Source organism: Aulostomus chinensis, chromosome 23 (genome assembly GCF_037954235.1).
Source record: "Aulostomus chinensis isolate RoL2024-O1b breed Wild chromosome 23, RoL_Achi_v1.0, whole genome shotgun sequence".
NCBI lineage: Eukaryota > Metazoa > Chordata > Actinopteri > Syngnathiformes > Aulostomidae > Aulostomus > Aulostomus chinensis.
Window position 1 is genome coordinate 15,477,535 of NC_141342.1, and position 234,869 is coordinate 15,712,403.

Here is a 234,869-nt window from a genome sequence, read left to right on the forward strand (position 1 = left end):
ATGAATGCAAACCACAATCTTTCCTGAGTTCCAAATTGAATGTTTTGCAACTTAAAGCGATGGTCAATGAACTTTTTTTTTTTTTAATTATCCATTATTATCTAATCATCCAGGGTTTTTTAGTTTTAGTTCACGAAACACTGCTTGAGTTTCACTGGGGAAGGCTTTGCACTGACAACAACAATCATAATAAACAACATAAAATGTCTCCATGCGGCTCGTCTGACATAAGTTGGCTGGCTCATTCTCACAATAATAAAGATTATATATATATATATATATATATATATATATATATATAGTTATAAATCTTACTGTTATCGCAAATATATTTAGTATATTCTTCGAGCTCATGTTATATTCATATTTGTTATAAACATAACCTGCACACCTTCTTTGACATTCATACAAGTATGTTTTGCTTTCTTTTGACCTCGCCGAGCAAAACCAACTCACGTAAAACCAAATTTACAGAGGAAAACCTGAGGCAACAGCAGTTCATTAAACTGATGGCAGAGATATTATGATGAAGTGACAACAGAGAACAGCACAAAGCCAATCATCATTCGTGGGGTCCAGCAGGACACTTGACACCACACAAGGGCATCCTAAGGGCAATCCAAGCTGGAGCGTGCGCACACGCACGCACACACACACACACACACACACACACACACACACACACACACACACACACACATACACACACACACGCACACACACACACACGCACACGCACACACACACACATGGAATGGTGCTCTGCACCTCAAGTTCTTGGAGAAGCAGAAGCCTCCTGGTTTCACCGTTATTTCAGTGCCAGCTGTCAGAGGTGCCTCTTGTTGTTCCATAATGATGATCAAGCACTTCAATCCATGAGACTTTTCTCTTTTTTTTCCATCCTCCACCGTGAGCCCCGGTTTGCCAAATGACAAAAGGCTTTTTATGATCCTACTTTTCGCTTCCTATGTGTATTGTTTGACATATGTTGTCTACTATATTTCCCTGACCCCTCCTTGAACCCAACATATCCATTTAATGTGGTGGATAAACGGCAGGGAGCGGGTCTCTGCTCTGGGACCTCTTGGCACTCTGCTCGGTGCTGAAAGAACACTTATCCGCACTCACCCACATCAAATTCATTTTCTGGCATCGACACGGAGCAGTTCTGTGGTCAGATCATTTCGAGTCAAGGTAAACTGCCAATAGAACACGCCATGAAACAAGATGAAACATGGAATATGTTGGCACGCAATGAGCGGTGCGTGTCTCCTTCGTAATCTTCTCCTGACTTCCTCTCATCTTGCTCTCACTCTCAATCACTTGAGCTTTAGTGGTGCCATCACCTCCGAAAGGCAATTACCATGACAACAGCAGCCAGAATTTGCACAACAGTAATTATTGTGGTTAAAGAAAAGGAGGGAATGTTGTAGAGAGAATTGATATGGAGTGTAAGGTGCAGCCCTGGGGATAAACATGTGGGTAGAAAAAAACATTAGCAGCATACAAAGGGGAACATTTGTTCTATTAAATCATTGTATCAGGCTCTCCATTCATCTTTATGATAATCAATGAATTGTGATGTCATACTTCTGTCTGTAAAAATATGATCAAAAAAATGGACCCACGAAATTTAACAAAGGGACTCAAGTATCTAAACAGCAGCAATGGCCCTTGATTCCTCAGCAGGGAGGGAAAGCGGGAGGCCATTTGTTTTCTTTTTTGTCTTTTAGGTTGTAATTCCCAGCGTAGTGCCTCCTGAATCTCATTGCCCTGGATTGCAGAGTGTTTTGGAGGTGTGTGTGTGCGCGTGCGTGCGTGTGTGTGTATGTGCAGGCTAACCACCAGTGTTGCAACAGCTATTGTAATAGATGTGTTTGTTGCTAAGTGGCAGTTGTAATGGGAAGCTTGTTTGCCTTGCTCGGTGCACTTTCATCCTTCACTGTAGTGCTAATGCAGTACAGCGATTTGTCTCACGGCTGCACAGCTTTCTAGCAGGCAAAAGAAAACAAAAGACACAGGGAGCCACTCGGCTTCTTACACTCCATACGCACATGTGAGTGTTTGTCGAGTAGTCATTTGCCACCAGTGTTTGGAAGGGTGGGGGTTGAAAAGGACATATCCTCCTCTGCTTGAACGTTGTCTTTGCAGAAAGGGTGCAGGTTGTTTGGATCAAAGTGTCCCTCTTGGGTTACAGTCCACAAGAGCTCCATAAATATCATCATCCCACACACTCACTGTCACTCGCTACACTAAATATCCAGCAGAATCATCACAAAGCTCTGAAATACAAGTCCCAGCTGCTTTTCCTGAAGTTCGCCATCTCTTAGTGTCTTGTACAGTTATTGCTGTCATCGATGCATCATTTATAGGTTGGAGTATCTTGGCCTGTACGCAGCATGACCCGAGGTCAGCCTGTGGTGTCATGAAATATTCAATATCTCTCAAAGCAGATGTCTTTAATTTTTTTTTTCCGTTTCTCTTTTTGCTGCAATCAACTGAAATTCTCTTTGTTACAGTATCATTAAGCTGCTAATGTCTGCCATACTGGAGCTGCAGCAGTGTGTGCTGGAAACACACACACACACACACACACACACACACATACACACACACACTGCCTGTAAGTGACATTTAATTTAATTAGACATAATCATGGGATGGTGTATTCTTGTGAGTCGCAGCCACGACCTGGATATGTGGGTTTGTGAGAGAGAGAGAATTACAGAGGAGTATAGAATCTTTAACCTTGTTTGTTCAGGAAATGTGGAGTTTCGCCTCTCATATAATAGCTTCCTATCTCGGGGGAATGTAGCCTATTGTGTTTACGTGTAATTATTATCATGTCCGAGAAAATTTGAGCTGATATTAAAGGATTAAAAGGTCCCTTACTCTTCAGACTGAGTCAAACAATGTGATTCTAAGTAATTATTTGAATTTATAATGAGCATACATGGATAAATTGAACTGATTTACATTAAGTGTTGCCTTACATTTCATCATACAGTTCCTGTCTAACTGCTGTTGTTCTGTAATTGCTTTGTTTCTTTGTAATTTATTCAGCATTTCCTGTTTTATACTCTTCCCTTCGCTTCCTGACCCCATGTGCCATGTGATTAAGTCCCCCACCCAGGTTTGTTCCACCTTCCTTCCTCATGTCGGCTGGTCCAGTTCATTTGAGCCAATGGGAAAGGTCACTCAAACCGTGTTTGGGTTCCAAAATGGAGATCTGGTGTGGTTCGTTTTAAGGTGTGCAAGGAGAGGATGTTTATATGTTTGTAGTTAAACAGTTTGTCCCTTTAGTGAGGAGGATATCCGCAAGGAAGACTGCGCAGCACATGTGACATCATAAAGACATTGTTTGGTTGTAAAGCGTGGCAGGCTTAACGATGTCATACTTCGACAGCAAACTGGACCAAATGAGAAATGAAAATCTGTCTACCGTGTTATTAGGGATGGGAATCGATAACCGGTTCTTGTTGAGAACCAACTTGCAACACTTGCAAAGTGGATATTTAATCAAAGGGAGGAAAGACTACCAACATGCAGGACATTTGCACACACAGCATGCAGCAGCTTTGAATGAATGTCGCGTTTTTGATCTGCTCCAGAGTGAATCTCATCCCAGCAGCAGCGGAAACGTTGGCACATCCTCTGCTGTTAATACTGCAGGTAACCAACCAACTAACACTGCCTATCATGTCAGCGCCACATCACCATTGGGTTTGTAAGGCCACGTCACTTCGAAACTAAACAAAGTTTATGCTAATCGACCCGCTTGTTCTTTACTTTCCACATGCGAATCGACGAGAGAAACAATAAGGAACCGAATCGTTAAGCATCATCGAAAATGGAAGCAGAATCTCTCAATTCCCATCCCTTCGTACTACAGGTGTGAAGGCGACATAAGCAAAATAATCTTACCTTGACATCACTTCCTATTTCATGTGCATCTGTAACATGTAGAAGTGAAGTCCAGCTGGTTAAGTGGTTAGCCCTGCTAGCAGAGTCAGCGTAAGAGTTCAGTGGTGCAGTATCAGCTGCTCGTGCGCTGCAGGTGCTCCTGCCTTTTGATTTCACATCAGCTTCATGTTGACACTGGCTTCACACGCCGGTATTCTCCAGAATTGCCAGGTTTCCAGTCCGAGGAGGCTCCCTTGTGTATTCAGCCTTCGCGTCTCTCTCTCTCTCTCTGTCTCTGTGCCAGTTTGTAGCTTGTGTGGATCATTCCAGCATTTTTCAGCTATTTTCCTCTGCTGTTTGTTTGTTTGTTTTTGCTTTTATCTCCTTGAGTTTTCCGCATACTTCCCGCTGGTGTCTTTTCTCTCACCTGACTGCCTACCTGTGTACCAAAATTTGCTACATGAGACGACGTTTTTTTGATCAAGACGCTTTTTGACTAATACATATGAGTTCCTCTTTTAATATTCAAAAATGACCATATTTGGATAAAATTTGTGTAAAGCATATATATAAATAGATATTACAAGGTACAAGTGATAAAGAAGTATATAACAGTGTTTTTCTTGATCAATTTTGATGAAATTCCTTGAATCCAAAAGGAATGTGGACTCATTCATCATTCATTTTTTGGGCAGGAAAAATATGAAGTTTTCTTTTTTTTGAAGATACTATATTTTGTATCCGTGCGATACACCACACATGGAGGTATGCACTCCGTGAGTACGTCCTACTTTGACGTGCGATGACTTGAAATGTCAGCAGCTTTTGTGGATCCCTCTGTTTTGATAACTCGGTGGTGTTAAGGTTCCACACAGTAGACCCTGAGGAGGATCTGATTTCCAGTCAAAATTGGACCCAGCTGTCAGAAAGAGAAACTGGACTCCTTTTCAATAAATATATTTTTACTAAACTTTCACTGTAAGTAGCAGCAATGAGTGCTAAGTGAACAATTTATCTAATGGTGAATTAAATAATTGGCTTGAGAAGTAAAAGTACTACCGGTATCCAGTTTAACCAGTTATTTAAGAGGTGAAGAACGACATGAGGTCATAACCAAGGAGAACAAGAAATCCTCTTTTCTGCAAGCTTGTGTTGTTTGTTGCTGATGGAGGTTTTCCAAAGTGACGGTGGCCATGTTTCCAACAACATGTTTTTATACATATTTTACAGATAAGCATTTGAATGCCTTGATGAGAATGATAAAATTGTCATTTGAAAGAGTTTAACTGATGAGACTGGAAACATTTTTGAGAGGTACGTTTCGAACAACTATGGACTTCCAATGGCAAGACGGATATGGTGAGAGACATGGCCTCAGAATTCTTGAAAGATCAGTTCAAGAGTTAGTCATGGATGAGACACTTTCAAAAAACAGAGACAACTAACAAACCTGAGGACATGTGAGACAGATGCAGACTTAATTTTTCTGCTGAACAGATAAGTATTTGAGTGAACATTTCTTTGTGAAAACAGCCTATCGTAAGTGGGGTTTAAAAATACATTTCCTCTCATGAATATTTGGTAATTGGACCTAAAACTAAAGCTGAAAGACTCTGATATGAATGGAAAGTAACTAAAAAGCTCAGTCGGGCGGCAGACCCATGCATTTTTCTCTGTTACTGTGTGATTCTACAGAATATTTACAGTATTGGAGCTTTAAACTCAGGTTTACTCCTGCTTCACGCTTCTGTGCCTTTATTTGCAAGGAACTGTCGGACAGCGGTGAATCCACACTCCATCCCCAGAGCATGCACCGCCAGTCTATTTTCATAAAGTGCACTCCATATCTGAGGTTCACTTGGTGCTACATGCAAATGGCAACTTATCTCCAAATGTTGCTGAGCCCAAAGCAGGCAAGGCAAGGTCACATCCCACTGTGGTAATTAATTCTGGCAGGAGCTTGAATACTGACCAAGTTTGGGATGTGTATCCCTCAGGGCTCACACATGTGAGCCAGATACTCCCAAGACTGTGGCATAGTCAGTAGGTCGGGGCTACAGCATAATACTGCAGCTGACCATCACAAGTAGCGGAAATACCACAGACAAACTCATTCTGCTGCCAAGTGGTTTGATTGTATCACTGAGCAAGAGGAAAGTATTTCCTCCGCTGACCCCAGTAGGGGGTAGAGCGAGAATCGGTGGTCTGCATGATGATAATACAAATAATGTCTGAAGAGCTGCAGTTCATTTTCTCTCTTAACTTGTGAATTCCTCGTCGTGAAGTAAGTACAGGATGAAGTCAAGAATGTGAGCTCAAGGGCATGAGCCAGGATCCAGTGAGAGGAAGGTGTAATCTGCCAACACTGACACTGAGTGCTGACCCGCGACCAAGGGCTGATGGGATACAATTTCAATCGACAGGCTCAGTCATTGGTAGGTATGGACCTGAAGCAGTCCAGGTCATATTTCTCTGGCCTTCATTAATTGGTATTTTGACTACAGTCCTCTCCCCTGTGGTAGACCACCCGTCCACCCACATGAAGTCCTTGAAGTGTGACATTGCAATTACACTCACCGTGACACATGGGAGAAAATCCTAGTCTGCTAATAGAGATCTGGTTGGCCTCTTCCCTCCTCTGCACTGAAAGGAAAAAGGAATTTTCAATAACATGCCCATTTATAGCCGCTACCGCATGACAGAGCAAGGCCGAGAGCAGAAAGAGAACCGCTTTTCACTGTAGACGGTTGTAAATGCTAATGATTTGTCGATCAATAATAGCATTTCAGGTAGGAAGAGTTATGATCTGGACACACTGTAAATGTTCCACAAGACTGTTAAAGAACAGAAGCAGCACATTAAAGCTTGACTCAGCATAGAGGAGGGAAGAGATCAGCGAAATGGAAAGAAAATAGCTCAATAATCCCGGTGCAATATTTTGTTACCGGTAATGTGGAGTCTGTTTTTAGCATCATTCATTAATTGGCAAAGTGTCTCATTTGCATTGGACAGGAGCCTCTGTGGTTGTCTGCAGTGAAAACACATTTCTCCTGCAATCAGCTAAATGAATGCACCGCTGCTTAACGCAAACACTATTGACATCACATTCATAACAATGCACTATAGACCTGCTCATGCAAAGAAATAAGGACTTTCAATGTAAATGTGAATTTTGGCATTCATTTCTCGCAAGCTTTTAGTATGCGACCAAGGGTTACTTCCTTCTACAGGAAAGAAAGACAGGGATGTGTGTGTGTGTGTGTGTGTGTGTGTGTGTGTGTGTGTGTGTGTGTGTGTCCATAAAAAAAATGGCTTGAAGGCAGATACAAGTTGAATTGCATGACTAATAATATTTAATGACTGAAAAGATTCTCTCTAATGCAAACTCTGAATAATTAATTATTTTCTAATTAAGAGGGCTACTGTAGTTCACATGAAGGAAAAGTAGGTAATGGACTTGTTAGGCTCATCATAACATGATGAGAGTCTCATAATATATAATTGTTAACCTGCACTTTGACATGCGACATTAGATGAATTTACAGTGGACAAAGTGTGCAGCTACATTCCAGTTATTTCATATTCTTGATGTTAGATTTCATAAAACTTGCCAGGTTAAACATCCATCCATCCATTTTCTATTCCGCTTATCCATTTAGGGTCATGGAGGGCCTGGAGCCTATCCCAGCTGACATCCCCAGTCCGTCGCAGGGCCATCAGGAGCAATTAGGGGCTCAGTATCTTGCTCAAGGACACTTTGAAATGGTCACTGGGGGAAGTCAGGCTCAAACCAGCGACCCTTCAGTTACTAGACGGCCACGCTACCTCTGAGCTATGCCCCAGTTTATACATCCGGAAGCTATAATCCTCACCACTGAGGATAATACGACGCTCATTAGCGGCTAAATGCTCACTGTTATCTAATATTTGATTCCTACTGTATTTGAAGCTTAATTTTTTTTTAGCTTATTCCATCTTAGCTTCTTGCAAACAGAGGTTGCGAATGAGGGTTAGTGACTTGTCAATCAATCGCTTGTTAGCCGCAACATAATCAGCTTTACCATCTATTTCACCCTCAGTGGGATCATGTTTTACATAACCAACGTGAAGGCTGGAAACTAGTAGTTGAGACTAAAAATCAGGAGATTTTATTTTACGAGGCTTCAGTGCAATCCTGACGTCTTTTTTCAATTGCAGAAGTTCACAGAAGTCGCCCTCTGCTGGGCGTAAGAAAGAATGCAGGCACAGTTAAGGCGTTTAAAATTTTCTATCAACTTCCAACATTTCTTTGAATATAAATTAACATCCAGCCCCTGGCAATGTACCGTCTTGTCATTTATGTCCAAGGTCGTATGGACTAAGGAGTTAGTGCAAGGGAAAGAGGGAGTTTGGGGAGAATCAGGTGACTATATTTACCTAATTTATAGCTTTGTTGACAGAAAAAAACTGCAGTTGACAGGGATGAGTCGAGGGTCTCTGATGGTGCTCCTCAAGGGGGGCTGATAGGGGGAATAAACAACAAGGGCTGAAGTGCCCTCAAGCTAAGTGGCTAACACACCAGGGCCCCAGTGGAGCTGCTCAACCAACATTTCCTGCATGAAGTAAAGGTTACTACATGCTCACATTCATCTAATATGTTAAACATCATTTTGTCACTTCCAGATGGCCTCAGTCATATACTTGCTCTCCTCTGTTAAATCACTTGTTATCTAAGGTAGAAAAAAGTTTTCTATTGGCTTTTAAGATTTGGAACAATTCTGCTGTTTCACTTTCCTCCAGTTTAGCTCATCATTTACCTAAAATCTACAAAGACTCTTCAGGGGTGTTTTCTTTATTTGTCAGCGGGATTTTGAAAGAAAAATGAGGCTGATTCTCATCAAAATTGGTGAAGGGGTGTAATACGGGCCAACAAAGAATCCAGTAAATTATGTGGCAGGTCACTCACAGCGCCACCTGTTGGCAAAAGGAAATGACATCTTCTTTTGACATTTTTGGATCAACCAGATCCATCTCAAACAATGCCTTAAGAACTTGATAATGGGTCACAGTCTATGCGTTAGTCTGCAAAATCCAAATCCTACCAGGTTTCACCCCCTCTTGCTCTGGACTCATCGCTGTACTACCACTACTATAACTAGGACCCGAGCAGGAAAGTGCGAGGTGCTGAAAAGCTCCCCTTGGTGGAGGAATACAGACTCTGAGCATGTTTTAGTTTGAAAATACATGAGTTATAACCCATTTAAGATTAACTTGGGACCACTTGGTGAAGATGTCAAATTGGATCTTCTTCTTTTTTTTTTTAACCATAAAATACATGAATATCTCTTCGTCACCCTTGCATTGATCCTTCTTTTTCCTTTTTAACCACCAGTGAAAGACAAAGTCGGATCTATGAGAACCCACAAAGTCACGAACTGTCAGCATCTCAATGTCCTACAAAATTTTCCCTTCGCTTTCCTTCAGAGGAATTGTTCCCTCCTGCCGCTTTTTTTCTTCGGGGGGGGGGGGGGCAGTTCTCAGTTCTCTCCACCTCCTTATCCCTAAATCCAAGCTGGTTTCCATGAAAACCCAGAAGGAATGTGTTTCATTAACATTCTTTGTGGAATGCATATGCACTTCTTGTTCATCAAATGTAAAGCAGCCCACCGCCTACCTAATCGAAAACAGCCCATGATGCCTTTTAAGTGGGGCTCAAGTGTCTCTTAAGAGGCAACATGTCCATATGAATGCCACAAATGGCCACATGTTTAAGGGTGTTGATCCGAGACCAGTTCTGTGTGATCCCCCCCCCAACTAGAAAGAAAGGACACAAATCATTTTGGCAAGATTATGGGACAGGAACTTTGTGCCCGGCTATCGACGCTTTCAAAGAGATGAATCGATCACGTCTCCGAATCAAAGGCTCAACAGTCGTTTTCATCACGTTTATCCTGTTTTTCCCTCCCTGTCATGTCACATTCTGTCTTCAGTGTTTTAACCCTGCTCATTGCCAAATCAGAACCTTGGGGGGCGGGGGGGGGGGTGCGCGGGGTCATGAGGACCTTTACATTGGGAGTGACCTCAGGAAGTTAAGATGGTTAGGATTGGGGCATATGCACACAAACACACACACACACACACACACACACACACACACAAACTTGCACAAGTACAGAGAGGAGAGGGGTCTCAAATCAGTGGTGTGTTATCTAAACATTTCATTTGCTCTGTGAAGAGTCATGCAGGTCCACGACCACGGAAACCTCAATGGAAGCAGATGGATGAAACTTATATAGCAGCAGCCCCCCACCCAAAAATCCAGCCTGCTGGTAATCTTTTTGGACTGATAGGATGATGTTTCTATCAAAGATGTCTTATCAATTTGAATATCATCATAAAAGTTTTTAGGCATCTTCCTGCAGGATGAATATGGAGCTACAACCAGATGTGAGTTAGGCTGGGTGAGGCTCCTGCTCCCAGTGAGTGCTCCATACCATGCCTGATCCCAATCATCCTCCAAAAGTCCAAGTGTGATTCCTCAGTGCCACACCCACGCACGGTTAGAGGTGGTGAGCTTCAGAACGACACGGTTGCACGTGCACAAGCATAGAACATGACATGATCGGGCAGCTCGGTGGATTACATTTCAGGGGACCACTCTGAGCGATGTTAGCTTACGCTAGCGTTTACTGACGGGTAAGCCGCACGTGGGCAAACTTGCCCCAGTGTGTGTTACAGTTAACGTAGCATAGTCAGACCAGATTAGAGCCATGAGCACTGTGAGGCAGGGAAAGTTAGGAGGACAGTACAAGGCTTCAGGGCCAAGTGTGAGTGCTCCCTCAGCACTCGTAGGTTAACTTGGCTTTTCATTTGGACTGTGCCATCAGTGCATATTTTCAGGAACTTCTGGGACTCGTTCAAATAATGGTAGGACACACTTACTTACTAACACCACAACCTTTCATGATAAGAATTTGGGCTGTGGGTAAACAAACATGATATTATAAGTTCCGCTGGGTAATTTAGAAGTCAGTTGATGGATTTTTTTTCACCCCCCCCCCCCCCTTTCTGGTTATGAAACATGAGTATCAGTATTACACAAGCTGTCTCTTCACTGAGCGCTGAGAAAATCTCGCTAACCTCCAATGATTTGGGCAGAAACCTGACAAAATGTTTAAATCTGGACCTGAAACACACAAACTCTTCGCATAGCCAGATACCTCCCGAAAATAAGTCTTGATTGACGAAGATTATGACTCAAACACATGTACAGTCAGAACTCAAGGAGATGCTGTGACTCAACTGGCGGTGACTCGACGCTACTTGGTTTCAGGAGACAAAGCAGATCACAACAAGCTCTGTTTGATCTGTGTGGTCTCTTTGTGGAGCAGAGGATGTGGAGAGGCAGCAGGGAGTGGGGGGGGGGGTGTAGGTGGGTGAGGGGGTGTTGGGAGGCCGCCGTGTTTCACCTCCTCGAAAATCAGACAGAAAGTCATTGATTTTCCCATGACATACCCAACCCCCCAAAACACACCCCTTAAGAGTCAGACGGCTGGCGTGGTGAACATGCACACACCATCTCACATACAAACACACTCCTCAAACCCATGAGCCCTACCCCCCACCTCAAGCTCGGGTTGGCGACCAACCCCTCTTCTCCTATCTCTCCCTGGCTGCTTCTCTCTCTCTCTCTCTCTCTCTCTCTCTCTCTCTCTCTCTCTCTCTCTCTCTCTCTCTCGCTTGCTCCCCCTGTCTCATTTATGCCTTTGCGGAGCAGCTGCTGCCCAGAGAAGTGAGGGAGCAGCATTCACATCTGAGCACATTAGTCACCAGATGTCACCTTTTGCTGCCAGCCCATCGAACATCCAGGCAGACAATGCCCCATGCATTCTGAACATCTGACTTACGACGTCTCCTACAAAAGGGGGCTGGGTAGCGCTTCTGGACTCCAACACCCACGACTGGTGGAGCTCAAAGCTACGTCGACAGTGACACCTACAGCTTGTCCCCATGCACTTATAAAGAAAGCTGGTCTTGAGATCTGATAAGGGATGAGATCTTAAAGTAAGTACACCCATAAATAAATAAAAAATAAAATCAAATCAAAATTCCAGAAATGTGCAAAGAATTTCGAGTGTTACCTGTTTTTCCTGTATCCTAAATATGTCTAAGCTGCTCAGAGATCTAAGTCAGATGGTGAGATGATTTGTGACAACCCTGATGTTGCCTGCGACACCTGCAACAGATCTGCCGCTGTCACCTTGAGGGTATCAAATCTGTGTTCAGACTGAGAGACGGCAGCTCGGTATACTCGGCACTACAGACACAAGGAGACAGTTTGCATGTATTTGCCAAGTATAAGGTCTCACTCAGAGAAGTAAACAGGGGTAAGAGCACACAGAATAGCAAAAAAGCCCACAGGCGTGAAATATATGCAGAATTCCAATAACTGGTACATGCACTTTTTTAAGCCTCAGGTTCATGTGAAAGTTTACTATTCTGCAAAATATGTATATCTTTTTAATCTCCCAGACACACTTAAATAATTCATGAAAGTCTAAGATCATGCTGATACGACTTTATTTAAATTTGCAGTCGACAGTTAGAAAGATAAGACAGCTTAAAGAACATAATTGTTTTCCTCGCAAAAGAGGATATCATATCGTCTATTATTGTCATACTAAACCAAAACTATAATTAATATTATTGTCTATAAGTTTGGATCTTTGCCAGAGGCTTGATATTTGTGAAAGAAAACCAAACTGTCGTGTGTAAACTTCCACTGCAGTTTGTACGAGCAGAGCTTTGCCTTGAAATGTAAAAATGTCTGTGAATCACGGGAAGAATGATTTCAGGAATGTCAAATACTGAGGTTGGTTTTCTTGCTCGAAATCTTGTCAGCTGGTTTGTTTTTCCTCTTCACACTTCGCTGATTTCAAACCCAGCTGAACTGAGTTTATTTTCAATAATTTCAACTCAGAGCTCAATAATAAGTTTACTGATACGATAACAAAAAGAAACCATGGCCAAATGGCCTTTTCAATGGTAATTATGCTCCTTTACCAGTTTAATATTTCCATTTTAATTGTGTATTTACATCATTCCAGCTCCTGGATAAAGCGCTACTCGAGCAAGGTCATCCTTACCGCAACCAAGCGTGTTTGTTCACCGAAGTCTGGTTTGTTCGATGAGTGTAAGCGCTCTGTACTGCGCCCGGGTATGGAACACTTCCCTGACCTTGGTGTGGCTGAAATAGATGGTGATGCACAATCAAGAGCAAGTGATGTGGACAGCAGCCGGGTTTGTTTCGGCAAGCAAACAGTTTAACTCCTGCAGATCCAGCTGTGAATTATCCAGATAAAACGTTCATGTAACAAGCAGTGTCACAATGAAGACCTGAGAATATATATATATATATATATATATATATATATATATATATATATATATATATATATATATATATATATATATATATATATATATATATATATATATTTTTATGTGCAGCTTTAGGTGCAAACGTGCCATCTCTCGGTACAGTGCAGCCTAACACGGGAGCGGCTCTTCACTCATATTCTGATCCTGAATAAAGTGCATTAAATAAAAGCTGCAGGGGGGAAGTACAAGTTCAAGGAAGCCCCTTGTGATGCGTTCAGGGGTGTCAAATCGGAGCAGCTTGTTGAATCACAAGACGACAGAGAAAGCCAGCCCACATCGAAATGGGTGGGTTTTTTCCGAGTTTGTGTTTTAGGCACATCAAGGACACACACACACACACACACATATTTACACAGCATATATACAAAAAGTGAGTTTTTTTTGAATATTATGGCCACTTCAAAGTTGCACAAGGCCTACAGCTCCATTCACTTCAGTTTACTACTCAACCTAGTCATCTTTCCTGAACCTATAGTGCGATCTGACATTTCTTTGACCCCTGCTTTGTGCTCAACAGCGGATGATGCACACACTAGTTGAACCAAGCTTTATCTATATGACCAGTGCAGTTCAAGACTATTCTATTTTATGACTTCACAAGACTGTCATGTATCCACAGATCCATAAATCAGACAAAGCATCAGTTTAAGGGTTCTTTTACTTCCATGGTTTATCCCTGTAATGCCTATCAGTAACGTGAAGCTACCCCCTCCTCCCTCCCCATCCTCTGCTTCTCACCATATATTAAACGATGGGTGGCACTTTCCCCTCACAGCGCTATCTGCTACTTTGAGTCACCTCCAGACACATTAGCATATTTATCATCAGCTTCACAGACTTCAAAGTCAGTGCTTGCTTCTCAGAGAGATGGGGAAGCGCCACCAGGAAGCTGGCGCAGATTGCAAAGCACTAGGTGTTCCCCGGGGATCAAATATCCATTTAGGTAAGAGTGGGAGGGGGTTGGCTATAAGCAGAATTCAGTTCATTTATTTGCAGTGGTGATGATGTCTTTAGCAGTGACTTTAAATATTTGCTCAGTGCTAACCACAGTTTTGTGATGTTAACATGCAGCTAATGCTGGAGGGAGCACTGAGGATTTGAGGGTTTTACTGGATGTGTATAGGAGGATCCTGTCAAGATTATTTACATGCTACGCAACATAGCATACATCAACTAAATAAATCAAATTCAGTCTCATTTGCGTGAAATATCACATCATAATGCTAATTAAATGAACAAAAAGTCCATATATTTTTTTGGGCTTTTATTTCTTGATAAATAGTCCGTACGTTTTGCCAGGAGACTGGATAAACAGTGCAGTAAATCTTCAGTAAACAGCAGTAGTCCTGCATTTTGAACGCAGCATGGGTTAGGCTGGGTCTGTCTTCTCTGAGCGCATGCAGATGGACAGCTTGACCCAGCGTGTGGCCGCTGAAACAGGCAGGTTAAAGAGAGGTCAGCGGGCAAAGAGCACGTCACAGCATCGCAAGTTCAAGGACTTTCGTGTGACGATCAGGTCGCGCAGATTTAAGGTATAGATCAAGGTGGGCTGTATCTTAACACCTCAAGATTTTATGGATTTTTTTTCCTGTACGGATATGAAAATAATGCCCGTCTTGCGACACAAAAACTTAGATGGGTGAGTGGTGTCAACCATTACAAAGTAATAAAAACAAAATAAGTGACATTTATCTTTACTAATTACATTAAAATCTCTGCCCATACTGCTGGTTGGACACAGGTTACCAAGGCAAACCTCTGATAGTTCATGTAGTTAAGAATATTACGAATTCAGAGCTTAAGTTTAACAGCCAGGTACACTTTTATATTTACTTCATGGTACCTGCATTTCTTAAAGAAGAGTACAATTACTCAGGGTTCTTTGGTGTACTGCAGGCAGAGTGAGAGACTTTTTATTCTTATTTTCAGCAAATGTAAATTAAAAATAAACAAAAAATAAAACAACTTCATTTTATATAAAAAAAATCCCCCCCCCCCCATGCCGTCAAAAGCCTCCTTTTCTGCAATGACTCTGATCAAAACCCAGCCAAGAAACAGACTGTTCCTGGGAGAGAGTCTGATCACTGCTGTTGCTGTCCTGCCACCAAAAATGACAAAGATCCTCAGTGAATCACAAGCCCACATTTCTCACTCGACTCTAAGCCCAATTTATCAATAACACACATTTCGAGGCAAAAAAAAACAACAAAAACTGCTGTCAAGCTGTTGCATGATGTCTGGGAAAAAAAAAAAAAAAAGGTTTACAATAAATCGAATGATGTATGATGTATGCATTGAAAGTAGGGGCCACCCATGAGAACAAAAAATGAGAGGAAGTAAAAAAAATCAAAAAAAATCTACCCCCTCTCATTTTTCTCTCTCATGGGTGGCCCTAAAACTCTTCCGTAATGATGTCCTCTTAAATATTTGAGATGTTTTTTGGAAGGTGCGTCGTTATGATTTATTCAGTCAGACACTGAGGGTGCAGCGCTGTGTTGTACCTCTTCATAGAGATATTTTTCCTGCCAAAAAAAAAAAAACGTTTTGTGCTTTTTAGGCGGGAACTTAACCGAAAAACTATGATTTGCAGTTTCATTGTGGGAGCTTGAGAACAATTGATCCATTGGTGTATCTAACTACTTATGATTAGCGCTGCTGATGAACTGGACCAACCTGAGATGTTTCCCTACACCTTTTTATAGACATGAGGGCCAAAATCATAGAAAAACCCTTTCAGTATATCGTAACATAATTCAGTATACTATTCTGATAGTGTGTGAAAAAAATAAAAATCAATTGAATTCAAGGCAAACCTGTTGTATAGGATTATATTACATTGCGCAGGTGTACCTGGTGAAGTGTCCATTGAGAGTCTATACAGATGGACAGTGCTTCTCTCCTTCTACTGCCAACAACAACAACAACAAAAAATCCTGGATCAGGATTGCAGCCATCATGCGCCGGTGAAGACATTTGGAAATGTGAGCAATATAGAGATCGAGGGATGGAGCTGCACGACTGAGATTCAACACCGAAGTAGGTTATATGGTTGTAAAGTGGAGCCAGGACACAAATGCAGAGGCCAAGAGGCAGAAACAAAACGAGGAACTACAAGTTTATGAATGTAAATGACTGGGAAAGTCAAGCAGGTGCAGCGCAGATGGGTAAAACATAACACACGATCCAACCAAGAAGACAAGCGGGACTAGAATGCAAACTTACTACACAAGTAAAGACGGGTGGGAGAACGCGAGGGCAGGGAAGGAGCTGATTGGACAGGAGACTCCGAGAACACTGACAAGGTGACACAGGTGTCAAATAAAAGGCGGGAAACAGACCAAAACAGGAAGTGTGAAGCAAATGAAGACACAGAGCTGATTACAAAATAAAAAAGGAACTGAGAATAAAACAAGGAACAATATGAAACAAGGCAAAAACCACAACACAAGATTACAACAGTGTCCAAACATAATTAAAAAAAAAAAACAAAAACACTACTGACAGTCCAGATGGTCACCAATCATGGTTATGGAAAGTTGCCATCTCTGATCACTGCCTCATGGGCATCTCCCAGACGTTTCCAAAAGCAAATACCTTCACAATTATACCAGAACTGCTCCCAGAGGAGCTGTCAATCATGATGTCATACGACCGCCTTCCAAAAATTAGAATCAAACTTATCAGAAAACGAACATAAAGCACTGTAAGAACTTTCCTGAAACACTTTATTTTACCCATCTGCTAACATCTTGGGAATTACCGTATGTCCTATTGTACAACCAGCCACCAGAGGGCGATGATTTGGATTCACTTTTGCTGAGCTCTTCAAGCTCCTTCATTTACACTTAGATTATGTTCGGAACATATGACGTCATTGTTGTGCGGCAGATTTCGCAGTTCCAGTCTCGGTTGGAGGGTTTTTATTGAGGAATACAGACAATATATGTTCCTTTATTAATCTGTAGCAGTAATAGATCTTTCATAAAAACACAGGATACTGTCACACTTCACTGAATTGCAGCAACCTTTGCAGAGTGTCTCAAGAGTCACCACTCTACTGTTGCAGGCATTCGCTGGATGCTATTTTTGTCTATTTATCACATGGCACTTGCAGCTCCAGGCTAACTGAAGTAATTTGTTCTTCTTTCTTTTTTTCTTTTTTTTTTCGTGTGTGCTGACATTACAGTGAACAAACAGTGTGTGAAATGCCTCTCAAACACTCTTGATTTTTAGACGTTCCTGCTCGCGATGGTATGTCAATTCAAACGAAAGCAGTTGTTTATGACTCACCTGGAACTAAAGGGAAAAAAAAAAAAAACTACATCACAATTTTAATCTTTCATCAACACAAAACTAGAAAAAAAAATGCATTTTAAGAAACTTTGACACTTTAGATATTTACACAAAAACCTTTTTTTTTTTTTTTTAATTTCCTAAGTAGGTTTTTTTCCAGATTTTTGGTGCATGTGTAGACTACTGATAATTTGGCCATAATTGAAAACATTCACTTATACCTTTTCCATCTCACTTGTGGAAACAGATTGAATCTTCAGCTCCACAACGTTTCATATTTGTTCAAAAAAAATCAATGGTACTGTGTTGATGTACTGTCATACCCTCATCACCCATGCTGACGTGATGCTTTTAGCCTATTTAACACATTACACTTGCAGCTAAAGCCTCACGTTGTTCTGATCCATTTCAATGGGTCCTGACACTTCCTGTGAACCAACGGCAACTCAAATGTATCCTTTTTTTTTTTTTTTTACATCAAACATGCTCTCTTTGATTTTTTTTTTTAAACACAAACTTGCTCTGTTATATTAATATGATTTGAGACATTAATATGCTACATCGCAGGCATCCATTATTACTGGAAAATTAGTGACAGTACAGTGTCTTAACTGCTTCCTACAATGTTAATGCCAGCCCTCGCACTGTGTCATCTAAACCCTATGCTAATGAAGCCTGGGCCCACAACATGCAGGAGGTTGAATATCAATTTAATCAGGCCCTCCCTGCAGGGGCTTTCAGAGAGGAATGACAGCCAAAGTGCATTAGTAATTCTACTGCTGTCACTTCTCATAGCTGCTTACCTCACAAACAAAATGCTATAATGGCACCTGCCTGCTGGGCAATTTAGGCACTGTACGCAACAGCACATGAAATGGACCGGAGACCACTGACCTAAATAGAGGAAAAGGCCAGCACCAAACAAGGAGTCGCCATCTCATCAGTGAAGTGGAAAACATTGCTACAGTGTCTACGGACGATTAAGATATTTCTCTGTCGCCAAGACATTTTTTTTTTTCCCCACAGAAATCTGGAAGCATCCATATTTTTTTTAAAAATTGAAGAAAGAAAAAAAAAACAACCTGCTAAAGCCTTTTGATGCGAGATTTCTATTCATTCCTTTGTCATCTGAAGTGTCTCATCAATATTGTCACTTTTTTTGAGTAATATCTACTGATGATAACAGACACAAATAAATGCTTTAATACACAAATGAATAGATAAAAGGAAGAGTTCATTACCTCCACTCATACAATTGAATTGCTTTGACATAATCCCTTCTTATTCCTCAAGGGGATGGGGGAGGGAGACAATGATGGGATTGGTGGAAGTGTGTGTGTGTGTGTGTGTGTGTGTGTGTGTGTGTGTGTGTGTGTGTGTGTAAAATGTACTGGCAGTTCTACCTCTGTGAGGACCAATTGGACATGGGAGTGAGGAAAGTAAATATATTTCTTGGCAGGTACACACTTGAGTGTTAAGGTTGGAATTTTGCAAGAGCTCAGTTGTGTTCATGAGTTTCCTAACATGAGCATGTGTGTGTGTGTGTGTGTGTGTGTGTGTATGTATCAACAAGAGGACAGAAGTGTCATGTTTGACACTGCAGCAGCCCCTATTTTCACCAACTCCGTCATCATGGAACTCTGTTACTGCTCAGTCAACTTGTCAGCTTGAATATCTGATGTCTGGTAAAATAGCGCCACCTGTTGTTGATGGTCACATGCTGTCTTTGTATTATATTTGATTCTGGAGTAAAACCAAATCAGGCTGCCATGAGGGGTCTTGGTTACAGAGTCCCCCCCCCCCCCCCCTTCCCTCTGGACTGCAGTGAAAGTTCTCTCCTCCAAATGACTGCATGCTCAATATGCTGCAGCCAGATGCCTCTTAGTGGCCAGGGCCCTGCACATCAATATGTCAGGTCAATAGTGTTGGATGGTATTGAATGTGTCAGAGAAAAGAGCTTCACGCGGAGGAGGAGGGTGGTTGGTGGCAGGGAGGACAGGATCATGGTGCCATTGAGCAGATTCAAGTGGTAGCATCAGATTCATAGAGCAATCCCACGGTGGAGGAAGATTAAATATTGTGTAACATGCATATTTATGATTTCCATCCATCAGAAAGTTTTTTCATCAAATGGTTTGTTCTGTGCCTTCAGCATCTCATGGAGGGCTATGCCCACAATACCTATATGACCTCCTGACCCCCTAAGAGCCTACATGAAATCTGAGATCTGCTGGAGTTCGTCCCAGCTGTCATCGGGACGCAGGTAGGGACAGGTCGCCAGTCCATCGCAGGGCCGCATACAGAGACGGACAACCACTCACTCAAATTCACATCTACGGGCAATTAAGAGTCTCCAATCAACCTAAGAAGTGTGTTTTGTGTGTGAGGGGCAGCCGGAGCACCTGGAGAGCACCCACACAAACTCCCCACAGAAAGCCCCTGTTATTATTATAATGGTTATTGTTATTGTTGAAAAGACTTTACATTTTTAACTCACTCAAATCGAGGATCTAAAGAAATATGTACAAACGGCCAAAGCTACAGAATCTGACGCTAGACTGAACTTGTAGGTTTACGTTTTAAAGCTTCTTCTAAACACTTCTGAATCAACAGCAAATAAAATGCATCAAAATCGGCCCTGTATGATGTTACATGATGCTTCCCATAACGCACCACAATCTTCTCATCGCCACACAACCTTGTGTCGTGCGGCAGACCTCTGCACATTAGCTCTTGTCGCGGTGATGTTATATGTTGTTCTCCGGTCTCTTACATGCCGGAGACACAGGCGAGAGTTCTCTCTCAGGCATTACGTAAAGCCATAATAAGGAGCAGCCTAGCGTGATTAGTATTGTCTTGGGCACATATTAAATCCTTATTGGATGACACAGAGCAAGACTAAACATTTCCCATTCAGTCATGGCGACTGCTCATTAAACCATGAGGCAAAGGGGTGTTTGTGTGAGCTGGTTACATTTCTCTCTTAAGTATGCATGAATAATTAAGGGTGTTGCATGTAATCTGTGAGACTACCTGATGGTCTGTTTAACCAAGGCCAGCTGCTTTTTTTTTTTTTTTTTTTTTTCCAGCCTCTCATATTTAACTACTATAGCACCTCAGTGAGAGTCTCCTTCAACACAATTGATTCATCGTCGTCTATCTTAGCGCTGAGGGCTGGGTAATCACAGCCGGAGAATCGAATCTACCACACTCCTGTTCCATCAGGGAGAGGAGTCTGTAATGAAATAACCCTCCTCCCTTGCCTTAATTGTCTTTTTGGCCAATGGCATAAAGATTCAGGTTCTCTTTAGGGCATTTATTGATTAAAACCAAAGCTTGCATTGTCAGAGGCATGAGGCAGCGGTCACATTAACACTAATTTTGCTATTTTATGTTCCAAAAAAAAAAAAATGCCTTCTCATGTTGACACTCTTTAAATATTCATTCACCCAAATTACATGAAATCCCCTCACTCAACATTTTATAGAACTGTTTCAACCAGTTTCAAGGGGTAAGTATAAATATGTCTTTTTGGCTATAAAGAGGCAGGATTATAAGCGTGCAATACCACATTCAGTTACACCAAACACACATACACTTTCACACAGCTCTGATCTCTCAGTTTGTGCAGTATGCAAATGTTTTGCCATCATCTTGGCCTAGCGGAGAATGACAGGAACATTTGATGCGGCGCAGCTTTTTAGTGGAGTCCCTGCAGAAAGCTATTTTCACAGGATGTTATGTATGCATTTTTCAGACGGTATTGCTGCAGGAGACAGGAGCTCAGGAGGAGAGCAAACATGACTAGAATGAAACACAAGACCTATACTCCGCTGAATGAAGCCCGGCACAATGCAGCCTGTAAAAGAGTATCTCAGTCATCGCGCGTTTCTGCAAAATAAGATTTTCAATCATCTTTTAAACCTTTACACAAAAACTAGCTTGTGATAATGATGAGGACATTTTAAACTGAAGCCATTTCTCATAAGCGTTACTCTTTTGGGTAGCTAGTAAAATGACCTCTTCCAAGGCCAACTGCAACTTTTCAATCGGATGAACTTCTAGATGAACTGCCACCGTTTTGAGAACAGGAAAAAACGCTCTAAATTTGGGGCCATTATTATCTCCGCTGTCAGTGTCCAACCCCTTCAAACAGCAAAACAGGCCCTGTGCACGTGCAAAAAGTTAATCAGACCGCTTTTGCCAGGCAGTCTGCCTTGAACCTCCTCAGGGCATGCTTAAAACTGTGAGATCAAGCTGTTAATGGGGCTATTGGCTAACTGTTAGCCACCAGCACTGGCTAAGTGTTGGTTGTATGAGGGGACTTATGTGGTGAAATGGCAAACATTGCTTCGTCTGTCACTCAAACGCTGAGCTGAAAATGAAGTTATGCCCCATTATTTGTTTTATGTTTAGCTAACGCATTTCAACATTATGCTAACAAACACAATGTCCAAGATGGCCAACCCAGCTGGTGAGCACTGTCTGCACATGAATGGGCTATTCATCTTTTAATTTATCTATTCACATTTTTGCACATGTGCTGAGTTGTTGTGTATGCAAGTCATCTTGGCAGAGGTCACTCACTGAGGTCCAGTCCAGGAAATTTTGGGGGCTGGTCTTTTTCAGTGGAATATTTTTTCACTGGTTCTCTAGCCTTTAATATCAACTGCCACTTTAAAGAAATTCTGCGGACTGACTGTTTATTGTTGTGATACAGTACACTTGATGGAGCAGAAAAATAAGAAAGCGTCCAACAACAACATACAAGCCTTACTACGCAAAAGACAACGTTCAGCTGGAGTTAGAAACATTGGCGTGTTTTTTTCTGGGGGGCAGCATGGCTCAGAGGTAGAATCGCCGACGAGTAACCGAAGGGTCACAGTTCGATCCTCACTTCCCCCAGTGATCCTGCCAAGGTATCCTTGAGCAATGTACTGTGCCCCTAATTGCTCCTGATGGGCCTACGACGGACTTATGACCCATCCAGTGTGAACCCCGCTTTTCACCCAATGTCTGCTGGGATAGGCTCCAGCCCCCCCATGATCCTAACAGATAAGCAGTATCGAAAATGGATGGATGGATGGATGTGTTTTTCCATTCTTCAGCAGACATTTTTTTTCTAAACTTTGCAGGCCTTTGAACATGGTGAAAAAATTCACAACAATGGCAAAAGGAGGCTTTTGGGTTCCAGGATAAATCATTCCTAGGAAAGAAGTCCCAGGAACTTCTGATCAACTAGTGTTTTTATGTAATCCTTTAAAAGTGTCTGCACAAAATCCTACTAACTCATAACATCACTGTAAATAAACCTACATTTTCTCAAGATAATCCATTGAGTAATCCAATCCAATCATGCAACGCAAAAGAAAGTGGAAAAACAGATGGGATTTGAACAATGCTCCATTCATTTTTTCTGTGCGTTCCATTATCGTGATGCATGATCAACAAACCTGAGTATAACTGTCCATCAGTGTCACAAGGCCCAGTTACGAGTGTGACCTTGAGATGAATAAAAACTGAAGAATATACCACCAAGGTTGTACTCTTCCACATCACCTACAACAAACATGTATGTTCTTTCAATGATCCAAGACGTTCTTCCTTCGCTCTCTGTTGTCTGTCCCTGGAGACACTCAGACCAAACCCTGCCATCTGCTGGCTCAGGTTAAAAAACAACAACAACAACAACAAACAAACAAACAAACAAATCATACACTCATTGCAGATGACCCAACCGTCTTCCTTCAATAAAAACATCATTCTCATCCTGCCAGAAGCCCTTTAGTTTGATTACAACTCAAAGAACATGACACTTGTATGAGCAAGTACAAGTACTCTTAGAAACGGTTCATTTATGAAGGAAACAGAGAGCAGCAGGGAAAAACTCGTGTGTGTGTGTGTGTGTGTGTGTGTGTGTGTGTGTGTGTGTGTGTGTGTGTGTGTAGACGTGGGGGAGAGCACAGCAGAGCGGGGAGGGTCGTTGGAGGTGGTTTCAATGCTTCTGAGAGGTGCCTCATTTTCCAGCACCATCTGTTCCTGGTTCTGCGAGCTGGAAGCCTCGATTGTTTCAAACACCTCCCACACGCTCGGAGCAGCCAGACACCAACAGCTCGGACTCCATCACCTGTTTCAAACAACTGCACGATGTGACCCGCTGCATACGTTAACTACTAATCACACTGTGTTTGATGATGTTGTTAACCTGTTCCTTTAGAGGTTCTTTCCCTCTGGCTCCTTAACAAAAGTTCCAACCAGCCTGGAGCCACTCCTCACCTGTGCTTCAGAGGTGGACTACAATGAAAGGGTTGATGGAGGGAGATAGGGAGCAGTAGCAGGGCCAGACCTGGAGGCTGCAGTCAGCCCTGTTTCCCCTGCCCAGGACTACGTTTGAGATAGGAGGAGGACAGAGGCGCATGAACAAGGTCATGCTCCTCCATTTCAATCAGCTGCTACTGTCTCACATGGCAGCAGAGCATCCGGAGGGGAGGTGCCGTCATGAATCCTAATTGCTCCCTTTTCACCACATTGCAGAGTGTTTCTATGCAAATCTGTCCAGAGAGGTATCTAGTTTATGCAAGGCCAACTGTACGAACTGAAATGTGAGCAGGAATCTCACTCAGACAAAAGCCTTGGTAGGGAGATGCTGGTATTATAATTCATTTGGATAAATTATTCATTTTGCACACGGCTCTCCAGAGTGCAGGACGGAACGCGCTTTCACACACGTAGCTAATGTTTTACATGTATGTATTCCACTACATCAGCGCCCACTGGCCTCAAGTTAAGATATATGGCTTTAATAAGAGTGACAAAGATGGAAAATGATGAGGTATCTGGGAGGAGAGTGCCATGGTGGAGAGATGGAGGGGGGATTCTTCAGCGTGTGGACCGGCTGTTAGCATAATCCACTACATTTGTATATCATGCTCAATGACGCAAGTGTAAATTTAAACACACATAACTATCTACAGACATTCTGATCTGCATAATTGTTGCTGTGTAAATCTTTAGATTAGTTCAATGATTCGGAAAAGGCTGACTGATATTAAATTTTCATTGTGTGTGATTTTTTTTTTTCTCAATCTTCTGGAAGAGTAATGACAAAAACACAGGTGGAAGTTGTAATCAAGGAGGCAGTTTTATGCAAATGTCATATCTGGCATTAACTAGATGGCGCTTGAGAGCAGTGTGTGTGCGTGTGTTTGTGTATGTGTATATCTATATCTACATATATACATTATACATATACATCTCACTCTGTGTATGTGTGTATGCATGCATATTTTATTTATATATATATGAAGTCAACACTCTGTTCAATTTTGATGTAGATTAAAGAGTTTGTGACATCAGGCTTACTTCCCGTAAAACCAAGTTTTAAAGCCATTTTGACCAAATTTGAGATGAATCTAGTCAACCGGAAGCATGTCAAAATGTAGAAAAGAAACCCCACCCCAATTTCCTGTTTCTATCAGGTGGCCTTATAAATAATCTGCCCCATAATGTAATGGAGTCTTCCTTGGCCCAGGCTTCCCACCTCCACCAAGGTTGGTCCAAATCAGCCTCATAGTTGTTGAGTACCGCTGCCGAAAACAAACACCACTGAGACCATGAGCTCTTTGGCAGAGGTAATAAAGCATGTAATCATATTTTAGCACCTTTTTAACACACATACAAGAAACAACTTGTCAAATTTGTGATCTGTTTGATAAAAATATTGATATTTGGCGCCAGCATTGGATCACAAGTACCACGATAAATTCCAATGTCAAAGCGTTCCATCTTCAGATGTGTATACTCTTGCTGTTGTGTCCCCACTCAAGCAGGGGGACTAAAAACATAAACATGATGTGCTGAATGATGACAAACCAAAAAAAGTCATTACATATCAATGATCAATAAGGGTTATGAGAAGAATATATTCAAGCCAATCTCTCTCACACACACACTTTCACACACAGATGCACTTTGACACAGGGCTCTTATTACAAACCCGTCTGTCACAAATGACCATAATCTATACTGCGCTGTCAATGACTCTCCCGGGAAGCTTCCCTCATTTCATTTTTCATCTCGTCCTCTTTCACTTTATTTCCAGTAATTCAAACCCACTAAATCCAAATATGAGGAGACACAGAGCCATGCTGTTTTGACAAGTTAAATGACTACAGGCAATGATGTGCTTCCCAGCCAGTCTGTAAGCAGCCCACGTCGCCAGCCACCGCCTCGCTGTGTGTTTTATGCAAGCGTGTGTGTGTGTGTGTGTGTTTGTGTATGAGCGTGCATGCTCCCTCTTCCTGCTACCCCACCAGACCCTCTGCAGCATCTTTTTTTTTTTTTTTTGAGCTGAAATTGAAATGGATTGTGTAGCTCAATATTTTATTGACATCAACTTCAAACAATGTTGCTACAGTGACACCGGGGACAATTATTTCACCACAGATTCCGTCCTCTCCGCATTTCTCGCTCTCTTTCTGCCTTCCTCCGAGCTCTTCCATTCCTGTAGAGAATTAGTTCTGCATAAATTACCCAGTGGAATATTGAATCAGTCTCCAGCCACCAAAGGCGAGTCTGTGTGGCTGATTACTGAGCTGTGCGTACAACATGCGTGCAGACACACATACAGAGAGAGAGAGGGAGAGGGGCCTCTAAGCAAGGAGCTGACACCATTGCAAAAAACATGGTAAAAGGAGGAGGAAGAAAGAGGAAGGAGGAGGAGGAGGAGGGGCATCAGCCAATCTGGATATGAGGAGTGAAAGCTGTATTAGCCACCCTAGCTACACAATATCTGCTCATTACTTAGTCATTAGCAGGGGCATGGTTTTAAAGAGGGGGGGAGGGATCAATAAATTGTCATGGGTCAATGTTTTGCTGCCCCATTATGAACCTTGGGTGGCTCTGTAAATTAAGCACAGTGATTACTCATGTTAATCACACAAAGATGGCGTTCACATTGATCTACAAACACGCTTTGCATAATGCAAATGGTGTGATGAGCAAACACTGATTGGCTCTCGAGTATTTAAAGAGACGCAGTGCACCGATCAGGAAGGAAGGAAGTAGGAGGGGGGCAACTCGCAGATCTGAGGGGTTTCTAACGATGAATTCTGCCTTATAGGCTAAGTGTAGTGCTGGAATTATTTGTTGATCAGTCAATTAATCAAACGAAAGAAATAGAATACTAATTAGCAACTTTATCAAGCAAAGGAGTTGTGACCTCCATTTTTTCTCAGCTTCTCAAATGCTTCATTTCATAGTTAATTGAATATTTTGGGATGGTGGAGAGCACATTTTTCATTCATTTATTTGTTTTACTGGAAAACAATTAAAATTAACATGACTGTTATATTTAGATCTTGCACGGCTACTCACTCGCTCATGTCTCTGACTAGAATACTCCCCAGGGAGTGAATTGCGTGAGTTTGAGTGCCCATGATTGAATGCTTAAATCACTGTATCCATTGCAAAGTTTTTATACGCAGAGATACTCAAGAGGCTCTTTAAGAAGACACCTGAGCTGCATCCAAAGCTGAAACACACGCCAGCAGCAGTACCCCAAGTGCATTTAAAGATTATTTCTTATCATCTCTGTATTTGAATTGCATTTCCCTATGAGGTCAGGCTCCTTACTGATATGCTGATTTGGAAAGCTCACATATTAGACATGTTTACTTAAAAACTGATGGTTCTAATCACGAGCAGAATTCAAAGTTTAAAAAAACAACATTCATTTAGGCAGTTTTTAGTGTTGGTGGTTATAGCTGACGGATCAATTGGATCGTAGCGGAGTGTGTGGGAAGGAAATCATCGGCTTCCACCTTGGTGCATCAAACAATATAAAAGCTTTCATGTTCGGTTTTGTATCTCCAGCTATTGGAAATAGTTTTGGCTCCATCTAGAGGAAAGATGTCAGACTGACATGCAAACCTGCAGTGCTTTGTTTAAGAGAAGATATTCCCCAGGGAATTATGCTCATCATTGTATTTGTGTCACTTCACCATTGAATAATAAACACAGAAGGAGACGTATCAAAATGTAGGGTATGCACTCCAACAACCAACAACCATATTAAATCTTGTCTTAAAAAATCTTGACTTAAATGCTACTTTCAACAGGAACCTTGAAAGTAGCATTTATGTCAATTTTTTTTTCAATGTAACGAGTAAGTAGTGAGAGTGATAGTTATTTATTTTTTATCAATATTTATTTTTTAAAAACTATTCATAAATATTACTTTTTATCTCTGTTTTTTTTTTTACATTGACCATACAATGTACTGCCACATGTTAGCGTTTTGTCCATTTCAAGTTTGAAACCACACTTATTCCAATAAAGTTATTAAAAAAAAAGCGGCCTATGCGACTTTCAACGACTTTTGGATGCTCGGGTTTTTATTCCCACACATCAACACTATGAGTGTCCATCACTTGGCATACTTTAGGTGTATATAACTGGAACAAACAAATAAAAACAAACCACTTGATTTAAAATAAGAGAAGACAGGTAAAAATGGCTTTGGTATCTTTATATTAACTTAGCATGTATGCGAGCTTCTCAACAGCCATATGTGCAGATTTAATTTTAAATTACTTTACAAATATTTGACCAGCCATTACAGGGAAACTTGATGAGATAACACCTGACATAAGTAGCATTCCCATCCCCTTAATATTCTTATATACTAAACTTTTAACACTTAGTTTACGAGACGCAACGCTACATTACTGATGGGCCCTGAAGTAGGCACAATTGTTGCTCACACATGCTAGCACATTGCGTTTGCTGCTGCCGCTAACAACATGGGGTAGAGAAGTGACAGCGTGCGAGTTGTACGTGAAGCCCAATCCGCTGGAGTTAGGATAAAATAACACGTCAGTTCTTTTGCCGTTTATATGTGTAAGAGCTGCTGCCAAGATGGTGAAGGAACAGTTCAGAGAGACAGATGTGGCTAAAAAGATGTGAGTATGACACACTGAGGAGTTCCTGCTAGCTAACGTTAGTTAGCTCCCCGGCTAGCAAGCTTTAATGTACAGTGTGGGGGAAAATCGAGAAGTTTAGCGTTGTTAGTGTGCATATAACAGGATAATGATCCTCTATTGCATGGTAATGGTATTGGGAAGTTGAAGTGAACAAGTTAGCCGCAAGGCGAGCTGACCTGTGCAGCGAGAATACATTCATAAAAAACTGCTTTTAAAGCAAATGCAGCGGGACTATTAAAATATTGGAGTTTATTCTAAATATGAAAATCAAATTTATTAGCACCCTTTTGTCACAACATGTCATGCAGATGCGATACTAATATCGGCCCGTCATATCGGTGATGATCTTACCTGATATACCAGAATTTGTCTGATGGGCAAAAGTGTTTTACTCTCTACTTCATGCCCATCGTGTGCAGTAACACCTGGACACATCTGATTCCTTAAGATGATACGATTTCATACAGTAACAAAAAAAAAAAGTAAATATAAAAAATGTTGCTTTGCACAGATAATATCAGGAGAGGTAACTATAAAGTATTGGCATAACCAGTTGTGAAACATAAAACATGGGCAAAAAATAATTGTATGGGTGTCCAGAAAGTGATAGAATAACTAAAAAATAATGAGAAAAAGATCGAAGCGAAGTAAAATCTGGTCAACTGGACATAAGTTGACGTCGTTAGGGAGTGAAACTCCCTAACGGCCACCCCTGAAACTCCCTGACACCTCACAACGACTGTCGTTTGGGGAGGCCAGGTGAGTCTCGGGAGGGTCGTTTCCACCACAATAGCACTGACCACTCCCACTTAGGTTTATAAGCTGGAGTTTCCACACTCTTCACTAGAACTGAAGAAGCCTCTCGGATGAGAGTTGAAACGTCTTCAAGATAAACTTACGTCCAGTTGACCAGATTTTACTTCGCTTCAATCTACGATGACCTGGATGAATGAGAACCTACACAGACATCTAATGAGAAAAAGAATATTTATTTATCCAAAAAATGGAGTAGGGAGGAGGAGATGATCAGATGACCTCAGCTACTTCAGAAAGAAGAATATATTGGTAGCCAGTGAGCTCTCTGAATCCTGACTTTTGTTTGCTCAGTGAGATTTGAACATGCAATGAATTTATGCCTACATGTAAGATAATCACCTGACATTGTGACATTACATAAATGTTAGTAAATATCACAGGCCCCGTTTTTAACCTCATGGAAAATTCTCATCCTTCCCTCCAGAAGCCACATCTGTTTTGGGATGAAATCTGCCGAGCAGATGCGTCAACAAGCCCACATCCAGGTTGTCAGTAAAAACCTGTACAGCCAGGACACCAAACACACTCCGCTGCCCTACGGAGTGTTAGACCATCGTATGGTATGTTGTGAAACTCTTTGTAATTTTATGCACATTCGTTGTTTAGCAGATCAGGGTTTTCATGAGCAAACTCATTTTAAGGCAGGAAAGGTGAAATTAAATCTTAAGGAACGGATCAGTGAATGCAGCAAGAAGTTTCCAGGTTCGAGCCCCGGCTCCAGCATAGGGTCTTTCTGTGTAAAGACTGCATGTTCTCCCTGTTCCTGCGTGGGTTCTCTCTGGTACTCCAGCTTCCTCCCACACTCCAAAGACATCAAGAGGGGACGAGGCTGATTGATACTCTAAATTGACCGTAGGTGTGAATGGGGGTGTGAATGGTTGTCTGTCTATATGTGTTGGCCCTGTGATGGACTGGTGACCCGTCCAGGATGAACCCCGCCTCTTACCCGAAGGCAGCTGGGATAGACTTTGTGCAAAAACCCTGAATGTAGACGTCATTCCACAGAGAAAAGATGACACCTCTGGATCTGCTTTGATCCAAGCATTCCCTGTATTACATACTGTTACTATACAAGGCTGTACACACCTGAAATGAATCCTCCTGGGCTTCTGTCTCCGGCAGGGAACCAGTGAGAAAGACCGACCATGTTTGACGTGTGGGAAGAATCTGGCTGATTGTTTGGGACACTACGGCTACCTGGACCTGGAGCTGCCGTGTTTTCACGTCGGCTATTTCAAAGCCATCATAGGAATCCTCCAGGCATGTTCACACTGTAACGTAGAAATCCACGTGATAATTAATGAATACAATGAGATGATGTATATTTTAGCTTACACCTTAAATGCTGCATGCAATAATCAATTTCACCATTTGGTGGCAGTAGAGGATAAAAAAAGATTCATGTGAAACTTTACATTTAAAAAAAACCTTTTTTATCAGTTGTGCTAAGCTTACAGAATTCTCCTGCCATAATCCAAGATGTGCTTTTTTTCCGCTACATTGTTTCAGTTTCCTCCCTCTAATGTGATATTTTTGTGTCACAACTCCAGATGATCTGTAAGACGTGTTCAAGCATAATGCTGTCCAAAGAGGAGAAACTCCAGTTCCTGGATTTCTTGAAGCGCCCCAACCTGGCATATCTCCAGAAGCGAGGGTTGAAGAAGAAGATCTCTGATAAATGTCGCAAAAGAACAATCTGTCTGAATTGTTCCGCTTTCAATGGTGAAATGAGAAATCTGTTATTATACTACTGACCTTCCTTTACACTGACATTTTGTGCCATGTGATATTTTGAGGGGGAAAGAAAGAAAAACAAAAAAAAGCTGAGATATAATGTTGCTCTGCTTTCAGGAACGGTGAAAAAGTGCGGCCTGCTGAAGATCATCCATGAGAAGTATAAAACAACTAAAAAGGTTGTGGATTCTTTTGTGTCGGAGTTCCTGCAGTCCTTTGACACCGCCATCGAGCACAATAAATTGGTGGAGCCTCTTCTGACACGTGCGCAGGTGACATTTGTATTGGTGTTGTGTCCTTCAGCTCAATCTGGGCCCGAAACTTCAAACGTCTGATCCCTGCATTGCAGAAAATCAAGGCTAAGCCGAGGTGCAGAAATAATCGGAACTTTTAATAACTTTCTCCAGCACCTGCTCAGAAGTCTGTATTCCATCTCCTCTTTAGGAGAACCTTAATCCTCTGGTGGTGCTGAACCTGTTTAAAAGGATTCCCCAAGAAGACATTCCTCTGCTGCTGATGAACCCTGAAGCAGGGAAACCCGCCGACCTCATCCTGACTCGCCTCCTGGTGCCTCCCCTCTGTATACGACCTTCCGTGGTCAGCGACCTGAAGTCGGGCACCAACGAGGATGACCTCACCATGAAGCTCACCGAGATCATCTTCCTCAATGATGTCATCAAAAAGGTGGATATTTGTGGGTTGTTGTTTTTTTCTTGAGTAAAATGTTTTCAGCTACCTGCTTACAGCTCTTGTTTGAGGAGAGGTTTTTTTTTTTTTTTTTTTTAGCAGCAGCTGCACAAATGGTTTAAACAGTAAACTGAAAGCAACAGTATCTTTTCAGCTGTAAAAATGAATTGTGTCAAGTCACATCACCCCTGAGAGATGACGCGCATCGCTGTCGTGGTTCGATCCATTCGGTCTGAACATTTGGAAAGTTATAAAAGCCACACGAGGAAATTATTCAAATAAATTGAAGCAAGCCAACGGCTAAAGGAAGCGACAGTTTTGGTTGGAACACGTTGGACAAATCATTTTTGAGGATTGGGGAACACTTGTCAAATAAGTTGTTTTACTATTCGAATTTAATCCGTTTGCCTCAATTACATTTGGGGATTCTGTAAAAGCTGCATGATTCAATTATTTATCCACAGTGAAGCAGAGGGTTGATCAGCTCTGCTTCGGACTTGGAGATATGAACAAAATCAAATAACATCAAATGTCACACAATATTGACACAGAATGACAATCTTGATAAATAATGATCTTAAAAATAGCTTAATAGTTCAAGTTGAAGAGTAGTTACTTCACTGTGTAAGTAACGCAGCCTCGAGAAACAGAAAGACGCAACACTTCAGGTATTCCATGATCATGATCATGATCAACATCAAAAGCCTAAGATGATGTCGAGTGTGAAATGCAGCGATTTATCTGGCAGCAGTGAGTTGAATGCTAACGATGAGAACTTGTTTGAGAAGGTCTTGAACATTAAAGACGTTCATAACTACATACTGGTCATGTAGTACTTCAGATTCCAGCGGCATCCGCTGAGAATAAAGTGCATTTTCTTTCAACACACCTGTCATTCTCCTTAAACTAAGGGATTACTCTCCTCTATACCCAGGACTGGCTCATTTAGAGAGATGTCTTAGTGAAGTGGCTCATCTGTGATATTTCAACCTAAAGACTGCTCTGGATGATCTGATGATTGACTGTTTTTCAGCTTAAAGCTCTACAGCTAAACACACGTCTTGAGTGCGCCTGTGTCTTATTTTTCATGGTGACAGCCTACATTAAAGAACTTTTTTTTTCCCCCCCCTCATCCAGCATCGTATGACAGGAGCTAAGACCCAAATGATCATGGAGGACTGGGACTTCCTCCAGCTGCAGTGTGCTCTTTACATCAACAGCGAGCTTTCTGGCATCCCCCTCAACATGGCACCTAAGAAATGGACCAGAGGTTTTGTGCAGAGACTGAAGGGGAAGCAAGGTAGATATGTTGGAATAATTACTCCTCAGTATGTTTCCTAAGAATTAGGGCCTGACCGATATGGATTTTTTTTGGGGTCTATGCCGATTTTGATATTAGGGAATAAAAAATTCAGATAACCGATATATTGGGTGGTTACATTTAATCTTTTTTTTTTTTTTTACATTTTTCATATAAAAAAAAGACAAAATACCTGCTTTTGATGGCTTAAATACAGTTCCAAATGCTTGTTACAAAGATTTAAATTGAAGGGCAACCCCCACTATCATCTCAGTAAACATAAAGAAGTCTGTCTGACAGTGTATTAATACATTTATTGAAGTAGAATTCCTGGTAGGGCTGTTATTGGTGTGCATTACATTGCACTGTGTCTGATTATAAGGTCAGCAAGTGTGCATCAGTAGGTATGAGGCAGGTGAATAAACAGCGTCATAAAAGTCTCTGGTAAAACATGATTTGAAATGCGCCTCTCGGAATTCTCTCAACGTGCGTTCACATTTTCTTTCCCACATGAATTTACAACTTTTGACCAGAAACGCTTTTTCCTCCTCAACGGCATGAGTTAATAAACACCGTCCGTGCGCTGCTGAAAATAAACACTCCCCGTGACGGTTTTTGCACGAAGCGTTATCCCAACTTGCTCCCGTCTTATCTAGTATGGTAGAATGCAGCTGCCTCAGTGAGCCCAACATGACTTTGAGGTACTGTAACGTTACCGTTACATCATTCATGGTGCTGTGACTGACTCGGTTAACTAGTTTGGCAAGGTAGCCAAGATTTAAGCTAGATTATCCTAACTTTCTTTAGCCTGCTAACATAGCATGTCACGCTCCACTGGATAATATTAGTGAAGCGTGACGGACGCAGCGAGGTACGTCATGGGAAATGGGAAACGTACTAAGTTTTTTTTTTTTTCCCTAAATTTACAAACTAGCTATTATAAACTTATGATTGAGGCAAACTGCTTGGTTTTAGTCTAGTATGCACTGTTGGCTTCTCAGTACCAGACCCGACTGCACTCTCACTCTGTGGGGTCAGTGATTCCACTGATTAACACTCTTCTGTGGCTGAAGGTGTCAGTGGAATCACCTGTGAAAGTGTTTGGTTGGAAGGAAAACCTGCATGGCACATGATTGCCCACCCCTGCTCTAATGGCTATAATCGGCCGATTATCGGGCCCTACTAAGAATCGGGGAGGCCGTATTTGGATTAATTTCCAGATTTTCAGCCTCAAATGTTGGTGATCTGCATTCATTTTGAACTCTATCTGTCTTTCATTCATTAAAAATTGTGCATTTTTACCGGGGTACCTCAGGGCGATTCAGAGGAAACCTGTCGGGAAAACGAGTTGACTTCTCTGGCAGAACTGTCATTTCGCCTGACCCAAACCTGAGGATCGATGAGGTGGCTGTCCCTGTGCATGTAGCCAAGATCCTCACTTATCCCGAGAAGGTAAGCGACCGCTTCACATCTATGTACAAAACGCTGAAGCGTCGCTTCCTGTCCTGGAGTTTAAACCATCTAAATCTGATACCGTGTCATAGGTGAACAAAGCCAATCTTGAGCTAATGAGGAAACTTGTCCGCAACGGTCCTGACGTTCACCCCGGAGCCAACTTCATCCAGAATCGTCACATGCAGATGAAAAGGTGACTGATTGCCTCACTCACAAATTAAAACAAATCTTTGTCTGTCGTTATTCAGCAGCGTGATTGAACCCCCCCCCCCTTTTTTTTCAGGTTTTTGAAATATGGAAATCGTGAGAAAATTGCTCAGGAGTTGAGGTTTGGTGATGTGGTGGAAAGGCACCTGATCGACGGAGATATCGTCCTATTCAACCGACAACCGTCTCTCCATAAACTCAGCATCATGGCCCACATCGTAAGTCCATTCAACCGGTGTCTTGATCTCAGGAAGATGTTGCGAACGCAGCACGCATGTTTAGCTTGAAGCTAATGGCCACTGAGGGCTGACAACAGCAAAAGCGCTTCAACCTTCCTCCTGTTTTTTTTTTTTTAATGATTTGCACGTGCACGGTTTTGACAGAATTTTGTAAACTTCTTACCCAAATTCACAGGCCAGAGTCAAACCTCACAGGACGTTTCGCTTCAACGAGTGCGTGTGCACCCCGTACAACGCCGACTTTGACGGCGACGAAATGAACCTGCATTTACCTCAAACTGAAGAAGCCAAAGCGGAGGCCCTGGTCTTGATGGGGGTGTGTATTGTCAGTGCAAATGTCCTACGAGAACCCTGCGACATCGATGGAAAACTGACAAATCATTCTTTTCTTCCAGACCAAAGCTAATCTTGTTACTCCAAGAAATGGTGAACCTCTGATTGCTGCTATTCAGGACTTTCTGACAGGTGCGTGACGCACAGTGAATTTGGTACCTCGTGCGTTTGGACCTACTGAACATTTTATCTCTTATAAATTCCTAGCACACATTAATTCATGACTTTTTGTCTGTCTGGGTTATTTCATACGCATTAAATTCAAAGCACACCTTTTGCCTCCTAGCTGCCTACCTCCTGACCTTGAAGGACACCTTCTTTGACAGAGCGAAAGCCTGTCAGATAGTGGCCTCAATCCTTGTGGGCAAAGATGAAAAAGTCAGGATCCGTCTTCCCCATCCAGCTATAATGAAGGTACTTGACATTACAGAGCCTGTTCAATAACTCAACATTCATCCTCAGACCTTAATATGTTGTGCTTTATCTGTCAGCCCATGGCCTTGTGGACAGGCAAGCAGATTTTCAGCCTGATTCTGAAGCCGAGCAAGGACTGTCCAGTCAACGCTAACCTGAGGACCAAGGGCAAGCAGTACTGTGGCAAGGGAGAGGATCTCTGTCACAACGACTCATGTGAGCTTGTCATAAATGTCACATTATAATACTTTGGCAACCATTTTTTTCCCCGATACTTCACAGCAACAGACACTTTCAAATCTTCGCTGAAGATGAGATTATTTTTCGACCCAGCTGAATGTCCTTCAGCCCCCCCCCCCCCCCCCCCCCCCGCTGCTCCTTTCAGACACAGCGGGCGTCCGAAGCCAACCATCACTTTGTTACACCCACCGTAGTTGCAGTTCTATTCTGAGAACTGATGGAATCAATTCTTGTCACATTCCCAGTTGTGGTGATCCACAACAGCGAGCTGATGTGTGGGAGTATGGACAAGGGCACCTTGGGGTCTGGGTCCAAGAACAACATCTTCTACATCCTGCTGAGAGATTGGGGACAGCTGGAGGCAGCCAATGCCATGTCCCGCCTCGCCAGACTTGCCCCCGTCTATCTCTGTAGGTGATCTTTACATATGTGCTTAGAGTTTGATTTGTATTCGATCGTACTGGAACTGTTAACAGGTGACATCATTCTAAATCCTTGATGATACATTTCTGCAAGTCCGATAATCTTCAGTCATACAGAGAGCAACTTAACATTTTTGGATCTGAACAACTGTCAGCAAACCGCGGCTTTTCCATCGGCATTGGGGATGTGACGCCCGGCCAGGGTCTGCTGAAGGCCAAGCAGGACCTACTGGACGATGGTTACCAGAAGTGTGACGAATACATAGAAGCTCTACAGACCGGCAAACTGCAGCAGCAGCCTGGCTGCACAGCGGAGGAGACCCTGGAGGTAGGCGACAGCGCACTCACACCTCACGTGGGTCCTCCTTTGGTCAGCCATGCGCACACTGCCACTGGCACAACACAAATGCATGACTTTTGACCTTTCCAGAGGACTTGTTGGTTTGTCAATAAACAAGTTTGTTTTGTTGGTTGTGTGTATCAATAGGCCCTCATCCTTAGAGAGCTGTCTGTCATTCGAGACCGAGCGGGCAGCGCCTGCCTCAGGGAGCTCGACAAGAGCAACAGCCCTTTGATCATGGCTCTGTGTGGCTCCAAAGGTAAGCCTCTCAGAGAGCTGTGTAATAATATAATATTCATACTTCTCCTTTTTACACGACTGTGCAAAGTCTGGCTGACACAGTGACAAAGAGCATCCTCCTCTCCCAGATCCTATTCAGTGTTAAGCTCCGCTGTCGTCATCTCATCATTTTAAGGGTATTTTAGCAGCTGTAATTTGTGCCACTGCTGTAGCCGAGAGCGCCATTCAATCCAAATCATCAGGCCATTCAGCCTCCGCTCAGCCTCCTGTTGTGTGTTTTAATGCCACCAATCTATAAACTCGGTCTCATTTACATGTTTCTCTGTGTCCGTAGTCAGAAAGAAGGTATGAATCATGATATGCTGATTTATCCCAGCCCATTCAGAAACTTCCGCGCTGACCTTATGAAATCGTTTTTTTGACTGTTATGGCAAATCGACACGAATTCCAGTGAATTAAGCTGTAATGGCAATTAAAGTGATTGGATGATAGAATGGAACAAAGATACTTTTCAACGTCATAACTCTGTGCATCTCACTCCACTCTGTTACCAGACAGTAAGAGAACTGCGGCAGCGCTACCCGATCTGTTCCTCAGCTGAAAATACACACTGTTTGTTGTACTCCTTTTTAATTATGTGTTTACTCTCATTTATTTGTGTCTCCTGCATTCAAACAGGGTCTTTCATTAATATCTCTCAGATGATTGCCTGTGTGGGCCAGCAGGCCATCAGCGGCTCCAGGGTACCTGATGGTTTTGAAAATCGCTCATTGCCTCACTTTGAAAAACACTCAAAAGTAAGAGCTCATTAATTTATGTTAATTATTGTGCTTGCTAAGGGTTTGTTCATGCTACTTGTGCTTTATATGTGTGGGTAAATAATGAATCAAGTTCATGCCTTTGATTGGGGCCAGAATTCTGAGTGATGGGAAGGCTCGGGATTCTCTTCATCATGCAGGAGGCATGGAGACCCCATAGTGCCCCCGTAGGTCACTGAGGCTCGTTGAACTCACCAAATTTATTCGGCCACGGTGACCGATTGTAGTGTCGATTTCGCTAAACAGAACGTGAGATATTTTGGATTCACTGTTGATGTGGCAGCGTAACAAATCACTCTGGAGTTACAGCCCTGGATGTGGAAATCATGATTAATGCCTGAACAATTTTTCTGCAGCTGCCTGCTGCTAAAGGCTTTGTGGCTGACAGCTTTTACTCCGGCCTGACGCCAACAGAGTTTTTCTTCCACACCATGGCCGGTCGAGAGGGTTTGGTGGACACCGCTGTGAAAACCGCAGAGACCGGCTACATGCAGGTAATACTTAATCTTTTTTCCCCATGTCATGTGACTTGGAAGAAAGTGCGCACCTATATCAGCAGAGCCCTCCGTGTTCTTCCTCTTTTTTGCATTTAAATGGATAGATGGATTGTTCCCTGTCCTCACAGTCAGTGCTTCATGTACTTCATGACTGCTGAAGGTTGAAGTGTCAGTGAAAGCGCACATTTTCTCTGCTCAGTGAAAATCTGGTGCTGATCCTGGTCCAGAATCCATCATACCTAAGTACAGTGTGGAATTTAAAAGCAAGCGGCCAAACTGAGAGAACAGAGCTGGCTCCACCTCCCTGTGACCTTCTACGGCTGTGTCGAGAGAAGGGATGAATATTCAAAGTGTTACTCTGATATGTATCTATGGATGAATCGAGATATTTTTTGTGCTCCTGCCCGTGTTTGGACAGAGGCGTTTGGTGAAGTCTCTGGAGGACCTGTGCTCACAGTACGACCTCACAGTACGAAGCTCCACCGGGGACATCATCCAGTTCATTTACGGTGGAGACGGTCTGGATCCCGCCGCCATGGAAGGAAAAGACGAGCCGCTGGAGTTCAAAAGAGTCCTCGACAACATCCGAGTGAGTGAAATCCAGACTTTTTAAACACGTGGCGTTTAGGGCTCGGTGCCGCACCTCTGCCTCCCTGCGTTGACCAACACTCTCATAGACGGTTTCCAAAGGTGAACTCTGCCACGCTCTCTGTCTGGCATCGTCATGGATAATAGAGTTGCAACACGAACTCTTCAAAATTTGGTATTCTTTTGTTGCACAAATGAAAGAACAACTACATCTGGACAATTAGTCAGAATGTTCAGATATTAAAATCATTAACAAGCTCCCTGTTGCTGTGTTGTTGTGTTTTTGCAGGCTTAAGAGTGAATAGATTTTTTTTTTGTTTTTAAATTTACATTCCCTGCTGGTAGTTAAGTTTGAATAAGGTAGTATAATCGCCTTGGCTTTCTTTTCCCAGCAACCTGCTTTGTGCTCTTAAGTTTATGTGTGGTCACAATGTAACAATTTAGGCTTTCAGAACAAGTCAATACCAGCCTTAGTCGGTGGAGCTGAGCCGCCCTTCGGTGCTTTAGCGATGGAGGTGTTATGTTTTTGCGGTCACCCCCATCCCTGGGAAGGTAATATTCAAACGTCCACCTGGACGGGGAATCCGTCAGACTTTGAAGTTACTACAAGTTATCACAGCCACAACTCTAGAATTCACCAGGTGACAACGTTTCATATCCAAAAGGTCACCTCCGTCTCCCAGGGAGACAATCGGGACCTGTTGACCTGTGGGCAAATGTTGGCTCCCACTTATCACCTGCGGGTCCTCTCCGTCCCCACAGGCGGTCTATACGTGTCCAGATGAACCCGCACTCAGTCAAAACGAACTGGTTCTCACTGCAGACGCCATCATGAAGAGAGCCGACTTCTTGTGCTGCAGAGACAGCTTCTTGGAGGTAAACTTTCCCACAGTACAGTGCTGCTTTATCACAATGAAATTACTTTGGGTTTTTTTGGCCATGAATGTCTTAATTATGAAAAGCCGTCAGTCAGAAGTCACAGTAACCTACAGAATTAAGATTGCATGTTTAAATGTGAAACCTGTTGTTGTTTTGCAGTTGTTGTTGTTTTTTTGTTTTTTTTTACCTGTATTGCATTTAATGTCCTCCACAGTCCCTTGGTATTTGCCATGAAGGCATCAAGCCTCAGACAGTAACCTTAGAGATGATGCTAAGCTTCTTAAACTCGATGAGACCACAGGAGATTTGAGATAAAAGAACTGAGGAAATCTGTGGGCAGATATACCCACAGATATACCTTTACACGCGCAGAGAAAACCAGCCAGCTGTGACACAGATGGGAAATGAACCAATTAGAATCCAGAGGTCCTCTGAAGTGATGCGTCACCCACAGCGCTGTTCACAGGAGCAGCCGGAGGGAATATGACAGCCTCACTGTTCCCCGTGTGAGAATTTGAAAAAAAGAAAAAAGCTTGATAATCACCGCGAGTGCAAAAAATTAGCGTCACTTCCAGCTGAAAGCGGATTTTTGTGTCTGACTACTGGCAGTGACTGGTGTGCCCTCACCTCTCTCTCTGTGTAGGAGTTAACTGACACAGGGTCAGAGAAGTACCTGGAGGTATAGTGACTGAGCAGCATGCTGGAATGCGGTGTAACTGACTTGAGAATGGTGTGCCAGCAACATTTGAAATTGAATAATGATTTTATGAAGCTTAAAGATAGATTTGGGTACTAGACAAAGCACTACCAACACCTGACTGCTCTGCTGACTCCCAGTTGTTGCATGACGGCGTTTCACGCTTAAATTTGGATTCCCCCTCCCCCACAGCATTTCTGAATCTGTCCCATTTTCCTCCCAACTGTAGGAGATAAAGAAATTCATCAAGACGGTCTCAGAGAGAATCAAGAAGACCAGAGACAAGTATGGGATCAACGACAATGGCACCAGCGAGGTGGACGCTGCACACTGTGCATTCACATGCAGCACTCGGCAATGTCCGCAACTGCGTTTAACTTGTTTTTATACCTCGCATTGCAGCCCAAAGTTCTCTATCAGCTGGACCGTATAACTCCCTGCCAGCTGGAGAAGTTCCTTGAAACCTGCAGAGACAAGTACATGAGGTACGCAAACGTTTTGTTAAATCCGAACAAATAAAAGGCCGAGCAAGCTCTCAGACCCTCATCACGTTTCCCCCCCTGCAGGGCTCAGATGGAGCCAGGCTCAGCAGTGGGCGCTCTTTGTGCCCAGAGCATCGGAGAACCAGGTACTCAGATGACCTTGAAAACGTTCCACTTTGCCGGCGTGGCATCCATGAACATCACTCTCGGTGTGCCTCGCATCAAAGAGATCATCAACGCTTCCAAGAACATCAGGTGAAGTCAAAGATTCACACCAATCGCTGATTTGTTTCCATAGAGACAGAGCACATTCAAGTCTTGCCCACACAGGGATAAGAGAACAGTTAAGTCGCTCTCCATAGGTTCAACCTGTTTGAAGGTTTGTCCTCTGTCAATTCAGCCTTCAGCAAACAGCAAAATCCAAACAAAAACAAAGGTGCTAAGTATTGGGAATAAATACCTCCAAGGCAAAGGAACCAAACACTGTCGAATTGAAAAAGTGAGGCAGACTTGAATATGAGACATTCAGGCAATCAACAAAGGGGCCGAGACACTGAATATACCTGCAGCAGTCTGAAAACATTCAATTTCCCCATGTCACCGCATTGATATGCTTATTTAGCCATTGGGAGGCTAGAGAGATAACGTTATTAAAGAGCTTTTATACCCTAGAGCTCTTTTGTTCACTCCCACACTGACTGACACAAAGAAGTTTGAGAAAACCATTTAGGAAATGTTAGTTGTATCTTAAGCTACCGCAGAAGTGTTGCCTAGAAGAAAAATTAGACATACTGAAGTGACAAAATGCCTGTTATCCACAGCGGGTAAATGTCAGACTGAGGCTCTGCTCCCTCCCAACCCTCTGCTTTCTCTCTGCAACGGGAGCAGTTTCATTCTGCAGCTCTGACCTGCATTGATGAGGACTGAAATCTCCAGGTGACACAGGGTGATTTGCAGTCGGCACTTACGAGCCGCTCACTGCTGCCTCCGCTAACATCCCTGTAACTTAATATCCTTTCAGCCACTGATTCCCCGCGTGTGCATTGAAGGAGTGACCCAGCCTGGCACTGCTTGGGTTGGTGTCGAGACTCAAAAACAGACCGAAGCAAAACAGAAACACCATCGCCGCTCCTCCACAGAAGTCATCTCACACTCTCTGATTTGCCTGCAATTATTTAATGAAGGCCCTCTCCTCCCGCACAGCACCCCTATAATCACAGCTCATTTGGATGTGGAGGACGATGCAGACTTTGCCAGGCTGGTGAAGGGAAGGATAGAGAAAACCCTCCTAGGAGAGGTAATACAACCTGCAGGATAGCTGGCTCTTGCCTTTTGGGCAAATAAATGAATGCTATCATGTAGAGGGATGTCGGCATAAAGACAGTCCCTGACGTGAATAAGAAACTGCAATATTGCAACTGTCTCTTTCCGCCCCCTCACAGATATCTGAATACATAGAAGAGGTTTTCCTGCCAGACGACTGTTTTATTCTGGTGAAACTGTCGCTGGAAAGAATCAGGCTGCTACGACTGGAGGTACTGACATTTCTCTCTCTCTGATTTATACCCGTTCAACCATCACCTTTATTTCAACTTCGGCCTCTGCGGCTTTGGCCATCATCAGCACCACAAGACTGTACTCGCACTCGAAAGTAATTGAGCACATCACAGTGCACCTTCCATTCCCCTGACATTTCTATCAACGCCTCCTACCTGCGACACTTTGTTTTCAGTGCCCAACTTTCATAAAAATGACCTCTCAATGACAGCTTGAGAGAATTCCTTCAGATTTAATACAAACATTGAGTCACTCGAGGATGAATTAATTGGAATGTAATGAGTTTCCTCAGTAATTACAATATTTCATGCCAAAGTCAAACAGTATTAACACCGAGGTTTGTAGTGGTCAGTGTCACCTCATGTGAGCAGGAACGCTCCGGAGGCTGCGTTTCTCAGTGTTTGTTCTGCTACATGTCCTATTTGTCACATTTAGCAACAGTGTTGTAGCTGATTTCTGTCTTTTCTATCTTTTTTTTAAAACTCTCGTCTTCCAGGTAAACGCAGAAACGGTGCGTTACTCCATCTGCATGTCTAAACTGCGAGTGAAACCAGGAGACATCGCCGTGCACGGCGAGGCGGTTGTGTGTGTGTCACCCAGGGAGAACAGCAAAAGCTCCATGTACTATGTGCTGCAGTCACTGAAAGAAGAACTTCCAAAGGTGAAAGCCTGGTGGTTGAAAAAGGAAAAAAAACAAAAACAAAAAAACCTCTGCGCAAAAATCACCAGATTTAAGTTCCAATTCAACGCAAGTTCATCAAGTTATGATAAATGTCAATGTTAAGAGATGCTCCTCAATCAGAACATATTCAAGCATATTATACTATTTGTTGAGGGTTTTCCTTTTAATTCTGAAGGTGGTAGTCCAAGGCATCCCTGAGGTGGCCCGAGCAGTCATTCACATTGACGAGCAGAGCGGCAAGAACAAGTACAAACTCCTGGTGGAGGGAGACAACCTGAGAGCTGTAATGGCAACGCACGGAGTGAATGGAAGCAGGACCACATCGAACAATACATATGAGGTAGGAGCATTTAAGGTCAACGGTTCCTTTGAATACAAGACTGTCACACAAAGTTTAAGATTGAGTTGAACCTGGACTCTATTTGATTGGCTGACCCAGTTGGCAGAGAAGTGCTTCTTGCCCCTGCAGAGACCGTGGGTCCCATTCTCGTGTCTTGCTCTCACTAAACATGTTCAATATTACTAAATTTGAAACATTATTGTAGATGCTTTAACCTGTTTTCCCAGAAAAGAGTACAAGAGTTTTTATTGAGTTGCTCTGCCTCTGGCCTTGATTCAGCGTGTTACAGGGGTACACAAACAGATGTAAGTGCAGCCGCACTACCAGAGGAACAAAAAGACACAACCTCAGATGGAGTCACACGGAAGCCACAGAAAGTTATCAGTGCTGCAACACAACGTTGATTTTCTTCTCATCACTACAGGGCGAAACCTGCGTTTAGCGATCGTCTGCACTCCCTCTAATGTGGTCAGAGAACGGACCACATTACACCTGTCCCTAGATTACTGCACTGGCTCCCTGTGTGTCAAAGGGTTGAGTTCAAAATCCTGTTACTGGTCTATAAGTCGCTGAATGGGCTTGGGCCTAAATACATGTCAGAGCTGCTGACTGGGTATGAAGCATCCAGACCCCTCAGGTCATCAGGGACAGGTCTACTTAGCATCCCCAGGGTCAGAACCAAGCAGGGTGAAGCTGCTTTCAGTTTCTGTAGTCCACACCTGTGGAACAAACCCCCTGAACCTCTGAGGGGGGCACAAACTGTCAGCTCATTTCAATCAGGGCTGAAAACACTGCTGTTTACTGCAGCCTTCTTATAGTATTGATGGATTGATTTAATATTGATTTGTCTGCTGTCGAACTGATTTTAAACTGTTTTTAACTTTCAATTCTCTCTTTACCTCTTTAAAGCACTATGAATTGCCTTGTGTATGAATGGTGCTATACAAAGAAATTTGCCTTGCCTCTACAACGTCTTGTACTACGACTGTACCCCTCAACTGAGTTGATAGAAACACACCACGATCGATTGTTTTTGTATTTTAATCGTCTGCATCAGGCCCGGGTACTCCAATTTTTCTAGTCATTGCTGTATTACCCCCCCCCCCCAGGTGGAGAGGACCTTAGGTATTGAGGCTGCGAGATCAACCATCATCAATGAGATCCAGTACACCATGGTGAACCACGGGATGAGCATAGACCGCCGTCACGTCATGCTTCTTGCAGACCTCATGTCCTACAAGGTAAATATCGCGTGGTTTCACAGCGTTCACGCGGTTCCAAGTATCTGAATATATTCTCTCCGTCAAGGGGGAGATACTCGGAATTACCAGGTTTGGTTTGGCTAAGATGAAGGAGAGCGTCCTCATGCTGGCATCCTTCGAGAAAACCGCAGACCACCTCTTTGACGCTGCCTACTTTGGACAAAAGGACTCTGTCTGCGGTGGGTTGACGCTTCAGCTACATAAAAAAACTTGATGGCTTTTTTGGGTGTTGAACCTTGGTTCCTGTTTCAGGTGTGTCTGAGTGCATCATCATGGGGATACCCATGAACATCGGGACGGGGCTGTTCAAGCTCCTGCACAAGGCCGACAAGGACCCGTCCCCAGCCAGGAGACCGCTCCTCTTCGACAACTCAGACTTTCATATACCTCTGACCACATAGCATCAAAGATGGAACAGATTCCTTTCATCCTTTTTTTTTCTCCTCCCAACGCTGCTTTGCAACACTCATCTTCAACTAAGAGAATCAGCATCTGATAACATGTCATAGTTTTTTGGTGGTGTGCGACCTCGATTCTGACTCGTGTGGCATTTTAAAGTTTGAATAACTGAAGATACAGAAAGTGTGAAATAATTCCTGGTTAGTGGTTTTTGTTTCTACTTCATAAAACGCAGCATTTCCTGGGTTGTTAAGACATTACATCATTTTCCCTTAAATAGAATGGACGTTTTTTATGGATATATTTGTGTTTATAGGAAATCCATATGATCTAGTTTACATCCAGGCCCCATTGGAGTCCGCAAGACAGAAACCCACTTTTTTTTTTTCTTTAAGGTATTTGTTTTCATGTAAGATTTAAAAGTGTATTCATTTAATAAAAAAATAATAAATAATGCACTTTGTAGATTTTGTTGACCAGTCTTAATTTATGGGTTTGTCAGCAATGGGATCTTACTTGTGGGAATTTATTCATTTTGACCTAAAACAATCAAGTCCCACAATTAAGAGATGTCTTTTTTTTAATTATTAGGTCATTTTTATTCAGTGGCGCAGTTTTAACGTACGAGTACATGATGTTCTTTGCAAAACGGTGACAAGAATCTTGGTCTCCAGGAAGTGACGCTCGTGACTGAAGCCGTTAAAATTAGCATCTCGTGATCGGGATGCAAAAAAAAAACCCCCACAGAGACTGTTTTGTTTTGGTTTTTTTGGTCATTTTGTTTTCTCAGTGAAATAATTCTTCCAATGCACACAACAGATACCAAAAAAAAAAACAATTTATCAAACATGTCATTTCAAAATGTTGGAACAAAAACCGAAAAAATATTACATTCTTTCCTGTCGCATTGACAACACACAGACTCCACGGCACAGTGACGCAAATACATAGATACTTCAACAATTCTAAAGGCTCAAACTTCCCCCAGTGCTTCGTCTGACAGGCGTTTTCAGGCTTTTGTTTGGATCATTTCCATGGCAGTTGTGTAGGAAAAACATGCTTCGTGGTGAATTGATTCATTTCGCCCAGCGACCGACTCAACCGCTTTCTCTTGTTTTTGAGTTAAAGAAACTTGACTGATGGGCTTGAACCTGCTTTTAGACTTTGTTTTAACAAAAGGATGTCGGTTCAGACCAAATGCTCGAGCTTTTTTAAAAGATTTAACACTGACATTAAAAAAACCAATAGAACCAAAATACATGAAACGCTAGAGCATCTTTCTGTACATGAGAAATGGAGGGGGGGGGGGGTATTGTCAAGACATACACAGTAAAATAGCTGCTCATCCTTTTTAATCCGAGCTGTAGAACTGAATTAACCTTAATAACGACAAGGGTGCTTGAGGCATCGTCCATTATCCTTCACTGCTGAGAGCCTGGTTTAGGAATTTCTTTTTCTTTTTTCCCCTCAGTTCCAAAGAGTTCCAACATCCTTCCCTCCGACACCTCAATTAATGCTCAGAGAGAGAAGCTGAATGTCAGATTTTGGACATCTCAAAATTCTCTATCAGCACCGCAGTCGCAGTTGGTGGGCAATCTTGTGAGACAAAAAATCTGATACAAAAAACCAGCAGCAGGTAGAAACTTGTGCCATTGATAGATTTATCAGCCAATAGGCTGACTGGCATGAGTCTTCATTTGACCTGCGAGGAGCTGTTTGCGATGAGCTCGGTTTGAATGGTGGAGAACTTCTCCTCCATTATCTCCAGGGAGCGTTCCCCCTGCGATGAACTCGAGGCCCCGTGATCCCTGGAGAGCTGCTTGGGTTGATCGCTTTCGTCCGATTCCCGGAAAGCTTCTCTACTCTGAGGTTTGACAAATTGCACAGATAGTTTAGGTGCCAACACGGTGCCGCCCTGCTGGTTCGGTTGTCTGAGGCAATGGGACAAAGTCGAGACGCAGCTTTTCTTGAAGTTCTCGTTCATAAAGGCGTAAACGATGGGATTGTTGAAGCTGTTGAAGAAGCCGATGGCCTGGACGATGGCGACCATCATGTTGAGCGTCACGTCGTCGTACTTATTCTCCAAGTCGTCTGGAAGATGAGACACAAAACACAAAGGTCATGTAACTCCAACTGACAGAGCACTGAGGCTTTCATGCTCCCAGCCACGCTCACAGTATTCAAACAGCATGTGGATCGTGTGAAACGGTGCCCAGCAAACGGTGAACAGCAGAACCACGGTGATCATCATCTTAACAGCCCGCTTCTTCTTCCTGTGGGAGGTAAAAAAAGAAAAAGAAAAGAACCTGAAAAATGAGGCACCCTCACTGAGAAGACTTTGGGGGTCAAAGGTCACTGACAGGTTCACGTCATATGGGGATATACTTGGAGGTAACTGAATTTTGCAGTTTTCAACAACAACAAAAAAAATTATAAATACACCCACATTGTGAATGTCGCAAATTTCAAAAATAAAATTCACAAAAAAAAAAAACCTGGAATGTTGTCAAATTTGAAAAGGAAAAGATGAGCCCCCCCCCCCCCCCCCACCGTGAACAGATGAGTGGTATAGAACATGGATGGATGGCGACAAGTCATAGCACCATCCAGTGGTTACAGGAAGTCAGCAGCAATATATATATATAGTGTGTGTGTGTTCTCTAGCACCACCTCGTGGATGCAAGGAGTGATGTTTGTGCCACGGTGCTCACGTTAGTTATTTGGTAGTAACGTCCCCAATGTTTAGGCTCCCAGCTTTCCCTGTTTTTCACGTCGGCGCCATTGAGGGAAAAATGTATCCCAGGTGAGAAATAAAAGGAGATCCCTCTGCTGTCAAACCCACCTGGAGGTCTTATTGATCTCCCGGTGATTCATAGTGTTGAGGACCGATGAATCCCCCACCCGTTTACGGATCCACAACTCTATACCGATGCGAGTGTAGAGGATGAGCATGGCTGCCAAAGGGAGCAGGAAAAGAGCCACCATGATGAAGGTGCTGTACACCTGCCTGTGGGTCAGAGAGCGCCATCTCTCCTGACAGCACACGTGGTAGTTATCGTACAGGAAGTCGTACTTCACCTGAAAGAGAAGGAGACCAAGAGGTTTTAGGTTTTAATCCCAGACCATCATATATGTCGCACAATCTTCTATTTTTCTAATTTTCTGACCCTCACTCTGGGTTGATGCATACAGTCATGTCCTAAAGTCTGTTTTGTTTTTCACACATCGGTATGGTTGCCATTTGTTTGCAGCCCAGAAGGAAACCTTGACTTCCTCTGGTTCATGAATGCACTAGACAGGTTTTCCCTTCAGGTGTCCCTCTGTCTTTGTAGAGCCTTCTTCAAGATGCAACGATTTGATTTTTACATTTTTTTTTTTTAATATCTACTATTTTCTGTTTCCTTTCAGGTACAAACTTGAATGTGCCCGCAGCTGTCATGGAGGTTTGTGTTAACGGCTGAGTGACGCCAATGGAGGGGGTTTGTGTGGCGAGGTTTGCTTTGAAGACGTACGCACCTCCAGTTGTTGCACAAAGAGCATCGGTGAACCCACGATCACTGAGGCGACCCACACAAGCCCTGGGGGATGTAAAGAATTACTCATTACTGAAACAAGCTAGGCATAAAAAAAAACCTCGAAGTGTAGCTAACAAATAGTACAAATACTATACAAAGCATACTGTATAATAAATGCAAGTAAAATTCAAAGGTCTGGGAGTCACAAGAACTCACATTCTTGAGTCCAGTAATTACCCTGCTGTCAATCATGGTTCCCTCTCCTCATTCCCGCCTGCTTCTGAACTTTCATTCCTTCATGCTGCTTTTGGTCACTTCTTTCATTATAACAATTGAAAACTACACTGATAGAGCGATGTTGAATTAGATTACTTTGAAATGCTTCCGAACAGAGATTACATGGTCTTACTCTGATAATAGTAACAGTAACAAATGTAAGTTCAGTACTATCTTATACTTCAGTGCTATCTGGTGGTTCAGTGCAATCTGACACTTCAGTGCAATCTGACACTTCAGTGCTATCTGATACTTCAGTACTATCTGATACTTCAGTGCTATCTGATACTACAGTGCTATCTGATACTTCAGTACGACCTGATACTTCAGTGCTATCTGATGGTTCAGTGCTATCTGATGGTTCAGTGCTATCTGATACTTCAGTGCTACCTGATACTTCAGTGCTATCTGATGGTTCAGTGCTATCTGATACTTCAGTGCTACCTGATGGTTCAGTGCTACCTGATACTTCAGTGCTATCTGATACTTCAGTGCTATCTGATGGTTCAGTGCTATCTGATACTTCAGTGCTACCTGATACTTCAATGCTACCTGATACTTCAGTGCTATCTGATGGTTCAGTGCTATCTGAGACTTCAGTACTATCTGATGGTTCAGTGCTATCTGATGGTTCAGTGCTATCTGATGGTTCAGTGCTATCTGATGGTTCAGTGCTATCTGATACTTCAGTACTACCTGATACTTCAGTGCTATCTGATGGTTCAGTGCTATCTGATACTTCAGTACGACCTGATACTTCAGTGCTACCTGATACTTCAGTGCTATCTGATACCTCAGTACTATCTGATGGTTCAGTGCTATCTGATACTTCAGTGCTACCTGATGGTTCAGTGCTACCTGATACTTCAGTGCTATCTGATACTTCAGTGCTATCTGATGGTTCAGTGCTACCTGATACTTCAATGCTACCTGATACTTCAGTGCTATCTGATGGTTCAGTGCTATCTGAGACTTCAGTACTATCTGATGGTTCAGTGCTATCTGATGGTTCAGTGCTATCTGATGGTTCAGTGCTATCTGATGGTTCAGTGCTATCTGATACTTCAGTACTACCTGATACTTCAGTGCTATCTGATGGTTCAGTGCTACCTGATACTTCAGTACTACCTGTTACTTCAGTGCTACCCTATACTTCAGTGCTATCTGATGGTTCAGTGCTATCTGATGGTTCAGTGCTATCTGATACTTCAGTGCTATCTGATACTTCAATACTACCTGATACTTCAGTGCTACCTGATACTTCAGTGCTACCTGATGGTTCAGTGCTATCTGATGGTTCAGTGCTACCTGATACTTCAGTGCTACCTGATGGTTCAGTGCTATCTGATGGTTCAGTGCTATCTGATACTTCAGTGCTATCTGATGGTTCAGTACTGCCTGATACTTCAGTGCTATCTGATGGTTCAGTGCTATCTGATACCTCAGTACTATCCAATGGTTCAGTGCTATCTGATACTTCAATACTACCTGATACTTCAGTGCTACCTGATACTTCAGTGCTACCTGATGGTTCAGTGCTATCTGATGGTTCAGTGCTATCTGATACTTCAGTGCTATCTGATACTTCAGTACTGCCTGATACTTCAGTGCTATCTGATGGTTCAGTGCTATCTGATACCTCAGTACTATCCAATGGTTCAGTGCTATCTGATACTTCAGTGCTATCTGATACTTCAGTACTATCTGGTGGTTTTACTAATCAGTGTTTGCATGTTTGTCACATCCATTCAGGTCCTTAATAATTGAAAGGCCCAACGACTAATTGATGAATGCCACTCACTTATCAGTCTTTTAATGAGGGCCGTTGCTTACCAAGACATGACGAAACCTGTATGAAAATGTTTGACTATTAAAACAAATACGCCTTTTGATCATTTGTTTTCCCTCCACGTATGTAACCAGCAGAAATCATGCGGTGGGGTAGATTTGCATTATTGCAAAATACATAATTGCTTCCTCTGTGGGAGGTGCTGTGTGCATCCATCTGTCGTTTTTGTTTTTGTTTTTTAGCAGGATCCCTATTAGATATCTGTGTGGACAGAAAGGTGATGCGTCAAGGTAGGAGACATGAATTTCTGGAGGAGATCTGGATCGAGCTGAATAACCTGAGGTGGACGTACGCACGATCCGGGTGGTTTCTTTTTTAAAATGTGTCAAAATTCACTTACAACTATCATTTAATGCACATTTTTCAAATGTGATCGTGGTTAATTGGTGATGCTTCATTCTTGTAGTCTGATTATGCAATCCAGATTACATGCAGTCTTTTAATACCCTGTCTGTGGTGAATGTTAAAATTGGTAAAACATGCGGTTTGTTAGGATTTCCTGTTTTGCAGCTGAAACAGAACATCGAGCGTGACAGTACGTCTGAGATGAAACCCGGTTGTCAGACAGACTTTATCCTTCTGTCAAGCCATTTCTCTTTTTAGCCATCAAACACGAGGATGCACGAAGCAGACGGTCATGTTGACAATGAAGTCAGGCTCTAAACCTAAGGTTTGTGATGCCGATTAGCCCTCACTCAGTCTGCATGCTGATGCAAGAAGCTGCAGCACATGCAGTGTTGACATACTCGCCTGCACATGCGCATTTTGTGGTGTCCCTGGAGCATTAGAGCGTGTTCGTTACAGGGTTGATCAGGGATGAATCACCTCCGGCTAACACAAACAGTTCATCTTTGACAACTTCAAAATGAAATTGCAATGCTAATAAAAGAGGGAAAACGACAGTAGCGCAAATCTAGATGACTTTTTAGGCATCGTCGTTCTACGCCTCCACCGTCTGTGGGATTGAAGCTGTTAATTCACCTTTTCGTGAGTTTTTATTATCGCCGTCATTAAAAGCAGATTCACTGAGTCAGGTGTCCAGACGTGGAACAGTACAGCTAATTCACAGATGACGACCTTCCTTGAAGTGAGAAAAAGAAGTTGGCAAACCACTCAAATACCTAACATCTTGAATGCTCTCTTCGATGAGTACTGCCTCCTCATTTTCAGTGGGTAAACAATACCCTGGTATCTCTCAATGGCGATGCAGGTCATTGTGAGGATTCCTGTCACTATGGCGGTCGTCTGTACAAAAGGAACCGTCTTGCATACCAGAACACCTGCAGGAGAGAAACACACAAAGATGTGATACAGAGAAACATCAGGAAGTTTAGACTTTTATCTGTTACAGCGGAGTTCTGAAACGATCGCGGGTGAGAGCTACTCCTCAGCATGACATCACGGTCTGATTCACCCTGAATGGTAAAGACAAGCCCCTTCATTAGCACATGGTTGAAGATACACGGGGATACATGCAGAGAGATTCATAGGACAATTCATAAAAGCTAAGCAGCACTTTTTTGGAGGGGGGGGGGGATTCAATGAATACATCATTTAAACTCCATGCAAACAAAGGTCTTGTTTATTTCTCTATTTCTGCCTCTTTGTATTCAGTTTCAAATTAACCTGCACTTTTATTTGGCAGTTGAGTCTTTTACGTTTATTTCTTTGTTGCTCCATTTATACATGTAGACTGTGTATACATCGCTCATTCATATCATCATCATGGCTGTTTACGTTCTTCATATCAAACATGCTCACACTGATCCATTAAATCTAATCCATAAATCAAATTTCAAAACAAAACAAAACAAAGGCTGTAATGCAATGAAATCACGTCACTGTACTTGCTATATTAATATTGGGTTGCATAACATTGGCTGTGACCGCATTTACTAATCACTGCACTTGTCAAAAGTAAAAAAACAAAGACAAAACACAGCTCCTTATAGGACCTATAGTATAGGGGCTCTACGGAGAGGAACCACGCTCCTGATGCTGATGCAGCGAAATGGTTTATCCTACATCTTTGGTCCCCGGTTGTTCTCGTGGACCTCGTGCGCGTGGTTCTGTCTGCGACCACGTGTCAATCATATAATATCATATATATCATAATATCACGCGACAGCTCGACACGTTTCATTTGATCTTCAGTTACACTTGAGCAGTTTCTGTTACTAACGCTTCCAGTCGGACTTTTAACTCAACGTCAGTTCAGGAAACATTCGATCACGTTTTTTTTTTATTTTTAACTGTGTTAAAAGTTTTCCAACTCACCTCCGAACCATTCAGACGAGATGTTCTGCAGCAAAGTGAAAGGCACGCAGAAGAAGGTGATGAGCAGGTCACTGACCGCTAAGGAGCAGATGAAAATGTCTGTCGCCGTCTGCACCGCTCGCTTCTTCACAACTATGTAGATGACCAAACTGTTTCCGGCCAGAGCCAGAACGAAGATCACCACGTACATGATCACGAAGGTGGTCTTAGCGCTGTAGGGCAACTCGGGCACGTAGACGAGCGGCTGGATGTTGTAGGTGTTGATGAACTCCTGGCGGCTCAGGTTGTAGTACTGGAGCATCTCTTGCAGTACTTCTGGAGTTATTTTTGTAGACTCCTGTCGAGATTCGGTCGAAGGTGAAGCCATTCTGATGATACGCAAATTTGGATCATGGGCCGGAGCTGCTGGCGGGGAGGAATAAAGACATCAGGGCTGAGATCTTCTCTTGAACCTGCAGCTGCATGGATGGATGCTGCGCTGCTTTCTTCCCTACACACAGCTCAACCTGCTGCTGCTGACGCGGCTTCTGTGTGTGTGTGTGTGTGTGTGCGAGAGAGAGAGAGAGAGAGAGAGAGAGAGAGAGAGAGAGACCCTTCGATGAATCTTTGGCCGACAGGAGCCTGCTTTTCCTAAGCAAAATTATTTTAAAAAAAATATCTATGTAATAGTAAAGAAAACAAAAATACTTCAATACTAGTTTGAAGTCAGGTTTATTCTGACCTTTTTTCTCGAAATTCGGACTAAAATAAGAATTCTGACTTTTTGTCAAGTTCAGATTTTTAATCTATGATTCCTCGCTTAATTTAAAAATAAAAGTCAGAATTTCCAGGGAAAAAGTGTTCAAATTTCATGGTTAAAGTCAGAATCAAGTTTGGAGGAAGAGATGAGACATTTGAGTGAAATGTCAGATTGTTCTTAATATCATTTTGCTGATCCAAGTAACGCCAGATTGTGCAGCGTGAGACGTGGATTCAAGTCTCGCTCATGTCCCGTTTACAACACGGCGTTTCAGAACTGCAACCAGACCACAAACGTCCATAACCTCACCTTCCTATCATCTTTTCCTCTCCTCTTTACACATTTTTGAACTGCCGTCATCATAACCTGTTGCACTTTGTAGTTTGGCTTTGGTGTCTCGCAGTCTCTCTGTGTTTCCACAGATCCACCGGAGCTCCATCTCTCTGCACCAACCGCCGCCTGCATCGCCCCCCCCCCACCCCCCTTTTCCCTGCTGTTAAACTGCCCTGCGCTCCCCTCCCTTGAACTCCGCTCTCCCTGACCCCCTGCCTACCAGAAGTACACATTTTGTATTCTACACCCTTTTCTTGTCTGTCACAACATCTATTGCATGTCTGTCCGTCCTGGATGATTGATCCCTCCTCTGTTGCTCACCCTGAGGTTTCTCCAATTTTTCCCTGTCAAAAGGGTTTCCTATGGCGTTTTTCCTCAGTCGATGTGAGGGTCTGAGGACAGAGGATGTTGTTACGATGCCATGTGAAGCCCTTTGAGACAAACTGTGATGGGCTCTACAAATAAAATTGCCTGGCCTTGCCCTTTTTATCCTACCTGTCTTATTACTTGTGTTTTTGTGATATTATTTAAGAATTTAATCTCTTCTTACCATTGTTTTTTAGCTGTTCAGTGTTTGTTTTGGGGTTTTTACATGCATGGTGACAGGGGATCCTTGTAAAAATGAGCTTTCTCTCGAAAGCCCTCCCTGTTTAAATGTGGGTCAAATAGAGTAAAATAAATAACAGAGAGGGAGACGGGAGCAGAAAAATACCTGACGATATCATTGTCCTATATTAAGAATATCTGATTGTAGAGGAAAGATCGGAAAACAGATTTTACAACCACAGACTGCTCCTCAGTTCCTGTTTCAAACTGGGAGACAAAAACTGGTTTTGTGAATTCAAAAAGGCGTTAATTGTTTCAGTTTTGATGGGCCAATTTGTTTGTGTGTGTGTTTACATTACACGTGTTTGGGAACTCTAGTTACTTTACTTGGAAGCACAAGTATCAATTAAGGCTTAAAGAAGTACCAATACTAAACTAGATTCATCTGATCAAATTGTTGTGTCATTAAAAAAACATATTTGTAAGAAGAAAATAGCCGTGTGACTTAAAGTAGCTGAAAGTTTTTGCTGTTGTGGTTTTACTGCTTTCATATGCAGTCAATCATCCAGGGACCCTGGATTTGCACCACTTATACTAGTACAGTTTTACTGGTCAGTAGAACTCAGCTCGATTAAAAACAATCTTTTAAAAGCTAAAATTCAATTCTTGCTGAGCAGTTTGGGTTCAAAAGCACATTGGCATACACAACATAATTCTCCTAAAGCACCATCAAATCCATAAATTTGGGGAGGATTTATTTTGTTAAAAAAAATATGCGGTGTGAATCTCGTAGCAATATTTGTATGCAGTAAGAGGCTCTAACAGGATTCGTGAACATCCATTTGATTTAATGGAAATGCGGCTTATTTTAACAGGTGACAATAATCGTTACAGTTCACTTCTGCTGCGAGATAGGACTTAGGTTGAGTTGACATGCTAAATGTTGTTTTCCCTGTACGTCTGCACACTTCTTTGTGGCCCAGCTCAGTCATTTTGACAGGCTGGATAGTTCAGTTAAGAAAATTCTTGAAATTGCTAAAAATTTGAGTGGCAGCACTAATATGTCAAAGTCTGTGTTTTTCACTCTTCAAAGCTGATGTTTAGGACTTTTTTTTGGTTGCGTACCTGTAAATAAACGTTTTTTTTTAATGGAGTAAGAAACCAGAACGAGTTTGATTCAAAATGCATATTTGCAGGAAAATCTTTCATAGGAAGGAAGAAGTATCAAAAATGGCACCTATATCACCTGGGCAATGTGTTGTTTCCTTTGAGTTTTTTTTACAGGGAGTCGACAACAAAGTCCGTCCTGATACGAGGACTCAGCATGATGGCCCATTCTCTTAGGGCGTGTTTCCACTGGCTCACTTCAGCTCGGGTCGGGTCAGGTCAGTTTGGCCCCGTTTCCACTGGCCCCAACAAGGTACTAACCATTACCATTTTGGTCCCTGCTCCACTGGGGTTCCAAGCGAGCCGAGCGGGTACTAAAACTTGACGTAAACACATAGTGGGGCGCTGATTGGGTAACTTACCCGCTTACGTCGTCTACTTCATATCATCTTAGCCTCCGTGGAATTCTGGTCGATCGCTTGGTAAAGTTTTGTATACTTTTCTTGTGTGTTCTGTTTCACCGCTTGAAGCCTTGCCCGTTTGTTGTCCCTTACTTTTAGTTTAAGCAAAAACCACTGGCTGAGCAACAGGCATAACGCTGTCTCCATGTCAGCCATTGTTGTTGTGTGACACTCAAATTACACCAGGGAACTCTCTGCCAGTGAGTCCACCCGCACTGACGTGGTAGCTAGTGCTAGTGGAAACGCACCCGTGCCGAGCTGTCCCCACCCGAGCCGAGCCGAAGTGAGCCAGTGGAAATGCACCCTTAGTATTTAAAATGAGCTCTTTCTTGATATTCATCATTCATTTCTTGGAAAGTCGAGGTTCATTGGCAGTGACCCTGACAGTTGACCACCAAAAATCGTTGCAGTTTATTGTCGGGTCCAAGGGGAAATTCTTTCAAGGTGGTGTCGCGGAAGTATCAGGGTCAAGTTAGGTGACAGTGACCTTTGACCACCAAACTCTCTTTCGTTCATCCTCACGTCCCAGTGAATGCTCTTGAGATATTGTGCTTATATGAGGTAATCGTAACCTTTGACCTCCAAAGTCTTTCCAGCCCATCGTTGAGTCCCAGTGGACATTGGTGCCAAATTTGTATCAAATTCTTTGCAGGAGTTCCAGAGATATCAGGTTCAAGTTAGGTGACGGTGACCTTTGAACACCAAACTCTTTCAAGTGCATCCTTGAATCCAAGTAGATGTACGTGCCACTGTCAGTCTCCTGAAAGCGTTCCGAGACATTGCGTAATGAAAACGGGACAGAAAAACGTTAATGTTGGTGGGGAGGCACATCAAATGGACATCTGGTAAAATAAAGACGTAATTGTTGTAATTAGAGAAAAGTTGTCCAAATCAAACAGATGAGCAGTTAAGGATTTTGTAACAGACTCCAGTGTACAGATTTAGAGTGAAGCGAGTTCCAGAAATTGCGTGGGAAGTCATTTTGTTTTGCAGTGAATACGTTACAGTCTAACGTCACTTTACATTTCTTTACGTTTACTTGACTTCGTAGTCGAACATAGTCTGATAATTAACTAACCATCAAAAACTCCCAAAGGTTTGCAAATACACATTGTCAAGACAATTCATAAAACCCCTCTGAAACACATCCAGTCAAATCAGACCACTTGTTTTCTTTTGCTGTTGTATACTGTAATTTTCTTTAGTTATTGTTGCTGCTGTTGTGTCTGAACTGGTGCCCCCTATAAGTGGAAGTAGGTAGTCGTCGTTGTCGTCTTCCGCTTATTCCTTACTAGTAAGGGTCGCGGGGGGGGCTGGAGCCTAACCCAGCATCTACGGGCGAGAGGCGGGGTTCACCCTGGACAGGTGGAAGTAGGTAGTGTTGGGCCAACAATGAACGAATGGATCATTTACAATTAATCTGTTCAGCGTCCGATATATAAGCCAATAGAACGTATCGATATGAAATGGACTTCCTGTTCTACTCGAACTGCACAAGCACACTGACTGATATTGGCACGTCCTTTGAAATCAGCAGATATTGGTAAATTTTGGGGATTTATCTGTATAATTGTGCTCAAGCATTATTAAGTAAATACGAGATCTGCGGGCATATTGTCATACGCCAAGAGTCAATCATTTCTCCAAATGCTCTTTCACACCATATAAAAGATCATATGGATAAATGATATCATCTTAGGGGCTGCACGGTGGTGCAGTGGTTAGCACTGTGGCCTCACGGCAAGAAGGTTCCGGGTTCGGGTCCTGGCTCGGGCGCGGGATCTTTCTGTGTGGAGTTGGCATGTTCTCCCCATGCCTGCGTGGGTTCTCTCCGGGTACTCCAGCTTCCTCCCACAGTCCAAAGACATGCAATTTGGGGACGAGGCTGATTGATACTATAAATTGACCGTAGGTATGAATGTGAGTGTGAATGGTTGTTTGTCTCTGTATGTTGGCCCTGTGATGGACTGGTGACCTGTCCAGGGTGAACCCCGCCTCTCGCCCGTAGATGCTGAGATAGGCTCCAGCCCCCCACGACCCTTACTAGTAAGGAATAAGCGGAAGACAACGATGACGATATAATCTTAATACATCAGTGTTTACTGAACAGTACCTATGTTATGTTTGTACTTTCTGATAAAGTAATGGTTTTCCAGTGGGGTTTTTTTCCTCCAGAAATGATCTCATGGTCTGTAAAAGAACTGGTTCTGAACACCAGTCACTCATTGTACACAGATGCCTTTGTTTCTTGTTTAGTTCACGTTTCTTAGCAACAAAGGAAACACAGCGCATAGGGAAGCAAAGGTTCTGAGCTGGAGACTTCTATCAACGGTAAAGTTGCTCTTCAAAGTTACTTCTTCCTAAATCTGGAACAATTTCTTTGTAGGTTTTTTTTCTTATGGAGTAAATTTAAGCTGAGTGGTCTCCTAGGTTTTGATTTTCAAGTGTTTTTTAAGTGCTGTCAACTTCTTTGCAATCATCAAATTCACAAAAGTGAAAATATCAAAGGAACATTTTTTCTCTTGCTACTTCAGTATTGAACTAATGCTTTCCTTCAGAGATATGTCAATGGCAACGTCAATAATAGACGGGACAGCAGCAGCAGAGAGGAGCCCTGCTCAAACACACCAGGTGTCACTTACCCCTGAATTTTCCAAGATGCTGACAAAAAGCAGCCCCCGCTTTGGTACCTTGAGTCATCACTCGTTCTTCTCCAGGCACAACCCTCATCCACACCGAGTGAGGCACATTCAAGGTGAACGGGACGGGCACTGCACTTTTATCAACAAGAAGCATTTGTGTAAATTAGCGGGTCCTGTAATACCTCTCTCTCTCTCTCTCTCTCTCTAGTGTTTAACTAATGATATCTCTTAGTGTTTGGCTGTTACCACTCAACTTGATTGTGGTATTAAGCAAAAATGTACCACCACCCACTGAAATACTCCGTGAAATGACATGAGTACTCACACATGTAGGTTGATACAGCAACATATTGCTTTTTGTTTTAGATACAACATCCATATTCCATCTCTTAATATCTATTTTTTTTTTCAAACAAGAATTCATGTTTTAGCCGGGTTGTCAATATGATAATGATTTCTGCACCTCCGCTCCGGAAGGTGTTGCAGATCAGCTACTGTGCTGCACGGCATTTCCTACATTTTTTTTTTTTTTTTTTAAAAGGAGTTAGACAAAGAAAATTTATTTTGCACACCTTGCCCCACTGTCATTAGCTAGTCAAGAAACACAACCACAGTCCTGCAAGCATTTATGATGACTGATAATCTGTATTGCTCACATCACGCAATTTCGTCAGACAGTTATCTGGTGTCATTATGTCGTATTATCTGTAATAACACTGCACAATAACACTAGATAAGTATCTGACGATTGCACAGGTTTAAATACTTACACAAGAAAAGACTGTCAAATCTACTTCTGTCCCTCTAACTCACAACACAAATCCTGTGATTCCGTTATTTTTTTTTAATAATATGATAATGATTTGTCTATTTCTCTTATGATAATCAAATAATAATGAAGTAAAAAAACAAAAAAAAAACAAACAGATCTTGGTATTTCTGTGGCGATTATTTAGTTTTCAAAAGTTCAGACAAAGGGTAGACAGCGAGCGTCCTGAGTATAACGAACGATGACATATTATAATGTATCAATTCTGACTGCAGGTTGTTGTCAGAGCAGATTAAATTCATCCCCATACAGATGTTATAATTGGCAAATGTCCTTTTGTCGATGTTGCTTTTATGAAGTCAGACTTTCTTGAAAAATTAAAAAGTAGGGTTTTCCCGGCTCAGCGTCTTCAGGCTATTGCTTTGATAGTCGGGTATATTTGAAGTGCTTAACACCATGTGTGAACTGTGAGTAATTTAACTGTCCTCTTTCCCTCAGGACTTAACGGCAGGCCCGTTTGCATGGTCCGAGATGATTGGTATGTCACCTCGTCTCTGTATCCTCATCCACTTCTCAAGAGCCATGTCCTCAGGAAAGCTCCATCTTTTACTTTTCCACTTGTTCAGAATCCGTGTGGAGGCAGCAGTAACAAAAACAAGTCAGGTATGGATACATGCACACACTAACTTATCACTCCTTTCACAGACTCCCGTTGAGATTCATATAACAGTCGAAAATTCTCCCTAATTTCGCAGCTGTGTTTTCAGAAGCCTGGAGGGAAGAACTCAAAGAACTTGCGGCAAAAGTTACATTGTCGTCTCACAAACAAAAGACGAAAAAAGAGGTACGTGTACTGCAGTCACACGGATGTATCAAGGACACCTAATTGCACAGACCTGTCTTCTTAAGGGTGAATAAATCAGGTATTTCATAGATCACGTCATTCTTTGTCTGAAAATGTATTTTCAATAATACGCCGCAACCTTTGAGTTTAAAGACAAGACAATCACAGAGAGACAGTCATCATCAGGGCCAGAAAAAAAAAAATATATCAAGACTTCTAAAAGGAACGTGGTGATGAGTAGAACTAGAACTGAAATGTCTCCACTGCTATCAAATGGATTAGCATAATATTTCATGGCATTCATGTTCCCAGTGAGATTACTTATCATAATCAGATGATCCTCTGTATGTTCATCTGCTTTTTACTCTTATCTACAGGAAGTGCTAATTAGCAAATGTGAGATTGTTAAAACTAAAAATGGACAAAGCAGACATTATGCTTTCAAAAATCGTCTCCCCTAAAAATTAAACACTTTCTACCCTTAGAATTAGGCTCAAAGCGCTGTCTCACGTCTCCTATGTGTAAACTATAGTTCCCACAGTACTTCAGTGTTCTCTTCAGTACAAAATGACTTTTTCCACATATTCCAGGAACAACCTGAGGATGAGCCTGTCCGTCGAAAGACCCAATATTCAGCTGCAACTGGAAGAATCATCCCTGCATCGGCCAAGTCTCACCAGCGCAGATCTCACTCCCAGCACCTGATGTATCATGAACCCTTTCATGATCAAGAACTCATGGTTCTCTACCGACCGTTCAGCTCTTGGGACTGAGACAAATAAAAATGACTTGTAGACAAGATGAGAGATAATGTATGATGGTTCTGCTGCTCTTTTGACAGGTGTTGGAGCTACTTTGTCAGATTCTACAGACAGATTCCTTATCCACTGTCCAGCAGTGGCTTCTGCTTGCAGGCCAGAGAGGTAAATCACCGCAAATCACCGCAAACAATACAAAGTTTCTCCTCAGTGGATGCAGAGGTGGAACAGTTTACAGCAAAATACTTTTTCATGGATTTTTACATTACAGTTGTTGGTTACTTAAATTTCATAACTCATTCATCTCCTCGTATAAAGGGTCTACACCAACTTTTGAATCGCAGATATTCTACTTCATTTGACCCACTGTGGTTCAATAGGTAAAGGTGATTATTGCCTGAGAACAGCCTCAACGGACAAAAGTTTGTACTAAGTATAAGATTTAAAATATTTTTCACAATTTTCTGATACAGGTATCATTAGGAAGTCATTAAACTTCAGGGCAACAGTACAGCATTTAATATTATTTGTGTCAAATGTCACAAAAAGTTTTTTTTTTTTTTTTAAAGACAAACACAGTACATGAAGGTCTCACAGATTGTCAAGCAGCCAATTACTCTTGAGTTGCACATGACACAACTCATGCGCCTAACCTTAAGTAACATTACTGGCATTAAATAATGTGATGCATCTTCAGAAAGAGAACTGGTGATGGGGATGATCAAACAAGCCCTGGATGGTGTCGAACTCACAGCCAATCATCAGCCAGCTTTTAATCCTGGTGCATATCCACCAGTGTGCAATCCACCATCCAACCAGTCGTGGAGAAAACCACGGAGAGCGAGGTCAGAAGATTCTGTTCATGCTACAGTGCACTGTGCTTAAGGAGTGAAAAATTGTGTTTAATATTGTTCGTTTACCTCCACAGCTCATATCTTGTGAAACAAACTTCTGACAATGACAAACCAGGTAATTAAATGGTGTGGGTGGCTACACTTCTTTTCTAATCCTTTTGTATTTTTTTCTTAAAGAAGAAGGGACATCAATTCCACAATGAACACTCCACAACACTGCGTGACACATCAGCACCTGGCCCTTGCAACCGTGTTAAGACAATTGCATTTACATGTGAAATATATTCCAATCAGGGTCCATATTTTGTTGAAGGGAATATTCGGAAAAACGTACGTGCAGCAAATGAAAAAATCTTCCAGTATACTAGTAAATTAGTATACTCAGAAAAAAAAAAATTCTTTGCACATGGGAAATAGCAGATGCTGTGTATATTCACATCCTAAAATGTGAAAGGTACTTCCTTAGGTTCCCCTTCGACTCCTGCTTGTCCTCCCTTTCAACGTACTGCTCGTTGCCTACCTTTGCACATGATGCAAGGATACATTACTTGGACTTTTTTAATGGGATTGGTGATCTATTTCGATTTCTCCCAGCTCCTGTACCTCAGCAGGACAAATAACATGGTACAGACTGGCTCCCGGACAAAGGAATCCCCCCCTCCCCCCCAACTCTTGGCAGACATGTCAGTTGTTGTGTCATTTGGGGGTCAACCAGGCCAGAGTGACCTAAGGAGTGTGTCCCATCTCCTGCAATCGATAGCAGTCGTAGTGTACGTGGTCCCCTTGTGAGTGTTTTCACCTCACAGGTTTTATCCGGAGAGAAGAAGGTGTTAAAGATGACACACATTGTGCATAGCTCTCTGTTGTGTGAGCAGCTGCATCTTACTTGGGGATGCACTGGTGGGGCTGTGTCCCAACCACGGGTACTACCTTGAGGTTTGATTTTAGCCTGCTTTGCAGCCTCCTCAGGATAGTGAGGAAAAGTATCCCTTACGTACCAAGGCTGGTGCTTGAAAAAGTGAGGGAAGGGTTGTTAAGTCCCCACCTAAAAGGAGATGTGTACTTCAACCATATCCACTTCCATAAGGTTCTACTGGCTCTGTGTAAGCGTGTGCCAGTTTAAGTATCTGCTGTCACGAATACAGTTCCAGTCACGCAGGCCTTTATGATCAGACCTTTGTGGATGTTCAATCCAATACAAAATAGGTCAACGAATGAAAAACACTTTCAGGAGCAGTGGTTGCATAACATTCCTACATAATAAGATGTCTTTATCAGGTATTCTCAAAAGAGGAAATGGACCTCAGAAAATATACAATTACTGGCTTTTTATGTTGTCTTGCAGAAAGGATTGGTGATGCGGAGGTCCTTGAAATCCACACAGAGGATTACAGTCGTCCTAAACACAGCGCATAGGTTTCCACCAGCTGTTTAATGGTTTCATTCCAATAAAAAAATATTGATTCATTTGCTTACTGGTCTATCAGATATCAGAGGCTCTGCATAGTACTTTTTTTGTAGAGGATTAATATAAGAAGAAGCCAATGATAAGACATCGTACACTAGTTTTCCTTGTACTTTTTTAACATGATCAAATATGGATGTTATATGGATGATTGTGTTTTTAGCAGTCTGGCATGTGTACAAGTGTACAAGCAGACATTAACAATTGTGACCAAAAGATCAAATTGTCAAAGACTTTTAAGTGCATGTGCGAAAAATAAAAACACTAATCCAATTTGTTTGTGTGTCTTTGCAACGTTAGCACACTAACACTATTAGTGGAATGGATATTAACTTTGAACCAGACAGAGACATTGTTGGATGCCCCCCAGCTTCAAAAGTAGTACGCTTAAAAATCTGGATGAGGCCAGAAACACTTTTCAAAAATCTTGACAAAAATGGTGGAAAGGCTGGAGAAAATTACTGAGTTTGAATTTAGAGATCCATCTATATGGTGGAAGCATTATTTCTTCTATTGTCTTCTGTGTATGTTTCAATACAAATGCACATATTGAAAATCCACATGAAGAAACGGCTGATGGAAACCCAACTAATCAATAACCACATGGTGAGCAATGACCCTCAACGAATTGAAAGACAAAGAGGAGTATGAATCCAACACAAATGCAATCTTCTTAGGAAAAATAATGTTCCAAGACTTTCAAAACATAATGTAGACTAAGCTTTTGAGGAACCATGGCAGCATTTTGATGAGAATCAGTTTGTACCTCATCTAACTTACAAAGCCTGGAAAGTGACATTTTTCATAAATAGGGACGCAGGGCAGGAAAGATCAAATTTGACCTCCATTTTACAAAGACTCTGAGGTTTCATAGAGATAATTGCTGCAGTAACTGGAGCGTCAAATAATGAAACACAATCTAATTCAACAAACTAAATGTGAGACGGTGATGCAAAACCTTTGAACAGAACACTGAAGCAACACTTCAAGTTGATTCTTTGGGTGATAATGGGGGGAAAGCTACAAATGTCTGTGTCAGCTCTCACCATCCCCTTTGGAGTGAGTATTATCCAATTATCTTAATGGCAAAGACGGGGAATGTGCAGGCATATTGAAGGCGATGGATTCGAAGCACACATGCAACCTGTAACTGTGAGGGATCAGTCACATTTATGGGTGGAACATGTGGCAGAATGGCACGTTTTAAGCTGTGTTCCAGTTCTGACAGGAAGTGCACACTCTGAAAAACCCAATGAAAAACTCAAAAAGTCTGCAACAAATGTGGCGCTTTACTATATTTACTTACCACTCTCTGGGTCTCTTGAAGACACACATAATTTCAAAGCATTCATCCATTTTCTTCTGCTTATCCTGTTAAGGGTCGCAGGGGGGTGGAGCCTATCCCAGCAGCCCTCAGATGAGAGGCAGAGTTTACCCTGGACGGGTCTCCGGTCCATCACAGGGCCAACCCATAGAGACAGACAACCATTCACACTCACGGTCACACCTACAGTCAATTTAGAGTATCAATCAGCCTCGTCCCCTCTTGATGTCTTTGGACTGTGGGAGGAAGCTGGAGTACCAGAGAGAACCCACACAGGAACAGGGAGATCCTTTCATTGAAAACATTTACAAAAACCTTGACTCATTCATTAATTCATGACAGACATAAATCATATTCTTCCCTCCTTTTTTAAACCATTTGACCTCTGGGGCAGCACTGGCCAGATTATTGCTTCCAGAATTTGCAAGAAAGATGAAAAAGACGTACAAGTAGGCATGTATCAACACAGTCTTTCACCCCCCGGAAATATACAGCATGTCCAAAGACAGAGGTAAAGTGGCATTCTTAATGTCAGAATGACTTTTATGTGGAAAACACAAAGAATGAACATGCACTACTAATGATTATTTCCAGGTTAAAAATTGATTGTCCTGACTTTTGCGCCTTATTTTAATGGCACCTGTTGCTGTGACTCGATTCACACATTCTGTGCTTAAAATGCACTGCATTTATGTTAAGCTTCACATCGGCTTTTGTGTGTGTGTGCGTGTGGGGAGGGGGGGGGGGTGCCACCTTGCTTGTTATTTGAAATTAAAAGCTTATATACCTCTTCCCTGGTGACTGCGGGCTGAGGTCTGGTCAGCAGGTGAAGTTCAGTATTTACGTCATGAAGCCTTGTTGCAAGGACACCTGTTGGCTCTGACCGATAAGAGGCAGCTGTGTCTCGCCGCTCTGTCAGCAACACTGCTACAAGGCAGCTTGAGGAGAAGAGTGTGGCACTGGGCCCTGCATCAAAAATGTTGGAAGATATGATAGCAGCTGTTTTTCAAGCACACGAAAGCGCGTACATGCGCACGCGCGCGCACACACACACACACTTTACCACTGTGCAGTGCATTCAGAAAAGGGTGAACAGGAAATACAAATTAAAGAATCCTTATTCCTACAGAGATTAGATAGGACAATAATTCTCAGCTGAAACGTACAGTGGCGTGAATGAAGAAATTATTGGAATTCATTTGGCATCATTAGATTTGGAGCCTAACAACCAAAGCAAAGAGTGGTCCAAGATTAACCTGGATTGTTATCCAGTGTGATAACCAAGCATAATCATGAATGAATGAGTGAATAAATAGATAATTGTGTCTATAGAAGTATTAAAACATGTTACCTAAACCAGATCTGGGAATATGGGTCAGTTCAGGGACCAGAATGAGGAATGGCAAATGATTTCTTAAAACGTTATCGTGTCTTTGTATCTCTACCCTTCATCCTTAAAGGAGTCCTACGAGCTTTCAATGATTAATACATGAATAAACCATTGAATGAATAAAAAGAAGAATATATTGAGAAATGAACTGCTAAATTTGATTTGATTTGATCCAGGATCATAATGATTATTCGGACAGATGTGCCAACATGAATCATGCAAATTTACTCCATCGAGGAAATGGACATGGAGAGCATGCTCATCTTTATATTCCCACTGTTATTACACAGGAAAGTACTACCACTGTGCACCAGTAGGCAGCATGGTTCAGGGGTAGAGTGGCCGTCAAGCAACCAAAGGGTCGCTGGTTCGATCCTCGACCCCAGTGACCATGTCGAAGTGTCCTTGAGCAAGATACTGAACCCATAATTGCTCCTGATGAGTACAGTAGGTTGGCGCCTTGCATGGCAGCCTCCACCATCAGTGTGAGTGTGTGTGTGAATGGGTGAATGAGACGACACTGTAAAGCGCTTTGAGTGCCGCTACGGTAGAAAAGCGCGATATAAAATTGAGTCCATTTCACCATTTACCAGGGGCAGCCTGTTAGACTTCTATAAAAGCTCAGACCAAGTTCACCCTCTTAGACATGCTCTGAGCATTCAGGGTCAACAGGGCTCAACAGCATCCAAACCCAACAAGTATGATTAAGAGATCTCTTTCTAAGAGGATTACTCTTACTGCGATAATCACAACAAAGCTAACCAAACCGTGGCTGCTGCCTGTCATCGTCACACCTCAGGGCTCTGAGAAAAAAGAACTGAAAACTCCCGAAAGCCCTCTGATCTCTGGAGACCTCTCAAGCACCTTCCCAATTGCATCAACCGGCACATAATTTTGCAACTTTTTAGCATAATGATCCCTTCTGCAAAGCAACTTATTTTTTTTGTCTGTCAGTGTGTTTTAAATTTCCTGTATTACTCATCCAAAAAAAAAACAAAAAACGGTCCTGGCATGGAACTGATTTGGATGAGGGAAAAGTAATGGTGATGACGAATGTCTTGTAAAAAAAAAAAAAAAAGGAAAGAAAGAAAAAAGAAAGAAAGCATGGTGCAGTTTTTCTGAAAATCAGTTTCTGATGGTTAATGAGATTTGTCAGTTCACTCGGAAAAGCTGCATTAAATAGGAAGAATTCATCAACGCCAATTATATGCCACAGTGCACATTTATCAGAGCAAGACACAGCAGTCTGCTCATTGTTATCTATGTAACAGTCTTTAACTCAAGGCACTTCAAAAGTAGATAATCATTAGTTATTAGGTGGCACACGGAGCCCCCATGGGGCCGGTGGTGGAATTACGAACAAATCTGACTATATTTTCCCTGTTCCCTAATGGGGGATAGAGTGATCAGTTCTGGTTAAGAAGACTGTTGGCCAGCATCCATCTCACTAGCTTTCTTCCCACTTTATCATCAGGAGAGCAAATGATGCATAAAAAAAAGCCCTCAAATGGACAAATTTGACATCCAACCAAAAAAAGCTCTTCAAATCTAGACAAATGATGATCTGCTTGTGTAGCTACGCTGCTAAACTCTCATCTTGCCAAGAATATTTGTCTAATTTCTTGTCCAATTCTATTAAAAAAAAAAAAAAAAATCACAAGAGAATCATAGCGTCATCTAAGTTGAATGAGCTCATTTGTATAATCAGATCATAAATGGAGAAATAAAAACATGTAACATTCACAGTAATTCTTGAAATATTATTCTTTTGTCATTTTACTGAGTAGACTCTTGTTTTACATCAAGTGTAAAGATGAGAAATTAGTCAAACATGTTTGAGATTTGACTTCTTGCTGTCCAGAAGGTCGATGGAGGGGTGCGGACAGGAAGGTTTTTGATTTGTCTGAGTAGGAACACAAATAAATGCTTAAAGTGAAAGCAAACCTCATACAACATATTTATTGTTTTTGATTGCACTTTTTAATGTTTTCTATGACGCTTTTAGTGTTTTCTGCAAAGCACTTGGGGATGTCTTGTACATGAAATGTGCTATACAAATAATCTTGCCTTGCCTTGCCTTACATGCAGTCTGGTTATATCCCCAGGAGCACCGCTTCCTTTAAATCTCATGCAAAGTTTTTGGATCTCTGGCATTCATGCAATAATCCCTCTTTTATACAAGCCTCATGTAACGCGCATAAAAAATAAGTCATGTGGTCAAAAACGCACAAGAGCACAAGCATAGTGTTTCACGTTTATTTTATTTTAATTTGTTTTTGTTTTTTTTTTATGTTTCATGTGTCTCTGTCAGCGACGTCACTGATGTGCAGCCCATCTTGTTCAAATGTTTGTGCCCAATGACTGGACTAAATGCAATGTTTTGCCTAATTGTGGCTTTTATGAACGGTGGAGACAGTCGAGAGTATTGTTTGTGAGTGCTGTATTTGTGCGGATGCCTGTCGGAGGCAGGACCCTTCGAATAGTACGTGTGATGTAAATGTGTGCATGTGCTGCGTGAGTGAAAACTCCTGCGAATGAAGAAACAATCCTGTTTATTGGAGTTGGTAAATTGAAATTTGGTGACTATTGAAACATTGTGGGGGGGGAGACAACAACTGCACTTTCAATAGATATGACATGATTTAATGAGGAAAAAGAACCAATTTGTTATAGATTTCATGTGGAAAAAAGAAATATATGATATTTTGATGTGCTACTGTACAACAGGGAAAACCACCTGTTTTTCAATGTGGTAATTTGTGTCCGTCTGATCCTGTCTGTCGACACGTCGTTTTTTTTTTTGGTTTTCTTCTTCTATCTTCTTTCCTTTCCCACTTTGATGATTTCCCAAAAGCAAGTGGAGGCAGAATTGATGGCGCGTCGTTTACCCAGGACAAAGAAAAGAACTTTGGATTTGTTGAGCTGCACTCCACGGTGCGGTAGGAAGTGCTTGCAGAGACCGCCCCCACACCCTTATACAAATTCATTCAATTTAGTTTGGTTAGTTGTTTTTTTTTTCTGATCATTTACTCCTTGGAGTTGGACATTCACTGAACCACAGAATTTGGAGGTTTGTTGATTGTTTTTTTGTTTCTTTTTACTTGTCTAAAGTTGCTGATAAGCAACAGTATTGTGTAAAACCCTGAACATTTTGAAGAAATATATGCTTATTTGTTTTATTTCGTCAACAAAAGAAATATTTCTATGTACATATTTTTCACACAAACAATTTTGGTCCCGAGTCGTCTTGTAATTACCCTCACAGCGCTCCAGAAGTCGTTCCTAGTGGCCTGTTTTACTTCTCAAATGCGTGGTACATGTCAATCTAAATACATGAGTGCTACACTTGTCCTTCAGAGCAGGTCCTATCTTCCTCGCCTGCCCTTATCTTTATACGGCGTCCTTCACAGGCCATATAAAGACCATAGAGTCACTTGAATACTTTGCTGTCACTGCTCGAGACAGACACTATGCTCCCGGCTATTGCCAAGCTCTGCTGTGGAATCTCCTACCCACATCTGAGGAGTATGGCAGGTGAGTGCTCTCCTCCACCGTCACCTGAAGGCCTCTTAAAAACTCTTTGTCACTTTTGTTGGATGTGCTACAACTGCAGAGTATTTATTATCGTCCTTTTTTCATGCAGGACTTCAACGTACAGCTGTGGCAGTGATAGGTCAGGAAATCACTCAGCTGCAGCCGTGGAGACGGATTCAACATTGCATGACAACACTCGTTGGTGTAAACCATCACGGTAAAGATTTTTTTGTTAAAGAAAACAACAACAACAACAACAACAAAACACTGAGTTGTTTCCAGTCTGAAATTGTTCAAATTTTTCTTATTCACAGAACACAACAAAGAAGAGTCCATACCAGCAACACATGAGCAGCTCTTCTATGTACAACAAGGTCAAGAAGCAATGAGGAAAGCTCTCAGTATGTTGGAGTACAAGGAAGGATGGAAGGCTGAGGTTATGGAGGTAGGGTCTGAATGTTAAAGCGCTGTACTGACCACTTAAAGCCAAAGCTAATTAATTTGTGCACCATTTCCACACTCTGGGATCACCTAGAATGAATCCCTCTGCTTCAAATCTCTTGCCCTTTAGAGCAACGGAGATGTTATCTACAGTAAATGGATTCCAGGGGCTAGAAAGGTCTTCAGGCTGGAGTCAGTCCTGGATGCCAGCTTAGATGAACTCTATGAGATTCTGTTTGTCAAAGTGGAGGAGATGCACCGGTGGAACCCGAGCATCCAGGATATCAAAGTGAGAAGCTGGCCTGTCTTTTTATCTTTTCACAAAAACAGTTTTCTTACTCCTTCAGCTGTTCCACTTCTCTACACATTCTGTTGAGAACCGTATCTCAGACAGTGGCGTCTGTTGTGTCGCAGGTTCTGAAGCGTTTCGGACCCGAAACAATCATCACCCATGAAGTTTCATCAGCAACAGCAGGGAATCTCATCGGCCAAAGAGATTTTCTGAGTGTCAGGCACAGTTACAGACAAAAGTCCTGCATTTATCTCGGAGGAGTCGCGATTCAGCTGGAGTCCTTCCCACCCCAGCCAGGTTTCGTGAGGTAGTATCACTGAGAGACCAGAAAACTATTGCAACCATATCATATGATGAACAGCTTCATTACAAGTTCTGTCTTAATACATCATGTCTGATTAGAGTCATCTCTGCCGACAAGGTAATGAGCTGTCAGAACAAAGCCGGCAAACACTCTTCTCAGCAGGGTCGGATCAGAGAGCACCGGGGAAAAAGGGGGGCACTTTCTTGCTGGTTTAGTCCTCAAATCTAACGCACTGTCTCAAAATTCTATCACTGGACTAACTTCAACCTTCCCTTGAGTCTTATTTTCTGAATTGCTTGCACAAAAATATTTTCATCTGTATGCAAATTATATTATTATAGAATATGTCAATAAAAAAAAAAAAACAGCATAGCCCAAAAAGATGCAGGGCAACATTAATGGATTCTGCAATAGTTTGAAGAGTCAGAATTATTTATATGTTAATTTAATGTGCTAACAACCTTGTATAATAGAAATTGGCTGCTTTATTCTAGTGCTTTTCATTTAAATTGTGCACATAAATAAACATTAAATTAAATGATTAGAATTGTAAAGACGCTAATTTGCAGTTAAAAACGTGTACTGCATCACACTGCAGACATGTGAAAAAAACGGAACAGTTGGCAAACTATCTTCTGACATCTGAAAACTGTCAGAAAAAAAAGAATTCAAGCATGAGAAGTGTGGCTGAGCGACATGAGGAGATGAGAGGATACAGCCATTTAATACAAATGCACTTCCCTATAGAGGCAGCACTCACGCTGTAATTGATAACAGCCACAGATAAATCAAGAATTATGCAACACGACAGTATTATTCAGACTGACGGTTTTTATACTATTTATTATTACACAGTAATAGAGTAGATAATATCACTGCACAACTCACGCTGAAAGAAACCTGCACGATATACTCAAATGGAATTTAGATAAAATCTGACTCATATTTTGTATGCCTCGAAATACATGCAGCTGAGCAATTATGGTATTCAAATTATGGAAAGTTGCACAGCCACATGGGAGGGAGGCGGGGTAGTCCAGAGGAGAGGGAGGAAAAGATGTCTGGTCTGATTGTTTCTTGTTCTTTTTCAATAACAAGGTTAATTATCCCCGAATGTCAGATTTCTAACTATGAAATTAACTACTTTTAATTTGCAGGGATTTTTTTTTTGCCCTCAGGGCAAAAGTCTAACTTGGCAGTCTTTTTTTTTTTTTTCAATGTTACAACACTGCAAAGACATTTAATCTATATTTTAACTGATGGGGTCAATAAGGGGCAAAGTTTATAAGTGAAGGGGGCAACAAATCCAGGGGAAGGTTTTGTTTTGCTCTGACATTTACCAAGAGTCTGCTGTGTGTTCAACACTGGGAACCACTCACAACCACTCATACCTCAACAGGACTATGAATACAGCAACAGCAAAAGCATGATTTTTTATTATTATTATTATTATTGCTGTTATGTTGGAAATTGAAGCCCTGTAGATTTAATTTAGAGCCAATCAAAAGATGAGAACAGCGGAAGGATATTGCAGTTTGGAAATAATAATGTTGACATGCGTTACAGTCAAAGTAAACAGCGTTTGATTCCCAGAAAGTTTATCAATTTGTTTGTATGTCAACAGAGCTGAGGACGGACCGACCTGCATCATCATAGAGTCGCTGGACTCAAGGAGAAGTCGCTTCACGTGGCTCCTAAATATGGATGTAAAGGTACATTTGGGTGTGCTGTATTAGCAGTTAGGGAAATGATGAAAGGGAATTTGCAGACTCTAATTTATGGACTACTTATTGATAAAAAACAAAAACAAATGTATATTGTACAGATGGGAGCACCGAGGTGCTTAATGTACAACGTTTTGTTTTAGTCAGCTTCACCACTTTCATCAGAGTTTCTGCCATTTTCTGCAGTGCGTGGTAAACAAACCTATACGGGTTTCATGCTGAGTCAAGTCAAGTCAGCTTTATTTGTGTAGCGGAAAATAAAAACAAAAGTTATCTTACGACACTTTACAAACAGAGCAGGTTTAGAGCCACTCTCCTTCAATGAATTTACACCCAACAATTCTCCATGCGCAAGCACAACCTGCAACAGTGGCCGACAAAAACCTTACTTTTAACAGGCAGGTACAACAAGCAGATCCAGGCTCAATGGGAACAGATGTCTGCTTTGACCGGTTGGGGGGAAAGAGAGCAGGAGAGCGGGGCAGAGACAAAGATGAACCAGGGAAAAGGACAGAGACAGATAAGACAAGAGAGAGACAGAGCTAGAGAGAGAGAGACAGAGAGACGGATGGGGAGAGATACTAATACAAAGCTGATATTATTGTTAGCACAATACTAAAAATACTGATATGAATACCACTATTACTTATACTTATACTGATACTGAGGGTGGCAGCCTGAGCCACTGCAGATCTGAGAGAGCACAAAGACTCCAGGAAACAATATGCTGGGATTACAATAATTACGTTAGCCTAGTATATTTAAAAAAAAAAAACACACACACACACACACACTCATATTTAATGTGAGGTTCTGCATAAAATTCCGTCAATATATGTGGAACTTCATGTTTGCACCCTTGCAGACACAATACAGCCGTGATTGCACAATAACAAGATAGAGGAAGGGAAAACAATTACAATAACAACTGATACATGGTATGATGGTATGCTGGAAGATAAGAAGCCCAATGTGAGGTGGGCAGGTGGGGGTTGGAGTGATAGAAAGCGTCTGCAGCAGCACAGCCAAATATAACGGAGAAGCCTCACAGCAAAGACACTGCTCCATTTCTGGAGGCAAAATGCATTCACGTGACTTAACAACACACTGAATTTATATGACACCTGCCAACCAAAGATCCATAATGTGTGTATTCGGTATATTTCCTTCCTTTTGTATTGTAAACATTCAGTATTTTAACCTAAATATATTTTTTGAGCGTGCACTCGTCTTGAAGAAGCAGTTTGATAAAATCAGCATTTTCGTAGTACTACTATGGAGGGAAGATGCTTGCCTGAGGGAATATGGGAAAAATTGGAATGGTACATAAAACCTTCTGCAACCCTAAAGGGATATATGCTAAGCTTATGGCCCAGTTGTTAAATTAAACTGGTGCTTCCCCAAAAAGTATATAAAGCTTGAGCCCTGGAGCTCCCGTAGACATTTTTCCACTTCTGTATTATATTTTAAGCAACTGGGTTGACCAAAGTGCCAGCCACATATTATTAGCTTGAAGCTAATGGTGACTGAAGGCTAACAACAGCTGCAGCAACAAAACCACAGCAAAACTGTCAAATAAACAAAGCATTTTGTACTCACAAATAGGTGTCTTGGGCTCCAACAGATGTGTTTTTCGCAGCATATCTTCTTTGTGACTTGAAAATGACGAGCTAGCCATGAATGTTTAGCTTGGAAGTTCATAGCAACTGAAGGCTAACAGCAGCTACAGCAGCAAAACAATAACAATAATGTCCAAAAGCTTTTCACGAACTTACAAAAAAGGTGTCTTGGGTACACAAAAATGTGTGTTTTCACTGTTGCATTTCCTTCTCTGTGACTTCAGAATGAAAAGGGAACCTGGCCAGCCATGTATATTTAGCATGAAGCTGGTAGGGACAGGACGCTAACCGCTAACTCCAGTTATAGCCACAGAAAACTGGAAAAAGAAAAAAAAATGCCCATTTAAAAAATATCGTGCGCATCATCCAGGATAATCCAAGTCTTTTTTTATCCAGCCATTTGCTCAGTAATCCACAAAAACTTTGTTTCAAGTTAAAAACAAACAAACAAACAAGTTTGAGAGCGAGTGTGCCAGCTCCTCAAGAGAATGCGCCAGCTGGTCATTAAGTGAATGAAAGCTGAACCATAAAGGTGAAAGTTCATTTCTTTTTAACTGAAATCAAAGGGTTTGTGGATTACCAGGTTTACAGCTACATAAAGAAGTCATGGATTATACTTGATGATGCGCTTGACGGCTTGTCCAGTTGCTTTTTCAGGGCAATTTTGATTTTTATTCCTCATAAGTCATTGTTATTATCTTACATTTACAGGCTGCCTCTTTCACAAAGATACAGAAGGGAGGAAAGGTTTAGTAAGCTCAATTGGTGGGTGCTTAAAAAGCACAAAAGTACACTTCATGGGTGATATTTTGTTTTTGACACACTGGAATATTCTGAACTGAATTCGATTTTTATGTTTACTCTTTAGTTTCAGGAAGGTTTGATATTCACTTTCATATTGTGCTCCAGTGTGTTGCTCTGTGTGATTACTCTACAGGGAAACAAGCTTTTCAGACATGTAACAAAGGCAATGTTGTTCTCAGGGCTGGCTGCCAAAGTCCATTGTCAATCAGGCTTTGCCCCGAGCACAGCTGGATTTCACCAGACACCTTCGAAGACATCTCACAGCGAACGTAACCCAGGGCTGACGGAATCTGTGCGACACCCTCACCGAAGAAGCAGCATCTTGTCATTCACAGCGACTGAGAGACTGAGACGCACGGGGACAGTTTGGCTGCCCAGCAGAAAGCTGCCCTTTGAGAGTGCCTGCAGTCCTGGAGTGCTGCAGAGCTGAGTTGCCAGGGACCCCCGTCAGCAGCCTGATAGGAGGAAGCTGGCTTATAATAGGAATTAATGTTGCAATGTGCCACTCAAACCTCAATGAGCCTGAAAGTGATCACTTGCTGACTTGATCCTCTGAGTAACTTTAAGAAGGGTTGAAGTGCTATAACATGTCTTGTCTGTCTCGTTCTTTTTCATCCATTGCACTGGGTAAAAAAAAAAAAAAAGGTACACTTCAGTCTCAATCCTTTCATTAATACATGGCTCATTACAGACTGATAACTGAATGCAGAGCTTGAGCTGAATCTCATGAATATTTAAAAAAAAAAACCATTTAATTTCAGTTGCAGATCCGTTTCTAAATCCATGTGCAAGAAATTCTTGAGGCTAAATGGGAGCGGAAGCAAGCGAAAGAACAAGCATGGGAGTTTCTTTTAAATGGGTTTTTACTTTGTTCTCCATACCACTTAAAAATTCAATAAATATTAACATTTAAAGCTTTCATTCACGTACGTATATACAAGAACTATACAATAAACATGATGTCATGAACTGCATTGCAGGAATGGTGTAACAGTATGACCAACCACAGTCTGTAGACTTACAGCTCCGCCTGTACTTTCCAAATGCAATTCACTTTCTGCTCTGTATTGTTGCCTGTTAATTTCTTTTCCTAACTTAAAATTTACACTATATACATTATTATCAGAAAAAATATATATCAGTTACAAAAAATATTATAATGTCTTTTTCTTAAATCTTTTTGTGTTTTTAAAGCGTAAGTAACTGACTTCCACAGAGGCAGACAGAGGGCATGCTACAGTGGGGTTGGCTTGCAAACAATCATGATTCATTCATTCCGGTGAGGATGATCACCAGTTTGGATTTGGAAAACGAAAAAAGAAAAAAAAAAAAAAAAAAAAAAAAAAGAGCACCAGGCACAGAGAAGCCATGACGCTCCCTGTCAGAAGTGATTACTGTGGAGTCAAGAGTGTGCCGCCGGAGTAAAAGATAGAATTACCTGGTTTGATTCTCAATAATAAATGAACTGCAATTTCAAAAATAAAAATTACATTAGCATTTAAAATTCTAAAAAAAATTATACTTATTTTTTGCATACTTTCTTGTAGTGAATTCGATGAGAAGGTTTTCCAGATTTAAATTTCCAGTTTTTCTTCCAAGCAAAGGTAAAATAAGCCAAACTAAGCTAAGCAACCCGAACCCTTTCTCTGGCTCTACTAAATCTACAGCACAGGGATGAAAGTAGCACTTAGCTTCTCATCTCAATCTTAAAGAAGCAAATACAACGAAAAAGTATACTAGAGCAACAAGAGCTCTGATTACCTCACTGCGGTGTTGCCTGCATAAATTCTGAAATTGTGTGATAGGCAGACACTTCAGCAAAATTCTTTTTTAAAAACTAATAAAAAAAACAAACTTCAGAGCCCTTTTCAAATGTGTTCAACTTTTAAACATTTCCATTATGTTACGTTATCTAAGTTTTCGCCTGCCCTTTTTTTAATTAGTTATAAATTCTTTTTGAATTGAGGGAGGTTCATTTTATGCATTTAATGTGTGTGCAAATAGAAAACTTAATTATGTCCTTCATTTACTTCATGTAAACTTTTTTTTGGCATCACTTAAATGCAAGTTGGTGTAGCAATAAGTGACGGCTCTTTTTTTAATTTACGAATTGCTAATCATCAGACACTTGTTGAGTGTATGCTTGTTCTGGTGGCACACTCGAAACTCCACAGCTGACACGTGCACCTCCAAAATCATGGAATATAACCACTTCTCACATGTTCACAATACAAGTTCAATAGTAGTTCTAATGCACTTGGAAAAAAAAACAAAACAGGCTTACGCAACTGAACACAGACAGAAAAATGAATGTAGCAATGCAGTCATCACATTTTTAACGCGTCGTCGTTTTAGTTTACAGCACCTTCGTTTTTTTTTGACAACAGTTTTTCTTCCGTTTCATCTTTGAAGCACAGAGGACAAAGCAACGTTGCTCATGTTGCATCGCTCTCATTTTTTGATGAGGTAACCATCACTGGTCTGGTCTGAGTTCACTGGCATGGAAAAAAAGAAAAATCTTTGTAAAAAAAAAAAAACAACAAAAAAACAACAACTAAAAAAACATATCTGCAGCATGCCTGCAAGTCTATCAGATGCTGCACTGAGCGAGATGATTTATGGGACCGCCTCACTGAGCAGCACGATCACAACATAGTTCATTTCTGAGCTGACAGGGTTCTATGAACGGAGTCCCTCTCAGATCCTAAATCGTCCCTTCTTGACTTGGCAGCAACTGGGCCTAAAGTGCTGTTTGGACTGTGCTCTTTAGCGGCATCTCCACTGGAGTCTGCTGTTGGCCGTGGAGGCCCTGGAGGTAGAAGAGGCCCTGGGTCTGAGTCTCCTTTCCCAGCTGGGAGGGAGGAGCCGGCAGTGGGACCCTGGGGCAGAGCAGCACCCGTGGATGCCAAGGTTACAGCAACGGTGATGGAGGTTGGCACCTGGGCAGTGGAACGAGACTGCCTGCTGATGGATTTAGTGGTTTGTGGTGGGCTCTGGGTTGTAATGGGTGCAGGAGCCTTCGATGACACAAAGTGGGTAGAGGTTTCTCGTTCAATTGAGGTCGCTGGGGTGTTTTGGAGGTCAGGAACATGTGTGGTGAAGCTGTCTTTTTTGTTGCATGATTCACAACAAAGCTTATTATATCCAGGGATGGAACAGTAACGGGCTAGTACCTCCATTTGACAGAAAATTGATTTATCCCCCAGGCATGGCTCATCTAGTAAGAACAGGGCAAAACATCATGAAAAACACTTCAAATGAATGCATTCAAATTTAGATAAGGGTCAAACCACAAAAAGAAATGACTAATTTGCTTACTTGAAGAGATTTTGAGGACAGGGTTTCCAGGAACCCTTGGATGTCCAGCATCATCTTTTATTGTGGCGTTTTCCATTGTTTCGATGGTGAGAGAAGACACTGGCTGCCCTGAAATATCCAAGACAATGGCTATGTTTACATGGATGGTAAATAATAGTAATAAACAGCCCTTTTATGACTACTTTAATCCAAACGACATCAGACTGTAAGCAATACTTGGATTAAGACAGTATTCAGTCAGATTATTGACATGCACTGTAGACATTTATGCACCTTAATCGCATTCAGAAGTCCTTATGGATTTTAGCATGATTGGCAAGAGAACACTCAAAATGTTCCAATCCCATCGTGACAGAAACAAGTTCAGTTTAAAGTCCGGAAGAAAACTCCCATGTAGAATTTATGAATGGGTGGGCAGGTCATGTGGGTGCGTCTTCAGTCCTCAGTATCATGTAAATGGAGACATGAAAGAAATATTCCATTACAGGGATCGACGGATTCATGTTTTTGCCGATTATTGATTTAGATAGTGGCCATTTTCTATATTATTGGTATTGGCATAGTACGTGGCACGGTGGTGCAGTGGTCAGCACTGTCACCTCACAGCAAGAAGGTTCCAGAGCACGGAATCTTTCTGTGTGGAGTCTGCATGTTCTCCCTGTGCCTGCGTGGGTTCTCTCCAGGTACTCCAGCTTCCTCCCCGAAATAGGATTTCAAGCAGGAGCGATGCCGAGCAAAGCTTTTGTCAACCTCTTGCCCCTCTTAGAAGACAGACCTTGGTTGTTGTTTGGTTGGATAATGTAGAACAAAGCTGGGCGCCATTCACAGAACAAATGACAGGTCACAGCCTGGATTTCTTCCCCATTGTGTATCAGACAGTTTTCAGGAAAAACAGGGGGGGAAAAACAACTTGATCTCCTCTTTAATTGAGGAGGGATCGAGACGAGGTAAGGTGCGAGATTCATGTAGTGACATACAAACATCTTTTATTCTCCAGGGGATATATCCTGCAAAGTCAGATAAGTCACTGTAAATGGCATCCTGAGAACAAAGATGAAATGCATAATGGAACACACACACAGATAGGAACACCTCCAGCCATGGTTACAAATCTTTTTTTCCACTTTGTGTCACAGTGTTTCTGCGCCTGAGATAAAAGGCATCTAGCACAGGCAGGTTCACTCACACGAGCAGCGAACTGGACTTAAGTGGTAATTGCATGCATTTGGAACTCACCTGGACAAGAGCTTAGCTTGCAAATAATGATTGTTTCCGGCTTCTCGCCCTCGCATTCTCCGAGGGTGTTATCGCTGGCCTTGCAAACCACCTGCCTTTGCTGAATCCCTTCGCCACAGGTCACGGAGCACTTGGCACACAAGAAAGACACACAAACACACAGCCTAAAATTAAATGAACTGTATTATGTCATATGTCCAAACATTACATTTACCCATTTGCTATGCATGTAAGTGAGGAACAAGCTATCATACAATAAGATACCTTTGAGTAAGCACTAAATATATTCAATAACATGTTTTTTTTTACTTGCACATTGACAGAGGATTTGTCAATTTTGTTTTAACCCTTTCTCATAATCAGCCCTGACAGGATATGTCCTCATTCCTTTGTTCCCTTCACACTCACCTGAGACCACGCCCCTGTCCTCCATTGGGCGGGGCATATAGTGTGGTTACACGCTCGTCTCGGTTCCGGACGATCTTCAGTGCAGTGTTTGCTGTGGACGGGCCTGCTGGTGCCATTGTGTAGCGCCTGCATGCACTGAACCACTCTGGTCTGGTAGCCGAGCTTCCCGCACGTCTTACTGCAGGGACCCCACTCCTCCACCACCCACCTGTTAGCAAGCAGAGGAGACTACGGTGTAATAGCTATGTTTTTCTACAGCATGCATCGTGACAGGGGGCCCTTAAGTAGACAAAGCTATTGTGATTTTTAATTACTTTAAATACTTACGTGGGCTGGCTGCACTCCTGGACGTTGCAGCGTTTGCGGATGGGTTTGGGCTTCTTGCTGGTTTCACAAAAGTTGCGATGTACCAAACGGCTGTCACTCTTCCTCCTGCATCCATATTTGGTGTACTGTATACCTAAGGGACATCAGACATCCAGCAATTTGGATATTTTGCCCTAGAACACAAAATTCTTTCCGAAGTTCACAAGTTCAGTGAGAGCCCAGGCCTGAAAACAACTGCAAGCTGAATATAAGGCATAGCACAACCTATCGAACACAGAAACTAAACCTGATGTATGTATATGTCTACATCACATTATGTGGCGAAACATAGAATATAACACGTGTGTCATGTAGCGCCACCTAGTGCACACATTAGTCTGCTCCTTCATGCAAAATCCACCTTCCTCTTGCTCTACAGGACAACAACACACTGCTTGTTTAGTCTTCTTTATCAGTTTGATAATTCATGTTTTAATAACTTGTTCTGTCCTACCCACTTTCAATTCCCACCCCTTAAAAACAGCCAGAAGCAAAGTGAAAAACAAAAAAGAAAGAAGAGAGAAATTGCGGTGCAAGTTTTGAATTTTAAATGTGTGACTAAACAACTCACTTACCTCCTCCGCATGGTTTGGAACACTGAGACCAGCTCTTCAAAGCCCACTCGTAAGTGTCAAGTTCAGCCAGGAGAACGTTGTTGTTGGTGATTAGAGGTAGGAGGTCCTCATGGATGATATACTTGTAGGTCAAGCTTATCTTTGCATCCTCCTCCTGGGGAATGACCTGCACAACAGACCAAATTTTGGAATAAAAATTTCTTCCATGTACAATTACTCATAGCTCGAAATATTATCTCTAACTCACCAGGACTATAATGCCTTCATGCAGCGGACCGGATGTTTTCAGGGTCTCCTTCTCACTATCCATGGAATACTCCCACTGTAAACCATTTTCGATGAAGGTCTTTGACTCTGCATCTTCGCTTTTTGCATTCAGTATGAAGTTTCCAGTGACTTGATTCTTAACAGCTGTCAGCGAGGAGAACAGGTATTTCATGTTTGTGTCATAAGAGCTCATGTGTGCCCATCTGTTGTTGTTGTTTTTTTTTAATCAAGCAAAAAAGCATTTTTATTCATAAAAATAAATCTCTAACCAGAAATTTCCCAACTTTTATCAAAGAGAGAGCTTTTAATTTAAGATTTTCAGCATTCTGGTGTTGTGTGTCCTCTCTTCTCCTCTTCCCACACAGAAATAAAAGTTAAACTCACAGAGAGCTGTTGTACACTTGCTCAGCTCCCAGCAAACTGAAACACACCGTAGGTTGAATTTACAGAAAAATTAGGCCTCCATCCGCACGTTTGTTTTGCCCGCGTGTCTAAAAATGACATTCATTAGCATGAGCTCGAAGGAGAACATGCCACAATAGTACTTATGTAGCTGAATCATTAGCTGTGTTAATCACAGACATTGTGATTTTCAACAAGGTAAAAAGCCTTCAGCTCCTCTGAATAACTCTCACATCAGCACTGCCTCCTTAGGGAATGAAAGCTTTAGAGTGGAGTAGCTGTTATATATTTGTGCATTGAGCTTCAGGGGAAAGGAATTGTTAGCTGTATGTGAAGTATGCAATCTAAACAGGAAAACAGCTGCTCAGCCTTTTGCAGACTTCTTCTCCTGGGTGAATTTAACCCGCGAGGTGGAGTTATGAGAACATTTCTGTGACATCAAAAGGCTCAAAATATTCCTACAGTAAAATGTCAAATCAACTTATATATGCCAGAATTCTATGATGAAATTTCACGACAAAAACAAGACATTGCAAGCCAGTGTAACATGTAGGAGAACTAGTTTGTTCTATATTTGTCATAATGTATTATAAAAAATCTTGATATGTGCTAGAACGAGGCAGACTTACCAATTATATGAGGGGAGGTCTCGTTCTCTTCGATGACAATGTGGCGGGCTCCTATTGGGATGTCGAACATTTTCAGCATTCCTGACAAGACAGAGATCCAATATGGAACAGCTGGGTATCTTTAACAATGAGGATTCATTCCAACCTGTAATAACAGCTAATTATTTTTTTAAAAGGAGAAAAGTTTACTGCTTTACAAAGAACAAAAACAAGACGAGGTCTCATGAAGGGGACCAGAAAAAAAGTGTCTTTAGAAGTCTGAATGATCATATTACTTAAAGCTGAGTTGCTTCCCCAGTTGATAATTACCGGTCTTTTTAGGCGTCTTGGTGAGCGTCAACTTCACGGTGCGACAGTGGGAATTGTCCCCCTCACACACTCCACATTTGTCCTCCTGCTTGTACGACCCCACCTCTTTATCGCAACCTACATGCTGTGAAATTTTAGAGACAGTCAATCAACTCGGTGTAACACTGACATCCATGCAGACTGAGATTACAGCGTCGACAGCGGGAAAGTGATGCCATGGGAAAAGACATCTGGTTCGGAGCCCCGCTGTCTGCTTTGAGATTATGCTTACTGGAAACCCACCAAGATATAACTGGAATGCAGTCAAAACACTAAAGCGGCCGGCCTGCAACAAGTCTCAACTTCATGTCCAAGGTTAAATAATCAGACAAAATACCGACCATTATGTTTGTGTTAGAGCACAGCTGAATTTCCTCTGCAATTACAGATTTAGCAGTTGGTCATCAGATATCTTTGAATTAGTACAGCAAGAAAATGGTTTTTAAATGTCGCTCTAGCAGAGGTGGACAATGGCGTTTCCTGACTTGTGTGACCCAAAACCGGTGTTCATGCAAACATATTATCCCGATTCATTTGGATGACACCTTACGAAAAGCTATGCACAGTTTTAAATGCATATCCCTATGACTGTCCGGCGATCGGTGCGCTTGCACAACCCTTGCAGTGAGAATCTTCAGCAAAATGCCACACATTCCGTTTATTCTCGGTGGACAATGAAATATTTGCATGGGAGATAGTTGTGAGAACGCTGCGGTGAGGGTTTAGTCAGGGGTAGGCTAAAAATCCCTTGGGGCTGTAAAGTGGAAAATTAAAGAGCATTATTTTTCATTTACGTACAAATAATGAATGAGAATATCTTGCAAGTTGTATGTAAATTGAAAAAGTTCAGTTCATTTTACAGAGCTATGGAAGTTTTGTAGTTGCAAAGCCTATTTCCATTTCACACTACCTACGGTTAGTAACTTTGAATTGTGGTTTTGATAAAATGTATATTAAAAGTTGAAAGTGCTGGTGAACTTAGCAGGTCTGAATTTCCATTTGTGAAAAAAAAATTCTGCCTTGTGAGGCTCCAGAGTAAATCTCGGTTGGGACAGAAAAGGACAAATTTTGAAAATGTAGAAATTTAGAGAGGAGCGGAGTGAGGAGGGAGAGGGGTTATCCCCGTTTCTACCAGCAACACATATGAATTCCTGACAAAACTGTTGGCCGAGTAAATGGCATTCGCGATATATTTGGACCAGTTAATGACAGGAAAGGGGGATTCATACAACACCTTTTCCCCTGTTCACAATGAGTCTGACAATATCTTGGCTATTATTATCGCATATGAACACCTACCAGACACTCTCCTCGAGCACACACACTGAAGTGGTCCGAGTAGCTGCAACGGGTCCCATCATGCATCACCTGGTTCATGAACACAACCTCCCCAGTTTCCTTTGACTTGCAGCTCAGCTCGCACTTGCGGCCCTCTAAATAAAAATAAATAAATTTTTAAAAAACAAACACAAAAATACAAGCTTTGGTACATCCAAGTCCCGCTAGAATCAGCTCAGCAGAACACAGAGAACAGCTAAGAAACCACCTGGGTGTGGATACGTGAGCCAGCAGTTGCTCCTGCAAATGACATAGAAACTTTTACCTCTTTTACATAAACAAAAAACCCCTCTATATGTACTTACCATCTGGGTGCTCATAGGGCAGCCAGGTATGCTTAACATTATTGTGGTATTTGTTGCTCCTCTGGATGCACTGCTGAGCACGGAAGTCCTCATACGGGCCAGCGCACTCTTCTGTGTTGCACATCTGGTAGTCAAATGCAGAGCCGGGGCAATCTCGACCTCCGTAGGCCGGCCTGATTCACGACAGACACAAAATGCTGTTTTGGAAAAGCTTTCTGAAGTTGAGGCAAAAAGCTAACTCACTAAACTCTGCTTAGTTATAACTTATTCACCGTTTAGACTTTAATGCCTTTTTTAACGCTTAAATTTGTCATTTTGTCAGTAGCCTTGTCCTGATTCCTCATACTGCGCCGTAACCACTATAGTACTCCGTTTTGAAGTAATAAGCGCATTTATCTGTTTTATACGACAACTATGAAATAAATCGAGCTGCAACTTATAACTTGTAATGTTTCGGCCAATTAACAAGAGCTCTACCGTTTTAAATGACAAGGATCTACTCTAATTGTACTTGATGTTTCCAGTGGGAATAGACTTATTACCAATAGCCTGGTTAGAGGTAGTGCATTAGTAAAGAATTGGGACTTTGCAACTCCCTCGAACCAGATTCCCTAAATGCAACACAGTATTTGATATTATTAAATACCCCTGTAGTTTTCTTTCTAACTAAAAATAACATCACTGTAACTGTACAAACAAACTGCACAGCTCCAAAACAGGATGTGATGTCATCGAGCTAATGTGGGTAAAACATGAATCAATCACAAAGTGTAAACCATCAGGAACAGCTTGAGGTCTGGTATTACTGCTGCTGACAGCACTTTCCAACACAAGGCATCCGGGTTTCTGTTGGCTAACGATCCAAACGCTTCAGCTGTCTGCAGTGACGCGGGCGAGTTTGTCAAAGCCAGAGGACACTGAGGTGGATTAATGAACGCAACATGAATTGTCAAAAGAAACAATGTCGCATCTTCATTTGTCATTTCCCGCACATGCATTTTAAAAATCTGAGGGATCTGTTGAAATCTTATCTGGATCAACTGAGCTGTAAACTTTTAGAGCTTAAAGGAGTGCTGGACTCAGTGATCATGTTGGTGCAGTTCATATCTTCATGTTGCAGAGGAGCACAGACGCTCAGTGGTTGTTGAACTAGTTCCAGGTCAAGCCTCCAGGAGAGGAAAAGCCATCCTTGTAAGCCAGCTCTACATTCACACTTTTACAGTATCTCTCATCTGCTGGATAAATTTACAGCTCATATAAAGCATTTGGCAACTAAATACACAGCAGCTTGCTTTTCTATTTGCTCTTTTTCCACTTTTCTGCCATGAAGAAGACAGTTTCCTCGCCAAAACAGCACTCACGGAGGGTTGTTGCATTGTCTGCTGCGGGAGCGAACTCCCCCTCCGCACGTCCTGGAGCAAGAGCCAGACTTTGACCATGATCCCCAACTCCCATCATGGCCTTGAGGTTCCTGGCTGGATCTCCAGATGCAGTGGCCTTTGAAGCACCACTGAAATATGAATGACAAGGACAGAATTAAAGATAAAATAGGCAGGGGAATGAAAAAAAAAGAAGTTTAGACTGACTTCAAAACAGGTTTCATCTATATACCGCAAGCTCTACTTCCCAATCATCGCACAAAAATATTTGATATGTAGAAATTCTTTTACCTTTCCTGGTGCACACTCTGTTCCATCCACCGGGGGACCTTTTTTGGTTTTGCAGAAGTACTGGTTGTCAGGATGACTGCACCACAGTTGCTTGCAGGGGTCGTAAGTGCGAAACTAAAAATGGAAATGTAGAAGTGTTTCTTTGGAAAAGTGGCTACCAAGGAATTTAAATCTTTCATACAGTCGAAGCACACACAGGGAGTGAAAGTCCAAACAATGACACTGCTCCCAGCTCAATTTAAGATGAGCCACGTCGCTGGTTTTTTTTGTTGTTTTTTTTTTTATCTGAGCGACCGAATGTGAGTTTTGTTCCATCAACATATTGTTAATATTGTTCATGAGGAGGTGTGATAATAACAGCACATCACGGGTAGCTATTGAGATATTGGTCATCTATTAACAAAACTAAGTCTTTTCTTTGCACATAATCCGTTGTTTACATATGGAAATGTTACTTTTCAAATTTACAAAGTTTTACATGTGTTTTTAAGTTTCTACAAAATGTTAATGTCATATAAAACTGTTTTTATAGTGATGATACTGACATCAGCAAACAACGGCTACTGGCTAAATTGGTTTTAAAATATTAGCGTATGAGTGACACATTTCAAACACTGAGCTCCACTGGTGTTCCTTTACCCCCATCAAAGGAAACAACGAAATACCCAAAATCAATAAATCCATCCTCGGCCGCTAAGTACTTACAGCGGTGCACATTTTATAACCAACGCCAAAATCAAAGCGACACTGTTCATCCATTGAATAATTTATCCCAGGAAGTTCAGGAAGCTTGGGCCACTTGTGTTCAAACGGATCATCCAGCAGGCAGTCGTAAGAGCTGAGGAAGGAATCATGATACAAGTCATCTTTTTAGGACAGAGAAAAGCAAAGACCGGATAAAAGACACGTTATTAACAAGTCCAGCTGGCAAACACTCAAGCTGATCATTAGCCTCATATGGAGGCCTGGGAGTGCATGACAAACCACGAACCAAAGAGCCGGGGAGAGTGAGAGAGAACTCACTGGATGTATCGATTGAGCTCCTGCTTGCTGCAACGTGACCAATGATAGCGGTGGAAAGCTGCTTGGACCAGGGGGGCCATGATGCTGCCCATACTGGTTTCATCAGCACAGCGATTTCCCTGGCCGTCGTGCTCCATTCCCAACCTGATGGGACACGCACAACATTTTTAGTCAAACGTGTGTTATGAAACAATCCTACGTTAAAATAGATTTTTCCCACCAAAACATGAGTGCAGAAGCAAGGATTTCAAACTGCCAGGTATTAAATCACTAACAAGGTTGCCTTGTACTTCCATCTACTCAGCAGCATCCATCCTCCGGAGGGCAGAGGCTGGTTTTATTTTTATTCGGAGTTAAAATGCGCACTTTTATTTAAAATTCAAGAACGACACCACCATGAGACCTAGCTAAAAAAAAAAAAAAAAAAAAAAAAAAAACGAGCTAAATTCCAATTTGTAAAAGGACGTATGTTTTCAATAAGAACTGCACAAAACACATTCGTGAATCATCAAATGGATATTTCTTTGAAACGACTATGAAGAGAATATAAAGCAATGTGGAAAGAAATGCTGTTTTTACGCAGGATATCGACTGCGTGAATGGATTTTGAAGAGACTTTGTTCTAATTCTGTATTTTTGTTTGGTTTTGAGAAAACTTTGCTTTAGATGTCCACGGGGTACTGGAGTAAATCCCAGGTGAAACTCTGGCGAGAGGCGGCAGCTCATCCTGGATAGTCAATCACAGGCTGACATGTAGAGACAGGCAAACATTCACACCCACGTTCGCACCTACAAGTAATTTAGAGTCACATGTTTTGGTCTGTGGGAGGAAGCATGGAGCAACCAGAGAGGAACTGGGAGAAGCAGCCAACACCTCCCTCTCAGGAGGTGATAGTTGAAACTACTTATTTTCCTTTTTTTTTTTTTTAATAGAGGCTTCAGAACAAAAGAAATCTCAGTGTTTTCTAACTGTAACTGCCTCTGTGTTATGGGGATGTTGTAAAATTCCAAACCAAAATTGCAAGCTCATTATTGCTGCTAACAGTAAATGATGGGTATTGACAGTATTTTTTTTTTTTTTTTGGATGTGAAATCTTTTAGTAATTCAAATGTCTAAAAGTGCAACTCAGCAACAGAGCATGATTGATGTTGGTGATGATTCATCTCTTCATCTGAAATTATTAGTAAAAAGTTGTTTTGGGGGTTTTTGGGTATCCAGCTGTGCCCAGTGAGGAGCATCCATAGTGGTCAGTGGGTTTGTGTGTAAAATCTGGAGAAATACAGGTGAGCTAGAGTTCGCGCTCAATCAGCCCATTTAATTGGACCGCTGTTGTTGTCCCAAATTACATCTGTGCCCCCACACCCATAGGTGGCAGTATGACCCCTTGCATCTGGTGGTTGTCGGACTTTCACATAGCATGTACAACAAGTATATGTATATGTATGTATGTATAACAAGTACAACAACAAGCACAATTATGCATAAATCTGAAAACAAATCTACATCGTTACATCATTATTCTCACTTTTTATTAAAAACAACTGGTTATTTGTGGGTATCTCTGTCAATTTCTTCCAAGTCTGCAGAATACGCGTAGGCGAGACATCTTAGCAACACCACAGTATTCGATTTAAAACAGTGTTGTGAATTCAAATTAGCATTTAACAAATATTATGTATTCCTGCGATTGGAATATTGCAATAAGCCATAGACTGTGATACATTTGAATTTTGAATTTACTCTGCAGACCTGCAGTCTGGGGAAATTTGATTCCCAGCCACATTGTCTAGCTTTATTAATCCAACTATCAAATGTACCATTTCATTCGCAATAATTTGTTTACATACACATTATATATATATACATATATATATACATACACACACACACACACACACACACACATATATACACACAGTTCATTTCTTCTCAAATTTGAAGGCATTCCCTCAAAGACACTCTGAATTTATTGGAGCACAAGAACCCCAACAAGAAAATGTAATGAGTGACTAGTACTTACTGAAACTGCAATGCCATTCAAAATACTAGTTATCTACGCTGTCCTATTGCTTGCCAGTCACTTCTGTTGAGATTTGGACATGTGCAGTACTGATTGGTCAGTATAAAAAAAAAGAACTGGTTCTGGGCTTCTTTCCTAGTCGCTCAAATGCTTCAGTGCACAGCCGGTCATGGCAGGTTTCCATTCAGCACTATCTGATATGAGGAGGCAGCTGGCAAATGAGATAAAAATCTGATGATTTTCACAAATAAAATCAAGTCTTATTACATTAATTAAGGCCAATTCTGGCCACAGTGCCCAAGCCATCCTCAGCACTAACGAAGGTAGAAGAGTTTCATTTACTTATTTATTTCTCCAGAGAGAATTTTCATGCCTGGCTTGAGAGAGAGAGCGAATAAATAGTATCTTACAGATAAACTGTTGCATCTGATGGTTTTTTGATGCAGTAGGAAAACAACACGATCACCTGTCCCTCACCCGGTTTTCTACAAACTAATCAAAACTGTCAGCTGACGCTGTGGTTAAATAAAGACAGCATGCCTGTTGCACTTGTAAGTCACGATCATTGCGCATCGATCCCACTCTTGATACCTTTCTGTCCCAATTCTTACATTCTGCAATAATAATTCAGCCTTTGGAGACTCATTATCTGCCTCACACCTTTGAAGATGAGAAAATACTTTCAATCAATAGACGTCGTTCGCCTATGGAACGCATCGTTAAATCACTCTGGCAAATTACCTCCCAGATCAATTTCTGATGCTTTACGTCAGGTAAGTAAACCCTGCATCCCATCACCTATCATCTTCACCGCATGCAATGACTGCAACCGCTCCCTAATCACGGCGCATTTCTGCTTTGCACGTATTTGTTTTGGTCCACTTTAAAGAGACATTGATATACAGGTTTGTGACATGTTTTTTGGAAAGTTGTCTGAAGGGCTCCACAGAGAAAAAAATTAAGATCTTGAGTTGAATGACATGTGCACTTCCAAGCCAACTGAGCAGTGCACACAGTGTGGATTTGTTCAGGAAAAAATAGCAAAAATACAGTGCTGGAGAGTTAAGTTTATTCCTTTTTTTCTAAGCAGCACCATTGACTCATAAAAATAAATACATGACAGTGCTGCTCATAATATATTTCTACAGGCCTTACAATTGCTTTTATTCATAAATTACTCAACATTGCACTCCACATTATTTTATAATCAAGAAGATTCGGTTTTGCTTGCACAAACATTGTGAGATGCCCTCTCCTTTCAGACCGGTATTTATTTAGATAAATAGATAGATAAGGAGAAATACTACATACAGTATGGTGAAAAAAACACCATGACAGAGTTAAGCTCGTCATTCTTCCAATTAGCAAGCTGAAAGGCGTGGCATGATGTCCACCATTCTCTCAGCGTAGAGGAACAAGAGGTCACTGACCTGTTCTTTCTCTTTTAAGTGAGGTGACAGTCTCGTCTGGGTAGCTTTAAATGTGTGCACTGTAGTTATTGAAAGAGTTGGAAATACATTGAGAGGCTGTGAAAGGAAGCGGTACTTTTACTTTATCGTAATAACAATGCCAACCTAAAGTCTGATTGCTGCTGCCCCGAGAATAATGAGTGAGTGCGGTGTGTTGCCACAGTAGCATTCAGGTTTTTCCACGGGAGTGGCAAGTAAACATGTATTTAATTAAAGGGAAAATGAATTCAAGCGTGTTGACACACACAAGAACTAAGCTGCAGCCGGTAGCTGGTGAGATTAGCTTAGTGTAACAAATCAAATATGTCTGACATCTAATATACACGAGACTACCAATGTAACCCTGCAATCCACTGATAATTTTCATCTCTTCAAAATTCAGTAATTTATGCTCATGTTTTGTTTTCATACCCAAACGAGAGCACAGGTAATATGGCTACATGCTAACAGTTTGATTAAAATACTTCTTTAAAAAAAAAAGGTAGTTTGTGAAGTATTTTGGCCAGAAAAATATTCAATCGAACGAAAACCAATGCTGGAAATGGGAATCAAGGGAAATCATTTGGCTGGATACCTTAATGGGCAATCTACATACGGATGAAATTATGCTGGATTATGACTACGACACTCACCTGAGATGGTTCAATGCCGTTTCAAGAAATCAGCGTATCATACAAGTCATGTACACTATTTGCATAACAAATGGATGTTCATGAAACGCATCAATATTTTGTTTTTGTCATGAAGAATATGGGAATTTTGTAGGAAAAGGAACATTAAATTCTCTGAAGCATCTACTGTCATCAGGACTGTGACGGACACTATTTGAGGGAGACTGAAGTTATGGGAGTTAAATCAAATGTTTTGGTTTGTCCTGTAACTACATAAAAACAGAGAAAGATGTTGAAATGATATATTATGTTAGTAATATGATTTGATTATTATTGGAATATTTCACTGGCATTCGCTTTGTTTTCGCAAAACTGTAAATTTTTGTGTTATCCTATGCCGTTTTGGATTTTTTGACATTCGAATGTATATATTTTTACTGCTGATTTATCCCTATGCCGTAAGACATTCATGTGGTTTATATATTTATATTTAACTACAGAGCAGGTGTTTACATTCATTTATTTTGGACAAAAGCTCATTTCACCTGCTTGAGTACCTGCATGCACACGCTAGAGCAACTAGATGGTTTACGTGATAGAGACAAAAGGGTACTTGCTTGCGATTACATGCAAAACTAACAGCTTAACTGGACGAAGAACAATCCAGAGACCCGGCTGCTCCTTTCATCATCATGCCATTACTCACACATGGCCGGTTTCGTGAGCAACCACAAAGGCAGAGGAGAAGCCGTCCTCATGATTCAGAGTGCAGCTCCTCAGTGGGTGGCACATCCCAGTCACTGGAGCGTAACCTGGGCGACAGAAAAAAAGGAAAAGACCACACAGCCCTAATAATCAAGAACCAGGATGGATATAATGACATTCTCACAACAGGAGGATTACTGTGGTGTAAGATTATCGACTGAAGTAATGGGATTGTCACAGCAGCTATTGTGACGGTCTCACACTTTTCTTTTGGACATTAGAAATTAAAGGATGGGGCAACTGCTTCTGTCAGGGGATGAATTCACATCACAATAAAATAGAGAATTGATGTGTCCCTAAATGACAGTAGTATAGATTATGTATCCCACAAAATGGGTTAAAGAAGAATGGATAATGCTCGAATTCAAGGCCAGATGTCATTCAGTGGCTACAAAGTAAATCTAGGGGCGATAGCGATCCATATCAATCGCCATAATTAAAAACACCTTCGAATCTCTTTAATGCTCCTACTACTGAGCCTGAGGCTGCTGTGTGTCAGCTGAACATCTCCTCGATACAAAAAGTCCTGAGGGAAACAGCAAGCAAGTAGGCTGTTATTACCCAGCAGACACCAATGTAGCATAACAGAATTTCACACATTTCCCAACAATTTTTTTTCCCCCTTAAGCAAAGCACAAACAGTAAACATGACTCGATCAAGAGGTGTGCAGCGTTTCAGCTTAGCGTGTTTGCTTTAGGGTTCAGAAGCACACTGGTTGTGGCGCCATTCATTTGGCAGACAATATTCATGCTTTCTGACCATGAGAAGATTCTTTTTTTGGCATGCAGTGAAAAAGCAGAAATATGTGGGCAGGCAGACAGCTGATGACAAAGACTTGGTGGCTGAGAAGGAATTTTTTTTTTTTTTTTTTTTTACAGAAATAGCATTTTTTTTAAGCATTTTTGCTTTTAACCAAAGCTAGTTTTAGCTTGACTGTTTCATTGATTAAAAAAAAAAAAAAGTTAAAAATACAGTGGATGTGTTGAAACATGTAAGCGGTTATGGAGCACAAACTCTTTTATCTGAGAAGCAGATAAAACAAATTCAAGAGAATGCACTGTAGATGACATTCCCATGAATTGACCTTAAGGAGACTTGCACACTGAAGCAAAATGGAGTAGCAGCAGCAAAAGCAGCAGCTGGGGCGAAGAATTGATCTCTAACTGCTGATGTCCTGGGGTCTCCATCATCTGGTTGATAAACTCAAAACACAGCACGGCAAATAAGACAAACAAAAAAAATGAAAAAGAGGGAGAGAAAAAAAAAACTTGAAATGATAGTAACTGCTTGCTGGGATTCGCGTTCCGTTGTTTGCGTTGTATTCTCACATTAAATCGCTTTTTCACCTATTTACACCACAGCCCAGGTCTATATTTGGATATATACGTACCATCTAACAGCTAAACTTTAACAAGACAGTGTGATGTCTGCAAGGGACGATGAGTGTCAACGTCTGATCCAGCCCAAAATAGTGCGAGGCGCCATAGAAACTGCTCTTGTTTTGAGCATAACACAACTGTAGCTATGGTAACATCCGGAGGTGTGACAAGCAAACCAGGTAGCCTCAAGTTGTCCATTCAACATGACACGTGTGCTTGAAAAGTTAAAGACGTACACAGGTCAATGCAAGATATTGAACTTGAGCACAGAGAATTTTTGTTCAGTCTGGACCCAGTTTCTCTGGCGGCTAGGTTGCTCACTTCAATTTTGTGAAAGATCATCTCACTGTTGAAGTGCTGAAAAGAAGAAATGCAGCATGAGATCAATGCTAAACATGTATGGTATGAAAACCCTTTTGATTACATACATGTATTCATAAGAATCATTTACTAAGTTAGCAAAAAAAAAAAAATTAACAAGTTGATTTTTTTTTTTTTAAATAGCAGTTAGTTGACATCAAACACTTACAAAAGTTACTGGGTTTTTTTTTTCTCTACATGCCAAAAACTTTCTTCAACAATATCAATCTTAATTTTTCATATCCAGGGTGGCGTCAATGTCAAGTCAGCAAGGTTTTGGGAAAGTTGCTTTGGATTATTTTTTCCTCTGAGGTCGCCTTTGGATGAATTGGATTAATGACCTCGGTTTCCATCGACCTTACCTGGGCAAGACTTGAAGCCAACCCCTTGTGAATGGAAGCAGATATCAGCACTCAGTCTGCACAGGCCTCGATCGAGAAGAATACAGTACCTTGCATACCTGCGGGACCAAAATCTTGCCTTGTGAGGAAGATGGCATGGTCGTGGTATTCGGCGTGGTCGGGATCGCGGCGTTGCTGCGTGTTAGCCCATCGGCACACCTGCTCTAGGCTGCGGGATGGGTTACCACGCTCGATCAGGCTTATAGACTGCGGAGATGAAAGGAACAGGAGATTGCTTTTTTTTGACTGCAGCGCCATTTCTGTTTCATCCAACAACAAAAAAAACAGTGACATAATTGCTTCTTGTATCCATTCTCTCTCAAGGGCATTGGTGTTCTTCTTCACCACTTTAAAAACCATGAGAGAAGATATTTCATTGTGAAAGGGGCAGACCTGAAGTGCAAGCCTGAAAATAAAAGCAGCCAGAGTCCTCATCATCATACCTGTAGAGTAGAGAAGCACTGGGATAGCCCTAACATGTGGTAATAAGTTAGCATCGTCTGGTTCCCTCTAGTATTTGATTTAGTTTTCAGTTCAGCTGAAGGTATTTTATCATTTTTGTTGTACAGCATAAAATATATAAATAAACACTGCATCGTTTTCAACGTGTTTATGTGTGTTAAAAGCAGCAGTTGCTAACAAGGGGCTAACCTTGGGCTAAGCTAGGCTAAAAATTAAAATTCAGCCAGCTAACATGATAGATGCTGTTTGGAGTATAAATTCAATTTTTAGAAGTACAAAGCTGCCAAGTGGAGTTCATTTGTGAAAAGTACCTTGCTGAGCAAAACATGCAAATCTCATAAAAGTTGTTTTCAGCCACATTTTTGGCATTGATCAAAAACCCTATGTAAAACTCCCATTGGCTCTTGGATGAGGGAACCCACGCTGACTTCTGGGTTGGTGTACAAAAACAAGTCATCCCTGCCACGCTGCATATCCTAAAAATATACTAAACATGTGTGGTAGACTGTCATTATACTGTTGCATAATTTCAACGATCAGAATCAGAGTTAACCTGTCATTATAGAATGATCAATGGTTTATAAAGTTATCACTGCTTTAATTACATTTCTTCAAAGGCATAAGATGTCAGGAAGATCTCACAAGCTTGTTAAAATGTGTCACTGTTCGAAGTTTCACATTTCTTTTGGAATAGCAAATGTCTAATTTAATGCTTAAATGACAAATGCAGTTCAACTCGCCTCAAAAGGGGCCTTTAGAAAAAAGAATAGGCCATAATTACGTCCCCACTGTGGAGAGATGATTCGTAAGTGGAGACGAATATTAATTGGAAACTGAAATGTATTCTCTGCTGTCCTGCCATATTACAAGCATCCATTAAAATCCAATTCAGGAGAGGATGCAATTTTTGGTGAACGGTGAAAGCAAACTGTGGGAGTTCAGAAAAAATGTGAATTCGTCCAAAGGAACAGTCCAAACGCTTGTGTGTATTCGCAGATTGTGTGCTGCCAGTGCTGCTGGTGACACATTCAACAGGCTTGAGCTCATCTAATTGGTGCTGAGTAAATAGCTTCTCTCTGCTTTGGAAGCCAGTCATGAGAAGGAGCCTGCAAACTGCTGAGTCTCCAGGCAGTGTTGGAATTAAAAGGCAGATGAATTTGTAAGCACACAGAAAATGATCCAGTGGGATATATATACTGTATGTGTGTGTATGTGTGTGTGTGTGTGAGATACATATATGTCATGATATATATACTGTATATGTGACATGTGTGTGTGTGTACTGTGTGTATGCACACATACACAGAGAGAGAGCGAGCGAGCAAGAGAGCGCGAGAGAGAGAGAGTGAGCAAGCCCACAATGTTTTTCTGCAGCAAGTTAGTGCCTTTCACAGCAGAGTTAGTCTCAATAGTGGATCGATATGGCAAGAAGATGGAAAGAGTGATGACTCCACGTAGATGAGCGGGGAAGATGTCAACCACTAAGTTCCCGTGTGGATTAGCATGATTTGCTGTAGGTACACAGAGAAGCGCATCTGAGCAACTAGAATTAGCGGAGAACTTCAGTGCAGGGTGTGATCAGCAGGGACTCGCCATCAAAAATCTCGTAGAAAGAAAAATTATGGTCAGATTGCAGTGCCTAAACTTTTTCAAGAGGCAAAATACTCAGCAGAATTAACACTGCTTACTGTACGCTACATCTCTCTTTTCTTGTCTTCAGTCGTGACCGCAACAGCACGAACTTGCGCAACTAAAAATTGCAATTGTTTTGATTAAGTGAAGCTTCCTACTTGAGCATCACGAAGAAAATATCAAACCTTCTGGATGAGGAATATAAAAAAAGAACTTGACAAATGTCTTTTTGCAAATCCGAAGCAGAGTTGATGAGCCTAAGGGTGCATGATAGCCTTTATTCAGCCTAAATCCAAATAATGATTTTCATAATTTCTCGAATACCGAACCATTTATTTGGTTGGATGAGTAATCCCTCGTCTTATTCTCAACAGGTGAGGAAGCCCATGTGACGTATCTGCCGAAAGAGCGGGCCTTCACTCTTGCGCCCTCAGTTGTTATCTTATGTTGCATATCTAAAAACCTATTAACTATAAAACAGTAACCTGTGATATAGCTTACCTGGCGATACCCGACCATTATCATGCGGACGAGGACGATGTTTATGTTGGTTCCTAAAGATTCATCGTGGTAGATTTCATCAACCTGAAAAGCAGCAAATAAATGAAGATCGTGAACACTGAACTGTGAGAGACAAACAGAGTTTCTGTCCGATGTAACAGAAGCAGGTACTGAGGAGCAAAGGCCTGGAGGGATTTATAGGTGGGGAGGATTTTATAGGTGAAGCAGGACTCGACTGGGAGACAGTGGAGGTAGATGTGGGTGGAGGTGATGTGCTCGCAGGGTTTGGACGTACTGGAGCTGGTCCAAGGTTTTGCTGGGTAATCCAAAGAGGACCGTTGCAGCGGTTCAATTGGATGGTAATGAGGGCATGAATAAATGTTTCTCCAAGTGTGTCAGTGAGGGACTGCCGGACTCTGAAAGTGTTGGGATTCTGTCTTCAGCCGCTGTTCAGCACCCACTAACCATTCCTGCTGCTCTTATGGGTGCAGAGTGAGGTGATATCAGCCAGGTATCCATTTATGAGCAAGTTAGGCATCATATTGGGTGCTTAAGGGCCTAATTTGTTCCAGCACCAGAAAAACTGAACATAGTAGGAGAACATCCCAGAAGACCTGCTCGCAGCCCTGTTCTGCCACTAACTGGCTAAAACATGGAGGGGACTCATAAAAAAACTGCTTTATTTTAATGGATACTACAGATTTTTTAGGGGAGTACTCCTGACTAACTCTGAGTACCCCTGGCAGTATGCGCACACCACCCGCTTTTATTTTAACCATACATATGATCTTTACAAAATATCATTTTAATGCCCTCTTACTCTACACACACAATTATAATTTCTAATTTAATCATATGTTAAGTAAATTATACTGCTTTGTGTATAAAAGGTGCAACAGAAATAATTGCTTGCAGTCGTGAGGGAGGATTGATGTTGTTTGTAGTCTTTTGCTAATGAGAGTTCAAGTATCTGTCAGTACAACAAAGCCATTTAATTCATATACTTTCAGCTGAAACTCCTCAGATAAGCAGAAAGCATCTGTTTGACATAAAGGAGGAAAATTGGAAGTACTTGATCATGCTTGTGTTGCTGCTTCCACGAAAAAAAAAAAAAACACAAAAAATTCCCTTTCATCCTGTACAAACAACCTTGAAATCGTGATGAAATATTGTGTTAATACACTGGCAACCACCCACTAAAACCAGTGTTGTTATGCAATGGGAAAGAAGCCGAAACCAGGAAATGTGTCAGCTGCTGTCGGGCCTTCTAATTATGTTGCGGTATGCAGTTTCTTTACTGTGGAGCCAAGCAAGGATCTCCACTTGAAATTCCATCTATTTTCCGGAGTTTTATTTTCATCAAATTGTCAATTCATGTCCGCATGCCTACCTATAAAGTCAATCAACATTGTGGTTGATAAATAAGAGTTAAGAGGAAAATAAGGGGTGTAATATTTCTTTTTCCATAAATCAGTAAGTCATTTAGTTGTGGCGTGTTGGTTATGGATTGTAATTAACGACAAGCGCCCCCCCCAAAAAAAAGAAGAAAAAAAATTGGGCAACTCTTGACGAGTAAACAGAGTCATTTAGCCTCTCAAAGCAGCCTCACATCTCTCCACGGGACTTGGTCTTGAGAGGAAACATATGTTTTACAACTGGCATTTGAAGGCACGTGGATTCGAGGAGAGGAGTCATATGCTGCATGTTTGCAAGAAGCATAGAAAATAATTTATGTAACATCTGTGTGTAATTGTGCCAGTCTTCATCATTTTGAGACATTTATCGAGGCTCATCATATCAGCTCAGCAGCGCCTGCGACTTCCTCCCTAGTTCAAACTCCAACTGAAGGATCTGTTCACAGTTTCAGAATCTTTTATTTCCTAAAAGCATTTGGAAGCTGGATGAGTTATTTCAGGAAAAAGTAAAAGTCACATTCATTTTTCCCTTATAGACAATGTCACATGACTCGACCTGAAGATGAAAAACTGCATTGGAAAATATCTGGTTCTGTGATTAGAAAGAAAAAAATGTGAAAGTCTGTGTACATGCAAACTTCGGAGGAGAGGTTAACTAGCATTGAAATGATACTTCATCCACAAAAAAGTAATTTGCCATACAAGCACTCACAGTTGAGATATTTTTCAGTCTTGCATGACTTCTCTGTGACTCCAGAAGTGAGGAAATGCCAGACATATTTATCATTAGCATGAAGCTAATGGAGACAGACTACTAACAACAACAAAATTGTCCAAAATGTCAGTTTACAAACTCCCTAACGTATTGTCCAGGATAATTTGCAACATCTCTATCCAGCCATGTACTCACACCACAAACTAAAAACAGAAAGTTCAACTGAATGAGCTAGCTCGTCACGCTAACTCATTGTCACACCGAACCACTTGTTTTTAGCTCATATCAAAGTATTTGTGGAGTTGTGTGCACATGGCTGGATTAAGAAGAGTTGTGTTATACTGCGCCATGAGTTTGAGGGTTTGTAATCAGAAATTTTGGACAGTTTTGCTGTTGTTAGCGGCCGCTCTCCATTAGCTTTAAGCTAATAGTGTATGGCAAGCATTTGACTTCAGCAAGCAGTGGAAAAAACTGCATTCACATCTTTGAGAATTCAGTATGGCTTGTGGTATTTGCTCAAAATGCAAACTCAGCTTTTTGAGAGAAGGGAAAATTTAACTGAGAAAAATTCATCAAAATATATCTAATCCAAAGTGGACCGTTGCAATTATAGTTAAGCGGTGGTACTGTGCTGATAGCGCTAGCTGACAAACGCATGCACATCTGCATCTTATCCTTTGCTCTCCTGCCCAGGTTATACAGCCACTCCGTTATTTCACAATTAAGCTTAAGGAGCTTTGATTTACTTACTCTCCATGGTTAAGTGTCAGTTAACTTAATCTTTTAATCTTCAAAGATCATTACGATCTTGTGAGACAACAACAACAAAAAAAAACTCAATTTATGTGTTCAAGGTTCGAGGTATCATGAGCTGCCTTCTCCTCAGGTTATGACAACTAGGATCAGTGCTATATTCATGTATAACTCTGCAACCGCAAATATGACATAGCCTAAATGCTGATGAAAATAGTTGCCGTCTTCTTTGCTGTCTGGTAAATCTGTGTTGCGTGTTATTGAATAATTGAGAGGTGATTAACAAAGGTCATCGAGTAATTGCTGTGGTGGGATTCACCAGAGCCCTGAGGTCAAGTCTGATGTTTTCATTAATGCTGCAGCAGATGCGCTTAAAAGCTGCAACCTTAGTCCTCCTCACATGCATGAATATCCTTGACTGCTGATGATGAAAGCATCGCGAGCACGAGAAACGGCATAAATATCTGCAGATTTTAATGAACATATGGTCACACAAACTAATAAAGAGTGACCCAGGGGCAGAGTAACCCTGAAGCTGTTTTCATCAAAGATTATGTTCTTTGTTGGATTGAATTTTGACAGGAAATTATTTGGCTAAATGGTAAGGGGGGGGGGGGGGGGTCATTAATGTTGTGCAAAATCTCAAAAGAAGAGATGTTATTTGTCCTTTTTTCAAGCTCTTTCAACCTCAAGTAAGGTCATAAAAGACAGACGCGTCCAGAAGGTTCCGATATGGCAAACACAGAGCTGAAACTCCACCAGTGTGTGACAGTTCGCTTTCTCTGACTTAAGAATTATGACCACGCGGAACAAAAGCTCTGTCACTGACGAAAGGCTATCCTGGCTCAAGTCCAAATTTGCTCTGAGACGCAGGGTTACACCCAAGGTATTTAAGCAAATATTCCATTCACAGAAGCCTATTCAGGTCAATAAATGCTGTAATGAACACCCGAGTGACCCCAAATTCTCTCAGATTTGCAAAGAACTCAAATTCCTTACTGGGCAATACTGACCTATATAGGTGTTTCTGTTGGATACGTAACAGAGACGATGAGAATTATTATTCGAAAAAAAGGAGAACCTTAATGTTTTTATAAGGTTGTAAAATTACACATTTTTTAGGATTCAAGTTCATACTCTAAAGTTTTTGGTGCGTCCTATTGAGAGATGGGCCAAGACCTTGTATGCAGGGATAATTACAAAGCCAGGAGGAGCGCACAGAAAGGGCTGGAATCAGACTGTTGTGGCTGAAAATTAGTGTAACAGCTGTGGACTACAGGCGTTGGTGTCCCTGGATTGTGTACAGCATCACATCGACGTGGTCAAAACCTGGTCCGTACTCAAACAACACCGCCATTGTGCAGCAGGCACCACGGCAGTCACCTTGGCTTCGCGCAGACAGGATGTTCAGTAATCAATCCCTCAGGGAGAGTTTCTCCAGGTGGTACTACGCATTCTGCAGCCATGGCGCAGGGATTCAGGGGGATTTGAGCGGGCAGAGCTCTTTCAGACACAGCAAGCCTGTGGCTTACAAGTGGAAGTAAAGACCCTCATTTGTTTCAACTGCTTCTTTCTGTCTGGAAATAAGACATTTCTCCCATAAAATTTTATTCAGCTTGAAGGTATCACTTGTAACAACCGCACTTGATTTCATTTAATTTTTCAGGCGCTTTTAACTCTAATGGCTTCCTAACTTAACTTTTCTTCTTTGTCTGTCTGAAATACTCAGCAGTGCTTATCTGCGCGCACTGGAGATTGAGAATGGGCAATTTCTGGGCATGCTCTAACAGCCACCACACAATTCAATCAGCCAAGGCCATTAAAAATCAGACGTTCCTCCCTGCCACAGACATTTGACGACAGCATATGAATATAATATCCTAATTAAATAAACACATCATTCCTTGTAAGCAGAGCTTGGCGGTGCAAGCGGACCTCTGGCGCTGGTTTCCATGACTGCCCCGCACAGCTCCCAGTCAACTTTCTAATTGGTCTAGTGCGGCTAATCAGACCACCATGCAGGGTCCAAATGGTAACTGTTACAGAGTGAAACCAGCACTCTGTGAAAATCTGACTTGGGGGATTTGAATTCAGTAAGTAGATTATGGTGGTAGGAGCTGGTGGAGCCCGTAATGAATGAGCTGAGAGGTTTTTTGTTTTTTTTTAACTCTTCGGTAATCCATAAACAACTAGAGAAAGTGAAAGGAGGGTATATTGACAAAAGTGGTACGGTCTGATGTCAGAGAGGACAAGAGGGAGAGAATAGGTTACATACAAAGAACTCAACGACCCCACCATCAAATCAAGAAGTGGTGAGAAATGAAATGTGCGGAACTTACTATGTTCATTAACGTGAGAACGTAATTCTGCACATGCTCTTTGCCGTGGAAGCGCACCACTGAATCGTCCACAGCCAGAAGCACCTCAATGTTGTAGTCATCTTTCTTCGCATGCCTCCGCTTGCGCTCGGACTCAGAGAGATTATGTTTGACGAGGTCCAGAGCCGCCGGGAGATCTGCGATTCCGAAATCTGCAACTGCAACGTGTGACATAAAAGAACATAAACAAGTCAATGAGCAGATATGTCGAACCGCATATACATTTCCACTGGAGAGTCTCAGGATTAACAAAATGGTTTTGGACACTAGCTTAAAAAAACACTCCCCTCAGGCTCATAAAATGCACCTGAACAGACTGAGAAATATTTCCGTACAGCCTCACCTTGCCTGACTATGATGTGTGCAGTCTGAGCACGAATCCCACCGGACTCACACCAATTTATCCATGTCTTGTAGCATTTAAGCAGTATTTTTAGCTGGTATGATATTTAAGTGCTGTGTATCTTCTAAAGAAAAATGTTGAAGAAGCGTGCGTGTGTGTGTGTGTGTGGGTGTGTACGTAGTATGTATGTGCACGTGTGTGCGTGTGTGTGCGCGCGCATGTGTGCGTTTCCATATCCAGGCCAGGACAGGAACCTTGAGATGAAACAGACCCGACCAGGAGAGATAGAGTCAATCCTGTGAGACGAACTACAGCGGCAATAAACATAAATACTCACACAGACAGCCTTTCACTGCCAAGGCTGCATCGTTTTCCTGAATCATTTTTAATCGAAATCTGGATGCGCATGAATTACCAACAGTAATATGCAATTATGATATGATTCATGTACATCTTTTCAACACATTTGATTAGTTTGCGTTTAAAGAGTATTTACGCGGAGTACAAAAAAACACCATGATCCGGTTACCATGATCTCCCAGTTCGATGTGCAGCTTGTTTCCCCATACATCCATTAATTTGTGGCGGTGCACCACATATTGATTGTTATTCATTTTACTATTTCACAATGAAGAACTGAATAACAATGTGTGGCACATTGGTTTCGCTAAGACTCTCCTTCCGATAAAAAACAAACAAGCACACGCGTGGCAATCGAATATAAGATTGATTAATTCTATGGTGGAATTATGTTTGGAGTAGCAAATCAGGTTGGGATTCTCTCCATCCGACAAACCCAGCTCAGAAATCAATTGATTCAGGCAGACATGGAAGAAGAGAGTTGTTCTGTAGTTGTAAATCAAGTCTGATAAAATATAATATGCTTGTTTTAAACCATTTGGAGAACAATTATGGTATTGTGATATACAACATTACTGTGACGTGAATTTGCATAAGCCACGGTAGAAGACTGTCTCCCATACGGGTGTAAACCTAACGTTTTCTTCAAAAATGCAGGAATCCTCTCCTTGCCGGTGGTGACTTGGTGGTTAATTTGAGTTAATGTAGGAATACTCAGATTTAAGAGTGCTTTGGTAAAAGTCTCCATTCAAAATTCTTCTCAAGTAAAAGTAAGGTTGTTTTTTTTTTTAATATATTGTATACTCTCAAAGGTGAAGGTACACATTCTACACGGGTACTCCTGCGCTTGGGAGTATTTGATCCTCGACTTAAAACATGGCAGTCTTCAAATTTCAACGTGCGCCATCATCGTCGCCATCATCAGATAAAGTCTTCGTATTCCGTAACTGATGATTTCACTTAAAAGTGAGAGAAAAAAGTACAATATTTCTTTTGAAATCTAGTGGAGTGAAAGTGCCCTAAAATGCAAATACTCCAGTAAACATATACCTCATCCATCAAATGGCATAAGAGACAGGAAGCCAGCAGCAGTCATGAAAACAGTCAGGCTCCAGCTTGGGAGTTCCATTCCACTAACTAATCCCTCAATTACAATATCTGCAATGACGCATCTTTTTGCTTACCTAATAGAGCGAATTAACTGACCCGTGTCAACTACTGCACCCGAACAACTCTAATTCTGGCAGAGAGAGAGAAAGGGAGAGAGACTTGGAATACGTGGATAAATTACCTGATTAAAGTAATTTGTGTGGAGAGCTGTGGTGTACCATGAAAAGATTGCTTTTACAGCTCTACACACTCAGGAAATGGAGTGGATTAGTGAGGAGAAGGAGAGTCCTCCACCAGATGCTCAAACTATTGTTGGAGCGGGAGAGAACAAAAACCAGGAATTCACGATGGAGTTGCATTACAGAATTTGATTGCGAAGGAACCCCCCCCCCCCCCTCCCCCTCCCCCACAGGAGCCCAAGCATTCCCCCACCAGCTGGTTTATTGAACACTACCTCGGCTGTTTAGCCCACTGCTGGAAATAATCAAAAGTAGTGATAGGAGTTAAAAAGAGAAAAACAGTTAATTTCTTTGGGGGGGGGGGGGGGGTTTCACTTTTTTTTTGTTGCAACCATTCATTCACGAAACTTTCTAATACACGTTCTCACAATAAAAATATCTGCGTTACGTCACAACTGTTGTGGATTTGAAGCGGATTACATAAAATCAAGCAGTATTGAAGGCTACGCTGGCAGGATTCCCTTTATAAATGAATACGAATCAAAGACGGTATTTCTACATAGCAATTATGTGCAACATATGTATCTATATCTGGAGCCATTCTGCAATTATGATCTATTTTTCCAGCTGGTTGCGCTTTTGTGACATCTTCACACTTCAGTGACCAGCAGGCAGTTTTCCACCTGACTGGATAGTGATGCTGTCTTTTTTTTTTCTTTAATCACACCGTTCTTCTTCACAGCATCACACAGTGGCCTTACACACCCACTTTCACTCTCAGTCAAAACACAGTGCTTTCTGTTTCCACTGACGTCACACTCCCCCTCTCCCTTTGCCTACCTTCGTTGTGGAGGTCCGCTCCACGCTGGCCCGTTTCCCGCTTGATGGCCGACCTGCGGTACACCACATGAACACGCCCCTTCACTTCCACATCCTGCTGGCCCTTCTCAAGGGGCTCAATGAAAAACTCTCCATTATCAGTCCGGATCAGACCTGCCTGGAAAAAAAAAGAAAAAAAAGAAGAAAAAAAAAAGGAGTGCTTCATATTAGTGCACACACACCCCCCAACTCCACTCTGCTTTTAAGGGGTAGTAATTCCATCGCAGCCAAGAATTACAGTGTGCTTGATCTATTGGAAGAACCAGGAGAGGGTTGGATATGGGGAATGACGCAGGTATTCAAGTCCAGATTTACTGAGTGTCACCATGATTTCACCATGAATGAGATGATGAGCAATGTCTCAGTTTAACCATGTGTTTCTAATTGTTAACGTAGTCGAAGAAAAACCTCGCTGACAGATGATCCAGCAAGCTTCCATACCCAGTGTTCAACTTTCAAAGAAGGTCTGTGGTTTTGAAGTTAACTTTTTTTTTTTTTAATTTCAGCCAAGCGTGCGCCACTTTACTCGGTAATTTCTGACACTTCTAAGAATACCAACCGAGAGCGGCCTCTGATCTCGCTGCTTTCATTGAAAGGTAAGTATAAGACGTTTAAATTGTTAAGGCCTTTGTTCAAAAATGAAATTGTGGGTTAGGAAAATTAGAAATAGACTTCACCCAGTCCCTATACTGACGGACAGAGTCATGGAAACCAAGTCCAGCTCTTTCATATCATCATAGAACACCAATTTACCCTTCCATTTGCAGAAATGCAGGACTTCTTCTGAAGCTGTGCCTTGGATAAACATGTGAAAGTACACCAGAATCCACCAGATTGTTACCAAGAATGCTGCAAACAGGTTTGGGGTTATTTTTTCCTGCACATAGAACTCAAATATTTGTGCACGCTAAAGACACACAAGGGCCGCATCAGGAGGATTCAAACACTAACAAATAAAAGCGTGTTTTCAGATCTGATTAACAGCAGAATACGGTTCCAAAGTCTATGGAGCTGCAAATGCAAAGGCGCGGTCAACCCCTGAGCTTAAGTTTAGATCCTGGGACAGCTGACCTGAGGGACCTGGAGGTAGAAAGTCCACGATTGAGGAAGGGGCAAGTCCTTCGCAGACAAACAGGAGAAACGTCAAGTCGGTTCTGTGCAGGCAGCAAATGGAAAGAGGCCAGTATAGGGCCTGATATGGTTCCTCTTCCTGGTGCCTGTCAGGATCTTGGCTGCAGCCTTGTAGACCAGTTCCAGACTGGAGAGGGATGACTTACTAATCCTAGTGTACAGGGAGTTGCAGTAGTCCAAGCGGGAGGATATAAAGGTGTGAATGACTATATCCAGATTTTTGGAGAAGAGAAATGGCTTTATTTTGGCCATGGTGCAAAGTTTGATTCTGCCTGACAAGTAAGTCAATGCATTAGTGAAAACCAGCCTTTTCAAATATCACAGCAAGCAATAAAAGGAGCCATCATCCTTAAGAGTTCTTTGGGTGACACCAAATGGAACTATATGACATACAGACCAAGGTTGCGGGCGGCACAGCCCGGTGCACCCTGGTGCTCCACCAGTAAAAGATTCAAAACCTCTACCTGCATACAGTCTGTTATATTTGGATTTCAGAGAAAAAAAATACATCTGCTAAAGTTTGATAAGCATAAGCAACTTAATTCTCTAATAAATTGTTTCCTAATCATTCACGGCTTTTTAATTTCAACAACAGGGGCAGAAGGTTTAAGAAGCAATGACGCAATCTGTAACTCGTCTTTTTTTCAAACACATACCGCCTGCCAAAAACTTGTTGATTTCTAACATCATAACCGATTACAACTATTTATTTATGACCCGTTTGGTCAGTCAGAGAACTTTGAACTATCCTGGAGAACTTCCCGGCACGTGAAAGAGCAGGCACACAATAAAGACCATGAACTGGACCTGGTTATTTTCAAATGTCTTCACAACACCAATGTCCTCCACGACACTCTATTCATAGATTCATGTGGTTTCTGCAGTATGATTCATTTTTGGTTAGAACGCTCAGAATAATTCAAAATAGGGTTCATGAACAGAACCGTTCCCTGGGAAAGTCCTGAAAAAGACCTCTGTGGATCAGGGATGATGCAGTTATGCACCAGGTGATGCTGGGATCTGAGAGTGTGAGCAGTGTGTGTGTGTGTGTGTCACATTAACATACATAGAAAACAAATTGTTTTGTGTAAATTATATCTCCCCAACCAGCTGCTTCACACCGTGGTTGCCTTTGTCAAGGGTTTGGTCATGCAAATGTGCATGTATATAAGGCTGATTTGAAACCTTGTTACGCATACGGAGAAATCTACTTGAGAAAATCAGGTTTATTATTTTTTTTCTTCGAGTGATGAGTTTTGTTTTTTTAAAATGCAGGTCCACGTACGAGCACCGACAGAGATGTCACTCGGACATGCTTGTCTCGGATCTGTGGAAGGACAGTGACCCACGCACGCGTGCACAAACGTGTTTACTAATGCGACACGTTTCTGTGGGCCTTTTGGTGGACGCACGGTGGACGTGACACCGCACATTATTTGCTCCAGTGGGAGCGCAGTCATACATGATGTTCTGTCTCACTCTTCATCTTTTCTGCTTTCAGTTGTGTCCAAAAGTAACCCATGTGAAGCTCGTTCGCTGCCTGTTAGCTGCACTTTCCTAACTCCCTTTGTTCACTGCCTTTTTTTTTTTTAAAATACGATCTTAAATGAGTCTTCTGTTTGCTTTTAAATGTGATGTAGCGGCTAATTTGTGGATAATGATGTTTAACAACAGTGCCTGCTAAATTTAAGACGAAAGAGTTAATCAAACCAATTACGAAGTCCCTGAGAGAACGCTTGCAATGTCACATGACGACAAGGTCGCGCTGTGTCTTTCCAATACAACTTCACGTCTGAAGTACAAAATCCTGCACCATGAAATGAAGACATATCAACACAGAGACGATATCACACAGACGTGGGTGGATCATGTGATCATGTGAAAAACGCACACCGGCAAGTAAGACTTGAATCTTCAGGATAAACCAATACAAGAGTGCCAATGTGTACGATAAATGACTGTTTGCTTGGAAAAAGAGCAACAGTTACGAATCCAGCGCGTTTCTGAAACGTTCGCGGAAGTTCAGCTTGAAGAGCTCAGAGCGGCTTCACAAAATGTTGAGTGTTGTGTAAATAAAGGCGCTGGGAGAAAAGACGAACCATGGCGAGTATTTCTCAACAGGAGAAAGACTGAAAAGGTCACAGAACGGTGAATTACGAACATTCTGAGGACAAAGGGTCAGGATTATTAAATGTAAATTGAGTTGTACTAATGCACGTCACAGTATAAAAAGACATTTCTCATCCTTTCTGTTCCTCACTAGGGAAAATCTTTCCAGTCTATCATTAAACTCATGAAGACGGCACACAAACAAGATTCTGGCAAGAATGTGTGTGTTTACAGCTGCAAAAAGGAGGCTAAATACAGTGCTGAAAATAGAACATCGAGCCTAAAAAGCTCATCTGAGGATCCTAAGCTAACACAGATGCTCTGAACTTAAGGGTGGACATCCGACAGTAAGGGCAAAGAAGAGCGAAGGAATCTTGTCCAGCCCTGACCAGGAAATGCCAAGTAAGACATGCTCGAGGACTTCCTCTGTGGTCTCTTATTTCAGTTGAGGCTGGGTCTGTTGAGGGGAGAGAGCTGCAGCATTTGGAAGTGTAAACATATGGACATTGTAGGGTAAAGACTTGGTGAGGGAGTAGCTTTGCGCCATCAGTGGCGGGCGGGGGAGGGGGGGGGCTCGGAGACAAGGTTCATTTTTACTATCGGAGGCCTCGCATTACTGAAAATATAATTCTGACTGTTGGCAGGGGCAGAAAGAATTAATCCATGTATTAATTCATCATTGCTCATCATTTATTAGGAAAATTTCCAAATATTCGCTTGTTCCAACATCTTGGCTTCGACTGTTTTGTATTTTTGCAGATGTGAATTGTGCTAAAACCTTTAACTATGTTTTAATATTATTAATAGGCTTTTTTATGTCTTAACTAACGAGAACCCATTCCCAGAAATCCTGCACTGCATGAATAGTCAGTAAACAGTCAGTAAACCTCCTGCTGTCAGGCGACATCCAACAGTCTCTCCCCTTCAGCTGAAATGTGAACATGAGATTGTTGCCACGATTGAGAAATTGATGCTTTATCACGTGAAAACAGCATCACCGCTTCCGCGAGTAATTACTACAATCACGCTTTACAATTCAGTGAGACTGGGGTCAAGAGTGGCAGGGTCTACAGGGTGCATCATGTGACATGGGTGCGCATTAAGCTAGGGTCCTTGTTCTGCAGCTGTATCTTGAGAGCACCTAATATCAGCGTGTGGGTCATTCAGCTTTCCCTGCGCAGAAAAGCACAAGGTCGTGGCAGTGAGTGGTGGTGACTGACACCATACAAAAAGGCCAATATAGCTAACACTTAATCTCACCGGTGCACTAAATTCCACACATTGGTAAGAGCAACTTTGAAGGTGGATATTTGCTATATGTAATTTCAGAGGAACGGCTCTGCAAAGTACAATTGGACTCTGCCTTGTGCACGCTGCAGCGAGCAGGTGACAAAGAACAAATGAGGTGAGAGCAACGGCCGATGGAAATTTGTTTAGCATGCATGAGCTTAAAGAGTTTCGGGGCCAGATTTTTTTTTTTTCCAAATCATGAGCAAAGACTTATATCCCTGTGATACATAACCTCCAGAGTGGTCTTTGTACTTTTCCACATAAGAATCGAACTGTCCCTTAAAAGACACTGAAGAAATGAACAGCACGGGCTGCTTCAGCTACAACATGCAACAAAGGCCAGCTATAATTCTGGGAGCTCAACCTGTAATTTGCGGCAGATTGTTAAGAAACGTGTCCTTTCAGTTCCAGGCATGCTCTTTATAAGCCACAAACAAGAGACAGAAGGAGTTGAAAGGTAATCCGCTGTAAACCACTACAATCAAGGTATGCGCTCAAATTTTTAAGGTCACAGGGTTCATAGTATGAACTCAGAGAGGGTACTGGTCAGTTCATTGATCATATTTGAGCCTTCGCAGTTGCTACGGTTTGAGCAAGTGTCGTGGAACTGAGAGGAAGCTACTTAGAGCTCTCAATGAGCTGTTTTAGCTGCCAAACATCTATTTTATTAGTAGATGTTACTGAAGCTGACATAAAAGCTGAACATGGTATTTTAAAGAATTGTTTAAAATCAGGTCATCGCCTATTTGTCCAATGGTGGGTCTCAAGACTCGCTTTCTCAACACTCCCTACAGTTAAATTCAGATAAATCACGAGTCCAAGTCCTTCATTCTGCATTTCTACTCTAAATAAGATCCAGAAATCTAGGTGTAATCTTTAATAGCAGCTGAAGACATTTAATCCTGATTTTTTTTTGCTTTTAAGTATCAAATATTCACAGCCAGTCTTCCGTAACTCGCTGTATTCCCTTCTAACTGTATTCCTGCACGTCTCCTCATGAAACACAACTTTGAATGATTCTCTCCTGAAACTGCTTTATCTCTCTAGTATTTTCCCCGTGTTTTGTCACTCTTTTGAAAGCGTTTTGAAACAGGTCTCTAAAAACTGCCACCGTCTCCACCGTCTTAACACTGAGAAGAGGGAAATGATGCAGTAGGAGGGACTTTTGGAGAAACACTTGCAAAATTGTTAGATGTTCAAAACCAGGAAGATCAATCATCGATGAGTGATACTTGACTCTGCTGAATGGGTTTCAAATAATAAAAGTGTGACAGGATGTGGGAGCGGGGGATTACCATTTCATTCCTTTTTATCTGCTCTCACATCTCAGTGTTTGCTACAAAGGGCATGCATAGCTGGTGATTGAGATGAGGATTATAATGAGAAAATTGGGTTTACAATCACTGGCACCCATCCGCGCACCGCTGATATCAAAGGGTAGGAAAACAGAAATAGTCTCATCATTGTAATGACTGCTTAATAGAAGCAGAAGACTGGGAGGTTATTATACGGAGCTACGTGGCTCTGGGAGCTGTAGTAGTATCAGCAATATCGCGACTTTATAGTATTAGTAGTGCAGTAACTTAGGTGTATACATTCGTGAACTTGCATTAATGACAGAGTGAGTGTGTGTGTTTGTTAATCACGCCACTATCAAGGACACAAAACAGGATTAAGACCAGTTAGATGAGGACAAAAGCCATGTCTCTGGTTGGTAGGGGTTAAGCTTAGCTTGTAAGTTTCCAGGAAATTAAATATCTAAATACGATAAAAGTGACTTAAATGAATGTGTCTGTGCGAGTGTGTGTGTGTCCTGTACCAGCGTGCATTACATCAGACTATGTGAAGACAGATATATTGGAGCTGCTGCAAATAAGAATTTGACAGAGAGGCAATAAATCAAATTACAAGATGTTGGGCTTCCACTGATGGAGCTCTTAATTTAGCCACTTTAACTCTGTTCCAGCTAAGTACTGAAGGATACTGGAATACTGGACTTAACCCAGCAGAAATCCTGCAAACATTTATGAATAGAACAATTTATAAAAGCTTTTTCCATTTCCAAAGAATGGAAAACTGCCTCCACAGCCCCCAAAAAAGTCAGCAGCTGACTGTTGCTAGGTGTCTCTCTCTCTCTCCCTTTTAAACCGATGGGCACAGAAATAGCTTTCTTCCTACAGCAGTTATCTGGCACTCGTGTTTCCATCACAAATGTAATTCAATCATCCTGTCATCTGCACTAATTCCCAACACATGAGCAACACTGGTGTAATCCTAGCCATCATCACTGCACCACAACAATAGTTCATGCATGTCTGGAGCGCACAGCTGTTGCCGCGTTTAGCAGAATTTACAGTCAATCAGTCAAGATAAGGCAAATGTAAAGTGATAACTACATCAAAATGAAAGGGCAGGTCTGTTTTAGCGTCGCCTTTCTGTGCGGCTGCAGCAGACAGCGTAGCTGTGATATCAAGCCAAACATATCCAAAGAGATATCCGATTCATTTGTAGCTTAGCGTCTTTTCTGTCATGAGCTTGGAATGCCGAAGCAGGAGACGTAATCCGTTGCTAGTGATGTCATGCCTCGCTATTTGGGAGTCATTTCTGTGGACACGGCCTCGCTGCAGAGGACACACTGAAGTGCTTCCCTTAAATCTATCAGTAAAAAAAAAAAAAAAAAACCCTCACACACAGGAAGCGTGATGCATGTTTCCAGGAACGCTCACAAAAATGTATCTTAGAGTGATGTTTATCTCATATATTTTTGAGAAAACCCATCAAAAGAACGTTTGAAGGTGACGTGCTGGTACCAAAGTACCAAAGATGTAAAAACACACAGGATGTCTCCCTGATGAGGCCCGCATGTTGTGACCTCCGCACACGATCCACATCCTAATTCCTTTCAAAGTCTTTCCTTTCATCAGACATGATCTCCTCCGTGTCCCTCCACATCAAGCAGACACTTCAGACCAAATCATTTGCCTGTAAGCTGTTTGTGTACCTTTAATTGCTCCCTGAAGACTCCTACATGTAGCGACAGGTCCGTGTTTATGTTGGCTTTGATGCAAGGAAACGCGTGGACAACATCCCTCACGGGCAAGCCTGAGTGTGGCCTTGAACATTTGCTCGAAAAAAACAACGAATAAAATAAAAATAACATCCATCAAATAAATGCAGAAATTTGGGGTTTTGTCTCAGCTCAAGATATCAGCAGCTTCTCTGCCACCGAGAATACGGTGATTTTAGATGGGGGACAGTTTAAGTTGCTCTTTACTTTGAAAAAGTACGTTGATCTCTCCAGACACAACATCTCAGCGTACAATAATACACAGACCTCATCCATAGCAATTTGGACGAGTCATAGTTTTTGATCGCGAGAGCAGAGAAAATAGTGTTTTTTTTTAATAATTCACAATGAGAAGGCAAAAGAATAAATATCACCGCTGTCAAGGCGCAGAACACCATAAGTTTCAGCTTGCTTACGTCTCAATGGAAGAGCATCGCGATTATATATATTACGTGTTTTTACATACAGGCTGAGTCTGATCGACAGCCTTAAGTATTGAGTTCAAAACTTTTAAAATGCCTCATGATGGAAACTTAAGAGTTCTCATCTTCTGTTCTTTTGCTATCCTCCCCAGAGCCCAACCAAGGAGATAGATGCCCTCCTCTCCTCGGTGCAGGAGGCCTACAGACACCGGCTGACCGCTAAGTAGCTTAGCACAACGAATGGCAGTGAATGGGATATGTAGCATAAAAATTACAGTTTTCTATTAGATTTGCTATGAATTCAAAACTGCACGATATTCAGAATCCGATACGTAGCAGGAACTACTTTCTTGACTGTGTGCAGTGATTTGACACAACCTCAAAACATCAGCCAACAAAACAAAACATTTAAAAGGCTGATTGCTACAATCAATCATGGTTGACTTTGTAAAGGGATATTCTGAACCTTATCCTTTTGAACACAGGATAAACTACAGGTTTTGGAAGCTGAGCAGGTGAGATGGAGGTATGCTATCCTGCCCATCAACTACCATTCATTGTGCTAAGCTAACTAGCATTCACCTGGTCTCTGGGGTCTCAGCTCCCTGATGCAAGCACACAGAGGGGTATCCTTCCTCCCATCTGGCACTGGGGAGGCTGGACAATTAGCATATGCCCTAAAAAAAACAAAAAAAAAATGTTAAAACAAATAACAGCTTTCCCTTTGCGCTTCTCCACGATGGTGCTCTGACAAAATTAATTTGTTGCCTGCATTCAGCTGTTGAGGCTGGCCATTGATCTCCTGTCCCATTCCATCAATATCCTTTGTTTCCTTTCTTTCATTACAAATTAGGACACAGAACAAAGCCAGTCTGATTGGTCACTTCAGTATCTCATTGTCCTCAGGGAAACATGGCGGAGGAACAATGGCTGACGGAGGACAGAAGGAAAACAATTAGCATTTTCTTTAGACAAAAAAACCCAAACCCTCTCAATATTCCTCCATGGAGCAAAAAGACGACTACACCCTGCTGTTCATGTCACAGAGTCAGAGTAATACTAGTTCAGACTTTTAAATAACATTCAGTAGTGACAGAGCTGGTCTATAAACAAGACAAGAAGAAGTCCAATTCATCTTTCAAAACTTCTGGGTGTTGGGAAAATTAAATTGCACTCAAAAGAGGAGTGGAGAGACGAGGGGAGTTTGTCAGAATGCGTGTTGCTTATGGAGCTGCCCAATGCTACTTTTATCCCAGAAAATGTAATGAAAGCGTCTAAATGGGAGGAGGAGTAAAAAGATAACGTACAAGTTTGTAGTTTTGAAAAGGCGGCAATCAATAAGCTCATTAGCGGTCGCGATAGCAAATGAGAATTGGGGGGCAGCGTAACCCTGAGTTGCCAATGAGGGTTCAGGGTTAGCTGGCGTCTCCATGGACACCCGTCTGTCTCCACCCCTGCCAGTTTTCTCACTAGAAATGTAAAGAGTGACGGATCATTTAGAGGAGGACTGCAGGATCTCTGTCACATTTCAACAAAACAGCTAGGGTTTCAACTTCTCCTCCATCCACCTTTACCTGCCTTGAAAAAAAACATCACTAAGGTTCTTGATAGCAAGCAAGCAAGCCTGATAGCAGATGGGAGCGTGGCTTTCAATTTTAATTGGTTTTTTATATATATATATATATATATATATATATATATATATATATATATAAAAAATGCACAGACCATCAGTGAAAACCATTCCAGCACTTTTTACAGCTCATAGTTCGCTTCATAACTTGGATTCAAAATCACGAAACTTCCATACCACATCTGTTCATCCCCCGGTGTCTTCCAAAAAAACAACTTTGGCTGAATTTCAGAACACATTAGATTTCTTCAAGTTGGAATCAAATTTTAGGCTTACAAAAAGGATGCAGAAGTCTCTTATCCTTTAACTGTTCACTCATATAAGCAAAAAAAAACAAAAAAAAACAAACTAGAAAGCACAAAATGTTCAGATGAAAATCAATACTGTGTCCTTGGACGATGACAAAGACTCTGCTGATTGACATCACTCCATCAGGCTTCCATGAATGGACGTTTTCATGCTCACAATGGATGTGAATCAATGTGAAATGTTTCTGTGAGGTGACTCGCCCACACCTGACTGAGTGAAGTTTGGAAAAATGGGGCTTAACAATGACCCTTCAACAACAACAGGCTTCAATTCTTCTTCTACAATAAGAAAGGAGTTTTGTGTCCGGTACCGGCGAGCAGACGGATCTTGACCGTGAAATACTGGATTCGCAGCAGAATATTCAGAAGAAGATGCAAGACTGCAATTATCTCAAGAGTTCAGCAACCACCTGCCACATAAGGCTTTGAAAATGGTATTTTCAACCAAACTTTCTTTAAATGAACTACATTTCCCCACTAACTGACTGTTTTTGTTGTCGCTAGCTAACGTTGAAGAATGCAGTGATGAAATCTCACCCGCAGGGGACACCAAGCAATCGCAGGAATTTGTCAAACGCAGGAAGGACAACAGTTCGATAAATCTCAATGTCAAGAGCGTTTACCGCCAATGAAGCGATGTTGCTAAAACACTTGGGGATTGTGGGTAGTGTAGTGATTCAGTGGCATTCTTTTCTCCCCTTTCAAAGTCAGTTTGGGTACAACTGATGCTAACCTCTTGTTTTGAAATGAGCAGTGTTTCGCTGTTTCTAACCTGAACCGTGCGTCTCCTGAGAGGACGCAGACACAAACGCAGGGGGTTTCCTCGCGAAATCTTCCGAAACCAACTTCCTCGCCACTTCACGATAACTTAGTAACAACCTGTCAAACGGGACACAAAGAACCCGCGTATAACATCTGTTTCATCCTTCCGGGGTCACGGGGGTGGGGGGTTTGGAACCTACCCCAGCTGACATTGGGCGAGGGGGCGGGGTTCACCCTGGACAGGTCACCAGTTTGTCGCAACCAGCGTGTTGACATTTTGTCCCACGCCCTCCCCCGTCTTAACGTCGTCTGAGGTAGTGTTTGAAACTTCTTTCATATCGTTCTTCATCTGTCTACCAGTTTTGATAAAAAGGTGTGAGAGGTCCCAAAAATGTTGGAAGGATAATTGCAATGCAGGTGGGTGCCACAGAATACAGAATATTTGAATCCGAAAGCGCACGTGACACCTGCCTCTGCTCACTGCGAGGCACCAGACCTTTGAGATTCCGCAGATATGAGCATCTGATGAGTCATGGGAATACACAATGCTAAATGATGTTGAGTCATGATAAGAGGGGCTTTTAATACCAAAACCCTCTCTTCATTGATTCAAATGACTTACCAATCCGTCACAATTGCTGATAGCTACCGTGGCCTCGGGCATGTCGCTCACATCTCCAGTGAAAACACAATCCCTGTGGATACGTTCCTTGGCCGTTTCCTCAAAGTCCTCCTGCCATTCCACGAAAGCTCCCGGGGCCACCAACCTTCTGTTGGCCCTCAAGCGGAGGTGCAGTTCTTTCCCAAACACAGTGACATTGAAAAACAAGTGCTGAGTGGAGGAAGCGGTGACTACGGGCATCTCAGGGGCACCGCGGGCCACCCTTCTTCTGCTGCCAAAGGCTGAAGAGGCACCGGCGGCAGTTGCTCCTTTACTTCCGCTTCCAGCAGAGACCACGTGAGACATGTACCGGCCATGGGAGTCTGTGCTGAATGGCACGATAAGACCATATTCACTTAACTTTCCAGAGAGTTTTTCTGATGGGACAGATAGTGTCAAGTGAGAAGCAGCTCTACACTTAAATTGGAAATGACAGATACACACGTACACATATTGCAAAGGAAGATGAACGAGCAGAACAATGGAGCATTATGGCAGAACTCTGAATGTAGAAATCACATTAAAGCAGCTCAGCATGAATGTTCTGGTCCTGCATGAAGTCAAACTACAGTGGACACAGAGGGGAATCCATCTATTGATTATGTCCATCCAACAACAACAAAGCTGTCCTACTAACTACACGGGCTGATCAATAAAGAAGGTCTTTTTTTTTTTTTTTTTTGGTTTGTTTCATTTCTCATTGTAACCTAACGTTAAACTTTGGAAAGAGTTTCTGCTTTTTTTTTTTTAAAGGGGGGGGGGACAGAAGAAATTCTAAAACCAAAATAAACTCACCGTGTGTTTCTGTAGCAAAAATATGATCCACGAGAACATGAGTGAGTGAAAAGCACATCAATAAATACATACAATCCATAGCGAGGCTATGGTGTGCCACTTCAGCGCTGAGTTTTCCTTTCTGCTGCAAACTTCTAAAAGAGTTCCCCTCCTGGAAAACAACTGCAGGAGAAAAGTCCTCAGAGTTGAGCTCCAGCGAGGCAGCCGGGCATTTCTCTAACTTTTCCCTCTAAAACTGACGGATATTCACAAGTTGTTTCCAATCTTTTGGCCCGTGCTGCTGGACTGCAGAGACCGACACTGCCCCATCCATTTAGGGAGCTGAGGGGGGATATCTGGGGTGCTGATGACGACAACTCCCCGGTAGAAACCGGGGCGGTTTGAAGAGGTAGCCCAATTTTTTTTCCTCCTCTTTCTTCGTCTTCCTTTTCCTTCCTCAGATAACTTTTTTGGTTGTTTTTTTTTTTAAGTTAACGCACGCCTACGCGGAGGGGTAGGTGGGCGGGTGGGGGGAGAAAAAGTCGGAGGGGTTCAGATAAAGTGAGCAGAGACAAAGTGTCCCGATGGTGGAACATCTGCCGTCCAGTCCTGCTCCGGTGTTTCTGCAGCAGGACTCACAAGTGCTCAACTGAAAGCGTCTATCAGCCAACACTGGGAGCGCCTTCCCTCCCCACACACACACACACACAACCACATATTTAGCTAGGGGAGGGTGTTTTTTAACTCTAAAAAAGTAACTGTATATTATCACATCCTGCAAACTATTAATCAGCCTTAAAATATCTTTCTTGCAGAGTTGGAAAAAGTTTGTCCACAAACATGCAAACAGAGGGAACGTGGTGATAAATCCAGTTTGAATGCATTTAGAAAAGTGGCATTTGGAGCTAGGCTTTTCATCTCCCCCCCCCCCCCCCCCCCCCAGAGACCTGCACATCCATCCACAAATCCTCCAATCAACGTCTTAAATGTTTTAAGTATAAGACCGGAACTTCTTCCCTCATAGGAATGAGTTCATCCATGTGAATTTGTTTTTATTTTCACATTATTAAACAGTTTACTATAGAAGGTTTGTAACAATGGAATTTTCTCTTTGTTAAAGTTAACTTTAATCTGTAATGATGATTTTTTTTTTAAATAAAGTGTCATTCAGAATCAGGACCAAAGTCGGTATCAACTGGTATCGAACAGTAACGATTCCCAACCTGAAGCACATTTAAAACATGTAAAATATGCAAGACCAAACTTTCTGTTATTCTGGATAAAAACAAAAGATTGAATGAGAAATTCATGCTTTTTCTAGTCTGTCTCATGTTTTAAAACTTCAACTGGAAAAGTGCCAACATGCTGGAAAGTAAAAGAAAAACAGACTTTGAAACAGACAAATTAAATTAAAATCACATTTCAGTAAATTGGGTTTTTTTTTCCATCTTACAAAACTGTTCTAAGTGTGTGACATGTAACCTAATGTGTGTTGTAATTTTCAAGAACAGGAATTCAGAGCCGAGTTATGCGTTCAAGTACACCTGTCTAGTGTCGAACAACAAACCCAGCCGTACCATAACGTACATTAACATCATAAATTAAAGTTTAAGTAAAAACCCTCTAACGTTCTGGAGAAAAGAAAAAAAATGTTTTAAAAGATTACGTCTCAAGACAATTGGTTTTCAAAGAAAGCGTGGAGAACCTCAGGGATCCATCATGGGGACCTTTGGGAATCTTTATATTCATTCTATCTCCTATAACTACCACAAAATATACTACGAATGCTCTGAATATTTTGTTCATTGATTTCATACTGCAATAAGAGACCATGGGTCAAAAACAGTATGGCTGAAATTACACATGCAGTACAGATACTGTAACTGACAAGACACAACAGAGAGGCTGCACACACTGCTAATGTAAACCTTGCAAATCGGTTCCTTTTCCTCAGAAACATTTGCTCAGCGATTACTCAGATTTGCAGAGACTTGAAAGTTCTATGGGCTACACGAGAGAGGTCGACAGGCTTAGCTTCCTGCCTGAAAGACTAAACTGAGGGTTCAAAAATCCTATGAGGTCGAAGCACAAATATGCACACAAGAACATTTCATGACTAGAGACTGTAAAGCCTAGTTAGTTTTGCAGTTTTTAAAGGTATTGTGCGGAAGATTTGTCTCCATCTTCTGGTGGTGATTGTAAACAAGTACAGTACTCACTCAACCGTTAGCCTAGAATGCTTAGCGACAGAGGGCTAACCTGACAAAGCCACCTCAGCCAGTATAAGCCTCATGCTTGGCCTGTAAAACACACACAGTGAAATGCAGAGAGATTTTACCTGGTGGCGATAAGCGTAATTAGCACCGTGTGTATCAGGTGAACCAGTAAGGAGGCTCATCATGTTTATTAAATGCCACAGCTGAACTGGTTAAGGAAGCTAATCGAGTCGATTCATGAGGTTCTCAACACCAGAGAGGCAAACAAAACAAACGAAGGTTGACGTGGGAAACTGAGCTTAAATACAAAATCTATTAATGCCACAACTAGAAACAGGTGGGAGAAGAAGAGGGCGGGGAAGAAGCTGATAGGATGGAAAACACTGCACCGGAGGAGGGCTGACGATCTAACGAGACACAGGTGGAAGACTTTGAAAAAGGCCAGGAAACAGGCTGAGACAGGAAGTAACACACACAAAGGAGGTACACTTCAAAATAAAACGGGAACTGACAAAAGCTTTGATCAAAAACACGAAGTCTGTGATAATATAAAGTGAAAGTCTAAAACTCAAAGATAATCCCAATTTGTCCAAACTAGAAATGGTCAGACAGGACTATGATGCACTTCAACTTTGATGTACTTGATATAAGAATAAGAAAAATAAATCTTTATTTGTCCCACAGTGGGGAAATTACATGGCAGCAGCAGCCAAAGGTTGACAGAATAATAAATAGAGCAAATAAAGAGCGAAAGTAGAGAGAGAAAATAACACAAAAAAGTACCTGACACTGATTTATTATCCACAGGAGCACCAGTCCAGCTCCAAGTGTAGAACTGTACTACACTATGAGATTTTATGCATATTTGATTTTTTTTTTTGTGGATGTCCTCAAGAAATATTGGTCCCCTTTGATATGAGACACTTGAGAGAACTTCTGCTCTAACTTAATAATCAGATAAACTGCACTGAACAAAATGTGGTATAAAAGCCAGCCCAGAGCGAGTATGAGGCTGCCAGATTAGCTACATATCCTTGTCTGTGCTGCTTCGTCCTTCATTCTGGCTCCAGAAGAACCATTTATCCACGGAGACGTACAGAATTTCACATACAGGAGACGTGCAAATGAGACGAGCGCGTCTTATGTTACAGATCTGTAAGGAAAAAATGAGTGGACATGCAGATGATGGACGTGTGAGGGCTGTTTTAGAGCACAAAATTTAAGATTCCGTTAATATGCTAACACAAATGATGCATTGGTGTTCCCTTTCTACTGAATCGAATGCGATTACCCACCAATCAAATATTGCATCAACTGGTTTAATGAACTCACGCTGCTCGTATCGACTTGTCTGATCTGGGGGTGCTCCTGCAGAGGTCACTGTGAGCAGGCCGAGTGCAAATCCAACACCATCATTAACAGCTTAGAATGTGTGAAAACTGCACAGCAGATTTCATCAGCGGAATGACAGCCTGTTAAAACTTTGGATGACTGCTCAAGCAAACCGGGATTTTTTTTTTTTTTTTGGCCCTGGCTTACCCTGTTGGAGCCCAGACATAGTCAGACATGACTACGCAGCGACTGAACCAACAGCTCTGGAATCCTTCTCAGAGGAAGAGAGCAGGGGTGGTGGGGTGGGTTGGGTAAAATGAGTTTTGACTTTTGGTATTTATTTATTTATTTATTTATTTGGTTGTTTTCGAGAAGAAAAAAAAGGTGTCTAGACTGGACAATCTTTTCCACCTCCACATTTCTCCAAACACTTCCCCCCGAATGCAGCCTCTGTGGGTCTGGACGACTCCCCCCATGCACTCTGCGGCTAATTACCTCCATGCTCCCAGGATGGTCAATGTAGAGCAGGTGTGGGTTTTACGCAGTCATCCCCCCAGGGCGGCAATGTGAGGATTGAATAGTGATCCAGAGCTCTGCATTAATAAGAGATGGAAACTAACCACAGCATTAAGAGATGGAAACCATTAACTGCCTTGTAAGAAGTTTTATGCTCTTTTTCCATCCATACTGTTGGGAGGTTTTTTTTGTGTGTTTTGTTTTGTTTTATTTCTTTTTTATGTGTGTCCCAAAAGCAAAGATGACATTCTGCAATATCACATAGTATTCAATCAGAAGTCCCGTTTTTTCCCCCCTTCTGAAATGAATAGCTCCTCTCACAGTTTGTGGTTAAAAAAAAAAAAAAATCCACACACCAGAACGATTTTCTACTACAGTCCTCATATTAGAACACTCTGTCCCTCACAACTTGAGTGTCCTAGCACAAAAAAATACTTTAATCAAATCCAACATATTCTAACTAGCTGTCAGAAAGCTTTTCCTCTACAAAAAAAAACTTTAAAAATTTGGCTTTGTTGGTTCACCAACTTGATAGAGACACATTTCAGACTTGGTAGACACACACAGACGCAAACCTGAACAGTAGCCAGCGAGGGTGGAGCTGGGAAGAATCAAGCTTCTTCCACTGGATGGATTTCCTGCAAGTTACAGTACAGAGCCGTGGATACCTCAGCGTGTGCTGTAATGTGGTCTAGCCATACCAGCGTGCTGAGAAAATATGTGACTTTTCATCTTGGGAGATGCAAAGCAGCTGCTATTCTACCCCAGCAGCATGAGGGAAAAGAACGTTTGCCAAGTTACAAACCAGTGACTTGACGAAGTTGTTATTATGGTCCCCTGCCCCGTGTGGATGGAAGGATTTAGGGCTGAAAGGTTCTGAATGAGCTCTGAGTTATGACCCTGGTCAGACTCGATGAGTTTCACTGGACCTGCTGGAGAAAATGTGATGCGACAGTGTGTGTGTGTTTTCTGTAAAAGTGCATTTGTGTCACTATATTTCAAGGAGGGTTCATTTTTCTGTCATATGACCACGAATAAGAATAAAATAAACAGTTATAATAAGATTTGCTCTCACTGTGTGTTGTTTTACTCTGTTTTTGTTGTACAAATATGAAGGGATACTATGTGAGCACCTGAACAAGCTAGCGCTAGTTTGTCTCGCCTTGTAGTACCACTTCGCTCCTGAGGAGGCATAATGAGTCGCTATGGCACCAAGTAGCTGCAGATCTACTTCAATCTATCTCCAAAGCATTGCACCTAGTGAGTAATGACTCCTATAAAACACTACTCGTGAGATAACGTACATCTTAACACAGAACCACCACTTTTAGTATTTTTCAAGCTAAATTTATGCTAGGAAGGAGACCACAAAATGTATCTCAGGCATTAAACCAAAAACACCATTCAAAAACCCACTGACCTTAAGATGAGAGAGCCCAGACACGCACGAATGCTATTTCCAGTTTTTAGGACTCATTTTTGCACACCTGTGTGAAATAATGAGGTCAAAGCGTTCAGATAACCCACAAATTGCACCTCTGTCAGTTGGCATTTAGCGTTTTAATTAGTGAGTTTAAGAGGTGTCGGATGACAGATTTTCCTTCTTTGACAGAGCCTGATAAGCTGTTTCCTCCTGCCTCCGGTCTCTCTACAGAGTGCTGTCTCCATTCTTCGGCTCAAAGCGTAACAGTGACGTGAAAGTGGAGTCTATTTTCTCATGTTATACTCGACCCCCCCCACCCCCCCTTCCCCCCCAAAATAAAAATGTTGAGCTATTACTCACATTCATAGGTTCTTCAAGGTTGGATTTAAGGACAAAATCTGACCCTGAAGTACCTCTAAGTTTAAAGTCAGTCAAATCCTAGAGCGGCCACGTCCAAGTCAAGTCCTGATCGTCTCATTGGTGGAGTTTTTCTGTCATTAATTCAGATGCAGATTTCAATGTAACGCTTAACCATAAGGGTGCATTCATTAAGCTTGGCTATATATAAAAAAGCATTATTTAAGTAAAATTAGCCAGCAATTAACTCTTATTGTGACGCTCATTAATGATGTATAACATACATACATTAAGTAACGCTTCAAGAAAGGTTTATTAATTCATGCTTAGTTATGTATACCGGGGTTAAATAAGCATTACTTAAGCATCATTAACCACTGATTACTTTTTTGTGGCCCTTTTGAGGACCATTAATAAATGATTAATAGACACATTTAACAGTTAAGGAAGTACCTCAATGAACTATCATTAATGTACCCTTATCATAAAGTGTATCCATTTAAGGGTTTTAATCACAACGTCCACAGAGTACAGGCCCTTAGGATATTGCCAGCAGCTGATCCAGGATCTGTTATGGAGTGAGTGTAGTGCTGTTAAACCAGAATCTCTACATGATTAAACACTTGAAAAGATGTATTCTGTAAGATTAAACACTGGAATAAAAGGAGTGAATTCAATCAGCATCACTCTTTCACGACTCTGCTCACTGGGGTGTGTAGTACCTTGGTCTGTTGGGAGTGTGTATTATTGTGCAGTTAAATTAAAACCCATTTGCCAGTGGAGATTAAGGACATCCCTTACTGTGCTGTTATTTATCGAAACCCCTGAGACAAACACTTAAGTCGTCCCTTTAAAAAAAAAAAAAAAAATGCTGGTTTCATCCACGCAAGAACAATCAAAGACGCGGCGACATCGTGCCCTACTCTCCTGAGCTGCTCTCTCATCTGCAGGGGGGGGAAGTTTTTTTACATGAAGTTTATTACATCCCCTCTTGCTGCTCACCTATCAATGCAACTCTTTGTCCGGCGTAATCTCCGGCTAGCTTGAGTTTCACATTGGGGAGTATCTCAATGAATCTGGAAAGGATTTCAAAGGCGAGGGGGGCCGCTATATCATCTAAGCGTGGTCTTCATGTCCTGAGCTTATCTTGACCTGGAGTCGAGATGGCCACATGCTGGAACTGAATAACCCTTCTACATATCCGCATGTTGTTTTAACCGATTTGTTTCTGCGCGTGGAGTTCAAAGAAACAGACACTGTGCTGCTGAATGTGAATTTATCTGGAATATCTTCCAGGCACTGACAGAACCCACTAACAAAAAAAAGGATAATCCAGCTCATAAATTGAAATGATGTACTCAGAGAGGAAACATGCTATAAAAGAAGACTTTCAATCTGGAGCGCTTTGGGTTTCCATTTATAATAATCCAGGATAGGCTGCAGTGTGATAAAATCCCAACAACTTCCGTACTCCCAAAGATAAGTCTGCTATGCACTAACAAGACGGGAAGTGATCTGGGATATCAGTCTTTCAAAGCACGCCGGCAAAGCCAAAGCGAGCTTCACTGATGTGCCGCCTTGTGGTTTTTAATCCTCACACAACCCTTCTTTCTGGAGACAGTGACCATATTTTTTTAATTAACTCACCTGTCTACATCAACTCAGCTTAGTCTTTTGATCCACCTAAGCTCTTTATTACTGCGTATGGAATATTTTAAGATTTAAACCTAACAATGAATCATCTGTTTTGTTCATAACCTGCCCTGCTCTTGGCAACCATACAAGAGGCCGTCCGGATATACGAGTGGGCTCTTAGCGGTGCGTATCTGAGGAAAAGAAAAAGGAAAGAAAAGAAAAAAGAAAAGAAAAGAAAAGAAAAGATGATGCCTTGATAAAGTGGGGTTAAAAAAAAAGAAAAAGAAAGAAAGGAAGCTGAGGAGGGAAGAGACAATTATTTGGCTCTGTGGTTTAATCGGAAACTTCAAGGAAAACAATGTACAGCGGGGAGTTGTGTGTGTGTGTGTGTGTGTGTGCGTGCGTGTGCATGGTCCAAAAAAAAAAAAAGCACCCTCATACACACTTCTCAATCCAAAGTTCTTGACACACATGGATCAGTTTTATTTTTCTCCAGAGAAAAAAAAAAAAAAGAACGACGATGAAAATATAACAAAAGCAGACAAGTGCTGTTAAATCAATTTGAATGATTTATTTTAGCCCTCCAAAAAATAAAAGTAAAAATAAAGGACCCATAACAGCAAATAAAAGAGAATACATTTCCTCTACGTGATTAAGAGCATTTCAATGACAGTAAGGTGTTATTACACGTTATCACATCAATGTTCTTGTGTTATTAAGTCATACAAAGTAGGGTATAGAGATGTCAATTCTTAAAAAAACAAAACAAAACTGAATGTTATATTCATTGAAAACTCACAATACATACAACAGGAATGAGAGAATAGTTAAAAATTCCGATTTTAAGGCAGGAATCACTACACTATAAGTTACAATTTGAAAAATTAAAAACAGCATTAAAAAAAAAAAACGTGTGAAGATATACTGTACAGTGACCCTGGGAGCGCGGGCACGCAAATCCACGTAGCAGGTACTGAACAAAAACCACCGCGTGTGGACCCTGTTCAGCTGAAGCCTTTAGCTTCTTCCATTCACGCCACTATTACAGCGAACATCCCCCCTTCATCAACTGATACCAAGTGTTTTCGTTTCAATCCAAAGTCACACCAAATATTTGCACGCCTGGCTGTTTCCAACCATCAATTTTTACAGTCAGACGTATAATTTGATTCCTGCCGACAGCCCCCGGTGATGTCACAGAAATTGTAAGCGTTTACTGGCAGGGGTGATGAAGTCTGCGCCGGGCTGAACACATGAACACATGAACACATTCTCACGACTCCACAGCTGAGCCGGCTGCAGCCAAAGTCTCTGATGGTTAAACGAAACATTGGAGGGACCATACCGGCGAGTTAAGCTCCCCCAGTACACACGCTGTACACTCAACACAGTATTAGTGGTGACGGTGTTCAAATGCAATTCTGGATAATTATAGTTTTTAGATGCACCCCCCCCAATACTCCAGACATCCGTGTTTTTTTTTTTCCATAGAGTGTAAAAATCCATGAACAGACTATTGAGACATCTTGTTGCATAACCTACTGTACCACACCGAACACGGCAGTCGTCATTTATTTGTGCTGCAGTTACACATAGGAAGTGGTACTTAGAAGACTTCGAGATACATTTCAAAGTGGAAACTTATCAGACATATTTGTGTGCTTAAACTTATTAAAGACACCCGGAACTCTCCTGAGACACACATCCTGTCCTCTCCTGCGACTGCCAGCCACGACTTCTCAAAGAGGTGAAATTCTCTCGAGCAGGATTATTTTTCAAAGCTCAGTCGCCAGTCACACTCTTCCTCTCCATCACTGCACTACAACAGAGCCGTAATTATGCGTTGAAACGTCTTCGCTAGATCCCGACAACGATACAGCCTGATGCAAATGTTATGTTGGCCGCGATGGCGACAAGAATAGGGTTACACACACACACACACACACACACAAAAAAAACAACCTGCAATTGATTTTCATGTTGCATAGAAGTAGAATAAAAACCAGTGTCTGGCTGGAATAGTGACAAAACATCCAAAAAGACGGAAGCATGGTTTACTAAATGGTTCGCAAGAATTTAAAGAACACATGTTTTATAGCAAATAGACTAAAAACCTGCAAAACCACTGGTATGGTCCCATGAAATTCATTCACCATTCAGTGGTAACGTTGTGCAGCACTCGTGGATGTCTTCAGCAATCCTTCTCCCCCCCCCCCCTTTTTTTTTGTATGGTAACATTTACAGTCCCTTCCTGACTTCCATCAGTACTCGTAGAGAAAATATATTTAAAAAAAAAATACTTCAAAATGAAAGCTAACTAACATTGAAATACCTGACGTGCTTTACTGTTAGTACCTGTATTATTGCTACCTGTCAGTAAAAAAAACCCAAAAAGGTCGAAGTTAAACTTAAGAATCTTTAAGAATCTTCCTGAATCTCTCTGGATGATTTTTTTTGTTTGTTTTTTTGAAAACTCCAGAAACATTCATATCGACAGCTTTCTTACTGCATTTTCACAGAGATTCTATGGAAGAGAGAGCGAGAGAGAGAAAGAGAGAGAGAGAAAAGAACAATCCCACTGATGGCAGCTGTGCTGAGCAGAGAGGAACAGGCGTCATCCAGCAGCAAACATTTGTGATATACAGCTAAAATTGTTGGCTGCCAGACTGGAATTCTGCTTGTGTTCAGTGGTGCTTCTCACCAGCGAGCTTTTTTTCCAATTCTTACGTGGACAAAAGGAACATAAATATTAGTACGATAAACTGTCTACTGTTAATTTAAAAAAATATATGACAAAATAAAGGAGAAAAAAAGGAATCGCAAATAATACATGTGAAGGTAATAAAAGGGGTTCCAAAAAATTACTGTATATGTTTTATTCTGAAAAGCACAGTACTGTTTGGGTGGCTCACAGTGATCAGATGAACTCCCCTCGGAAAGGAAGTGACTGAACGTTCTGCTGTTGCCAGCGGCAGCGCAGCCTGGCCAGCGGTGTGTCCCTCAGGTTTTTAAACTCAGAGAAGGCCAGCCGGTTGAGGATGTCATAAACTCCGGCTCTGGCAGCAACCTGCCACAGAGAGAGAGCGAACATTAATGAGTAGGCGACAGGCAGTTTACAGAAGAAAAAAAGAAAAAGCCCACACCCCCCCCCCCCCAAAAAGTGCCTGTGGTGACCATTAGAATGATTTGACCACCACAGAATTTAAAATGATTGTGTGACTTGTTCTACACCTGCAGCTGCAGTTGGAACTAAAAGCACTTCGACAGCTACGAGAAAAACCGATGGCTTTTCAGTTAACCAACCTAAAACCAAAGGGTTTTCTGAAAAAAACCCTGACAGAATCATCCTCCAAAACCTCTCTTTCTCAGCCTCTGTCGCTGATAGAACAAGAATTAGAAGCGTCACATCACGGTTCGACGCGTTTCACAGTGACCTTGACCTCTGACCCCCCTAATGTGTGCAGGTCATCCTCCATTCCCAGCGGGAGTTTGTGTTATATTTGAAGGCATTTCTTCAAGGTGAGATATTGTGTTCATATGAGGTGGCGGCGGCTTTGACCTCTGAACAGTTTTCAGTTCCTCCTCGAGTCCCAGGGGAGATTTGTGGAACATCTGAAGAAATCTGCCTGAAGGGGTTCACCTTAACGGGGATGGGGCAGACGTTGCATGCACGTGAGGTGACAATGACCTTCACCTGCGACCACCAAAAAGTTTTTAGTTCATCCTAGAGTCCCAGTGGACATTTGAACACATTCTTTGTATCTGTGTGGACAAGAGGTCCTTCACTATAAACTAAGCCCCCCCCCCCCCCCCCCCCAGAACTTTCACACCTGAACTAAACTGTAGAGAGAACCAATCAAAACACCAGAAGGTGACAATATGTTCCACTTGAAATGAACTTCATAAAGAGCCATCACAGCATCTATCTGTTAATTAGTTTAAACATTGTTTAAAATACAAATTTTTTTTTTAACGGTGTACAAAATTGCTGAATAACAGGGAGCTCAGTGCTTCAGCGCCAGCCTGCGGAAAAGACAAGCAAATATTTGGGAAAATACTGTTCCAATGTTGCAGAAATTGCTCTATCCTTTATAAAGGGCTGTTTTTTTTTCTCCCCAAAGCCCTGAGATTATGAACAGTACTGCACAAATTGTTGTTTTGGAATTTTTGACGGCAGTTTGTATACTTGATACATTTTTTCCAATTTATCAGTCAGTTGGACACAATAAATCCAATTCGCTGGTTCACTAGACGTTCCTCAGGAACTTATGTTTAGTAAATGCTTGTGTGTGCGGAAACTCGCTGAAGTGTGTACAGGACATCTGTGTGCTACTATATGCTGATAGCCTGACCCTCAGCTCTTCCTGTTTAATTATTCATATGTTGTTTACTCCTGACGTACTTCTGCTTGCTGTCATCATGATTGGTTTCTTGTGCATCGACACATGAAAGCACATAGTATACAAACACATTTGTCCTGCTCGAGTGTCCTTGAGGAAGCCCCATTTCCTTTTTAATGTTTAGTCCTTGCCTCATTACCATCACTGTGTGTGCGTGTGTGTGTGTGTGTGTGTGTGTGTGTGTGTGTGTGTGTGTGTGTGTGTGTGAGACTGGGAAGCAAAACATAATAACTGAAACATTCATTTATCATTTAGGAATATTAATACAACCCTTCCACTGACTCACCTTCAGATAAGGTCAAATAAATACACATATATCTGAAAATCAATGAGGTATAAGTACCATAAATGGATGTACGGTGATGGGACTGTTATGGAACAACACCATGGAAGCAGCTCTTTGTTATTCTGAGTCATTATTACACCAATGAGGACAGACGGGATCATGCAGTGACCCCCCCACCCCCAACCCCCCCCCCCTCGAGAGCGAGTTGAGCTTTAGTGCTAAGTGAGCAGGGTCACGCTGACTCATGGTCTGCTGTGGCTGTTAGATGCTATAGCGCTGATGGGAAAAACCATGGACAACCAGAAACATCTGGTCATAAAGCCAAACACTACAAACAAACACAAGACATTGACTGCCATGCAAAAAAAAAAAAAAAAAAAAAAAAAAAAGATTAAATACCGCCATTAGAAGTGTCACAGCTTGGCCGGTTTACTTGGCCAGTAACTGTGAACTTCACTACATTTTTTATGAGAGACAAAAGAAAGACAAACAGTCCTTCAAATCCATTTCCATCCATCGGTCATTTGTTGATTTTCACACCGAGGGAAATCGGCTCATTTTTTTGAGGGCCGGAGACATTCATTTTATTAGCACACATATAAAAAAGAAATAAAATGAAGTGGATGTGGAAGTGGGCCGAGAAACTCGTCTTGGGCTTGTGTGGGAACCTCGCAGTGGGAAAAGGGGAAAAGATCAGAAAAAGAAAACACCAGAAGAAATGCATCAATCAAAAGGAGTGTAGATCACAAATTTAATAAAAAAACAAACCCTCATACACTGGTCCTTCTTTCTGGTGAGTGCATTAAAATGCCTCCTTTCAATTTCGTATCAAAAACGAGTCGTGAGCATGAAGGGTTATGCTTTCTTTCACGGCGTCCATCATCTCGGCGTAAACAGGCTTTAACCACCAGCTGTTTAGAGAGTTTGCACGACCCCAGAAGATGTTCAGCGAATGACTCAATTGCGGTAACGTGGCCCAAAAAAATGCCTCGCCAATTTGACCTCTCCCTCGTCTCCTCAGGCGATCGGATGAAGAACATGACCGCAGCGACTGTGGTTATGTTCCTGAGGCCTCGGGGTAATCCTGTATGAGTGCATTGTCATGTTGGGAGACTTAATAGAATAATAGTTTCAAGATATCCCTCTCTCTAACAATGATTATAGCTTAGCAGGCCAGTTCTGTACAGAAATATACAAGAGGCACCAGAGAGCGTGGTATACATTACCTACTTGCTAACAGGGCAAAAACAAGTCTTATGAATAAGCTTCTGCTTTGTCGGGTCGACCCTGGCTCAGAGCTGCCCGCCGCCTCGCCACCAACACATGACCTTGCAGCTCCTGTTATACTGTATGTAGTAAATCAGGTCACTAATGATTCTTTCAGTGCATCCCTGTCCGTGTTTGATGTGTCCTGGATGGCTACCAGCCGAGCAGCTGAACCAGCTCTCTGTTGGGAACAAATGAGTGTGCAGCTGTCCCATTAGTCAGTGGATGATGGTCCCTGCTGAAACTGTAGTTTTGCTGTTAACCTAGGTACTTAACCTGACTCATCTACTCCAGGGCCCAGCTGTCTAAACAGCGGATACACATCCGCTCCCGGAAAGTGGCATAAGAGAGGTTTCAAGATTTTCCTTGAGAATGGGCTGTTGCGATTGAGAGGACGAGTAGTAACTGCATCCGCACTCCGAGTCGGGGTGAAGGAGCTGATCTTTAGCTGGACCAGTTTGCGTATTTCGAAAGGCGTCTCTAAAAAAAAAAACCCCAAAAAACCCAACAACCCTGGTTCCTCGCAGCAGTTACAGAGAAACCGATTTTATATCATGTCAAAAACCCTGACGCGTCTCACCAGAAACATGCCAGTCTCACAGCCAAATCCAGATGTATGAGGTCCATTAATGTTTAGTCTACAACACCAGTTAATAGGAACAAAATATACTGCATCTGCTTCACCTCATAGGTTCAAACCATTGACAGTACAGTACAGTATTCTGGTAATTGGGTGGAAAGGGTTATTCCAGAGAAATAAGGAGTAGTTCGTATGGATGTTCTGTTGTGTAGAGGTGTTTATGATGGAGGGAAACTTGGAATCCCTAAGGGCTGCAAAATTTATTTTGAAAAGTCTCCAAAAGAATTGTTTTTTTCTGATACTGTTATAGCTCTATGATTTATGATATTAGAGGGCATGTTTAGGTTAGAAAACTCACACCGTTATCGTTTAAATGCTTTTTCTTCTTCCGGGACAACGATGCTTTACTACATATGTAGAATATAAGCAGGAAGGAAATCTTTGCAGCCCCGCAATAAGTTAATTCAAATTTAAAGTCTACTTTTTAAACTTGAGGGCATTTGGAAACAACATAAAAGACAAGACAAGACAGAACAGCAAAACCCACGGACACCCACCATTGTTTACCCACTAGGTTGAACAAAAATACTCCTTTTTCTGACTCGATGTAACTCAGTTGCAACAACACTTCTGTAAGTCATATTGAAGTTGACTTGCTGCACAAATCTTTAATCGCTCTGATCATCTATTTCTGACTGTGTGACTCTAGGCTTGGACACACACGCTTATCAGCAATTCAAATTGACACATTCATAAGATTCTTACAGCGGCGTTGCTGTGGTAGGAAATATGGCCAAAAAATACCAAGAGAAAAGCTGCGCGTTTGAAAACAAACGCAGTCCGATTTGATCTTCTGGTGGAAATGACTTGGTTTGGATGCACCTCGCTGTTGCAGTTCATTTGCAAAGGAGGCTTGAAATCAACAAAGCTTTCAATCAAAGTGAGCAGAGCTGTCAGAAAGACGTATTTCATGCTGCACTGTAGAGATCACAAACTCGCTGGGGCGGCTGGAGTTGACGGGAGGCGTGGAGCAGAAAGGAGGCGTTGGTTTTTCCCACAGTCGGTTATCTCAAAGGCTGCACATAACGAGCCGCTGCAAAGGGACAGGGAGGCCTCTGTGCCACACATCAAAACAGCTGGATTGACCGATTGGGTACCTCTCCTACAGGCATCCCTGGTATGCAGTGTACACAAGTCCTGCCATTGTGTAAAGGGCCACGTTTTGGATTAGCAAACATGGATTTCAATTCCAATAACCCCTGTGATGTTTCTGCTCTGATCTGGCAACTTGACCAGCGTAGGCATATGATGCTAGGGGCAATATTTGTCCAGCATGCACCAAATGTGGCTGCACGCATGAAGCATTAAAAAAAAAAAGGCTATTTGGCTGATTGCCACATAAACAGACTACACATGTACCGTGGGTATACAAACACTGTGTGTGCATCATTACGTGGCTATTAGCGTCTTTGATCCTGCCGTCAATCAACCCAACACATTTGCTTCTCTAATCAAAGAGTCCGACTGCACAGTAGAAACGAGACAAAACAGATCAAAGTCTCGGTATCAGCTGGCAACTCCTGCTGCCCTGTGAGACTGGGAACACTGTGCTCCTGCTCTTAGCGACAGCAGGGATCAAATTCAACCATGCATACACAAACATACGCATGCGTGCATGCGTGCGCGCGCGCGCGCGCACACACACACACACACACACACACACACACACACACACACACACACACACACTCACTCACACACACAAATACATATACCCAGTGCAGAAGGCAGGACAAGCTGTACCGCTTAGGTTGCGTAACTGTCGTTTCGTATGGATGACCAGTGGCAAGGACCCCTGACCTCCGCCTCTGGCATCACAGTTGTCATTAATGACCCAGCCATGGTTACTGGTGATAGGCTAATGATTGTGCTGTCGGTTGGTTGGGTCAGATCAGTTGGACGGGTGCCAGATTCTGCTGCATCTAGGCCACTAAACAGATGCACTACGTATGATGATGGGAGCAACAACAACAACAACAACAACAACAACAACAAAAAAAGGTTTCTATTTGAATATTTGCCTTTATTTGTAAAATAAATACATTTTCATGAAATCTTGTGGTGGGGCCGGTGCTAGGCTCAGTTGAAAGGGAGAGATGTGTGGGAATGGTTTGTGGGAGCAATGCCAGGGTGAGTCTAATTGGCGCTGCTGTTTCAGGTTGACTAATTAATCTCTCCCTCTTCTCTTTTTTTAATTTTTGCCTTTTTTTTTTAATGCGGTGGCATACCGGGACTTGGATAAATCAGACAAGCCAATCTGAGGAAGCGTGTTGAGAGCATCTGTACCAGCAGAACACGCGTGAGTTCAGAGAGGCAGCAGAAGGCATCTGATCTATTTGGTTTACTAATTCCTAACGCTAATGGAAAAAGAAGACGAGTTACTACAGCAACGGGTGCACCCCAGCTCCTGCGTAGTTATTATCCTTTTATCCAGTTCTACCTTTTATAGTAATAGTGGGGTGCTTTACTTGCAAAAATAATCCAATTTGTTTTTTTATCATTTTTGTGCTTAGTTTTGTAACTGCTTTCCAATTTGCAAAGATTGTCAATCCTGCCCGCCAACCCCCCCCCAACACAATAATATGAGAAAAATAATCAGTAAGAAATATGATAAACAACTAAAAATTATAGCGAGTTTCACTATACATCCAAATTTGTTTTTTATTCTTTTTTGAGGTGAAACATTCTTTGAATTTGAAGGATTTGAAGCATTATTCAATGTTTTTTTTCATAATTTGAATCAATAGCTGAGTGACCCTGTGCAGGGGATGCTACTTTGGACAGAGAGCGAACAGAGAGGGAAAAAGGCATTTCAACACCGCTGTGTTTGTTTGCTTGACACTCATGGCACACCATTAAATTAATTTCCAATTTTTAAAGTGCTGCGACAGCTTCAGTTTAATGTCAACAGGCCTCAATAATAACCCTGTAGTTAAATTGTATGACCATCAGAATAAGCTTTTCTCACTAAAGGTTGCAAACTGAACTTCTAGCGTACAAATCCAATTTGTAACACGCACGGCCGATTTCTAACGACTTTTCATATTTTCCAACTTGCTGATGCACCAAAGTCAATAGATTCGTCACCATGCTTGAACCAGGGCAACCAGCTGTACCAGAGTTTTGTTTGTCCCCATGGGAAGGCATAAATAGCAGTAAAACACTCCAATATCCTGGGAATGTCATTTTGAAACCATGTTATGATGATAAAGTGTCATCTGCTCCCATCCCATATGTGAACGCTTGTATTTTCTCATGGTAAAACTGGGCCATTACAGCCACTCTGATGTAACACATATATTTGCTATTCATAACAGGAAGAATACGCCCCGTTTGACTGAGCATACTTCTGTGACAATTGTTTTTACAGCGATTGTTCCAGTCCGTTTTGGAATTCTGCGCTTTTTTCCGCGTTTATTCCACCTCAATAAGGACAAAGAAGGAGGAGATTTTCATTCAGGGATTTTTCAAACATTCTTGGCTTTTGGCCGTATTTCTCCAGGCTGTCTGCTCACAAACAAAAAAGCCGCCCCAGGGCCGATGTATTACAGTTTTCAATACTTACTCCTAACCAGTCACGATAACACACGACTTTACACACTCAGCAACAAGAAGAATGATGTTCTATAATTGCTACAGATCCTTAATGTGTTATGAAAATATACTACTTCAAATAAACCTAATAAAACAACCTCATGCAGACTCAGAGTATTTAAAATTAAATGAACTCTTCTGATCATACTGACATGTTTTTAGTCAGCCTCTGCCAGCGGCCTCATTCCTTACCACCATGTGATTTTAACATATTGCAACATACATTTTAATTGCAGTCTGTGGTAGTGTTTGTGTGCGTTGGGTACCACTAGCAGGCTACTCATTTGTTTGGAATGCACATAAACTCTCCACTTTACTGTAGGGGCACAGCTGGCCAAACGATTAATGTACCAACAAAAACACTGAGCTGAGACATTATGAAGTTTGTGTGTGTGAAGGAACAGGCCACAATAGAACCAGAACCATCTTGTAAATTCCTGCAGGAAAATCCAAATAAAACTCGGGTCACCTGGGCCCGTATTTATCAATCTTGGATCTGCTCATCAGAACACTGCTCGTACTGACTTAAATGTAAAATGAAAAATCTTGGCACAAAGCTGCCCTTGAAAGTTGTTTTTTTTTTTTTTTTTTTAAATCAAGCTGTCTGAATTTAAAGAGATACTTCACCTAAAAGGTGTTATAGTCTTCTAAGTAACCACAAACAAATGTTTTGAGCTCAGAAAGATGATTTTCCCTCCTGCATTACTCCTTTGTGGCTCAAAAATGCAGGAAAATCATGTAGCTTGAAGCTAATGGTGACTGATGGCTAACAACAGCAAAGCTGTCCAAAAACACGTGTTAACAATCTCTTTAACCCGTTGTCCAGTAGAATCCACATTTTCTTTATCCAGTCTTGTTCTCAGATTCTTTGATTTGAGCTAAAAACAAATTCTTGGCACAACTCTTAGAAAGTGTGGTCGTGCATGTAAGTCGGTTCAACTGAATGCATTAGCTTGTTGCACTGCAGCACTACTATAAACAAGCAATGAGCTGGAGGGGTAGTTTGTTTTTAGCTCAAATCAAAGAATCTGTTGATTACCTAACATACAGCTGGATAAAGAATGTTTATTGGATTAAAAGGCAAAAACCAAATTCCGATTGAAGCATCATTTTAACTAAAATGTAGGACGACATCTAAAATGAAAACAGGCTTTGGGATAATGACAGAAGGGAAGGATATATCACTGAATGGATTTACTTAAGTGCTTTCTAGTTTTTTTCATCCACTGAACCACTGATAAATGTAGTACAGAGATATAAGGGTTTGTTGTTGTTGGTTTTTTTTTTGCTATAACCAGCAAAGCTAGAGATATTTTCTTTAAAATGAAAACAGGTTTTGTTCATCTTGTCTTTAGTACCTCAAGGCAAAAGAGAACATGTTCAACATCCAAATTCATGGCTTTTTTCTCGAGTGAGACTAATTACCAGCGTCATGCACTTGGCATTTCCATCAAATGGGCTGCTTCTTGTTCAACAAGACACTCCATTAAGTACTGCAGTTGAGAATTCTCATTTCTCGTTGTTCGTACATTATTTGGGCAATTTTTTCAAAAGCACATACAACACACAAACATCAAGGTGAGCGAGTGCAGAGAACAATACCTCTTCCATCCAGAGAGTAAAGGAGCGCTGCCAAGAGTCTTTCTTCTCCAGATGAAGGTATGTGTTGAACAGGATGAGGTAAATGTAGCGTTCCAGATACTGCAAGCTCCTCAGTAGCAGTTGCTGACAATCCTTTTCCGACTTGCCACTTTTGATCTGAGAAAAAGTCAGAATAATAAACTTGGTTGGTGTATGAGGACGACATACCTGCAGCAAGAGTCTTACATTTCTGATCGGAAATGTGTACAAACTTTTATTAGGAGAGGACAACTATAAAACAAGAACGAAAAGGGACAGATTTTCAGACAACTAACAAGACTTAGAAAACCTCCTCATTCCTGGAGAGTGTTTCTCCTGTTTAACCCTGCCTGCATGGACATTATTTCTGCTCAGAATGAACAAAGTATTGTTTGTCTTGGTCTCCCCTCAGCTCCACAAATGGGTCTATTTCCTCCTAAGTGCATGAATAACAGCAAACCCATGTCGTGAATCACCCATTAAGAGTTCTGACAACACTACTACTTACATCAAGTCGAAAAATAATCAAGAAACAACTATAATTTAGTAGATTAAAATTCAAAGAATTGTTCCAGTGTTCCAAGCACTAAAAAAAGTAGAGATGAGGGATGAGGAACAACTACTTAGAAGCCTCTCAAAGATGTACCAGAGGACATTGTGCCTCATTTATAAACTATTCATAGATACACTTTTGCTCTATAGGACTTCTTTTATCACTCAATGTAAGCTTACAGACAGGAAGCCAAGTCAGATGGCTCCCTTCTCCTAAAGAGTACCATTTGTTATATATCAGGAGCAAGAAGTTTCAACAAGCCATCAGACTTTGTTTCCTTCCTTAAGATTAAATCAGAAGCTAAAGTAAGTACCAAAGTATGTAAGAACAACTTGGATTGGGGAAAGAATGAGGTCCGGTTATTTCATGTTATCTTTCCAATTTCTTGTAATTTACCAGAGCGCAGCGTGATGCTCGACACTAACAAAAGGGAAATATGTTTCACATCAGCTTAAAGAGTGTAGGTGTGTCCTCCCTCTTCTCCTGCTCCACAGATGCAGCCAAATACGATCAAATTTGGTAACAAAAAGAAACTACTGTTATGACCAAAGCGTCAAATTCAAGGTTTTGAAAGTGAAATCTACAAACACACGAGCTACAGCCAATAATTTTGATCAGATGATGTTTATTGCCCTGAATTCAACTATGTACAACATTAGTTTTGTGTGTGTGTGTGTGTGTGTGTGTGGGGGGGGGGGGGGTGGCGGCAGGTGCTGAAAGGCGGTATTTGTTTTCTAGACTGATGAGATAAGACAAGGGAGTAGATAACAGTCCGGATGGGTTTTTGGCTTAATATCAAACTGGTTTGAAAGAGTGTATACCAGCCAAAATCCTATGAGTCATCCATCTAGCAAAAGGCATTTGATGAAACCTCTGTTCAAGCCTGCAAGCGAGGGGCAGCAGGTACAGAGGGAAACCAAAGGGTCACCAGTTCAATCCTCACCCCCCCCGAGCAGCGTCTGAAAGTCACCACCCTCTCGTTATGCAAAAACAAACACAGTGCCTCAGAATGAAATGCCAGTGAGGTGTGAACCTCGAAACACAGACAAAATTAAGAAGCCATGACAATGATTGAGGCTGCCTGGTGCCAACATGTCACCAAGCCTAAATCATACTGCCTGCCAGCAAAGACATACAGATGAACCACCACTTACTGGTGTGAAGACTGGATAAAGCCAATTAGAAAACTGGGGTGCAAAAAAGGCTCGTAATCAACACACCAACCGCCTCAGTGTTGAACTTGTTGCTGGACAATTGCCTTCTTACACATCAAGAATATTAGGACACTCTTGGCGTGTCTTGCTGGGCAGGCACCAGATACACTCTCTGTAAGCCCGTTTGCCAGGAATGGCTGCTTGCGGTTTAAAATTCCAGTTAGGAACGAGGTAAAAAAGACTACGGAGTTGAATTTCACATTGATTTTGTGGTAACATCAACATTATTGCTTAAATGAGGTAAGATGAACCCAGCTTAGTGGCAAGAAATACAAGCTTCAACATTGTCACTTGCTGAAATCCCATGTTATGATGAATTACCACTGTGCCTGCTCATTTCTACCCCGTGATGAACAATCATCCACTTGCTCAGGCTTTAACGTCTTTCAGTATGCCACGATCTAAACTTATTCAGGTGGGAACTGTCTTGCAAATTAAAACATGTGTCAAGACAACTTAAATGTTTATATGATGACTGATGTAATTAGACTCAGCAACAACATGCCCCATACAGTGCGCTAAAACTGTCAAAACAACGTACACCATTCTCATAGCGCAACCCTGCATTGACAATAGCTTTGAACTCCCTCACATTCCAAGGTGTCTGAACCCAACGAGGAGACACAATGCTGGCATGCTTATCTCCTCTCTATTGTAATTTCAGTACAATGTAATTAACAAAGGGATGAGATTTTTCTTTTTTTTCTTCATTGTCAAACAACAGACAAGATAATGAAGGACACTTTGATTGCTCACATGAGGTGGTAGTCAAAGTCAATCTTGGACAAAAAGCTCATCAACAACCTGTCAGCGCAAACTGAGTGCCAAAAAATAAAACTTTGACCAACCATTGTGTGTGTGTGTGTATATATATTATATATATATATATATAGTGTGTGTGTGTGTGTGTATATAAAATATTTACACAAGCCTGTGAAAAATTGGGAGAATATAGTCTTGTCAGATGAGACCAAAATTAAACTGTTTGGATGCCACAATACACACCATGTTTGGAGGTCCAATGGCACTGCACATCACCGCAACAACACGCGACCAACTGTGAAGTGTGGAGGTGGGAACATCATGGTTTGGGTCTGTTCGTCAGCATACAGCACGGGCAAACTTCATATAATTGAAGGAAGGATGAATGGGAAAATGTACTGAGACATTCTTGATAAAAATCTGCTGCCGTCTACCAGGATGATGAAGATGAAACCAGGGTGGGCATTTCAGCGAGACAATGATCCCAATCACACAGCCAAAGAAACTCTCACTTGGTTTCAGGGAACGAAAATAAAGCTGCTAGAACGGCCCAGCCAATCACCTGACGTGAATCCAAAAGAAAACCTATGGACAGAGAAGAAGGCCCATGGAACTGTCAAGATCTGAAGACTGATAGTGTGGAAGAATGGGCCAAAATCCCACCTGAGCAAAGCATGCAACTAGTTTCTCCAAACAGGAGGCATCTTGAAGCTGTTCTTACCAACAAAGGCTTTTGTACCAAGTATCACATCAATTTAAAGTAAGTGTGCTCAATACTTTTTCCCTGTCATTCCATTTTACTGTACATAATTTAATTTATGGAGATCTAAGGTTTGATTTCTTTGCGTGTGTGGGTTGCATCGGTTGTTACTGACATCTGGTGAAAATTTCACATCAATAGCACTTTTAGAAATATATTTACTGAGAAAAAAGGTGATGTGTTCAATGCTTATTTTTTCCGCTCTGTGTGTGTGTGTGTGTGTGTGTGTGTGTGTGTGTGTGTGTGTAAGGATAGAAGGAGGAAGTGAGTGAGATGACAAACTGCAAGAAAAATATGTATTTGTTAAATTGCCACTGCAATCCAGACTTGGTACTTCAGGTATAATCAATTTTTGGTGAAAATGGTTCAAAATAACGTGCCAATCCTCTGCCCAGTGATGGGGGAGTAAAAGAAGGTTTGAATTTGACCAACCAGTTCCCAACAGCCCAATCCACTGAAATTGTACATTCCATTTCCTTTTATCATTACCATCTTATCTTATTGTTGTCTTTTCTGCAGTCGAACTTGTGCGCTGCAAAACAATAACATCAAACTAATGGATCCATGAGTACTGGAAGAGAGAAAAAGAGGTCTAAAGAACAGCTACATTTTACAAAGAAAGATAAGACTGCTGCGTGCAATGTCTCTGAAAAACCATAAAGGGGAGGGGATCATCTTTGTACGTAACACGGCCCTGAGATTGCCACGTTCGACCCTTTATACACGATGAGTGACTGCCTCCCAACCGAGGAGCACATCCATTATTGAAGGTAAAATCCAATGTCATAATAACAGCTCCATTTGCCCGGCTTGGCTTCACTTCTCATTGCAGCCTTTTTTCTCATCCATTTCTACAGTGAGGGCAGGTTCAGAAAATCGGACACGTGTAGGAAGAATGAACTGATAATGGTATTGGTGTTGACAACACAAATTCAATTTTCATGCCACTTTGCAAATCAAAATGTAATCGGGTTGTACTTCAATTACATCCTGTGACAGCATTGAGGTCATCTCAAACAGGCTTTCATCTCTGTTGGCAAGTTGGTGTCAAGATGGTTTTCCTTTTTTCCCCTTCAATTTTTCCTCTTTTCATTTCCTCCAGGCATCAAGAGACAAACGGAACCTTCAAACAAAACCCACCTGGCTATGTGTCGCATTGCATGAAATGTCACGTTTAGTTGTGTCAAAAGTTATTCACTTAAGCGTCAAAGGCACCGTTCTCCCAGACCGTTCATCATAATGAACATTCTGACCGGCAGTTTGTTTTTTGATGGATCGTTCGAGGTAAAAGTGTTCGCTGCAGCAAATCTAAGCAGAATTTGAAACGGATTCACAGAGCTACACAGAGACTTGTCAAAATCTACCAACTAGGAGGAGCCAGAGTGATTTGAAATATGCAAATGACAAACAGAAGAGGGAGATGAGGACAAATAGCCATGGTTTGATCCAAATGATCAAGGCATCTGCGCAGAAGAAACACCTAAGCAAAGAAATTCTGTGCCGTCTATTGTATATCAACTCTCACTGAAGACACAGATGGACAAAAGAAGCACATGCACCTCACTTTCCAATCCAATTAACTCTAAATGTAGGAGAAGAACAGGTGACTAGAGGAGAACCCAATTACCCTGTGCACCCTGCACCCCCAGGGAGCTTTCAGCATTTTATTTCTTATCCTAAAACTCCACAGTGCTCACAGCCTGGCAGCTGTCTGTGCACCACACAAAGCCAAAGCTGAACTTCATAACAATCACACATACAAAATCAGATTACATCATTCACACTCCCACAGTCTACCATCTGTCTGTCACATGTTTACATGTTGCCCACAGAGCGCTGCACTACAATCCCCAGCAGGCAACATGACACAACCCACTCGTACTGCTGCCCTCCCTCGCATGTTTTACCACTCAAACCTACAGCTGCCAGCACACACACATACTGTTAGTGTCACTGAATGTGTGTCACGTGTGAGCTACCAGAACCCCAATGTCACGCTGCAGCAAGGGCCAAGTACGGTTCCGTCAGGGCGAGCCAGTTCCCCCTTTTTATTCTCGGCAATCCTGGCCGGATGCTCTGCACAATTGGCGCCACGTTCTTGTGCGAGCAACTGCTCAATAAAACATCTCGGGTTACATCTGACCGACATCTTCACACCATCCTGAGACTTAAGCTGCTTTCATGACATGTCAGAGAGTCAGAGTTGGGAAGTCGTTCTTCCTGCTCTGTTGTGTTTGTGAGCTTTAAAGTTGTGATGTGGGAACGATGTCAGTGGTGCAGAGAAGATGAGTTTATTGCTCAGAATGTTAAAAAAAAAAAAACTATCTCCTGAATCTTGTGCTGATGAATGGTGGGGGAAACTTTCTCAGTTGACAAAACAGTGCTGGGTCCTCACAAGAAAATGACCTTCAATAATCTCCTAAACAACTGAAGTGAACGAAGATCAATTTTCAAACACAAAAACACATAAAAAAAATTGAAATGCCTTCTTGTCCTGAAGTAATTTGACTGTCCTGATGACTCGATTTGTCAAATTTCTTAGGAAAAATGCCACTGACACCATGTTTTTAGCCTTAAGGTTGACTGTAGCCTGTAGCTTGGAAGCTCAATGCTATAATAAAACAACTAAAGTTTTTATGAGATCAGTGCAACCTTCCTCTTAACTCTGAAACTCCAGCAGTTGTTTTTTTTGTGGACCAAAAAAATAAGATCTCCCCTCGGCATGGGAGTGAGCAGATAACTGGTGACGTAACATTTTTGAATGAACCCCCACTTTAACAGCCATTTCCTTTTTTTGTGAAAATGATTGGCGGGAGGAAACAGGAATTTTGCTTTCCTTGCTGATCTAGCAGCAGTTCATATTAACACCCTATTGCATATGAATTATTAAAAAAAAACAAAACCTCACCATTTACCAAAAATTGACTTTTATCTGCAGTGTTTCTCCATGTAACTTGGCAAATGGTGTTCTAAAATGAACTCAGTTGTTATTCAGTCGTAAATTTGCTACTCTAATTCATCAAACACCACATGAATGCAGCCATAATTAATTGAAGAGCGAGCTTAAGCAAAGAACGTCTGATGGATATGCCACGCAAACAACACGCACGCACACATACACGCACTTTATTACCTCCGCCAGGGAGGTTATGTGATCGGCACAGTTTGTCTGTTAGCAGGATTACGTAATTTTCACCAAACTTAGAGGAGGGGTGTAACATGAGTCAAGGATGAACCCATTAAATTTTGGGGCAGATTCATTTAACTTAGCCAAAAATGACATCTTTTTTTACACTGGGTTTGTCTGAGGTCTTCAGTCGCCAAGACCTGTCATATTCTCTGTAGCCACATAGTCTTGGCGGAGTTCTTTGAATGCTTTCTAGCTATTATCATTATTATCATAGCTGTATATGTCTTATTTATTTGAATATCACACTCACAATTACAGTGCTATTTGTTGTTTTTAGTGCTTCATTGGCTTATTTATGACATTTTCTACATTCGTTTTGGCAACCTGAGTGTCTTATTATATTTATTTATATTGGTATTTGTTGACGTAAGAGTGAGAGTAGGTATTATACCTACTGCTAAGGTGGTTGAAGGTGGTTAGGCCTGCTTGGAAATCCAGTCCTGTGCATAGACAAACAAAGACCAGTTTACATCAAGTGTTTGGATGTGAAATAGCTCAAATTGTAGGGCTCGTCTGGCCCGCAAATATGTTTTGACTTTTCATTTCGGCCCCTTTAGAAATTGAGAGTGACACCCATGCTCGACATCAACTGAGCCGTTTGTGTGGTCGGGCGTCCTTTTTGTGCACCCTCAAAAATTCCTTCAGAAAACAATGTCGGAGAAGATGTGGTCAAGCAACAAACTTCTCCCATGACATGTAAAGGAGACTGCCTGGATTTGCAAAGATTACATATTCAGGGTTCACAGACAATCATGTATTATGATAATCATAACCACCTCGCAGTATTTGGTTTCCACAACCTAAAAAGATCTTGAACATACTACAAAAAAACTTTTTATTTCTTGCTGCACTGAGATGGAAATGACTACCTTTATTTCAAAAGACAGGAGGATTATAAATGGTCTTCAAGATAAAAAAAAAAGACAACCTTCAGTTATTGTGGAAAAGAATGAAAAAAAATACAGCATCCTGCCATCTTGCCTGGCCTTTCAGAACAAAAGGAGGTGACTGGTCAGCCGTATTTGCTATCAAAGGTGAAAGCTATTTTTCAGCAGAGGTCAGATGTGTTCAGCGCTGTTAAAAATGGCAGGCTGACCAAACACAGACCACATACCATCACCGAGAGTGTCCAAGAGCTGTGGTTGCTCTAAATAAAGACGATGTGAAATTGAGGGGGGGTGTTTGAAAAAAAAAAAAAAAAATCAGACAAAACACATTATACGATCAATTCAGAAACATTCTTCATAAAACCTCCAAAAAATGTAACCGTACATCAAATGTACCAAGAGGAAATGTGACTAAAACAGCATTTTAAGGGATTTACTCATCGCTGCATTGAGCCATCCAGAGTACGAAAGAACTCTAACTGTGCACACGTGTGAAATGTTAGATCATTCTGCTGGTAATAATTTCCAAAATCAAACACCATTTGAAAATATCGTCATTCTGTGTAACTCGTGTTTATCATCCACTGATATTCCAACCCCCCACGTTGTCTGGAAGTGGCCGCATCATATTACAGCTCCATCATGTCTGCTGACATTTTAGCCCGAGTGTAAATCTCCTCTGGGCGCATGAACGGCGCGTCTCACTTGTGGCCCACACAAGTCTCTTTTTAAAACAACAAAAAAACAACAACAACAAAAAAACCAGGATGAGTTTGCCTCTATGAAGCATTAAGGTCACGTGGGAGTGCATTTAAATGTTTACAGACAGATCACTTCCAATTTATGTGTAATGATGCGTTCAATCTATTACTGACTAACGCTGTAAAACTGCTTGTCCTTTCTAGTAGGTGCCTTGAGGAGAGCGAGGGTGAAAGGGAAGGGGATGTATGCATTCATTTAGGAAGTACAAACGCAAAAGGGCTTTGGTTGTACAGTAATTAAACTGATGAAAGTATGGGGTTCATGCATCAACAGCAACATGGAATTATGTTACAAACATGAATTCAACGCGCCCATGAATCGTAATTACAGTGGAATCAAGAGCTGCACTCAAAACCCCCACCAAACTCCATGTAGTAATTTCAGAAATAATGAAAATGTCAAAGAGACAAGACTCACGACAAGTTTTTTTTAATTCATAAAGCACAAGTTAGACTGATAGAAATGCAGATGAATTGCTTCAACATCAGTGGAATCAGGTATATGAATAAGCTGGGAGGGTTCAACTGCAATAGAAGGTTGCCATGGTGATGCTGATACTTAATACAGGAAGAGATTTCAGGTGAGAGAAACCCCTGTAGAAGCTCGGTCCTCATCATAGAAGGATTTTTACTGTAATGTCACAGCATTTCGGTGATGACAGAAGTGTATTAAATACCGCAAGTTATGAAAACTCACATTTGTAGTTTTCCCTCCTTAAAACCCTGGTGTCAATCAATTAAAACTGGCGTACGATTTGGAGTTTTCTACTGTCAATGTTTTAGCTTGATAAGATACGCTTAAAAAAAAAAAGTGACAAAAAGTCTCATTCAAGGACATGGTATCTGGAGGAAGCCGGATCGAGGCCAAATGTGGCAGGGCTAACATTTCAGTCTTTCTTAAAGTTCTGATCCTCAAGCCCTGCATAGACATCTAATCTATGGCTTTTGGAGGGAGCCCCGCTGTTTGGTGACTGAATGGTAGTAGACAAGGTCATGGGGTCTTGTGGGCTCATGTGGGTGAGGACTAAACTGAGAAGGGCACATTATGGAGGAGTCTGTCTGCTTGACATATGGTGCCAATTATCAGCTGATGGGGTTGCCGAGGTAAAGAGTCCAATCCATATTGGCCCTTCCCACCCAGGTTAGCACAAGCAGCCATTCATCAGATCCTGTAGAACACCTCCCATTCAAACCCTAAACCAAACCCCAACCTGTCTAGAGTGGACAGGCAGCCTACACATGACTGCTTGACTCCATCGACAGACAAGCTGAAGTATAAACCCCCTCGGACGAACTTCCATCTTTGGATCTACGTGCCATCCAGGCTAACATTAGGTTTCCAATCTTACCTCCTTCATTGAAAGATTACAAAGATTTTGAACTTTGAAGAGAACAAGAAAGAATGCTTCACGCTGACGTTTGTTCTCTGGTTATTCCACACGGAAAAACAGTCAAACACAAGCTTCAAAACATGATTTCACTGTCTACTTTCATTCCTCTTCACCTTGGTGCATTCCTCTGATACCAGCACATCACTACATCACTCACAAAGCTCCACAGGCTCCATGTACTGTATCAGGCTCCAGCTCTGCACTCAGCTGCACCAAGGATAAGACGTGATATGAAAGCTCCAAGCCCTTTAGCTCCTATACACAGCTGCTGGAGATGGGAAACATCTTAAAAATGCACATGCCTTTCGTATAACTCCAAATTGGCTCACGTGTTGCTTTCTCTACAGCTAATCCAGTTTTGCTACTGTAACTCGAGAGTTTCACTGAATCCTATGAAACTCAACACATGTTTTCAATATGGTCTAAGCTATCGTTTTTGATCGCTGTCAGTAACTTCCTGTGGTAGCCACATTTATTATTATTGATTTATATCCAATTTTCTCTTTTATGCATTTTTGATTTAGTCAGCTCTTCAGAAACGTACGATGCTTCATTTGAGAGACGTATCAGAGCATTTTCAACGTCTTCATATCTATTTGACTTTATCCCTCGAAAGCTATGACGTTTCACATGAGGAAAAGCGTGCTACATGAAGAAGAGACCCCTGGAAACTGCAGATAATTGTTAACATATAATCAATGTTTATAAGGGTCCATGTACAGCTGGAGTCTTTAATTGGAAAGATGTACTGAGTCCTCACATGCATGAGAGTACTTAACGCTCCAAAACCAGCAGGGGGTGGTAATCTCCATTTGTTGCGACCAAATGGAAGGCATAGGATAAATATACTGTTCTAATGTGCCGTTCACCACAAGATAGACGTACTTGTTTGATAAAGTTACAATGGTAGTAGCAGTGACAGCATCGTTTGTGCCTTGTTGTCTTGTTGCTCGCTTGATTTCCTCTCTTTTTCCTCTTTTCTCATACTCTGATTTGCTTAGCTGAGCAGCCAATCAAATGGCCGATGGTCTCTGCAGCTGATTTAACGTGCTGACAAGGTCAGACAAAGCCGACAGCGCAAGACTGACTTATCGCAAAAAAACAAGGGCCGATAGACGCTCACTGGCGGTCTGATGCGGTGTGGCGTCTGAGAGCCATTCCTCTCCAGATGCTGGAATGTGTAAAACTGAGCTATAACTACATATTTCTTAAATATTCCACAGGTTGCATGAATCCACCGTGGCTGTTTTTTTCAGTCTCACTGCTATTTTTATGAAAACCCGACCATCCACATAAGGAGCCCGCCAGTAGCCTGGCCAGTAGAAGAGCAATCAAAGTTATATATCATTGAGCTTCAAGCTGCAGAACTGATCTTTATGGGTCGGGATGGTGCCTATAACTACATTTTTGAAAAGGAGCAGAGAAGCCATGCAGCAGCCAGGGAGGAGGAGGAGGAGGAGACAGAGATGCCTTTATGTTTAATGGTTTCTACAGATTCCAGTGCTTGTCTTTTTTCCAGTTGCTCAGCCACATTGTACTGACAAAATCCTGAAGTCGAGGTTGAGCTGGGTTTTCGGGGCAAGATCTTTAAAACCGCAACTGTCAATCAAGTCAACAGCTTAAAATTAAGGCGAAAATGTAACTCGGAGCAAAACTGGTTGGATACAGATAGAAAAATAAGCCTCAAAATAAAACATGGAGAACTCGTTAAAAACTGTATTGTGCAATAAAAGGGTCAGGAGGTGTCTGAGTAGAAAAGGACAAATTTTCGACAATGATACATGCAAAAGTACAGAACCGAGATTACAACAGCCACAGGAGGAGACGGGCCTCATCAACGTAGCTTACACTGAGACTGGAATATCTGCCCACAATAACCACAAGAATTATGGTACATTCTGTGTGTGCACATGCCTGGCAACAGAACACATGGAGACTCCCACTGTGAATCAATCATTTACAGAGCTATCAAAATATCTTGAGCATCGAAAGCCAACACTGAGGCATTAAAATGTCTGCGAGCTACAACTGATCAGACATTCAAAACTCGCTGGAGTCCTTCTAATCAAATTTCTACTCAGGTTCGAACATTTTATATTCATGGTAGTTGATTAAAAGCAAATGTATGGATGGTAGACCTTTTTTTTTTATTGTGCTGCTGTGAAAGCCATCTGGGGTTTTCTTTTTATATTGTCAGAAATAATCAAACACTTCAGTCCAGAAGGAAATTTAAAAACAATTTTTTTTAGATTGACTACCATGCAATTCAATAAAGATATTCAGGAATCCCTGTGGGAAAGTTTGAACAAATCAAGTGATTTTGACTTGCGGCACATTGACACGTTGCTTTACTGCTGCTTAATAGTGAACATGCAGTGTCCAGATGAGTTTTGGAGCACTTCCATATAAACATCTGCCTGCTGCAGCCCCCCCAAAAAAGTGCCTGTCCCTTTAAAACTGTGTAATTGCTTCATACTGAGATGTACTACTAATTATTTATTATATCTTGTATTTTTATTGATGAATATTGTAAATGTTATCTTTATAATCTTTTCTCAATTTCACAATGGGGTATCTTATTCTATGAGAAAGCCATGCCTCATACCTACATGCAGCAATTATTTATATGAAAAATTGATCATAACCTGAAACTGGCATGCCCTGTAGTCAGGCATGCTTCTCTCATGCACTGATATTACGAAAAAAAATATTTTGCAACCACCAATATACAGTATTTGCAATATTAGAGGGGATGTTAATTTTAAATTTCTAGTAACGTCCATAACGTGTATTCCTGGATGATGTGTATTCCTCAGGATTATTAGTCTTTGAAGCGTCCTAAAGTAGCAAAACACATAACATGGTTCAGCTAGGGATGTTTAAAATAAACTGTTAAGAGCAGAACCTGCCACTCACATTTTCAGAAATTTAATTTGTATATTACAGTTCCTCCAAGAGTGGTGAGCCTTTAAATAAACCTGTTTAGCCCAGGTACTGTAGAAGGCTAACAGATGAGAAACACCTGCCTGGCTACCATAATATCAACTCCTCTTGATTTAATATGATGCTTTATTATGTTAAGCAATCAGAGGATAAGGTGAGTGAAAACAGAGAGGTACAAGCTGAGAAATGCCACTAGACCGGTGGAGCTGAAGAACTTATCCCCTCCAGAGGGTGAGCAGGAGGCACCGCGCAATGTTGCGGAGAGCAGCTGAGAGACAGACTGTCTTTGCAGCGGACTGGCGAGAGCACTGGTGGAAAGCAGGAAGTGGTGGCAGCTGGCTCTCCCACAGCTAATTCCTCGCCTTTCTCCCTAAAGTGGACAACAGGTATTTCCTCCTAACAGAGGAAAAAGCTCCCATACCTTTCTGTCATCACCGTCAGCGACAGTAATAGTCTCTTATGCCAACCACCACACAGGAAGATGTGGAGTTAATTAAATTGATAACATTGTGACGCCAGCTTGGCAGGGAGGTAACATGTGGAGGAGATTCACTCAGATTTCTCCCATCACTTGGCCATGAACTCGCCGAGCTCACTCACTCACTCAGCAGCCACAGCTGTTAGAGGCCGCCCCTGGCGTCAAGCCAAATATTGAACCTTCCGGCAATCTAAAAACTGATAGACTGATTTTGGTGAGTGATGAAAAAAAAAATCATCCAGAAATCCTACATTACTTCCTTGAGAACATCAAATATCTGTCATTTAATTCAAAAAGATCTCGAAATGATTATGATTGGTGATGCATTGACAGGTTTTATAGTGTTCCAAAAGTGGCACTAACCTCCACCAAAAGAACAGCGATTGCAGCAGAAAAACCACAGCACGCTGAGGGTACTTTGGCATAAAGAACGTTGAGGACTGGAGTTTTTCATTTCACCTTTGTAATTTGGTTCAGCCTTGTTGATTTTCCAAGAACAACATGACCAACAGCAGACCAACACGAGTCATGTTATGAGTCATGATAACCACACAGTTCCCTTTGTGGGCAGCTGCTTGTGTCAATCTATGGAAAATGTTCAGCCTGATTTTTATTTTCAAAAGTCGATTATTTTAAAAGCCTTTTTTCTCCCACATTGAAATGCTAATGTGTATCAGCCCTGCTCTTGCCACGATTGCTTCCTAGCGTGAAAGAATTCAGCCTTATTGTGAGGAGTCTCTGTGGAAAGCAAAGAAGGTCTGAATGTTCCTTGCTGACTGAGTGAGTTGTTGGCTTTTTGGGAGTAGTTACAGTGTCGTTAACACAGGATTAATCTGTTGCTCAACTGTCCTCACGTACGAAACACGGCTTCCCCACTGGAGATTTGTGAAAATGCAATTCCTGGAGCAACTTAACCCAGTCACGACTCCTGCATATCCCACATGGTTGGCATTTAAACCACTTCACTGTTGGGTTTATATTCCTGTAGGTATTTGCTCGCTGTCAGTGTGGCTGGTTTGTTGGCTTCAACAGATATGGTGGGCCTTTCCCTGCTGAAATGATTTGGGGGCTTTGCAAGAGCTGTCAGATACCAGCACCACAGCTACTAGGGTCATGTTTAAACTCTTGTACATGATTTTGAAGGCATTTATTCCTGGTGTGTGTGTGTGTGTGTGTGTGTGTGTGTCTGCAGAAATGACAGGTTTAGTGTGTAGGGCAGGAAATAGCAACCTTTCTGTGTAGTGCCCAGTGAGGTCTGAAACACTTTCCAGGGGCCAGTGGTTGGGAAGGGGGTGGGGGAAATGAGGGAGGTCAGGGCAAAGGGCAGGCCAGGGCAGTCCAGTTATTCAGGCTAAAAGAGGATAGACGAAGAGCCAAACGTAACAATTTCTAAAGTCAGCATGAAGGTGAGGCAGAGCTTGATCTCTTGCAGGGTGTGTATGGAAAAAAACAAAGAAAAAAACAAACCCCAAATTAGTTTGGTTTGTTTGCTTTTTGTTGCTATCGTTGTCATTTTTTTTGACCTGTCCTTTCTTTTTATTTGATTTGACTTGAGGTTTCTATATCTACATCACTGTAATGCACAATAAATCACTATGAAAAAAAAGAGAGTACATGACAACTGAATGACACAGATATGCAGTTCATTAGCATATCAAGTTTGAAAGACGACAATGTTTTCATCTTTGTGATTGTCTCTTGCAGACTTCCTTTTTATTGGGTTGTCAAACTTTTAACATAGAGCAAAGTAATTCATCGTCTTCCCCAAGGTGAGGCTATGTCACTTTGAAGTGTCTTTACTTGTGTTTTCATTCAATTGTTAGGCAACTTTTTAGTGAACTTTTGAAATGTTACAACTTGTTAACAGTTTAGAGCAAATAAACTCAGCAATGCAATGCAAATATTTTCAGAAGATGGCGTTATTATGTATGGATGAAGATGTTGCCCTGGCCCTGTACAGGTATACAGCTGATAAATTAATAACCATTTCACATATTCAACATTTGAACCACCTGCTAATATTAATAATCATTATGTTCATACTGACGCCTTTGTTGGCTCAATTATACAGGGAGGTCTTTTTAATCCGACACCAGGCATGTTACTCAGACATGTTTACAAGGTATACTGTATATTATGCATATAGACCCCTCCTACTTCAATGTAGGATATTATGTTCAGTTGTTGTTTATTCTGGAGGGTGAAGCTGATTCCTAATGTTAGAATATGTCAACAAGTACTGCCACATAATTGTCTGAAAGAAATCACCCAGAAATCCAGCTGGCTGAAAAATAATTACAATTCAGAGGTTCGGAACCATTTCCCTGTGTGTTTATTTGTGTGTGTTTACTCTGAGGGCAAGGTGTAACGTGTGATTTCACAGATTGATTCTTCAGCTGAAGAGTCTAAGCAATCAGCTGTGAACGCCCAGTCATTAGACCACTGATGTCTGGTTTTGCCACATGTAATCTGTGACGCACCTATAATGAATCACAGCTGCTTCAGTCGTACCTTCTGAACGAATGGAGTTAGTTCAGGTGTGAATGTAGCATCCCTCGAATGTCGTGCTCGACATCAGCGAGGTCATCAAAACAGGTGTATTGGAGGAGTTGTTCCCAAATTTTTTTTAAAAGTCCTAAGTCCCACTTATGCTAACTCTGAGACAAACTACTCCAAGCCCCAGAGAAGTGGTTTTGACAGTCAGGACTCGGGTCCTCAGCTAATGTACCATGTCCACTGCTGCTCCCATGGGTGTGAAATAGTACTGTTCTCACCATTGATCCATATTTGAACAAGCTTGAAAAACATATTGGGTGCTCAAGAGCATTATTTTTCTCACCCAGGAGGACATGGACATAAACCTAGTGGGTGCACATCCCCAAAGCACCCGCCCACAACCCTTCTCGACATCTGACTGGCGACTATTTGGTGACTTTAAGCATGTGGAGTGAGATGGATCAGGATCAGAACAAGAGAAAGAATCTGTCTTTGCAGAACATGGGTGGAAAATAATACAAAAAACACTGGTTCATTATTGATGGACACAATAGATTTTTTTTTTTGGCGAACTCACTGACACTGTACATACACCTGGGAGTAGCATTGCAGTATTAGAGTATCATCTGAAGTCATTTCCAACCAAAATAAATGAGCTGCTGACTAGCAACTCCATATAAGCCCCTGGCTCACCAATAACCCTCTGGAATGATCCAAGAGATGTTGCATTTAGCTCAGTGTACCACCACACACATACAAATACATGCAAAAACAAAAGCACGCAACTGCGTTTCATCACCTCCCTGGGGTGAATAAAGAGTGTTCTCCATGTGCAATCAGTTGCCTCACCAAATGAGATTTCTTTTTGTACACTGTGGCAACAATTACTAATTGAATATGCATGTGACAGACTGGAAATGATGACGAAAAACAACCACCATTGCTTCTGCCACTCATCGCCCTCCCGCCTTCTGTCCAAGCCCCTTTTTAAAAGGGGGGGAATCACTTGAGGCAACAAGAAGAAAGTAGGGGCCCTCATTTGCTTGCCTTTATTTCCTTTGAGTTTCACTAATTCCAACTTGTAAATGGCCCACTTATGCTGAGTGTTCATCTTTACAGAGAAGAAAACTGTTAGTATAAAAATACCTCAAATTAACACAGCATCACAAATTCAGAAGTGGATAATGCGGATTTTAAACCTACAGTGTTACCCCCCCTTACTGTTCTTTTCAACCAAATATTTACTGTTACATATCTTTTGTTCTACTTTCTTAGTAAAGTGACAACCAGTGCTGTGGTCGCTACTTCAACCTCCACAAACTTGGCTTAAGTTCCTCCCCCTTCATCTTTCCTAAAGATGTCCACTACCTTCTTTCAAAAAAAAAAAAAAACCTGCTCACAGCATTCTCCACTTTCTGAAAATATTTTTCCACCGCCCCGTTCAAACCATGGGGGCCTTTCTTTGCACACGCGCACACATGCACGCACACACACACGAACGCACACACACACACACACACACGCACCATGATTTGCGCTCATTCACTCTCAACCAGTGTATTTCAGTTCACTCGCCACCTGGGTCGAGGAGCAATACATTTTCCTCTCTCACTCGACAAAAAGGGGAAAAAAAAGTCGGACTTTAAAAACCTATTTCTGGAACTCAACGCTCTTTTACAGCTTCTTGATGGACCAGTGCTCTTCAATTATCCCATTTTCTGCAAGTGATTTGTCTGTCAGGTGCCTAGACAGACTGAATCAGAAAAGGTTCAACTGTCTCCGGTCTGGTGGCCTGAAAGGTAACATTAGGAATGCCAGAACTAGCTACAAGAGACAAAGACATCCGGTTGTCTCTGAAAATGGTGGAGGCTGACATGGAATTAAGTTGATGGTGAAAAGAGATGAGGACATGTGAAGATGCTCTGACACATGAGGACCTGGGATCTTGATCTTTCTCTCAAGTGAATTTGGCTTGTGTGTCATAAATGTAATGAATATCAAAGAGACTGGCAGGTCACTGGAGATGATTTCTACCTCTGTCTCCAGGCCCCTGTGGCTGATTCCTGAGCAGCAAATAGAGGAGAGGAGGTAGCCTCTCTGCTACCTCGCCTCTGACATTGGAAGGTGCATCTGCAACGTGGGGTCACGCCTGCTTGCTGAAAGGGATTTTCATGAACTTCTGGAGAAACTACACCCCCTGCCCCCCCTTAAACCCCCGCCACCCACCCCCCCACCCCCAGCCCCTCTGGGAGCTGGTGGATAGTTCAGGTCCCAGAGTAAATATATTTTTTTTTCTCTATCAAAGACACATTTTCCAACCACTGTCAAAAGAAGAGGAGGGTGCTCTACAGGGGAAAGAGAGAGTGAGAGAGAGAGAGTGAGAGAGAGAGAGAGAGTGAGAGAGAGGGCAAGAGAGTGGGGGGTAAGATCCCCCCCCTTTTCTTCCCCCTTTCGACTGCTGCTGCGGCCTGCCGGGCTCTAGCAACATCTGGCACTGTTTATCACCTGGCCTGCTGCTTGGAGCCAGAGGGGGAAGACAGAGAGGGGAACACAGTGCCAACGCGAAGTGTGCAAGGGCAAGGTTAAAGGACAAATCAGCTTCACTTCAACTTGTAGTTCAGACGACCACGTTTATGATGGTACTAAACCAAAGTAATTGCTCGCTGTGCTACTTAACTATGGCAGCACTCATATTAACCCAGCATAAATCAGGCTTAAAGTTGGCTAACTCAGATTTAAATCTTTTTTTTTTTTTTTTTTAATTCACTTTCACAATATATCCACATTCCAAAAGCTGGGACAAGTCAGCAGCTTCTCCTCACAATATACGAGTACCTCTGTGACCAAAAAAAGCAATTATCAAGCTCTCAAGTGAGCCTGATAGAGAACTTTTTCCTGGAGCATCAGAAAGTGAGAGAGAATATAGGCGAAAGACAGAGAGCTCGCAGGACAATGAGGCCCATTGATGAGTTGGAGACAGGAACGGGTGCCTCAAGCTGATGGTGCACAGAGGCGCAATGATTGCAGTCTGCATTACAAATGGCTAAAACAGAGCCTTTGTCCTTGGATTTGGAAAACCCGACCAACTTTTGGTTAATATCAGACTTGGTTATTACACAGAAATGTCCAACAAATAACATATTATAATGGATTATGTATCAAAGACTAAGACAGTGTTATACATTTATAAAAATGATCTGGCTGTCTGGAAAAAGAATTGTCTGTCATTTTATAATTTTGTTTATGGACTATAGGTTTATCATTAACTATATATCATTCAGTCCTTTATAAGTATTTTTCTTATTTTATGTTTATCTTGTGTTTTAACCTTGTTTGCGTGTCACTCTTTTTTTTTAACATGTTAAACAACAAGCATTCTTTCATGAAGCTTTCAGAGACGTAATAGCAGCTTCTCGTTATCATTTTTTCCCGAATCTGAAGATCGACATTTCGTCTTTGGCTGGGAATGAATTTTAAAAATCAATTTTAGTGCACTTGATCAGAGATGCTGTTGATTCTGTCATGTTACACACAAATCAGCTGATGCTAACCTGAACGTTTATGACTTGTATCATCGACAGCACAAAATATGTAATGCTTAATAATTAAGACTTCTGGTGCTCTTACATAACCCTTTTTATTCTTCCCCCTTTTCCATTTAGACTCAAAAGAATTCCATTGAGTTCTATGTTGCACCACAATAGTTTTTCCACGCTCTGCAGCCCCCGCTTATAGAGCAGTGGATCCCTCTCATTCATGTCATTCATGAGCCAAGCTGAGGCTACAAAAATTGTAAACTAAGTTCTTCACCCCATCTATGGGGCTCAAGTGCAAGTGCACCCTAATCTATAAAAATATGCTGATTGTTTCTCAGCATCAAGTGGATAGATTCACACACAGTAAGTGTTTATAATTTGTCTGATTTGATTGACCATTCTGATATTATGTCAGGATGTGAGAAAATGAAATGTTTGAGAAAGTGTGCAGGACGCTCAGCTGTAATTTATAAGAACTCTACAACTATTTACGTCTTCAAGATAAACTTACGTCCAGTTGACCAGATTTTACTTCGCTTCGATCTACGATGACCTGGATGAATGAGAACCTACACAGACATCTACAACTATTTACATTGATTTCCACGTATTATCAGATCATGAACTTTCAGCTTTTTAGGATTGATTGTAATTCGATTTCAGTGATAAGGATAGGGAGGCATGTACCTGTCTGTACGTGCAGATGATAATTTCTCTCAGATGATAGTGCATGGGGGTCATGGTCTCACTGACAGAGTCCAGAGCCATGTCCACCTCTCGCTTCATCCGGTGGCCATCAGGGAGCAGACGCACCAGTTGCATCACCACCTGGATGACAGAGACAGACATGGTCAGGTATCTGCTGACTGTAGCGCCGTAATTCCTAACTCCAACATTCAACCACACCTCCCTGCTCGCCCCTCAAACAATCACATTTCATAGTGCGAAAAACCCCTTTAAAAGCATCTGTAGAACTAGTAAATAAACAAAAACAATAGAACTTAAAAATGTGCATAATGGGTCTCGAGTTATAGCCAAGACCCCAAACATGAGGGGGAGGTGCTAGAATCTAAGTCAGAAGTTGTGGCAGATATAAAAAGACATCACATTTAAAACACACAACAAACCCGTTGATGCTTGGCTCTAATCTCAAAAGACTATTTTATTAACTGAGAGAGGGTTTTTTTCCGTTTAAAAAAAAAAAAATCACACAATGCTCTATTCCACTTGTATGGCAATTAAACTCCTCTGTTTGATAATTAAAAATGAATCAGAGCACTTTAAGGACCACTCTTTCTTGTCGGTTTAAAAGTTGATCCTAGTTGATAATTAGAGCGGTGGGCGTTGTGCTCGTACTTGCAGTGATGTTTTTGTGTCCTCTTCTCTTTCCAAAGTTAGGAATGACCTTTCAACCTTCATCTTGTTTATCTTTATCAGCATGTGTATGTGTTTATACATGTTGCTAGATGAAATTTCCCTGCATGTTAGCTCAACTGTACCAAACCACACTTAACAATAAAAAAAATAACACAAACGTTGTTGGAATACTGTGCCACTGAATTAAAACATGAAGCAGACAAGCTCAGATGACCACCGCCTGCCATTCAAATATAGACAACTGTTCTAATGCGTGTCATGTTCTTTTTCAGCATCTGTGAGGTAAAACACCACCCCTGTGTGGTCACCAGCTGCTAGTCAGCTTTCTAAACACACTTAGTGGCCTCTCCACTGCAGGTTCACTTCAGTCCATATAACAGTCCCTCTAGAAAAACGCATCGCGTAATTCAACGCATAATCAGCCAAAGTCTGCGCATTTATGCGAGGGCCTGCATTTTTTCAAAGACACCGCACTTTCGAAGTATGAATCGTCAATTTCCACACAAAATGGGCGAAATATGCGGGGCTTGCATGATTTCCTAATCCCTGCATTGTCATTACAAAAAGTCACACATAGTTTCGCAAAAAGTTAAAAAATGTTGCTTTTACTTCAAACAAGAGCAGCCACTTTCCTCCTGTTGCCTTGGGAATGTTGTGAAGTGACATCATCGGAAAGCTGCAAACTGCACGAAGAAGTCACGATGAAGTCTGCAAATCAGTCTCATTTGCCAACAAAAACAAGCTGGCAACTCATTTGACTCATCAATGTTTTGTAAATTTGAGCCATGTGTTTATTGATGTCTGAAATAAAACAAGATGAGAACTTAATTATTCCCAGCACTTTCTGCAACGTAGTATGCTTGCTTATCATAGAAAGTCATTAGAAATGACTCTTTACATTAAGGTCATAGCCGAGTGAGAGCAGAATGTAGGGGGAATCCCTTTTTCCCCCCTTATTCATCAAACTGCGGTTTTTGCAAATTCGAGCAATTTTATCGCGTAAAACTGCATAAATATTCCATTGCATTTTAAAGAAAACGTGCCACATAAACAAGGATTTTTGCCCGCAACAATCACAAAAAAACTCCGCATTTTTCAGGAGGGACTGATATAACAAAATGAGAAACTGAGGTGGAAAGAGCAAAGATCAAGATCACAGGCCGCAGCAGACCTGCGGGCAAAACGCCTCTCGCTCATCCAGTCAATTTGTGAGAGATGTCATGCAGTGAATATTTTTGCGTTTACGTAAACAACCAGAATCATGACACATATTTGTGAAACCTTTTGTCATTATATATCTATACAAAATAACACATTCCATGTTGGAGGATTATCTGATACCACATCAAGTTCCGAATCACTGTGCCTCCCTGAGTGACACCTTCTTTGACAGGGGAGGTGATGGGTATAGTGATATCACACATCCTTTGAAGGCTAAACTGAGGGCAGACAAGGTTTCCGCGGAAACACTGTGCATCCCACTTCCCCGGCTGTACTGCTGCTAGTGATATTTGATAATAGCTGCAGGGTGCTGCGTCTTTCTCTTTCTATCTGCCAGCAAGTTCCAACCACAGATTCATTGTCAGACCTCTGGATCAAGAAAACACCCAGAGGCAACAAATCATCCCTGCTGTTCAGACAGAAGGAGAAAACAAGCCCTTGGCTTTGTTTGACCCAAGCTCTCAATCACACATACAGAGTTAGATGTTAGGGCAAGTTACAAAGGCTGTACTGTACCCCCTCAACACACCCAAACATGGCAGGCATTGCAGTTTAGACTACAGGAGCTAGTAATGTGATTAACTGAAGAGGTTGCATTAATCAGGGGGATGTCAGAAACAAACTTCAGTCTCTGTCATATCATTTAAAAAAACAAAACAGATAAAAAGACAGATTTCACAAATCCCCTGTAATGAAGTTATGGGTTTAACAGGATTTTGTTTCTTCCAAAACAACCACAAATCTGAACAAAGTGCGTGTACACATTGTGTTTCCCGCAGTAGCAATATGTGTTGCAGGCAGCCAGCATATGAACTGAGAAATAAGGGCCAGCTACAGATATTGTAACTTGAGGAAGGCTAACAGAGGTTGGTGAAGTTACTACAACATAACTGTACCACCAACACAAGAGAAAAGGTAGCAAAATAAGAAATACAGAAAATGACAACACAACTTCATGAGGGTCTCGCAGCTCTATAATTCTACGCTGTATCAGATGGCAACAACCTTAAAGTCTTGGTTTAATCTTTTATTGAGATGTGTCGCAGTGATTAACTTCATCAGCTTGTTCTATGACTCAGCAAAAATGAGCCTGCACGTAATGCTACCAAATGTTTATAAGTAGAAAAAGCGTACACACCTGAAATTCTCCCTTTGTGTACTTAGCATCAGGAACACTCACGATCTCGTCATCAGTAAACTCTGGAAAACCCTGCAAGCAGAAGAAGTACCAGTTTTAATGTAGGTCACATTTGTACGTAAAGAAAATGCCATTATAAATAAAGTCAGACAAGAAGATTGATACCCTTCCCTAGAACTCTAGAACCTTAGCTTAGGAGGCTGAGGCAATCCAAGTAGTTCCATGACTGGGATCAAATAACATCTCGCAATTGCCAGGTTTTTTTCACAGCAAATATTAAATACAACCCTAGTCTTCTAATGCAGGCAAACACTGTTTTGGATATGTGTATATTTACATATATGCACCTTCGTTGCAGCTAAGCTAACTAGCAATGCAGCGTCGGGTGGAGGTCTGGAGCTCCTGAGTGCATGCAGAGATGAGAGAATGGCATCTATCTTCTTGTCTGGCACCAAAAATGATGGACAATAATCATATTTTCCCAAAATGTATTGTGTCTGGATGCAAAAAGTTGCCAGATTACATGACTATTCAGAATTGGACATTGGACTCTTAGACATAAACGTCTTCTTCTTCTCTATAAAGATCATTCTCCCTGTTTGTGCACTGGATACTTCAAATTCCCACATTATGCCTGTGTATCCTGCATTCTAGAGAGAAAAAGGCTTCAAAAATATTTTGGATGTCAAAACTAATGCTCTTAAGACTGCTTCGTAAGCTCAGCTGTTGACTGAGCAAAGAGAAAAATTTACACTTCCACTAATTAATCTCAAAACAGCTTTCTGCATTTACATGATTCTGCAGAGGGATTTTTAAACTTTCAGCTGTGAGAAGAAGAAAGAAAAAAATGCAAATTTTAAACTTGATGTGAACTTTAATAAATGGTCATTCCAGAGGGTGTCTTACATTAAAGTGCCAGAGCGTGAGAACGGCGACCACCATGGCGGTCGTGGTCCTGCCTTTGCCATTGGAGCAGTTGAAAACGAAGGCTGAGTGCGAGTCCTCAGCCAAGGTACTCTTCATGGCCTCAAGCAGCTTGTCAAAATCCTGAGGACACAAACACACACTCATGAAGAGATGCGCACACGCACACGCACACACCCACATTCTCACTCAGTATGTCTTCATTTCACCTAAATGTATGGGGAACACCAGGAAATCAAACACTTGATTCTTGTGTATGACTTACCTGACATCAATTTTACATAAACAAATTTAAAAAACATGACATGAGATGAATTACAAATTAAAGACACTTGCATTTTTACATTTAAAGCATAATTCAATTGAACCCGGTCAAACATCCACTATGACAGTTTTATCCACTAGAGGGAGCACAATGCTTTCGTTTTTTCCAACCTCTGCACCTTCATGCCTCCACCATGTATCAGTGTTTACCCGTCCCCTCATTACCTCCTCTTGGGGCGCGCTGAAGTCTGGCAGAGGGATGCGTTTGTAGACCAGACCCTGGTTGGAGTTTGTGTGCTGGTGGAAGATCTCCTGGGCGGTCAGGCAGCTTTTAAACATCTTCATCTGTTTCTCCTGCTCAAGCATCACTTCTAGCCACTTCTGAGCTCTCAAGATCTCCTCCTTCAGAGAAGTCTCCAGTTTCTAAAGGCCAGAGGGGGGAACATTAATACTTCAAAAATTTCAAGCTGGCACCACTCTAAATATGACAGAAGAAGCTTTTTTTTTTTTTTTAACTGTTTTTACCTCTATTCTTTGTGGATCTGATGATGGAATAGAAATATGCTGATCCAAACACGAAGGCTCCCTCTGGGTGAAAATTTGTCCATTCCCCTCTAGCACCAGCTCGTCCTGCAGGTTGACCCACAACACGTGGCTGTGCTTCCTCTTTTCGTCCTGCAGATGAGCCAGCACCGCTCCAGTGGCCTGCCAGCATCAAAGTTAAGATTAGACGGTGAGGAGTGCGGTTCTAGCAATCTGTGGCGGGCCAGAGAGTCTCCACGAAATTGTGATGAGTCATTCTCCGGTCTATTTCTATTATGATGACTATTTGTGCCCTTGTGAGAGCAAAGTGATGATGAATAGAAGGTTCCCTGTTTTATGTACATCTCTACTTCTGTGGGAAGTTGATGAGAAAAAAAATGTACTAAAAACTCTGCACTCTGTCAATTGAGACTCTCTTCTCTTAATGGAGGATGTAATCCATGCAATAAATCCATCTCAGATCTACTCAATCTCATCCAACCATGGTGGCTTCACTGACAGCTAGTAAGTAAGTGCTCTCATATCGATCTGATAGTAATGTGAGGGGGGACGCACCTCTGATGTCGGCTGAGCCATCCCATAAACAGGCATCTTGGGTACTCGTCTGAAGTTGACTGCCTTCATCTCCTTCACAGTGCCGAGCACATCAGGAGCCAAGTACTCGTCAGCAACCTGTACACACAATTACATATTAATCTCACATAAAACAGCACGTGTTATGATGCTAAATATAGTTTAACACTTCAAATCCGATGATTTTGACATGAATATCACGTGTCAAATCGGTACATCCCTCCATTAAACTCGACCGACATTCATTCACTCACTCATCAGCACATATTTAATCACAGCTCAGAGGGTTCCTTCATCTATTCACACTTCCAAAGTACATTTTCAACTTTTTGCAGCATCTTAGAACTGTGGTAAAATCAAATACATGGTGTCATCAGGGGCGTGAGGTCATTCATCAAAGGAGACTAATAAATCTGACTACAGTCGCACACGCAGAAACACAGGCGAGCGAGGCTCAATCAGAAATGCTGAGTGGGATTGTAATAACAGTTTCAAGCACTTTACGCAAATCCAAGCAGCTTTTAAACATCGAAACCATCATGAATTTCAAAAATTTTCTAAGCTTTCCAGCACCCATTCAAATCCTCTGCTTATTAGCTTGTACTGGTTCATGCTAAGATGAATAAAAAGAAACATTTATTGTCACACATACAAAAATTGATTTCTTGACTTCTTGTACGTTTCTTTTTTTTTTTTTTAAATGTGCGCCAGATTTTTATCTATTTATTTTTTTAAGTTATTTCTTCGATGAGAACATCATACCCATACAGAGTTAAGGTGTGGGTTTAGAGGTTGGGCTGTGTTCAGTAGCATATATCTTTGCTGGTCAGGTGGCTGTGGCTGTTAAAATATTTTGACCCCACGCAGCATGATTGCACAATGGGGTGGATTTAAGATCTCTTTAAGAGAATTTCCACCTCTTGTCGCAAAGAAAGCACAGAACAGAGACACTTGGACGCATACACACCAAACCGTGGAAACAAGAGAACTTGCCAGGATGCGGGCTCCTCTGGTGACCAGTTCAGACGGGGCTGACAGCTCTGAGAGGTCCATGCAGGCCAGTAACCTGTACAGCCAAGTGTGGCAACACATCCACTGGCTGAAGTTGGACACAAAGGCAAGAGGATACTGCAAAGAGAGTTACGGCTCAGATTGTTCTAGTAAGTTGTTTCTGATGATTTTTCACTTGAAATAAAACTCACCTGTTCATGAAGGTATGCATTAAATACAATCAAGTAGAAATAGCACTCCAAGCTCTGCATGGTTCTACTGAGAAAGTAGTCTTTGGTGCTGCTTCCCTAAGAGAGAAACAAGCCACTTCTGGAGTGAATCTTACATCCTTATCTTGGCAAATAAAGGACAAGTATGCCATACATTAATCTCTATTAAGCCCTCCATGAGCTCATTAATGCCTCATCGTCCTTGGATGGCTGCACATAACTCGAGCAGCAAAATTCAAGAGCCACTGACGGGACAAGGTGATGCAGTCAGAGAAATTGCAGGTTTTACCACCAAAAAAAAGACGAAGACCGACCTGAATTTTATAATCTTCTCCAATCCCTTCCAGTTTACTCTTGTTCTCGTATATTGCTTCTTTTATGTTGTGCATTTCCGAACACAAAGCAATAGCCTGGTCAACCTGTCACATTAAAAAGAAACAATCACAGTGGCTACCAAGAGAGGAAAAACATTAACAATAACGGATACAAGATATATATTAATTTAGCTATGTTGAAGCCACAAGATATGAGGTGTTTCCGAAATTTTAAATAATTCATGGCCACAAGATATAACTTGTTTAATAACATAATAAAACCTAAATTAAACAGAGGGAACAAGCTATGTCTTGTCGACAATGAATACTATCATTTTTTTCTCTCCGTGGTCACACTTTTACATGGGCCAGCTTTTTTCTTGCCATTGCCATTCAGGTTCTCTGTACTTTTGGTCTTTTTGGATGATTATGATTTACCTCTTCCATGATCTGCTGTCCATTCGGCAGCCTGTCGATCAGAGTCTGGATGACGTGGAACAGTGGTTTAGGTTCTGAAGCTGCCGCCTCCTCAGCTCTGCAAAATGAGCAATTTAACAGAAACATTATGCACCTGCAGGATCGAACACATAATGAAATCTTTCGTGTGTGTGCGTGTGTTTTTGACTATGTGATCTTACGGAAGAGGCAGCTCTGAATCACCCCTGAGGCGATTCATGACCAGCGTGCCCAGGATCATGGCGAGGTTGGTACGGCCGACGCCCACCTGGCAGCTGAAGAGTAGAGCAGGAAGAGGCCCTGACGCACTGTGACCCCGAGACAAACTGGGGCTCTCCTGGGGGGGGGGGGAGCACCAGAAGAGTGAGACTGAGAGAGAATCAAGCCTACTGTCAGCACTTATCAAGGGCAAAGACCGTGACATCACTGTGACGTGTTTTCATTAAAGCAGTTCAAAAACCTAAATGTTCTCCAAGAAGGATGTTTTTGGTCATTTGCAGCTGAAAAACAATGTTAGAGCTCGACTGACACATCGGTTTGGACGATGATGTCACTAATATATTGGTAACAGTACGTTGTCCAATGTGGCGTCGTTTTTTCCTGAACGTAATTCAGAAAAGAAAGTCAGGCTAACTTCCACTTGTTGCATTCCCAGTGAAGTTTACTATTTTGTTGAACTTTACTAAAATATATTTTTTATTACAGTAAATATCCTTCCGTTAAAATTTTTTGTCGTAGGTTTTTCTGAAGTTTTGGATGACTACATTTAAGGTATCGTTTCAAAAAGATTAATCCTCGATATATTGATTTCAGAATTGTTTTACCCCCTAATATTGGTATCAGCATCTGCCCCCAACATCCCGTGTCGGTCAAGTTCAAATTATTCCAATGTATGAAGTGACATTATTGTGCAGTGCACAGATAGCCATCATTTTTAAGTTTGTGGTTAAAATGTAAATACTTCTGCTTCAATTACATGTTTTTCATTAATATTTAACAATCACATTCAAGGGATTGTGGCAAAAAAAACATCAAATGCATACTTCATCACATTGGAATTTTTTTCACTCCCTAATACTGGTACTGGTTCCAAAGTTATTTTATCAGATGGGCTCAACGTAATGTGGTTTTAAGTTTTTAGGATCTCAACCTTTTCACAGTGAAATATTATCTTTGAAAAGCTCAAACCAAGTTTTTCAATGGACTCTTTGAGTCAAAGCAGCCCAAGTTGATTCCTACAACCAGTTTCAAGGCAACCATCTCTGGAGTCGGATCAAAGCGTGCTCGACCCGCCTCTGAACCCATTGTGGTGATGTCTCTCCCTCATGCAGGAGACGGGAGAGACATTTTTAAAAGCCTCTGTGTGCTCTCAGAGCTTTTGTAGCTTGTGACTGAATCCCTGTGTCTGAACTTTAGTCTCCTGCTTCCCTGCTCTGTACTTTTAGACATCGGTTTTTACACTTTCAGCTTTCAGAGTTGTGTCAATTTAAATAAAAACCCAATAGTTCTTGCTTTTGCTTTGGGGATTGGAAATGAAATCCACTGTTTGTCAGTCACAGCCATGGATCAGCCTTTGAAACATCAACAACTCAAGACAAGCACGCCATCAGTTTAAGACACAGCCTCGAGCAGGAAGCCCTTTTGTGATGGTGATGCAAATCCCTGCAGTGCTGGGTTGATGCACCGAGTCAAATCAAGTCAAGCCAAGTCAGCACGTGTATGGAAGAGCACTATTGGATGCTTTAATAACTTTCCACCTGCAAGTCACCAAATCAGAGTTAAGCAAGCTCTTTCCAGAGTTTCGAAGCCTGTTTAGCAACATAAATGTGAAAGGAGGGGAAAGCCCTTCAGTTATAGTCACTCGGTCAAATACAAAGGAAGGAAGAATCTTTCAATAAGGACAATGCTGTGAGTGAGGATGACAGTGGAGAAAAGAAGAAGCAGGACTCAGTACATATTCGATTCAAAAACTGTTCAAGAAAAAAAAAAAAAAAGAAAGAGAAACACTTTCCAACCACAGGGAACTCAGTTACTGCGGTCCAGCCCTAAAAAGGGCAAAATGAGAAAACGAGAAGAACATCCTGTGTGAGTGAAGAGCGAGACGGAAAGCAGACAGAACAGATGACCAGCGAGCTGACATGAAGTGAGTATATTTGCCATTTTTATACAACTATTGAAGGATAGAGAGGGAAACAAAGGTGCTACAACCTCCTCAGTGACAGGATCCAGAGGCTCTGCAATATTCCAGTCATTCGTTACTTTAGTGGGCACATGTGTGGTACCATTATTCCGTCAAAAAAAAAAAAGATGAGCTGACATTTTATATTTGCTCACCCTGAGTATGTTAACAAATGCATCAAAGTCCTCTTCTAAAGGCGCTCCCTCTGTTGGTAGTGGTAATCTGTAGTACCTGCAATTAAAAAAAAAAAAAAAAAGTGTTACCAACAGTGGGCGTGTTGTGTCAATATCACCATTATGTAGGTCACATATAAAATAGCCAGCTGATCTCTCTCGTGTTGTGTTCACACGAGTTCCACTTAGATGCTCCAACAACCCACAACGGATGACTGGAGTGATGGGAATCATATGAGACCGCATTATTATTATTGCTCCCTTCAATATCTGCCTTATAGAAAACATCCTTCTGCTTGTTTATGACCCCAAAAGACTTCACAGCCTTCCTGAGAGAATATTATATTTGTTTGCCCTGGAAAAGCAGCTCGTGACATCTCAATAAAGCTGCTTGAGTGCAAACAGGATGCTGCATGCTTTACCCTTTTTAGTCGAAAAAAAAAAAGGCAACCATCTTTTACACAAACATGCAGCACTATTTATATCCAGTCCTGCATATTCAGCGATGGACGGAGCAGTAAATACACAAAGGAGCAGAGTAAACAACCTGTAGTTCGGCATGGTGAACATGGGCCTCTTATAGACCTCTTCAGTCACATGGATGTCCTCCTCGCATGCAATAACGATCTTCTGCGGCTCATCCTTAAAGTACTCGATGTCGTTGTAGATGTAAAATATGTTATCGTTGAGTTTGGCAAAGTCGTGGAGCTGTGCAGGAAGGAAGACGGGGGGGATTTATTTTTCATTCCACTATTCATCACGGTGTGATGTGCTAAAGATTTGAATGCTGAATCACCTCCTTCCTGATGGTGAGCTCCAGGGTCTCCACCAGTTCCTCTTTTTCCAAACCATGAAGGTTCTCGTGGAGGTTTTCCTTCCTCCTGGGGGTGTATGGGACAAAGTTGTCGTCCTTGTGTAGGAATACCACCGGCTCCTCTCTGACACAGAAGAATATAACCTCCTGCAATAACACAGGAAGATCCGAATCAAATAACAGGTTTTTAAAGTTGTTGCCTCGACCACTTCTTAAAGCAGCTGGAAACAATGTCATATAGCATGTAGTGCATGAGTAAGGACTTTAGAGAGGGCTGATGTATAATTTTGCCAATTTAATTTCAATTAGGGTAAGTTTCTTGCTGCAGTAAGCAGAGAGATTTATTTTCCACTGGTACAAATGACCACAACTTTCTGTTTGCTCATTTCTACAATTCAGCCACAGCCTCGACTAAGCACTTGACTCCTCAAATATTTACCGACAACATGGCTAGAAGGAGGCCAAGCAGAGGTTGCACAGGCACCGACACAGGGAAGGAAACTGTATATGTGAGCTTATCTGGATTGATCCATCATGCATGTATCTGCGTAGAAAGCAGTTGGTAGTGACCTCGTGTCCTTGTGCTTGGAGCCTTTGGAGAACCTGTTTAAAACCGTTGAGGCTTGGCTGGCCCATCCCATACAGCGGGTAGGACCCCTTGACTTGGCGGAAGTTGGGTGCCCCATAGCTGCCTGCTGTATTAAGGACATCAGCTTTGCCGTACACATCCTGGACCATGAAGTATTCCCCCTGGAAAGCAATACAATTTCACTTGCCTGAGACCATGCGTTTATTTACTTCCACTCAAGTGTTTGTGAACAGCGCATGAAAAACACAACCCTGAAAAATTGTGTTCACACATGAAAAATGTGAATCCTCGCTTAAATCTTAACCCTTTCAGTTTATTTGTTGTAAATAGCATAGCTAACAGAAGGGATGAGTTAAAGACATACACAAGAAAATAGCTGATTTTCTGAAAATGGATTGATTGGGATAAATTTAAATATAAGCCTAACCATGACGTACACTTAGTTAATTCTTGAAATGTTATCACTTTATGAACATGAAAACAGATCGCAGGCAAATCAGAGTGCAACGGCAGAATATAAATATTTTGGATGTGGATCTGATACTGACTTCAATAGCTGGATCAGGTATCATTGACAACAGGGCTGATCTACTCAGACAACTTCTATGCTATTGTAGTATTACATCATGCATTATTATAAACTAGCGTAGAGGGCGCTAAAGGCAAAGCTTATAAGTACTTCTCGCTTTTTTGCCATTAGCCAATGCTATTAGATCAGAACTTGGAATCAGCAGGGTTAAAGCCCAGTTATCTCTATCACATGGTCACTAACAAACGTGAAGTAGTGCAGTTAGTGAAGTAGTGCATCCTTACTGACAACACCTGAATTGTTTTAGCGGCTTTATTGGCATTCAACCTGAGGTGTCACAAGAGGATCTGGAGTTGGAAACTTAAAAGGTGGATTTATTTACAGCACAACTCCAACGCGAGCCTGGTGGATTCAGATTTAATGAGATGCTTTACAAAGAAAAAAACAAACAAACAACAAAACTAAAATGTTTTATGGTGAAAGTATCTGGTGCAATTGCTAATCTCTCCATACATGCAAACAGAAGCTGCAGAGTTAACACAGACAAAAAAAACGCATGCCTCAGCAGCCACAGAGGAGGTGACATAGCAGATCAAAGCCCTGATAGAAGGGTGACAACAGTCCTGTTTCAATGGCTGCCCTAGATCATAAAGCAGCGCATGACAATGTTCCTACACCACTCTGCAATTTGGACATGTGAATGTGAAAAGAACAGACAAAAAGAAGACCAAAAAAAAAAAAGCAGGTGAGATAATTCCACATCTTTCCGTGACAGTGCTTTCTTGCAGCTTTGTCCTCACCTGCACCAGGTAGTGCTCTGGCATGGCGTCCGATATCCGACCGACTTTATAATTCGTCTTGCGGATGTCATCATGGATCTGAAACTCCTGTTTGCAATTATATCTGCAACATGAAAGACAACAGCAGATCTGAATTGGTAAAGGAGAGAGGTCTATTCAATTATCAGCTGTTTACCCGGCCTGGACTGACAAATGAGATGATAACAGGGGCAAACAATTGGGCTGGAGGCCAGGGGGGTGTCACCGCAGTGATCAAAGAGGATTAACACCCAATTGTGAGAACGCGGATTCGAGGAGGGACTTACGTGATGACGACAGGTGCGACTTTGTTGGTGATAATGGACTTGGCCTTGTTGTTGTGGATGTTGACTGTCTGAAAGGGGCTCATGCTAAGAGACTGCCTGCTGTCGGCCATCCCGTTACCATGGACACTTTCAAGTGGTGATGCTACAGAAACAGGCTGTGGTGCGGCACTGGCAGTTGTACCCATGCTCCACAAGCAGCTGTGAATGACATGGGAGCAGACTCAGAAACAGGAAGCAAACACACTTGCACACTCACGTTAAAGCCCACACACAGAGACGGGCTTTTCTATTGTATATTTGGGGAGAGACGACACTTGTGCACATATTTAGAGGCTATTCAGTGACTGTCTCACACATACGCTCTGATGCAAATGACATAACATTAATAAATAATACATGAGAGGTACCAATTTGTTGATTTTTCAACATTAACAACATTTTTAGGGTTTTCTTTTAAATGCTTTCTTGCTGAAGCTGTATATGTCTGGTAAATATGACGCTACAGCCACTGATTATATTTGTTTTATATTTGTATGTATAAACTAAGCCCAGCAACTGGCTGTAGTTTCATAAATATACATCTCAAAATATCCTCCTGGAGAAGGATCTAAGAGAGATAAGACATGGAAGAAATCTAGCGAGACTCATGAAATCCCTCTTTAGGTTTAGCCCCCCCCCCCCCCCCCCCCCCACACACACACACACCTCCATCCTCCTCTGAACAAACAAACACAAAGAGATAAACAAACAAGTCTTCCGTTGAACTACCAGTCTGTGTCAGAAACAACGCCGCTCCACAACATGACATGTGACATGTAGATGGTCCGGAACCAGCCATCAGCCACCATGACAAAGATACACAGAAAACACACGATAAAACTTGACATAAACACATAAACTGTAAAACTGCTGCTGAAGTGTAGATAAAAAAAACACAAAATTACTTCAGCAAACAAACCAACACTTCCAAAAATGAAGCGCAGAAACTCATGACTCCTCCACCAGGGAATCTTATCAAAGAATCTTGAATAAACACGAATGTCTGACAAGATGGTCTCTCGCATCATGTTGTGATCTCACTGAATCAGCTGCATTGCAAGATAAGTGGAACGTTACCATTGGTATATGCTGTAGCTTCAGGACTATGCTGCCAATGGCCTAAAACAGGCTTTCCTCCATAAGTATTTTGTCCTAGCATTATCTTTCCATCAATTTTCAACAAAATCTGTATATTACATTTTTAGATATCCTGCTAGCATCAAAAGAAAAAGACAGATGACGTGACCTCTTTGGCAAAGGTAAATAAGTATAACTAAAACGTTCCTTCTGATCATTTTTAATTTCTAAGCCATTTCTAGAAATTATCTCACACACCCCAATGGGGTCCAGAGCCCTATTTTGAGAACCCTTGCTCTACTTGATGCGACAGAGCAGAGGGGTGATGCGGGGCTGTCTGCTGCTACTTTTAACTGAGCGGACTCATTCGGCACAGAGGCTCAGTGGAGAGTGAAGTGTTGCATGAGTCACCACTATGCTGCTCTTTGTTGCGTCTCGAGCCGAGTGGGCAGCTCAGCCTGGTTCCGAGAGATCTTTTGATTCTCCTCTCACAAGCATAACTGCTAAGATCACAATGCAGTACCCTGCTTTCTTCTGGCTAAAAACACAGAAACAAAGGCTAACCTGGTTTTACAACTTCATAATTATACGCTGCTATCATGGGCTATCACACACGTCCATTCAGAGAAATAGATCAGGGGTGTAAAAGAGGCAGAACGTTTTCTCTAGTTCCATAAAAGGAAGCTACTTTTCCAAGAATACTGTTCTCTCGCTGCCCAAATCTATTTGAGTCCTCACCACATACCAAAAGCATCACTGCTGCTAGGATTTCATGACTGACTACCACAAGAAAAACAACAAAAGCCCTCCACACTGCAACAATCTGCTAGAATATTCACATCTTACGTTTGAGATGAAGAGGGATTTGTGCTTCCAGACCCTTTTCTGCGCTGCTTGTTGTCCGCCATGGTCCAAAGGAGTGTGAGAACTTGGCATCACCTCTAAATAGATATCTTCCTCTTTTTAATCCCCTCGCCCACTCACAGTTGGTGGGTAACACCCCTCGTAGGGAGCTCCAAGTGCCAGGCGCTTGGCACCAAGTGAAAAAGTTTCACGCTACAGAAGCTACAGTGTCCTCCTCGCTCTCGCTGTAGCTCCTGACTGATTGTGGAGAGAGGATTCATGTAAGAGACTCAAGTCTCTGCGGAGGGGACGGGGAAATAGTGGTACATCTGGCAGCCAGATGGCAACAGTTGAGCTCCCTCTCACAGACACAGGCTGAGCACAGTTGACGTTTGTACTGTACAATGAGGAAAAACAAGAGGAGCATGCTGACGTGATAGCTCAATTCATCTATCAGCAGAACATGACTCTACAAGAAGTTGATAAGAGTTCAGCAAACATAATGGAAAACGCTCTAGACCTTGAAACATGAGGACGCTTGAGCAAACAGAAATGTAACCTCAACTTGAGCTCTATTAACGTGTGACGGTGGCTTTTCACTTATCAAATGATTCTTTTTTTTTTTTTCTCGGCATTTCAGGTTTGTCGGAGCCATTTCTATGATGAGTGGTGCGGTGAGTAGCCCTGGTCATCTATTTAAGAGAGGGACTAACAGGTGTGATGCACAGTGAGGTCGATCGTTTTTGACCGTGAAGCTGGTTTAACTGTTTCATGATTGTTGCATTTTTGTCGCAAAAAAAAAGAAAAAAAAAAAGCCCAAAGTTAATGCACATCTCCACAAAGGAGGCTACTTTGATACAAAATACAAACCTGTTGTCATCAAAATACAAGAATACGATTTACACTGTCTCTGGGAGCTTAATGCTCATCTCTAAATACAATTTCATCAAAATAACATTTCTCTAGCATTTCATACGATCACCAAAACAAAATTCATCGATGATGTGTAAAGAAATACCCACAAATAGATGTATCCTTCCAACGGCCGAGAACAGTTTACAGGATCCAGGATCTACACTTTGATCCACATCGACTCAATAAGAAAATACCTTTCGACCAAATTTTATTTCAATTTTTGAGACATCCTGAAAGCAAACCAACAAACAACACAGCCAGCCACATGCCACTGATCACATCACTTTCCTCCTTCTTGTACATGGATTGGAATATCCAAAGTTCTGGCTCTTGGACAATTTTTTTTTTTTTAAATGACAACAGACTAAGAGCCTACACTGGAAGCAGGCCAGCCACACCAGAGCAACAACTATATTATTTACCATAACAAATGCGTCATCAACAACTAAAGAGGAACGGAGTTTCAGAGGGTGCTTGTTGCTCTGATCCATGCCTTTGTTCAGCAAAACCAAGGTGGTGAGATACTGATTTGCACAGCACTAACATCATACCTTGAGCTCTGCATGTTGAGAAATTGTAGCTAATTAGCAGTGAGATTTCATCTATAAATTAACATAGGATTAAAATGAAACATCACCTGAAAAATACATTTTGTCTTTCAACAAATAAGGGTTAACAGAGACATTTTTCCCCTCCTGCATCCCTTTTTTGTGACTCCAGAATTCAGAGAGAACCAGCCATGTACATTTAGCTCGAAGTTAAAGGCTACTGACTAACAGCAGACAAAATGTCTAAAAGTTTGATCCATCGTTTTATCTCAAATTAGACTGGACAAAGACAACGTGGATAATAGTAAACTGTTTTGCTGTTGTTAGCAACAAGTTGCGGTTAGCTTCAAGCTAAGCATAGCTGGCTCTTTCTGCCAGTCACAAAGAAGTGGTGCAGAGGGGAAAGACATTTTTGTGAGCACGAGACACCTAGTACTGTGTACTAGAAAGGCTTACAGTCTCTGAAACTAAATCATTGGCACTTACTTTTCATTCTACAAGTGATAAAACACAGAATTTTGGTCGATTGTCCAAACAATAACCTAAATGACCAGAAGACCACAGCCCCATCGTCACTCTCCATCTCCATTTTATAATATTCCTTTCATTCAAACCGTCAACTCCGTACACATCCCATCAAAAGTTTGTCTCTAACTGAAAAGAGCGCTCTCTTGGTTGTTTTTTTCTAAAATGCTTTTTCCACCATTAAAGACGTGAATGTTTTTTTTAAGAGTTGTTCCTCATTTGAGCCCAAAATCCCGGAATAGGCGTTGTGATGTTCTAAATAGATTGTAATTCCATTTAAGGCATACAGAAGACATGTAATTTCAAAGTTAAAAATTTGTCTTCTGCATCTCCTTTACTTCCTATTTGAACCAAAAACAGAGTAAAATCTGCACATTCGGCGCATTGAACCGCATTTACACGGCAAACTCTTTTCAATCACTGTCACTTTAAGTGCATTTAATCAGTAGGTTTCTTCTAACCCATTACCACAGCCATGCATGATAATATGCATGTTCCTATGTCAGAGCTGTGGGTCATAAAACACTCAAAAAGAGAAAAAAAATACACTCTAAAACAGAGATTGTTTCATTACCCTTTTGCACACTGTAACTCGCCAGAGTTTAACCTCTATGGTGCTTTTTTTTGTAAAATATCTGAGTGAAGCTGACTGATATTTCTGAAATTTTTAATTAAACAAAACATACTGAAGCATCCAAAAATGAAAATTCCCTGTCTTACCTTCCAGTCTGTCACCTTAGCTGTGAGACCATGGTGCAGTTACGTCTCTGCTACACACTCATCACTGATTTCAGCATGGCATGGCCTAGACTAGCGGGCAGGCTGCTGGGGCGGAGGCCTGAGTAGAAATAGCCCTCAGTCATAAACATCCTCCTGGATAGCCAATCAAGGCAACTCATCGGAGTGGCTGTTTACTCCGCATGTCAACCAGAGTAGTGCTGCGCTGCTCATGAGGCCAATAAAAATCACAAGACAAACGCCCTCAAACAAGCAAGCAAGGAATGAATAAATGAGCAAAAGCTGACCTTGAGTTCTCGTTTCTTGTTTCTTTATGACATCGCCAGCCAAGCCTTGAACAGCAGGCGCAAATCCACTGATGGCACAGAGTACGGCCATGGAAACTGGAACCTCCTCCCAGTCTTACAGCATTGCTCTATTCAGGGCTGCCCCATTTAAATTCAACCGGTGTCCCAACTATGCTGTAGTAACATCTACAGACAAAAGGGTCTGAGTGTAGACAGGAAAAAGCGTGCAGCTGCAGGATGCATCTGTTGGTGGCCTGAGGAAGGATGCAGAGAACTCTTCATTCACATGAGATGCAGGGGGTTCAAGAGAGATGGGTATAACTTGTAACGCTTAGGAAATCTTTCAACACAACTTCACATATCAAGACTGCACAGAAAAATGTCCAAATTTGGAGTGACTTGGGTTCTTGGCAACATTTGCTCATCTTAGTCTAAGATACTGGGTGTTTTTAGACTTCTCAGACAACTCTTTCAGAATGAGTCCGTTGGCTGCACAGAACCACACAAAACATCTGAATGACATGAATAAAAAGCTGTGGTTATATGATGAACTGCACGTTTTCTTCGGAATGTGGAGTTAATTCATGCCAAATAGAGGTTTAGATTAATCCCATCCTAAAAACAAAGACATGTTAACATCCTTTGCATAAGCTGGAGGATAGCTTAAGTGTCATCGTTGCATGTAGCCACATAACCTCACATTTCCACACCATCTGCTCCGCAGTTAATTCTTGTTGGTGTTAAACCAATTTTAGCAAATTAAGCTCCAAAACAACACAATTTTCGCAGTTTCAGCCTCCCTTGTTTGAAGAAACTCAAACAAGTGTCATACATGCCTCGTCGCCATCTAGTGTTTTGGTGGTGTAATTGCAGCGCAAAAGTATGAATACTCCCACCTGTGTGTCATCTGTATGTCACCCCGGCAGGTTCTGCTCTGAATCGACACACAACTATGTACATGTATGGTCAAGAAATATTGATCGTGACAGAACAAATGTGAACGCTACAACAAACAACTGAAACTACTTTCTGTTTACTCCGGCGGGTGAAGTACTCGAAAGACTGAGTTACGTACTGTAACTGCAGGTTCTACTGGAGTGGGCACTGCTGCGATGTCTTTGCACTACTTTGAAAGGTGAGTATCTCCAGAGCGAGGTCGCATCAGAGCCGAGGTTCCTCCGCTCCTCCTCTGGAGGAACACTGAGGTATTATAAGACAAAGACGGACCTGCGTTAGCTTACAAATTACACCTTTAAAACAATGACACAAAGGCCTACAGTCAATCATCACAGAATACTCAACCACAAACCACTGCATTCAACTCGGTCACACCCCTCAGGCAGAGGAAGTGTCAGCACACCTTGGCAGGAAATGCTTACTTGTACTCTCTGTAACTTCCTTCATGAGATTGTGCTTGTATTTCCCCAATGAGCTGAAGGGTTACATACAGGCGTGACTCCACAGGGTATTGCTAGTTCCTGAGCTACATGTCAGTGCAGTAAGGAAATGAGTTCAGTGCTTCCTCTGCAGACAATCTTTTTTTCTTCTCCTCAAATTGTTCCGAAGGGCTCACTGTGGATTTGTGTCATTATACACTTATGATGTTTTGCCCGACTAAGAAGAGACCATAAAGCATTGCCTGAAGATGTAATTTCCAAATGAGTTCACGCTACCAAAAATAGCCTTCGCATTATAGGACAGTCCAGAAATGACTGGGAAAGAACTTATGAAGAAGCAAATCCAGTACCACCAGGGATTTAACACACAAAACACAAAAATGCTACTGCAATGATTATGACATTTTTTCAAGTGAATAACCTTGGACATTCTTACTTTCATCACTGCTCGGCACTGAGCTGCTAAAAAGGGTGTGCAAATCTATTTTTAAAACCCCCGCCTATAATTTATTTCATTCCAAGATGGCAATTTTATCCCCATATGATTTCAAGGCTGCAGCAGTGTGGCTTTCATTTTTTTCTCAACCCTGCTGTCTGACCACAACATTCTGTCAGCAATGCCAGCAGGCTGACAGCACTTCTACTTGTCACAGGAACTTCTGTACACACAGATTCTACACTGATTTGTTAACATCTTTCGCTTGCTTGCCTCTCAGACTGAACTTGTACAAATAAAGACTATGCAGCTGCAGGGTTGTGGGATGCCAGATTCCAGCCAAGCAGGTGCTGGTCCTCTGGTAAAAGAACGAGAGCAGACAGACACTTCAGAGGAGAGCCAAGGCATCACATGCCGTGAAGAATGTAATCCATTTAGGTATGTGAATACGACAAGTTTCTCACAAGACAAACCATTTCATCTCACAAGGAAAGCACAAGAGGAAATTTAACATTTAGCACAGATGTAAAGAAAACCTTAAACCAGGCACCAATATCCTACGATGACCACGCAGAATCAGAATAGAGAAGGTGGGAAGTACCACAACTGTACCTGACATTCAGCTGTGCAGCCCACCATCCGAGAGGTGCTCGAGTCTCTGATGGAAAAAAAATAAAAAGGAAAAAAGACAGTGGATTAAAAACCAGCCAAAAAACAGCTCTCAATCAGGCGGTAACACCAGCTTCAGTCACATATCCTCGCTGACATCGCTCTGATCAAACTACAGCAGGCGGCAGTTTAGCATCATTACCGCGTCTTTATAAAGCGAGTCAGTGAACGCGTCCTTCAGTGAGGGCAGAGCCCAGACAGGCACTCAGCAGGAGAAGACGAGGGTGGGGGCGCAACTCTCCATCCCACCACAGCAAACTCCCTTGTTGCGATTTGTTACTTTGTCTGCATGCATCCCAAGCGCATTAGGTGCAAGGATGCTTGTGAATACCAGCGTTTGTGTGTGTGTGTGTGTGTGTGTGTGTGTGTGTGTGTGTGTGCGTGCAACTGTGTGGGCATGTGTAAAGAGGATGTGGAGGCGGACCCAGAGAGGCTTACTCATCATCCATTTCACCATCCAATCTCTATCAGAGCCTCCTGGCAACACAATGCCTCCCACACATGCCAGACCTTTTAACAGCTCCCTCACACAGACATGAAACCTCCAGTTATTACAATCACAAGCCCTCGCTGACACGGTGACCTGCAAGGAGGCAGATGATCAGTCAGAGGGTAACAACTGCATATAGATGTCATCACGTAAGCCTAATTCACTACCATGCTCTAATTAGTCCATTCATTAGTGGTTAACACATGCCATGCTGACAGTAAACAAGGCTTACAGCTGGGTAAATACTTGGACTTAAGCTAGGGCTTCAGCTGCAGAAGACTGTGTGCTCTACTTCTTGTAGTCGTGACACGGAGGTCAAATCAAGTTATTATGTACCAAGTCTCCCATTTCATCCTGTATGAAGCTGGATCAAAGCCAATAAGAGATAGAGGGCATATCTAGGCATCGAAATATAGGCTAGATAAGTGCACATCTATATGTACACACACATACATATGTGTGTAAATATAGATATATGAGTGTGTGAGATCAAGAGTCTGTCACCAGAAAATAAAAGTGAGGAACGGTTTTGAAATATGGATGTAAAAATCACCGCCACACCTGTTCCTTCCTTCCTGTAGCAGCACAGACCTGATGTTGTTGTTGCAACACGAAAAATGAATCTCCGCCCTCCCATCACTGTCTTCAGATATCAGAATAAATCAGTGGGCTTATACGCACAGTTGCAGTTGACATTTAGTCACTGCCCCAGTATACCAACAGCAGAGCATCCACCTCAGAACTGTAGATGGCGGTGCGCCCCTGTACAGCTGAGTGCAGACTTTCTTACAGGTCACCTTCTTAGTCACAGCTCAAACAAGTTACCGAGCGGCGTCACTGTCACACAGTGGACTTGAATTCACAGAATAGAAAAGGAGAAATATGTTACTGTTTTTCCCCCAAAATGACAACAACATTTTTTGATATTCACATTTCGCACAAAGTGACAAAGCGTATTTTCTTTCTCTATTTCTAAAACTTTTGCTAAATGCCAAAACGACACATATTTACCACATTGTTTCCTAATAAGAAGTAAGAGATGATGAGCAAAGAAAATACTTGGCCATAACTGCACCGATACCGATATATTAGAAAAAAAAATCTGATGTCAGCTGATGGTGTTCTGATACTATCGTGCTTCCCTAACAAAAAAACGACAACTCCTTAAGCCAAGACAGTGTAAAATTTCTCTCCTTTCCACACACAAATGGGTTGTTTTCGCTCTGGCACCCGCCATGATGACGCCTCCCGTGACTGCACTGTTCAACCTCCAGGTTACATGCCGCAGTAGAACCGACAGGACCTCTGAGTCAGTTTGGGTTTGAATGAGGTGTATACACGCCTGAGTAAATGAGCCTCAGCCACATTATCGAAGGATTTTAGTCACCCTTCAAAAAAGTCTGTTTTTAGCCGGACAAATATCTTCACACATGTTCTTTGAATTTGACATTTCTAAGATCTCGTAAACACACTGACTGAATGAATGAGGTGAGAGGGCCATCACAAATCCTGACCTCAAAATCAGGAATCAAATCAAATATAACGTAACAGGAAACTGTCTAGTAGGTGTTACTGAACAATACTAAATAAAGCGCTAAAAACAGCTATGAAATGACACATGCACTCACTTTGACTGGCTCACATCCTTCACTTCCTTCCGTTTTATGCCAATGAAATAGAGCACAGGTCAAAAAAAAAAAAAAAAAAACGAGCATGAGGAGGATGTGTCCTCTGACAGTTGGAGAGAAACATCCTCTGGGCTGAAGCGCACTGCTGATATCACCTATCTGGTTCAAATCATCTCACTGGCCTGGGATCTGTCTTATCCTTGAATGTCTTACAACGGCAACAGGAAAAGACAGGAGGAATATGTTTCACCTGCGTAGTATGACACTGATGGAAAGCAAAGCGAAAACATTTTAGGGACTCAAATAAGACTCCTTGTGGTAGAAGTAATTCATTGCAGTCAAATCAAAATGGAATGAATGGAATAGAAAACCCTCATATTTGTAGTTTTTTCATGGCATAATCGATATCTCATACTACTCTTCAAAACTTCATAACATGGTAACAGTTTCCTACACAAAAACTTGTGTAAGTGAAGCCAGGGAGGAGTTGAGAGTTTCTGTTGGAGATAAACTCAGAATAAGTGGCTCAATCATTTATGGTCCAGGTGTCCATTGATCGAGGAGTTTCGTGCTCTTGATCAGCAGTGATTTGAGCTCTCAGTAGTCAAGAGCCAGTTTCTATCTTCCCCCCAGGATGTAGGGAGAGGTGATACGAAGAGACAGATCCCAGTGGGCCGGGCTCGATCACACAAAAGCCGTGACCACAATACATCAAAGAGCATCATGTGCTTCGTCTTACGGCACTAACGCGTTTTTATACATCCTATCACATGTGATGGCAAGACTGAACATGTCCAGGACACCTTTATTGTGTCCAAATATGAACATGAGCATTATAAGCTTTAAGGGATGAATCAGAACACTCAAAATAATTCATTTGCATTTAAAGTATACCCTGTCGGATGCTTCTGCTGATGACAACATACTTGTCTGTCTTATGCAAATATATGCAACACTGTCTATTTGTGCACGGTGGTAGTTTCTTGGCCTTTGAGGAAAGTGCGTGTGACAAAATGTCAGAAGATTCACTCACCATGTTTTTAATGAGATCATTGTGTAGTATAATGTGACTTTCTATACTCAAGCTAGAAAAACACTGACAAAACCAGTTGAAATATGACTGTGCTACTTCAACAGATAACTCAGTCTCATCGTTGATGCGATGCAGGACCATATAGGCTGTGAATCGGTGTTGGCTGGTATTTACCTTAATGACGACCATCAGAAAATTTGATGTACACAAATGGCAGTGGCAAATGTTTATCTGTGAATATGAAAGGTCAATTAGGATAGAATCGGCCCTCAGACTCGGAGTGATAAAGGCTCGAAAACAGTTCCAAGTAATGATGGTGTTTTTTTGTTGTTTCCCCTCCAACAAAAGAGGCCATAGTCATAAACAAGTCAACATAAACAAGTCTAAACCCAGCATCCACCAGGCCAAAAAAAAAACAAAAAAAAAACCTAACCATCACTGAAGATATCGGCCCAGAACTTCACAATCGGTGCATTCTTACTATTATGTTAACCCATCAACATTTATCAAAGCAGAAAATGCTACTGAAGTGCGTTGGAGACTCAGAGAAAACACTGCTACTGAACAGAGTAACTGTAAGTCAGGGGTGACCACGTCTGTCTTCATCCACAGTTGTGAGTAGCTCATTATGCACTAGAGGCACGGAGAGTTGGGGGTGCAAAGCACATGGAAGCCCCCCCCCCCCCCATTATCCTCACATTTACCTACATGAAAATATCCCACATAATGCAAGTATAGAAAAACTGCACTGCTGCAGACCGTTACAATGCATCATCAATGAACAACGGTTTCAGGAACCACTGGACTCAAAACATCTAAACTGGCATTGATGTGGACTCGAAGACTACCGTGTCTCGTGCAACATGAAACTTTACTCACCATTTCAGCGTACGGAAGGTGGAAAAAAAAAAAAAGCTGTCAGGAAAACATCGTTTTCAAAACTCGATGCGTGCAGGGAGCGAGACGAGATCGATCCTCACCGCTTTCTCTTCACATCCCTGAAGTAAAAAAAAATAATTAATTCATTGATTGATTTTTTTCCCCCTTTCTTGGGAAATTTACGAGGAAGGGGTCTTCGCCATGCAAACACAAACGAACGGCGCATGCGCGGCCTGCGGTTCTCCTCGGACAATGGCTCTCTAACTACAATATGAGATTATTACCAAAATATCAAATAGCAGGCTTAATGGTGGTTCAGCGCAAGCTTTATGTTAACATTGATATAAATATAAAATATGTTTACGACTCACATTTTGAAATAATACAGAATTGTATAAAATGCTGAATCAGAAAATAATATTGTGCATATACTAATATTCAAGACTGACTGTCACGGAGTGACAGGAAATTGTTTTAGGTTGGGGTTTAGAAAACATGATAAAAACATGAATCAATGAAAAGACATAATCTTACTGTTTTAAAGTTATTGTACTGGCTTGTTCTTACATATGTGAGGTACTATGTCTGTAAAAAGTGCTACATAAATAAAGTTTACTGACAAAAATACTTAATATAGGCCACAGACATACGGTTGCATAAAATAATAGGTGAAAATTGATGGTTTCCTGTTTTTTTTTCCTGGACTCGAGTCTCATTACACTTCGATTTTCAATCGCCTTCATTTCATTCGTCTTGCTGTTTTTATCTTGAGCTCTAATTTCCGTCTGGACACAAACACATTGGCACAAGTGCAGCAAGGTTGACACGAACTACCGGGCTCCTGGGGATGCTCGTGAATGTTAGTGGATTTTATTTCTCTGTTCATGTGGCTCATTCCATCTCTTTTGTAGACCACATAACGCAATGGGAAAGCCTAACAATTAGTGTAAGCCAAATAGCTGAAACAATTGGATGAGGAATCGGGCTGCAGGAGCCTAAAGAACACGGCTCTAACAGCAAAAAAAAAAAAAGTAGCGCCCCTTGTAAACACCAGGCGCCTCATTAGCACCTGAATAGATGATGAGCTGTCAGGCAACACGTCTTGAGGACGCACGTCAATTTCCTTTAATGTTCTCAGCTACTTGTTGAACATGAGGGGATGGGTGAGGGTATATAAGACACCCCTAATCTCCTAGTAGAGGAATTTGTCATTAACCGGCCTCGAACATGCGCTCACTGGGAGCTCTGGGTGTCGCGCTGCACGCATCTCTGCTGGTGCTGCTGCTGGCTCAGGGGATCCACAAGGCCAAAGATGGAGTTTATAATAAGAGGTCCCTGCATCGTTTCCCGCTCACGGATCGAGCAACTGGATATCACCTGCCCACATATATGGTTCACCTTTACAGGAATTTCAAGTCCAACTTCTCCAGGCCTGTGGATACTATGGAGCAAGATGCGGAGAGGCAAGCGGATACTGTGAGGAGTGTGATGGCTAAAGGTAACGTTTTCCTTGCAGAAATGCTTGGATCAAACCCAAGAGACTAGTTTTATTTTAGTTGCTCCCTCGAACTTTCCTGGTCACACCTCTCATAATTTGAGGCTCTGAAATATTAAGTTTGTTTTTTTATTGTTGTTGTTGTTGTTGTTTTGCGCAAGTGTTGAGCTGTAGCTGCGCGCCAGACGACCTCAGAGGGCTTCAATCCACATCTCCCCCCGGGGTGAATAACCAGGCAGGGATCAGCCGGTGAAAAGACTGGTTTTCTGTCTAATTCTCAAAGCAAACCTCTTTTTTTTTTCTTTTACTTAAATGGGTTATGTTGATTCGGATATCTCGCCAGACATCCCCCTATACAAATCTCTTGTTAGGTCAAATCAACAACTTCCCTTAGTTCTTTTTTCACACTTGGCTTGATTAGATTAGAACTCGGGATTTAATGGTGGCACAAGCAGCCAGCAGATGCACCCCCCCTCCCTCTCTCTCTCTCTCTCTCTCGCTCTCCCTCCTCCTCTCTCCCCGCTGCTGAAGCCAATTTCACGTCGCTGCTAGGTGTTGGAGTTATTACCTATTTGTTTGAGCGAGGATATGCAGAAGCCAGGAGAGGTTGGGGTGTGTTAACTGAATGGTTTCGGCTCAGTGTTTGATTTGAGTGGATTAAATAGTGAAGGACTGTTTGATCATCGGTTCAGTTGAATGGGGAAAAAAAAGAGTTGAAAATGCTTTAATCCTTTAGATTAATGTGAACCACACCTGTTCGTTGAATCACAATTAGACCCATTCACGACTGCAGGCCCAGCCCAGACGGCCTGCGCTGGTTCACGTCTGGCTGGATTATTTAATTTTTAAGAGTTTTTAGATGCTGGAATGTAGATAAATGCACACAGCAATCCCAAATTTGTAATAAATAAAACCACGGTCAGGTCTGATGCAACACAGAGGGGTTCACAATTTCAGACCACATGACGTCATAGTCATTTTAAGTACCATATATATTGTTTTTTTTCCTTAAAAAAATGTCATGGACGGTTGATTTTACATAGGAGCCAACTGTCTTCTTTTAATTTGATGTCTCTATCTGTTACAGAGGCAGAGAAATACACTTCAATTTAGGTTCTCTCTTTCTGGCTGTGTTTGAAGGCGTTTTCCACAACATAGTATATAATGCTGTTTTAATACCTTTATAAGATCTCGCCTTGCAAAAGTAAATTTGTGTATTTTTGCTTTATTTTTTTTTTAAATTTTCACTGCAATATAGGGCGGTGATCAAATTTGAACAGCATATTCTAACTGCAAGACATACAAGAACAGATTCACCCCCATTTTATATGCTTGATCTTATCTTTGTTGATTTCTGAAGTTGTGTTTGGAGTTTTACGTCACTCTAGTAGATTACTTTACATTTCCCTAATTCAACAAATCCCAAAAGCAGATATTAATGTAATGTTTCTCATATGTTGGCTTTTTCTACAACAGGTGGATATTTGGCACTTCATGTGGTATTGTAGCATCGCACCATTACCCTGATGCTGCTTGACAGTTTGCTAAATATCATGAGCATCTTTCTCTTTTTCACTGCATTAGGTTTGGCGTACAGACATCGGCGCTGGGTGGTGACCTTTGACCTCCACGCACTGCTGGCTGACAAACAGATCCAGGCGGCCGAGCTGAGAGTCAGGCTTCCTCACGCTCCCAACATCTCCGTGGAGGTCCATCACCAGCACGGCCAGGCGTGCCATTCACACAGGGGCTGCCAAGAGCAGCAGCTGGTGGGTCTGCTGACTGAATCATCACTGGTCACTTCATCTCAGAGCTGGAAGGTGTTCAACATGACAAGCCCTCTCTTGAGCTGGCTCCGAGAGAAATCCGCAGGCGGGATTCAACACAAGAGAGCGTCAAGAAGAAGGAACACAAGGAGAGGTCTGTCACTTCCTGATCAGCCTTTCCACGTGGCGAGCTCCAGAAGAGAGCAGGATGTGAGTGATCGGGCCTTGCTGGTTATCTTCTCACATACGGGGTCAGATGAAAACTCCAAGGCCAAAGCAAGCTTACTTCACACAGCTGAACAATCCAAGTTCTTGTCCCCCGCTGAAATCAAGAAACCCCGCTGGCCAAAGAGGCGTAGGAGCAAACGGGGTCAGAGAGAACAAACAGCGGGGAGCCCGCAGGTGGCCAAAAAAGGAACAGAGAAAGCTCTCTGTCGTAAAGTCGACCTGCATGTAGACTTTAATCAAATCGGCTGGGGGTCTTGGATCATTTTTCCTAAAAGATATAATGCTTACCGCTGTGAAGGGTCCTGCCCGGGTCCCCTGGGTGCAGACCTCAATCCAACCAATCATGCTTATATGCAGGTAAGCTCCCTCTTCATCTTTATAGACACATCCACAAGCGAAACAAACCTTTTCAAATTCAAGTTACACGTCAGAACTGCAATTTAAACTTCAGTATGAACTCACACAGTTCTCCTCTAACCCTAAATACCAACATTGTTTACTAATAATAATGTAATCTCGGGTCAAGAACCGTCTGTTTGACTAGATCTTGTTTTTGCTTTTGTCTTTCCAGAGTTTACTGAAACATTACCACCCTGACAGAGTTGCATCTCCCTGCTGCGCCCCGACCAAAATGAGTCCATTAAGCATGCTTTACTATGAGAACGGAGAAATGCTCCTGCGACATCACGAAGACATGATTGTTGAGGAGTGCGGCTGCCAGTGAGGGCTCCGGTGGCCAGCTTTGAACTTGATGTGCATAAGCAAGCTATTTCTGAAAAAAAAGAGAATGAAAAAAAGAGAGAAGCGAACGCATTTAAACACTTAAACAGAAGGGAGGGAAAAAAGCTCTTTGGTATTATATTTGTCGCTGTGGATTGTGAGATGGCAGCGGCTCGACGTGCAGAGATGGGATCTGTTTGTCAGGAGAACATTGTGGTTGTTTTTTTAAAGATGTGTTGAAATGCAGACTCTCAGTGTTCACATGTACAAGTTTGTTCCTTTTTAATTTATCAATTTCATGACTGTAAATATAAAATGGTAAGATTGTTGAATATTCCAGCACTGTTTATTATATACAACTCGTGAATCTGTAAATTAATGTATATTTATTGTAAATATTAATAAAAATGTATTTATGTACATTTGACATTGATTATGTGCTGTCAGAGTAAAAAAAAATACACTTGTTTTGGAAAGAAATAGATTTTAATTGCAATAGTACCATCCAATTTTGAGTAGTTAGTCCTTAACACTCTTTGTTTTTAGCAACTCTTCATTTAAGTTGTCAAGTTGAAGGTTGCCGGTTCAGATTTTAGCCCACTTTGATGAACCTTATTACTTTATGTCACAATTTCCCAGTTTCACTGTTTGATTCAAGTTCTAATGCAGCAGTATGTGTTGAGAATGTGTTTTTTTATGGGGAAAAAAAAAACCACATTCTAGAAAAATAGTGCAAAATTTCTCAAGTAAAGTAGAAAAACATTCATTTGGAAAAGCTCGTGAAACTAATTCATTGTACGGTATAGAAAATCGACTTAATAGCCAGCAAACTGCAGGTTTTTTTTGTCTGGTTTTGGATATATATTTCACACAGTGACATAAACAAATACAATATAGCCAAAAACAACACCCGTCCCAATTGGCATAGTTACCTGGAAAGAGTACAAAAGAACCAACACACCCAGTGAGGCGGACTATTCTAGTTCCAGTCCTCCACAGCCCAAACCTACTGATGTTCACTAATTCCAGATAAAGCATTGTAGAGGTGAGGAAAATCCAGTAAAGTTGCATTTAGTTGCAACAATGCTAAACTAAGTTCTAGTCCTCTAAAGCTAGAGAGCCCATTGTCTCCAAATCCTTTTGAAAATACACTGACTAACCAGAAATGTAGTAACAATCAGCACTATGGCCATGGTCAAACAGTGAGTAGGTGAACAGGACTCAGAGGTAAGACAACATTTATGTTAATATGAAAAAACAAAACAAATAGGGAATATAATTGGAGATACTGCTTGAAATAGAAAAGAGTTGGCAAAAGAAAAAGAAAGTGTCTATATGTGTTCCAGTAGCTTATAGGCTTCAATATTCAACATTGTTAGGGTTTCTTTTTGAAATAAAATAAAATAAATGTATTAAAGCCTCAATGACTTCATTTAAAACAACAACAACAACAACAAAAACAGGATTCAATAAAGTTATAAGAAGTACGTTAAGCCTAAATATTGACCGACTCTTGTTAACGTGATTTCAATTATCTTTATTAACTTACTGTTATCATTTTACTGCTTTTTTTTGGGGTTTGTTTTTTAATTAATTTCCTTTCGTTAGACTACATGCAACTTTGCGACGCAGCTTTGACGCCCATTTAAACGGCGTTCGCTGCCGGCTACTCTATTGCAAGTTTTGCTAACTAGCCTAGCTTGTACTGGCTAACTGTCGCTAAGTTGTACAAAGTTTTGTCACAATGGGATGTCGCGTTGATAATATTAAACAAGTTAGGTCCTACTTTTCGAATGAGCAGAGCAACATGTAGGCGAATAGCCCTCCACCGGGGCTAAAAATACACTCACCAAATTAGTCTGTGAGCGGTTGTAACGTTAGCTGACGTTAGCTAACAGCGGGAGGCAGCTGCCAGGTTGTGTGGCATTAGCTTCGGGTGAGTGCCATTTTAGCGTGGTTTAAATGAAGCGCTAATTAATTAACAGGTAACATTATATCAGTGAGTAACAAGCTGCGTTATATGACATTAACCTGAGTGGGTAGTTTTGTCCGCGACTGTGTTACAGGCCTAAGTGAACAAGCACTGTGGGCATCGCAGGGAAAGGAAATGTGTTAATTAATGCTGCCTTACTACTAACTTATGGTTAAGGGATCCTGAAATGACTTTTGTACAATTTTGAAAACAGTATTATCTTCTTTGGGAGTTCAGTTACACTTCTACAAGGTGGATTGATCAGACACATACTTGTCGGTCAAGTTATATTTTAGTTGCTTAAACGTCTGAAAGACTGAAAACCATAAGTGTCGCTTGGATTTTCATTATTACCTCTCTATTCCTGTATTTCAGTATATTTCAGCAGTTTTCATTTTTATTTTGTTCAAATAATTTTAGTTTTTGAGAACCGCTTTTGTTAAATTTGAAACCCTCAACATTTTGTGAATGAGTAATGGGATATTTCCCAGCTGGTAGATCATGGGTGGGAATTTCTTTGTTGTAGTTATTATTATTATTATTATGAGCATTTTCTTTTTAATTTTACCGTACTTACATAATACTTTGGGAATTAAAATTTTGTTTTTTGTGGGGTTTTTTTCTTTATCAGAAAATATTTCATATTTTTGAGTTGTGGTGTTCATGCAACTGTATTACTCCTAATGCTATTTTGATAGATCATATCATAAAATACATAAGTTTTGGATTCTTTAACATACGGCACCAGACTAATATTTATTCCTTTTGTCATATCAGTTCGCGTTATTTCCATTTCTCTAGAAAAATGGCTGAGGCAGTTGCCAATGTGGCCCGGAGGGTCAATGCAACAGTCGAGGAGGGGAGAGATCACTTGGGTAAGCCTCCCTCCTACATCACCTGTGACTGAAGAGCACTGATTCTATGAACCGGCCCATACTATTCCAGATTTCACCAGCAGGTGGCAGCAGAGGCTTGAATTTATTTGGTTTAAGAACCACAAATTAAAACCCTAAAAATGTTTGTCAGAGCAGCACTTTCATCCCTTTTAATGCCTAATAGTTTCATTATCTTCTTTTTTCTCTGCAGACCTGTCAAACTGCAAGCTCATTTCTTTCCCTGACGGTATATTTAAGGTCCTGAAGAACGTTTCTGAGAACATCCGCGTCATCACGTTAGCTGACAACGAGATGAAGGCCATTTCTAGCAAGTTCTTCTCGACCTTTACTCAGCTGAGAGGTATGTGGTTCATAGGATGGCAACTTATTGTTCATCTTAGTAAGATGCCTTTTCCATTCTATTGTTTATACCTCACATATGTTGACAGGTGTCCTCTTATTGATTTACTTGGGTCTTGAAATACCTTTCAGAACTGGACCTGCAGGGCAACGTTCTCACCAAACTGCCTGACTCGGTGGTAGAAATGCAGCATTTAACCAGCATCAACCTGGCTAATAACAACTTTTCCATCTTCCCTGAGAAGCTTACTGAAATAACCTCACTGGAGAGGATTGACCTGGAGGGAAACAGCATCACCGGTAATGATACAATAAAGTAGTGCGCGCTGTAGACGTGGAATGAGTCCTGTGCGTTCACGTGACCTGATTTTATTTGAACCCAACAGAAATACCAGTGGAGAAGTTGTCGGCCATGCCAGTGCTGAAGTGGCTGAACGTGAAGTCAAACCCTCTGGACACAGATATTCAGTGCGCTATGAAGAGCCCTCTCACGTTTGACATTTTGTCTTCAATGGAGTCCTAAAAAAAAAACAAAAAAGAAAAGTCCAACGGGATATTTCAACTTCCATAGACTGCATGCTGTGTGCCTTCACTTCAGTTGGATACATCCGTGTGCCTGCCAGATGAGAATCCTCAGTACTTGACGATCGCGCAATGCTGTACGAGACAACACAGATATCTAAAGAATTTGTAGTTCTGCAGACGTCACACCCTGGATGAACTGTAAAGAGCTGGCGTTTATTTTCATTCGAGGTGCACTTTTGATCAATTGCCATGATTTCTTCATGGTGAGAGGTGTTTGTAATGACTTATTTATTACTTTTGATAGTATGAAGTTTGTTTTTTTTTCAACTCATAAACGAAATGCTGGCAACCCCACGGTGTGGTGTGATTATATTTGACTGGACGCAGGACTGATGGCACAAAGAGTCAGGTGCGTGGTTTTATTCTACCCGTCCTTTATATCTCTTAGTCATATCTTTAAAAGAAATGTCCAGAAAATGTTAACAAAAACTCTTCACAATTTGCCCTAATTATCTAAAAACCAATCAGTGTCCTAATCCCAATAAATTAAATATACAATTATATATCTAAAACAAAACCCCTGAGTATAGTCACATATTTACGAAGCTGGACTTAGAGGGTGTGGCTTGATAAATGATCACTGTCCTACTTCAATCTAATTGCTGGTTCTTTTGTTGTTGTTGCTGTTTTCAAAGAGGTAACTGATTCAGTCGGGGCTTTATTCAAGGGCAACCAATGATAACTTCATTTATGATTTTTTTTTTTGTTATGTCAAGAAACTTTGAAAAATGCTCGTCGCCTTTTCACAGAATACAAATTAACGCGTAAAACTTTCTAAAAACGCTCAATTTTCTTTCATAAAAAACCAAAATGCGGGAAAAAAAACCCACATATTTAAGAGTCTGGTACCCACAAATGTTTCATGTTGTTCTGCTTTTATTTCATCCCATCGATTCATTGTCGCAGCTCTACTTAGATTTACATAGCATATTGATAAAAATGAATAATATCAATATGTTCTATGAAGATTCTCAGCCCTCCACGTACATTTAGGGGGCTGAAACAAGAGCAGCTTGACTTAGGATGGATAAACGTTCCACCTCCTGAGACCCGGTCGTCAAGTACCTGACTAAATGTCTCGCCTTTAAGTCAACCTGTCAGGCGAATCAGTTTGAGAGACTCTGACATGATTTGATCAAGTCGGAGGCTCATGGGAGACTTGATTCCGTTTGAGGACGTGCAGAGAAACTGATCGAGCTCTTCAAGTCGGTCGCTAAGTTAAAGCTTTTCAAGAATTCCTTAAATAGTCTAGATCTGCTAAGCTGATGTTTTGGGCTCACTAGTTTAAGCTCTCCTTGCGTACCAACACAGAGGAAGAAGAGGGGGGAGGCTATCACGTGATCTTCGAAAGGACTTGATAAAACTGTAATATTTGTAGGTGGTGGGCCAAGGGAAATATTTTCAAGATGGCAGACTTGCAGCATCACGTGACCTCTCCGCTCCCGTGCCATGACCTTACATCGGCGCCTTGCGGCCCTCTGAGTCACCCGCGCTTTTGCTGTCTCCAGTAGGCTACGTAGCAGATTTCTAGCTTTGCTCACTGCTGGTGTAAATTAGCCTTCAATGGCAGCACTCTCTCTAATAGGTTGAAAAATGAAAACGCTGTTGTGTAATGTGATTTTAGAGCTTTGTGACCAGCCAAGTAGCTGCCGCAATCTCACCAAGTGCTTGATTTCTTCTCTTTTTCTCACTTTTATACATTTTTTTTTAGTTAACTCATTTATATGCACTGGTATACTTTTTTTTTTTTTTTTTTTTAAAGCAACCGTTGAGCATCAGTGGACGACGGGCACGTCGCGCACAGCTGCAGTGTGTGTCTGTGCCCAACATGACACAAAAACAGCTGTAAACAATCACATTATCATAAAAAACAAAAACAAATTATAAGTACAAATCAGCATTGAGGATATAAATGAGTCAATGACAACTAACAGAAAGAAGTACTTGATATCACCCATGAAAAGGTCCGAAATCTATGTTTTAAATCAAAGTATGATGTAAAAATGTTTAATTTTCATGATAATCTGGTGCTTTAGCCCACAAAAAAACCAACATTCACAAGAATTTGATTGTTGTTGGTCTCATAGTATCAAAATTTGCTTCCATCAAGTGATTTTGATCAACTCACACAATAAAATTTGATATGAACAACAACAACTTGCATTAAATACAAAATATATATTAAATACATTTTTTCCCATCAAGTCCATTTTATTTTTTGGCACATTGTATTTATAGTTTTATCTTTGATATCTTAATTAAAAACTTAGAAACTAGAAATGAAGGTTTTGGTTTAGATACTAAACCAAGCTAACGACGTTAGCCTAAGTTTTGGTTTAGGTACTTTGAAAGTTGATCAATTTGAAAATCATGAATTGCCAGAACAATCCTATTCTCACGAATGAAGCATGATTTAATTAACATTATAGATCCCGCCAATAAAAGTGATTGATCGTTCACTGGACTTCCCTGCAAGACGGTGATGTTGTCACACGGACAAGTTCATTGTGATATTATAACGTAGTAGTACCACTAATACTTTAGAGGTATTAACTATGATTACTATTATTAGTACAATGGATGAATGGAGAAAGTCAAATATTTGCACACACACACACACACACACACACACACACACACACACTGTGCTTCTAAAGAAAGGACTATAAGTATGTTATCAAATAGTTACAGTGAAACTGCAGAGACAAGAGTCACCTAATCCTGCCTGTTAATTGGCTTACAGCTAATGCCAGTCACCTCCATCTGTTTTTCCCCTGAAAAGAGCTCTGGAGAGCTTACAAGAGGGGAAATGAAAAACAAATCACTCAGCACACAAAAGACGGTAGAAACTTCACACGCAGGCTGCAGAATGCGCATGACAGCCATGAAGAATTGCTCATAAAGAAGGTTTCCTCATTGATTGTTGTAGAGAGAGAGAGAGAGAAAGAGAGAGAGAGAGAGAGAGAGAGAGAGAGAGAGAGAGAGAGAGACGCCTTTGCTTCTCCCAGTGGTTTGTTAGCTGCAGATGCCAATGTTTGATGTGATTAGAATTCACAAGTGCTGCTGTCATCTGGCCTCTCGTCCAGCTGCCTGGTTGTCAGGTAACCCCGGCTTAAGCAGCGCGCATGCCCGCTGTTTCCTGTGTCTCTGGGGCCGGCTGTCAGTTAGGAGCCTCTTAGTCCTCCTGAATTAGTGCTCAGACCACAGGGGGAAGAGTCTGACAGCATGAGCTTCAGCATCGAGGAGAGGGGCAGGCCCAACACTCTGGACTACAGGCTGTTTTTCAGTAAGCACCTTATTTTAATTTACATGGAAAACGATCATGGATTTGCTTTGTTAAGATCTACGCCTGCTTATCTATATTAAACTAAAAAAAACTAAAAAAAACCTTTTCATAGAAAACTCTGACGGGAAATACATCTCACCATTCCATGACATTCTGATCTACGCCAATGAAGCAGAGGTGAGGATCACGTGTCCATGTTTATATTGCAGGTTATTTTAAAAAGTAAAAATAAATGATCCAACACTCCACGACATGCGGTAGGAGCTGTTGTACTCTGTGCAGGTACAGAACTTTTTGTAAATCATCCTTCTTCTTTTATTCGTCTCTACACACACGCCTTAACTGCGAGCTACTTTAGATTTTAGTTTGTAGTGAAATTGGTAGAACTTCACATCAGAAACGACAGCAGACCTTCACGGTGCTCGCAAGAGGTAGACGTTTGAGCTTTAGCTGGTCAGTCCATCATAAACAGAAGAGATCATTCGTTTTCCTGTTTCTGGTCATTTTGCAGAATATTTTTCACGCCGTTGTGGAGGTTCCGAGATGGACAAATGCAAAGATGGAGGTATACCTATGCAATATATTACTCATAAATTTACAAATAAGCTAAAATAAAGAAAGATGCACATGCAATGAGGTGTAGAGATCCATAATTGTATTTGTTTATGTGTTTGTATTTGCCAAATAGGCCTGTACTTAGTATAAAAATCTCAGTTTTTGTGACACAAAGACGACCTCGTGATGTTTAATTTGTAAAATTAAGACTATGAAGCATGCTGTCGCATGTTGTTTTAATTTCAAATGAAGGACATCGTTCAAATTCTGAGGGTTTTTTTTTTTTTCAAGTTTGTGTGAACCTGTATAACACAGTACGCGCTGTTACGTCCGTCTGGTTTTAGTTTTCATCTGTACGTTTTCCAGATTGCCACCAAAGACGCCCTCAATCCTCTGAAGCAAGATGTGAAGAAGGGGAATCTCCGTTATGTAGCCAACGTGTTTCCTCACAAAGGTTACATCTGGAACTACGGAGCTATTCCTCAGGTGAGTCTTTCTCCAAAGACAGGAAACCAAAACCTGTTTCTTCATGACTCATCACACTCTCCTTTTTTTTTGGGGGGGGGGGTGGGCAGACGTGGGAAGACCCGAACCACAAGGACAGTGATACTGGATGCTGCGGAGACAACGATCCAATTGATATATGTGACATAGGAAACAAGGTAGTGTGTAAGTGTGTGTGTGTGTATGTGTGTGTGTGTGTGTGTGGGGGGGGGGGGGGGGGGCTAGAGTCAGCTGGTTTGCAGCTTTTCCTCACAAGTGCACTTCCCAGGTGTGCTGTCGTGGGGAAATCATCAAAGTCAAGGTGTTGGGAACTCTGGCGCTGATTGATGAGGGAGAAACAGACTGGAAGGTCATTGTGATCAATACTGAGGACCCAGAAGCCGACGACTTTAACAGTAGGAACAACCTGCAGTGACAGGCTTTTAACCCCCCAGACATTCTCCTGTCAGCTACAGTTTGATCCATGCTGAGTTCTCCTTCGTTTCTGCCTTTCTGCAGGTATCGACGATGTCAGGCGACTCAAACCTGGATACCTGGAAGCAACTTTTGATTGGTTCAAAAGATATAAAGTCCCAGATGGAAAACCTGAAAACCAGTTTGCGTTCAACGGGGAGTTCAAGGACAGAGTAAACCTGTTTATGTGTTTCCTCTACATTCAAGACAAGAGCTGTGAATTTTAAATCAGGACATTGCGTCTGTATATGAAACAGAAACTAATGATGAGGGAAAATCTACAGTCATGCACTTAAACGAGTCGTAGCATTTACAGACAAATCCAATGCGTGTTGTGTATTGCAGGACTTTGCTATTGAAACAGTGAAGAGCACCCATGAGTTTTGGAAGGCTCTCATCTCTAAGAAGACCGATGCAGGCGAGTTAAACTGGTGAGCCGATAACAATCTTAACCTAACTTTCTTTTCCTTTACGCTGTCTGGAAAGTTCTTGGATTAATAATTGGAATAAATGCATCCTGCACAAAATAGAACATGAAAGCTGTGACCTGAAGTAAACTGAAAGAAACTGACAGACATGGGAAACAGAAGAGGCGGTTACTGGTGGTTGGTGCGTGTGTGTGTGTGAGCACACACACAGCACTCAAAGTGCTGTTGACCCAACAACACAAGTTTATCCGTGAAGGTTAGAAACTTTGCTAATGGTGGAAGTATATTCACAAGACTTTTCTTTGTTGTTGTTGTTGTTGGAGAAACCTCGCTAAGCCCGCTTAATGCGTCAATGCAGGGAGGGGGGGGGGGGAGAAGAAAAAAAACTCTGAAATTGTCTTCCTACTTATTTACTGGACAGAATATATTTACAAAGCAGACGACCATCCAAGAACTGGAGCATGAAAGGTAGTTTCATGCCAGCTCGCGCAACACAGCAAGCATGTTTCATCTCAGTTGTCTGAGCTGATGGCTCACGTCAGGATGGCCCTCTGGACGAAAAACCAGGCTCACTTTACATTTATTTACTGCGGTGTTCAGTTTTGTTTTTGTTTGTTTGTTGTTGTTTTTGTTGCTAAGAATGGATCCAAGCAACTACAGCGGGATTTATAAGCAAACGTTTTTGGTGGATCAGTCCAATTTTGCATTTTCCTACTCAGTCTTTTTTTTGAAAAAAAAAAAAGAAAAGAAAAAAATTCATTCGATAACTGAGAGTTAATTAGATCATTTGGGCCCTGCAGTAATGTGACTAGAATAAATTCAGCCTCTAACCGGGCCAGAATTATCTAGGATTTGCCAAAACTGCCATATGTCCAGTCCAAGTCTGGGCTGTGGAGGATCAACAGTTGGAAAAGTGCCTTCTGATTTGTGTATCTTGCATTGTGTGACATAGCAGAAACATTTGGACTGTCACTTATCATGCAGTGTTGTAGCGAGCGTTTGCTGAACCAAAAATGTGATTTTTGTAGAATCAGATTGCTGTCCTAACACTTAGCGATGTGGCGTCTTTCTCGTGTCAGCTTGAACACCAGCGTCTCCGATAGTCCGTTTTGCTGCTCTGCCGGTGATGCCCAGGCTGTGGTGGATTCTGTGAGTACTTTTAATTTTTGCCAGCATCTCATGGCTTTCACAAAATAGAAAACAAACCAATGAATGCAATCTCTCACTGCAATGGGATGAAAACGTGTCTGATTTATACCTTCTGTTGGAATGTAACTGAAGTATCTTTTCATATTTTCATGAACACTCTTATGCAGGCTTGCGCTTTTGGAGCTGAAGATCCAATTCCGAGCTCAGGTGTGTGTTGAATTTCATATTAGCATGAATAATCTCAGAGATGTCTTTTAATTAAGAATTAAGTCAACGCTTTTATTTTTTTTTTAACATAATCCTGCTTTCTTAATATTTTTGACAGCTGACAAATGGTTCTACTATGAGAAGTAAGATGAAAGCCCTGGGCAAAGAAGTATTTCTTCCTCCGCTCCTCGCACTCATCTGGTTTCTGTCCGAGCAACCATCTGAAATATTGAATGAACAGAATATTTATGTCACATTTCATATCTGTATTTGTTCACAATTGTGTGTGTGTGTGTTGCCATTGTTGTCTTGTGTTCTTGTAGCTCTTTCATGCTTGCAAGACACTAATAAACCACTCTATATCCTACAGTGTAAGGATCTTTATTGACATTAATCACAGGGTATACTGTTTACTGTACTTATATTATAAAATAGACCTGAAAAAATTCATACATATCAATAGATCTGGTGTCCTGATAAAAAAAAGAGTACCTGTATTATTTGAAAAGACGCAAATATTCTAATTTCTGTGCAACTGTTTAGTAATAATTCACACATACAAAGGGCATGGAAGCCTGTAGCATTTCTCATAAATTATGTGTGTAATGTTCATGAAATGTAATTGCCACTTAAGTGGATACAGCCTGGGGGATTCTTTAGTAGAATAAAAATAAGAAATGTGCTTTTACATGCATGTTTGGCCTTTTACAGTGTGGTTAGAATTTGATTTACAGGTGTTTACAGTATACACTTAATGTTTGGATATCACAGTTTTTTTTCTCGTGCAGTTCAAAAATATTATATCTCTATCATGTGGACTATAAGTTTAGTAAAAGTTGATTATTTAAATTACTTTAAACAGATTTGGTCTTTAGTTTGTTGTAGATATTTAGTATACAGTTTATGTACAGGAGTGGCCTTTGAGCAATAAAATATGGTCCAGTTTTTTATAATTCTTGCCAAAATATGAATCCCTCAAAGACCATTTTACTTCCAAAATAAACTCTTACCTGTTCTGAATTTGGAAACCAAACACAAGCCACCTCACATTTACTGCATCTGGATGAAACAGTAGGTTTTCAGGATCATTTCTCAATCATGAAGGTTGAGGGCGCTAGTGTACCAAAGTAGACGCAAAGCGCCTCATTACAGGAGACGAAGAAGAAGAACACCGGGAATTACTGTTTCCAAGGAGACCACTAACATTGTGGGGGTACTGGACGTCTGGTAAGTGCCGAGGGGAGAATCAGATTATGTCTATTTAACACCTTATAACAGCTACATTTTCCAAACATTATGTCCCTGACGTCATTATCTTGTTAAAGGCTGTTCTGACCTGAATAACGCTAGAAAGTTCCAGCTAACATGCTAAAGCTAGCTAGCTTTAAAGCATAGCTTTAAACAGTTTTGTCGTTATTATAGGAACACAATGCACACTAAAACAAGACACTGTGCATGACAAACATTTTTATACATGTTACTGTGGGGTTTAATTTCCGGGATGTATTACTGTTGTTAATTGTGATGAATAAAGAGCTACATGAGGCACTATTATGACACGGTTCCAGCTAATAAATCATTTCATCGGACCTTGAGAATGTTTGACCGGAACATTTAGCTTTACAATAAGGTAACAGTAAGGTTATAATGTTGTAAAATGGAATTGTAAAACTCCAGATTTGCACCTTGTTGTAATATAACAAAAAGGATATTAAGAATAAATGGATATGTTTGTTTTTCTTTCTGTTTCAGGTAAAAGTGGTAGAGATGTCATTTTTATTTGACTGGATCTACCGGGGGTTCAGCAGCGTGTTACAGTTCCTAGGTAAGCACTGTCTGCAGGTCTGTGTTGCCTTTGATAGCAGGTATACAAATGCAGGTTTGTCATGCCTGGACATGAAGACAACCACTCAGCTGTCATCCATTGCAAAAATCTGAATGGGATTCCTTTTTTTTTTTTTTCTTTCAAAGAAGTGTTGTAGATGTGATGGATGTATCGCTTTTTTGGGGGGCGTGGCCTCTAGCTGGATTTCAGAGGTGAACATGGGATTTCTTGTCACGTCCGACTGTTTTGGATGTCTTCTCTGCAGGTCTGTACAAAAAGTCAGGGAAGCTGGTTTTCTTGGGCCTGGACAATGCCGGTAAAACTACACTGCTTCACATGTTGAAAGATGACCGACTTGGCCAGCATGTTCCAACACTGCATCCGAGTAAGAATACTTCTTCTAATGGTGTGTTATTCTTGGCTGAAGTGCTCGAACAGGCTGATTGAAGAGCTGTATTGAACACGCGCTAGGATTTCATCCATTTAAATGCTGTTTGAGCTCTCTTGAGCTGAAGTGATTTCTATTTGACTCTGCTTTCTCTGCTCATGTGTTATCAACATTGCCGCAATCACACTTCTGTTTTTTTTTCCTGGTAGTTCAACCTTTTTGAAAATGAACGGATGTTTTCTTATATTCACTATTAAGACTGAAGTCTTTGGACACGTTGATGCACAGTATTAATTGGGGGAAAAGACAGAGAGGGAGAGGTGGATAGAGCGGCAAAAAGAAGGTGGAGGATGGATTTATCCTGTGCTGCCATAGCACAAAATGTGTCTGTAATTAATTCATAGGTTGCTTCGTCAACCTGGGATAATTCTGTAAAGGTAAAAGCTTCATCTGCGCTTCATGTTAGCCTGTTGTTAACTTTATAGCCAAGTGTGGCATGTAGCCCATCTTCCTTCTGATGGATGTTCTGCTCATTATTCGTGTGAGTTGCACCACAAAGAATAGCATGAAAAAAAGAATTTCATTTTTGTGTTTCGGAAGCCTCTGAAGAGCTGACAATTGGCGGGATGTCATTTACTACGTTTGATCTGGGAGGACACGTGCAAGGTGAGAGTTGTTTTTTTCAAAAAAAATTTTTTTGAGAGGACATTTCAAAGAGGTGTTTACTCACTCACTAATATTAAAGGTGTACATTAATGAGTAGATTGGAATAAAGAGAGTTCCTGCACATGGAGGAAAGCCTGGTGGAAGTCCAAAAAAGAGGAGTAGGGAGGAGAGCGACAGCATGCAGTGGAAGAAGTATAAACTACACCAGCATATGTAGTATGGTGCCGATGGATTGATTAATGTGTTTGAAAGTCATTGTAAAATCATTGAAAACACCAAGTGCATGTATTATAACTTTATTTTATGCTCAACATCTGCAAAGTACTGCCACACAGTCTAAAAAGTGTCTTTGGAGTAATAAATAACATTGAAATATCACCGGTTCCAGAGAATTGAAAAGTACAGCTGAGAATTGCTCGGGTATTGAATCACTGCTGACTCTTTTTTCCTCGACTGATAGCTCGAAGAGTGTGGAAGAACTACCTGCCAGCTGTGAATGGAGTCGTCTTCCTGGTGGACTGCGCAGATCACGACAGACTCGGCGAGTCCAAAACTGAGCTTGACGTAAGACCGAACATCACTGTTAGGAGCTGCTCCCTGCTGACAGTAAACAGCTGATGATTGTGCCTCTCCCCTCTCTCACTCTCTCTCTCTCCAGGCTCTCCTATCAGATGAAACCATAGCCAACGTACCCGTGTTGGTGTTGGGTAATAAAATAGACCGTCCCGAGGCCATCAGTGAAAGCGGACTTAGAGGTGCTCTCGCTCTTGATGGACAAGTTACAGGAAAGGTAGGGGAGTCGCGATCCTGACAGAATGAATATTTTATTCTAAATAATGACTCCTCCCCTCGTGCTCATTGATCCTCACTGCTACCCACAGGGGAACGTGTCTTTGAAGGAGCTGAATGTGCGACCGCTTGAGATTTTCATGTGCAGCGTGTTGAAGCGACAAGGCTACGGCGAAGGTTTCCGATGGCTGTCGCAGTACATCGACTGACACGCGACCCCTCACTGTAGCTCACCGTGTTCTTGACATATTTTCATCAACCATGACAAAGAATTGACCTCTTTGCCAATGCTGATCATCTCACATGTTCAGTTACATTATTTAAACTCTATTATTTAGCATTTACTGATGTTTCTATGCAAATGGTTGATGGTGAGCTTGTTTACACGGGTTATCAATGTGAGCGTCAGCTGAGCTGTCATTGAATATGAAAGGAACAGGCCAACTTTTTGTTAAATACACTTTTTTTCCTTCCAAGAGTCAAGACAAGAAGATGGATACCTTTCTCTGTCCTCTGTGTGCAGTAGAGACCTTAGTTAGCTTAGCACAGTGAATGGTAGTAGATGGGAAGTGTTAGCGGTTACCCCCACCAAAAGTCTACGCTTTTATGCCTGCGTTCATATAATCAGAATTGTGAATACATTAAATATAGTATGAGAAATGAATGAGGAATTCAATATGAAATAGAACTTTAACATCACTAGTTATTAGCGTGTTAGAATCCGCTACATAGCTGGAACTACTTTCCTGACTTGGCGCAGTGATTCGACACCGGCATCTCAAAACTGCAGCCGACAAAACCAGATGTTTGTTAACAAGTTTACTACTACTAATCATGGACGACTTTGTCGGAGAGGAATAGATTCAGTAGAAACCAAACCCTTGAACCTGATCTAATTTAGGACTTTTATGCTAACACTTCCCATCCACTACCATTCATTGCGCTAAGCTAACCAGCACTCCTGCAATCTCTGTAGGTCTCTAGCACCCTATTGCACACACACACAGGAGAGAAGGGTATCAATCCTCTTGCCTGGCTTGAGGGATGATGGACAAATATTATAATTCTGACAAAGATGGATTATTCATTCATTGTAATGAGGTTCCGCGCATGGGAAGGTTCCCCCGAGAACAACGCACGACACGTGCAGGAATTCAATTTCTGTAGATGAGCATTCATGTTTTATTACAGAATAGATGGCCGTTATTAAACTGAAGGAGTTATTGTTGCATAGTTGAATTCTTGTGTGATATCAGATTGAGGAGGTGGCATTTCTGTTTCAGAAAAGGTTCATTTCATTTCATTTAATGTGACGATATGCAGCTTCTGTCGTCACAGCAAAAGATCCATGCTGGGGACTCGAGAATAGACGGCTCCCTCCCGTTCACAAACACACGGACGATGGAGACCAATCGAGCAGCTCAGTGGTACTGTGAACAAAACGCTGTACTTGGTGTATTTTTTTTTTCCGAAGAAGGTGACATCATTTCCTGTATCCGCTGAGCTAAAGCGATGCCAGCCAGTGTGAGGGCGTCGCCTGAGGTCGACGTCCTCTCCGTCTTTGACATTATGATGCTCGGTACAGAAGTCACAACTGTATTAAAATGCCAATACTTAAATTTTGTTTCAGATTTAATGATGGCTCTTTAAGGTGCAGTAGTAATCTATTGCCCAAGCAAGGAGAAGGAACCGCAGTGTAGCAGACGACCTCAGCCCTCCTTAGTTCACTCAAGTTTACACCATCCTGAATGTCTTGATTTGTGAGTAGCGTTAAGTAGAAAACACTGTCTCGTATTTGAACAGCCAGTGGGTTAAAGCAATATTTTTATTCCTAAAATGATTATTTATGTGCTCTAGAGCCTGAATGATAGATATATCAGCATGTAGGCGGTGCAGCGATGTACTTTTTGACTGTCTGTAAAGATACGAGAGTGCACAACATTTAAGTCATTTAATCCACTTCCCAAATTGACGGAGCCCTGGAGCGGCCAAAATAAAACTTGTTCCCTCAATTCAGTTCACTTTTGGCCACATATATATAAATATATATATATTTATATATATATATATATATATATATATATATATATATATATATATATATATATATATATATATTTATATATATATATATATTTAATATAAATATTATATATATATATATATATTTATATATAACTTCAGTTGATTCATTTTGTGACCGTGAGATAATTAACAAATCTTAATTCATTCATTTGTAGGAACAGGTGATACTTTGTGACCACAGGACCGATATTTTTATTCTCTCTAAGGCCGTTCCAGGGCTCCATTTTGAAGTCTGTCGATGTAAACGCGGACAGATGTGACAACAAGTTGTCTTAAATTACCAAGAGGAGACTAGAAAGAAGGAAGAGACGAGCTGAGAGAAGCTTCCTGCGTCCCCGGTTTACAGGGTAATACTTTAGAATTTGTAGTAATGAATGCAGGGATATTCATGATTGAGGCACACATGAAACATATTCTGTTCAGGGAATTTGTTTACTGAGTGATGCATGTAAACAAACTGCTCCTTCTTTGAAGTTTTTTGTGCATTGGTTACTGAACCCCTGTAAATTATGTATAACGACTAGAGCCCGACCGATGACTGATATTTGGGAATGAAAAATAAATTTGGAAAAAACCCCTCTCATTTAACCACCGATATATCGTAGGAGCATATAGATTCATACTACGCATTTCAAACTAACGACTAAAATGCTTCATACTGGGTAAGACTTGTGGAAAATAAAGTTTCAATTTGAACTTTTTTTTTTTTAAATAATGCAACAACTGGACTTGTTCGGTTTCAAGGCATGTTGGTACAAATTGACCGTAATATGTATTGAAACAATATATAAATATATATACATATATTTGATGACTAAAATCAGCAAAGTTATCAGTCTGGCTCTACGTGCACTGCATATGTAAATGTTCTGTAGCTGATGCCTTTGACCTCTGGAGGGATTTATATCAGACCGTATTCTTGTAAACTACCTGAATCTATGAATAAATATCAGCGGTTTCTTAATCAACGAGACGAGTGCTGCAATTTCTCTATTAAAAGTTGCTTTTTTTTTAACCGCGCACGTGTCGCTTTGCTGCTTATCTCCGAGTTTTCTTCTTCCTCACGTCCAGCTTTGACATTTGGAAAGCCTCGTCGCAGATCCTTTCACTGGGATCTACAGATGAAACATACTGTTTACAGTGGGCGTCCTCTGGTGAGCTGATGAGGAAGATCTCCAGTGTTTGATATCATCATCATCATAATAATAAGAGCAGTCTTAACTGAGTGCCAGTGGAAATTCAGACTTTTAGCTCTTAATATTAAGTGCTGCTTGTCCAAGTCCCTCCAGTTGAATCATTACAAGTCAGGAACCCTTCTAATTATTCCTCCCAGCCACAGAACAAACTAATTGGAGAGCGTTTAAGGTTGCTCTCTGACAAATTAACTCTTTTTATCTGTGTGTGTGTCTGTGTTTTAGTTTGACTCTTAATGGGGGGGGGGGGGGGGGGCAAATATAAAAATTCGTAGATCAATTGACATGTTTTCATTTACATTTGCCTTAATCGGGATCTATTTTGTCATGAAAAAAAAAACCAGTAAGACTTGTGGAACTTTAAGGGGAGAAAATTGAGGAAATTCTTTCATATTCGAGTGTATGTGGTTGAGTTCGTATCGGCTGAGATACATTTATGAAGTTATTAAATGTTTGATGTTGTATTACACCATTTAGCTTGTGGTTAACTTTAGTAAAATGGAAGCTTGTTGATCTCCAAATTGGACGTTTGAGAGACTTGTACGGTTATTTAAATGTTTGCGGAAAAGTCACGAAAACCTCCACGAATCCAAAATGTTCCCCACCCGTGAAATCTGAACGACATCTTCTGCTTCTCGTCGCGTCTCCTGTACCCTCGGTTGCCAGGAAATGAGGCGACGGTAAGAAGGCTGTTATCTTGGAAGTCATTGTTGATTCACACTTGTCAGTAGACGCCCAGTATCTCCAGTGGTGCACTCAAGTGTAGCACATCACTCCACATCTTTCTTTTTTTCTTTCTTCCTTCTTCCCCCTCACACTTGGAGCTTTTTATCTGCAAGCCTAATTACTGCAGTACGCTCCGATGAAATGGCAACAAACCGCAGAGAGCAGGGTGTCACTCGCAGGCTTTTAAGATGCTCTTAGGAGAAGCAACCCTTCACCGACCGCCTTTTAGGTTACGCCAGTTATTCTTGGGTTTTTAAAGCTCTTGTTCTTCTTCTGTTGAGTTCTTACGGTATCAGACTTCGTTGCGCAAACCTGCAACGTCGTGCAAAGTCTTTAAAACCCCACGATAAGATCTGAAATGTTACCGTTTAATCACGGTTGTAAACACCATTCTTGAGAGCGGCCGCATGAGTGAAGTTAGCATGACTTTGAACGCAGCGCTGAACTCCAAACCTCTTGATACATAAGTGAGATCTCTCTACGCTGTGATGGTTTGGGTTTTTTGTTTGTTTGTTTTGGAACCAAAATACTGTGAGAATGAACTTGCACTGGATGTAAAAGAAAAAAACCACAAACTTTCAAAGTGTAATTCAGTTGTTTGTTTGTTTTTTTTAATATTTATTTGCCAGAATATCCAATTAACACTCCAGTTTAAAATTCTGTATTTATAATTTGAATATTCTGTCAGTTATTTGATGGTTCTGGTTTTACCGGGTTAACGACTCAATTAGAGGTCGACTGAACCAATATATGACATGGTTTAATCATCAAAATAAGGCTGATGCCTGAGCCCGGGAGGCTAATTAACTAACAGGCACATCTTCGGGCAGCTCAGTCCCGCGCCATTCGACAGATTCACTCCTGTGACTCATGGGAACAGTTAAGAGAACAGAGCTGCTACTTGATGCAGTGTTAGCATGCTTCCTTTATGTCCACACCTTTTCACACTTCTGTTTTCTCTCAGAACAAAAATGCGATGCAACTCTCTGTTGATACTTTCTATGAGTTGCACTAAAATTGCACTTTTATAGTTTTTGCAGGGACGACACACAATTAAAGAGTGATTGCACCAAAGTTAGCCAGCAGCTACTTCCCATCTCTTGTCGTTGGACGGGTGGAAAATGTTTTCTTTTCCATGTTTCCCACATTTTGTATTGTAAACTGTTTTCTTGTCTGTAACAATATCTACTGCGCGTCTGTCCATCCTGGGTGAGGGATCCCTCCTGTTGCTCACCCCGAGGTTTCTCCGATTTTTCCCTGTCAGAAGGGTTTTCTATGGAGTTTTTCGATGTGAGGGTCTGAGGGCAGAGGATGTTGTTATGATGCCATGTGAAGCCCTTTGAGACAAACTGTTTGTGAAAACGGGCTCTACAAATAAAATTGCCTTGCCTTGCCTGGCCTAAGTTCGATTGTCATTGCCTTTGAATTATTTAGTTGATATTTTTGAAAACTTTTAAATAAATGCGGCGCAGTTTGACATCTAGTTTTGAAGTCCTGCATATGTTTCTTCTTTGGGATTCAGTTCTCATCACATTATGTTACGTTGCTCAATTACAAGCATCCCTCTGGCGGCTGATGAAATTCGGTAATGTAAAAAAAAAGTCTTACATTTACAAAAGGTCAGCTTTCCTGCAATCTCATCTCGTTCCGGCTCGCTGCATTTTATCGAACGAGCTGTTCGGTTGATCTGACAACATTTTTCTCACTACCGACTACAAATCTATTCCCAGCCATAATTCCCTGAGTGAAAAAAAAAAAAATGTAGATTTTTCTCTCGACAGCTTCACACCCAAGCTGCTGTAGTTTGTCCTTCTTGCATGAGGTGGCAGCTGAGCGCCAAAATCCACTTGTAAAGAGACGCAACCGAGAGGAGACGGCTCCTTGTTTTTACTCCGCTGATTAATGTTCCATGATTGTAGATGATGATGAAATTGTATTTAGTTAATGCCTTGTTAAACACAATCAGATTTGACGGCAGCTGCGTGCCGCATTAGTTGGAACAAGCCTCAGTAATCAGTTTTTCACACAGCAGGTGGAGAGAAACAAAGGTCACGAGAACGTAATTCTGTGCTCCTAAATATTTATATTTACACGCCCAGCTTATGCTTTATAAGCAGCGCAGTTAATAGAAGGAAGGCAGGAAATCAGACTTAGCTTTTTTTTTGTTCAGAATGACAATATGTTTCTCCCGTTGATCATTTTTCTCATTGAAAAAAATATTAGCGTTGGCATAAAGCTTGGCTCAAGTGCCTTTATTAGTAAAGTGCTCAGCCTAGAAGTACATTCGTATTTATTAACATGCAAAATGTTGCGTCTATCAATAGCATGAACGAGAACATGGCAACAATATTCTCAAAGAAAAAAAAAATGTCGACTTCAAGTATACACACAGAACTTCAAGTAATGCACACACTTTTTTTTTTATATAACCACAAAATACTTTTTTTCTCAAGTTGCAAACAGAATAAAACAGATTTGTGGCACATGATGTCAGAGTTAGCAACTAGCGGTTCCTACCGGGAGTGCAGTAAATCAAAGTAAATCAAACCTGTATGTTCCTGACTCTCCTTTTTTTTTTTTTTTTTTGCAGTTTAAGCACACGAGATTTAAAAACCGCAACGGGCCGTGATACACCTTTGTAATAAAAGGTAACGTGAAGCAGAAGTAACCTGAAAATTCTCTAAGATCCTCCACATTCATTTACACTGGATTTATGTACAGAATCAGATTGAAAATACCACATTGCACTGAACTGCTTTAAAGGAGCTCAACATTTGGGGAATCGTTCCCGAGAGTTTGATTGGAACATTGGTACCACTCTTTTGATATGAAGCTGAAGACAGGAGGTCGCATCTTACAGTAATACGCCAACATGCATATTAGTCATCTTCTCCAGGGCCACACAAGAAGATACAGAGCCTTCCCTCCTCTGTGTGAGCATTAGAGACCCACAGGGACTGGCTAACTGCTAGTTAGCTTAGCACAATGAGTGGTAGTGGGTGGGAAATGTTAGCATAACTCTTCATCAAATATGCTTTTCTCATTTTGCCTGCATTAATATTAAATAGGGCTGTGCAAAAGATTCAGGAGGAAATAATCTTTTAAAATCACAAGATTTTATTTAATTATAGGACCAGATGCACAGCCGGAACTACTTTCCTGACAGGGCGTTGTGATTTGGCGCAGCCCCTTCACACTTTGTCAAACAAAACATTTGTGGACAGCAAGAAGAGTGTGGCCGACTCTGAAAGAGAAGATAATCACTTCTGGACAAATCAAGATACTGAATCTTATCTACTTGATGATTTTAGACTGTGGTATGCTAACACTTCCCATCCACTGCCATTCACTGTGCTGAGCTAACTAGCAATCAGTCGTTCTCTCCAGTTCCTTACTGCACACACAGGAGAGAGGAATATCCATCCGTCTGGCCCCGAGGAAGATGGCATGTAAGCTCTTTTACCAGAAAGTTGTTCCTTTAAGCCAAAATCTCAAAGCAGCTGCCAAAAGCGAAACTAGCCTAGAAACAACTAGCCTAGCTTTGTTCAAACATAACAAAATCCGACAACTAGAAACTTCGAAGCGACCCAATTAGAACTTTGTCTTGTTTGTTTAATCCAATAAAAGTGTAAAAATGACAAGTTGTGTTTTTTATGAGCCAGACAATGTCCTGGCAAAGTGCAGTGACTTCCTAGATGCTCATAACTCTCTTCAGTACACTGGCAGGCATGCAGATTTATTTCCGTTGGACAGATCAAGGCTGGATACGTCCCCCCTGATTCATGTCTTTATGCTAAACTAACAGCTTCATATCTAAGTTGGATCAAACTTCTCATCTGGGCCAGCAAGTGAATTTCCCAAATACGATGAGCTATTTAATCACAATACAAAAATTTCAGTGGTCTCTCTATGCATAGATGATGGAAGGACAAGAGAAGTCTGATGGATATAGCTACCTAGGACGCAGTAGTCAGTGTTGCTTTTTCAGGACGGCAAAACAAAAACTCTGTCGCTGAAAAAACAGAGAAGAGAATGAAGCAATTACACATATCTAAGACAAAAACTGCTCACGGTCTCATCCCCGGACCTGCCCATCGCCATATCCCAGCAGGATGATACTGTACACAACGCCTCGTCTCCCGAGCCCGATCTCACAACCTTTCGCCATCCCTGTAGATGTTTCAAGCCTGGTAGCTGTGACCCGGCTCTCAGTGTGGGGTCAGATAATCCTACCAGATGTATCCTCCATCATCGGCCTCGCCCTCCTCCTCTTCCTCCTCTTCCGCTTCCTCTCCGTTGTCCTCTGTCTCCTTCTCCTCTTCGTCCTCCCATCCCACGCCGCTGCCGAAATCTCCAGAATAGCCGACCACCTCGTCTGGATGAGGAGTTATTGTTTTAATTAGTGTCGAAACAAGAAGATGCACAATAACTACAAATCAATTCTCATTCAATACCAGATTTAATACCTTTAGTAAGGTAATTATTAGTGGTGGGTTAGTTAACTTTTTTTGATGTTATAAAACTGCTTTGGGAGGGGAAAAAAAGCAAATTTGCTGAAAGAGAAACCCAAAGAACATTTTTGGTAAATTGGTTTTTATTGAGCAGTTTTGAGTGTGTAAAAAATGTCAAAAACCAAACCAAACCAAAGACTTTTTTTTTTTATGTCATTTTCATTTCTTCAAGTGATTTTCAGAGGGAAAAAAAAGTCCAGTTCAGAATCTAATACTGAATTTGAGATGTTGCTAAAGGTACAGTAGCGGTACTGCGTTCTTCCCCGGACCATCGGATCATTAGATTTATGTAACACACACGAGTGAAAGGATGATAATCATCCTTCGAGCTTGATATTGGGACCCAAGGCATTTTTTTTGGACAGACTGTTAAAAATCAACATCTGTTCATCGCCTCAACTTGTTTGGAACACACAAATGAAGTGAGAGCAGATTTTTCCATTGATTTCAAGAAGGTGAAGCTGCTTGCTGGCGACTAATTTTTAAGACACAAAAACAAGGCGAGATTCATCAGTGAGGTATTTACTTTAATATCTAGGCTGCAAAAGACTGAGGAAACATTAAAATATCTTAAGCTAATATTAACCACAAACCTTATTTCATTTATTGTGAAGACTTTAGGCTACAAAAGGGTCCGCTCCAAATGTCAGGAGCCATCAGACTTTTCTTCCCGTCTGTAAGACTAAATGGAGGGTTACAAAAATGTCCAAAAGTGCATATGAACAAATTTGTGACGGAGACCTTTTCATGGCCCACAAATTCCTCCTCATAATTTCAACAACTGAATATCACAAACAAAGAAAACGACCTTCACTGGAACGTTTTCTTTCACTACAGTCAGAAAAAGCTCTACATTTTACCGCAGTCAGGGTTGCCATGGATTCTGGAGCCCATCATCTCTTCACCGTGCTGGTCAACACACCAGCACTCTCCACGGCTCTGGTCACACTGCACTTTCCTGTAGTAGCCATCCTCATCGCAGCTGGGGATGTACATCCCTGCAGGAGACCCCCCCGCCCCCCGCACATACATGCACACACACACACACACACACACACACACACACACACACACACACACACACACACACACACACACACACACACACACGCGCGCGCGAGCACACACGCAGCAGTGAAATATTGATGCCCAAAGCACACCACATAGCTGCTTCATGCTGATGTTTGGGATGAGTGCGACATCAACGAGAACGCCATCACGCCTTAGTGAACCTGTGATGAGACCATCAGTCAGATTTTTTTTTTGGCAGAGAATTCCAGAGACGGGCAGCTTCTCCTGTTGGCTTTTCACAGCCGTGCATATGCTGCTGGATGAGATTTCATACAATATGTTGGCTAAGTGCGTTTCCTTATGCTGTGAAAATGGCATGTAAAAATGTAGTGACAGCTCCGCTCCGCTGATCCAACCTCCCTCAGGACACTCCTGTCAAACTAGACTGCAACTTAGCATTCATTGTGAGGCGAAGTTGTCTAACAAACACCGAACCCTGGTGAGAGCGAACACAAGGCGTGGGCTTTGACTAGGGGAGTTAAACGGGAGTGTTGGCCTTGTTCTCTCCCAAACCCAGCTATCTCCACTAATCCCCCCTCCCTGCCTGATTAAGACCTAATCTTTTCCGTGTGCTTGTGATCTCTTTAATGAGCCTCCTCCTGATTCTGCAGCTCCAGGCGACTTGTTACATAAATGAAAGACCTGGTCTCTCGTGAGAGGGCACACACACGACATGAATGTACACTTCATGGCACCTTAGACTGTGTGAAAGAAGTCGATAGCTGCCGGGACCTGTTGGGCATTTTTATGGTCACCATTTTGGTGTATTTTTTTTGGAAGCGGATGTGACCCAATGTGTACAGCAGAGGAGTACCTCTATTCCGAACTCAGTACTGCAGTAGCAACTTGTCAATCATAGTAGCCACGCCCCTGTAATTTTTATTCATCTATTCTCCTCTAAATGGGGCCATAACAAAAAGAAATAACAATGCCCTTTTAAAGAAGAATCAAGACTTATACTTTTGCATCTAATCAACGGCGTAGGTCACAGTGTAGCTGCATACACCTGCCTAGAAACATGAACTTAAGGTCACCGCAACGACCACAAAAGCTGCGTTTGATCCACTTTGTGAGGTCATATTTCCACGAAGACCTTCATTTACAAGTATAAATCAGGCTTCAGGAATTGTTTTCCCAGGTAAAAGATAAATAAATCCAATGAGAAATTTTCTATTAATTGTATTTCTGTTTGCAACCAGTGGAATTTCCCCCTGCTGGTCATGAAAAGAATGCCTGTTTAACTTACTTGAGTATGTTTAATGTATAGTCCTGCTTATATGTACAGTGCTTCTACTCCTCTGTTTTCATGTGCTTCTGGAACTACAGTTGACAGTTCGCAAGGATGGCTAAACTGGAACATTTATGGAAATGTCTATGAATGTAACTTTAAACAGTACATATAAATAAATAAATAAATACACAGTTCAAGAGGTATCTCCATGTGTGTCATGTTTTGGTGGATCTTCACTCAAATACATCTTAAATTCTAGTGTTCTCTCTTCACAAACGGGTTTACCTGGCTTCTTCTTGGCCACCTCCTGCACTTGGATCCTCTCCAGCTCAGCAAGGCACGGCGGCTCTGTAACAATCAAATGGAAAAGAAAAAAAAAAAAAAAGTGATGACAGACTATAGCTAAACCCCCTCCCCACAAACTTGATCTCAATCAATGCTCTTCATAATTAAACTTTTTTTTCTCCTTTTTTTTTTTGCCCATATCGATCTGTTTAAGGAGTCTTATATTTCATCCCCTCAGAGGCTCATCGATTGTCGAGAGCTTAGGTGAAAGAACATATGGATGTAGTCTGGGAATGACAAGATGAGCCGAATCTCTGGATGAGATAGAAATAGAAGCACAGAAGAGACACATTGCGTATTGACCCCTAAGGCAATAAAACCCGCACAAAATCCACAAAAAGTAGTTTCTCAGAAAAAATACACTGTACCTTCTCTCGTGGCTTTCTGTTGCAGACTTACATTCAACACCAGTATAAATATTGAGTACATCCAAATAATCTCAATTAATGGTTTACAGTGAGGTAGTGTATAAATCCTCTGCAAGAAATAAAACTGATCAGGGTGTGTGTGTAATCTATCATGCAGGTCAAGTGCAGGATCAATGGGATAATTAGTGGGCAAGTGGGGTTGCTGCCAGGAAATCTGGATTTCGTTCAGGTCAAACGCTGCAGACGATGTGACACATGCAAGATAACATCAACTACATTCTCACCACTAACTTCACTTTCAAATTCAAGCGGTATTTTTAGATTTCATGATCATTTTCACTGACATTTCTTGTAACAACACCCAACTGAGAAATTCCCAGTAATGGGATTTCTTACTGTCACCATGTAACTTATCCGCCGCGGCTGAACAAATGACAGGAGCTTTTCATTTTGTTCTTCAAAGTGGGAGAACTACAGTGTGCTCTCAGTGGAATCTCCTTGTCAAAATAATAAAAGTCAAATCAGATTTTAACCTATATTTCAGTCTTCAGCATGCGTCTACAGCAAACAGACGCCAGGATGTTGTGGAGCCTCATCAAAACTAAGTACACGGCAACTACAGTTGCGGACTATTGATTTAGTATTGGAACTGCCCTCCTCTCATGGATTGCCTATACCAAACATGGTTGTGTGCAAGGTAGCTGATTAATGTACCTGGTCTGAGAACAAGGAAGGGCCAGAGATCAAACCCAAAGCCATCAGGAGCTTCAGAACATCCGTCTGAAGCTCCTGTCACAAGTCTCAGTAGGGGTTCAATAATGGCCAATCTGGAATGGACTAGATGAGGGTAGGGAGGCCACGGGGGGAGGGGGGCTTCAATTAACCAGAAAGAGATTCTTGCAAAATGTGAGTCATATTAAAGAGTCCTTCTTAAGAGGGGCCGAGAACAACTAAATGAACCTGGATAAGTGATGGAAAATGGATAGGAAGGATTCAAGCACTTCAGAGTTGTACAACTAAGGCTGAGGAAGAGAGGAGGATTCTAACAAGGCTGCAAAACTTACTTAAAATGGATGTTTCAGACTTGTTTAATGGAATAATTCAACAGCTCACTTTCTAATGGTTGGATGATCATATCTGTGTGATGAATGAAGGTAGAGCCAGGAAACATGTAGCTTCGAAGAGTGCTTCCCAAACTTTTAAGAATGGCATAAACCATTGCACTGGCAACCCATCCAGGGTGGACCCTGCCTCTTGTCTAATATCAGCTGGGATAGGCTCCACCCCCCCCATGTGATAAGTGGTATGGAAAATGGATGGATGGATAAACATTTTGAACCCATTTACTATGAGTCTCAAAGCACATTTGTGAATGAATGAATGAGTGTTGCAAACCATTTTTACAGAGCACTTAACAAAATTTATTCTATCCTACTTGTTAGCATTTCTGCATTACTTTATATTATCTGAAATAGGTAAACCGAAGACATACGGTTGAAGGTTTGTTTTATGCATGTTGAATAAATATTTTTCTACTTCATTTTTGTCTCTTGTGCCTGGCCGAAATAAATGATGGGCAGAAACTGTTGTATTCTTCAGTTCCCCTTGAAACCTTTCACTGCACTTCTAGCATCTTGTAGACTAATATACTTTTGAGGTAACATTCACAAAGTATACCAGGAAGACCAAAACTGGTACCTTCATTTGTGTCATTCCACATATTAAGAGCCAAAGTAGACTTTTCATGCTGCCTCTTGCACAACTAGATCTCTTCACTCACTTTCTCTCCAGAAGCAAAGGCACCACTCCGCTGTCGAGACCTTCCCATCCTTGTAGCTATCGCAAGAGTTGAAGAAAGGTCGGATGCAGATCTCGTACTTGTCCAGGTTAATAGCAGCCAGCTCGGCTTGGTTCAGGTACAGATCATTGTTGGTGTCCAGCTTTGAGAACATCCAGCCGATGGAATCCTTGCAGCTGGCTACCAGGCTCTTATCCAGCGCTGTAATCGTTTGTAAAATACTTTAGTATTTCCTGTTTACACTACAATTCTCTACAAAGACAACTGAGTCCTAAACGTAGAGGCAGAAGAGAATGCAGCTGCTTTGAGAGTTTATAACCTGATGCGGTGCCAGCTCCTAGCCTGCCAGAGTTATTCTGCTTCGCGTTTCCATGAAGGAGTTGGAACCAGTCTCTTAGACGGTCGCCCAGGTCTGCCAGGTCCTGGCCGGTGCAACTGTCTGAGAGAGCAAAAAAAAAGAAATCCCAGCATTCATAAAAACCCTAGTCGGCACTTGGAGGCTGCCTGTGATGTGCAATTTGTAGACTGTAAAGCTGCTGATGTGTATTGTTGGTTTTTCATACTGTGATGAATTAAATGTGTTATCTACTAATCAAAGAAAACATTATTTTGCAATTAACTCAACCGGAGAAAATTGCTGTTTCTCAATAAAAATTCTCAACGAGTTTCAGGCTTATTCCACGCTACCAATAAAAAAACAGGAGTAGCATTTCATTTGTTGATCAATTGGCATTTACACGAGCCTGAGAACCTGCATAATCAATAGTGTTTGGCTGCAGTGATAGATAGTGTACACTCTAAATAATTAATTACATCATGATTGAGGGAGCAGTTAAGCCACACAGGGGATATTTGGCTAACAGCAATCTCTGAAATTGGTGACTATTGATCAAAAAATGTTGTACATTGAATTGTTCTTGAGAAAATTGAAACCCTACAGACGGCATAACTCAGGATAATTTGATTGAATCTCAAAATTAAGATGCATAAGCAAGTGAAGAAATGGCCCTTGCCTCGTTTTGAGTCGGTATTTATGACAGAGGATGTGGCACAGGGGCAAAATCCAGTACACATTACACTCAGGTCTTTGCCTGTGAGGCAGGCCTGCTGCTCCAGTTTACACTGCAAGATGAAGAGAGGGAGAGAGTGAGAGAGAGAGAGAGAGAGAGAGAGAGAGAGAGAGAAAGAAAGAGGCAGGAATGCAGTTAAAATATTTATAGGGGTGACCGCAGGAAAAAAAAAGATTGCTCATTCAGATGAGACACAGCACTTAGAGAAAGGCAGCAAGACTGAGCTGTCATTTTCCGCTGTCTTCTCATGCAAGGTCAAAATTAAAAACTATACATAAATCAATAACGAGCCCTGGCAATGGTTGATGTACGGTGATGCAGCTCGAAACAACGTCAGTCATTACTCATACGGCCAACGTTGAGCACTTGTCCTCTGGCGAGCAGTGATGAACTGTACTGCCCCGCTGCACCCACGTATATGTCAGCGCAGCAGGAAAAAGCACTTCAACTGACTCCTCTCATCATTTAAAACGATGACACGTGCAGTTTCTATTTCTTTTCAAAGCTTTTGTGGTGTCAAGAGTCCAGCAATAAAGCAAAAGAAAATGTATCTTAGTAAAAAGTCAAGTGAATGCTTTCAAAATGATGCCAATGTAGATTCCCCCCCCCCCCTTTTTACCTCAGAAGCGTAGTTGTGTCCATCAGAGCCGCAAACCGGTGAGGAGGCAGTTAGAGGACAAGGCTTGCAGCTGCTTTCCTGAGCCTCCAGTTGCTCAGACTGTTTGACTCTGAGGGAAGAAAAATTCAACAAAGGTTAATATTTCCTCTCTTATCGCTACCTCTAGTGTTATCTTGGCATACAGGAAGTTGTGTTAAACACAGTTTCTGACATCTTCTCTGAAAATGCCATATCAATTTAAATTGCTGAGGTGCTCAGTGAATTAAAAAAACAAAAACAAAAAAATGAGTGCAGCCTGACAGGCCATGGGTTGTGTGACATCATCGAATCTTCTTGACTCTTCTCTCTGACTTTGATCTCAGTCTTTACTCTTATCTTGGGATTCTGGCTTTAATTTCCGATGTCATCTCTGACGGTACTGACATCAGTACAACTGGCCTCTGTTGTGGTTGTTGTCGTCGATGTTGTGTAAAATCACAAAACCTTCCTGAGAATTTTACACTTTGATCTCAGTCACTCTGCCTTCCATGTCAGCAGAAAAGTGCTAATTAGCAGGCAAACACTATAATCTCGGATTTAAAATGGTGATTATTGTAGTTAATAAATCTTGTGAGTATAAAACAGCCCTGATAATGGCAAGGTTAGAGAGAGATGGAAAACTGAATGAACCACCAGCAGAAATCTAGGAGGCAAAGAAAACCACAGCTGTAAACTGACAATAAACACAGAACTGCACGTGTCTAACAAGATGTTTTTTTATTACATCTCTATCATGTGTGTCCATTGCCTGTTAACTGCGTGCAACAAAACAAGTCAGGAATGATCATTTTTACAAGAAGGTTATAATCTGCTCGCCGATATTGGAATGTGCTGCTTCATGAAACTGCTCTTGCTTTCCCTTCACACAGCGACTGACTTCATGTTCAGTGAGCACAAGAATTGGAATTTACAGTGCGACTTCTGAGGCTGCTACTTATTGATGCTAGGATGGTTTAGCACGATTGCGACCTCGCTTATTACCCATTATTCGACTCTTTCCTCTCTGGAGTTACTCTGTTAATGAAGCACTTTATTGAAAAAGATAAATGCCTGTCACTGCAGATAGACTTTGCGGGTAATAATACTTCACTCCATTAATTCTTTTCAGACTGCAAACCTGCTCATTTGCTTTTCAGTGGAAATGGATTGAATGGATGAGAGAACAGATAAATGTGTTTCAGAAAGTTTTACAACAGAAAATCCCTGTATGACACTATATTAATAGCCAAAATGTAAAAGAAATTTCCTAAATGATGTCATGGTTTCAGCCTCCTCTGCTTCCACTTCCTATGATTTGTCTGGTGTGTTTTAAGTGGGAATGTAGTAAATGAAATATGAGACTACCTCCCTCTTTATCCCACAGACACACACATCCATAATAAGTAATTGTGGGCTCAGAAAACTGAAAGGCTCTCATTTTATGGTCTACGTAGAATAAGGAAACCACCCCCGATGGTCAGTGAGTAGGTCAGAAACATACCGAAAAGCAAGTGTTTTACATGTCATTAAACTTGGTTTAATTTGCATACAGGTTTTAATTAGATCTCACCTCTGGCGTTCATTCAAATTTTCTAGCCTCTGCTCAAAAATGTAAACTTTGAAGTTATGAAATAACTACCAGCCCATCTATAAATGATCACTCTAACCCTGACCCTGAAAAAAAAAACAACAAAAAATAACACCTAACCTTAAAACTAATTGAGAAAAATTTCATGAATACCAGTGAGATCTTTGATTGATTTTAATCTTGGTTCCAAGCTCCTAACAACATTCAACAAACTCAGATGACAAATGATCTGTTAGATCTCAGTTCTGCCTTTGATACCGTGGCTCATGACATTGTGTCACATGTCTTGAACCATGCTTTGGTATTAAGGGTACAGCACTATCTTGGTTTAAATTCTATCTTAATTACAGGACAAACTCAGTGGCTTTAAGTTGGATTTCCTCTTCATCTGTCATATGTGACATCCCTCAGGTTCCAATCCTTGGTTCAGTTTGGTTTTTTTTTTGTTCCTGTAACTTTAATACAAAGTATTCATTGCTGTCCCTTCCACTAAAATCTAGTAACTCCGGACAGCCTCACCTGGAATGTTTCAAGGACATTTAAAAAATACAAATGGAAAACCGTTTGCTTCAGCCAAATAGAAATAAAAATGAGGCAATCTTTGGTTGTGTTCCATCCAGAAGCCGTCTTTGCAAGCAAGCACGGTCTATCTTTTTTTTCCCCCATAAAAATTCTGTATATTCATGACCGTATATGAATCCTCCTCTACAAATGTCCTCTTCAGATTATTTTCATCTCTGACACAATTCATATGGCTACAAGTACCTGAAAACAGAAAAGAGGTTTATTTTTCTGTCAGCTAATATTACATAGCCCAGATATAAAGGAAAACTGTCTCAACGTAATCTTAATATTTGGTTTTAGTTACTACTCACAGGAGGATCTAGTTTATTTTTCCTAGATCACTTCAGAAGGGGGGGGGTGTTCACTAAGGATGAGTCGATAATATTGTATGAAAATGAAGAACGTGGACAGAGACTTGAACGGTGACGACGGGATGGAGTCAGCTGCTTGATAACTTCATCCAAATGAGTGGAATTAATGGGAGAGAAGTTAAACTTCCATCTATTTATAGTACATTGCTGAAGCACACAGCAATGCACAGTGCAGCCGAGGAGCTGATCAAAGTCTCTTCACTCAGTTTCATTTTATGTTGAGCATGAGAATCTGGGGCTGTCATATTTTTTTGCAGAGATTTTCCAGTGCACTTATCTGAGAAACAAACTGATGATCCATGTAGTTTTATTTAATTCAACTGTGTAATAGTGGCCTCATTCTTAATTAATAGCAAGCCAGTTTACGATACGTCATGTCGCAGATCATGATGTGTCTTGTATTAATAATGAATTCATTAACTCCACCAAGGCCATGTTTTTTGTCAGTAAGGCTGTTTGCAGAATTATGCAATAACTATGAGGCCAATTCTGACAAAACATGGTGGGGGGGTGGGTCCTTTTACATTTTGAACAGCTGTCCAACTGTTCACACATGTTTCTGGAATACACGTCCTCACATTAATGTCGCTCTTCACACAAACTTTTTTTTCCTAGAATGTAAGCAAATAATCTTCTTCCACAACTTTGTGTGTCTCAAAGCCAAACCCTAACTGCTCAGTGACACCTCCAAGACTGGAATAACCTCCAACTGCATAATACACTCCAAGTGAGACCAGGATTTTCAGTAGAAAAACTCTTCTCAGATTTGTGATACTATATTTCAGCAGTGTCCTGTCTCTCGCCATACAGTTATGGTCTTTGATTAATAGGCCAGGTTTTAAGGAATGTCTCTCAGCTGAATCCTTGTCTCGTTCAGATGAAACTAGAGGTTAAAATCAGCGTGGCAACCTGTGACAGCCGTTGAAGCCTGCCAGCTGATTCAGATCAGCTGATCAGATCGCTTCCCTGAGGTGTTTATTGAACACTGACATTTCTGTCAATCAAACTTAAAATTTTACATTTAAAAATATAAGTTATTGCCACCTCTGGCAAGGACATAATGTAATCACCAGTTTGTCTGTTAGCATAGCTCCAAAAATTGTGGGTGGATTCTGATGAAATTTTGTAAGATGATGTTGAGGAACATTCGATTACATTTTGGAAATGATCCAAATCTTCTGATGTCATAGCGCCTTGGTGGAGGTATAAGCTCACTGAGTGCCCTCTAAACATAATTTCATCACGTATTACTTTTAGTAATAAGCTTAAGTCCTGCCAGTCATGTTGAGCTCAATGATGAGACCAATCTACCTTGAATACAACAACAATTCTGCTGCTCTCATTTCTAAAGCAGTACAGGTAAACATAGATGTGATCATCAAAGAGTTCATTTTCATTAGAAATTTGAATTACATTGGACACTTTCATCGCTTGATTGGGAAATACAGAATTAGCGGAGGTCTGTGCTCTCATAAAGCACTTGTAGTTTCAAGTGTTATCATATATAAGGCCAGTCTCAGATGGATTTTGCCACTTCCCATCCTCAGTTAATTAGTCATTCCTCTGAGCGGTTGTTTCGGTTGAAATGACTCCTGACTCATGACTCTCTCTGGCCTTGTTCTTGAGTTTAATCAATAGCTTTCAACCAGACACTGAAAGACTGACACACAGCTTACTGCAGGTGACACCAGTGCCACAGAAAATCTGTCTTGTCCATGCAGAAACCTTCAAGGTAACATGCCTTTTCAAACACAAAAGCCTCACTCCCTCAGAATCCAGGAATGAAATCAGGCCTACCTCTGCTCCAGTTTCTTGCGACTGACACACATGGCCCTCTGGTAGCCCTGAGCGACGCACATCTTATGTCGGCTGCATTTCACATTCTGACACGGGTCCTTGGTGGTGTCTGCGGCTGCAAAGACAAAACAAGAACATTGAGAACCTGACTGGCTTCAGTTGGGTTTTTTTTGTTTTTTGTTTTGGTCAAATTTATAGCATGTATTGCCAAAAAAGAGCACAGCTGTCTAATCAAGAACATTTACACTGTTTAAAATGATCTTTTCCAAAGCCATACACACTAAAACTGTGCTAAATATATACAGCAGTGCTCAAAGATGGAACCATTGATTTTATATTCAACACTGCTGAAAACACGGACACCTAGCTCTCATTAGTGAGGCAGCCTATCATCAGTAGCACTGCCTGCAGTCTCCAACGGCTGTCTCTGATTGCAAGAAAACCTGACAGCACTGATTGAGCATCTTCTTCTCTCGGCTTGTCACATTTCACTTCCCCCATGTCAACTTATCACTGTCTCTCCTCGGCATGCCTTTTCTCTCCCTCTCTTTCTCACACACAAACACATACACTCCATCTTTGTCTCCCACATTTCCCCTCCTTTCTATTCTCTACCCTATCCTCTTTCTGTCTCCCTCTCCTTCCCCTTCCCCAGTGTTTCTCTCTATCTTTGAAGAGTTGAATGGTTCAATGCCAACCTATTTTCCGCTGATAGACTGAGATGGAAATAGCACTGTGTCCTCCACCTTCCTCAGCGAGTGGTCAATGTCATCTGGTGTGACATCTAGCCGAAGAGGCCTTGGAAAGCTTCACACGGGCTCAGAAAAAATTGAAGTGAGTTCGAAGCGGTTGTAGCTGTGAGAAATTTAAGGTGTGAAATCATGAGTCAGCTTTGAGCAGCTGTTTTGAAGTCAAGACACTCAGCAGAGGAGGTGGCTGACGGCCAGATCCCTGCATATCCAGTGAACAGGTAGACGAGATAGTTTGATTCTACACAAGGAAAGTATGAAGAAAGAGTCTGTGGAATCAACGGATGAGAAGACATCTCTCATTACAAAAATACCAGCTGGAGGCAAGTTAAAAGACTACGTTGTAGGGGTCATTGAGTCCCGCTCCACTTCCTGGTAGCTTGCCATGATATATGATCATATTATGATACATAAATGGATAAGAGTTGAGATTCAAGATTATAACTACAGGTTTTGTGTTCATCGTCTAAAAACTGTTTGCAGTAAGCCTGCTTTAAAAGGCCGATTGTCCTGTTTCCAACTGTGAGGAAACGAGTTGTTTTTTTTCTGATGCATCGCGGTCAAAGTCACAAACAAACAGATCATGGAAAAAGAGAAAGGTGCTGTCAAAATAGCAACAGCTAGCACTTTAACTGCTGTTGTAAAAGCAGCATGAAGGATAGTGATGGTGTTTTTGTGGTTACTGTTTTCTACCTTTGCTTCAAACTCAATGCAAATGGGTTGAATATGTGCCTGAGACGTCAAGAGAGTCAAGAAAGTTACAGGAGGAGGAGACAAGATTTCGTGTCCTCCGGTGGTCATTTAACGTGGGTCAGAGATTGAAAGCATCGGAGGAGGGCCGCAAAGGACCTTGTTTAACTGGGTTGTGTGTATGCATTTTTTTTTAACAAACTGTGCTACATTTCATCAAATCCATGCAGAGTCTAGTGTTGAATCAAAAGCATTGTTGGGTAGAAACTGTACAAGATGTAGCAACAGTCTCAGAATAGGTCTTAAATATAGCTGAATACTGGCTGAGTTGATTGCTCATAAACTTGAAACACTCACTCCATATGAGTGTGTTTTTGACCACTTGACTTTTATTTCCGTCATCTGTTCCAACAATTCTGCTCTGGCATGATTTAACCCCCGGTGGGTGAAAAAACACACAGACTTTACCGCTGATTTATATCCAACTCCTTTTTTGATTCATAAAAAAATCCCCCCCAAAAAATAAATCACCTCAAACTGTCCCTGTACATAGCATTTTATCTGTTTCTCGATGATAAAGACATCTCTTTGCCTCCATAGATCACGTCACTTCTCCACATTATTCGGGTTCTACCTTCACGTGTTTTATCTCACACAGACTGTCACTACAGATTCTGCTATCAGTGTTTCGTTCATGCAGGTTCCAAGAGGTATAGTTCCTTCTCTCTATTGTACCTTTTTATTATTTCTTGGCATACCTGCCATCCACTCACAAAGACATCCCAGTTACAGGCTGGGCAGCAGGCCATATGTGAGGTTGAATCAAATAAAACTAGACACAGGCACTCAAAAAGCAAACACACCTCCAGCACAGCTCCGCAATCCTCTTTATACAGTACATTAGCTCAATAATACAATGTTAACCTGCAGCCAGATCTTCTCTAAAATAAACACAGTGATGGACATGCGTATGTTACCTGACAGTGACCTTAATTTCTTTAGAATTATCCTTCATAAGGGTAAAAGGAATTAGGGCTCTATATATTCAAATTTAGTGAAGAATGGATAAAAATTGTAAAGTGAAAATGAATACACGCGATGGGAAAATCGTATTCAATAACATTTCGGGAAAGATGTCCTTTTTTTGTCTTTAGGGAGTTATATTTGAAGGCACTATTTTCATGTCTGCACCCTAAACTACCAAACTTACTGTACTTAGCATAATGCTAAACTAATCTAACCTTAACCAAAGGTTAAAAAAATCGACCTAAAAGCACCTCTGATAATCACTTTACGTCTTATTTAATGACTGAAGTGTTTTAATTCTAGTCACATGCACAATACAAGAAACTGTTGTTTTTCCATCTTTTAACGCAGATAGCAGAGACATCATACTAAGCTAAGCTGATCAGGGCTTACAAAGCTAATCATGTCCTGATTCTTTCTTCACATTTTACCAACAGAAATCCCCCCCAAAAAAGTAAGAAAACCCTGTCTGGAAAAAAAATCATTGCAACACAAAGTGTCATCTACAACAAAATGAATAATTTATGTATTGATTCATGACAAGGCGAGCTCACCAGAACAACCTTGTGGGGATAAGCTTTGTTGTTGGGCGACTTTTTCCAGTCGTTATCATTCTCCAAGCTGCGCTATCGCAGGACTCAATCTTTTTGTTGACCTCATTACTCGACCCATGACGTTTACATGTGTGTTTGTTTACTTAAGAATGTCACCATGTCAACATTTTTTGTGCGCATCTCATTTAGGATGTATTCACTGAGGATAATTTAATATTTTTCACATTCAAATTCTAATCGTGGACAATACAATTAAGAATGAAAAGACTTTGGTTACTAGGGTGTAATTGCATTACTGTGCGTCTACTATTGTCACTACATCGGAGTCATAAAATGTTCTTGAAATGAAAAGAATTCCCTTTATCACAATGAACTCTGGTTCATTTTATCATCTGAAAAAAATGTGTTTTGATGACATGCCCACAAGAAATACAGACCATTTTTTCCTGCTATAGCAGAAGGATAGCTGGTTGATTTAGACGTCATGGCTATGTTAGATTAGTCCCAAACTAAACTCTTTACTATCATCTTAACCTGCACATAATGTTGCTAAAATTTTCCCGGAGTAGAAACAAAGAGTTTCATCATTGTTTTGGATTGTTCTCATGTATAATATTTATGAGCACTGTCTGCTTCTGAGCTGCATCTTGATCATCTTGTCAAACTCCAACATTCTCTGAAAAGCAAGATTTAATTTGCATTAAAAGTGCTCTATGCTGACTCTCCTGGTTGTTAATCATATCCTGCTGCACTGCAGTACATGTCGGTAGACGCCATTATGGGTTTTATATCCCCCTGTAATCATGTCAACAAAGGCATTCAGACTGCACAGAGTGCGTGTCCATCTCTGAGATGATCACTTACACCGCAATCAAACACGTATCAGGAGACAGCTGCTTCCTCGTCCGTGAGCAGCAGCCCTCCTATAGTCTTCACTCTCATCGAGCCTCTGAATTCTCTTCTGAAAAATGACGCCCTGGACAGGCTGCTCCATCAGAGGCTTTCATTGAGCATTTGTGTTACATCCAAATTGTCAGAGCATGCATTTTCTGAAGTAGCTCCAGACAAAAACAGACCTGTGATTGGCTGCCAAGAAATAGTAGCACTGGTCTGAAACCAGGAGATTTGCCTGTGATAAATATCTAAATTATTAGAAAGAGAGAGAGAGAGCGAGAGAGAGAGACAGAGAGAAAGACAGAAACCCATTTGACATCTTTAAGTGCATTAGCTTCAACTGGATTCACAATTACTGTCATCTTAGAAGACACTTACATTCCCTTCAATTTAATTGGTGGTCACAGATTTAAATCAGTGTGCAGCTTTTATTCAACTTAAATGAAGCTTAAAAACTATTTACTCATAATTAGAGAGGATGCCATACAGCTCTAAGTTTTGCATCTTGTCAGAATAATTTGCTGAAGTCTAGCAAATGAACACTTTTTTTTTTTTTAATTCAATTAATATCATTTCCAAAATGTGAGCAGTATTAAGTTAGAGCAGTGGGCACCTTGTGTTTTTAAGTGACTCTCAGAGGAGCAGAGCATGGGGGGGGGGGGGGGGGGGGGCTGAGCTGTATTGAGCAATATTTTGTTCTATCTAGGGGTCGCAGGTATACCCTCTGCTGTCTCTATGAATTTTTGACCCTGATCAATTAGTTCTGCAGAATTAGTCCCAGTGGGAGCCAGGGGAATGGGTTGAAATCAATGGTATTCAAATGAACATCGCCCACACTACAGCAAGCGAGGCGTTTTTCTTGAGATTACATTAGTTATTCTTGGTGTCTGAAAGAAGAGTTGCTTGTAATAGCGTCTGGAGCTGCCGCCTCTTACATCTTCCTCCTTTGAGGTGAGTCTTCAAAGAAGTGAGGCGGTGTGGGTGCGGTGCTACACCTGACCTCCCTCACGCAGCACGGAGCAGGATCACACCGATAACCACGAGGCCTTGCTAAATCATCAACAACATGTATGAACAGCCATTTGTAGCGTCGCGTGTACAAGGACTCATACTTCGCTTCATTACCTCTGCAGAAAATGGGTTTGCATTTGACTGGTTTAATACGCATTTCAGTTCCTGTCACATTTTTACTGAGGGAAGGCTCATTTTTCACTGTAATATTAAGTCCTTCGCTTCAATTGAACCAGCACAATCATATCTCGTGGCTTTCAGGAATGTCTGCTGTACATGTCACACTCAGGGATCTCCAGTTATGAAGCCATAAATCATTAAAAACATTACTTTATCATACTTTGATCATTTTTCATTGTTCATATTTGTTTACAATATATAGCTGTATGGATTTTTTCTCCTCTTATACTTACTCGTGTTTCTTTTGTTCCCATTTTGTACGTTTCCTTACCTTTGAATGATATACATGATAATTTATGTTCATGAGTTGATGCTCTAGTTTGGTCAAAGCATGATATTTGTTCATGTTTGCCCATAGTAGTAAGAGTCACTGACAGATACTGAGCTATAACCACCACTATTTCTTCTTCAACTATTTATAGGTTATACACATTCTACAACCTGCTGTTCAGGTCAAGCTCTGGGTTTCAGCTGTGCTGAGGTACGCAGTTTCTTAAAGCATCTGTTTGGTGGAAACATTTTATTTTTGACATTTCAAACAAGAAAATAACTATGTTTACCTAGTTAGTAATATACTTACAGTACACTGGATAGCACGCATGTGCAAGCAGAGTTTTCAGACTACTTTAATCTGACTAAGGTCATAGTGGGCGTGAGTACTCAGTGGAGTATTTGATCTTGGTTGTATTAATAAAGTATGTTATAGAATAAGGTCATAGTTGAGGGAAGGAAGGGAGGACACAAGGGAGGACACATGGCTGAGCCAAGAAAGTGCTTCAGAGGAGGTGTCAAAATATCAAGATATACAGTATATCACGTCTTGTGATATGTGTTATATTATAATATTATTTTACTTAATAGCAGAAAAATCAGTCCATCCCTTGTTCTAATATTCAATTGTGACTGTATACAAGCTCATGCAGAGCTGTTGAATTTTCTTTTTCAGCACATCTGCAGCACAACTCATTCTTTTGTCAGCTACTGAGCAGAAATACATTCAGGAGGTTGAAATATCATCTTACCATCAGACCAGAAACCTCATTACATCTCAGATAGAGTGAATCCTAGATACAGCAGCCTCTAAGTACAACTGGCATGTATTTGACATCAACTGTATCAGGAGCTACCATATATTGTCTATTAAATGTTTTGTTTTTTTGTTTTTTAAAAATCATTGTAAATTATTTAAACCCAGAATATCCAGGACATCATCCCTGGAAAGATGGTGCTAGTGAATTTTTCAAATCCTTGGCTCAATACTACTCCATTATTTATGATTTGAACATAACCTGAACATTCAAAATGACAAATCTGGATTATGTAACCCTTGCAGATGTATGTTCTTTTTTTTTTTCTTCTAATTACATACATTTCGATTCAAAAGAAAAAGACTGTTTGTTCCCACAGTCTCCACTCCTCCTCCGCAACACTTTCTATACGATTTTTTTTCTTTTTTAAATTTTGCAACAAGGAACAGCCCCCATGGAGGTAAATGGAACCTGGTGGGAGTTCTGAGTTGAGCCCTCAGCAACAAAGGCAATTATAGCAGGCTTTTCAAACTAATGGATGCGAGTGAAGGATCCGTCTTTTCTTTCCTGACTGCATCCTAACCCTCAACAAGCTCTGACACCCTGAACCAGCGTTGGGTGACCTCAGACAATTGCTGCAATTAAAAAAAGCCAGCAGTGCAATAACGTGTACCACACTACACTATTTCATCGTCTACAGCGAATGTGTAAAGGCCGACTCGGCATTGACTATGGAGGTAGATTCTGCATTGCAGCATCAGCAGCACCCACTTAAGTAAAACCCTCTAAATATTGTATATAAAGTTTATGTGTGTAGTAGCATGTAACCAGGTGATAAAAATATCCTCCACTCATCAATGCCAGGAAATCTCTTCTAATTGAATAAAGCCATCTTTTCTGACTTACTTTCATCAGAACCCATGCTCTCCTCCGTGTTTTTGATGTAGTCGTCCTGAAAAGGAAATATAGTTGCGTCAATGGATCTAATCATTCATGTTATTAAGCAACACAGTGGAGGAGGTAGGCTCCAATGAAAATTCAGAAGAGCATGAAGAAAAATTCAAAGAATGAAATGTGAAATGATGGAGAAAATCACCTCATGAATGACAGTTAAATCTGAGTGTGCTTTTAGCTATTCAAATACTTTTAGCTTCTATGGCGAGGGAACAAAAAGCAAATTCATCAGAAAAGCTTTAAGTTTCCTTTTTTTTTTCCTTCAGTGCCGGATTTTTAAATTTTATTGAAATAATAAAAGAGAAAATACCCTTCTAGAGCCAAAAAATAATGAATTGAGGTAAAAGTGAGATATTACAGTTCCCACTCAGGCATGTCATCCCTATTCAATATTTCTCTTTTGCTAAAGACATTCAGTTACGATTCAGTGGGATCTTAAAGGACTTGGGGTGAATCGATTTGTTAGTACAACCCTTGACTGGTCAATGGAATCAATATATTTTATGTATGCAGAGTTAAATCTACAGTAGTTCTACCGATTTTGTTGTCTGTTGCTTTCATAAAATCCCACTTGGGCTAATAATAAAGTCATTTTATCTTTATCATAAAACATTTTGCTTGCTCATCCCAATTGCAATAATTTTTCACACACAGTAATAAGCTTGTTATTTTCTTCTCCTGGGAACTAAACAATTTGTATTATTTATTTAAGACCAGGTCTCCTAGACTGAAGAAAGTGATTCTTTGTGAGACGAAGAGCAAATGCCCAATGTCAATGTCCCTTGTTACTTTTCATTTATTTCCTGTTTACTATTGACAGTAGCTGTTGATTTAGCTTAAGAAAACAGCCATTCTGAGGCTCTGAGAGCTTAAATGCATCTCATAAAAAGCCTCAGACTATCTAAGCTCAGGCGCTGCTGCAGGGGGAATATTTTGCAAACTAACTCTGGTTTTTAGATCGTGTCCCTGGTGGCATCGCGTTGGAATGATAATAAAAGTCCAGTGTCCCCCTGCTCTATCCATTCTGACCCATTTCTCTGTGTCAGGACAGAGAGGATGAACTGTTAAGTGTTTATTACTCGGCATGAAGCCCGGAGAGGACCCTGGGGACCAGGTCTGTGCAGTTTAACTCGGTCTTATTCTTCTCTAGGGACGCTAACATTGGGTTCGCAAGTCAAGCTGGGTAGTGGAAGTCATCTTTAATACTTAGGACCGAAGAAAGGTATTGTGTTGTGGATTTTTCAATCTAGAAAAAAGAAATTACACTTCTAGTTATGCTAAAATTTACAAGAAAATTTGATATGATTATATATTATTGCTATTATTAATGCTCAACTGTGAGTGAATTATTATTTGCACTTCACCCAAAATAAACACTTATTCATACAGCAACCTAAAAGAGATGCCAAAGGAAATACAGAAAATTCTTTGTACACATGAACAAAAGAGCCACTAACCTCAACTTCCTGTAGCAATGACAAGCAGCAGCAGAAAGAGAGAGGGAGAGAGGGAGAGAGAGAGAGAGAGAGAGAGAGAGAGAGAGAGAGAGAGAGGCATTGTTAGAGATAAAATAACACTTGAACAGTTTTCATTTTGTTTCTATTCAGCATGCTAACAGTGGCTTGGTTTATTACAGTTATGGCAGCAGTTAAACTGTCAGCCTCTTAATGCACCCTGACTGCAAATACACGCCTTAGTCTCGCTGCTCTCGGGGGACAACATAAGACATTCACAGAGGATTATGAGCGCCTATTAACCGAGGATGATCAGCTGCCACTTCTATGAGCTGGCAGGGGTCCTGAACACTGAGGGCTCATTCTCTGGCTGTGTTTAAAAGCCAAAAACCAGCCTCCTGCCAACTCAGAAGTTTTCTGGATAAGGCATCACGTTAGGAATATTCGGGCAAATTGGTGGGAAATCTCCAACAAGCAGATGTGATTCGACATGTTGTGCACATTTATTATAGCATCGACAACACGGGCAGATATAGGACCTGTAAAGTACAACCTTGAGTTAACAGGGGAATGACTGCTTTCCTTTCATTCCATTTCACTATTGTGGCTTCAGTCCAAGGGCATTACACATCAATACCGTCCCTCCATGTGTGTTTTATCAATTCATGCTCTGCTGTGTGTGAGAGAAATATAGCACTACATGGTTTATTTCAGCAAATCAACCCCATAAATAACCTCATTCTTAAACACACACACACACACACACACACACAATGGTAGTTATACCTGTCTACTTAACAGTGCTGTGACACATCCTAACATGAGCAATTTATAGGCGCTGCAAGGACGAGCAAAAAAGCCAGTGGATGTCTTCAAGGCTGAAGCCATGTATTCATCACTAAGATGTAGTTAGGTTTCACTTGAGAGGCTCTTTCCTGGTGGTAAATATTTTCTTTGTTGCCAAAAAATGTCCAGCTTCTTTCTACATTCAAGAAAAAATGTTTGGGCTTGTAATGTTAGGAAAAAATCGGCAGGACCCAGGAAATTCATTGAATGGAAAAGATCCTGTAGAGCAGCAAATATTTACCTAATATGATGCAGAAATATTTTTTTTAACATTACTTTTACCATCAATCCATCCATCCATCCATTTTCTTCCGCTTATCCTGTTAAGGGTCGCGGGGGGGGGGGGGCTGAAGCCTATCCCAGCAGCCTTCAGGTGAGAGGCGGGGTTCACCCTGGACCCAGTCCATTGATTGCAGGGCCAACACATATAGACAGACAACCATTTACACTCACAGTCACACCTACAGTCAATTTAGAGTATCAATCAGCCTCGTCCCCATTTGCATGTCTTTGGATGGTGGGAAGAAGCTGGAGTACCAGAGAGAACCCATGCAGGCACAGGGAGAACATGGAGACTCCACACAGAAAGACCCTTTGCTGGAGCCAGGGCTCGAACCCAAAAACTTCTTGCTGTGAGGCAACAGTGCTGACCACTGCACCACCGTCCCACCACTTTACTTTTGCTTTATTTACAATTTGTTGTCATTTACAACAGAAAATGAGGACTGTTGAATGCACAAAGGATGCAATTTACCTTTAGGATGTTGACAATTGTGAGTTATTTCCAATTTCCCTTGTGACTTTATGAACTCTATTATTGATTAATCTGCATCCCTACAGCAATTATTTTTGTTTCAGATCTGCACCTCAGCATCATATTGTGGTTGAAACATTCCGTGTGATGAGAAAGTATCGAAACATATAAACATCTAAATATCTTAATCTTCTTTTTGCAAACAAAAATGTGTATGAATGTGTTTACGAGTATCACAGAATCACACAAGAGGATTGCCTTCATCATTTAAGATGAGGACCGCCTGTCCTGTGTCAAATGTAACGAATACTTAATTAATTATTCACGGTGCTTGTGAATTAGCCGGCTCCCCATCCTACAGGGACCGACGGGAGCCCTCCAGCGTGTCCTAAAGGCTGGAGCGCTTATCTTCTCCCAGCAGCAGTGTGACAGCAAGGACACCAAGCTCAGGCTGCATTTAGTCCTTCACCAAGGTTGAGAGCAAACACTGTTGGTGCTGAATCCCAGCCAGGCCGCTGCTACTACAGCACACAGTAAACTGGACGGAGGAGGAGAAAGATCGGGAATCATAGGGTGTGGGGGCGGTTGGTTGGGGTTGGGGTTGGGGTTGGAGGGGTGGGTGATATTCATGGTGGAGTTATGTGATTCATATCACACACACACCACCTGTTCTGCCATTTGTCAACAAGGCTGTAATGCCACCGGTGTAAAACAGAGCTAGAAGGCTAATGGAGCTTGACTATCCAGATGCTGCGGCCGCTCCTCCTGGACCGCTCGCTGGTATTAGGCTGACAGTGTTTGGCCGCAAGCCTGACTGCACTCCTCTGACTTAACGTCTATCTTCAACTCGACCGAGCCCTGTCTACTAGTGACATTAATACCATGGATAACCCTGAACCCTAACTTCACCCCACCCCTCCCCCCCAACACACTCCAGCAGCACACGTGCATCCTGAGCACTGGCCAGGACACACATCACAGCTCAGCATGACATATTTCAGGGGGTAAGCAGGAAAGTTTTAGCATAGTGTGTGTGTGTGTGTGTATTTCTCTGAGGATAAATCACTCAGTTTGGAAAGGAAAGTCAGCCAGTCCCGCCCCAATCCAATACTTACTAATACAAGCAAAACAATGCATCAAACACCAGAGGAAAAGTTGCAACAAAACTGAAGTAACTGGAGGGCAATCAGAGAACTTACACCTACGCCCAGGTGATATGATGTCATCAGATCAGATCCAAAATCTGAGAGTTTTAAAACAGAACAAGTGCCTCTCCTTATGCCTCCTTACATTACTTATAATTCTCTTTTCAGATGCATATATAGGATAATTATTATGCAATTTTATCAATCAACTTCTTAATTAAGCAAGCCCACTGTTGCTAATTTACATAAGTCACTCAATACATGAAAAAGGTCTATCCTGGATCATTTATTAGTTTCTGACATTAGAAAGTTGGGGGGAAAAAAATCACCCAAAATTACTCCATCTTGAACCAGGTCAGACACATTTAGCTTTCGCTTTTGGTAACTGTTGATCTTTCACCCCCATTCACTGAGCCTTTAGTTGGACTGTCTGTAGCCCCACTGGAGAGGCTCATCTCACACAATGAAAACCTCCTGATCTAATCAAATGTTCCTCGACCTCAATTCTATCAAATTTAACCAAAATCTATCCACAACTTTTGAGCTATCCTGCTAACAGATAAAACCACATATAACCTCCATAGTGGAGGTACTGGTCATAATAACTCCATAGGATATTTTGTTTAAACAATATTTTTTAGGAAAAAAAGTCTAGATACATACAAGTATATACTCAGTATGATGTCATCTGAAAAAGAGCATACCATCATTAGCATGTTGATTCGATATATTAGTACTAGATGTCAAGTGCAATTCACAGGGGATGCAATACTCGACACTTCCTCCATTGTAAGTAGTAATCTAAAAATAAATGGAGCATCCAGGTCTGCCTCCGAATGGATGACTGAAACAACACCATAGAACTGTCAGAGGGAAGCATGTGGTGTTACAGCTGCCGGAGCATGACCTCCCTTCAGCTCGCTGGAGGAATGTTCACGGTCTAAAAGAAATGTCACCATGGAGAATCTGCATCTCCTCACCCCTGCTGCAATGATCCATCACGTGCGTTCAGCCCGCCTGCTCTATCACTGCAGCTCATCTGTCCCTGTAATGTAACAGGGTCGCGAAAGTCTGGGTTATAAAAGGACGGTTGGCAGTCACATAACCCTAAACTTCAGCACAAACTGCTGGATATCAAGGTCAGAGCGTTTAACAGACATCCACGACTCGCACAAAAACCATCTACACAAGCAGTAATTTCACCTCAGATTACAGCCGGGAGAGTTCACCAGAGCCACAGTTTGGTTTGTATCATGGTTTTTGGTCAGACTGTGTTTGTTTTCATTGTTGTATGTATACGGCCTAATAGTCCAGAATTTCATCCATCCATCCATCTATCCATCATCAACCGCTTATCCTGTTAGGTGTTCTTGGGGACAATCAGATCAGATCACAATCAGACATAACTTTTGTTTCCATGTTGAAACAAAAAGTTGCGGTTCACATTTATGTTGAGCCTGTATTCAAGGTTTCATAGTTTTACAGTTTGGTATGATATCCCTCTGAGGTTGATTTTGCAGGGGAAAGGTTGAAATCTCGAACAAATATCTCCTAAAAAGGCATTCTCACCACGAAAAAAGGAGTTTACCAGATGACAAGTGTTTTGTTTCAAGCGCATTATAGAAGAAAGGGTGGGAAAACACAGGAAATAAAGGAATACAATACATAAAGTGAGGACATTTCAAAATAAAACAAGAAAAGCTTTCCCCATATGTGGATGATGCTGCAAAGCCCATTTATTCAACATTGCCTTGGCAGTAAAAGTCTCACCAACCTAGTACTTGTCAGATTTGTACAATGTGTGTTTTTAAGTTTTTATACAAAACAAATGTCACAGAATCTATACATATATGCATTAATATCCCTTGTGTTCATTCACAACTGTCTGTATATACTTAATGCGGTGAACAGAAATGTATCAATATACTCAGCATATTTGATTAAATTGCTGAGAGGTAGTTCATCTACTTGACTGCACTCCAGCTGACATAGTCAGTGTGTTGCCTTCCTGTCTCATTTTTCAGTGCCAGTTCTTTGTGCGGTGGTGAGAGATTTAATATTACACTCAGCAAATGTGATTATTACCCTGATACACAAAACATTTCATGCTTATTTCATAAGTATGGTCTTTATCAGTAGCATATAAATGTAGATTTTATGGCTATTTGTGATATGTTTTTGTATATTTGGTTCCTTGTGACACCAAATTTTGTTTTTTGAATCCTGAAATAGATAAGTTTGAAGAAGAAAACTTTCAAAGCGAGTCTCGTCACTCACCAAGCCATCTTGCAAACACCTCTAGGTAGCTGTTTCAGGCTAACAAGACCAGACTCCCGACTAAATGTTACTCTGTACGTGTAAGGTTTCACAACATCAGCATCTTTTACAGACTCAAGACTCCCGTGTCAGTTGATCCCACTAGCTGTCCAGCATTTCCCAGTTTAAGAGTGAGAGCAGGTTCTGCTCATGTGTTTCTGATTTTTTTGTGTAGTAACATCTAATAAAGATGTGTGCTTATTTGTGGTCTGTACACATTTGAAACTATTACAAACCAAAGCCTTGTTCCAGTATCCGTGCTAAATCACAACTAGTTAGATACGTTTCCTGGTTAGGCACAGATGGGCTGTTTGTGGACAAGATCGGGGTCCTAAGCATGACCTGATCAAAAAAAATTCATGCTGCAACGACCAGATCAACATGAGTTCTACACAGACTTCTATACATTCCCAACACCAAACAAATATTGAAGCTGCTGTGAAAACCCCACATTATTGCTAATGTTCATATATCAGGAGGTCAAGTTCAGCTCTCAGGGCAGCTGCATCCTTTATAAATACCTTATTGTTATTCTGATGATAATATTTGCATGATTTAACCCCTGACTCATACAATTTAACTGTTCATTTGTCATCAGTCTTCTTGAAGTAATTTATAAACACCAGTGGATGGATGGACTAGCGGTCCAGGTCATGTCACATGCATGTGAGAGGCTTCTCTCCACTGACTGCTCTGCTGTGAGCTGGAGTGGCGTCAGATCAGATGACAAAGGTGTGTCTGACTCTCTGACTGGCAGGACATTGGCAGCTTGACAGTACCACAGCCATGATTTGCACAGAAATGCACCTCCATGAATGTGGTCAAATTAGCTCCATCTCTTCTTTAAATTGCTGTGAAGAGCACACAGGCAGAGTCTGACATGAATCTACATTCCCACCCTTCATGTCTCTGTAGTTACCAGTGAGCAGCAGGGGTGCATCTCGCCTTAGCTGTGCCATTATGGCGCCCCAATTCAGAATTCTGGGGTCTGAGTGACGGAGGTAATGTCTCCCTCTGTTTATACCCCGCCGTCTTTGAAAACCAAAGAGAATTGCAAGAGACACTAATGGTGAAGACCCACCACAGATTGAGCCACTTAAAAATGCATTAGAGTGTTCCAAAATGATGCTGCAAATCTTTGGCTTGAACCCACTGGCTTTCCAGTGGAAAAGCATCACAATGTCACTTCAATATGAGGTGGAAAAAACACAGAAACAGCTAAGAACATGTTTTTCTTTGATTCCACACACCCAACTCATGTGTTTGCCACGCTTGAATAAAGAAACCATTCCTATCTTATTGAACCATGACACGTCTAAGATTGCTACACCATATTCGCTCTGACATGATCTATGATTGTATTACTGTTTAAGGTGATTACATACCATGTATATGAAAAGTGCATGAAATTTGTCATCACGCTCCAACTGAAAAAATAAGCAACTCAGCGAGAGAGAAAAATAGAGGTGTCTGGATTGCGAAAAAAAAAATCCCAGAGCATTATGGGATTAAGTCGCAGCCCAGCAACACAGAGCTGAATCAAATTGATCATCTGAGCCAGAGAGCTCGGGGGCCTGCAGGCGAAGGACGCATGTTGTTTCACAAGGTAAGACGCCTGCCTGCAATGCAGTACAGTACAGAGCAAAAGCTCTGCACACTGAAGGGCATGTCTCTCTTCTTGAACCACAAAGTCGTCAATTTCAAGCATGCATGCAATTGAAACATTTACACTATGGTAACAGGCAAGAATAATGAGACTGACTTACAGTTTAGCTCTTGCCTACGCTGGTTTATGTCTATTTAACATAAAAGAGGCTTTTTGCAAACTAAAATGAGTCTGAAAACATTAAAAATGACTGAAAAGAGGCCTTTCGTCTAAGCTGCAGGCTAATAAAACCCCATTTCAGGAAGTTGCATCACAGGAGTACCTCTTCCATTCTCCTGAAACCCTTTAGCCAATCACTGATGAAGTGACACATCAAACAGTGGCTGGGTTCTCTTTACTGAAGCATACTGAATCAAGGAGTCGCATGCTCTGAGTGATGCAGTAATTGGAGAGAAGGAGGATGGTATGGATGCAGAAAAATGGATTCTGTTGGACCTCGCTGCTGAGTCAAGCAGAACCCTGGAACGGTAAAAGCTCTGCAGCATCTTTACCCCCCCCCCCCCCCCCCCCCCATTTTCAAAACAAAGAAGCAGAAAGAGAAGAGGCAAGTCCTAAGGTTGAGCTCCACACAGATGCCCCGGGGAGCTTGCAGTTTATGCAGGGCTACCTTTACAGCACTGAACCATGCTGCTTCTGCATGCAATATTATCAAGAAAACCCCAACCTAAAGCATGTGGCTCTATAGAAACAAAAAAAAACCCCAGAAACCTACCTGGTGACAGTGTGTGATGGTTTTGTTTAGGGAGTAGCATTGCTTTGCAAACACAAGGAGTTACCAGCATAAACAGATGGATGAGCTTCAAATTTTGTTTGGTGTTGGCACACTCTTCTAACCCAGGGGGAAAAAAATCAATATTGAATGTGATGAAGGCTAAGAAAATGAATTCCTCTCCAATAGACTTTCACAAACTGAATATATGTCCCAAGAGAAAAACATGCCCTGCAGGTTTTATGTTTTTTACTACTTAGAGTACAAGATATCTTCATGAATCTTTTTAAATATAGATATCTGATTGATTTTTTTTTCTTTTTAGGGACTTAGCATAGCCTACATTAAATTGTGGCCAGATTCAAGTCTGCCTCTTTTCCTAAATTCTATTTTTTTTCATATGAGCCAGCTGTTACCAACCTGTATATCACAGCTAAACCATCTTTGAGACATTTTAGAAATGCATTATGTCTTTCACTATTTCTTTCCATCATCCACCATGACCAAAATAACCATATTTCTGCCCCGCACTGGTGGAAGTCCCATCAGAAAGCCTTGGTGTCTGGGTCTGTAATATTATCTGGAGGCAGATAAAACTGATAAAGCGATGTGAACTGTGACTAACTGTTAGCAGCAGTTTAGATGAGGCGTAGACAGCCAGGTGCTTCCAACTTCTGCAACAAACAGATCAATATAATATAAAAAGGAAATGCATCATGATGTCATTGTCATTTATTATCATGCTACTGTCATAAATAATTCCCACCTAATTGCAAATGTGACCTTTATGTGTAAAAATTGTGATTTTTTTTCTCAATCATATATGAAACGATTCATTTCTCAATTAATAAAAGCAGGTACATCTAACCCTTCTCTGACATCATAGGTGATCTTGAGTTGAAAAGGTCATGTTCCAGACAACATTACATTCACATTGCAGTCAATCTGGACGGAAAAAATACTCCAGGTCAGAGGGTGGCAGTAATGCACCCAAAATATGTTAAAGGATGTCATCTTTAACATTATAAGTGACATCAAGTCAGGGAAATTGGAGCTCTACCAGTGTTTCTAAACAATAATTATCAAGGTGGAATACTGTTCACTTAGTTTTTTCCCAACATAACCACACCCAACCATAAGTGTACCTAGATGGCCAGCTTGGTAGCTATGTTGAACGATGACATGAACATCCCTCATCATACCTATAAAACCCTAGTAGGTAAGTTGTCTCTTGAACTG

At 41.4% G+C, this 234,869-nt stretch overlaps 11 protein-coding genes across 35 annotated transcripts; 7 read left to right on the top strand and 4 right to left on the bottom strand.

The window, feature by feature from the left end:
- Positions 1-28,391: 28,391 nt before the first annotated feature.
- On the top strand, positions 28,392-45,692 carry polr3a (polymerase (RNA) III (DNA directed) polypeptide A). Its single transcript, XM_086195791.1, has 31 exons — positions 28,392-28,577; positions 29,839-29,974; positions 30,537-30,674; positions 30,965-31,136; positions 31,266-31,420; positions 31,593-31,832; positions 32,973-33,135; positions 34,451-34,587; positions 34,680-34,783; positions 34,874-35,015; positions 35,212-35,352; positions 35,432-35,501; positions 35,656-35,783; positions 35,861-35,999; positions 36,269-36,433; positions 36,601-36,773; positions 36,933-37,044; positions 37,704-37,822; positions 38,200-38,337; positions 38,759-38,929; positions 39,691-39,804; positions 40,734-40,820; positions 40,907-40,989; positions 41,071-41,241; positions 42,190-42,283; positions 42,429-42,521; positions 43,040-43,204; positions 43,401-43,565; positions 44,675-44,806; positions 44,874-45,006; positions 45,080-45,692. Exons 1-31 carry the CDS (start codon positions 28,534-28,536, stop codon positions 45,226-45,228), a joined length of 4,173 nt encoding a protein of 1,390 aa, XP_086051917.1. The 5' UTR covers positions 28,392-28,533; the 3' UTR covers positions 45,229-45,692.
- A 299-nt stretch (positions 45,693-45,991) lies between these two features.
- qrfprb (pyroglutamylated RFamide peptide receptor b) lies at positions 45,992-74,794 on the bottom strand. Of its 6 annotated transcripts, none has more exons than XM_086196235.1 (8): positions 74,270-74,794; positions 58,972-59,100; positions 53,144-53,545; positions 51,988-52,146; positions 48,743-48,804; positions 48,069-48,304; positions 47,402-47,499; positions 45,992-47,317 (listed from the first exon to the last, which is right to left on the bottom strand). In XM_086196235.1, exons 1-8 carry the CDS (start codon positions 74,346-74,348, stop codon positions 46,920-46,922), a joined length of 1,563 nt encoding a protein of 520 aa, XP_086052361.1. In that variant the 5' UTR covers positions 74,349-74,794; the 3' UTR covers positions 45,992-46,919. The 6 variants fall into 6 exon arrangements, with proteins under 6 accessions (XP_086052361.1, XP_086052360.1, XP_086052362.1 ...); XM_086196234.1 differs by having other exon boundaries at positions 53,144-53,548; XM_086196236.1 differs by having other exon boundaries at positions 53,144-53,548; positions 58,972-59,105.
- On the top strand, positions 59,982-62,284 carry tbata (thymus, brain and testes associated). Its single transcript, XM_086196314.1, has 6 exons — positions 59,982-60,015; positions 60,239-60,403; positions 60,496-60,584; positions 61,175-61,324; positions 61,426-61,507; positions 62,271-62,284. The coding sequence occupies exons 1-6, from the start codon at positions 59,982-59,984 to the stop codon at positions 62,282-62,284; spliced, it is 534 nt and encodes a 177-aa protein (XP_086052440.1).
- Positions 69,773-76,324, top strand: star2 (steroidogenic acute regulatory protein 2). The gene is made up of 7 exons (XM_086196240.1): positions 69,773-69,909; positions 70,019-70,126; positions 70,224-70,354; positions 70,481-70,639; positions 70,765-70,949; positions 72,571-72,658; positions 75,273-76,324. The coding sequence occupies exons 1-7, from the start codon at positions 69,846-69,848 to the stop codon at positions 75,375-75,377; spliced, it is 840 nt and encodes a 279-aa protein (XP_086052366.1). The 5' UTR covers positions 69,773-69,845; the 3' UTR covers positions 75,378-76,324.
- On the bottom strand, positions 75,831-119,343 carry adamts14 (ADAM metallopeptidase with thrombospondin type 1 motif, 14). 6 transcript variants are annotated; one of them, XM_086196232.1, is made up of 22 exons: positions 119,208-119,334; positions 116,057-116,423; positions 104,674-104,830; positions 101,803-101,999; positions 96,581-96,664; positions 94,036-94,192; positions 91,786-91,891; positions 86,979-87,122; positions 86,661-86,793; positions 85,956-86,069; positions 85,647-85,795; positions 84,286-84,458; positions 83,942-84,075; positions 82,604-82,727; positions 82,295-82,375; positions 81,244-81,407; positions 80,997-81,162; positions 80,383-80,515; positions 80,056-80,263; positions 79,648-79,777; positions 78,412-78,519; positions 75,831-78,310 (listed from the first exon to the last, which is right to left on the bottom strand). In XM_086196232.1, the coding sequence occupies exons 2-22, from the start codon at positions 116,399-116,401 to the stop codon at positions 77,751-77,753; spliced, it is 3,567 nt and encodes a 1,188-aa protein (XP_086052358.1). In that variant the 5' UTR covers positions 116,402-116,423; positions 119,208-119,334; the 3' UTR covers positions 75,831-77,750. The 6 variants fall into 6 exon arrangements, with proteins under 6 accessions (XP_086052358.1, XP_086052356.1, XP_086052355.1 ...); XM_086196230.1 differs by lacking the exon at positions 119,208-119,334 and adding an exon at positions 116,891-117,520; XM_086196229.1 differs by lacking the exon at positions 119,208-119,334 and adding an exon at positions 116,891-117,520 and having other exon boundaries at positions 94,045-94,192; positions 116,057-116,472.
- Positions 119,344-124,904: 5,561 nt separating this feature from the next.
- Positions 124,905-186,325, bottom strand: pald1a (phosphatase domain containing paladin 1a). Of its 6 annotated transcripts, none has more exons than XM_086195256.1 (24): positions 186,108-186,325; positions 184,193-184,309; positions 183,826-183,911; positions 180,049-180,167; positions 175,962-176,007; positions 168,545-168,742; positions 168,240-168,342; positions 166,892-167,071; positions 166,304-166,468; positions 166,055-166,215; positions 165,490-165,565; positions 163,338-163,492; positions 163,138-163,234; positions 162,700-162,804; positions 162,368-162,463; positions 162,159-162,293; positions 161,148-161,264; positions 160,575-160,754; positions 160,275-160,472; positions 159,768-159,908; positions 158,862-158,933; positions 155,813-155,953; positions 136,137-136,292; positions 124,905-127,415 (listed from the first exon to the last, which is right to left on the bottom strand). In XM_086195256.1, exons 6-24 carry the CDS (start codon positions 168,727-168,729, stop codon positions 127,266-127,268), a joined length of 2,613 nt encoding a protein of 870 aa, XP_086051382.1. In that variant the 5' UTR covers positions 168,730-168,742; positions 175,962-176,007; positions 180,049-180,167; positions 183,826-183,911; positions 184,193-184,309; positions 186,108-186,325; the 3' UTR covers positions 124,905-127,265. The 6 variants fall into 6 exon arrangements, with proteins under 6 accessions (XP_086051382.1, XP_086051380.1, XP_086051383.1 ...); XM_086195254.1 differs by lacking the exons at positions 180,049-180,167; positions 183,826-183,911; positions 184,193-184,309; positions 186,108-186,325 and adding exons at positions 170,507-170,900; positions 173,212-173,329; positions 173,517-173,770; positions 174,592-174,716 and having other exon boundaries at positions 175,962-176,139; XM_086195257.1 differs by lacking the exons at positions 180,049-180,167; positions 183,826-183,911; positions 184,193-184,309; positions 186,108-186,325 and adding exons at positions 173,212-173,329; positions 173,517-173,770; positions 174,592-174,716 and having other exon boundaries at positions 175,962-176,139.
- ndr2 (nodal-related 2) lies at positions 181,212-184,512 on the top strand. The gene is made up of 3 exons (XM_086195270.1): positions 181,212-181,546; positions 183,128-183,894; positions 184,109-184,512. Exons 1-3 carry the CDS (start codon positions 181,276-181,278, stop codon positions 184,259-184,261), a joined length of 1,191 nt encoding a protein of 396 aa, XP_086051396.1. The 5' UTR covers positions 181,212-181,275; the 3' UTR covers positions 184,262-184,512.
- On the top strand, positions 185,280-188,433 carry lrrc20 (leucine rich repeat containing 20). Of its 9 annotated transcripts, none has more exons than XM_086195265.1 (5): positions 185,280-185,302; positions 187,007-187,104; positions 187,316-187,465; positions 187,597-187,764; positions 187,851-188,362. In XM_086195265.1, exons 2-5 carry the CDS (start codon positions 187,035-187,037, stop codon positions 187,985-187,987), a joined length of 525 nt encoding a protein of 174 aa, XP_086051391.1. In that variant the 5' UTR covers positions 185,280-185,302; positions 187,007-187,034; the 3' UTR covers positions 187,988-188,362. The 9 variants fall into 9 exon arrangements, with proteins under 9 accessions (XP_086051391.1, XP_086051386.1, XP_086051392.1 ...); XM_086195260.1 differs by lacking the exon at positions 185,280-185,302 and adding an exon at positions 185,345-185,484; XM_086195266.1 differs by lacking the exon at positions 185,280-185,302 and adding an exon at positions 185,353-185,484 and having other exon boundaries at positions 187,031-187,104.
- A 2,429-nt stretch (positions 188,434-190,862) lies between these two features.
- On the top strand, positions 190,863-195,006 carry ppa1a (inorganic pyrophosphatase 1a). Of its 2 annotated transcripts, XM_086194948.1 has the most exons (12): positions 190,863-190,956; positions 191,136-191,335; positions 191,448-191,512; positions 191,847-191,900; positions 192,257-192,376; positions 192,466-192,552; positions 192,663-192,789; positions 192,893-193,020; positions 193,193-193,278; positions 194,355-194,424; positions 194,592-194,631; positions 194,750-195,006. In XM_086194948.1, the coding sequence occupies exons 2-12, from the start codon at positions 191,275-191,277 to the stop codon at positions 194,776-194,778; spliced, it is 867 nt and encodes a 288-aa protein (XP_086051074.1). In that variant the 5' UTR covers positions 190,863-190,956; positions 191,136-191,274; the 3' UTR covers positions 194,779-195,006. The 2 variants fall into 2 exon arrangements, with proteins under 2 accessions (XP_086051074.1, XP_086051073.1); XM_086194947.1 differs by having other exon boundaries at positions 190,908-191,335.
- Positions 195,007-195,787: 781 nt separating this feature from the next.
- sar1aa (secretion associated, Ras related GTPase 1Aa) lies at positions 195,788-201,352 on the top strand. The gene is made up of 7 exons (XM_086194949.1): positions 195,788-195,858; positions 196,384-196,456; positions 196,722-196,841; positions 197,445-197,510; positions 197,971-198,074; positions 198,169-198,300; positions 198,392-201,352. Exons 2-7 carry the CDS (start codon positions 196,399-196,401, stop codon positions 198,506-198,508), a joined length of 597 nt encoding a protein of 198 aa, XP_086051075.1. The 5' UTR covers positions 195,788-195,858; positions 196,384-196,398; the 3' UTR covers positions 198,509-201,352.
- A 3,188-nt stretch (positions 201,353-204,540) lies between these two features.
- On the bottom strand, positions 204,541-224,792 carry LOC147239760 (testican-2). Its single transcript, XM_086195873.1, has 9 exons — positions 224,693-224,792; positions 217,655-217,769; positions 213,317-213,425; positions 212,641-212,749; positions 211,947-212,066; positions 211,610-211,828; positions 209,402-209,464; positions 207,675-207,812; positions 204,541-206,678 (listed from the first exon to the last, which is right to left on the bottom strand). Exons 1-9 carry the CDS (start codon positions 224,775-224,777, stop codon positions 206,533-206,535), a joined length of 1,104 nt encoding a protein of 367 aa, XP_086051999.1. The 5' UTR covers positions 224,778-224,792; the 3' UTR covers positions 204,541-206,532.
- Between the last annotated feature and the right edge of the window lie 10,077 nt (positions 224,793-234,869).

Bases quoted from the DNA above. Each gene is read 5' to 3' on its own strand.
- polr3a (XM_086195791.1), top strand. From the start codon at position 28,534: ATGGTGAAGGAACAGTTCAGAGAGACAGATGTGGCTAAAAAGAT. The intron at 33,136-34,450 runs GTAGATATGTTG...GGGGTACCTCAG, and splicing joins GAGACTGAAGGGGAAGCAAG to GGCGATTCAGAGGAAACCTG. The intron at 34,784-34,873 runs GTGACTGATTGC...CTTTTTTTTCAG, and splicing joins CGTCACATGCAGATGAAAAG to GTTTTTGAAATATGGAAATC.
- tbata (XM_086196314.1), top strand. From the start codon at position 59,982: ATGACATATTATAATGTATCAATTCTGACTGCAG. The intron at 60,016-60,238 runs GTTGTTGTCAGA...TCTTTCCCTCAG, and splicing joins TGTATCAATTCTGACTGCAG to GACTTAACGGCAGGCCCGTT. The intron at 60,585-61,174 runs GTACGTGTACTG...CACATATTCCAG, and splicing joins AACAAAAGACGAAAAAAGAG to GAACAACCTGAGGATGAGCC.
- star2 (XM_086196240.1), top strand. From the start codon at position 69,846: ATGCTCCCGGCTATTGCCAAGCTCTGCTGTGGAATCTCCTACCCACAT. The intron at 70,950-72,570 runs GTAGTATCACTG...GTATGTCAACAG, and splicing joins CCCCAGCCAGGTTTCGTGAG to AGCTGAGGACGGACCGACCT. The intron at 72,659-75,272 runs GTACATTTGGGT...TGTTGTTCTCAG, and splicing joins TCCTAAATATGGATGTAAAG to GGCTGGCTGCCAAAGTCCAT.
- qrfprb (XM_086196234.1), bottom strand. From the start codon at position 74,348: ATGGCTAGCTCGTCATTTTCAAGTCACAAAGAAGATATGCTGCGAAAA. The intron at 53,549-58,971 runs GTAAGTGACACC...CCTCCCCGCCAG, and splicing joins GCATCTTGGAAAATTCAGGG to CAGCTCCGGCCCATGATCCA. The intron at 48,305-48,742 runs GTGCGTACGTCT...CTTCTCTTTCAG, and splicing joins TCTTTGTGCAACAACTGGAG to GTGAAGTACGACTTCCTGTA.
- adamts14 (XM_086196228.1), bottom strand. From the start codon at position 116,969: ATGGATTGTATGTATTTATTGATGTGCTTTTCACTCACTCATGTTCTC. The intron at 85,796-85,955 runs GTAAAAGAATTT...TTCATATTTCAG, and splicing joins CAGAGTGTGCACCAGGAAAG to TGGTGCTTCAAAGGCCACTG. The intron at 82,728-83,941 runs GTAGGTGTTCAT...AAAATTTCACAG, and splicing joins GTGCTCGAGGAGAGTGTCTG to CATGTAGGTTGCGATAAAGA.
- pald1a (XM_086195254.1), bottom strand. From the start codon at position 170,568: ATGGCGGACAACAAGCAGCGCAGAAAAGGGTCTGGAAGCACAAATCCC. The intron at 167,072-168,239 runs GTGAGGACAAAG...ATTGCTTTCCAG, and splicing joins CAGAGCACTACCTGGTGCAG to GGGGAATACTTCATGGTCCA. The intron at 166,469-166,891 runs GTCACTACCAAC...GTGTTATTGCAG, and splicing joins TCCAAGCACAAGGACACGAG to GAGGTTATATTCTTCTGTGT.
- ndr2 (XM_086195270.1), top strand. From the start codon at position 181,276: ATGCGCTCACTGGGAGCTCTGGGTGTCGCGCTGCACGCATCTCTGCTG. The intron at 181,547-183,127 runs GTAACGTTTTCC...TCACTGCATTAG, and splicing joins GAGGAGTGTGATGGCTAAAG to GTTTGGCGTACAGACATCGG. The intron at 183,895-184,108 runs GTAAGCTCCCTC...TTGTCTTTCCAG, and splicing joins CCAATCATGCTTATATGCAG to AGTTTACTGAAACATTACCA.
- lrrc20 (XM_086195265.1), top strand. From the start codon at position 187,035: ATGGCTGAGGCAGTTGCCAATGTGGCCCGGAGGGTCAATGCAACAGTC. The intron at 187,105-187,315 runs GTAAGCCTCCCT...TTTTCTCTGCAG, and splicing joins GGAGGGGAGAGATCACTTGG to ACCTGTCAAACTGCAAGCTC. The intron at 187,765-187,850 runs GTAATGATACAA...TGAACCCAACAG, and splicing joins GGAGGGAAACAGCATCACCG to AAATACCAGTGGAGAAGTTG.
- ppa1a (XM_086194948.1), top strand. From the start codon at position 191,275: ATGAGCTTCAGCATCGAGGAGAGGGGCAGGCCCAACACTCTGGACTAC. The intron at 191,513-191,846 runs GTGAGGATCACG...GTCATTTTGCAG, and splicing joins TCTACGCCAATGAAGCAGAG to AATATTTTTCACGCCGTTGT. The intron at 192,377-192,465 runs GTGAGTCTTTCT...GGGGGTGGGCAG, and splicing joins ACTACGGAGCTATTCCTCAG to ACGTGGGAAGACCCGAACCA.
- sar1aa (XM_086194949.1), top strand. From the start codon at position 196,399: ATGTCATTTTTATTTGACTGGATCTACCGGGGGTTCAGCAGCGTGTTA. The intron at 196,457-196,721 runs GTAAGCACTGTC...TCTTCTCTGCAG, and splicing joins CAGCGTGTTACAGTTCCTAG to GTCTGTACAAAAAGTCAGGG. The intron at 198,075-198,168 runs GTAAGACCGAAC...CTCTCTCTCCAG, and splicing joins AGTCCAAAACTGAGCTTGAC to GCTCTCCTATCAGATGAAAC.
- LOC147239760 (XM_086195873.1), bottom strand. From the start codon at position 224,777: ATGATTAGATCCATTGACGCAACTATATTTCCTTTTCAGGACGACTAC. The intron at 212,750-213,316 runs GTAAAAAGGGGG...TTCATCTTGCAG, and splicing joins GACACAACTACGCTTCTGAG to TGTAAACTGGAGCAGCAGGC. The intron at 211,829-211,946 runs GTTATAAACTCT...AAACGATTACAG, and splicing joins AGGAGCTGGCACCGCATCAG to CGCTGGATAAGAGCCTGGTA.